The sequence below is a fragment of the Hemiscyllium ocellatum genome, chromosome 35 (assembly GCF_020745735.1).
Source record: "Hemiscyllium ocellatum isolate sHemOce1 chromosome 35, sHemOce1.pat.X.cur, whole genome shotgun sequence".
Lineage (NCBI taxonomy): Eukaryota > Metazoa > Chordata > Chondrichthyes > Orectolobiformes > Hemiscylliidae > Hemiscyllium > Hemiscyllium ocellatum.
The window spans coordinates 23,232,277-23,436,532 of record NC_083435.1 but is presented as its reverse complement, the minus strand read 5'-3'; the positions used below and the strand labels follow the sequence as shown (position 1 = coordinate 23,436,532).

Genomic DNA, 204,256 nt, shown 5'->3' with positions numbered 1-204,256 from the left:
CCCTGCCCCCTGTAAAAACGCCATCCCATATTCCCAATTCCTTCGCCTCCGCCGCATCTGCTCCCAGGAGGACCAATTCCACTACCGAATAACCCAGATGGCCTCCTTCTTCAAAGACTGCAAATTCCCCTCAGACGTGGTTGACGATGCTCTCCACCGCATCTCCTCCACTTCCCGCTCCTCCGCCCTTGAGCCCCGCCCCTCCAATCGCCACCAGGACAGAACCCCACTGGTCCTCACCTACCACCCCACCAACCTCCATATACATAGTATCATCCTTTGTCATTTCTGCCACCTCCAAACAGACCCCACCACCAGGGATGTATATCCCTCCCCTATCAGCTTTCCACTAAGACCACTCCCTCTGTGACTCCCTTGTCAGGTCCACACCCCCCACCAACCCAACCTCCACTCCCGGCACCTTCCCCTGCAACCGCAAGGAATGCAAAACTTGCGCCCACACCTCCCCCCTTACTTCCCTCCAAGGCCCCAAGGGATCCTTCCATATCCATCACAAAATCACCTGCACCTCCACACACATCATTTACTGCATCCGCTGCACCCGACGTGGCCTCCTCTACATTGGGGAGACAGGCCGCCTACTTGCGGAATGTTTCAGAGATACCCTCTGGGACACCCGCACCAACCAACCCAACCACCCTCTGGCTGAACACTAACTCCCCCTCCCACTCCATCAAGGACATGCAGGACCTTGGCTGCCTCCATCACCAGACCACAGCAACTCGACGCCTGGAGGAAGAGCGCCTCATCTTCCACCTAGAAACTCTCCAACCACAAGGGATGAATGTAGATTTCTCCAGCTTCCTCATTTCCCTTTCCCCACCTTATCTCAGTCCTAACCCTCAGACTCAGCACCGCCTTCTTGACCTGTAATCTTCTTTCCGACCTCTCCGCCCTCACCCCCACTTTGGCCTATCACCCTTATCTTAACCTCCTTCCACCTATCGCACTCCCAACTCCCCTCCCTGAAGTCCCTTCACCCTACCTTTTATCTTAGCCTGCTTGGCACACCTTCCTCATTCCTGAAGAAGGAATGATGCCAAAATGTCAATTCTCCTGCTCCTTGGATGCTGCCTGACCTGCTGCGCTTTTCCAGCAACACATTTTTCACCAAAGAACTATCTACTGAATCTGACAGTTCCAGGTTCCCACCACCCTTTGGGTGAAAAAATATTTCTTCATATCTCTCATAAACCTCCTACCCCTTACCTTAAATCTATGCCCCCGGTCATTAATCCTTCCATCGAGGGAAAAGTTTCTTCCTGTCTATTCTCATTATGCCCCTCAATTTTATATGTTTCTATCACTTCCACTCTCTCTGCTCCAAGGTAAACAACCCCAGTCCGCCCAATTTTTCTTTGTAACTGAAACTGTCCAGCCAAGGCGACATTCTGGAAAATCTCCTCGGCACCTTCTCCAATGCTATCACATCCCTCCTATAATGTACAAAGGTGGAGAACAGGATGTAACCACCAATTCATTCCTTTGATTAAAAACCTCTTGTTTGTTGACACCAACAGTCCTTATGATCAGGCCAACTGCACATGCTCAGCACCATTTTCTTTGGCTTGTGCACAAAGAAATTCCAACTCTAGGATTCCTCTGGAAGAATGGCTCACTTCTAGTAATGCAACTAAATTCTCAGAAACTGACCTTGTCAACCTTGTGCCGATGAATAAGTCCATCAGGTCCCAGATAGAACGTGGAGTATGCATCATAGGTTCTGAGGGTGAGGAAGGAAAGAAAAGCAACACATTAATTTCCAAGCAAGACATAGGAATCACCAATTACACTGATTGTTCAAATACCTTTATCTTTTCAATGCGACTTTGTGTGCAACTGTTTTGGCAAAGTTACATTGACAAAATTTGTAAAAATACTTTAACTTGAATTTTACACAGTTTGCCATAAAATTCAATTTGTCCGACTCTATGATTCAGTGGATTAGATATTTACTAGATATTCTGTGTCAGGTACGCTGCCCAAGAGTGAAAACAATCCAAGTTAAGTTACAGGAAGTACAAAAGATGCAAACCATTTCCCTACACGTCATGCTGAACTGTGTGCCTCAAAACATTTTTAATAATTGTTTTACAAGATACATTCTGTGAGGCACACAGACAAAGGTGCTCTACACTTGCTACATCTACAGTTGAAAAGACTTTGACATTTGCCGCTACATGGCTATTCAGTGTCGTATGCCCCTCAACAGAGTTCTGGACCTTGAAAATGCAGGTGGAGGACAACGTTTTGCACTGGCATCCACCAAATTTCAAAGGGTGCTTTTCATCATTTTGACCATTTTCACATACAGATGTAGTTGACATTTGACTCTAAGTCAATGGGAAGGGCCCATCCAGCAGAGACCTGTGATACAGAACTGCTTGGGATTAACTTGACAATTGCATGCCTCTTCAGACCTTCTTTGTAAAGGTATATTCCATACAAAGAGAAAACAATACCTCCCCCACCACAGCTATCTCATGGTGTGTTAAAAGAATGGGCAGCACAGTGGCTCATTGGTTCGCATTGCTGCCTCAGTGCCAGGGACCTGGGTTTGATTCCAGCCGGAGGTGATTGTGTGTGGAGTCTGCATATTCTCCCTTTGTCTGCATGGGTTTCTTCCCACAGTCTAAAGACCTGCAGGTTAGGTAAGTTGCCCAGGGATGTACAGGTTAGGTGGACTATCCACAGGAAATGCAGGGTTATGTGGAGAAAATAACAGGGTGAGTCTGGGTGGGATGCTCTTCGGCGGATTGGCGTGGGCTAAATGGCCTGCTTCCACACTGTAGGGATTCTATGAATGAAACTCTGAATAGAAGAAAGAGCTCTTTCCACCAGCCAGTTGCTGTTCATTTGTCAGGCATGGAGCTGAGGCATGCTGCTAAATGCCATGAGCAGACTGCGAAAGTCAATCACCTGACAAGACGTACCATGGTCAAATTGTTAGAACCAATCCTGAGAATTGAATAAACTGTCACTTAAAAAGGCATGGACAAGTCAGGGATCATCAACATGGTGTTGGTAATGTAACGTCATGCCGTACAAATTTGATTGAATTCTTCAAGTGATAAGAAGGATCATTGAGGGTAGTGAAGTGGATGTGATCCACATGAATCGTGGTAAGGCATTTGACAAGGTCCCACATGACACTGATCAAAAAAGGTAAAAGCTCACAGTATACAGGGCAATGTGTCAAACTAGTTTCAAAGTTGGTTCAATAATAATTCAAATTAAGTTACAGGAAACAAAAGATAATGATCAATGGCTACCCTTGCAAATAGAAAGCAGTTTTGAGTGGTGTTCCACAGGGCTCAGTGCTTGTTTTATACATTAACGATTGAACGTGGAGGGTACTATTGGGAAATTTGCAGACAACAAAAATTAGCCATGTAGTGGCCAGTGTAGAGGACAGCTGTCAGCTCCAAAATGACAGATGAGTTGGAACAGTGGGCAGGAAACTGACAGATGGAGTTCAACTCTGATAAGTATGAGGTGATACATTTCAGGAAACCAAACAGGCCAAGAAGGAAACAGAATAAAAAGGGAATATCCTGAGGAGTGTTAGTGAAGTGGGAGATCTTGATGTGCAAGCGCATCTCTAAAGCTAGCAATTTAGGTAGATAAGGATGTAAAGAACGCATACTTTCATTCACAGAGGTATAGAATACAAAAGTAGGGATGAAACTGTGTCAGACACTGGTGAGACCACAATGGCGACACCACAGTAGCACGGTGGCACAGTGGTTAGCACTGCTGCCTCAGCGCCTGAGACCCAGTTTCAATTCCCGACTCAGGCGACTGACTGTCTGCGTGAGTTTCCTCCGGGTGCTCCGGTTTCCTCCCATAGTCCAAAGATGTGCGGGTCAGGTGAATTGGCCATGCTAAATTGCCCGTAGTGTTAGGTAAGGGGTAAATGTAAGTGTATGGGTGGATTGCGCTTCGGCAGGTCGGTGTGGACTTGTTGGGCCGAAGGGCCTGTTTCCGCACTGTAAGTAATCTAATCTAATCTAATCTAATCTTGGGCAACTGTGTGTGTGGAGTTTGCACATTTCTCCCAGTGTCTGCGTGGGTTTCCTCCCACAGTCCAAAAATGTGCAGATTAGGTGAATTAGCCATGCTAAATTGACTTTAGTGTTAGGTGAAGAAGAAAATGTAGGGAAATGGGTCTGGGTGGGTTGCTCTTCGGAGGGTCGGTGTGGACTTGTTGGGCCGAAGGGCCTGTTTCCACGCTGCAAGTAATCTAATCTAATCTTAAAGAGTATTTGTTGCAGATCTGGTCACCACATTATAGGAAGGACTTAGTTGATCTGGAAATGGCACAAAGCAGATATACAAGAATGTTGTCAGGGCTGGAGAATTGTAGCTACGAGAACAGATAAAGGAGTTAGAGCTTTTTCCCTTGGAACAGAAAAGGCTGAAGGGTAAAGATAAAGTAGACAGGAGGAATTCCCTTGACTGAGAGTTCAAAGTCAGGAGTCAGATTCAAGCCAAGTGGCAGAAGGATTAGAGGAAACACAAGGAAAAACTTTTTACGCAGAGGGTAGTGGGGTCTGGAATTTGCTCCCTGAATTAGAAGGGCATCTGGGGGCATTGGCTTGGATGGACAAGATGGGCTGAATGGTTCCTTTTGTATCGTAATCACTTCAATAGTTTTTATCTCCTTTACCCACAAGGCTTTGAGAATATTTTACACTGACCATTGTCTGTTGGACACATGGTCAGGGTGTTTTACTAAATGAACCTTTCCGTAATAGGCAGGTGGTACAGCACAGTCCAATATAGCCAGACCCATCCTTTGTTACACTGGGGATTGGATAAAATTTATAAGTTTGAACACCAATACCGAATGGAAATGCAGGATGGTGGGGATACATTAGCACAAGTGGTTATGGATGCTATACTAAAATTCTCAAGATTCACGTCCACCAGCAAATCATTGCCAGTTAGTCCACAGTTTGCCCCGACTCGACACAAAAACCTTAGAGTCATCTCAAACCATGACCAAATGCTCTAGTATAAAACAAAGAACTTCAAATGCTGGAGTTTTGAAACAAAAACAAAGAGTTTAAGAAACCTAGCAGGTCCAGCAGCATCTGTGGATATTAAACAATGCTTCGAGTGCAGTGACCCTTTCTTTTATTGAGATGCTGACAGACCTGAGTTTCTCCAACAATTTCTGTTGTTCGTTTGTTAAAAATTCTCTTCACAGATCTAAAATTCTTTCAAACGTTGGAACTAAAAGGATGTGCAGCAACCAACACCCCCAGTGAATACTAGGCAGCTGCAGCCCATTGTCTCACCGATAGAGTTCAGTCTTGTCCTTCTTGTAAAATTTCAGTATCAAAACATGGAGCGGGAGTCCTGTAATTCTCCAGCGGACTTGAATGGTGCAGTTCTCGGGATGCTGCGTCATTTTCATAATGTCCAAGTGAACATCCGCACAGTAATTCCAAACGATAAACCGAAGCAACGTCACAACTGTCTGATAGGTGGCACGACCCCTTGGAGATAAACAAACCAAGCACAGTAAACACTAGGAAAGTTTAAACTTAGACAAGTAGGTTATGCAGTCTCTCAAGCTTGCTCAGTTACTCAACACGATGACCTTCTCCTTCAATTCTCCTGTCTCACCTGCTTCCCAGAACTCTTGATCCCTCAAGGATCTACACCAAGCTTAAAAATAGCAAACAATAGACTGCACACATGCCTCTGGGATAGAGTTTTTTTTAAAAAGATTGTGGGTTTTGTCGTCATGTGTATTCAGGTACAGAAGATCAGATTAGATTACTTAGTGTGGAAACAGGCCCTTCGGTCCAACAAGTCCACACCGACCCAGCCAGACCCATTCCCCTACATTTACCTCTTCACCAACACTACGGGCAATTTAGAATTGCGAATTCACCTGACCTGCACATCTTTGGACTGTGGGAGGAAACCGGAACACCCGGAGGAAACCCACGCAGACACGGGGTGAATGTGCAAACGCCATACAGACAGTTGCCCGAGGCGCTGTGAGGCAGCAGTGCTAACCACTGTGCCACCTAGGAACACAATGAAAACTCTACAATACCACCATATGAGGCCATCTCAGTACCAAGTTACCTCGGTACACAAAAAGCTTCGATGTAAAGTAAGAATGGAAACAAGCATTAAAAAGCTAACATTACTTCATAAAACAGTAAAAAATAAAATAATAGTTTAGGAAAACAAAGGAATAAGTTAAAAGTTCAACAGTCTTTGCTGCTGCCAGATATTGTCGGTACTGAAACTGCCGTTCCCCTCATCTCCCCTGGTGCCTTGGGAACATGCGTGCCAAGCCAAGACACTGCCAGGAGCTGCTGAGAGATCAGCTGACATATCACCGAAACCAGGCAGGGAGCCACCACTCTGCTGAGACACCAGGTCAGGAGCCACTACAAGCCCAGGCTGAGACCCACTGAGAGACCAAAACAGGGAAGGAAACAGAGGAGTGGAGAAGCTCTGATTAGAACATCCTACTCCACCATCATCTTTACCAGAAGAATGCCAAAGATGAAAACTCAAAAACACTTATCTCTGTTATAAATGACCAATCCCTTATTCTGACACTGGGTTCACACCAGTAAAGGAGGGTGGCAACCACAAACATCCTTCTTCCAAAGGAAAGGGGTAAGGTCAAAATCAAATCCCTACAGCCCAGACAGCGATGCTACTTTTTTTTTAGGTAGAATAAAAGAAAAGCGAATGGTAATTGTGCAGAGAAGCTTTGTGACATCTAAAATACAAAGAAGAATTCATGCAAGCCATGCGACCTAGATAAAGCAGTGGAAAGAAAGCCAGCTAAAATCATTTTAATATTCTGATGGCAGATCTTTGAAGAACTGGGATTGGTTCAATACACCACAAGACCACAATAGACAAATTAGATTTATTTAGTCTCCTCCTTTGGGAAATATAAATTAGATTTGTTGCGGTCTACTCATTCTGAAGGTAGCAAGCAATCAAAAGACAGAGTTCCATCATGTTGTTTTGCTTCCCATGTCACTTCTCACTCATTTTAAAAGGTCTCTCACAATAGGGGACAAACTGATGACCGGATAGAAAAATAACTTGTCACAAACCAGGTCATGCAACGGTACCTCACCCAGCAAGTTGCAACATAAAGCAGTGGGCCTACTTAAACCACAGTCCCCTTCTTGAACTGCTGTCATTAGTGGAACATCTTCAGGGCGGCATGGTGGCTCAGTGGTTAGCACCGCTGCTTCTCAACACCAGGGACCTAGGCACAATGCCTGCCTTGGGCGACTGTCTGTGTGGAGTTTGCACATTCTCCCAGTGTCTGCATGGGTTTCCTCTGGGTGCTCTGGTTTCCTCCCACGATCCAAAGATGCGCAGGTCAGGTGAATTGGCCATGCTAAATTGTCCATAGTGTTAGGTCAGAGGGAAATGGGTCTGGTTGGGTTCCTCTTCAGAGGGTGCAAAGGATTCCAGGTCAGTCCTTTAAAACTTAGTACATTGTGAAGCCTCAATAGTTGAGCAGGGAGCTACAAGGACACTGCTGGGAATTCTAATATAAGAGACATAATCTGGTCCTATATTAAAGCTACAATGCTTCCTTTGGGACCTTCGTAGGACAACATTAGTACAATTTCCTTTCATATGAACAGTTTCAAATATTAAACCATGCCTGCAGCTGCATTTGACTAGCTCTGGATGGAGTGTCATAGGCGGCAATTACCCAATGGAGATTTCTCAGGTACACACCTAGATGACTGAACATGCAACAATAGATCAATGATTTCACCTTTGCTATGTGAAAAATACAAGAACCGCAGCTAAGTATATATGGTACTAACCACAATGACCGTAGCTACAGCCTTGAGACAAATAGACTTATATATCCAACTGAGAAAACAAAGCTCCAACTTCATGTCACATCAGAACGTCAGCATCGACTCGTGCTCAAGTCTCAAGAATCTTCTGACTCAACAATGTACATTTATACCTTTAACGTATAAAATGTTCACAGCAGCTGTGTAAAATAGACATCAAGCCACATAAGGATTAGGTCAGATGACTAAAGGCATGGTGAAAGAGATAGGATTCAAGAAATGTCTCAAAGGAGGAAAGAAATATGGAGTGGTGAGATTCCAGAGCTTAGGCCGTAGATAGCTAAAGGCACATTTCCCAATAATAGAAGAGATCAAGAATTGTTGACATTCAACAGATCAGGATTAGAGAAACATAAGGAACTCAAGATTCTAGATTGTAGAAAGAGACAAAGCTTGTGTCTTGGAGAAATTTGAAAATAAGGATAAAAATCCGAAAAACAAAACGCAGTGTTTGTTAACCAAGGAGTCAGCATAGGTCAGGAAGGGGAGGCAAGAGAGGAGGGAGAATTGAGTTTTTGATTAGGGAAAACAATATACCAGTAGAGAGAGAAGACATTCTTGAGGACTCATTCACTGAGTCCACATGAGTAGAACTGAAAAATTAAAAAAGATTACTTTGATATCATTGTACAAATGACTAAATATGTAAGGAGATTGCAGGTAGCTGTAAGAATACGGTTGTAATACTAGGGAAATTTAACTTTCCTAACATCGACAGAGACTACCATTGTGCTAAGGACTTGGATGGAGAGAAATTTAAGTGTTCAGAAAGAATTTCTCATGCAGCATGTAGATTGCCCTACCAAATAAGGACAAAACTTGACTTCTAGTTGGGAAATAAGGCAGGGCAAATGACAGAAGTGTTAGTGAGGGAGCAATTTGGAACCAGTGACCATAATTCCATTAATTTAAAATAGCTATGGAAAAGGATAGGTCTGTTCCACAAGTTAAAGTTCGAAACTGGGGCAAGGTAAATTTGATGGTCTTAGACTGATTTTTCAAAAGTTGATTGGGGGAGACAGTTTGCAGGCACAAGGACGTCTGGCAAGTGAGAGCCTTTCAAAGGTGAGTTAATGAGAGTTCGTGGGCAGCATGCTCCTGTTAGAGTGAAGGGTCAGACTGGCAGGAGTGGGAAACCCTGGACGACTAGTTATTGAGATACTGGTCTCGAAAAAGAAAGCATATAACATGTATAGACAACTGGGATCAAGTCAATTCCTTGAGGGAGTGTGTGTTTTGGGGCACACTTAAGAGAGAAATCAGGCTGGCTAAAAGGGGGCCGTGAGATGGTTTTGGCACATAAGATAAAAAGGAGAATCTAAAGAAATTCCAGAAGTACGAGGACGACAAAAGAGTAACTCGGAAGAGAATTAGAGCCTCAAAAGATCAACATGGGTCATCTACATGCTGAGCCACAAGAGCTGGGTAAGATCCCGAAATGAATATTTCTCACTGGTATTTATCGCCGGGAAAAGTACGGATGGGAGGGAACTTGGGGAAATAAATAGCAATGTCTGAAGGTGACACTGGAAGTCTTAAAACACAAAGGAAGATAAATATCTGTGACCTGGGGGGATCCAAGATGGCGGCGACCCAGCAAGACTGAGTCCACAGTGCTCTACCCAAAACTTGGGAAAAGTGGGCTATCCACCCCCACCACACTCACTAAACCATTTATAATAGTTGTTAACCTTAAATAGTTACCTATTAGTACATTTAAATAGTCTAATACTAGCTGGAAAATGAGTAAAGGGAAGGGAACAGGCGGCTCTAAGAAAGCAGGGACCCCTCCCCCACCCTCTCCCTCTTCAGCTGCAACAAAGGTGTCTTCAGCTACTTCAGGAGATTTACCAATGAAGATGAGCTTTGAGGAGATGTTTGCCAGGTGGGAGGCAAAGATTGATGCTTTTATCGATGAGTCTCGGCAGAGCAGAGAAGCACTATCAGCCGAGCTGCAGAAGCAGGGCAGAGACATTCAGGAATTGGGGTGCCGAGTCAGAGAGGTGGAGTCGAAGGCCGCAGCCTCAGAGACTGGGATAAAATCAACAGCCGACCACATCCGTTTTCTCGAGAATCGAGTCCAGAACCTAGAAAACCACATTGATGACCTCGAAAATCGATGTCGTAGAAAAAATATTCGGTTGTTGGGCCTGCCCGAGCAGGAAGAGGGAGGTCAGCTGACAGCATTCTTAGAGCATTGGCTGCCACAACTTTTAAATCTGCATAATGGATCAGGCCAGGTAAGGGTAGAATGGGCCTACCGGGTCACAGTACGTGGGCCCGGCTCAACCCAGCGCCCACGCCCGGTCCTGTTCCAGCTGCAGAGCTATAGGGAGAGGCAGATGCTCCTGGAAGCCTCAAGAAATCTGGGAAAAGATCCCCAAGCTATGACCCACAAAGGATCCAGGATCATGCTGTTCCAGGACTTCTCCCCAGCTTTGGTCCGAAAGAGGAAGGCATTCGATGAGGCGAAGAAGCGTTTAAGGGACTTAAATATCCAGTACTCCTTACGATATCCAGCGACGCTACGCCTTAGCCACGAAGGATCCATATATAACTTCGGATCACCGGAGAAGGCTAAGGAATTCTAGGACTCTCTTAAATAAACTGTAAGAGATTGTGGACGCTGGTCTGCCTTTCCCATTATTTTGGTTTACATCCCTTCATCTTTTCTTATCTTTCCCCCTATGTGTGTATGTATATATATATGTTGGGGCGTTTGGTTAATGTTGATGGGGAGAGGTGGTTACCTTATTCTATTTTACTTCAGTTTTTAGGAGCGGGGTTGTTTTTCTTTCCCCTGTTATTTTGTGGTATTATATTTAAGTATTACATGTTGAGATTGTAATCTTATAGTTATATATGGTATTAATATTCCCAAATATATTTAGATGTGGGTGTGGGTGGGGGTGGGGTGTTCACTGTTAACTCTAGCTTTATATTATATTTGAATTCTCCTCATTTTATTGAGGAACACCTGGGTCAAGGGTGGGGCACTGGTTGGAAGAGGGTAAGATGGACTGTGGGAGAGGAAGTGACGCTCCCTGGGAACAAGGGAGAAAATCTCCAATTCGGAATGTTTTATATTTTTTATACTTAGAAAGAGTTTTTTGTTATATTGTTTTGAGTGTATCAGAGAGTCTTTACTTTTGTAAATCTTGTATGCTCCATGCTCGGGATGTTCTAGATAGGGTTTCCCCTCCCGAAGGGTCTCGGATCTGTCCAGATGATTATGGCTGAACAGACGGTTAAGTGGTGCACCTGGAATGTCAGGGGGAGTAATTCGCCAGTTAAAAGGAAGAAAATATTATCAAATCTTAAGAAGGAGAGAGTTGATATAGCTCTCCTACAGGAGACACACCTGTCGGATAAAGAACACTTAAAATTACGACAGGGCGGATTTGATCAGGCCTTTTTTTCCTCTTAATTCAAAAAAAGCAGGGGAGTCGTTATCCTTGTCCGGAAGAACTTCCCTTTGAAAATTCTAAATCAGATAAAAGACGAATCTGGACGATATATTTTGATTAAAGCCCTCATAAATGGAGAGGAATATGGGATCTTAAATGTATACTGCCCCCTGGCACACCCCTTTAAATTCATAACGGAAGCTTTTTCAAAACTGATGGCCTTTGGTGCCCGTCATATAATTATAGGGGGAGACTTTAATTGTATTATGGATCCAGAAATAGACAGGATTCCCAAGAGTGCCGCTGGAGTATCTCCCAGATCTAGACACTGGCGGACCTGAATAAAGAATTAGGATTGGTAGATGTATGGAGATGTCTCCATCCACAGGGTAGAGATTTTTCTTTCTACTCTAATCCACATAAATGTCACACAAGAATTGATATGTTTTTTGACCCATCGATTTTTCTAAACTCTATAGCAACCTGGAAAATAGGTACTATAGCAATCTCTGACCATGCCGCTGTATACATGGAAACTAAGGTAAAGAACAATGGGACATCTGCTCGGCATTGGCGTATGGACCCCTTCCTGATGAAAGATAGCAAATTTTTAAAGTACTTCTCCCAAGAACTTAAAACATTTTTAGAAATTAATACTGGTACGGCTAGCAATCCGTCAATGATGTGGGAGACCATCAAAGCTTATGCACGAGGTTTGATCATCTCCTATTCAGCGACCCAGAGGAAAATGAAGGGAGAGCAACAGCGTCTGCTCGAAGCTCGCCTAAAAGCAGCCGAAACAGCATACGCTGATAGACCTTCTATCACAAAATTGCAGAGGATTACAGCTCTTAGGACAGCTTTAAACACCGCGCTTACTCAAACGGCTAAAAGGGAAATATTATTTGCGAAACAAAGATTATATGAATATGGCGACAAACCGGGTAGATACTTAGCATTTCTTGCAAAGAAAAAGAAAGCCCCTCAAACTATTCCGACCATCAAGGAAAGTACAGGTACCCTGACTCATGATCATAAAAAGATCAATGCGACCTTTAAAGAATTTTATTCTGAACTATATAGATCGCAGGATTGTGAAGATAGGATTAGGAGGATGCAGTCATTTTTTAAAAATTTGACCTTCCCGGGAACAGGTGTCGGCCCTAAATACCCCTTTAACAGTCCAAGAAATACTTGAGGCAATTAGGCAACTTCAGAGCGGAAAAGCACTGGGCCCGGATGGTTTTCAAGCTGAATTCTATAAAGAATTTACAGGAATATTGGTTGACCCACTTATGGATATGTATAATTTTGCACATAGTCAGGTCTGTCTCCCGCCCACGCTGAAAGGAGCAAATATTTCTCTTATCCTCAAAAAAGGAAAAGACCCAGAAGATTGTGCATCTTACAGACCAATATCCTTACTAAATGTAGACTTTAAAATTCTCTCAAAAATGTTAGCACTAAGACTAGAAAGGGTACTGCCATATATTATAAAGGAGGACCAGACGGGATTTATTAAGGGCCGCAGATCATCCAATAATATCAGAAGGGTCTTGAATATGATCCAAGCCTGTCATCAGGGAAAGATACCAGGAGTAGTAATTTCATTGGATGCGGAAAAGGCATTTGATAGGGTTGAATGGTCATATTTATTTTACATATTGGAAAGGTTTGGCGTTGGACAGGTGTTTACCAAATGGGTTTCAACATTGTATAATGACCCCAAAGCAGCTGTTATTACTAATGGGTTAAGATCGGATGGCTTCAGTGTGGGTAGGGGCTGCCGTCAAGGATGTCCTCTCTCACCATTGTTGTTTACACTGATAATCGAACCATTAGCAGAAGCCATCCGGACTGATCCTAATGTAACGGCCCCGAGGATTGGTACAGGTAAACACAAAATTACCCTCTATGCAGATGACGTTCTCTTATTCCTCAGTAATCCTTTAATGTCAGTGCCTCATCTAATTCAAGTTATTAATACATTTAGTGCATTCTCAGGCTATAAAATTAATTTTTCAAAATCGGAAGCCATGCCAATGGGTGGTCTGGCTATGATACCCCACTTAATGGACGGATCCCCTTTTCCCTTCCGTTGGTCCCTGGAGGGCTTCTTATATTTAGGTATTTTTATCACGCCAGTATTTGATCAAATGTATAGGGCTAATTTTGTACAATTAATGGAAAGGATAAGGCAGGACCTCCAGCGATGGAGAGACCTTCCGATTTCCTGGCTAGGGAGAATAGCATTAATTAAAATGAATGTTCTGCCCCGTCTCTTATATCCTATGAGAATGCTCCCGCTGATGCTGCCAAGGCTAGCCCTACGTAAATTATATGGCTGGTTGGGCTCCTTTATTTGGAACCATAGACGGCCCCTTATTAAGCTGAAGAAGCTACAGCTTCCACAGTCAAGGGGAGGACTGGACTTCCCAGACTTTAGGAAATATCAGTTAAGCTCCCTACTAAGTTACATAGCTGATTGGGTTTCATCTGATCCACAATCAATTTGGCTGGATATCGAAGCCTCCCAAGTAAAATACCCACTTATTAACCTTTTATTTTCAGATAAGAGGAAAATCATTACAGACCACTGTAAAAATCCCATAATATTAAACACAATTAAGGCCTGGAATATAATGCGGCAAAATGAGGGTAACTCACATAAAACATCCCCCCATGCACCAATAGTAGGCGCGTGGGGATTCCAACCGGGGATTACAGATGCCACCTTTAAACTCTGGAGATCCAGGGGCATCTCATGCTTAGGGGACCTATTTAAAGATGGGATCCTGATGTCCTTTGAGCAGCTGCGTCTGAAATTCGGAATACCTAATGGGGATCTCTTTCGATACTTCCAAGTTCGAGATTATATACAGAGGAAGACTACATTAATAGATAGTCTTTATAAATCAGACAGAGAACGTAATGTCTTACGACCAGCGGGGGCATCCTCCGTTAGTACTATATACCATTTGCTACATGATGGAGTCTCAGGAGACATGGATGACCTGCTTAAAACATGGGAGCAGGACTTGGGGCTAGAAATCTCTGAGGATATGTGGAATGACATTTGGGAAAATGCTAGAAGAATTGCTATCTGTAACAGAACTCAGGCTATCCAACTAAAGATACTTCATAGGGCCCATATAGCTCCGGCTCGACTGGCAAAATTTAAGGCAGGAGCATCTCCAATGTGTCCTAAATGCAAAATAGAGGTGGGTACTCTTGTACATTGTCTGTGGACTTGTCAGAAAATCCGCAGATACTGGACTAAAGTGGCAAATACCCTGACAGAAATTTTAGGAACGGAAATTAGTGTGGACCCTGTATCTCTCCTTTTGGGCTTTTCGAACCTCTCATCTCTGGATATGCATGGGAAGAGACTATTTTCTATTCTCTCTTTCTGTGCAAGGAAAAATATTTTGGTGAACTGGGTGGCTGAGGGCCCCCCCTGGACTTTCAAATTGGCACAGATTAATTATGGAATATATCCCCCTTGACTTCCTCACAAATATGGTGCACCGAAAGACTGAATTATTTTATAAAATATGGCAGCCCTTTTTGAATTATATAAATGCAGATATTTCGGCTATCCTAACAAGGGCTTTTATTTAGTGAAGATTTCAGACCGGGCTGCTCCGGGGCCCCTTGGGAGAGGAATCCTGCGCGAATACGGGTTTTATTATATTTGATGTTTATACATTCCGAGCATGTAAGAGACTTAGGTATACACTCTGGTTAGTTATAGGTTAGATTAGTAGAAAGTTGAGTTTTTTTTTCTTTCTTTTCTCGTTTCTTTTTTTTTCTTTTTTTTGTTTTCTTTCTCTCTCTTTTCTTTGTTAAATTATAACTATTGTATATATGATTTAATTGTACATCAATGTTTGTATTTGAGAGTTTTGTTTATTTTTGTAAATTTGCAAAAATGTTAAATTTCAATAAAAATATCTACAAAAAAAAATATCTGTGACCTGATGATTTCTATCCCAGGACTTTGTGGGAGACTAGGGAGGAAATTGTAGGGCCCCTAGCAGAAATGTTTGTATCATCGACAGGCATGGGTGAAATGCCAAAAACTGGAGTGTGGCAAATGTTGTACCATTATTTAAGCAAGACTGCAGCAAAATACCCAAACTGGTGAGCCTAATGTGGGTGGGTATGTTATTAGACGGGATTGAGGGACAGGATCTGCAGGCATTTGGAGAGGCAAGGACTAATTTAGAATAGTCAGCATGGTTTTGTGCTTGGGAAATCCTGTCTCAATAATTTGATTAAGTTCTTTGAAGGGTGATCAAGAAAGTTGATGAAGACAGTGCAGTAGACATTGTTCACATGGACTTTAGCAAGGCCTTTGATCAGGTACTGCATGCTAGGTTATTGAGCAAGGTCAAAACTCACGGGATCCAGGGACAGCTAGCCAACTGGATACAAAATTGGCTTGACAATAGAAGACGGTGGTGGTAGGAGGTTGTTTAGCAGACTGGAGATCTGTGACCAATGTGGTACCACAGGGATCGGTACTGGATTCAGTTCTTTGTAATTTATATAGATGATTTAGATGAGAATTTAGGGAGGTATGGTTAGTAGGTTTGCAGGTCACACCAAGATTGGTCGTATCGTGGACAGTGAATAAAGTTACAGAACAGTACAGCACACTACAGACCCTTCTCGGCCCTGAATGTCGTGCTGACCTTTTATCTGGGAATGCAAAGATCTTGATCTACTGAGCCAGTAGGTCGAGGAATAACAGATGGAGTTTAAGTTAGATAAATGCAAGGTGTTATATTTTGTAGGATTTACACAGTCAGTGGTAGGGTCCTGGGGAGTGTTACATAACAATGAGGTCTAGGGATGCAGGTTGAAAATACAGTCACAGTTAGACAGGGTAGTGGAGAAAGCTTTCAGCTTGCTTGCTTTTGTCAGTCAGAGCACTGAGTATAGGAGTTAGGAAGTCTTCATGCAGCTGTACAAAATGTCAGTGAGGCCACACTTGGAGTACAGTATGCAGTTCTGACCGCCCTACTCCAGAAAGGACATTATTTAACTAGAAAGACAGAAGATTTACTAGGATGCCTCTTGGTGGAAGGTTTGAGTTACAGAGAGAGGTCAGACAGACTGGGACTCTTTTTCCCTGGAGAGTAGGAGACTGAGGGGTGACCTTCTCGAGATCTATAAAAACACGCCAGGTATAGATAACATAGATAGGCGGCAGCTTTTCCCCCACGGAAAGGGAGTTAAAAACTAGAGTGCATAGGTTTAAGGTGAGAAGGGAGAGATACAAAAGGGTCCAGAGAGGCAATATTTTTACACAAAAGATGGTGAGTGTCTGGAATGGACTGCGAGAGGTAGCAGTGGAATTGAATACAATGTTATTGTTTAAGAAATGCTTAAGCAGATACATGGATGGGGTAGTCATGGAGGGATATGGACCAAAAGCAGGCAAATTAACCTAGTTTAAGTTGTGAAAACTTGGCAGCACGGGGCAAGTTCGGCCAAGGAGCCTATTTCCAGGCTGTAGATTTTATGACTAAGCGCAAAGACACTAGGTAAATGGCATTTGGAGTTCAGGCACAAGCAGGGGTTTCGATGGGCTCATGAACGTGGGGGTCAACTGAGCGTGCACCGCTTGGAGATAACAAAAGCATAAGTGAGGGCTTCAACAGGAGACAATTAAAACAAGCTGGACTTGGAAACAGACATTTACTGACCGAGTGTGTGCGTGAAAGCCTATGGGTCAGATATAATATCAAAGCTGTGAGCAGTTAGGTTCAGTCTCAGACAGCTATCAGGAAGAGAAATGGAATTTGTGTGAGGGAGTGCAACGAGCACAGGGATTTTAAACAATAGCTCAGACTTCCCAATATTTTAATCGGAGGGGATTTACACTCATCTTGCATTTAATACTGGATAAGCAGTTTGACAAGTTAACAGTGAAGTCAAGAGCTGGAAATCAGTGTGCTTGTGAAAATGAACAAGACAAAAAAGTGTTGACGTCAGCTCAGATAGGAGCCGGAAAGAAAGCTCAATAATTGTAATTTCGTGGCAATAGGTCAAGAGAGCAAGAGGTGGATCTCAGTGGAGAGAAACAAGAAACCAGATCAGGGCTAGGACAGGAAGGAATTGTTGGTAATTTGGGATGATGGGCTAGGCTTAAACAATAAAAATGCATTATTTATATCGCACTTTTTACAACCATTGGCAGTCTGAAAGCATTCTATAGCTAATTAAATACTTTTGAAATAAAATTGCTCCCACAAAGTAGGTATGTTATAAGTGCTGGAAATACCTAGATGAACAATGCCTCTATGCACTAACAATATAATTGGTACATCTGAAACTTTTGTTATGGGGCCTAGCAATAAAGTACTTGGGCATCAATCATTAAAAAATTCAGTCTGACTGGAACCCCTCTTTTGTTTCCTTGGTCTAGCCATGAAGAATTAGAAACACAGTTCAGGTGTAAATAGGCCACTGCACTGCAGCATTTCAAGAGTCAGTTTGACACTACTTTCAAATGGGTAATTAGGGGGGAGCAACACATCTCGTTAAATTTTTTTTAAAAGAGTACTTTCACAAGCAACTAAACGGCAATAGGACATTCAGGATCAGTAATTTTTGATAACACCCACATTACAAATCTTTCAACAAGCAGGTACACACCGCGTCTTTATCCTTGGAAACTGGCTGATGAATTCTACATTCGGAGAGTACATCCCATAATCATGCGGCTTCAGGAAGAAATTCGGCAACTGGAAACATAAGAATGTATTGATAAGCTGGTGGTGCTGGCTTATCGGTAATAAGTTTCATTTTAACATGCAAGTTTTCAGCAACAATTGGGACTAAGACTTAAGGAAGCAGTTGCACAGTGGCACTTTGTGGCTACAGCATGTCACAATATTAATCTTGTGATATTAATATTTCCTTTAAACTTGTATTGACCATGTCTTATTAAATATAACAAACAGGAAATAAACCCATACAGACAGCAAGTGCATGTCCATGGACTTTGAAAAATAATTAGACAGGGAACATAAACTCAATATTTCTTCAGGTGCTCAACTGGTAAAGTCAGAGATTGCAATTGCGCTGAAATGTGAAGCATAGGCATCCCAGAGGTAGAGGTGACCTGGACTAATAATTCTGAATGCCAGGCTCATGCTCTCAGGACGAGTTTGAATCCTGCCATGGCAGATGGTGAATTCTGACTTGGATAACGGCAACCAAATCAACACAGTTGGCAGAAAGAGAGCGCAGTGAGGGGAAGGGGGAGTGCAAACCATTGGAAACATTATACTACCCCTTCTCCAAGGATCAGTGCAAAGTATTTTTGTGAAAGTGGGAATATTTATAGTTTGAAAGTTAAATTTGGTGGGAGTTAGTCTTTTCTCTAGCATGCAGCGTAAGCTGTCTACTGAATAGTATTTCAACAATATTGCTTTACGCTTGTGCGTTACAATAAAAGCTTTAACCTTTGAAGTCTTTGAGACTCTCTCGGCCAGTCACTGGAAATTCAAACATCATCTTCATACATGCTAAACTAATTAAAGGAGTCACACAGGTGTTATTATTTTTCCTACACCAGTCTGAAACCAGAGTATGCGCATTTAGTCAACACGAATTCACTGTTAATGAATTAAGGATGCTGTCTCTCACGCATAAACTTTAAAAACGTGTCTTGGGCTGTAGCGCGATTACATCGCCAACACTAATGGCTGTTTGTAAAGCACAAGAACGCAACCATCATGATATAGAAGTGGTGACTGTATAAAATCAGCGAGGGTTCCCACTCTACGCAACTAATACTTATTCGGAATTGAGAGAAAGGGTTGAACGCAACAGAAACAGAAAGAGGAACAGGTCACAGTCTACTGTTATTCAATATCCTGAAGTATCTCCATATTTCCTTTGGGCTAAAATTTGATCTCTCTCTCAAATATACTAAATGGATGAACAGCCACAGCTCTCTTGGGTTGAAAATTTCAAATAGAAGCTGTCAAGATCAATTACGTCTTCAGTAGGTACTGGAGAAGAGCGGAGTCTGTTTCCAAGCTTTTATGTTTAACACTTCAGATTTGTCTCATTTCTGTACAAACACACCTACCGCAGATGGTATTTAATACCGTCCACACAACACCACAATTTATGGGAGTGGGCTTGTATGTCATTTACCAACTTTCAAGAAATTCCATGAGTAGCAAGGTAAGCAACTGCCACCCGCAAAACTACCTAATGGACAAGTAGGGAATCTTCTATCACTGAAGAAGTATTCTTGTCATGCTGTTTCTTATGGTTAAAGGTACCTCCTTTACCTCTGCACTCACTAAACTACTTTTCAATCTGGATTTACAGATACCCTCCAGTGTCTTGTGAAAATAGTCATGCCTCTGGCGTAGCCCAAGATTATGTACATCTCACAGCTGCTTCTGCTTTTATTCCATTATCCAAGATGCAGAGGGGAGAAAAGTGACTGCCTTTCTCCTGTGTCATCCTTCACAAGTGCACAGGAATATCTAGACCACAGAACAGAGGTGGGACTTGGCTTGCCTACTCTTTCTAGTCTGGTCCAACATTCTGATGCATGTATCTTAACTCTCACCAAGACCACATATCACCCCTAAACTTACGGAATAGACTACTGGTCCAGTAACACCTTGATTTAAAATTTTTTTTATCCCAGGTGGTAAATTCCTCTGTGGCTGGTACTCTCCCAATCTTTAATCAGCTTTAGTGCCAAAATCCTCTGGGATATACAGTATACATTCCTTATTCTAATTTGAATTGCTCAACAATTAGTAGGCATGCCCTCTGCTGCTTTGAGCTTCCAAATGATTCCCTATACTGCTCCAAATTTTCTCTCCCATTTCAGACAAACCTTAAAACCTACTTTGTTAATTTGCCTCATTGTCGCTCGCACCTTGGGATTGAATTTTAACAGAACGCTCTTTTGAAATAGGGATATTTGTTCTACATTAAAGGCACTATATAAAGGCACTTTGGAGGCAAAGCAGGTGGCACAGTTACCAATTGACCTAATTAGCTTAACTCTTTCATATATTCAGATCAAAGGAAATTAAAGTAAGTAGCTCTCTTACCTCCACTCTAAGCTTTTCGTAAAGGACAGCTAGATGTTCCTCCATACTGGGCTCCTTCTTCTGAAAGCTTGCACTTGCAAGGTTACCGGTGCCACTGAAAGTGGCCAATACTCCAAGTGGAGGCACAGGAATTGTGGGGTGCTCAAAACCCAAGTGGTACGGCATCGGGCAGTGCTCACTGTCAAACAGTGCCTTGAAAGAGTCCAGGTGCCCCTCGTGCATGTCCCAAAGGCTCAGCGTGGTCTCGGAGGGTTCTTCTGGATGGGGTATCTGCACACTTGCAGGGGACACTCTGGTTTCCTCAGGCTTCCCTGCCAGTGTTTCTGGGACACACTCCTCCACCAAATCTTTCACCATTGTCTCCCTGTCAGAATTAGAGGAGACATGCTGCTCCACCACAATGTCATCTGCATTGTGCCCATCGACAGTTGTGATTGAATCCAAGATGCCTTCCAGCTGGGCCAGGAGAAGTGCACTCGCTTGCTCAGCACCAAGCCGCCCATCCAGTCCAGCAGGCACGCTTTCCACCCTGGAGGCCACCAGCTGCTGCAAACGAACCAGCCTGGAGCAGGGCACCTCCAGTAGGGCAGTCTGCTTCTTTCCCCAGCCACTCATGACCAGCTGCATACTGACCTTCTCGTCCAGGATACAGATGAGGGATTGCAGGCGTATGTCACTTGGGAATGACCTTCCACTGCAGGCACCATGCAAAAGGCCATACGTCGGTACCTGGGCCCGTTCCAAATCTGGAAAGTGATTTGACCCAAGGTTAAGTCTATGGGCAGCCGCCGTATGTCCTGTGATGCCTGGCCGTCTCTTAGTCCGGTACTGAACGTGGACAGCAGCCTGCGTAGCCCACGACATGCTGCTAATTCGCCGGGCAGGCCTACCATGGCACACCTCGAGTCTCTGAGGAGTGAGAAAGAGAAACATAAGGCTTCATCGCGATAACAAAAAAGTGCAAGTAGTTTCTGACTCCTGATATCAACACAGAGCATCATGCACACAATGCCCATCCTAGTGCTGCAGAAAAAGCAAGGTACAGAAGGATGAAATCAGATGAGATCAAGACAGGACTTGACAAAATGTGAGTTGTGACCCCAGAATCTCATCTCATCTGCGTAGAGACAGGAATTCTCCATCTTCTCTTGAACAGCAGTTTCTTAATGAACTATATAGTCATTTACAGGGAGGAGCATCCAGATAAGGCAACATACATATTGATTGGGTGACCATCAATCAGCGAGTGTCAAGACTAAGCCATTTGCTGTTACACAATTAGTTCTTAGTCTTGTTAACTGGCTTCACATAATGAATGTGTTTCACCTTGTTAATTGACTTTACATACTGAATCCTTCTTCATGTTGTTAAATGGCTTTACAGAAGGAATGCTTTTTCACCTTGTTAACCCACTACCCTTGCCTCCAGTACGACCTTGTTTACTGCAAGTTCTTATCTGATCTGAGTTACGCTAGTTGAACCTTTTGTTTCACAAAACTTAACCTTCCCTACCTGCTCATACCTTACACATTTTCTCACATGTTTCACACATCAACATGAAACTCCTTTCAGAGAGTTTAGAAAGTGGATCAGAAGCAACTGTTTAAGCATTGTAATAAAACTGGTTAAGATCAATCAAATGGTGGTGGGTGAAGGTGATGAGGGGGATGAAGATCTGGTATTATTTATTGTTACTGGTAATAGTTGGGTAGCAGTGACGAGAACTGCTGTCTCTCAGCGCCAGGAACCCGAATTCGATGCAAGCCTCGGGTGACTGTGTGGAGTTAGTACATTCTCCCTGTGTCTGTGTGGGGTTCCTCCACAATCCAAAGATGTGCAGATTCAGTGAATTGGCCAGGCTCAAATCGCCCATAGTGTTCAGGGACATGTAAGCTAGGTGCATTAGTCAGGGGAAATGTAGAGTAATAAGGTTGGAAAATGGGTTTAGGTGGGATACTCTTTGGAAGGTCGGTGTGGACCTGTTGGGCCGAATGGTCTGTTTCCACACTGTAGGGATTCTATAATTCTATATATCTCACTGATCAGCTACCAAGATCATATGCTCATTGTAGTCTTTTCACATGAGCAGCTTGTGACTATAATCAGTTACATATTCCAAACGTAGACTTCATTAAGTTACATTTCTCTATTCACAACCGCAGTTAGACATTTTGATTCAACTGACCCAAGGTTGTCAGGGAAAGGTAAGGCAGCCTGTGGATTTGCTGACTGGAGCAGCAAATTGTCTTAAATCTAACTCAATCATGACAAGTACAAAAACGCAATTTTTGAAAAAAAAAATGAGCAATTTGCTGGCTAGCACTGAAAAAAATTACCACACAGGCGTCTGATTGTCAGAAAATGTGTCACGGGTTTACTCGTCATTTTTTCTTGCCATTTCTTGTCTGATTTAACCTTCACATGAACCTAGCCCCATGAGCTTGTTTGACTTCCTGGTAATAAAACATTGTGTTATCAATGTCAACCAAGCAGTTTTTTTTTTAAAAACTAAGCAACTCCTCTATCCAGCTAGTAATAAATCCAAAAAGAATTCATGAGTAATCTCTATTGGCTTGTATTCTCTGGAGTTTAGAAGTACTGAAACACGTATAATTCTTCAGAAGTTTAACAATGGTCGACATTGTGAACCTGCATCACATGGCTGAAAAGTCTACCACTGGTTTCAGAATAAGGGATGACAATGAGGACTGAGATGAGAAGAAATCTTTTCACTCCAGGGGGATGAGCATCTGAGAAATTCTCCACTCTTCTCCACTGCAAGTTCAGTTATCGATTATGTTCAAGACAGAGATCAATAAATTATTTTGAACATTGAGAATTATGGGATATGGCGGGAAAGCAGAGTGGAGGTAATCAGCCACAACTGAAAGTGGCTTGGGCTCAAATGGCCCTAGGACCTACTCCGATATTCTTATGGGGAGGTAGTGCATTAATAATAATGCCACAGGACTAATAAACAAGAGTATAAAATGAATAATGTTGGAGAAACTCAGCAGGTCTGGCAGAATCGTAGAGAAGAGGAAGTAACAGAGGATTGATGAGGGCAGAGCAGTAGACGTGATCTATATGGACTTCAGTAAGGCATTCGACAAGGTTCCCCACAGGAGACTGACTAGCAAGGTTAGATCTCATGGAATACAGGGAGAACCAGCCATTTGGATACAGAACTGGCTTAAAGCTAGAAGACAGAGGGTGGTTTTTCTGACTGGAGATCTGCGACCAGTGGAGTGCTATAAGGATTGGTGCTGGGTCCTCTACTTTTAGTCATTTACATAAATGATTTGGATGCAGTTAGTAAGTTTGCAGATGACACCAAAATTGGAAGTGTAGTGGACAGCGAAGAGGGTTACCTCAGATTACAACAGGATCTTGATCAGATGGGCCAATGGGCTGAGAAATAGCAGATGGAGTTTAGATTAGATTACTAACAGTGTGGAAACAGGCCCTTTGGCCCAACAAATCCAAACCAACCCACCAAAGCGCAAACCACCCATACCCCTACACCTAACACTATAGGCAATTTAGCATGGCCAATTCACCTGACCTGCACATCTTTGGACTGTGGGAGGAAACCGGAGCACCTGGACACGGGGAGAATGTGCAAACTCCACACAGTCAGTCAGTCGCCTGAGGTGGGAATTGAACCCGGGTCTCTGGCGCTGTGAGGCAGCAGTGCTAACCACTGTGCCACCCGCACATTAATTCAGATAAATGTGAGATGGTACATTTTGGAAAAGCAAAACTTAGCAGCACTTATACACTTAACGGTAAGGTCTTAGGGAGTGTTGCTGAACAAAGAGACCTTGGAGTGCAGGTTCATAGCTCCTTGAAAGTGGAGTCGCAGGTAGCTAGGATAGTGAAGGCGGCATTTGGTATGCTTTCCTCTATTAGTCAGAGTATTGAGTACAGGAGTTGGGAGGTCATGTTGCGGCTGTACAGGACATTGGTTAGGCCACTGTTGGAATATTGCGTGCAATTCTGGTCTCCTTACAATTGAAAAAATGTTGTGAAACCTGAAAGGGTTCAGAAAAAATTTACAAGGATGTTGCCAGGGTTGGAGGATTTGAGCTATAGGGAGAGGCTGAACAGACTGGGGCTGTTTTCCTGGAGCGTTGGAGGCTGAGGGGTGACCTTATAGAGGTTTACAAAATTATGAGGGGCATGGATAGGGTAAATAGGCAAAGTCTTTTCCCTGGGGTAGGGGAGTCCAGAACTAGAGGGCACAGGTTTAGGGTGAGAGTGGCAAGATATAAAAGAGACCTAAGGGGCAACGTTTCCACACAGAGGGTGGTACGTGTATGGAATGAGCTGCCAGAGGATGTGGTGGAGGCTGGTACAATTGCAACATTTAAGAGTCATTTGGGATGGGTATATGAATAGGAAGGGTTTGGAGGGATAAGGGTCGGGTGCTGGCAGGTGGGACTAGATTGGGTTGGGATATCTGGTTGGCATGGATGGGTTGGACCGAAGCGTCTGTTTCCAAGCTATACATCTCTATGACTCTAACAGACAAAGTTAAAATCTTGAGTCAGATGTGATTCTTCATGACTGAAATAATTCTCCCCATTGCAAGAACAAAGTGTGTACACAGCACTTACAATGAGTGTCAGGTAACTTGCTTTAAAATATGCAGGAATACTTTACAAAATCACTGATTTTAAATATATCCCATCCCAATGCAGAAAAATAAAAGAGATACAAGTCTTTATGGAGTGGACAATAAATGCTGATCTAAACAGCAATGCCTACGGCATATGGTTGAATATTATAAATACAGGTTGTCTCACTGCCAACTTCAAGGAGTTAGACAATACCAGCAATGCTTGTATCTCCTGAACAAAACAACAGAACATAAAGACACAGGAGCCTCAAAGATTGTCCTATTCACTAAATGGCCTCAATTCCACTGCCATAATCGCCTGTCTGTGCTCCCCACTTCACCATAACTTGACCCCTTGTAGACCTTATGCGACTTAGGAAAATTGGAATGAGGATAATCCTGAAGTTTGCATGCTTTAATTATGCCTGACTTGTTTAGTCTGATTTGAGAGGTTCCTCAGCCAAAATCATGAGATTCTATTATGAAGCCACTCAACATGATAACAGTCTGCAATAATCACTGGCACTCTAAGCTTCCCTCTTCACCACTGTTACAACACTTGGCAATGATTCATAAAAACAATCAATACAAATATTTAAAGAAGCCCACTTGATTGCAACCCATTCTTTGCTACAGTTACAGTGTGGTGAAGTGTCTTCCCACCTGTTTGCTTTCTCCCTGTTATTTAATACTTGCCCTTCCAAACCTTTTCAACATTGATGAGGTGCTGCATTGGTGGACATATCCTTTCACTTAGGTTACCCAGTGCAGAGAAATACTTCAAAGAACTCAACGAAGTATGATATTCTAATGAAATGCATTTGGGAAAAGGATATGAAGTATTCGTCATTCCCAGACTAGACCATCCCTGAGAACAAACTAAAATACTGAGATAAAAAATAATATTTTTCCAAAACAAATTAGGATAAGCTTTAGCCAGGTCATGGCTTCACTGAACAATGGATCAGGTCTGACAAGTCGAGTGACCTATTGCTGTTCATAATTCATGTTTTTAAGACACTGACAGACATTGGCGGTCTTTCTTCCCAAATTAATGCCATAGGAATTCCACTCTTGTGTGCAGACGCATTCCTTCAATATCACCCAAAAGATGGCACCTTCAACAAAGAGACACTCCTCAGGTTCTAGCCAAGCAAGGTGTCAATTTAGATTTCACACCTAAGTGCAGAAGTGGTACTTGAAATCACCAACTTCTAACTCAAAGGATGAAGGCAGTTACTCCACTGAGAGGTAACACATGACTAACAGATTGAATGATACATGCAGTTATGACCCTCAGAAGTTTACTTACTTACCTGTTTATGACACAGAGGCAAGGTACTCCGTCTCCACGTTAAATAGTAGTAGTCATTCCCCCGGGTCCTGGGAAGATTTCCGCAGCAAAGTCTCCGCTGCCTGAGTCCAAATGCTGCCAGGCCTCTGGCTGCACTCTGCCTGCAGCTCACAGCAGCTGCCATGCATGCATACAGCCCAACGTCACTGTGGTGTACAAAACCCCGTTACTACAACTCTCCTGAAAAACTCACTTTCTTCAGCCAGCCATCAAACGAAAAAACCCCACTATACACACAAATAAACAGACACTCTGAAAGCCTCTTCACTTATTTTACTCAAATGCATGACTTATTAAAAACCTCAATACAGTTCCCTAACCTTCAACACAGTTATTACAACCCATTGTAAGTCTGAGTAGCTCCAACTCCAGTTCTATTGCTCTCCCCAGTATAAGCCTGTAACAATTTCTATAACAAGCCTTAAGAGGCAAACCCACAGTTCTACCAGTCTCCCAGGAGCACCAGACTCAAAGTGACCAGTCCCTGCAGAAGTCCCAAGCCCAATTCTAACACAATAACCAGTACTCCTATCACAAGTTCTAGCAATGCTCCCAAAGGTCCCGATACCAATTGTATGAACAATGCCATTGTAAATGCCTTGCCACTTTAACCAACTCCCAAATATACCAGACAGTTGCCCAACCTCAGGTCTATCACAGTCCTCATAATTCCCCATCCATGACAGCCCCACCTCCAGTTTTACCCCAGTTCTACCCCTCTATTTCCAACAGCTCCAGTAACCCCATTCCCCAGGTCTACCCTAGCCCCAAAAGCTCCTCCCCAACTCTACCCCAGCCCCAACAGCCACACCCCAGCCCAAAGGCTCCTCCCAAACACTACCCCAGCCCCAACAGCCACACCCCAGCCCAAAGGCTCCTCCCTAACTCTACCCCAGCCCCAACAGCCACACCCCAGCCCAAAGGCTCCTCCCTAACTCTACCCCAGCCCCAACAGCCACACCCCAGCCCAAAGGCTCCTCCCCACTTCTACCCCAGCCCAAAGGCTCCTCCCCACTTCTACCCCAGCCCCAACAGCCACACCCCAGCCCCAAAGCTCCTCCCCAACTCTACCCCAGCCCCAAAGCTCCTCCCCAACTCTACCCCAGCCCCAAAGCTCCTCCCCAACTCTACCCCAGCCCCAACAGCCACACCCCAGCCCAAAGCCTCCTCCCCAACACTACCCCAGCCCCAACAGCCCCTCCCAAGCTCCACCCCAGCCAAAACAGCCACCCACCCACCCACCAACCAACCCACCCATCACCCCCTCCCCAACTTCACAGCAGCCCCAACATCCCTTCCACCGGTTTTACCCCAGCACCAACAGACCCTTCCCCCAGTCCCAAAAGCCCCTCCCCCAGCTCAACCCCAACCACAATAGCCACACCCCACCTCACCCCGAAGCCCCGCCCCCACCCAAATAGCCCCGCCCCCAGCCACAACAGTTGCACCACCAGCTCGAGCCCGAGCCCGAGCCTGCCGCCCCCGCTCCGGCTGTCTACCCCACAAAGGTCCCAGGGGTCAGCCACAAGCCGGTGTCGGCCAGACCTCCGCATCAGCTTCCTACAGCGCCATCCTCTCCGTAGCTCGACTCCCGGTGTGACTTGACTTCACTTCACCCCAGCCCAGCCCAGAAAGACACACGCCCTGACGGTGAGCGCCCACCCCTCACCCGATGCCCTTGGATACCGGGAGCCCGAGTTGCGCCGCCTCGAGCCGCGGACGCTTCCAGAAAGCGACGTCGCGGCGCTGCCGTCGGACGAGCCTCCCGATTGGCTGGAGGCCGGCGCGAGAGAGACGGACTCTCATTGGCCGTGTCTGCGGCGCGTATTGTGACGTGCGACGTTAGGATCCGTGGGAGGTGGAGACTCCGCGCGCATGCGCCCTCGGCATTTTAGGAGTTGTGGTCTGACTTGCTTGAAGGTTGTTGCTAATACAGTATAGGGCTAGCAACAAGTGGTTTGGGTGGAGGGGAAAAGGATCTGAAACTCAAATTCCTGGTGAAACTCAAAAGGTTTAGTAGCTTCTGTGGACAGAGATAAAATACTATTCATGTTCCTAGTCTGATGACCCTTCTTCAGAAACTGGAGAGTAAGGATTTGCTGTATTTGAATCTGGGGCATGGTCTCCAACCTCCATTTTCCTTCTCCTGGCATTATTTGATCAATAACATAGTGGAGACGATGTCAAAGCATCCATCACCCTTCTCCTCCCCCACCCCGTAACATCCATTGTTGACCTCAGGACTGTTAGAAACAAAATTCAATAAAATTTAGACGAGACCACCAAAGCTGGGAACAAGACAATTTGCAAGAAAGGACCCCAATTGCAGAGAGCAATTGAAGTGATGATCATTCAAACTACTACACAGTTATACTTTTGAGCTTCGTGAGGTCACCTCTCCCGACTCCTTCATTCCCCAATCTCTCTCTCAGTATTTTGCATTTGCCCATCTATGCTCCACGCCCATTGCCCCCTTCCCCAGGTTGGAAACCTTCCTCTCTGTAAGTGCTGACACACACATTATTTTGTCAACAGTACATCAAGATCTGGTTTATCATTTTGTATCAATTCTGCTGGTACATTCCATCGTCGGACACTTCATTAACTTGTATCATTTTGTATAGCCCAAGCATTTCAGTTATCTCAGCTTTTTGCTGAAAACATAATTTTTAATTAGTTTTTAATTAACCACAATTATACACTGAAAAGTAGAGATACTCTTCCCTGAATACCTACAGAGTTAACAGTTCTCTTGCTGTACCCCTTTTCTGTATGCTTGTTCTATATCTGCATAAACAACACTTTACCCCATTTCTAACAGGACCGACACACAGCATGGAGAAAGGAAACTTCAAAACTTACAAAGAAGGCTGCAGTTATACTGAAACCAGCAAAAGGTCCAGAGAGTGAGATTTGTCACGCTCAGAGTCATAGCGATGTACAGCATTGAAACCGTTTGATCCAACTCGTCTGCACTGACCAAATATCTTAATCTAGTCCAATTTGCCAGCACTTGCACAATTTCCCTCTAAACCCCTCCTATTCACGTACTCAACATCATGCCTTTCAAATGTTTTAATTGTACCAGCCTCCACCACTTCCTCTGGCAGGTCATTCCATACACGCACCACTCTCTGTGAAAAAGTTGCCCATTACATCCCTTTTAAATGTTTTCCTCTCACCCTAAACTGGTGCCATCTGGTTCTGGACTGCCCCACTCCAGGGAAAAGACCTTGTCTATTTACCGTATCCATGGTCCTCATGATTTCAGGAAGATTCACTGCTGTGTCAACGGTGTGGGTGTACCACCCTCTGCGTGAAAAAGTTGCCCCGAGGTCCATTTTAAATCTTTCCCCTCTTACCTTAAACCTATGACCGCTAATTTTGGACACCCCTATCCTGTGGAAAAGACCTTGACTATTCACTCTATTCATGCCCCTCATGGTTGTATAAATCTCTATAAGGGTAGCAGGAAAATGTAAACAGTGTGCACAAGAAACATTTGAAGTCATTTTTCACAGTGCAAGAGAGGACAATGTGACAGTCCTTTCTGATTTTAATTTCCATCAAGTCGAAGAATATCAAAAATTGAGGTGGATGTAAAGTGGACTGCACAACAATGGGTTAAACACGAGCAATAAATGACAAAGCTGTCTAACTATGTTTGAGAATTTGGTTTTAGTTTAGCTGAGTTGATTACATTCTTCCTTTGGGTCAGAAGGTCATGATTCAAGTTCCATTGGAGATTGTCAATAAAGTAATCTAGTTGACAGTGGGAATGATACTGAGCAAATTCATGTGAGCATGTATTTATATTGCCTTGCTTTTACTTTATTGCTGTGACCCAACTGCTCCTTGTCTGAAATGCAACCTAGTCCAGTATTGTTCTAGAACATTCCACCTATGCTGACTGCAGCAAACATTTGTCACTCTTTTTGTTGATGATTTTAAAGGCTTTGCATGAGATTCTAAATAATTTCACAATAAAAGAACATTCTAAAAAGAAGAGTTGTAAAGGTAGGGTTTCCAGCTTTTTCCTGGAGGTCTTTAGCTCATGCATGCGACATAGTCCCATCTGGTCAAATAGCCTCAACTTTTCCAATGTTACTATTACAATTAACTATAGGAAGTATTTGAAGAAAATAAATAAAACACAATTTCTGTTCTTCATTTTCTGCACTGTAAGCAAATTCATGAGATTAGTCCTTATTTCTTGGAAACGATTGCTTTTTTTTCCCCAAAATTGTACTTTATTCACAAAATTTGTAAAAGAACATTGTGAATTATTTTGAGCTTTTAAAAAAAATTCACAGAATGCGCAAAAGAATTCAACTTTTTTCCAGACAGCAATGTTCCATTCTGAGATGACTCAATATAACTTCAACTCATTGTCTCTACCCTCAGGCGACATTTTGGGTGGACTTTGCATGTTCTCCCCGTGTCTGTGTGGGTTTCCTCCAGGATGCTCTGGTTTCCTTTCACAGTCGAAAGATGAGCAGGTCAGGTGGATTGGCCATGCTAAATTGCCCATAGTGACCAGGGATGCGTAGGTTAGGTGAATGAGCCATGGGAAATGCAGGGTTACAGGGAGCGGGTAGAGGTTGTAGGTTTGAGTGGGATGATCTTTAGATGGTTGATGTGGACTTGATGGGTCGAATGACCTGCTTCAGTACTGCAGGGTTTCTATGATTCTTACGCATTCCACTTCAGCATATAACCTGAAGGCTTCTCCATACTATAACTTATACTCGACAGTGTCTCAGTGTACTTAGGTTGAAAGGCCTCAGACAATGGTCTTAAATCTTGGAAACTTCAGGCCAATTCAGAATTCACAAGCTAAGAGGCAAAAAGTGACTGTCCTTTCTGTGAGAATGGCTCAAATGCTCATGACAATAAGAAGGCAGTGACAGACTGACAACTGAGGGATCCTGGAATGGATTGCAGCTGAGCTGATGCTGAGTTCCTTGTGGTGTCTTACTGGTGCCATTGGGGAGTGTTTAAACTAACATTCAGTTCTGAACAAAAGTCATTCTGGACTCGAAACACTAAGACCAAAGTTCATCCAATCAACCATGAAGCGAAGGTCAAATGTCACTCATTATTGCAGTAATCAAAAGCGCGGAGAGGAAAATAACTTTCCACCTTCCTGTGTGGACTTTCGATATTTGGAATTTGTTTACTCGATGTATATTCTTGTTCCACCCATAGGATATGTGGTAAACCACCTATCTTTTAAATCTGGGTCTTAATTATGATTGAGTGTATGCATCTGTGTTGAAGGTTTTGAAGGGGTATATTTTAAATTGCATCAATTTGATATCCTTTCTTTTCACAGTTCTTGTTAAAATTATGTGTGTTACAAATAATAGTGTTTTTACTACGATGAGAAAAACCTGATGTGAATTGCTTTTGTCTAAGTAGCAGTCGGTCAGACAAATTAGTCATAAACAAAAAATTAACTTGTTGGAAAAGCTCAAGCTCTGTGGAGAGAAATCAGTGTTTTGGTTCGAGTGACCCTTCCTCAGAAGATAACTTGGTCATTTTGGTGGTCGAATTGGAATTCCCCACTATTCATGACATGTGTATGCATGCATAAGTCATTATGACAGGACATGCAGAAAGCAGTTAAGAAATCATACAGTGTTCTAAGCTTCATTAATAGGGATATACAATATAGGGGCAAGGGGTTGCGCAGTCCTTACTTAGGATACTGGTTAAACTTCAGCTGGAGTGGTGTGTACACAATGCTTTATGAAGAATGTGAATGCATTGGAGAAAGTGCAAAAGAGGTTTACTAGAATCTCAGTTATGTGGATAGATTGGAGAGGTTGGCAAGGAGATTTGTTTTTAAATTTTAAATTTCAAAAATCACCAAAGGGTCTGGACAGAGTAGTGAGGGAGAAACTGTTATTGTTCATCAGAGGATTGAGAACCAAAGTGTGCAGATTAAGATATTTTGCAAATGATGAAAACGAGAAAATAAAGTCAGTGAATCTGAAATGCACTGCCTTAAGTACATTGGAGGCAGATCTAATTGATGTATTCAAGATCATATTGGATGCTTCTTTAAAACAAAACAATGTTCAAGGGTACAGAAATCTATGTGGTGATATCTTCCTGATGGACTTTTAGTCAAAGATGTTTTTCTTTGCAAATTTCTCCATGAAGGACATAAGATACGGAATGGTCCAACTACTTGGAGTGTTCAATGGCAACAAGGCCAGTCCAATCCTTCACAACACCAGAGACAGCTGGAACCTTAGTACGTAGTGACACATTGATGTTTGCAAACCGAAGGTCTACGCACAGTTTGATGCAGCTGCACTCAAAGGTGGTCATCAGGATAAGGGCAGGTTGGTTGGCTGTGCTTCCCCACTCCAAATTATCCAGACTTTGTATATGGTGTCCGTGAGGACGCGGTTCATCTTAGACCTCCAAATGAAGTGGAAGATAGCTCGGGTGACTGCAACAGTGCAGATTCTGGGAATGGGCCACACCTGAGCTATGTACAACAGCAGAGTGCCTCACACCTGATGACCAGGTTATTATCCATAAGGGAGAAGGAGAGTTGCTCCCAAAAGCCCAGTTTCTGCCTCAGCTTGGTGATGCGCTTCTGGCAAGTGTATGCTCATGTCTGGCCCCTCCAAATCATATTCCCAGCACCTTCAGCTATTCCATCCTGTCAGTGAAGGGGGATAAAGGATCGGCTGGCCCAATTTCCAAAGAACATGGCTTTCCTCTTGTCTCAACCTATCTTGGCTCCTGAGGCCAGTTTGAACTGGTCACAGATGCTCATTAATGTGTGCACTGAAAGCCGATCCAAGCAGAAAACAACAACGTCATCCATGAAAAGGGGGTTTTGACCTGCAGGCCTCCATTGCTTGGAATAGTCACCCCTCTCAGGCTGACATTCTTCCTGATGGACTCAGCAAAATATTTTTACAACACACAAAGAAGGCAAGAGAGAGTGGGCAATCCTGCCTGACTCCAGGTCTGATCAAGAAACTTTGTGCATCCCATCCATTGATTGAGACTGCACTAATCATGTTGGCAAAGAGCAGCTAGATCTAATTGCAGATTCCCTCCCCAATGCCATTTTTGGAGAAAGTTAAATGGGAGCTTGTTCAGTTATTGGAACCTCCCTTGCATCAAATGGATGTAAATATAACCTTGTACAAATAAAAAAATGTCTTTGGTTTGTTTGCTTGGTAGAGTCAAGCTCCAATGTTTGTTAGTTTCTTCATATACTACTGTATCTAACCAAACTGCTTTGACAACGTATGTATATTAAGTCATAAAGTTACAAGCTAGTGTGGAAACAGACCCTTCAATCCAACTCATCCATGCCGACCAGATATCCTAAATTAATCTAGTCCCATGTGACCTGTGTTTCTCTAAGACCTTCCGATTCATATGCCCATCCAGAAGAGAAAAAATACTTTTCATGACTAAAGTCTATTTTTGAAATAAAAAATGTTCAGGGGTACAGGAAAAGGCAGAAATTTGGAACGAATATCTGGTCAGCATGGACGAGTTGGGCTGAAGGGTCTTGTGAGAAACTAAGCTCACTCACTTCAATAATTTCAGTCCGAGACAAAATCTGAATCAGTAGTGTCCTTTATTTTACTCTTGCAAGAGGGTGTGAAGTCCACTGTCTGCCCGTGTACAAGGCAAGGGACTCACACACCGAATTTGACTAATACTCGATATTTATATAATTTGGTTCCTTTTTTTATTTCATTGCTCCTCCCCTGTTTACATCCTCCACTTCTCTAAGACCGGTACCCATTACTCCTGTTTATCTCTTGTCTTGTCTGTGACAAAATGCTTATTTCTGGCCTCGCCAGGCCGTTTGACCTCATCCTGCTGTGCGTCATTGTTAGGCATATCCTTTCCTTACCATTATCTACTCCCTCCATCTGTTCCTTCCCTCACAGCATCTTATCATTAAGACCCTTTGAATTGGGGTTTGTTCCTGTGTTTCTGTAAAAGTGGGAAACAGATGTTTATACCTTCTGTTTGCCTCTCCTCACAGCACCTTATCGGGTCACCTGTATTTCTACCATTGTTTTGCAGTCCCGTTTCTTCCTTGCATGCATTTTTAGCTCATACAAAAAAAAACAATTATGCATTTCCTCCACATAGTTTCCATTCTTGTTGACTCAGCTCTTGGCTGAAACAATTACACACTGGTGTGAGTTCATTTACTTTGTAGAAGTAATTATAATTGCAGAAGCAACACTACTTTACCTATATCCCTCAGTCTGGTTCTGTGCTGGACATCTCTATGCTTTGGTGACTCTAAGTCAAACTGCCTAAAGAGCCAGTGCAAATATGATGGACAGAACGGCCTGCTCCTCATATTAACAACTCTTTGATTCTCTCCTTAAGAGGGTCCTCGCGATCGGTTCTGAAAATTATTGCGTTCTTTTCGTCAGAAGGAAAAGTATATTTTTCATACGTTTATATAGATGCACATTTGTGTGAGTTTATAGGAGGGTGTATTTTTGCATATGCGAACCACTGATCGAGGGTGGAACGTTGTAGAGGGGAAGGGGACTTATCCGGACAATTAATTCCAACCCACCCACGGTCCAAGATGATGCGATGAGCCGCGGCGAACGCGCAGCCGCAGTTGGAGATTTGCTGTCGTTCGCGCAGGGTAGTTTCTGCGCACCATCCTCCACGCAGGGAGACGTCGGCCCGCAAGCGCGCAGCCGCAGTTGGGCGCACCCCACGCTCCGGCGCAACCAATGCGCTTGCGCCTCGCCCGCGCACGGTGGCGACTTTCCCTTTCGGGGCGTTAACGCGCCTGCGCGTGGTGCCTTCCCAACCCGACGGGAGAAGCTGCGGCCGCGACCTTTCCCCACGTGAGGAGCGCTGGGGTGACACCATCCGGGTTCTTGTCGGCTCGGGCGGCCGGGACAGCCGGGAGCGCGAGGGTCTGCCAGAAGCAGCTGGAAGGTTCCAGAGAGAGAGAGCGAGAGCGCGCGCGCCCGAGGGGGATGCCGCGAGGCCGAGGCAAAGCCGGCGGCGGCCGGGAGCTCCCGCAGGACGACGAGGACGAGGAGCAGTGGCTGGACGGAGAGGAGACGGCGGCGCCCCCACCGCCCAACCAGGAGGGTGAGAGAGAGAGAGAGAGACGGCCCCGAGGCGGGGACGTGCAGGCCGTCAGGGAGAACACTGAGGCTGGGAGGGAGATTCATGGAGAGAGTTTAAACCCCTTTCCCGTCAAACAGAGCCAGGAACATAAACCACAGAGACCGAGCCTCGACCGCAACTGTCACAATACAGAATATAAACCTCACAGACAGCTGTTACCCCAATAATACTGAGAATATAAACCCCACAGACAGCTGTTACCCCAATAATACTGAGAATATAAACCCCACAGACTGATCCTCACAGACAGCTGTTACCCCAATAATACTGAGAATTAAACCCCACAGACTGATCCTCATAGACAGCTGTTACCCCAATAATACTGAGAATATAAACCCCACAGACTGATCCTCACAGACAGATGTTACCCCAATAATACTGAGAATATAAACCCCACAGACTGATCCTCACAGACAGCTGTTACCCCAATAATACTGAGAATATCAACCCCACAGACTGATCCTCACAGACAACTGTTACCCCAATAATACTGAGAATATAAACCTCACAGACTGATCCTCACAGACAGCTGTTACCCCAATAATACTGAGAATATCAACCCCACAGACTGATCCTCACAGACAGCTGTTACCCCAATAATACTGAGAATATAAACCCCACAGACTGATCCTCACAGACAGATGTTACCCCAATAATACTGAGAATATAAACCCCACAGACTGATCCTCACAGACAACTGTTACCCCAATAATACTGAGAATATAAACCCCACAGACTGATCCTCACAGACAGATGTTACCCCAATAATACTGAGAATATAAACCCCACAGACTGATCCTCACAGACAGCTGTTACCCCAATAATACTGAAAATATAAATCCCACAGACTGATCCTCACAGACAGCTATTACCCAAATAATACTGAGAATTAAACCCCACAGACTGATCCTCACAGACAGCTGTTACCCCAATAATACTGAGAATATAAACCCCACAGACTGATCCTCACAGACAGCTGTTACCCCAATAATACTGAGAATATAAACCCCACAGACTAATCCTCACAGACAACTGTTACCCCAATAATACTGAGAATATAAACCCCACAGACTGATCCTCACAGACAGCTGTTACCCCAATAATACTGAGAATATCAACCCCACAGACCGATCCTCACAGACAGCTGTTAGCCCAATAATACTGAGAATATAAACCCCACAGACTGATCCTCACAGACAGCTGTTACTCCAATAATACTGAGAATATCAACCCCACAGACTGATCCTCACAGACAGCTGTTACCCCAATAATACTGAGAATTAAACCCCACAGACTGATCCTCTCAGACAGCTGTTATCCCAATAATACTGAGGATATAAACCCCACAGACTGATCCTCACAGACAGCTGTTACCCCAATAATACTGAGAATATAAACCCCACAGACTGATCCTCACAGACAACTGTTACCCCAATAATACTGAGAATATAAACCCCACAGACTGATCCTCACAGACAGCTGTTACCCCAATAATACTGAGAATATCAACCCCACAGACCGATCCTCACAGACAGCTGTTACCCCAATAATACTGAGAATATAAACCCCACAGACTGATCCTCACAGACAGCTGTTACTCCAATAATACTGAGAATATCAACCCCACAGACTGATCCTCACAGACAGCTGTTACCCCAATAATACTGAGAATTAAACCCCACAGACTGATCCTCTCAGACAGCTGTTATCCCAATAATACTGAGGATATAAACCCCACAGACTGATCCTCACAGACAGCTGTTACCCCAATAATACTGAGAATATAAACCCCACAGACTAATCCTCACAGACAGATGTTCCCCAATAATACTGAGAATGTAAACCCCACAGACTGATCCTCACAGACAGCTATTACCCCAATAATACTGAGAATATCAACCCCACAGACTGATCTTCACAGACAGCTGTTACCCCAATAATACTGAGAATATCAACCCCACAGACTGATCCTTACAGACAGATGTTACCCCAAAAATACTGAGAATATAAATCCCTCAGACTGATCCTCACAGACAGGTGTTACCCCAATACTACTGAGAATATCAACCCCACAGACTGATCCTCACAGACAGCTGTTACCCCAATAATACTGAGAATATAAATCCCACAGACTGATCCTTACAGACAGCTGTTACCCCAATAATACTGAGAATATAAATCCCACAGACTGATCTTCACAGACAGCTGTTACCCCAATAATACTGAGAATATAAACCCCACAGTCTGACCCTCATAGACAGCTGTTACCCCAATAATACTGAGAATATCAACCCCAAAGACTGATCCTCAGAGACAGATGTTACCCCAATAATACTGAGAATATAAACCCCACAGTCTGACCCTCACAGACAGCTGTTACCCCAATAATACTGAGGATATAAACCCCACAGACTGATCCTCACAGACAGCTGTTACCCCAATAATACTGAGAATATAAATCCCACAGACTGATCCTCACAGACAGATGTTACTCCAATAATACTGAGAATATCAACCCCACAGACTGATCCTTACAGACAGATGTTACCCCAATAATACTGAGAATATAAATCCCTCAGACTGATCCTCACAGACAGCTGTTACCCCAATAATACTGAGAATATAAACCTCTCAGACTGATCCTCACAGACCGCTGTTACCCCAATAATACTGAATGTATCAACCCCACAGTCTGATCCTCACAGACAGATGTTACCCCAATAATACTGAGGATATCAACCTCCCAGACAGATGTTACCCCAATAATACTGAGAATATAAACCCCACAGACTGATCCTCACAGACAGATGTTACTCCAATAATACTGAGAATATCAACCCCACCGACTGATCCTCACAGACAGATGTTACCCCAATAATACTGAGGATATCAACCTCCCAGACAGATGTTACCCCAATAATACTGAGAATATAAACCCCACAGACTGATCCTCACAGACAGCTGTTACCCCAATAATACTGAGAATATAAACCGCACAGACTGATCTTCACAGACAGCTGTTACCCCAATAATACTGAGAATATAAATCCCACAGACTGATCCTCACAGACAGATGTTACTCCAATAATACTGAGAATATCAACCCCACAGACTGATCCTTACAGACAGATGTTACCCCAATAATACTGAGAATATCAACCCCACAGACTGATCCTCACAGACAGCTGTTACCCCAATAATACTGAGAATATAAACCTCTCAGACTGATCCTCACAGACCGCTGTTACCCCAATAATACTGAATGTATCAACCCACAGTCTGATCCTCACAGACAGATGTTACCCCAATAATACTGAGGATATCAACCTCCCAGACAGATGTTACCCCAATAATACTGAGAATATAAACCCCACAGACTGATCCTCACAGACAGATGTTACTCCAATAATACTGAGAATATCAACCCCACCGACTGATCCTCACAGACAGATGTTACCCCAATAATACTGAGGATATCAACCTCCCAGACAGATGTTACCCCAATAATACTGAGAATATAAACCCCACAGACTGATCCTCACAGACAGCTGTTACCCCAATAATACTGAGAATATAAACCGCACAGACTGATCTTCACAGACAGCTGTTACCCCAATAATAGTGAGAATATCAACCCCACAGACTGATCCTTACATACAGATGTTACCCCAATAATACTGAGAATATAAAACCCTCAGACTGATCCTCACAGACAGCTGTTACCCCAATAATACTGAGAATATCAACCCCACAGACTGATCCTCACAGACAGCTGTTACCCCAATAATACTGAGAATATAAACCCCTCAGACTGATCCTCACAGACCGCTGTTACCCCAATAATACTGAATGTATCAACCCCACAGTCTGATCCTCACAGACAGATGTTACCCCAATAATACTGAGGATATCAACCTCCCAGACAGATGTTACCCCAATAATACTGAGAATATAAACCCCACAGACTGATCCTCACAGACAGCTGTTACCCCAATAATACTGAGAATATCAACCCCACAGACTGATCCTCACAGACAGCTGTTACCCCAATAATACTGAGAATATCAACCCCACAGACTGATCCTCACAGACAGCTGTTACCCCAATAATACTGAGAATATAAATCCCACAGACTGATCCTCACAGACAGATGTTACCCCAATAATACTGAGAATATCAACCCCACAGACTGATCCTCACAGACAGCTGTTACCCCAATAATAGTGAGAATATCAACCCCACAGACTGACCTCACAGACAGATGTTACCCCAATACTACGGAGAATATAAACCCCACAGACTGATCCTCACAGACAGATGTTCCCCAATAATACTGAGAATATAAACCCCACAGACTGATCCTCACAGACAGATGTTCCCCAATAATACTGAGAATATAAATCCCACAGACTGATCCTCACAGACAGATGTTACCCCAATAATACTGAGAATATAAATCCCACAGACTGATCCTTACTGACAGCTGTTACCCCAATAATACTGAGAATATAAATCCCACATACTAATCCTCATAAACAGCTGTTACCCCAATAATACTGAGAATATCAACCTCACAGACAGCTCTTACCCGAATAATACTGAGAATATAAACCCCACAGTCTGATCCTCACAGACAGATGTTACCCCAATAATACTGAGAATGTAAATCCCACAGACTGATCCTCACAGACACAAGTTACCCCAATAGTAATGAGAATATCAACCTTACAGACAGCTGTTACCCCAATAATACTGAGAATATAAACCTCACAGACAGCTGTTACCCCAATAATACTGAGAATATTAACCCCACAGACTGATCGTCAGACAGATGTTTCCCCAATGATACTGAGAATATAAATCCCACCGACTGATCCTCACAGACTGGTGTTACCCCAATAATAATGAGAATATCAACCCCACAGACTGATCCTCACAGACAGCTGTTACCCCAATAATACTGAGAATATAAATCCCACAGACTGATCCTTACAGACAGCTGTTACCCCAATAATACTGAGAATATCAACCCCACAGACTGATCCTTACAGACAGATGTTACCCCAATAATACTGAGAATATAAATCCCACCGACTGATCCTCACAGACAGGTGTTACCCCAATAATAATGAGAATATCAACCCCACAGACTGATCCTCACAGACAGCTGTTACCCCAATAATACTGAGAATATAAATCCCACAGACTGATCCTTACAGACAGCTGTTACCCCAATAATACTGAGAATATAAATCCCACAGACTGATCTTGACAGACAGCTGTTACCCCAATAATACTGAGAATATAAACCCCACAGTCTGACCCTCATAGACAGCTGTTACCCCAATAATACTGAGAATATAAACCCCGCAGACTGATCCTCACAGACAGCTGTTACCCCAATAATACTGAGAATATAAACCCCACAGTCTGACCCTCATAGACAGCTGTTACCCCAATAATACTGAGAATATCAACCCCACAGACTGATCCTCACAGACAGCTGTTACCCCAATAATACTGAGGATATAAACCCCACAGACTGATCCTCAGAGACAGATGTTACCCCAATAATACTGAGAATGTAAACCCCACAGACTGATCCTCACAGACAGCTATTACCCCAATAATACTGAGAATATCAACCCCACAGACTGATCCTTACAGACAGATGTTACCCCAATAATACTGAGAATATAAATCCCTCAGACTGATCCTCACAGTCAGCTGTTACCCCAATAATACTGAGAATATCAACCCCACAGACTGATCCTCACAGACAGCTGTTACCCCAATAATACTGAGAATATAAACCTCTCAGACTGATCCTCACAGACCGCTGTTACCCCAATAATACTGAATGTATCAACCCCACAGTCTGATCCTCTCAGATAGATGTTACCCCAATAATACTGAGAATATCAACCCCACAGTCTGATCCTCACAGACAGCTGTTACCCGAATAATACTGAGAATATAAACCTCACAGACAGATGTTACCCCAATAATACTGAATATAAACCCCACAGACTGATCCTCACAGACAGATGTTACCCCAATAATACTGAGAATATAAACCTCACAGACTGAACCTCATAGACAGATGTTACCCCAATAATACTGAGACTATCAATCCCACAGACTGATCCTCGCTGACAGCTGTTACCCCAATAATACTGAGAATATCAACCCCACAGACTGATCCTCTCAGACAGGTGTTACCCCAATAATACTGAGAATATCAACCCCCCAGAGTGATGCTCACAGACAGATGTTACCCCAATACTACTGAGAATATAAATCCCACAGACTGATCCTCACAGACAGCTGTTACCCGAATAAAACTGAGAATATCAACCCCAAAGACTGATCCTCACAGACAGATGTTACCCCAATAATACTGAGAATATCAACCCCACAGAGTGATGCTCACAGACAGATGTTACCCCTATACTACTGAGAATATAAATCCCACAGACTGATCCTTACTGACAGCTGTTACCCCAATAATACTGAGAATATAAATCCCACATACTAATCCTCATAAACAGCTGTTACCCCAATAATACTGAGAATATCAACCTCACAGACAGCTCTTACCCCAATAATACTGAGAATGTAAATCCCACAGACTGATCCTCACAGACACAAGTTACCCCAATAGTAATGAGAATATCAACCTTACAGACAGCTGTTACCCCAATAATACTGAGAATATCAACCTTACAGACAGCTGTTACCCCAATAATACTGAGAATATAAACCCCACAGACTGATCGTCAGACAGATGTTACCCCAATGATACTGAGAATATAAATCCCACCGACTGATCCTCACAGACAGGTGTTACCCCAATAATAATGAGAATATCAACCCCACAGACTGATACTCAGAGACAGCTGTTACCCCAATAATACTGAGAATATAAATCCCACAGACTGATCCTCACAGACAGCTGTTACCCCAATAATACTGAGAATATAAATTCCACAGACTGATCCTCACAGACAGATGTTCCCCAATAATACTGAGAATATAAACCTCACAGACTGATCCTCACAGACAGGTGTTACCCCAATAATACTGAGAATATCAACCCCACAGACTGATCCTCACAGACAGCTGTTACCCCAATAATACTGAGAATATCAACCCCACAGACTGATCCTCACAGACAGATGTTACTCCAAGAATACTGAGGATATAAACCCCACAGATTGATCCTCACAGACAGGTGTTACCCCAATAATACTGAGAATATAAATCTCTGACTGTTCCTCACAGACAGCTGTTACCCCAATAATACTGAGAATATAAACCCCACAGACTGATCCTCAAGACAGATGTTACCCCAATAATACTGAGAATATAAATCCCACAGACTGATCCTCACAGACAGCTGTTACCCCAATAATACTGAGAATATAAATCCCACAGACTGATCCTTACAGACAGCTGTTACCCCAATAATACTGAGAATATAAACCCCACAGTCTGACCCTCATAGACAGCTGTTACCCCAATAATACTGAGAATATCAACCCCACAGACTGATCCTCACAGACAGATGTTACCCCAATAATACTGAGAATATAAATCCCACCGACTGATCCTTACAGACAGCTGTTACCCCAATAATACTGAGAATATAAATCCCACAGACTGATCCTCACAGACAGATGTTACTCCAATAATACTGAGAATATCAACCCCACAGACTGATCCTCACAGACAGATGTTACCCCAATAATACTGAGGATATCAACCTCCCAGACAGATGTTACCCCAATAATACTGAGGATATAAACCCCGCAGACTGATCCTCACAGACAGATGTTACCCCAATAATACTGAGAATGTAAACCCCACAGACTGATCCTCACAGACACAAGTTACCCCAATAGTAATGAGAATATCAACCTTACAGACAGCTGTTACCCCAATAATACTGAGAATATAAACCTCACAGACAGCTGTTACCCCAATAATACTGAGAATATAAACCCCACAGACTGATCGTCAGACAGATGTTAACCCAATAATACTGAGAATATCAACCCCACAGACTGATCCTCACAGACAGCTGTTACCCCAATAATACTGAGGATATAAACCCCACAGACTGATCCTCACAGACAGCTGTTACCCCAATAATACTGAGAATATAAATCCCACAGACTGATCCTCAGAGACAGATGTTACCCCAATAATACTGAGAATGTAAACCCCACAGACTGATCCTCACAGACAGCTATTACCCCAATAATACTGAGAATATAAACCCCACAGACTGATCTTCACAGACAGCTGTTACCCCAATAATACTGAGAATATCAACCCCACAGACTGATCCTTACAGACAGATGTTACCCCAATAATACTGAGAATATAAATCCCTCAGACTGATCCTCACAGTCAGCTGTTACCCCAATAATACTGAGAATATCAACCCCACAGACTGATCCTCACAGACAGCTGTTACCCCAATAATACTGAGGATATAAACCCCACAGATTGATCCTTACAGACAGATGTTACCCCAATAATACTGAGAATATAAATCCCTCAGACTGATCCTCACAGTCAGCTGTTACCCCAATAATACTGAGAATATAAACCTCTCAGACTGATCCTCACAGACCGCTGTTACCCCAATAATACTGAATGTATCAACCCCACAGTCTGATCCTCTCAGATAGATGTTACCCCAATAATACTGAGAATATCAACCCCACAGTCTGATCCTCACAGACAGCTGTTACCCGAATAATACTGAGAATATAAACCTCACAGACAGATGTTACCCCAATAATACTGAATATAAACCCCACAGACTGATCCTCACAGACAGATGTTACCCCAATAATACTGAGAATATAAACCTCACAGACTGAACCTCATAGACAGATGTTACCCCAATAATACTGAGAATATAAACCCCACAGACTGATCGTCAGACAGATGTTACCCCAATGATACTGAGAATATAAATCCCACCGACTGATCCTCACAGACAGGTGTTACCCCAATAATAATGAGAATATCAACCCCACAGACTGATACTCACAGACAGCTGTTACCCCAATAATACTGAGAATATAAATCCCACAGACTGATCCTCACAGACAGCTGTTACCCCAATAATACTGAGAATATAAATTCCACAGACTGATCCTCACAGACAGATGTTCCCCAATAATACTGAGAATATAAACCTCACAGACTGATCCTCACAGACAGGTGTTACCCCAATAATACTGAGAATATCAACCCCACAGACTGATCCTCACAGACAGCTGTTACCCCAATAATACTGAGAATATCAACCCCACAGACTGATCCTCACAGACAGATGTTACTCCAAGAATACTGAGGATATAAACCCCACAGATTGATCCTCACAGACAGGTGTTACCCCAATAATACTGAGAATATAAATCTCTGACTGTTCCTCACAGACAGCTGTTACCCCAATAATACTGAGAATATAAACCCCACAGACTGATCCTCAAGACAGATGTTACCCCAATAATACTGAGAATATAAATCCCACAGACTGATCCTCACAGACAGCTGTTACCCCAATAATACTGAGAATATAAATCCCACAGACTGATCCTCGCTGACAGCTGTTACCCCAATAATACTGAGAATATCAACCCCACCGACTGATCCTCTCAGACAGGTGTTACCCCAATAATACTGAGAATATCAACCCCCCAGAGTGATGCTCACAGACAGATGTTACCCCAATACTACTGAGAATATAAATCCCACAGACTGATCCTCACAGACAGCTGTTACCCGAATAAAACTGAGAATATCAACCCCAAAGACTGATCCTCACAGACAGATGTTACCCCAATAATACTGAGAATATCAACCCCACAGAGTGATGCTCACAGACAGATGTTACCCCAATAATACTGAGAATATAAACCACACAGACTGATCCTCAGACAGATGTTACCCCTATACTACTGAGAATATAAATCCCACAGACTGATCCTTACTGACAGCTGTTACCCCAATAATACTGAGAATATAAATCCCACATACTAATCCTCATAAACAGCTGTTACCCCAATAATACTGAGAATATCAACCTCACAGACAGCTCTTACCCCAATAATACTGAGAATGTAAATCCCACAGACTGATCCTCACAGACACAAGTTACCCCAATAGTAATGAGAATATCAACCTTACAGACAGCTGTTACCCCAATAATACTGAGAATATCAACCTTACAGACAGCTGTTACCCCAATAATACTGAGAATATAAACCCCACAGACTGATCGTCAGACAGATGTTACCCCAATGATACTGAGAATATAAATCCCACCGACTGATCCTCACAGACAGGTGTTACCCCAATAATAATGAGAATATCAACCCCACAGACTGATACTCACAGACAGCTGTTACCCCAATAATACTGAGAATATAAATCCCACAGACTGATCCTCACAGACAGCTGTTACCCCAATAATACTGAGAATATAAATTCCACAGACTGATCCTCACAGACAGATGTTCCCCAATAATACTGAGAATATAAACCTCTCAGACTGATCCTCACAGACAGGTGTTACCCCAATAATACTGAGAATATCAACCCCACAGACTGATCCTCACAGACAGCTGTTACCCCAATAATACTGAGAATATCAACCCCACAGACTGATCCTCACAGACAGATGTTACTCCAAGAATACTGAGGATATAAACCCCACAGATTGATCCTCACAGACAGGTGTTACCCCAATAATACTGAGAATATAAATCTCTGACTGTTCCTCACAGACAGCTGTTACCCCAATAATACTGAGAATATAAACCCCACAGACTGATCCTCAAGACAGATGTTACCCCAATAATACTGAGAATATAAATCCCACAGACTGATCCTCACAGACAGCTGTTACCCCAATAATACTGAGAATATAAATCCCACAGACTGATCCTTACAGACAGCTGTTACCCCAATAATACTGAGAATATAAATCCCACAGACTGATCTTCACAGACAGCTGTTACCCCAATAATACTGAGAATATAAACCCCACAGTCTGACCCTCATAGACAGCTGTTACCCCAATAATACTGAGAATATCAACCCCACAGACTGATCCTCACAGACAGATGTTACCCCAATAATACTGAGAATATAAATCCCACCGACTGATCCTTACAGACAGCTGTTACCCCAATAATACTGAGAATATAAATCCCACAGACTGATCCTCACAGACAGATGTTACTCCAATAATACTGAGAATATCAACCCCACAGACTGATCCTCACAGACAGATGTTACCCCAATAATACTGAGGATATCAACCTCCCAGACAGATGTTACCCCAATAATACTGAGGATATAAACCCCGCAGACTGATCCTCACAGACAGATGTTACCCCAATAATACTGAGAATGTAAACCCCACAGACTGATCCTCACAGACACAAGTTACCCCAATAGTAATGAGAATATCAACCTTACAGACAGCTGTTACCCCAATAATACTGAGAATATAAACCTCACAGACAGCTGTTACCCCAATAATACTGAGAATATAAACCCAACAGACTGATCGTCAGACAGATGTTAACCCAATGATACTGAGAATATAAATCCCACCGACTGTTCCTCACAGACTGGTGTTACCCCAATAATACTGAGAATATAAATCCCACCGACTGATCCTCACAGACAGGTGTTACCCCAATAATAATGAGAATATCAACCCCACAGACTGATCCTCACAGACAGCTGTTACCCCAATAATACTGAGAATATAAATCCCACAGACTGATCCTTACAGACAGCTGTTACCCCAATAATACTGAGAATATAAATCCCACAGACTGATCTTCACAGACAGCTGTTACCCCAATAATACTGAGAATATAAACCCCACAGTCTGACCCTCATAGACAGCTGTTACCCCAATAATACTGAGAATATCAACCCCACAGACTGATCCTCACAGACAGATGTTACCCCAATAATACTGAGAATATAAACCCCACCGACTGATCCTCACAGACAGCTGTTACCCCAATAATACTGAGGATATAAACCCCACAGACTGATCCTCACAGACAGCTGTTACCCCAATAATACTGAGGATATAAACCCCACAGACTGATCCTCACAGACAGCTGTTACCCCAATAATACTGAGAATATAAATCCCACAGACTGATCCTCAGAGACAGATGTTACCCCAATAATACTGAGAATATAAACCCCACCGACTGATCCTCACAGACAGGTGTTACCCCAATAATAATGAGAATATCAACCCCTCAGACTAATCCTCACAGACAGCTGTTACCCCAATAATACTGAGAATATAAATCCCACAGACTGATCCTTACAGACAGCTGTTACCCCAATAATACTGAGAATATCAACCCCACAGACTGATCCTTACAGACAGATGTTACCCCAATAATACTGAGAATATAAATCCCACCGACTGATCCTCACAGACAGGTGTTACCCCAATAATAATGAGAATATCAACCCCACAGACAGATGTTACCCCAATAATACTGAGAATATAAATCCCACAGACTGATCCTTACAGACAGCTGTTACCCCAATAATACTGAGAATATCAACCCCACAGACTGATCCTCACAGACGGCTGTTACCTCAATAATACTGAGGATATAAACCCCACAGACTGATCCTCACAGACAGGTGTTACCCCAATAATACTGAGAATATAAATCCCACATACTAATCCTCATAAACAGCTGTTACCCCAATAATACTGAGAATATCAACCTCACAGACAGCTCTTACCCGAATAATACTGAGAATATAAACCCCACAGTCTGATCCTCACAGACAGATGTTACCCCAATAATACTGAGAATGTAAATCCCACAGACTGATCCTCACAGACACAAGTTACCCCAATAGTAATGAGAATATCAACCTTACAGACAGCTGTTACCCCAATAATACTGAGAATATAAACCTCACAGACAGCTGTTACCCCAATAATACTGAGAATATAAACCCCACAGACTGATCGTCAGACAGATGTTAACCCAATGATACTGAGAATATAAATCCCACCGACTGATCCTCACAGACAGGTGTTACCCCAATAATAATGAGAATATCAACCCCACAGACTGATCCTCACAGACAGCTGTTACCCCAATAATACTGAGAATATAAATCCCACAGACTGATCCTTACAGACAGCTGTTACCCCAATAATACTGAGAATATAAACCCCACAGTCTGACCCTCATAGACAGCTGTTACCCCAATAATACTGAGAATATCATCCCCGCAGACTGATCCTCACAGACAGATGTTACCCCAATAATACTGAGAATATAAACCCCACAGTCTGACCCTCACAGACAGCTGTTACCCCAATAATACTGAGAATATAAACCCCGCAGACTGATCCTCACAGACAGCTGTTACCCCACTAATACTTTGAAAATAAACCCCACAGTCTGACCCTCTCAGACAGCTGTTACCCCAATAATACTGAGAATATCAACCCCACAGACTGATCCTCACAGACAGCTGTTACCCCAATAATACTGAGAATATCAACCCCACAGACTGATCCTCACAGACAGATGTTACTCCAATAATACTGAGAATATAAATCCCACAGACTGATCCTCTCAGACAGATGTTACCCCAATAATACTGAGAATATAAACCCCACAGACTGATCCTCACAGACAGATGTTACCCCAATAATACTGAGAATATCAACCCCACAGACTGACCTCACAGACAGCTGTCACCCCAATAATACTGAGAATATAAACCCCACAGACTGATCCTCACAGACAGCTGTTACCCCAATAATACTGAGAATATCAACCCCACAGACTGATCCTCACAGACAGATGTTACTCCAAGAATACTGAGGATATAAACCCCACAGATTGATCCTCACAGACAGGTGTTACCCCACTAATACTGAGAATATAAACCCCACAGTCTGACCCTCACAGACAGCTGTTACCCCAATAATACTGAGAATGTAAACCCCACAGACTGATCCTCACAGACAGATGTTACCCCAATAATACTGAGGATATAAACCCCGCAGACTGATCCTCACAGACAGATGTTACCCCAATAATACTGAGAATGTAAACCCCACAGACTGATCCTCACAGACACAAGTTACCCCAATAGTAATGAGAATATCAACCTTACAGACAGCTGTTACCCCAATAATACTGAGAATATAAACCTCACAGACAGCTGTTACCCCAATAATACTGAGAATATAAACCCCACAGACTGATCGTCAGACAGATGTTAACCCAATGATACTGAGAATATAAACCCCACCGACTGATCCTCACAGACAGCTGTTACCCCAATAATACTGAGAATATAAATCCCACAGACTGATCTTCACAGACAGCTGTTACCCCAATAATACTGAGAATATAAACCCCACAGTCTGACCCTCACAGACAGCTGTTACCCCCAATAATACTGAGAATATAAACCCCGCAGACTGATCCTCACAGACAGCTGTTACCCCAATAATACTGAGAATATAAACCCCACAGTCTGACCCTCACAGACAGCTGTTACCCCCATAATACTGAGAATATCAACCCCACCGACTGATCCTCACAGACAGCTGTTACCCCCAATAATACTGAGGATATAAACCCCACAGACTGATCCTCACAGACAGCTGTTACCCCAATAATACTGAGGATATAAACCCCAGAGACTGATCCTCACAGACAGCTGTTACCCCAATAATACTGAGAATATAAATCCCACAGACTGATCCTCAGAGACAGATGTTACCCCAATAATACTGAGAATATAAACCCCACAGACTTATCCTCACAGACAGCTGTTACCCCAATAATACTGAGAATATCAACCCCACAGACTGATCCTCACAGACGGCTGTTACCTCAATAATACTGAGGATATAAACCCCACAGACTGATCCTCACAGACAGGTGTTACCCCAATAATACTGAGAATATAAATCCCACATACTAATCCTCATAAACAGCTGTTACCCCAATAATACTGAGAATATCAACCTCACAGACAGCTCTTACCCGAATAATACTGAGAATATAAACCCCACAGTCTGATCCTCACAGACAGATGTTACCCCAATAATACTGAGAATGTAAATCCCACAGACTGATCCTCACAGACACAAGTTACCCCAATAGTAATGAGAATATCAACCTTACAGACAGCTGTTACCCCAATAATACTGAGAATATAAACCCCACAGTCTGACACTCATAGACAGCTGTTACCCCAATAATACTGAGAATATCATCCCCGCAGACTGATCCTCACAGACAGATGTTACCCCAATAATACTGAGAATATAAACCCCACAGTCTGACCCTCATAGACAGCTGTTACCCCAATAATACTGAGAATATCATCCCCGCAGACTGATCCTCACAGACAGCTGTTACCCCAATAATACTGAGAATATAAACCCCGCAGACTGATCCTCACAGACAGCTGTTACCCCACTAATACTGAGAATATAAACCCCACAGTCTGACCCTCTCAGACAGCTGTTACCCCAATAATACTGAGAATATCAACCCCACAGACTGATCCTCACAGACAGCTGTTACCCCAATAATACTGAGAATATCAACCCCACAGACTGATCCTCACAGAAAGCTGTTACCCCAATGATACTGAGAATATAAATCCCACAGACTGATCCTCACAGACAGATGTTACCCCAATAATACTGAGAATATCAACCCCACAGACTGACCTCACAGACAGCTGTCACCCCAATAATACTGAGAATATAAACCCCACAGACTGATCCTCACAGACAGCTGTTACCCCAATAATACTGAGAATATCAACCCCACAGACTGATCCTCACAGACAGATGTTACTCCAAGAATACTGAGGATATAAACCCCACAGATTGATCCTCACAGACAGGTGTTACCCCACTAATACTGAGAATATAAACCCCACAGTCTGACCCTCACAGACAGCTGTTACCCCAATAATACTGAGAATATCAACCCCACAGTCTGATCCTCACAGACAGCTGTTACCCCCAATAATACTGAGAATATCAACCCCACAGACTGATCCTCACAGACAGCTGTTACCCCAATAATACTGAGAATATAAATCCCACAGACTGATCCTCACAGACAGATGTTACTCCAATAATACTGAGAATATAAATCCCACAGACTGATCCTCACAGACAGATGTTACTCCAATAATACTGAGAATATCAACCCCACAGACTGATCCTCACAGACAGATGTTACCCCAATAATACTGAGGATATCAACCTCCCAGACAGATGTTACCCCAATAATACTGAGGATATAAACCCCGCAGACTGATCCTCACAGACAGATGTTACCCCAATAATACTGAGAATGTAAACCCCACAGACTGATCCTCACAGACACAAGTTACCCCAATAGTAATGAGAATATCAACCTTACAGACAGCTGTTACCCCAATAATACTGAGAATATAAACCCCACAGACTGATCGTCAGACAGATGTTAACCCAATGATACTGAGAATATAAATCCCACCGACTGATCCTCACAGACTGGTGTTACCCCAATAATAATGAGAATATCAACCCCACAGACTGATCCTCACAGACAGATGTTACCCCAATAATACTGAGAATATAAATCCCACCGACTGATCCTCACAGACAGGTGTTACCCCAATAATAATGAGAATATCAACCCCACAGACTGATCCTCACAGACAGCTGTTACCCCAATAATACTGAGAATATAAATCCCACAGACTGATCCTTACAGACAGCTGTTACCCCAATAATACTGAGAATATAAATCCCACAGACTGATCTTCACAGACAGCTGTTACCCCAATAATACTGAGAAGAGAAACCCCACAGTCTGACCCTCATAGACAGCTGTTACCCCAATAATACTGAGAATATCAACCCCACAGACTGATCCTCACAGACAGATGTTACCCCAATAATACTGAGAATATAAACCCCACAGTCTGACCCTCACAGACAGCTGTTACCCCAATAATACTGAGAATATAAACCCCGCAGACTGATCCTCACAGACAGCTGTTACCCCAATAATACTGAGAATATAAACCCCACAGTCTGACCCTCACAGACAGCTGTTACCCCCATAATACTGAGAATATCAACCCCACCGACTGATCCTCACAGACAGCTGTTACCCCAATAATACTGAGAATATAAATCCCACAGACTGATCCTCACAGACAGCTGTTACCCCAATAATACTGAGGATATAAACCCCAGAGACTGATCCTCACAGACAGCTGTTACCCCAATAATACTGAGAATATAAATCCCACAGACTGATCCTCAGAGACAGATGTTACCCCAATAATACTGAGAATATAAACCCCACAGACTTATCCTCACAGACAGCTGTTACCCCAATAATACTGAGAATATCAACCCCACAGACTGATCCTCACAGACAGCTGTTACCCCAATAATACTGAGAATATCAACCCCACAGACTGATCCTCACAGACAGATGTTACTCCAATAATACTGAGAATATCAACCCCACCGACTGATCCTCACAGACAGATGTTACCCCAATAATACTGAGGATATCAACCCCACAGACTGATCCTCACAGACAGATGTTACCCCAATAATACTGAGAATGTAAATCCCACAGACTGATCCTCACAGACACAAGTTACCCCAGTAGTAATGAGAATATCAACCTTACAGACAGCTGTTACCCCAATAATACTGAGAATATAAACCTCACAGACAGCTGTTACCCCAATAATACTGAGAATATAAACCCCACAGACTGATCGTCAGACAGATGTTACCCCAATGATACTGAGAATATAAATCCCACCGACTGATCCTCACAGACAGCTGTTACCCCAATAATACTGAGAATATCAACCCCACAGACTGATCCTCACAGAAAGCTGTTACCCCAATAATACTGAGAATATAAATCCCACAGACTGATCCTCACAGACAGATGTTACTCCAATAATACTGAGAATATAAATCCCACAGACTGATCCTCTCAGACAGGTGTTACCCCAATAATACTGAGAATATAAACCCCACAGACTGATCCTCACAGACAGATGTTACCCCAATAATACTGAGAATATCAACCCCACAGACTGACCTCACAGACAGCTGTCACCCCAATAATACTGAGAATATAAACCCCACAGACTGATCCTCACAGACAGCTGTTACCCCAATAATACTGAGGATATAAACCCCACAGATTGATCCTCACAGACAGGTGTTACCCCACTAATACTGAGAATATAAACCCCACAGTCTGACCCTCACAGACAGCTGTTACCCCAATAATACTGAGAATATCAACCCCACAGTCTGATCCTCACAGACAGCTGTTACCCCAATAATACTGAGAATATCAACCCCACAGACTGACCCTCACAGACAGCTGTTACCCCAATAATACTGAGAATATCAACCCCACAGACTGATCCTCACAGACAGATGTTACTCCAATAATACTGAGAATATAAATCCCACAGACTGATCCTCTCAGACAGATGTTACCCCAATAATACTGAGAATATAAACCCCACAGACTGATCCTCACAGACAGATGTTACCCCAATAATACTGAGAATATAAATCCCACCGACTGATCCTCACAGACAGGTGTTACCCCAATAATAATGAGAATATCAACCCCACAGACTGATCCTCACAGACAGCTGTTACCCCAATAATACTGAGAATATAAATCCCACAGACTGATCCTTACAGACAGCTGTTACCCCAATAATACTGAGAATATAAATCCCACAGACTGATCTTCACAGACAGCTGTTACCCCAATAATACTGAGAATATAAACCCCACAGTCTGACCCTCATAGACAGCTGTTACCCCAATAATACTGAGAATATCAACCCCACAGACTGATCCTCACAGACAGATGTTACCCCAATAATACTGAGAATATAAACCCCACAGTCTGACCCTCACAGACAGCTGTTACCCCAATAATACTGAGAATATCAACCCCACCGACTGATCCTCACAGACAGCTGTTACCCCAATAATACTGAGAATATCAACCCCACAGACTGATCCTCACAGACAGATGTTACTCCAAGAATACTGAGGATATAAACCCCACAGATTGATCCTCACAGACAGGTGTTACCCCAATAATACTGAGAATATAAATCTCTCAGACTGATCCTCACAGACAGATGTTACCCCAATAATACTGAGAATATCAACCTCACAGACTGATCTTCACAGACAGATGTTACTCCAATAATACTGAGAATATGAACCCCACCGACTGATCCTCACAGACAGATGTTACCCCAATAATACTGAGGATATCAACCCCACAGACTGATCCTCTCAGACAGATGTTACCCCAATAATACTGAGAATATCAACCCCACAGACTGACCTCACAGACAGCTGTTACCCCAATAATACTGAGAACATAAACCCCACAGACTGATCCTCACAGACAGCTGTTACCCCAATAATACTGAGAATATCAACCCCACAGACTGATCCTCTCAGACAGATGTTGCCCCAATAATACTGAGAATATAAACCCCACAGACTGATCCTCACAGACAGATGTTACCCCAATAATACTGAGAATATAAATCCCACAGACTGATCTTCACAGACAGCTGTTACCCCAATAATACTGAGAATATAAACCCCACAGTCTGACCCTCATAGACAGCTGTTACCCCAATAATACTGAGAATATCAACCCCACAGACTGATCCTCACAGACAGATGTTACCCCAATAATACTGAGAATATAAACCCCACAGTCTGACCCTCACAGACAGCTGTTACCCCAATAATACTGAGAATATCAACCCCACAGACTGATCCTCACAGACAGCTGTTACCCCAATAATACTGAGAATATCAACCCCACAGACTGATCCTCACAGACAGATGTTACTCCAAGAATACTGAGGATATAAACCCCACAGATTGATCCTCACAGACAGGTGTTACCCCAATAATACTGAGAATATAAATCTCTCAGACTGATCCTCACAGACAGATGTTACCCCAATAATACTGAGAATATCAACCTCACAGACTGATCTTCACAGACAGATGTTACTCCAATAATACTGAGAATAAGAACCCCACCGACTGATCCTCACAGACAGATGTTACCCCAATAATACTGAGGATATCAACCCCACAGACTGATCCTCTCAGACAGATGTTACCCCAATAATACTGAGAATATCAACCCCACAGACTGACCTCACAGACAGCTGTTACCCCAATAATACTGAGAACATAAACCCCACAGACTGATCCTCACAGACAGCTGTTACCCCAATAATACTGAGAATATCAACCCCACAGACTGATCCTCACAGACAGATGTTACTCCAAGAATACTGAGGATATAAACCCCACAGATTGATCCTCACAGACATGTGTTACCCCAATAATACTGAGAATATAAATCTCTCAGACTGATCCTCACAGACAGATGTTACCCCAATAATACTGAGAATATCAACCTCACAGACTGATCTTCACAGACAGATGTTACTCCAATAATACTGAGAATATGAACCCCACCGACTGATCCTCACAGACAGATGTTACCCCAATAATACTGAGGATATCAACCCCACAGACTGATCCTCTCAGACAGATGTTACCCCAATAATACTGAGAATATCAACCCCACAGACTGACCTCACAGACAGCTGTTACCCCAATAATACTGAGAACATAAACCCCACAGACTGATCCTCATAGACAGCTGTTACCCCAATAATACTGAGAATATCAACCCCACAGACTGTTCCTCACTGACAGATGTTACCCCAATAATACTGAGAATGTTAATCCCACAGACCGATCCTCACAGGCTGCTGTTACCCCAATAAAACTGAGATTATAAACCCCATAGACTGATCCTCACAGACAGCTGTTACCACAATACTACTGAGAATATAAATCCCACAAACTGATCCTCACAGACAGGTGTTACCCCAATAATACTGAGAATATAAATCCCACCGACTGATCCTCACAGACAGATGTTACCCCAATAATACTGAGAATATCAACCCCACAGAGTGATGCTCACAGACAGATGTTACCCCAATAATACTGAGAATATAAACCACACAGACTGATCCTCAGACAGATGTTACTCCAAGAATACTGAGGATATAAACCCCACAGATTGATCCTCACAGACAGGTGTTACCCCAATAATACTGAGAATATAAACCTCACAGACTGATCCTCACAGACAGCTGTTACCCCAATAATACTGAGAATGTAAACCCCACAGACTGATCTTCACAGACAGCTGTTACCCCAATAATACTGAGAATATCAACCCCACAGACTGATCCTTACAGACAGATGTTACCCCAATAATACTGAGAATATAAACCCCTCAGACTGATCCTCACAGACCGCTGTTACCCCAATAATACTGAATGTATCAACCCCACAGTCTGATCCTCTCAGACCGAAGTTACCCCAATAGTAATGAGAATATCAACCTTACAGACAGCTGTTACCCCAATAATACTGAGAATATAAACCTCACAGACAGCTGTTACCCCAATAATACTGAGAATATAAACCCCACAGACTGATCGTCAGACAGATGTTACCCCAATGATACTGAGAATATAAATCCCACCGACTGATCCTCACAGACAGGTGTTACCCCAATAATAATGAGAATATCAACCCCACAGACTGATCCTCACAGACAGCTGTTACCCCAATAATACTGAGAATATAAATCCCACAGACTGATCCTTACAGACAGCTGTTACCCCAATAATACTGAGAATATAAATCCCACAGACTGATCTTCACAGACAGCTGTTACCCCAATAATACTGAGAATATAAACCCCACAGTCTGACCCTCATAGACAGCTGTTACCCCAATAATACTGAGAATATCATCCCCGCAGACTGATCCTCACAGACAGATGTTACCCCAATAATACTGAGAATATAAACCCCACAGTCTGACCCTCACAGACAGCTGTTACCCCAATAATACTGAGAATATAAACCCCGCAGACTGATCCTCACAGACAGCTGTTACCCCAATAATACTGAGAATATAAACCCCACAGACTGATCCTCTCAGACAGCTGTTACCCCAATAATACTGAGAATATCAACCCCACAGACTGATCCTCACAGACAGCTGTTACCCCAATAATACTGAGGATATAAACCCCACAGACTGATCCTCACAGACAGCTGTACCCCAATAATACTGAGAATATATATCCCACAGACTGATCCTCACAGACAGATGTTACTCCAATAATACTGAGAATATCAACCCCACAGACTGATCCTCACAGACAGATGTTACTCCAAGAATACTGAGGATATAAACCCCACAGATTGATCCTCACAGACAGGTGTTACCCCAATAATACTGAGAATATAAATCTCTCAGACTGATCCTCACAGACAGATGTTACCCCAATAATACTGAGAATATCAACCTCACAGACTGATCTTCACAGACAGATGTTACCCCAATACTACGGAGAATATAAACCCCACAGACTGATCTTCACAGACAGATGTTCCCCAATAATACTGAGAATATAAACCCCGCAGACTGATCCTCACAGACAGCTGTTACCCCAATAATACTGAGAATATCAACCCCACAGACTGATCCTCACAGACAGCTGTTACCCCAATAATACTGAGAATATAAATCCCACAGACTGATCCTCACAGACAGATGTTACTCCAATAATACTGAGAATATAAATCCCACAGACTGATCCTCTCAGACAGATGTTACCCCAATAATACTGAGAATATAAACCCCACAGATTGATCCTCACAGACAGGTGTTACCCCAATAATACTGAGAATATAAATCTCTCAGACTGATCCTCACAGACACATGTTACCCCAATAATACTGAGAATATCAACCTCACAGACTGATCTTCACAGGCAGATGTTACTCCAATAATACTGAGAATATCAACCCCACAGACTGATCCTCACAGACAGATGTTACCCCAATAATACTGAGGATATCAACCCCACAGACTGATCCTCTCAGACAGATGTTACCCCAATAATACTGAGAATATCAACCCCACAGACTGACCTCACAGACAGCTGTTACCCCAATAATACTGAGAACATAAACCCCACAGACTGATCCTCTCAGACCGATGTTACCCCAATAATACTGAGAATATAAACCCCACAGACTGATCCTCACAGACAGCTGTTACCCCAATACTACTGAGCATATAAATCCCAGACTGATCCTCATAGACAGCTGTTACCCCAATAATACTGAGAATATCAACCCCACAGACTGTTCCTCACTGACAGATGTTACCCCAATAATACTGAGAATGTTAATCCCACAGACCGATCCTCACAGGCTGCTGTTACCCCAATAAAACTGAGATTATAAACCCCATAGACTGATCCTCACAGACAGCTGTTACCACAATACTACTGAGAATATAAATCCCACAAACTGATCCTCACAGACAGCTGTTACCCCAATAATACTGAGAATATAAATCCCACAGACTGATCCTTACTGACAGCTGTTACCCCAATAATACTGAGAATATAAATCCCACATATTGATCCTCACAGACTGCTGTTACCCTAATAATACTGAGAATATCAACCCCACAGAGTGATGCTCACAGACAGATGTTACCCCAATAATTCTGAGAATATAAATCCCACCGACTGATCCTCACAGACAGGTGTTACCCCAATAATACTGAGAATATAAATCCCACCGACTGATCCTCACAGACAGATGTTACCCCAATAATACTGAGAATATAAACCTCACAGAGTGATGCTCACAGACAGGTGTTACCCCAATAATACTGAGAATGTAAACCCCACAGACTGATCCTCACAGACAGCTATTACCCCAATAATACTGAGAATATAAACCTCACAGACTGATCTTCACAGACAGCTGTTACCCCAATAATACTGAGAATATCAACCCCACAGACTGATCCTCACAGACCGCTGTTACCCCAATAATACTGAGACTATCAACCCCACAGACTGCTCCTCACAGACCGCTGTTACCCCAATAATACTGAATGTATCAACCCCACAGTCTGATCCTCACAGATAGATGTTACCCCAATAATACTTAGAATATAAATCCCACAGTCTGCTCCTCACAGACAGCTGATACCCTAATAATACTGAGAATATAAATCCCACAGACTGATCCTCACAGACAAATGTTACCCCAATAATACTGAGAATATCAACCTCACAGACAGATGTTACCCCAATACTACTGAGAATATAAATCCCACAGACAGATCCTCACAGACAACTGTTACCCCAATAATACTGAGAATATCAACCTCTCAGACAGATGTTCCCCAATAATACTGAGAACATAAACCCCACAGACTGATCCCCTCAGGCCGATGTTACCCCAATAATACTGAGAATATAAACCCCACAGACTGATCCTCACAGACAGCTGTTACCCCAATACTACTGAGCATATAAATCCCAGACTGATCCTCATAGACAGCTGTTACCCCAATAATACTGAGAATATCAACCCCACAGACTGTTCCTCACTGACAGATGTTACCCCAATAATACTGAGAATGTTAATCCCACAGACCGATCCTCACAGGCTGCTGTTACCCCAATAATACTGAGATTATAAACCCCATAGACTGATCCTCACAGACAGCTGTTACCCCAATACTACTGAGAATATAAATCCCACAAACTGATCCTCACAGACAGCTGTTACCCCAATAATACTGAGAATATAAATCCCACAGACTGATCCTTACTGACAGCTGTTACCCCAATAATACTGAGAATGTAAATCCCACATATTGATCGTCTCAGACTGCTGTTACCCCAATAATACTGAGAATATCAACCCCACAGAGTGATGCTCACAGACAGATGTTACCCCAATAATTCTGAGAATATAAATCCCACAGACTGATCCTCATAAACAGCTCTTACCCGAATAATACTGAGAATATAAACCCCACAGTCTGATCCTCACAGACAGATGTTACCCCAATAATACTGAGAATGTAAATCCCACCGACTGATCCTCACAGACAGGTGTTACCCCAATAATAATGAGAATATAAATCCCACAGACTGATCCTCACAGACAGCTGTTACCCCAATAATACTGAGAATATCAACCTCACAGACAGCTGTTACCCCAATAATACTGGGAATATCAACCCCACAGACTGATCCTCACAGACAGATGTTACTCCAATAATACTGATAATATAAACCCCACAGACTGATCCTCACAGACAGATGTTACCCCAATAATACTGAGAATATAAACCCCACAGACTGATCCTCTCGGACAGCTGTTACCCCAATACTACTGAGAATATAAATCCCAGACTGATCCTCATAGACAGCTGTTCCTCAATAATACTGAGATTATAAACCCCGTAGACTGATCCTCACAGACAGCTGTTACCCCAATACTACTGAGAATATAAATCCCACAGACTGATCCTCACAGACAGCTGTTACCCCAATAATACTGAGAATATAAATCCCACAGACTGATCCTTACTGACAGCTGTTACCCCAATAATACTGAGAATATAAATCCCACATATTAATCCTCATAGACAGCTGTTACCCCAATAATACTGAGAATATAAACCCCACAGACTGATCCTCACAGACAGATGTTACCCCAATAATACTGAGAATGTTAATCCCACAGACTGATCCTCACAGACAGCTGTTACCCCAATAATACTGAGGATATAAACCCCACAGACTGATCCTCACAGACAGCTGTACCCCAATAATACTGAGAATATAAATCCCACAGACTGATCTTCACAGACAGCTGTTACCCCAATAATACTGAGAATGTTAATCCCACAGACTGATCCTCACAGACTGCTGTTACCCTAATAATACTGAGAATATCAACCCCACAGAGTGATGCTCACAGACAGATGTTACCCCAATAATACTGAGATTATAAACCCCGTAGACTGATCCTCACAGACAGCTGTTACCCCAATAATACTGAGAATATAAATCCCACATATTAATCCTCATAGACAGCTGTTACCCCAATAATACTGAGAATATAAACCCCACAGACTGATCCTCACAGACAGATGTTACCCCAATAATACTGAGAATGTAAATCCCACAGACTGATCCTCACAGACAGCTGTTACCCCAATAATACTGAGGATATAAACCCCGCAGACTGATCCTCACAGACAGCTGTTACCCCACTAATACTGAGAATATAAACCCCACAGTCTGACCCTCACAGACAGCTGTTACCCCAATAATACTGAGAATATCAACCCCACAGACTGATCCTCACAGACAGCTGTTACCCCAATAATACTGAGAATATCAACCCCACAGACTGATCCTCACAGACAGCTGTTACCCCAATAATACTGAGAATATAAACCCCACAGTCTGACCCTCACAGACAGCTGTTACCCCAATAATACTGAGGATATAAACCCCACAGACTGATCCTCACAGACAGCTGTACCCCAATAATACTGAGAATATATATCCCACAGACTGATCCTCACAGACAGATGTTACTCCAATAATACTGAGAATATCAACCCCACCGACTGATCCTCACAGACAGATGTTACTCCAATAATACTGAGAATATCAACCCCACAGACTGATCCTCACAGACAGATGTTACTCCAAGAATACTGAGGATATAAACCCCACAGATTGATCCTCACAGACAGGTGTTACCCCAATGATACTGAGAATATAAATCTCTCAGACTGATCCTCACAGACAGATGTTACCCCAATAATACTGAGAATATCAACCTCACAGACTGATCTTCACAGACAGATGTTACCCCAATACTACGGAGAATATAAACCCCACAGACTGATCTTCACAGACAGATGTTCCCCAATAATACTGAGAATATAAACCCCACAGACTGATCCACACAGACAGCTGTTACCCCAATAATACTGAGAATATAAATCCCACATACTAATCCTCATAAACAGCTGTTACCCCAATAATACTGAGAATATCAACCTCACAGACAGCTCTTACCCGAATAATACTGAGAATATAAATCCCACAGACTGATCCTCACAGACACAAGTTACCCCAATAGTAATGAGAATATCAACCTTACAGACAGCTGTTACCCCAATAATACTGAGAATATAAACCTCACAGACAGCTGTTACCCCAATAATACTGAGAATATAAACCCCACAGACTGATCGTCAGACAGATGTTACCCCAATGATACTGAGAATATAAATCCCACCGACTGATCCTCACAGACAGGTGTTACCCCAATAATACTGAGAATATAAACCCCACAGTCTGACCCTCACAGACAGCTGTTACCCCAATAATACTGAGAATATAAACCCCGCAGACTGATCCTCACAGACAGCTGTTACCCCACTAATACTGAGAATATAAACCCCACAGTCTGACCCTCACAGACAGCTGTTACCCCAATAATACTGAGAATATCAACCCCACAGACTGATCCTCACAGACAGCTGTTACCCCAATAATACTGAGAATATCAACCCCACAGACTGATCCTCACAGACAGCTGTTACCCCAATAATACTGAGAATATAAACCCCACAGTCTGACCCTCACAGACAGCTGTTACCCCAATAATACTGAGAATATAAACCCCGCAGACTGATCCTCACAGACAGCTGTTACCCCACTAATACTGAGAATATAAACCCCACAGTCTGACCCTCACAGACAGCTGTTACCCCAATAATACTGAGAATATCAACCCCACAGACTGATCCTCACAGACAGCTGTTACCCCAATAATACTGAGAATATCAACCCCACAGACTGATCCTCACAGACAGCTGTTACCCCAATAATACTGAGAATATAAATCCCACAGACTGATCCTCACAGACAGATGTTACTCCAATAATACTGAGAATATAAATCCCACAGACTGATCCTCTCAGACAGATGTTACCCCAATAATACTGAGAATATAAACCCCACAGATTGATCCTCACAGACAGGTGTTACCCCAATAATACTGAGAATATAAATCTCTCAGACTGATCCTCACAGACACATGTTACCCCAATAATACTGAGAATATCAACCTCACAGACTGATCTTCACAGGCAGATGTTACTCCAATAATACTGAGGATATCAACCCCACAGACTGATCCTCTCAGACAGATGTTACCCCAATAATACTGAGAATATCAACCCCACAGACTGACCTCACAGACAGCTGTTACCCCAATAATACTGAGAACATAAACCCCACAGACTGATCCTCTCAGACCGATGTTACCCCAATAATACTGAGAATATAAACCCCACAGACTGATCCTCACAGACAGCTGTTACCCCAATACTACTGAGCATATAAATCCCAGACTGATCCTCATAGACAGCTGTTACCCCAATAATACTGAGAATATCAACCCCACAGACTGTTCCTCACTGACAGATGTTACCCCAATAATACTGAGAATGTTAATCCCACAGACCGATCCTCACAGGCTGCTGTTACCCCAATAAAACTGAGATTATAAACCCCATAGACTGATCCTCACAGACAGCTGTTACCACAATACTACTGAGAATATAAATCCCACAAACTGATCCTCACAGACAGCTGTTACCCCAATAATACTGAGAATATAAATCCCACAGACTGATCCTTACTGACAGCTGTTACCCCCAATAATACTGAGAATATAAATCCCACATATTGATCCTCACAGACTGCTGTTACCCTAATAATACTGAGAATATCAACCCCACAGAGTGATGCTCACAGACAGATGTTACCCCAATAATTCTGAGAATATAAATCCCACCGACTGATCCTCACAGACAGGTGTTACCCCAATAATACTGAGAATATAAATCCCACCGACTGATCCTCACAGACAGATGTTACCCCAATAATACTGAGAATATAAACCTCACAGAGTGATGCTCACAGACAGGTGTTACCCCAATAATACTGAGAATGTAAACCCCACAGACTGATCCTCACAGACAGCTATTACCCCAATAATACTGAGAATATAAACCTCACAGACTGATCTTCACAGACAGCTGTTACCCCAATAATACTGAGAATATCAACCCCACAGACTGATCCTCACAGACAGCTGTTACCCCAATAATACTGAGAATATAAACCTCTCAGACTGATCCTCACAGACCGCTGTTACCCCAATAATACTGAGACTATCAACCCCACAGACTGCTCCTCACAGACCGCTGTTACCCCAATAATACTGAATGTATCAACCCCACAGTCTGATCCTCACAGATCGATGTTACCCCAATAATACTTAGAATATAAATCCCACAGTCTGCTCCTCACAGACAGCTGATACCCTAATAATACTGAGAATATAAATCCCACAGACTGATCCTCACAGACAAATGTTACCCCAATAATACTGAGAATATCAACCTCACAGACAGATGTTACCCCAATACTACTGAGAATATAAATCCCACAGACAGATCCTCACAGACAACTGTTACCCCAATAATACTGAGAATATCAACCTCTCAGACAGATGTTCCCCAATAATACTGAGAACATAAACCCCACAGACTGATCCCCTCAGGCCGATGTTACCCCAATAATACTGAGCATATAAATCCCAGACTGATCCTCATAGACAGCTGTTACCCCAATAATACTGAGAATATCAACCCCACAGACTGTTCCTCACTGACAGATGTTACCCCAATAATACTGAGAATGTTAATCCCACAGACCGATCCTCACAGGCTGCTGTTACCCCAATAATACTGAGATTATAAACCCCATAGACTGATCCTCACAGACAGCTGTTACCCCAATACTACTGAGAATATAAATCCCACAAACTGATCCTCACAGACAGCTGTTACCCCAATAATACTGAGAATATAAATCCCACAGACTGATCCTTACTGACAGCTGTTACCCCAATAATACTGAGAATGTAAATCCCACATATTGATCCTCTCAGACTGCTGTTACCCCAATAATACTGAGAATATCAACCCCACAGAGTGATGCTCACAGACAGATGTTACCCCAATAATTCTGAGAATATAAATCCCACAGACTGATCCTCATAAACAGCTCTTACCCGAATAATACTGAGAATATAAACCCCACAGTCTGATCCTCACAGACAGATGTTACCCCAATAATACTGAGAATGTAAATCCCACCGACTGATCCTCACAGACAGGTGTTACCCCAATAATAATGAGAATATCAACCCCACAGACTGATCGTCACAGACAGATGTTACCCCAATAATACTGAGAATATAAATCCCACAGACTGATCCTCACAGACAGCTGTTACCCCAATAATACTGAGAATATCAACCTCACAGACAGCTGTTACCCCAATAATACTGGGAATATCAACCCCACAGACTGATCCTCACAGACAGATGTTACTCCAATAATACTGAGAATATAAACCCCACAGACTGATCCTCACAGACAGATGTTACCCCAATAATACTGAGAATATAAACCCCACAGACTGATCCTCTCGGACAGCTGTTACCCCAATACTACTGAGAATATAAATCCCAGACTGATCCTCATAGACAGCTGTTCCTCAATAATACTGAGATTATAAACCCCGTAGACTGATCCTCACAGACAGCTGTTACCCCAATACTACTGAGAATATAAATCCCACAGACTGATCCTCACAGACAGCTGTTACCCCAATAATACTGAGAATATAAATCCCACAGACTGATCCTTACTGACAGCTGTTACCCCAATAATACTGAGAATATAAATCCCACAGACTGATCTTCACAGACAGCTGTTACCCCAATAATACTGAGAATGTTAATCCCACAGACTGATCCTCACAGACTGCTGTTACCCTAATAATACTGAGAATATCAACCCCACAGACTGATCCTCACAGACAGATGTTACTCCAATAATACTGAGAATATAAACCCCACAGACTGATCCTCACAGACAGATGTTACCCCAATAATACTGAGAATATAAACCCCACAGACTGATCCTCTCGGACAGCTGTTACCCCAATACTACTGAGAATATAAATCCCAGACTGATCCTCATAGACAGCTGTTCCTCAATAATACTGAGATTATAAACCCCGTAGACTGATCCTCACAGACAGCTGTTACCCCAATACTACTGAGAATATAAATCCCACAGACTGATCCTTACTGACAGCTGTTACCCCAATAATACTGAGAATATAAATCCCACAGACTGATCCTTACTGACAGCTGTTACCCCAATAATACTGAGAATATAAATCCCACAGACTGATCTTCACAGACAGCTGTTACCCCAATAATACTGAGAATGTTAATCCCACAGACTGATCCTCACAGACTGCTGTTACCCTAATAATACTGAGAATATCAACCCCACAGAGTGATGCTCACAGACAGATGTTACCCCAATAATACTGAGATTATAAACCCCGTAGACTGATCCTCACAGACAGCTGTTACCCCAATACTACTGAGAATATAAATCCCACAGACTGATCCTCACAGACAGCTGTTACCCCAATAATACTGAGAATATAAATCCCACAGACTGATCCTCACAGACAGCTGTTACCCCAATAATACTGAGAATATAAATCCCACAGACTGATCCTTACTGACAGCTGTTACCCCAATAATACTGAGAATATAAATCCCACATATTAATCCTCATAGACAGCTGTTACCCCAATAATACTGAGAATATCAACCCCACAGACTGATCCTCACAGACAGATGTTACCCCAATAATACTGAGAATGTTAATCCCACAGACTGATCCTCACAGACTGCTGTTACCCTAATAATACTGAGAATATCAACCCCACAGAGTGATGCTCACAGACAGATGTTACCCCAATAATACTGAGAGTATAAACCCCACAGACCGATCCTCACGGACAGCTGTTACCCCAATAATACTGAGAATATAAATCCCACAGACTGATCCTCACAGACAGCTGTTATCCCAATAATACTGAGGATATAAATCCCACAGATTGGGGTAACAGCCGTCGGTGAGGGTCAATCATCCTGTAAGTATATATCCTGGAGACCGATCCTCACTGATAGCTGTTACAACCTTACTACTAAGAATATAAATCCCACAGCCTAATCCTCTCAAACTGCTGATATCCCAATTGCACTGATAATATAAATCTGAGACTGATTGTCTCAGATAACTGTTACCCCAATGATGCTGAAAATATAAATCCTACAGACTGATCCTCAGTGATAGCTGTTATAACGTTAATACTGAGAATATAAATCCTATCGACATTGTCTTGCAAACATGGTGGCAATATTCTGTCTCCGAGATAATTTTAATCAACCTGTTTTGACATGTTGGAGTAGCTGGGACTCTAGCATTACACCACATTATTCTTTTCAAGTATATGCATTGGGATTCCAACAGCTCTGCTGTCCAATATTAACCTTATTGGCAACCTTTGCGAGGAGGGCCCTGATACTGTATTTACTGTGTAGTCTTGATGCCAAGATACAGAATATCAGAATTATCTTGTGATAATGGTTACCATGATCAACTGTCTACTACAAATTCATGAAAGGGCTTGTGCATACTTTGGCCCTGAAATCTTCACAGTCTAACTCTGATTACCTTGGGAAGGAAAAGGTGTCTCAAATGTTTGAGCAACAGATTAAACTAGCTGTGTGGCACTATATCACAGTAGAGCATGACTGGTTTTGTTTACTAATTAAGATGTTACAGTCAAGCCAAAAAGTTGTTCTGCCTATTACACAAATCGGATATGTGGAATATGAGTTTTGTTGTTGATGTGCTGCAGGTTTGTAGGACATATGTATGAGCGACTGATAGACTGATTGACCGACCTGCAAAAATGCTCAACCACCCACCAGCCTTTGCTTACAAACCACAGAATGCTAACTTGGATTGTGAATAAATTTATTCATGTGTATGTCTGATCACACAAGCTGGCAGTCTTGCTGCCTCTGTCTCAGCCTTAGGAACCAGAGCTCCATGGAAAAGCAACACAGAGCTCCAGCACATTTGAACCATTTGCCATTGCTGAGGGTACAAGCCACCTGCTGCACAACTGTCATCTCAAGTTTCATGCTCACAATTAAAGAACACCTTGAACTTTAAGCTGCAATTGTCAGAACTGTTGCCTGCACTAGACACCCTTTTAAAAATTACTTCCTGTGCCCTGTATTTGACCATGCATTTTATTTTTCAGGATTTGTATGTCATAAAATTATTTCCTTCACTCAAGAAAATTGGTTCCTTCATTTTCATCTAAAGTCATTTTAAAATTTAATTGAAGCAGGATACCTGTAATATAAATAAGATTATTTAGGAAACTACTTTGTCTGCCATCAATAATTATGTTTATACTTAATGTTGCAGTAAGTATTAATGTATTGATCATAGGCTGTGATTTTATTGCTGAAATTCATGGTATGGATAAATCCAACCCTCTAACCTGGATGGGAATAGTTAAAACCAAATCATACTGACAGGAGCTTTAAGCTTCTGGTATTTCATCACTTTTTTTTTAACAAATGAAAAACCATTACTTCGTGACACTAAGATTTTCATTATTTCCATGCAGTCCTGAAAAAAGGGAAGAAAGATAAGAAGGCCAAGAAATCGGTGCGTAGACATCCATACATAACGTTTTAAGTTTTTATTATATTATCTTGCAAACATGCACTAGGTTTCTTGAATTAATTTGCTCTGGACAGGTCAAGTTCGTAGAAGAATTGGTTTAATCTGCCTTGTGATAGTGCCATCCATTGTGATATGTGGGCTCTGTCTGTCTCATTGTTCTCCCACCACCCCCATTTCAAGAATGGTTATTCGCAACCTTGTAACCTCTGCATTTAACATCTGTCTTTAATGTAAATTTCTTTGTTGGCCCCTCTGTGCATGTTAAGTGCCCACAGATTTGTTTGTGGTGCAGTGTTCCACTCTCTTAAACCTTCAGTTTCTATACAGTGTCAGAGTAGAATAAAAGTTACCCCACTATTTTATCTTCAAATTTCTTCCATTTTCGCCTCACAGAGTTCCTATTCAGGTGTAATCGAAGCGCAACAGTGAGTGTTGCTGGTCTGGCTTTGATAAAACACTGCAAACAGTCATCAGCACACCTTCCAACAATAGTTATCGCTATACAATGATCAAAAGTTACAACCTGGATCTTGTTACTTCTTCCCAATACTGATTCTCAGGCTATTGTTACCAATCCTGTTATCAAATTCATTCTGTGAACTTAGTTTGTAGGAATGAAACTGAGACTTTTTTATTCTTTGTTTTCCTCCTGTTTTGACTGTAATACCTGCCAATATTAACTCACTCCTGCAGTAGGAATGTTCCATTCTCAAAGTCGTGTATTTTAACATCCTTTTTGAATTTCTGTTAAATATTATGCTTATTGGTTATATGCTAGAAAATTACATGAGAACTACAACAGCCATCTAATATGAGAATTAATCTGACGATTAGCTTTTCATATAAATGAAGCTCTTTCTCTAAGTCACCACTAAATCAAGGGGGTGTTACTGATGGATGTGATGATCAGTGCAGATTCTGTTGTGCATTATGCTGCAAACGCCATTTCCTAATGGTTCTATAAAAAATGTCTTTCTCAAAATTCCTCTGGGCTATTCCTTTTTATATGAGAAGAACATTAAGCAAACTGGCTGATAGTTACCTTTTTTTTGTCCCCTCCCCATTTTAATCATAGGTGCTTCATGGGCAATTTTTGAACCTTCTGGGAATTTTTCAAATTGTAAGGATTCTTGGAAAGTTGTAACCACTACTTTTGTAGCTACTTCCTTTAATACCCTAGGATGCATCTCATTAGGTCCAAGGGACTTATTAGTTGTTAGCCCTGTTGTTTTCCCTCAACTATTCTCTTGTAGTTATTGTTTATTTCCTTTCCTTTTGCCCCTTTTATTTAGCAATTCTATGACCTTGTACTGCTTCACTTGCAGTCATGCCATCTGGTCCCTGATCACAGACTAATTTTGAACTGTCTAGTCTGAGGGATGTGACTATGCCTTGGAACAAATTGTCCAGGTAATGTTTCCTTTCCCTGATGCGGCATAATGTTGAGAAGCGATTCATGAGGAGGAGCTGAATGGGAGCAGGTACTGAAGTGGAAATTGGCTAGTTGATCCATATTTGGGGCTAACGTTAACCAAGATGCAGTCACTAATGCCTGGCTGAGATGTCTTTCTTGGGCCAGCCATGTTGGAAAGCAGCTTAAACAATCTTATAGTTACACCTACTGTCACCACTGTCCCATGTTTGGTATTCATTTCCCTTTCAGCCTGTTTTGATGACTGAGGCCCATGATGCTATTAAAAGTTTTTTATACTGTGTTTTTGTCACAGTAAGAAACCATGATTTTTACACCTGATCTTTTTTACTACTAATATTGTTCGCCATGAAAGACCTCAAACTTTATAGAAATAGTGGCTTCTTAAGACGACATGATCTTCAGTCCAGTTTATTTATCATGAGATTATTTTCTTTTTCTTTCACTAGTTCTTTGAGGAGCTGGCAGCTGATGATAAGCAAATTAAAGCAGAAGAGGCAGTCATCCTAGAACAGCAGGTAATGGGAATGTTGTCATGATTTTGGAATCACATCTGTTAAAAGGAGTTACAGAATAAGAATGCAGTGTGGAATTTACATCAGTATCTGGGTGTCTGCATATTGACTTTTACTCATTTCTTTAGATGTTGTATGCTGGCAAGATAAGTATTTATTGTTAACCCCCCCTAAGTGCTAATTAAAAATGGTGGTGAGCTCCATTTGAAATCTTGCAGTCCACGTGGGGAAGGTACTCGCACATGCTGCTCTGGAGAGAGTTCCAAGATTTTGACCTAGCGATGAGAAATGAACAGTGATAGTTTCAAGTCAGAATGATATCCAGCATCAAAGGAAATTAATAGGTGTTGATGTTTGTATTCTACGGATAACGGTCTAAATTCTTCAATTGTATTAAAGCCAATTCACATTGAAGAAACACATGTTACAGCAGAACAGCCTGTACTGTTACGGCATGGAGTAAACCCCTCTGCTGATTTAAACCCGACACACACAAGCTCACCTCGAGCTGTAATTTGTTAAATTTCAAGAGGTAAAGAATCATCTCAGATCTCACTATTTAAAGTAAAAATTAGCAATTTTATTCTTTAAATTGAAAAGAGATAATTAAAACAACAACTATTTACAACTCCTTTTTCTTAAATCTATCTGTTACCTCCCACTGTACAAAACTGGTCTGATTTAAAAAAAACCCCGATTAAAATTTACAGAAAAAAAATCGCATCTCAAAAACCAGCCAGCTGTTAAAGTCAATAGACAATAGGTGCAGGAGTAGGCCATTCTGCCCTTCGAGCCTGCACCACCATTCAATATGATCATGGCTGATCATCCTTAATCAGTATCCTGTTCCTGCCTTATCTCCATAACCCTTGATTCCACTATCCTTGAGAGCTCTATCCAACTCTTTCTTAAATGAATCCAGAGACTGGGCCTCCACTGCCCTCTGGGGCAGAGCATTCTACACAGCCACCACTCTCTGGGTGAAGAAGTTTCTCCTCATCTCTGTCCTAAATGGTCTACCCTGTATTTTTAAGCTGTGTCCTTGGTTAGGCATTCACCCATCAGCGGAAACATGGTTCCTGCCTCCAGAGTGTCCAATCCTTTAATAATCTTATATGTCTCAATCAGATCCCCTCTCAGTCTTCTAAACTCAAGGGTATACAAGCCCAGTCGCTCCAGTCTTTCAGTGTAAGGTAGTCCTGCCATTCCTTTGTAGGTTTTCTGCTGTAGATCTTGCTCTGCATTTTCCTGGATTACCTTTTCTTCAGTCTTCTGCTGCACAAATTTTCTTATGGACAGGTACCTTTCAGAGAGTTGTTCGGCTAGCAGTCTGTACTTCTTGGTGCTCTTTGTTATCCCCTAACTCTTCAAAATGTCCGGTTTTATACTCCAGAACATCAGATCATTTCATTGGTTTGATGTCATTCCAAACAATAAAAGTAAAATTCAGTTAGATTTTGGTATCTGGGGCATAATTTAAACTGGCTGAATTTGAACTTGTTGTAACATGGCAACACAACACCAGCTATTTGTGTCAACCAAGTGTTACGTTTTTAAATTGTTCAGCATATTTTGTGCTTTCGGTTATCTTTGCCCGCTTCATCTCTCTCTCAAAGGTACAGTACACACCTACACCTTCATAACAGTACCTAGCACATTGTAATCCACTAACCTTGGTGAAGAATCGTGGTCAATTGGTCAAGCGATTCCCATTAACCTCAGTTTTGCTAGGGCTGGCTGTTGCCATACATGGCCAAGTGTTGTGATGGTGTGAGGCAGTCACTCTTAGCGTATCTGAAATTGAGCTATTTTGTCCATATTTGGAGTGAAACAATAGTGAGATTTGCAACTGACTGTCTCCAAATGGGACTTAAAGTTTGATTAGATTAGATTACCTACAGTGTGGAAACAGGCCCTTTGGCCCAACAAGTCCACACCGACCCGCCGAAGCGAAACCCACCCATACCCCTACCCCTACATTTACCCCTTACCCAACATTACAGGCAATTTAGCATGGCCAATTCACCTGACCCGCACATCTTTGGACTGTGGGAGGAAACCGGAGCACCCGGAGGAAACCCACGCAGACGGGGAGAACGTGCAAACTCCACAAAGTCAGTCGCCTGAGTCGGGAATTGAACCTGGGTCTCAGGCGCTGTGAGATAGCAGTGCTAACCACTGTGCCACCGTGCCGCCCACTAATGTGACCCATATAATTACCAACTGTTACCAATAAAATCTAATAACTCTTCATGCACACATATAGGATAGCACTTCAAAAGTAATTCACTGTATAAAATGTTGTATGGTATTTCAACAATGCAATGAAGTGCTCTTATAAATTGTCTATTTATAGGGCTGTGTTGCCTAGTGAGTAGGATCTGAATTGGGACTCAATGGCAGACATTATATATGTTTTGATTTTACGAAAACACAGCTCCAAGTGGAACAAATAATATTTGTGCCCAAACAATAAACTCTGCCAATAATAATAGCATTACCTCATCAACAAAGTTTTGTGATTAAGGATAGTTATTTACAGCAAAGCACACTAAAAATATGACCATCAGGTGGAGTCATTGATCATTTCTATTCTAGCTGGAAATACTGGAATCACGAAATGCTGTGTTTTATAAGTGCAAATACTATTTATTTTTGAATGACATTATATGTTGTAATGGTTTTCACCCATTTTTCTTGTCTGAATGCTTGTTTAATAGCAACAGAAGAAAAAACGTGATAAGAGAAAAGAACGGAACAAAAAGAAAAAGGATGAGGATGTTGACGATGTGATTGAGAATCTGAGTAAGCTCTCAGTGCCAGCCAGTGATGAGGAGGAAGAGGAAGGTGAGCTGTGCTGGATGCAGGGGTTTGGCGCAAATGATTGCAAATTCAGAAAATCGACTGTAAACTGAAATGTATGAGTGTTAAATCTACAGAGACAGAAGGTGGACTAATTGACTTCAGGAACTTCAAAATTGGCATTAAACTCAACACTCTGTTGTCAGTTTAAAGAATATGAATGTGATTTTTGTTTTGTATGTTTGCTTCTGAGTAAAACATTCAGTGGTTTAATAGTTGATTTTAACTTTCAAAATTGAAATTTGCGTGAAAGGGTTTTGAGGTGTGTCGAGCCAATTCCAGGTCATCAATGAAGAATGGTGTCAAGTTTAATGTCAATGGCTGATCCTATTGTGAATGGCACTGACCACATTTGCAGCAAGTGCTGGTTGCTGGAAGAACTCTGGATCAGAATTGATCATCTGGAATCTGAGCTACAAACACTATGGCATATCCGGGAGAGGATACTTTGTTTCAGGAGGCGCTCACACAGGATTAAGTAATTCAAATTCAGTTCGTGATCAGGAACAACAGTGTGTGACTGTAAGTGAGGTAGGTAGTGGGATTCTGCGTTCAAGAGTGGCGGAGCTTCACCCCTTGACCTTATACAACAGGTATGAGATTTTTGCTCCCTGTATGGATGAGCAAAAGGGTTGTGGACAGGATGAGCCAGCTGACCACTGCACCAAAGAAAAGAGATTATGCGCCAAAGTCTGGTGGGGGAGGGGAATTAGACAGCCACGGCTGATAAAGGAAGTCAGGAAATGTTTCAAAGAAGAAGAGAACCTATAAAGTGGCCTAGAGCACTGGGAAATCAGAAGATTAGAAAGATTAAAAAAACAGTGGATAAAGAGAGAAATGAGGAAGGAGAGGATCAAATATTAAGGTAAGCTAACCAGTAACATGATAATAAAAGTTTCTTTCAATACATAAGAAACAAACAAGAGGCAAAAGTTGAAATTGAGCCGCTCCAAAGCGATGCATGACGGCTAGTGCTGGGAGATAAAGAAATAGCTGAAGAACTTATTAAGTACTTTGTGTCAGTCTTCATAGTGGAAGACATAAGTAATATCCCACCAATTAAGGGGACTTGATCAGAGTTGAGTGTATTAGCCATTGCAAAAGAGAAAGTGCTAGAAAAGCTAAAAGGTCTAAAAATAGATAAATCTCCTGGCCCTGATGGGCTACATCCGAGAGTCCTGAGGGAGGTGGCTGAGGAAATAACGGAGGCGTTGGTTGTGATCTTTCAAAAGTCACTGGAGTCAGGGAAAGTCCCAGCTGATTGGAAAATCACTGTTGTAACCCCCTTGTTCAAGAAAGGATCAAGACAAAAGATGGAAAATTATAGGCCAATTAGCCTAACCTTGGTTGTAGGTAAAATTCTAGAATCCATCATTAAGGATGAGATTTCTAAATTCTTGGAAGTGCAGGGTTGGATTAGAACAAGTCAGCGTAGATTTAGTAAGAGGAGGTCGTGTCTGAGAAGCCTGTTAGAATTCTTTGAACAGGTAACAAGTAGGTTAGACCAGGGAAACCCAGTGGATGTTATCTATCTAGACTTCCAAAAGGCCTTTGATAAGGTACCTCATGGGAGGCTGCTGAGTAAGATGAGGGCCCATGGTGTTTGAGGTGAGCTATCGTTATGGATTGAGGATTGGCTGTCTGACAGAAGGCAGAAAGTTGGGATAAAAGGTTCTTTTTTAGATTGGCAGATGGTGACAAGTGGTGTCCCGCAGGGTTCAGTGTTGGGGCTGCAAGCTGTTCACTTTTTATATCAGTTATCTGGATAAAGGGACTGGGGGCATTCTGGCAAAGTTCGCCAGTGATACGAAGTTAGGGGACAGGCAGGCAGTACTGAGGAAGTGGGGAGGCTGCAGAAAGATTTAGATAGTTTAGGAGAGTGGTCCAAGAAATGGCTGATGAAGTTCAACATGAGCAAATGTGAGGTCTTGCACTTTGGAAAAAAGAATACAGGCATGGACTATTTTCTAAACATTGAGAAAATTCATAAAGCTGAGGTACAAAGGGATCTGGGAGTGCTAGTCCAGGATTCTCTAAAGGTTAACTTGCAGGTTGAGTCCATGATTCAGAAAGCAAATGTAATGTTGTCAATTATCTCAAGAGGGTTGGAATATAAAATCAGCGATGTGCTTCTGAGACTTTATAAAGGTCTAGTCAGGCCACGTTTAGAATATAGTGTCCAATTTTGGGCCCCATACCTCATGAAGGACATACTGGAACTGGAGCGTGTCCAGCGGAGATTCACATGGATGATCCCTGGAATGATAGGCCTAACATACGATGAATGGCTGAGGATCCTGGGGTTGTATTCATAGAGTTTAGAAGGTTGAGGGGAGATCTAATAGAAATTTACAAGATAAAGCATGGCTTAGAAAGGGTGAACGCTGGGAAGTTGGTTCCTTTAGGCGGGGAGACTAAGATCTGTGAGCACAGCCTTAGAATTAGAGGGGATCAATTTAGAACAGAAATGAGGAGATATTTCTTCAGCCAGAGAGTGGTGGGCCTGTGGAATTCATTGCAGAGTGGACTTGGGCCGAATGGCCTTACTTCCACTCCTGTGTCTTATGCTTAAGGCTTATGTTTAAGTTTATTATTTACTGTGAAAGTACAGAGACTAGAATTTGCATTTTCCTTTGAAGTGGTTGTTTACATAATATTTATTCTACTGTTTTCAAATGTCAGCATAAACTCAATTGTAGGTCTCGCCTCAAGTCAGAACATTGTTGATTTTGTGTCAGGTTCTTCTCACCAATTTTTTAACTGAAAGCTTCTTTGTTCTTTTAAGGTAGTGTGAAAAATCTCTTTGCACGTTTTCAGAGGAGACCGGGCAGTTTTTGTCTTGTGCCCAACATTGCCGAAAGGCAATTAAATGTGCTGCGTAAAATAATAAGTTCTCAGTTTGCCTTTTTAAAGGAAAAAATATAGGGAAAATGGAACTGCCTTTGAGAGAGCTATAAGGAGACCTATCAGAATTATTCCAGGATTGAGAGATTTTCTGCAACGTTCAAGGTTAGGGGAATAGTTTATAAAACTGTTATCCCAGACAAGGTCGGCAAAAAGAAAAGGACCAGGTATTTCCAGATTCAATGTTTTGGCTATGACAGACAGGGGGGAGTGTGGGGAGTCATGTGGTGAGTAATAATGACCTGGAGCCTACTATGTAAAATTGTGATGGAATTGGAGATGATTGACAATTTCAAAAGGGCACTGTTAAGCTCTTGCAGGAAATAAACTTGCAAAGATGTTGACTTAATGGGCCCAATAGTAATGTTCTGTGCCTTAAGGATTCCAGTGATATTGCTTTTTTTTTTAGGTCATATCAAAAATTATTTCCCTTAAATCATACACAATTTACCAAAAGAGTCTTGTGAAGGTCAAGTTTGAACACAATGGAGTGAGAGTTAAGGTAACAATCTGATGATTGTGTGAGGAGGAGGAGTAACTGGAGAAAAAAGTAACAGTACTGGATTGTGATCCAGAACTGGATTTGTGCCCTGCTGCATGTGCGCCCCCACCCCCGTCTCAGAAATTAAAGATGCATCAAATCTGATAGATTGATCAAGCCTTGGTTACTTGTATCCACAGACTAACTTCTGCTATGAAATTAAGTATGAAATTGGGGCTAAAGTTCCCCTGTGGCCAAATCTACTCTGATTGAAATTTGTGTTTTTCCCTTCTCCAGAAATAAAGCCAAGACGAGGTAATAAAAAGATGGGGAACAAAAAGATGGTAAGCAATGTATGACTTGTTTTCCCTTCAAGGTGTCACTTTTAAGTTGGAACTAAAGGCAAAGCGCGGAGGATTGGAGATGAATCTTTGTTCAGAGTAATGTCCCAGTATTCCTTTTGAAAATTAGACTATCTTTGTGTCTGATAGCCTACTCCAAAGTTAAAAGAAGTGCTTTTGTTTCTGAGAGTAGGATCTCTAGATCACCTAAAAGTTAAACTTGGTTACAATATCTTGTTATCTTGATAACAACCTTCGCCAATGCCAATGCATTGAGTATAGGTGTTGAGAGGTCGTGTTGTGGCTGCACAGGACATTGGTTAGCATACTTTTGGAGTGCAGTTCTGCTTTCCCTGCTACAGAAAGAATGTTGTTAAACTTGAAAGGGTTCAGAAAAGATTTACAAGGGTGTTGCTAGGATTGGAGGATTTGAGCTACAGGGAGAATAGACTGCAGTTATTTTCCCTGGAGCGTCGGAAGTTGAGGGGTGACCATCGAGGTTTGTTTACTTAACCTTAAGTAAACAAACCTTTTGCCCTGGGTTGGGGGGGGATCCAAAACTAGAGGACATAGGTTTAAGGTGAGAGGGGAAAGATTTTAAAGTGTCCCGAGGGGCAAGTATTCCACGCAGAGAATGGTGCATGTATGGAATGAGCTGCCAGAGAAAATGATGGAAAGGGGTACAATTACAATGTTTAAAAGACATTTGGATGGGCATATGAATATGAAGTGTTTAGAGGCATTTGGACCAAATGTTGGCACATGAGACCAGATTTGTCTAGGATATCTGGTTGGCATGAACAAGCTGGACTGAAGAGTTGTTTCCATGCTGCATATCTGACTCTATAACCATTAATAGATTTAGCAGAGCTTGTAAACTTCCAGCTCTGAGTAGAAGAAATCAGGATGAAGTTACTTGTATCTTTATAATATTTCTAACTTACAAATGTTACAGACTTTTAAAATTGTTCATGGGATGTAAGTTTTGTTGACAAAGCCAATCCTCAGTTGCCTTGAGTAGGTAATGGTGAACTGTCGTCTCTATGCAATATGGTTTTTGATTGAGCAACAGTGAAAGTATGGCCCATATATTCTCCAAGCCAGTATGGTAAGTGGCTTGGTGGGGAATTTGGCGATATATTCCCATGGCTTTGCTACCCTTCCTTCTCTTGAGATGATTGCCCTCAACACCTTTCTTTGAGCTGTTTATGATTCCAACCCATGGTGTTTCCCCGATTCCTGTTTAGTCCAATTTTGTTCATGTTCCTTGATGTCACGTCATATCAAATACTACCTTGATGTCAAGGATTGTCACTCTAATCTCAGCTCATATGTGCTGGGTGAGGGTAAGATTAGTTTTTGTGCACAGCCAGAACCTGCCTGCTAGTGTAACACTTCATGTCTTATCTGCCAGTAATATTTTCTGGCAGAATGAAACTTGCCTGTTTATCTCTTGGAATTCTCCATTGTTTACTTTCAAGTTGGGTTGCATTTGTTGTTTTGGATGAGGCCAGACCCCCTTCAAACAATTTCGAGGAAGTAGCCCAGACCTTAACTTTGCTAGTTATTTTAAGCAGTTTAAAGTGGATATTCCAGGAGTGATGCAACTGGCCTACCCACTTAGAGTTAAACAAAATAAAATTTATTTGCAGGATTCTGCGTAATCCAAGATGGAGGACGGGAAATATTTTGCCTTTTTTTTGAGGTATTTTAAGTGTTGGAGGTGATTTCCTTGAATTCCAGGAGAGCAATTACTGTTGTATATGCTGTTGTATTGGTTTGGAACTTTGGAGAAAAAGAAGTCCAAACAACAGCACTTTTAAAAGGGAGAGGAACAGACAAAGCAACACATGGCAAGGTCAGCGCAGGAGTGAAAGAGTGAGATTGTGAGAGAAACCCACACTGCTTACTGACACAGCAGTGAACCTGCGCAGTTACTGTCTTTGCTGTTTGAATTCGTGTATCGCTGGGCATTGGAGAGCATCTGGGAAAATTAACAAACTGTGAAATTCACAACTAATCTTGCGAGGAACCTGTTTGGGCGTGGTCACAGCACAGAAAAACAGATAAGTGTATATTTTTAAGTGTGGCCATACAGTAAGTCTGCAGTAGTGAGTAGAGTTCAGAGAGATAGTGAGGAAAGAGATCAATCTGAGACTGGTACAGTTGAGAACAGAAGTGAGTCAAACAGTCAGGGCAAGCAGGGACAAAGCAGAGAACAAGGTAGGACTGATAAATTAAACTGCATTTATTTTAATGCAAGAGGCCTAACAGGGAGGGCAGATGAACTCAGGGCATGGTTAGGAACATGGGACTGGTTTATCATAGCAATTACAGAAATGTGGTTCAGGAATGGACAGGATTGGCAGCTTAATGTTCGAGGATACAAATGCTACAGGAAGGACAGAAAGGGAGGCAAGAGAGGAAGGGGAGTGGTGTTTTTGGTAAGAGATAGCATTGCAGCTATACTGAGGGAGGATATTCCTGGAAATACATCCAGGGCAGTTATTTGGATGGAACTGATAAATAAGAAAGGGATGATCACCTTATTGGGATTGTATTATAGACCCTCCCAAAAGTCAGAGGGAAATTGAGAAACAGATTTGTAAGGAGATCTCAGCTATCTGTAAGAATAATAGGGTGGTTATGGGAGGGGATTTTAACTTTTCAAACATTGACTGGGACTGCCATAGTGTTAAGGGTTTAGATGGAGAGGAATTTGTTAACTGTGTACAAGAAAATGTTTTGATTCAGTATGTGGATGTGCCTACTAGAGAAGGTGCAAAACTTGACCTACTCTTGGGAAATAAGGCAGGGTAGGTGACTGAGGTATCAGTGGAGGAGCACTTTGGGGCCAGCGACCATAATTCTACTGGATTTAAAATAGTGATGGAAAAGGATAGACCAAATCTAAAAGTTGAAGTTCAAAATTGGAGGAAGGCTAATTTTGACGGTATTAGGCAAGAACTTTCGAAAGCTGATTAGGGCAGATGTTTGCAGGTAAAGGGACGGCTGAAAAATGAGAAGCCTTCAGAATTGAGATAGCCAGAGACAATATATTCCTGTGAAGGGAAAGGCTGGCAGGTGTAGGGAGTACTGGAGGGTCATGTCTTTTTGTGGCTAGTTGGTGTTCATGTATCCTGGTGGCTAGTTTTCGGCCTGTTTGTCCAATATAGTATTTGTTACAGTCCTTGCACGGTATTTTGTGCAAAACAAATACTGTGCAAGGACTTTAACAAACACTACATTGGACAAACAGGCAGAAAACTAGCCACCAGGATACATGAACACCAACTAGCCATAAAAAGACATGACCCTCTCTCACTAGTGTCCTCTCATAAGGATGAGGAAGGACACCACTTCGACTGGGACAATACATCCATCCTAGGACAAGCCAAACAAAGACATGCAAGAGAATTCCTAGAAGCATGGCATTCCAACCGGAACTCCATCAACAAACACATTGAGTTAGACGCCATCTACCATCCCTTGAGAAAAGGAACAGGAAGTGACTTCACCACAGGAAATAACATCACCAACCCAAATATATAAATAGAAAGTAGAAATTTTCAGCATTGCTTTGCATGAGGCCCACTGAAGATGTTACCGAGTATGGTGATGAAACATCTGAAAATGAACATTTCAGCTCACCGGGCAAACCTACATTCAAAACCTCAACCTGAGCTACAAATCTTCTCAAAACTCGCTAATATGTGAGGTATAGACAAGATAGATTGAATTAATCCTTAGAGTATAAAGGCTGTAGGAGTATACTTAAAAGAGAAATCAGGAGATAGCTTTGGCAAATAGAGTTAAGGAGAATCCAAAGGGTTTTTACAAGTACATTCAGGACAAAAGGGTAACTAGGGAGAGAACAGGGACGCCCAAAAATCAGCAAGGCGGGCTTTGTGTGGAGCCACAGTAGATGGGGGAGATACTAAATGAATATTTTGTATCAGTGTTTACTGTGGAAAAGGACACGGCAGATATAAAATGTAGGGACATAGATGGTGACATTTTGAAAAATGTCCATATTACAGAGGAGGAAGTGCTGGATGTCTTGAAACACAAAAGTGGATAAATCCCCAAGACCTGATCAGGTGTACCTCAGAACTCTGTGGGAAGCTAGGGAAGTAATTGCTTGGCTCCTTGCTGAGATATTTATATCATCGATAGTCACAGGTGAGGTGCCAGAAGACTGGTAAGAAGGATGGTAAGGACAAGTCAAGGAAGTATAGACCACTGAGCCTGACGTTGGTAGTGGGCAAGTTTTTGGAGGGAATCCTGAGGGACAGGATGTACATGTATTTGGAAAGGCAGGGACTGATTAGGGATAGTCAACATGGTTTTGTGCGTGGGATATCATGTCTCACAAACTTGATTGAGTTGAGGACAGAGTGGTGGACTTGATCTATATGGACCTCAGTAAGGCATTCAACAAGGTTCCACTTGGGAGACTTGTTAGCATGGTGAGATCTCATGGAATACAGGGAGAACTAGCCATTTGGATACAGAACTGGTTTAAAGGTACAGGACAGAGGATGGTGGTGGAGGGCTGTTTGTCAGACTGGAGACCTGTGACCAGTGGACTGTCACAAGGATCAGTGCTGAGTCCACTACTTTTTGTCATTTTATATAAATGAATTGGATATGAGCATAAGTGGTATAGTTAATAAGTTTGCAAATGACACTTAACTTGGAGGTGTAGTGGACAGCGAAGAAGGCTACCTCAGATTACAACGGGATCTTGATAAGATGGGCCAATGGGCTGAGGAGTGGCAGATGGCGTTTAGTTTCGATAAATATGAGATGCTGAATTTTGGGAAAGTAAATCTTAGCAGGAATTATACACTTAATTGTAAGGTCCTAGGGAGTGTTGCTGAACAAAGAGACCTTGAAGTGTAGGTTCATAACTCCTTGAAAGTGGAATGGCAGGGAGATAGGATAGTGAAGAAGGTGTTTGGTATGCTTTCCTTTATTGGTCATAGTATTGAGTACAGGGGTTGGGAGGTCATGTTGCGGCTGTACAGGACATTGCTTTGGCCACTGTTGGAATATTGCACGCAATCCTGGTCTCCTTCCTATTGGAAGGATGTTGTGAAACTTGAAAGGGTTCAGAAAGGATTTACAAGGATGTTGCCAGAGTTGGATGGTTTGAGCTATAGGCAGAGTTGAATAGGCTAGGGCTGTTTTTCCTGCTGTGTCAGAGGCTGAGGGGAGACCTTATAGAGGCTTACAAAATCATGAGAGGCATGGATAGGATAAATGAACAAAGTCTTTTCCCTGGGGTCAGGGAGTCCAGAACTAGAGGGCATAGGTTTAGAGTGAGAGGGAAAAGATATAAAAGAGACCTAAGGGGCAGCTTTTTCACACAGAGGGTGGTACATGTATGGAAAGAGCTGCCAGAGGAGGTTGTGGAGACTGGTACAATTGCAACATTTAAAAGGCATCTGGATGGATATAAGAATAGGAAGGATTTGGAAGGCTATGGGCTGGGTGCTGGCAGGTGGGACTAGATTGCATTGGGATATCTGGTCAGCATGGACGAATTGGACCGAAGGGTCTGTTTCCGTGCTGTACATCTAGATGACTCTATGATTACTGAATGAAACAAACAAAAGAGAACAGAATATATAATAACTTAACCTATCTGAAAACCCAACAGGTTATCCCAGCTTAATGATGCTGTTCCAAATACTTACAACAATCCACATAAACACCTCATTGTTTTAAAAAAAAGGTAAAATCAACAGAGTCATACAGGAGAGATGTCTGAGACGGGAAGGATCAGCATGGACCTGCTTCCTTGGGTCTAGTAGCTTTCAACGCTGCTTGCTAGAAACTAAACCAAACTGGGGAAAGCTGAGCTGGGAGAACTGGCCACTCCCCGTTCAGTGCACGAGTATTTTTTTAAACTTGAAAGCTTTTTTTCCTGAGGCAGTATCGGTTAGCTATAATCAAATTGGCCTTGAAACCCATCCAAACCAGACTTTTTGTAATCACTGCTTTTATGACCTCTCTTGGTGGAGGATAAAAAGCCAAAGACTAAATAACAGTAGTAGACTTTCCAACTTTAAGGGCATTTGAATGGTCATTGGATAGACACATGGATGAAAATGGAATAGTATAGGTTAGATGGGCTTCAGATTAGTTTCACAGGTCGGCGCAACATCAAGGGCTGAAGGGCCTGAACTGTGGTGTACTTCTATATTCTATAACCTTGTTAAAAGAGCAGCAGCATCACATTGTTTACATTGATGATAAAGTATTGATGCCTTTTTTCATGGTTCCATTTTGCCTTCTGTGTTTAATTTCTGCCATGTCCATTTGTTTGTGATGTTTCAACTTATTTGTAAGCCTTTCCCATAACTTTTAAATGCTTGTCCTCTGTCCTTTTGTTCAACCATGCTCATATGTGAACCCAGAAGCAAAGGAGACATAGTGGATAGGTGCATGTCAGTCTAACATGTTTCAAAAACTGAACAGTTCCAGAACAGGTGTCCAATTGGAGGCATCCTGGAGGTCAGAAATTTTCAGTTCCATGCTGGAAAGCTGACATGAGGGACTTCATGAATTGTTTTGTAACCAAATTGTCAAAACTAAATTTTTGAGCTTTAATTTGATTAACTTGAAGCAAATGCTCCTTTTTCAATTTAGTAAAGGTTGATTATTCTACTTTGCTTCATTATCAGTTGATATGAGTTCTTGTTATTATCTTGTTGACAAATGATAGTTTCACAATGGGTTGATTCCTCTTTAATTGAAAGTAAATCATGTGTATTTGATAAATGAGATGCTATGCATTCCAGTATATGTTCAGTTGAAAATATCCAGGACTTTTGTCATTCTTGATTTTGCTTTTAATGTAAATTTTTCATTTTTTAATTTAGAGTGGCAACGTCTTTGCAGCTCTCAGCCTTGAGCAGAGTGAAAGTGAAGACAATGATGAGGACGACGAAACCGAAAGGCAGCCATCCAAAACTAACAAAAATCAGAAAAATAAGGTTTGTATCAATTTTGGGGAAAGGAGTCTGAATATGATGAATTGTGCATTTGTTTATTGACGCCTAATAATTCTGACCTCTTCACCAAGGGTTCATCTCATCTGCATCAGCCTTACTTACTTAATGTAATAATGGTGCTTTCCATTGCTGTGTAATATTTCTGGAGGTAGAATTTCCATTCAAGGCCATTGCTCTGTGATCTTGCCAGCATTGTAAATCAGTAGCTTTACTCGGTATTTGATTGCTAAGATCTGTTTTCTCTACCACCAGATGGTGCTAACCATCCACAGTTTGGCTGTCAGAAACTGGGCTTGTGGTAGTACTGGGACAAATACTTGCACAAGCATTTTGCTGCTTTCTGTTTTTTGTGCCAAGCAGTCTGAGCACTGGAAACTCTGGAAATGAATCAGTCAAGGCAGTGTCTTCAAAAGACAAGCCCATTCATGACAACATAGTGAAATAGCATGTAGAACTGAAGAACATGCCATTCAATTCTACTAGTCTGTGCAGTGTTCACACCAGTCTCAACCAATTCATTTGGCCTTTTGGTATACATCTTCTGTATTTGACTAGTTCACTTCTGAAAGCATCTAAGCTATTTTCCCTGTGCTTGTGAGTTCCACCTTTACAAACACACTCCAAGTTAGGAAATATCTCCTTAGCTTCCTCTTAGATTTATTTGTAATTAGTAACTAAAACCATGCTTTGCCATGACCTTTGCCATGAGACATTAAATAGTCCAGTACTCAAGCAGCTGATAATACTCAGACAATATTAACTCTTGAATCCTTTATCACCACTGGACTGCCTACCTAGTTCCTTGATGATTGGAATTTTTCGATGTGGTATGTTAGCCATATCTTCCCAGTTTATGACATTAAGGATTAAGACTCTTCAGAACCACCTTGCAAATGCCTTTGAAGTTGAGCACAGATTGTCCAGCAGGTTTGCATTATCTGCAACTTCAGCTTCCAGCTCTGAGTATCCATTAACTATGATAATAGAGCTGCACTTATATCAGTCTCAGCATCTTGACCGTCTCATTTTGTTATTTAGAATGCAAAAAGATACTGGGTGTGTAAAAAAAGTATTAACTGTCTCTCACATGAAAGCCAAATAGTTTAAGTGCTGGAAATCAGAAATAGCAAGAAAATATTCAGCAGGTCTGGCATTCTCTGTAGAGAGAGAAAGAATTGATGTTTCAGGTCTGCAGTCTTTCATTACAATATGGAAAGTTAGCTACGGTGTATGTGAAAGATGAAAGACAGGAAGAAGAACAATAGGCAAGGCCTAGGATAGGATTTCAAATGTATAAATTTGAAGAAAATCAGTGGAGCTCTCTTGGAGTGTTGGCCAATTTTTGTGCATCATTCATTACTCTTTTTAAAATAAAACTCACGTCAATAAATTTGAGGTTATAGTTAAGATACAGGTGCTGCATTGAAAGGCAGTCCACTTCTGCAACATATTTAATTTAAAAAGAAATTTAAATGGAAAGTTAATTGGATTTTTCTTTTATTTTCTTTTTCTGGACTTGCTTTCTTCCTTCCTTTCTGGTTCTTTTGCATTTACAGACTGCATTGAGTGAGAATCTGGGTAACCAGAAGCAAAGCAAAAAGAAAAAAAGAGAGAGTTCTGAGGGTAAACCACAGGTAACATGTCACTGCACAAAAGGCATGTTTTTTTGACACACTGGGGTGCCTGGACCCTTCGTTTTTAACTTTTTCTCACCATCACAATCTGTTATGGAAATTACTTGGACACAAATTCGGGGACCAGGGGAGCAAGAGCACATTTCAAAAGGACACATTTTATCAAGAAAATCATTCCCTAAGTGTTCTTGTTCATTTTAGAGGGTAAATCTTGTTTCATGAACTAACGTCCTCAATGTTGGGCTTCTCTGGTGTTCCTCTGTTGTAACTGAAAGTGATGATGAGTGGTAACTCCTCTACCTTGTCCAATCTGAATAAAATCAAAGTACTATGCATTCCCTCCATTGAGGTTTATTTGTCCAGTTATGATTGCTGCTTTCACCAGAGCAGTCCAGCAGGTTTACTCAAGAATCTCTGTACAGCAGATGAGCAGTGTTTTTTGAACACTAACAGTCTATTCTATTCGTGTGTTCTTCTTACCCTTTATTTAAGGAGCAATGGTGTTCCTACTCATGATTTGCATTGTGACTAAGTACTTGAAGCAGCTTTGGTGTGGTTTGTCCTGTTGTTAAATCCTCAAGATTTTTCTTTTGCATGGTTTTGCATACTTCTTATAATAAAGAAAATCAACTTAGCACATTAGATTTTACCATGCACTTTACTTAACAGCCATATGGTTCGAATCTATATTTTAAAAGCCAAATATAAAGTTGTTGACACTTGTTTGAAATTTGAATTATGGCATGAGAGAATCAAAAGTAACAATTATAGTATTTTCAGTCAGGAGGGAAAGGTGAGAGTTTAGAAATCAAAAAGTTAAGATAGCTTTTTAATTGCAAGTTCCTTTTGTTAACACTGGTTTTTGACTCATGGTGCATTTAAAATAAAAACAAATTTGGAGTCTGAAACAGGCAAAATGTTGTTTGTGCATAGCAAGTCAGTCAGCATCTGAAAAGAGAAAAGACAGGCTCACATTCCAGATGCAGCGTATTTTAGAATTAAATCTATTTTTTGGAGTTGAGAAGATTAGGGGAACAGAAAGAGGTGATCAACTTCTTGGTTAAACACCACACAACATGGCCCATAACAAATTCATTCTCTCACCTTTACTAAAGATTGCAGTAACAGTACTTCTACTAACCACAATATCCCAAGCTAAGGAGAGTGAACCAGCACTTCTGCTCCTAATCCGTTGACCTTGACTGTAAAGGGCGGCACGGTGGCACAGTGGTTAGCACTGCTGCCTCTCAGAGCCTGAGACCCGGGTTCAATTCCCGACTCAGGCGACTGACTGTGTGGAGTTTGCACGTTCTCCCCGTGTCTGCGTGGGTTTCCTCCAGGTGCTCTGGTTTCCTCCCACAGTCCAAAGATGTGCAGGTCAGGGAATTGGCCATGCTAAATTGCCCGTAGTGTTAGGTAAGGGGTAAATGTAGGGGTATGGGTGGGTTGTGCTTCGGCGGGTCGGTGTGGACTTGTTGGGCCGAAGGGCCTGTTTCCACACTGTAAGTAATCTAATCTAATCTAAAGTTTTTGCAGTTCACATTGATTGGGGATGAGATTTAGCTTGACTGTTCAAGTACAATAGTACACAGAGTCTTCAGTGGAGAAGTAGAAAACATGGAAATAGAGAATTTGTTTTGAATTTAATGAGATTTTGAATACAAGTTGAAAATCTTGAGTGTCATTTGTTTATTTGTGCTGTTTGGGTTAATAGTAATTGTGTTGTCTTTATACTTCTTAGCCTGTACCTGAGGAAGGTAACAAGAAGCAAGGTAAAAAAGGCAATAAGGATGAAAGAGGAAAAACAAATGAGCAAAAGGTACAGTTCTCTTAATTACCTTGTGCATGCCTGACTTAGAACTTTGGCCACTAGCGATGTTTTTAATATTGGCAAATGACAAGTTACTATGAGCTTTCCTGTACTAATGGTTATGTCTAAATAGATTGTGAAGATGGTGATGAACAGAGGATGATGTCCATTGAGGAACTGAATGACAAGATAAAATATTCAGTGTTTTTTTTCAGTGTTTGTCTTTGTGAATAATGTTTGGGCATGAGTTATGTTAGAGGTGTGCTATAAACCTATGTTTCACTGGTTTATAGAAATGAAGGCTATCGCTCACTTAAAAGGTTTAGCTTTAAATGGACTGGACTTTGTCTATTAAAGACAAATTAACTAGTTTTTAAAATGCTACTATTTCTGTTCTGTTGAAGTCTGAGGATGAATTGTCTCATGTCAGGCTTCAAAGTCATTGTGAATAACAGGAACTGTTTTCCTTATTGTTTCATAGGTAATTGACCTATTTGTAAGAAGGCAGGAGATAACCAGCTTCATTTGTGAGAAATAAAAGGATAACTTTATTTCAAGTGCTTATTTATTAGAAGTAGGTTTGGTAGCTCTGTGGTGAGAGAAACAAAATTAACATTTTGGGCTGATCATCTTTCATCAGAACTGAACGATTGGTTCTGAAGCAGGTGTGCATTGTTTCCCCATCATGACAAAGTAACAGCGACCTGAAGCTTTAGCTGTATTTCTCTCTCCACAGCTACTGGCTGACCACCTGAATATATCCATATTTTCTGTTTGTTTTTCAAATTTTCAGCAACCACAGTATTTTGCTTTTGCTACAATCCTTAAAGAGCTGGGTAGAATCTAAAATCCCATGGGAAACATAACCTAATAGCAGTAGTAATATAGTTGAGAAGAAAATTGTAATTATTTAAATTTGATCACACTAGTACGCAGTATGTATATTTGCTGTCTGCAAAAGAAAATATCTTAACAGTTCACATCAGGCATATGTTACCGTTTGCTGTTGCAAAATATTGCCAGTGTGTAGAAAATTCACTAATCAGTTATGACAACTTGAGTTTCCATTGTTAATCCCTGGTTTATGCTATTGTAGGAATATAAAGTGGACAGGACAGACACCCTCATTGGACCATTTACAGAAGTGGTCAGAGCCACTGTAGCCAGGTGACTATGGAAAATGCAATTGTGCTCTCTGTGCCTCATTCAGCCATTTTGCAATGAGCCAATTAATAGTTGGTAGTGTTCTGTAGCTTAAAAATGTGTTGCTGGAAAAGTGTAGCAGGTCAGGCAGCATCAAAGGAACAGGAGAATCGATGTTTCGAGCATAAGCCCTTCTTCAGGAATGAGGAGGGTGTTCTGTAGCTGATTATCTGCTTTAAGTTCTGCAGTGATAACTTGAGTATCTCAGATGCTTCTTTAGAAAGCTACCATTGAAGTGTTCCAAATGATCTTCTATATTAACTTTCAAAGGTTTGTGTCAATTACTTAGAAAGAAATAATTGTACAATTGTAGAAAATAGTTTGTTTTGGTTATTTGTATACCAACAATTTTCATTAAGTTAATGGTGTTCAGCTGCTTGGCTTTAGGACAATTAGCAGTATGAGTTAGGACCACATATAGTCCTTTTGCTTTGCCATTTAATAAGATCATCCCTGATATGATTGTAATCTCAACTTCATGATCCCACCTACTCTGATAACCTTGCAAGCAGAGATTCCAACTTTTTTTTTTGAAAGAGAAAATCAGGGAAGTTCCAGAATTGATTAGTCTCTTGACTTGTCTTTCTATTACTTAACTGGAAGTGAATATCACAACTGCTTTATTCAATATGTGGATGTACCCACTAGAGAAGGAGCAAAACTTGACGTTTTGTGAAATAAGGAAAGGAAAGTGATTGAGGTGTCTCGGGGGTACTTTAAGTGACAAATTTTAATAGTTTTAAAATAGTTATGGAAAAGCATAGACCTGGTCTAAAAGTTAAAGTTCCAAATTGGAGTAAGGCTAATTTTGACCGTATTAAGCAGGAACTTAAAAAAAAAATTCAATGGGGGAGGCTGTTTGCAGGTAAAGGGACTGTTGGAAAGTGGAGGCCTTTTAAAAAAAGATAATGAGAGTTCAGAGTGTGTATTCCTGTTAGTGTGAAGGGCAAGGCTGGTAGGTGTATGGTACGTATGAATAGCTGAGATTGATGAATTCCTAGAAGATGGGGAGAGGCTGAATAGGCTGGGGCTTTTTTTCGCTGGAGTTTCGGAGGCTGAGGGGTTACCTTAGAGGTTTATAAAATCATGAGATGCCTGGAGGAGGGTTTTCCATCCCAGGGTAGGTGTATCCAAACTACAGGGCAAATTTGAGAGGGGAAAGACTTAAAAGGAACTTAAGGGTTAATGTTTTCACACAGAGATCGAGCTGCCAGAGGTTTGGAGGTGAGTACAAATGCAGCATTTGAGAGTAATCTGGATTATTATGAATAGGAAGGGTTTAGGAGGAATCTGTGCCAAATGCTGTCAAATGAGACTTGATCAGTTGAGGGTATCTGGTCAACAAGGATGACTTGGACCGAAGGGTTCGCTCCTCTGCTGTATATATCTGACTCTGTAATCACCTGTGCTTGGGTCAAATCAATGTAAAGCAAATGCAAGTTAATGAAGAATTTAGTTGGAGCACAATGCTTTCTGTTGCAGGTAGAATCTGAAGATGAAGAAGAAAAGTCAAGCAAGAAAAGTAAAAAGGTGGAGAAATCAAAAGCAAAGCAAAAGGTAGATGGATTGGGCTTGTAAAATGTAAACATAAGGTTCAACGTTCAGTTAACCTTATATTTAATTATTCTTAATTTGTATAAGAAGAAGAATAAATAATTCAGTTCCAGAATTCCAGAATTAGTTAGATATGGCTACCCTAATTAGTAGCATCTTCTCAGAAGCATGTGCCATATCTTTTGAGACCCATGCCAAAACGCGCACAATCAATCTCTGTTGTCACCGCTTAACTGGAAGGGCTGCACTGATAATTGTGTCCCACTGTTCCCAACCTGTCTCAAAATGTATGAATACGTCAAATCCCAATGGAGCCATAAAAATAACTGAATTGTTTGACTGACTACTACTCAAGACCAAAGCAATTCACACCAAGTTTGGTCTAATAATGAAATAAACTACTTATTTTGACCCATTTAACTTTAGCAAGAAAAGAAAGGATTTATTTACTGCGATGTAACTTACAACTTTAAATAAAAACCTCTTCAAGACCCCTAAATACACACTTTCTAATCATGATTATGGGAGTCAAACGGTTTAACACATTCTTTTTCCGTACAGTGTGTAGACATAAGGTAAAATAAATGCCAACCATCTTAAGTCCAGACCACAAGGTGGAATGCAGCCCAATTTCCAAATCAGTTTGTAATTCCAGAAGAGAAAATATTTGTTTGTTTACAGTCTTGAAAACTCAAATAGCCTTTGCTATTTTGGGAAGAAAGTTCCAGATTTGGGTGAAGAAGTGCTTCCTGAGTTGACTTCCATATGAATTAACTCTTGTTTTTAGCATAGCGTCATCTTGCTTTAAATTCCCTGACCAATGGAACCCTTTAAATGTCCAAGTAAATTCCTTTTCACTATTGAAGCATGTTGGTTAGACCACCAATCATAAATACATAGCATGTTTCTGCAACCTGCCCTTATTATTTAATTTTTTGAGCCCAATGGTTTGACCATTTATGGGTTTCCTCTTCCAAGACAAACATATTTTTAATTGGGTTTAATATACATCTAAATTGTGTTTCTACTTATGGAATTCATTTATCCTGTTGATTGCATTTTCTGTATTATTGGTTTGATGAAATTGGCAAGAATATTATTGAATGAAATCGTACTGCAATTATACTGAACCTATACTTATGTGCAAGTGCAAAAGCTGGGTATGTTGATTGAACTCTTGCATTCGAAGAGTCTATAGAGGTACAAATTATTAAGGATTTCAGTGATTGAAATTTGCACACAATTTGCTATGAATTGAACTGGATACCCTGTTCAAAAACTGCAAGCATTTTTATCCTTTAATGGGATGTGAGCATTGCTGGCAAGGCCAGCATTTGTGATCCAGGTGGGGGTTCCTTTGAATTAAGCCATTTCAGAGGGCAGTTAAAGCTCAACCACGTTGTTGTGGCGGCTCTGGAGTTTTGTGGATGGCAGAAGAGGTCGAGAAGGCAGATTTTCTTCTCTAATGGGCATTGGTGAACCAGATGGCTTTTTACAAAAATAAATGCTGTTTCATGGTTAGCATTTGAGACTAGCTTTCACTTAGAGTTTTTTTTTAATTAATCAAACTTAAATTTCATCTACCACTGTAGTGGGGTTTAAACCCGAATCCCCAGAGCATCAGCTTATGCCTCTGGCTTGAGTCCAATGACATTGCCACTCGGCCATTATCTTCCCCTTTGGATTAAATTTTTAAAAATAATTCTTCAGTATAGTTTCAACATTGTTAGCTAAACCGGCATTGTTCCCTTGAGAAGGTAGTGGTGCGCTGTCTTCTTGAAATGCCGCAGTCCATGTGGTGTAGGGACACATACAATGATGTTAGGAATGGGATTCCAGAATTTTGACCCAGTGGCAGTGAAATAACAGATGTCATTCTCACTGTGTGGCATACAGGGGAACTTGTGGGTGGTGATGCTCCATGTATCTGCTATCATTTTCCTTCTTGGTAGTAGTGGTCTTGGAGTTTGGAAGGTGCTGTCGAGAGACTTTGATCAGCTACTGTAGTGCATCTTGTAGATGGTGTATGCTGCTGTATTGTGCATAATTATTGGAGAAAGTGAATGTTCTAGGTGTTATGCCAGTAGGGTGAAGTAGTTTGTCTTTTGTGGCCTTTTGTCCGGCTTTTTTTTTGTTTCTTGTTTCGTGCACTATTAACGACACTCGATTACAAGTTGTATGATCTCACCCCAACCAATGGCAGTAAGTTATATCAGTTTAATGGGAACAGAAGTTTCTGATTGTTAAAAATAATTTTCCAGTATAGTGTGTCTGGGGGCTAAGTAATGCACGAGTTTGCTAATTAACCAGACTTCGAATTTTCATACTAGTGCATAGATTTGTTATCATGAGATAGTTTCTGCAAACCCATTCCCTCAAAATTTCTTCAGGTACCTAGGATTACGGAAACAAAACACCAGTGTAAATTTAATGTGCACGTGTAGGCGAAAAACATCAGAAAGTACTAGACACAGGATGTTCTCCAAAACACTGAACAAATAAAGAGTGAACTTAAAAATTGCCCATAGTGTTAGGTGCGTTAGTCAGAGGTAAATATAGGGTAGGAGACTGGGTGTGGGTGGTCGGTGGGGAATTTTTGGGCCGAAAGGCTTGATTCCATAGGGAATCTAATCTTAAAAGCGACTTTATAAGTAATATTACATTCAAAAGGAATTAACTAGACTTTCTTATTTGATTTTCGTCATAGGCATTCTCTGACAACGATGAGGAGCTAGAGGAAGAGCAGGAAAAGTGGCCTAAAAAAGGAAAAAACACAAAAGCTAAAGGAAAGCACAAGGTAAAAAAAAAAGTGAAACATCTATGGTTATAGTTAGTCATGGTCACTTAAATATGTGGGTTTGAACCAGTTATATAAATGGCCAATGTTTGCTAAGGATGAGATCAAATAGCCACCACTCTCCATTCCCAGTGCTATGATTTACAACACTAGAAGCAAAGGCTTGTTATGTTTGATATGATGCTTTTCTGTTAATATATTCTTGAGATGCAAGTATTTCAGGTATTTTATCTCAAGAAAGACACAATTTCTTTTTAGTTTGTTAATTCATTCAGCAATGTAGACTTTGCTATCTGGGCAATTTATTGCCTTAGTTACCCTTGGGGTAATAAGCTGCACTTCTGAACTATTGTAGTTTTGTGTAAGTACTAGGACCATGCTGTTAGAGAGTCAGTTCCAAGATTTTGACTCTGTGACACTGTGAAGGAACAACGATGTAGTTCCACGTCAAGATGGTGCATGACCTAGAGAGGAATGGTGATGTTTCCATGTATTTCCATGAACTTATTTGACTTGTTTAAATACACATCTTGCCCTTCCCCACTCCTGAGCTGTGAGTGCAGGTAGTATTGTAACTGTTTGTAAGGCTAAACATAATGTAAAAACAGCTTTTCTGTTTAAATCATATCCAATTCTGCATGGCTGAGTTGTCAAACATTGATGTGGAATTAGGATTTGTACCTTAAGGCTGAGGATTTGAAGCTGATGATGCGAAATGTAGAGGCGTTTTCAGTTCTCAGCTAGGCAAGCACACAGAACTGTAACTCAATCTTGTTTTCATTTTGTTGATTAAATGACCTTCTCAACAATTTTCATGTTGATCAGTTATGTAATTTGGTACAGTCAAGTGACTGTTACATGGGTTTTAGGTAAAATCTCATATTTCCAAAATAAGAGCATGATCGATAAATATATCATTGGTTGAAATTAAACAGTTCTGACTACATAGACTGTCATATTTACATCCCTTATATGATTTTGTGTTGAAGTTCGTCAAGCATGGATTCACAAACTACAAAAATTAAGTTTCATTTTCCAAACTGTTAAGTACTGTTATGTAGCAATTTCCTTGACATCCTGAGCAAGGTAAAGGAAAATTGATTGGGCTTTGTGCATCTGTGAGGAAAGTACATGCATGAGAGCCTCTAATGAACCCAGAATTAATTTTGTCTGTGTTGTCAAAAAAGCATGCCAACTAATCATCTAATCATTGCAAGTAGGAATGGCTACTAAGGATGTAAATAGAGAATGTGTGATGCCCAAGGAATAGGATCCCACAATTAGCCTTTTGATGAGCTGGATTGCTTCTTAATGACAGGAGGAGAAAGTGAGGTCTGCAGATGCTGGAGGTCAGAGCTGAAAATGTGTTGCTGGAAAAGCGCAGCAGGTCAGGCAGCATCCAAGGAACAGGAGATTCGATGTTTCGGGCATAAGCCCTTCTTCAGGAATCACTTTTAAGCTGTTTAGTATCATAAAGTATCAGCCTCTTGTGATTACTCACAAGTACATAGCACAATACCGAAAAAAGACTGACGGGAACTTTGAGAATGTCAACTAAGCTAATTTGAGTTTTGCATGCAGAATGAAATTTGACAATAGTAAAATTAATTTAACTTTGTTTTTCCAAACAGCCTGTAAATGCCTTTGCTGCCCTAGAAGTGGAGGAGGAGCTGGAGGAAGATGAAGATCTGGATGTTGAGAACGAAGGGGATATATCCCAGTCAAAGGGTTCCAAAGACAATTCAAAAGTCAAGGTGCATATATTAGAACATAAGCAACTTTATATTTGCGAGGTCTGTGAATACTGCATTAAAAATTTAGATGTTTCTGGCTAGGGATAATTGCTCAGCCCAGCAGCAAGTTAGGATATTAATAGGAGTCAGTAACTCCTGTTATGTTGGTGATACTTTGACTGTAATTAAAAACTGTGGAACATGTTTTCTCCCAGCAATTATATTCTGAATTATTTTGCTCGCTGCTTGTATGTACTTTACATTTGATTAACATTTGTTTGATTTTATAGAACTAGATCATTTCTAGCAGTAGCAGCCCAGTAGTGGAACATTTCTGTGAACAAGAGTAGGAGGAATTAAATGCAGCAAGTATTTGGTTGGAGCTTGTATATTAGGTAGACAGCAAGGAGGTTTTTAAAAGTGGAGTGATTAAACAAGCAAGTGGAACACAAGTGGCAGAAAGGAGAGCAGTGGGGTGAGTGGTACATTGCTTAGGATAGGCACGTGATTTGGATGAACAGAATGTTCAAGTGTGAGTGTTAAAGTGCAGGGGGGGATGAAGTTGTACGTTCAATTCCCTGAATTTTTGGGCAAGTAAAATGATATTTCAAATATATGTATATAAGTTTATGTTACTACTTCGATCAGCTCGTTACTCAATGAAATGAGATAAATTAAGTCTTTATGCATCAAATGAGTGAGTGTTAAAAGATTAAACTTAGTTAACAGATGGCATAGTGGTAATAATGTTGGACCAGTAATGTAGAGGCCTAGGCTATTTCTTGGGCACCCAAAGAAACAATGGAACTTAATCACTAAATCAAGGATCAAAAGTTCATCTCAATAATGGTGACTGCGAAACTACCAGGTTGTGGTTAAAAACTCATTTGGTCCACTGATGTTCTTCACGGATTGACTCTTGACTGCCATATGAGCAGGTCTACAAAACTTCTCATTTGGAGCAAATCACTACAGAAAAGTTGAAAAGGAAACAAACTAGATGGACTTTCCATCATTGATCTAGACATCAGAAACAAATAGCAAGTCCTGCCCAGTCAGCTCCTACAAACATTACTAACATCTCAAGAGCTGTTCCAGACTGATTATGCACCAGTTTTGCATGGTCATTTTCACCAGTTTATACCTTACATCTGATGTCCTAGGTGCTTTAAGACCTTGGCAGAAGGGTCAACACAATATTTTTATAGTTAGGATATTTTTGTGGGGTCCTGAACATTATCTGCAAAACAAATGAAATCTCATGGCATCTTCTGATTACCATGCCATCTACTGCTCTCCCATTTTGAACACCACTTGAAAGCAGCACTGAAGATACCAAAGGCACAGAAGGTGCACATGATGTGGGATATCAATTCCCATCATCAAAAGTAGCTTTGTAGCATCACCTACTGACAGGTCTGAAAGGCCCAATCAGATTGGCTAGAGGTGCTGCAACAAGTTGTGAGGAGCCTAGAGTGACCACCAAATAGTTTTTCTGGAAATGAAAAATCTAGTCTTCACACTAGGATCATGCTGTGGCACAATCGTCCTACTAAGTGGAATAAGAATGGGCATCCCTGAGGCATTGTAGGTCATCAGCAGCAATAGAATTGTATTTGATAACAAATTAATCTTGTGGTCAGGCATATCCTTTAACCATCAAACTAGAAATCAACATAATTCAATAGGGAGTAAAGAGAGCAATATCATCCTTGTAATTCAAAATTGCCCAGGGATGTCCTGTTTAAAAAAAACGGACAAATCGAGTCTGGCCAATTCCGACCCCATCAGCCTGCATTTAAACATAAGAAAGGTCATGAAAGGTGTAATTAATAATGCTATTAGGTGGTACTTGCACAGCACTAATCTCATGCTCAGTTTGTATTCTGTCAGGGCCACTTGTTGCTAACTTCATTAGAACCTTCATCCAAAATGGAGAAAGATTAATTTCAGCAGGCGAAATGAGAGTAACTGCCCTTGACAGGCAGGATTTGATGTAGTGTGGCACCAAGATACCTGAACAAAATAGGAAGTAAGTGGGAATTGTGGGGAAATTCCTCATTTGGAGTGATATATAACAGAAATTTTGATAATGATGATTGGAAGTAAATCATTTTGGCTAAAGACATTGCTGCACAGATTCCTCAGGTCCAACCATCTACAGCTGCTGTATCAATTGCATAATATCCACTGCGAAGTCAGGAACACTAATTTGATGACTGCTGTTTTTAGCATCCTTTATGACTCTTTAAATACTGAAGCAGTCCAACTCTATATGTAGCAAGACCTAAACATTTTCAAGCTTGGACTGAAAAGTGGCAAGTAATAGTTGTGCCACACTTGTGCCCAGGTACTGTATGACTCCAATGAAAGCCAATCTCCCCATGACGTTTGACAGCATTACCATCTGCCATAGCTAAACTTCCTCCTGTCAAAATCCTTCAGTTACGTTTGACCAGAAACCTAATTAGACCACCCATATAAATATGCCAGTTGCAACTGTAGGCCAGAGTTTTGGTGTTTATTGTGAATAACTCACCTGAATACCTCAAAACTGTGCACCATTTGTATGGCACAAGAATGCTTCCTGCTGGCCTGGAGGAATGCAGATCCAATAATGTTCGAGAAGCTTAAAACCATCCAGGGCAAAAGCAACCTATTGATAGGTACCCGTCAGCTACTAATTCCTTCTCCAGTGATAGAGTCATAGCAGTCTGCATCATATATAGCACCTTACCAAGCATCTTTTTTCAAAATGTTTCAAGTTCGTGTCTGCCATTATATGGAACATAAGTGCACGTTTCGCCTCACTGGGAGAGCGTGCTGGAAATTGAGCCCTGTTGTTCCTGGTGTCATTACAAAAGTTAAAGATTTCATAAAATATTTAAAATTCTCCATTGGCAAGTTATTTAGATCCAGGTTTACAGGAACAGGTTTCTGTACTGAACTTTGAATAAATAGTCATACTTCATAGATTCTAGTTACAGATGAACAATTATGAGCCATTGATATGTAATTCAACTTGATAAAACATTAACTTCCCTTTCTTATATATACAGACCGACACAAATAAACATGGGTGTTTTAGGTGGAGGGAAAGATTGGAAAGGCAATTTGGGTCCTTGTCCACAGGGTTCACTCGATGATCAGTTTAGCTTAAGATTTGCTGCTCCTTGATTGTGCCATTTCAGTTACTTTTGTTTGCAGGAGGCAAGAAATAGATACTGTTTCACACTTACAAAAAGTCACTGCTCACAGCAATTGATGAAGGGAAATAAATAGGGTTTTATTCCAGGCTTGAGGGCATTCTTATTGCAGAGAGAATGACAACCCTTCATTTCCAGAGGTCTGATGGCTCTGATCCACATATTCACATCTACAAGCTGTTCAGCTATCTAGGAGACGGATGGCCTTCATCATCAACAATAGGTCACTAATTAACCTATTGCTGGCCAAATCACATCTCTTGACTACAACTGGACTTCCCTGACTGCTTGAACAAATGAGTGTAAACAGCACTTAGAATTCGTCAGATAACTTGGATTTAAACAATCCTTTCCATAGTCCTTGGTTTTTTCCACTTCAGACATGTCAAAAATACAGAAAAATAATATTTGTCTTTTACGTGCAGCAGATGCTGCTCCACCACCTGAAATTTCCACTCCAGGATGTACACCATCTGAGCCTAGAGCTGCATTGCTGTTCCTTCACTGTTATTGGATTCAAAGTCTGGAACACTCTTCCTGACAGACTGTGCATGTACCTACACCAGTTGGACGGCAGCAATTCAAGAAGTTGACTTGCTATTGTCTTCCCAAGGACAGTTACAGATGAGCAACATAGGCTGAACTTGTTCCATAAAATTTATAATTGCATGAAGTACCTTTGGAAAAAAATGACATTTTTCCCATTTTGCATGGATGGGTCAGAGCCAACATCGCCCTGGCTGGGCAAGCAGTGTGAAACGTAGCGTGCTCTCTTTATTTGGTTGTATAGTTGGAGCTGGTTGCGGTCCAGCAAGTCCTCAACATATTTAGGAATTCCTGGTTCTTAGCTCTGCCAAAGCTCCTTTAATTAAATTGAATATGGGTGTTTTTTTTAAGGATACTTCAGAGTCGAACACACTCAAACTAATAATTTCTCAGCAGCTTAATGTTGAGAGATTTCAAATATAGTAGTTTTCTTTTAAGCTGACTTAAAACAAACATTTCGACTGAACTCAGAACAAAGGATTAGTTACATTTCTGTTCCTTCTACCATGTGAGAAGGTTATACATGCACAACTCAAACCCACAAGCCTCCTGAGGTTTCTTTTTACTCCCTGATAATGCAGATTGAAGCTAGTGAAGACGAAATGGAAATGGATGAAAAGGCTGCGAAGGAGAAGGCAACAGATGACAAATATGCCAATATGAGCAAAAAGGAGAAAAAGAAACTGAAGAAACAGGTAAGAATTATATTGCCTTTTTTTTTTACATTTAAGCATTTCTATTTTGTAGTCCTTGGAAAAATCTGAAACTGAGCTGTGTTGCATTTCACCCGAGTGAAAAGGAGGGATTAGTTTAATAATTTACTGTGCTTCTAACATCTGCAAAGTTGAATTCTGCGGTACCAGACAGTTGTGACCAGAAAGCAAAACCAAGGCTTTAACCAAAGCGAATGCTACAGTTTACATTGGTCGCAAAAACAGGAAGGACGATTATTATTTAAAAGATGATAAATTAGGAAAGTGGCGATACAACACAATCTGGGTGTCCTTGTGCACCGGTCTCTGAAAGTGAGCATGCAAGTGCAGCAAGCGGTGAAAAAGGACAATGGTATGGCGACCTTCAAAGAAAGAAATTTGAATACAGAAGCAAGGATGTCTTGGAGCAGTCTTGTATGTAGTTTTGGTCTCCTTAGGTGAGGAAGGATGTTCTGGCTGCAGAAGGCGTGTACCTAAGGTTTGACAGATTCCTGGGATGACAGGCGTGAAGAGAGACTGGACCAGTTAGGACTGTATCACTTGGAAGAATGAAGGTGGGGGTTCTTGGGACTAGACAGGGTAAAGGCAGGAAGCATGTTCTCAGTGAGTGGAGAGTCCAGAACCAGCGTTCACAATCTCAGGATTCGGAGTAGGCTGTTTAGGACTGAGATGAGGAGAAGTTTCTTCACCCAGAGAGTCATGAGCCTGTGGAGTTCTCTGCCACTGAAAGCAATTGAGGCCAGAACATTGAATATTTTCAAGGAGTTAAATATATTTCTTAGGACTAAATAGATCAAAGGATATGGATTAAATGTTGGAACAGGGTACTGCATAGGATGATCAGTCATGATTATATTGAATGGTGGAGCAAGAATAAAAGGCTGAATAGCTTACTTCTGTTTCTATTTGACTTACATTAGGAGTTAATGTGCTTCTTCATGCCTTTTTTTTTTGTGTGCTCCAAGAGGAACTGGTCCCACATCCACAATGTGTTATTGCAATTTCTAGCACTAAATGAAAGGAAGGTACCACGTTGAGCACTCAAGTTGTTCTCTTACATATGTGCAACAATGCAAAGAAAGTTAAAGGTGCCATGATTATTCATCCATCTAATGGCTTTCGATATTATTATGTGCATGCTTGTGGTGGTATCACGTGTGGATCTTTTGGGGAAGGAGTTCAAGATGTGGACAGTGGTCTGATTTGCACAACACAGTCACAATTTTACTTGTGGAACAGTGACCACAGCTTCCCTGGCCTGTTGTACAGTGATACCAGGTTGCTTTGATTTTCATTGGAAGGTTGAAACCCTGGTCTTGACTTGGTCATTTACCTATTTTCAGTTAACTGGGAGATGGCACTGTGATCACTTATGAGGGGAGTGACTTGTGCTCTACGAGGTTGGGGGTGGGAGTGGGTGTCTTTTAATGAGTGTGCTTTGTTGTCACTCGGTTTGCTGGTGTACTTTGGAAGGATGTTTTATCATGTGGACTCAAGATGTTTAATGCTGAAAATGTGTTGCTGGTTAAAGCACAGCAGGTTAGGCAGCATCCAAGGAACAGGAAATTCGACGTTTCGGGCCAGAGCCCTCCTTCATTTCCTGATGAAGGGCTCTGGCCCGAAACGTCGAATTTCCTGTTCCTTGGATGCTGCCTAACCTGCTGTGCTTTAACCAGCAACACATTTTCAGCTCTGATCTCCAGCATCTGCAGACCTCACTTTTTACTCAAGATGTTTAATGTCTGCTCGCTCAAGTTGCGCTGGCCTCTGTTGAAATTGCCCTCATGATATCCCATAGGTGTAAGTGTACCATGTTTGTGTGTGTTTTTCTGAGTCACATTGAGAACCATTACTGTGCTATTGGATAGATTGGGTAACTGAAGCCATGCATAGCATGGTCATTCTATTATGCTGAAATGGTACCTGCTAATTTTTGTCTGAGATCCACTTTCATCTTGACTTTGGCTGGGTGGTGTTCTGTTGTTGTTAGCTGTTATGTCAAGGAGTTTTTGGCATTGGGTCTTGCATGATTGGTTGACCACAGACTGGACGTGATCTTTTTTCCTGCCCTTTCTGCATGGCTGAAAGAACAGTCTTGGCAAGATTTAGTCAAAGTCGACATTTTTTGAATGAGACTTCCAGGGCGCACAGATCTTTAATGAGTGTCCTGAAGTTCTTTAACCTGCAGAGCCAGAGCTAATTCAAAACCTTCTGCAAAGAGCTGTGAGAAAGGAAGTCACTGATGTAAATATTGAAGAGAGCCAATGCTGATTGCTGTGAAATCAATTATTGAAGGGCTCCCCAAAGTGGGAATTGGCCATGACTAATTTATCTGTTATTTCTTCAAGTATAAATATAAAATTGAGTTGGGAATAAAATTTTGATGCCAGTGTGGAACCCTATGATTGTGAACATTTATTTGCAGAGACCGATTTACAACCTTTTTCTTTTTGTCGGGTCTCAGGGTTGTTAACTCGTGCTTATCCAACAGCTTGACTTCTTCATTCAGTAAACAGTGGTCAATGTATTTCTGTTTAAGATTGGCAATTTCACAGACCTGTTTGGACTAGTGGAAAAAAACATTGAAGTGGAAATGTTATAAGCTACTAAAGTAGTTTCATAACTTGCTAAAAAAAAAGGACCAGTGGTGTATTGGAAAGTAGGGTTGTAAAGTATAATTTGTCCTAATGTCTCCTCAAATTCTCTCCAGATTGAATTTCAACGTCAAGTAGACATCCTGAAATCTTCAAATGATGCCGAGGGTGACTTCTCTGTATCGCAAGCTGAACAATCATCAAGACAAGCCATGTTGGAGAATGCATCAGATATCAAGGTACTATTGAGATATCCTGACCTGGCAGTTAGTTCTGGACCATGTTGAGATTTTGATGATAATGGTTGACTGAGTTGAGCCACCTGAATTTAAGATACTGAACTGACCCAGTGCTCTAGTACCAGGGCTTCCTTCCTCAATAATGATGTGCTTGACAGAACAAATTGACCTAAAGTCTTTCCACATCAGTATTTCTCAAAATATTTGACATACCTTCTACATTGAAGTGCAGTGACTTTGACTAGTTTGATTTACACATTGTTACATTTTCACAATTCCACAATCTACAAGTACTGCACTGAAATGTTGTATCAGATTGTGCACTCGATTTCCCTATATGAGCTTCAGACCTATAAGCATCCTACTCACTAATGTTACTAACAAATCAAACTAGTAAGACCTCTGCAGGTGTAGGCAATGTGGTCAGAAAAGGTGCAGGAAAATGGAAGAGTAATGACTTGTTCTTTTTTAAGGTCATTTTTGTGAAAAGTTTTGTTCTGAAGATCAAGTTTAGGTCATCTTTTAGAATTAGCCGTATTAATTGCTGACTGGTTCCACGATATATAACTTAATTCCACTTTTTAAGTGTCTTCATGATCATGTATGATTTAAAAAAAACTTGTATTATTGAGTTGTCTGAATGTAAATCTCTAGTTTGAGGAGGTGTCACCAGAAATAAACTATTCTGGTTTTATTTTAATTTTCCTCTTTTAAATAATTACTTCTGTCCTAATTTCCTGTGGTGCCACAAGCCTGTTGGAAAGATACAAATCACCTAGATGAAAGCTGACCACTGAAGCACTTATCTCACAGCTTATCACATTTTGACTTCTTTGATAATGCTGCACAGTTTTGTGTAGTTTGTTTTAGAACCTAGAACAATAGAGCGCAGAACAGTTACTCAGTTCGGCCCTCAGTGTTGTACTGACCTGTGAACTAATCTAAACCCATCCCCCTACACTATCCCATGATTATCCATGTGCTTATCCAAGGATGCCTAATCTGCCTAATATGGCTGAATTAACTACATTAGCAGGCAGGGTATTCCACACCCTTATCACTCTGACATCTGTCTTAAAGCTATCACCCCTCAATTTATAGCTATGCGCCCTCTTACAAGCTGATGTCATGATCCTAGAAAAAGGACTTTCACTGTTTACCCTATCTAGTCCTCTGATCATCTTGTATGTCTCTATCAAATCCCCTCTTAGCCTTCTTTCCAATGAGAACAGACCCAAGTCTCTCAGTCTTTCCAGAAGTGGATACTGCAGATGCTGGCGATTAAAGATATATAGTTGACATATGTGGTTGAAGATGTGCTCCAACGCATCTCATCCTCGTCCTGCACTTCTGTCCTCGAACCCCATCCCTCCAACCGCAACAAGGACAGAACCTCCTGGTCCTCACCTTCCATCCCACCAACCTCCGCATAATTTGCATCATCCGCCAACATTTCTGCCACCTCCAAAAGGATCCCACCACTAGGGATATATTTCCCTATCCACTTTCTGCAAAGACTGTCCTCCGTGATCTACCTCATCAATCCACGACCCCAACAACCACCCTCCTCTCTCAGCACCTTCCTACAGGAATTGCAAAGCCACTTCCCTCACCTCTGTCCAAGGCCCCAAAAGAGCCTTCCACATCCATCAATGTTTCACCTGTTCTTCCACACATGTCATTTATGGTATCTGTTGCTCCCAATGCGGCATCCTCTCTATTGGGGAGCCCAGATGCCGCCTTGCAGAGCACTTCACAGAACATCTCTGGGACACCTGGGCCAATCAACCCCCCACTGCCTCGTGACTGAACATTTCAACAACTCCTCCCACTCTGCTGAATACATTCAGGTCCTGGGTGGCCTCCACTGCCACTCCCTCACCACCTGATGCCTGGAAGAAGAATGCCTCATTTTCCACCTCAGGGCCCTTCAACCATGGCATCAATGTGGACTTCACCAGCTTCGTCATTTCCCCTCCCCCACTTTACCCCAGTTCCAACCTTCCAGCTCAGCACCATGACTGTTCCACCTGTCACTCTTCCTTCCCACCTTTCTGCTCCACCCTCCTCTCTGAATTGTGAACTTCACCCCCACCTCCATCCACCTATTGCACTCTCAGCTACCTTCTCCCCTGCCCCACCCCCTCCCTTTTATTTCTCCTCCACTGAGGTTCCCAGCCTCATTCCTGATGAAGGGCTTTTGTCAAAACATGGATTTTCCTGCTCCTCAGATGCTGCCTGACCTGCTGTGCTTTTCCAGCACCACTCTAATCTTGACTTTTCCTCATAAGACCTTCCCTCCAGACCAGACAACATCCTGGTAAATCTCCTCTACACTTGTTCCAATGTTTTCACATCCTTCCTGTAATGGGGCAACCAGAACTGTACATAATATTTCAAGTGTGGCCGCACTAGCATTTTGTACAGTTGCAGCATGACATTACTCAATCTGGAACTCAATCCCTCTACCAATAAAATCTAACACACCTTATGCCTTCTTAACAGCCCTATCAACCTGGGTGGCAACAATCAGGGATTTAAGTATGTAGGCTGCAAGATCCCTCTGCACATCAACACTGCCAAGAATCTTTCCAGTGATGTAGTATCCTGCCTTCCTGTTATTCTTCCCAAAGTGAATCACTTCACATTTATCTGCATTGAACTTCATTTGCCACTATGATTTGCCGTTTGCCGTTTTGGCAGCTATCACTCTTGAATTTAGGAATGTGTGTCATTTCAGCTGGTACAGCAGTTGAGACTGAATGTTTGGCTGCAGTCCCACTCAAATCAGGCAGTTGAAGTTTGGAGAGGAGAGACTGACTTTCTGCTTGTGGCTACAATCCAGTAGTTCCTATTTGAGATGGTGTTTAGCCTGGTGTCAATGAAGGCAAAATTGGGCTGTGCTACAATTTTCCCCCGTAGTTGAATAGTTTGTCAAAACCTACATAAAAGATAACAATTTTTGTAAAGATCCTGCAGAGGTCTCGATACCTGTTAGTATATTTCATGAGCTGAGAAGGGAAAGGTTGAGGAAGGAAAATTTATAGCCAGTAAACGTCAGTACACAACTGGAACTTGAAGAAGGGTGTTGAACTAATGCAAAACTTCTTCTCAGTTTTGTTTTCTGGAAACTGCATACTTTTTAAATGGACCTGAATCTCTCTTTCATTTTTCAGCTGGAGAGGTTTAGCATTTCAGCTCATGGGAAAGAGCTCTTCATCAATGCTGACCTACTCATTGTGGCTGGTAGGCGATATGGTCTAGTTGGACCCAATGGGTAAGTTGGAAAATAAGGCAATTTTCAGTCCTACTTTAAAAACCTTGGTCTTTTTATCAGCCACTGGACTATCTGCCCTGCTTTACAAAGCTGCAATACTTTGCATTGCAGTATATACAGCCCACATCCAGTGAATTATCTAATGTGTGTGGCCTCACACAAACCAGGAATGTGTTGTGCCTAAGGCAAACCGATCATGAAAAAGTACTGTCCACTTTAATTGTGTACATGCGCAGAAAACATCAAGTCACAGCTCACAAAGGGAAGTTGGAGGGAACATTGCACTCAAATGCATGTCTTAGAGAGGCAAGTGACAAAACTAAAATCCAATAATTTCAGTCATGTGACAAGGACAGGCATTTCACATGCTGAGGACCCACCTCAATGGGCTAATTGCAGGTTATTAAGCTATCAGTACAACTTTACCCGTCAGAGTTTCCATTGGGAGGTGATGAGGTAACTATAAAACAAGTATCTTCTCTTTTTAGCACAATAGCTCTTAATGAGCTTCATTGTTGATGACTGGAGGCAGTCAGCTTGTTTCCAAATCCTTTGTGTCAGCTTTTTTGCTGATTTAATGCAGGGGGTTTAGGAGCTTCTGGAAATATGACCATATCGTCAGCCTATGCTGTTGTGTGTCCGGGAAGGTTATCTATTTATAAAAGAAGTAGAAATTAAACTAAAACAATACCAAAGAGAATGCAGTTTTCTATGTGATTTCTCCTCTTGTCTTCCGGCTCTGATAAGAGGAATATTGCACTAACCTTGTGCCTTCTCTTTATCAGCAAGGGTAAGACAACACTGCTGAAGCACATTCAAAACAGAGTGCTGAATATACCTCCTAACATTGATGTGCTGCTTTGTGAACAAGGTAAGCCAAGTTTGACGAGGGTCAGTTATGAGAGAAATCAATTTGGTCTTGCTGCTGATTACCATCAGACAAGTAATCCACTAGGCTGTGTCTGAGGGATGTAAATTCTTAGCCCACCACAGTAGCTCGTGAAATTTTAATTCGGTTCATAAATCAGGAATTGAAAAGCTAGGCTTAGTTTTTATGGTCACCATTGCTGTCATTGATTGTCATAAAAAAAGGTTATCTGGCTCACTAATATCCTTTAGGGAAGGAAATTTACTGTGTGATCTAGCCTGCATGTGACTCCAGACCCATAGCAATGTAATCAAACTTTTACTCTTCTAAACCCACTATAGAAAAGTTACTTGATTGCAACAGTTCAAGAAGACCACTCATTACCCCCTTCACAAGGCTTGTAACATGTGACACACACATATCAACAAAGAATAGGAAGAAAACTTCTTAACACACTTCCCAAGCAGCTTGGGTATTTCAGTAGCTTGTTCCACCTGTGTATTAACCACCCTCGATGTTTCAGTATATTCCGAAAAGCTATGTTGCCAGTGCCTTTTTTTTCTCTGAGATCATTTAAAACGTAGTGTCTTCTACACCAAATGTCTGCCTCGTATATTGAGGAAAGAATATGCACCATTTAAGTAGGAGCCTTGTAAAAGGCATCCCCATCCCTTGCTGCAAAGGTGACACACAATGAGGAAGGAGAGATGCGAGATACAGAAAAATGTATTTATGAAAGTGATCATTGAGCTTGACTGCTTTTTGTGGACCTTTATCCTCAGAGGTAAGGGCTGATGACACAGCAGCAGTCGATGCTGTTCTGAAAGCTGATACGAAGCGGCTAAAACTTTTGGAAGAAGAAAAGCAGCTTCAGGCTCTCTTAGAGAAGGGAGATGATCAAGCTGGTGAGAGGCTGCAAAAGGTGAGCATTTAGGTTACAGTCAACCTTTCTAACCCTTTTTCCCAATCTGATTGGTTGACAAACTATGATTTGAATTGCCCTGACTTGCACAGAAGCTAGCAGACAGTAACTCCTCAAGCTGCCTTAAACAGCACTTCCATACTGGTGACCTCTACCATCTAACAGGGCAAGAGCAGCAGATATGTGGTCACACCACTATGTGCAAATTCTCCTCCTGAATCATACACCATCCTGACTTGGAGTGATATTGCTATTCTTTCACCATCACTGGGTCAAATTCTGGAACTCTCTTCCTACAGCACTGTATGTTACCTGGCACTGCAAGGATTGCAGTGGTTTTAAACAGCAGCTCACCACCAATTCTGTGGAATAGTTAGGGGCAGGTGATAAATATTGGTCAAGTCAGTGATGCATGAATGAAAAATCAACAACTTTTTAAAAAAAAACTCCTCCAGATTTTGTCATACATATTTGAAAGTCAGTTATGAGATTATGGTTCAAACCTCCCTTCATGACTTGTGCACAGAATTAAACATTTGTGCAGTACCAAAGAACAGCAACATTGTATTGTTAGAGATGCCATACTTAGAGTGACTTTTTTTGAATGTGGTTTATTTTCTAAAATAATCTCAGGAGACTTGGGTGTAAGTTAATGATTGATTGGCAAAAAAAACCCAACAATGTATTGGGAGAGGACCACCCAGAGAAGACTTTTTGTGAACAATTGTCAGGAATAAATGGGATGGGATCCTCCAAATTCTCTATTCAGTTTGTCTCTTCCTGCAATTCCCAACTGTGTAAGTAGTGTGCAGTCTGTTATGAAGTTGATATTTAGAGCTCTATAGTGACTAGCTGTGTATGTCTTTTGTAGGTATATGAGGAACTGCGAGCTACAGGTGCTGCTGCTGCAGAAGCTAAAGCCCGTCGGATCCTGGCTGGTCTGGGCTTCACTCCTGAGATGCAGAATCGGCCCACTAAGAAATTCTCTGGAGGATGGCGAATGAGAGTGTCATTGGCTAGGTAAGCAAAGAACTGGTAATGGAGGAGTGGTCACTGGTACTTGATGCTATGATAGGGCATAAAAGGTATGAAAGATGAGAAGCTGCTTCTGTTCAGGATTCATGAGGAAGTATGTTTTCATTTTGGGATGGGTGGGATGAGTGAATGTCTGTCTCTGAATAGAAAGGAAATGGAGTTAGCGCTGTCTGAGTCAGGCCTGATGAAGGCAAAAAGAGGATAAAGAATGCGTCCGATTCATGTGAATGGAAGCAGTATGAAGATGAGGACAAAAATTCTGGGAAGATGAGGATGGGAGCAGCATATAGTTAGGATTGCTTCTAGAAATGATGGAGATAATAAGCATCTTTTGTCTGCTGACTTTGCTGACCTGCTGAACCAAACATAGTAATTTTACTGCATAGTGATTTGAAGGAAGTGACAGCAGGAAGCCTAATGGTTTTATTCGATGTTAAGCTTTGCAATGTGTTCCTTATTGTGGTTCCCTGTGCATTACAGAGCCCTGTTTATGGAACCCACATTATTGATGTTGGATGAGCCCACAAACCATCTGGACCTTAATGCAGTCATTTGGCTTAACAAGTAAGTTTGATGTAGATGGTGCAGGTTCAAAGATCTGCTGTGCTGTTTTAAAATTTCAAACTCTCAATTCACAAATCTCTATAAACTCAGATCATCCATCCACAAACCTTGCATGGGAGACAATCAATCTAATAATACCTATAGGTATAAGAACAAGAAAATCTCTCCATGAATGTTTTCAGACTCTGGCCATATTTCCAGACAGTTAAATTCAAGTTGCTGCGGGTGACCCTAGAGTGTCATGATCTTTGGTTTATATCCATTTTGACCGAGTGTTCAATGTAGCTCCAGAGTTATCAGTCACTCTTAGAGCAGTGGGTATGTGAGTTGAATGCTCATCTGAAAACAGTGGCAGTGATCTTCTATCCTTTGAGTTTCGACCAAGCACCGACAGCAAGAATTATAAAACATGACAATGAAATGAAGCCAACAATTGGGATCAGTTTCTTTCTAACAGGAATAGTATTTAAATTGTGTGCCCATTGAGCTATTCAAAACTTTTTAAAATTAAAAAGTGTTGGTGCACAGTATGTGTTTTTGAATTTGCATGATCTGCAGTTTACATGAAGACTTTCTTCTGATGGTCAACATCACTGTCACCTTTATGATTCAGTGTCCAAGAAAACTGGAGATTGTTGGTGTGAAATAAAATTGGGCAAATAGAGACCTGTTTCATCAAATCAGTTGTGACTGGACTACTAAATTGTCATCATTTGTATAAGCTCTCTGAAATTGGTTGGTTATTAGTAATAATAGACTATCCCGTTTTGTGGGACTTATAATTTTCTCAGTTACACCGCCCGCCCATGCCAAGAACAGAACAGTGGTAGCATTGTGAGAGGGCAAAAGGGAGTTGGATGAGGGCTTAAATCATTTGACATGGTAATATAGTGAGTCACCCCCAACGACCATCTGAACTACTCTTCATTATGTGTCTTTGAACTGTACTTACATACTGTCTGTCATTCTCAGCTACCTTCAAACCTGGAAGAAAACTCTGCTAATTGTGTCCCATGACCAGGGCTTCCTCGATGACGTCTGTACAGATATTATTCATCTGGATGCACAAAAGCTCTTTTACTACAGAGGGAACTACAGTAAGTGGAACAACAACAGAGAAAATGCTGTGTATTGGATTGCATGTTAAGAAAACTCATGAAAAATCTCTCATTTGATTCAAAAGTGATGAACCTGGAGTTGCTTGGGTGACTGCAGCTCCTCCAAAAATGAAAAAAAATCTTGACCCCCACCAGGACAAAGTGGTCTGTTAGATTGCCACAAGTATCCCAGCCTCGGGCGACTGTCTGTGTGGAATTTGCACATTCTACCTGTGTCTGTGTGGGTTTTCTCCGGGTGCTCTGATTTCTTCCCACAGTCCAAAGATCTGCAGGTTAGCTGGATTGTCCATGCTAAATTGCCCATAGTGTTCGAGGATCTGTAGGTGAGGTGCGGATCTGTAGGTTAGGTGCATTAGTCGGGGGTAAATGTAGAGTAATAGGGTAGGGGAATTGATCTGGACGGGTTAATCTTTGGAGGGTCAATGTGGACTCATTGGGCCAAATGGCCTGTTTTCACACTTTAGGGATTCTATGATTCTCTATTTTCCTTCCATCATTGACACTCAGTAGCAGCAGTGTGTGCTGTCTACAAGATGCATTGCAGAAACTTACCAAAGTGCCTGAGACTTCATTGTCCAAACCCACCCACTGCAATCTAGAACTGTTGGAAACAGCTGTTCCCTGCAAGTTCCCCTCCAAGTTACTCAATATTATTGAAACATAAGATTGTTTGGGACTTGTCAGACTAGATGCAGAAAAGTTGTTTCTCCTTAAGGGGCAGGTTACTGCGTTAAAACAGGAATGAGGAAAAATTAGTGTGATTTCTTAACACAGGGATGTAGAGGCTGAGATAGACATACTGATTAATCAGTAAGGGAATCGAGGGTTATGGAAAGTGGACTTTAGGATTATCAGATCAGCCATGAGCTCATTGGTATAGAGGACTCGATGATTACAATCATCTACATCTGCTCCTTCATTTTGAGTATCAGGACTTGAAAGCATGTAATTGTTCTGTCCACGTCACTGGTTCAAAATCCTGGGACTCCCTCCCCGGCAGCGCTGCGGCTGTTCTTATCTCAAATGGATTGCAGTGGCCAAAAAGTCAGTTCACCACCACCCTTTCAAGGGCAGTTATGGATGGACAATAAATTCTGGCCTAGCCAGTATCACCAACATCCCAGGGATAATTCGGGATAATTATTTTTAAAAATGTAAAGTTTCACAGAGATCACAAACAATTCATTGTGGTGCAAAGGATCATATTTCAGTCAATGCAAATTGGCCGGGAGGAAATTGCACCCGAGAGGGAAATGTAAAGGAACTTCAGCCAAAACAAAAATGTAGCAAAATTGTAAATGTGCACTGACAATGCTGAAAGAAAAGCAGATAATGCCAGACATCCATCAACAGATATCAACTCTGTTTCTCTCTTTTGCTGGTGCTTCTCATATTTTCTGTTTTGTCATTTGATTTTTTCCAACAAGAAGCTGAGTCGTTTTCCCCTTGGAATTACTGACTAAGGAAGGATGTTGACACAATGTAACCAGCTTAATATAGAGCAGAGGCGGGGCCCAAAAGGCCTTGATTATTGTTTGATGGCCATTTGGTGAAGTACACGTGGCTCAACATTTGATGAGAAGATGATCAAGTTTAGCCAAGCAGCCTGTTTGCATTGACTAATATATACAAATGAAACAGCTAAACAATGCCTAATGATCCATTTCATAGTTGTGAAGCTTTATTAATGCATTTACTCCCCACTCAACTACAGAGATGAAAACTAATTAGCTGAACACCTACCCCACCCCAAACCTTCTGCACCCCAGCAATTGAAATAGAAACTATTGCATCAAAACAAAAACAAAGTGCTGGAGAAACTCAAATCTGACAGCATCTGTAGAGAAAAAAACAAAGTTAAATATTTTGAATTGAATTTTAGTCTTCTGTGGAACTGAAGTGAGGTAGGAAAGTGAATTTTATACTGTTGATAAGAGGGAAGTAGAACAGAGAGAAATGTTTCAGGGCAAGGGGGATTAGAGATCAGAGGTGTCACAGAACAAAAGACAAAATTAGTGGCAATGGTTGTCAAGAAGAACCAAATCATAGATCCACAACTGACTTGTATAAGGAGGCAAAACCATGAGAACAAGACACTGGATGGGAAGGGGAGAAAAATATCAAAATGGAAGACCAAATTTATGGACTGAAGTTGTTCCACTGCATTAAGTCCTGAAGACAGTAAAGTGCCTAATTGCAAAATGAAATACTGTTCCTCCTGTTTATACTAGCCTTCACTGGATTGCTGAAGCAGGTCTAGGATAAATCAGAGCATGAAAACAGGATAGTTTATTGAAATGTGAAGCAACCAGAGATTTGGGGTCATGGAGCAGACTGAGCAGAAATGTTCTACAGTGTAGTCATCCAGTCTGCACCTGGTCTATAAATGTAAAGGACCATCCTGTGTGTGTGTGTGTGTAAATGTAGAACTTTGTTTTACCACTCCCCTTCAATGTCTTGTCTTTATCTCGCTCTGGATCTTCATCTTCTATCATGTGTAAATAATAGCCAGTAATCGAAGCAATACCAGGCAAAAGTCAGTGAGGAGGTTGACTGGAGATGAGAGAGTACACATTATGGAAATATTAATGTGCAAGATTTATATCAGATTTTATACAGGATGTGCCTAAAGCTGAATTATTTTCTAAATACAGGGTCTTTTTCCTGGAGTGGGGAAGTTCAGAACTTGAGGGCATAAGTTTAGGGTGAGAGGGAAAAGATTTAAAAGGGAGCAACTTTTTCATGCAGAGGATGGTGTGTGTATGGAATGAGCTGCCAGAGGAAGTAGTGGAGGCTGGTACGATTACAACATTTAAAAGGCATCAGGAAAGGTTTAGAGGGATATGCCAAGTGCTGGCAAATGGGACTAGATTAATTTAAGATATCTGGTTGGAATGGATGAGTTGGACCGAAGAGTCTGTTTATATGCTGTACATTTCTATGATTCAATGACTTTAAATGGGAATGGACAGGGGAGTTCTAGTTTGAGTTTCTTTTAAGATTAATGTGCAGGTTCACTTGGTGGTTAGGAAGGCAAATGTGGTGTTAGCATTCATTTCAAGAGGGCTAGAATACAAGAGCTGCTGAAGTTGAACAAGGCTGTGGTCAGACCATATTTGGAATATTGCGACCCGGTTTTGGGCCCTGTTTCTAAGGAAGGAAATGCTGGCATTGGAGGGGGTCCACAGAAAATTTACAAGAATGATTTTGGGGATGAAGAGCTGTTGTGGACTCTGAGTCTGTATACAGTGGAGTTTAGAAGAATGAGGGGAGAGTCTCTTTGCCACTTACAGAATACTAATAGGCCTGGCTAGAATGGATGTGGACAAGATGCACGTCTTGTCCACATCCACTAGCAGGAGAGACTAGGACCTGAGGGTATGGCCTCAGGGTGAAGGGACGAACCTTTAGAACTGAGCTGAGGAGGATTTTCTTCCTCCCTTAACTGAAGGAGGTTAATCTGTGAAATTCCTCAGCAGAGGCTGTGGAAAAAACAATGACTGCAGATGCTGGATACCAGATTCTGGAGTCGAGTGGTGCTGGAAAAGCACGGCAGTTCAGACAGCATCCGAGAAGTAGTAAAATCGACTTTTCGGGCAAAAGCCCTTCGTCAGGAATACAGGCAGAGTGCCTAAAGGGGGGAGAGATAAATGAGAGGAGGGTGGGGGTGGTGAGAAAGTAGCGTAGAGTCCAATAGGTGAGTGGAGGTGGGGATGTAGGTGATAGGTCAGGGAGGCTGTGGAAGCCCAGTCATAGAATGTATTTAAGTCTGAGATGGATAGGTTCTTGATTAGTAAAGGGATCATGAATAGTGTTTTGGGGAGAAGGCAAGAGAGTAGAGTTGAGAAATACATTGGCCATAGTGCGGCAGACTCAATGGGTCATTTCTTCTACTTTTGTCTTATGGTACCTTCCAAGACTCAGGTCTAAATCATCAATGCAGTGCCAATTAGATGAATACCACTGGTTAAAATTACTGAGATACCGAACAGACGTAACAGATTGCAGTTCATCGTAAATAACTGCACATGAGGGAACAGGGTTATATTCTAAAGGAAATATCACTGCATATCACTGAGAGACATTATCTCCCCATCTCCCTCGCTCTCCAGGCTTTGAACCCTGTTACCTCAAGCTCTGACTACTTGTTCATTTCCAGTTTCCTTACTCTGCCTTTACAGCCAGCTGGGCCTTTAAGCTCTGAGCCTCTTGGCCATTTTACCTTTTCTTCAGAACTCACTTTTTAAGTATACTGCTTTGACCAAGTTTGTGGTAATGTATCCTCGTCTCCTCATTTTTCTGATTATACTTGTGTGAACTGCCTTGAAATTTTGTATTACATTAAAAATGTTACGCGCACAGATTTAAAGAGTACTTGTGTTCGGATTGGTGAATGGTTACAGTTGATGTGAATAATTCAAGTTTGACTATTGGGAAAGAGAAGCTCTGAGGAATCATGTTGTTCATGTCCCGTGTCACGTTAAATGCAAAAGGGATTGCTTGCTTCCTCTGCTACAAATTCTCAATGCCCAAAGGAAACTAAGTGCAGTTGTTGTTTCACACAGTTGTTTTCCTTGTCTTCCCTTTCTCATTACACTTATCAGTATGGGGCTCACAGCATCACTGTTTTGCAGCTGATTTTCAAATGTGTGTGTAAATTTGTGACCTACATCTCCTAAAGGAGCATAGAGCTCCATCCGACCTACTTGTGTAGTATTTGTGTGCACGTGTAGATTCCTTTTTTGAGGAGGAACTGAATGTGACTCTTCTAATTCCTGTTTATTTTGTGCCTAAACCAGATACCTTTAAGAAGATGTACCAACAGAAACAAAAGGAACTGCTGAAACTTTATGAGAAACAGGAAAAAAGGCTTAAAGATCTAAAGGCGGGAGGCAAGTCAACTAAGCAAGCGGTATGTGATGCTGACAAAATACTGCAGATTTGGCAGCTTCAGTCTCTTTGTGATGGGGTAGATCATCAGGTGAATAGAGGTCTACATAATGAAAAAGGCTATTCAGCTCATTACATCTGTGGTGGTCCGAAAGAAATGCCTAACTATTATTCCATTTTCCAGCTCTTGGCAGTTCATGGCACATCTAAACACTGCTTAAATGTTATAAGGATTTATGCTTCTACCGTCCTTGAGGCAGCGAGGTCCAAGTTCCCAACCACCCTCTGGGTGAAAGAATTTTTCCTCACATTGCCTCTAAACCTTTCTGTCCCTTAATTTTAAATCTATTTTCCTTGGTCATTGATCAATCCACCAAGGGAAAATGTTCTTCCTGTCTACTCTGTGTATGCCTCTCATAATTTTATGCATTTCAGTCATGCTTCCATTCAGTCCCCTCTGCTCAAAGAAAAACAACCGCAGTCTATCCAATGTCTCTCCATGACTCAAACTGTTCTGTGTTCCTCCTATTCTGTCATCTCATGCATCCTTGATTTCCCCTATTGCATTATTAGCTGCTGGTGTTCCAACTATCTAGCCCTTAGACGCTGTAGTTCCCTTATAACAGGACATAGTATGTGATGGTACCATGTAAATATGTTGTATTCCCTTAATTCCATATCTAGAGCTTGTAAAATCAAGACACCCACTTCAGTGTAGTATGGAGTGAGTGTTGTGTTGTTACAATGTGTCCTCTGGTTGATTGAGATGTTAAACCAAGTCTCATGCTGCAAATACTCAATTTTACCTTCAGCCTCGTGGCTATGCATGAGCTGGCAGCCTGCCTAGTTTTAAGTTGCAGTTGAGCCATACTTTCCTTTCTGACCGTTTCAAGGAGGTCCATCGCTTGATGGAAATAATATTTTTTTCTTGTAATTCTATTTCCCTCTCATTTTGTTGATTCAAATGAGCAGCTTCCGTTTCCCGTCATCTTTCAAGCTAATATTGCAAAAGCTTGGAGTGTTTATCCATGTCCTGTAAACAGCTTTATTTCTCGATAATTGGGTTGAAATGGATCTCGCTTGCCTTCATTGTTCAGTGCATTGAGTATAAGAGTTGGGATGTCATGCTGCTGACCATGATTATGGATAACATCGTATATATTCTGTATTGGTAAAGCCATCTTTAGAATACTGCCTTCAATTCTGGTCGCCTTTCTATAGGAAGGATGTTTTTAAACTTGAGACAAGGCAGAAGAGATTGGCAAACATGTTTTCGGGACTGGACAGTTTGAGTTATAGGGAGAAGATGAATAGGCTGGGGCTTTTTCATTAAGACCCTCAGTGTCTGAGGCTAAACCTTAGAGATGTTTTTAAATCGTTATGGGCATGGATAGGGTTCTTAGGGTTAGGGAGTCCAAAACTAGAGACCATAGGTTTAAGGAGAGAGGGGAAAGATTTATCAAGGACCTGAGGGGTAACTTTCTCACAGAGTGGTAGGTGGATGGAATGAACTGTCCGAAGGAACAGGCTGGTACAATTACAATATTTTAAAAGGCATCTGGTTGGGTATATGAATAGGAAGGGTTTAGAGGGAGATGGGCCTGTACTGGCAAATGGGACTTGGTCAGATTGGGATGTCTGGTTGGCGCAGCCAAGTTGGTCCGAGGGTTCTGTTTTCGTGCTATATAGCTGTATCCCTTTTTTTAAATGGATGGTGATGGTGTAGGAGCACATGTGACACAGTGACTGAAGTTAAATGGCTGTAAGAATAGTCAATCACTCTACAGTCTAGATATAAAGTGTATCTTGTCTTGTTGGAAGAAACACTGAGTTGGGTATTCCATGCATTTCTCAAAGTATGAATAATATTCCAATAATGGCATGGAAAAAGTTGTCGTTTCATTGACAATGAGCTATTAACCAAAAGGAATGCAGGGCAGAACTTTGGAGAGCTGCAGTGCATGCACATACAAACATCTGATGAAAATGGGACCCAATTTTGTCGTAGTTAACATTCAAGAGTTGAAACCTATTTATTTACTTTATTCTTTGTCCCTGCTGAGGGGTGCCAATGGCCAACTGGAGTATGTAATGATTAAATAATTCATTGAAGTTGGCACTGCCCCAGTCTGCCTGACAACAGCTGCTGTCTTGGAGGGTTTGATGGTGTAGGTAAATCAAATCAATTTTAAATGTAGGGTTTGAGGATTGTAGGTAAAGCAGTGGACCATTTAATTTCTTTGCGTTCGATTAAAACTTTTGCTGAGTGTACAATTTTAATGCACTGATAATTTTGAACTTTGTTCTGTTCAGTTAGACAATTGAAAGAATGAATGTTCAAAATCAAATACTTTTGTCTTTTACCCTCCGTAGGTACACAGATGGGTTTTTTTCCTCCCTCATTTCACCTGTGGCTTATCTTCTGCTTTTTCTCCTCTTCCAAACAATTTCTGCTTTATAGGAGAAGCAGACAAAGGAGGCCCTGACACGCAAACAGCAGAAATGTCGGAAAAAGAACCAGGATGAGGAGTCAAACGAAGCTCCTGAGCTTCTGAAAAAGCCTCGTGAATACACTGTAAAGTTTACATTCCCAAATCCTCCACCACTGAGCCCTCCAATTCTTGGACTGCATGGTAAGAATTTCTAGCTGAAGACGATTTCATTCAGATATTCACAAGTTCCACCTTATTACAGTAAAAACACAGATTTTTTTTTCCCAATGCCTTTCTTAAACCACCAGCACTGTGATTTTATGTGTCCCACTCCATTACAGTGAAAACATCTGAGGTCTTTCACCTTCTTTTCACCCTCTTGGGTTTCTATTTTCACCTGTGCTAAACTTCCTGGTGTGATCTGCTTTTTGTTTTTCATTGAAGAATCTCCACCTTTCTCAATTTCTGTCCCTCATAAAATGAAATTATTGTTGGAAGCTAAATTTCGATTCATGCACCAATGCATATTCATCTGCCAACTCTGCACTCTTCTCGGTGTGTGCACTTACTGTTCCTCAACGTGAGTTCTTATCATTTCTGGAAGTGAGTTTTTTAACTTCTCCAGCAGAATAATAATCTCTCTAGATCCTCATGTCTTGTGTATCGTTAATGTTCTCAAACACCCATCAAAGTCGCTATGTTTAATTCTTTCAACCTCGTCATAGATCTGACCCGGTTCCTCCTTTGTTTCTGAACCGTTGTCTATGTGCTTCTGGCGCCAATTTGTAGGCACTCAAAATAGCCTGTTAACATTTTCATAATCTCGACAGCACTGCAAACACCTCACGAGCCCTGCCTACCAACTCAATCTGAATTAACATTACCCACACAGTCTCTGGCCAATTCATTCGCTTTGCCAGTTTCTCAAAAGAAATAAAAAAGGCTTCTACGCGTTTTTCATCAAGTTTTGGTAATATTTGGCTCCGTTGAGTTTGCTCGTCCTCACTTCTACCTTGTACTTCTCCTTCTACCATTTGAAGTCTTTTTGATTCAAGTTCCAACTTTATCTTCTCCAACTTAAATGTTCCTTCCCATTCCTTTTCTCTTTGCTTGTAACAATAATTCAAACTCTCTCATTCCTTTCATTCTCTATCTCCAGTTGTCTCATTTGCAACCTAATTTTTTCTAACCCCTCTACACTTGATAGTTTTTCTAATGTACCTAAATAAACTCAGTTACAATTTCAACTTTGTTATTGTCACTAGTTAAACCCAATTTTAGCCTGTCTGCTAATTTTAAAAAGTTTCTACTTTTTCTGTCTTTCTAAACTTAGCAAATTTGGGAAGCATCTTCAAACCCCAGAACCTCTTTAGCAACGCTAAGGACCGTTTCCCCACTTTTAATTTAACCAACAAGAAGCAACTGAAATTAACCAGATTTCCCATTCTCACTTAAGTTTCATTTAAAGATCTAGGACACTAGTTCCCAAGTCTGTTTAAATCTGCAAGGACTGAATCTGTGTTCCAAACCTGTTCAAATCAGTTAGGATCTGTCCAGATCCCGGATGAGCCCCCAATCTGTTATAGAGCGGAGGTTGACCCCATCTGATAACTAAAAAAAAACCGAAACACCCAGAGAGGAGAACCTCACCTCATAATCTGTTAAAGTAAGTTTCACATGACATATAACCCTTTTCTTATCCCCCCCTCCCCGGCCAACACACACACACACACACACACACACACACACACACACACACACACACACAGACTGTAAAGGAATGGTTAAATGAAAGGAATCCTTGATACTCACTTTATAACTATTAAGTAACAATTTATTTGTTTAACTCTGACGATAATAACATCAACCAACTTATTAACAAACCGAACAATTCCTCCCTAACTATTATCTAGTCCCTAACTAAACTAAATTTGATTTGTATGCTGCTTCAATAACACAGGTCCCATTATGTAACTCTTAAGTGTTAAGAAAACAATAACTTAAAACTTACTCTCTCAAAGTTCACACAGAATTTGTCTACCAGAATACTATACCTCTTCTGCTGTCTCTTGCTGTCAAGAATGTTTGCTCCGCAATTTGTTGTGTTCTGAACGCCTTCTCAGTTGAATTCTTGTATAAGGGACGTCTTCTCTGTGAATTCCGCTGTCTGGAATATTAACTAAGAGTGCCATGTATCTTCATGAATAAGTGATCTTTTTTTTAAAAGAGAGCATGGACATTTCTTGTGAGAGCCCAGTATTTATTTCTGGGTTGGCAGGTTTGCTGTGTTTTCAGATGGCAGTTGGTTCTCCCCAAATTTTTAAAAACCCTTTTTTCTATATCCCCATGATACATCAAATTCTTATAATATGATTGGTTTCAGGTTGTCAGCATCATCAGTTTTAAATTCAGTTGGCTTTGAATCGTTGAGTGCTTGGTTTAAGTTCGTTGGGTGAGTCCAACTTCTTGCCAAAACATCAAAACAAGTCTGAACTTTTCCAATCACAGCCAATTGTTACATGCTTCCATTTTAGAACTGTAATCTATAGCTGCTTGCAGGCACATGTTATTACATTTCCAAACTTTAAAAAGCACATCACCTTTTAAAGGGACCACACACTTTTCCCTCTTACCATTTTTACAAACAAAATTCTAGCTTCCTGCCTTCCACTTCATGAGTACTCAATACAACTTGGTGACAATGGAAGATGTCTTGCTGTGTTTTTCAAAGTATTGCTTGCAGCAGCTTGGGATACCTCTTTCCCCTTGTATTCTTCCTTGATTCTCATGGGTAGATATTCTCCTCCCATGAATCTCTACCAATGGTCATTAGCTAAGTTTAAAACATGGTCGAGGAGTTAATCCTAACTTTATTTGCCTCTTAGATGGGTTTACATGCCTTTCAGTTCAAGTGGGAATGCAGTGAGCATCGCTTAGACTTCCAACACCAGTGCAGATTATCTCAAAGAACTTCACTATCGATTGCTTTTTAATTGAGTCTTTGTCAGCCTTTTAAAGCATCTTGAAACCCCCTTTTTTTAAACAATGATACTATGGCCTAAAAGGGGAAGTTAATTTGAGTTCAGTGATCTCAAATCGAGGATATGAGTAATACATCCTGTGGATGGGTGAAGATTTCCATGTGCAATTGCACATGTGAAGATGTCAGAAATTGTTGGTTCTGCTGTTGAACATTTGAGCATTTCACCATTGTTACAAATACAAAATCTCATTGTGGTTTATACTCATGACGTTTTGCGCTAGAGGAGAGAATGTTACCAACTAAGTCAAAGACCAAAATATTGCACACTGTGGTTTGCAGTAAGTTGATAGTTTGGTGTTTAATGTTGGTCCTAAAGATGTGGAGACAACAAAAGTTCAGCGATGAAGAAAGGCCTTTATCCGGCACATTTTGAGTTCTAAATTTTCAATTTCCTGTTATTCCCCCAAAACCTCATTTAAATTTTCCCAAATTTTAAGTTGTACATTCTATCCTGTTGGCCTTGAAATTTTTTAAAATCATCTTGTGTGCTGTCTACCTGAATGAAATTGTCTTCAAATGTCTTTCTGGATATCATACTTAAGCTTTTGAAGTCTTTCTGTGTCAATCCCTTTACTTTGAGAAGCCAGTTGTCTTGCTTTCCCCTGCATAAGGTGAATAGCAAGGGTCTATTCCATAGGGTAGGGAGTCCAAAAACAAGGGTGCATATTTTTAAGGTGAGAAGAGAGATTTTTAAAAAGGACATGAGGGATAACTTTTTTTTACACAGTGGTTAGTGTGTGGAATGAACTGCCAGAGGAAATGGTGGAAGCAGGTACAGTTACATTGAAATGATATTTGAATAAGGATGTGAATAGGAAGGGTTTGGAGGGATATGAGCCAAATGCAGGCAAGTGGGACTAGTTTAATTGGGAACATGGTTGATGTGGACTGATTGGACCAAAGGATCTGTTTCCATGGTCTATGACTAACATTAGTAACCTTGAATGTACGTAACGCATTATTTTTGTCTGAAATTGCAGCTGTTGATTTTGCTTATGAAAACCAGAAGCTGATTTTCAAAAACCTGGACTTTGGTATTGACATGGATTCCAGAAGTGAGTGTTCATGTAACTTTCCATTTATAAACAGATGATAGTGAGGCTGATCAGGATGTTTAAATTAATATATTTGTATGTGGATGTAATTATTTAAAGGGTATGTTGACTGTGGAGCATGATGTGGAACATAGAAACCAGGAGCAGAATATTTGGCGCTTTGAGCCTCCTCTGCAGTTCAATATGATTCCATTCCCTTGATGCCTTTGAGTGAAGAAATGTTTGCTCATCTCTCAGGCCTAAATGGCCTGCCCTGTGTCCTGAGACTGTGACGCCTAGTTCTAGATTCCCCTGACAGGTGAAGATCATTCCTGCACGTAGTCTCTCTAACCCTATTAGAATTTTATACATTTCAATCAAGTGTCCTTGCATCCTTTCTAGCGAATACAGGCCCAGTCAAACCAATCTCACCTCCATATGACAATCCTAGTAAGTCTAACGAACGTTACTGTACTCCCTCAATGTTAGTATATTTCCCTTTTGATAGGAGGACCAAAACTTCAGACAGTACTCAACATGGGGTCTCTGAAGGCTCTGTGAATTGCAGTAAGATATCCCTACTTCTGAACTCAAATTCTGTTGCAATGAAGGACAACGTACAATTTGCCTTCATATGATATGCTTGCTGAACCTACTTGTTTACTTTTTTGACTATCCACCGATACTAATATCACTTTGTAAATTGGGCAGCACGGTGGCACAGTGGTTAGCACTGCTGCCTCACAACGCCAGAGACCCGAGTTCAATTCCCGCCTCAGGCGACTGACTGTGTGGAGTTTGCACATTCTCCCCGTGTCTGCGTGGGTTTCCTCCGGGTGCTCCGGTTTCCTCCCACAGTCCAAAAATGTGCAGGTGAGGTGAATTGGCCACGCTAAATTGCACATAGTGTTAGGTGAAGGGGTAAATGAAGGTGGGTGGGTTTGGGTGGGTTGCACGGGTCAGTGTGAACCTGTTGGGCCGAAGTGGTTTTGGAAGTTTTTTATGTTAGAAGTACTTCATGCCCTGATCTCTCTGGCTCCCGCCCTCCCTTCTCTCACTCACCCTCTCCCTCTCACTCACCCTCTCCCTCTCACTTCTCTCTCTCTCTCTCACGCACCCTCTCCCCGTCGCCCCCATTCCCGTTCCTGTTGACCCACCTCCTCCATTCCTCTTTCCCCCTTTCTTTTCCCTCTTCCCTCCCTCTCCTCCTCAATCTGTAAACAAACTTGGAGGACCTAAAACTTTCTTGCTTCTAGTCATCTGCAGGTTTCTAACCAAGCTCTTGGTTTTGAAGTTTTATGGATGTCTGGTCGGTATGGACAAATTGGACCGAGGGGTCTGTTTCCGTGCTGTACATCTCTCTGCTTGTGGGAACGAAACTAAACTTGCTTCTAAAGTTGACATTGGTTTCTTCTGAGCGGAAAACAAAGCTAATGGCCTTACATGTTTACACTATTTCATTATCACGCCAGATTAGTCGTCACCTGCCCTCTGATACATTTTTGATGAGGGCACTGTTTCAGACAGCTGTCTGACCTTTTCTTTGGAAACAAAATCCTGCTAAAAGTAACCAATGTCCATTTGCCATTATTTTGCTATCCAAATTCCAAACATAATTTTATGTGAATTGTACACCTTTCATCTCCGTTATATGCTGGAATCTTTTCAGGAAGCTCCAATAGTTTAATGTATATAGTAACAGATATCTGGAAGAGACATCCAGGCTAAAATCTAAACGTATGTTTGATTTATGCATACGTGTTATTCCTGAGTTCCTATGGGAGTTCTACCTCGAGGATTGGTACAACATAATTAAATTTATTAGTGATAATGTATATCAGCTCTGAGGTTTGTGCTTCGTGGTACTGTCCTTCAGTATTTCAGTTTTGAATGTTTTCTGATGTCAGAATCTGCTGAAGGGAAGCAAAAGTGAGTCCTCCTCCTGTCATACAGAATGTTCCCTGCAGCTTTTGATCTGTAGAGCAAAGCCTTTGGTAATTGTTGCTTGTGTTTTCTCCTCTTTCAGTCTGTATTGTTGGACCCAATGGAGTTGGAAAAAGTACTTTGCTACTCCTGCTCACTGGAAAGCTGACCCCTGTAAGTTGTGTTACACAATTTTATCCATTCACAGTCACTAATTCTTGTTAATTTCTGATGCCACACACTTTCATTCTCAGCACGTGACCATTGGTGGCAAAACCAGCAATTTCTGATAATCCCTAATTATCTTGATTAGAATGGTGCTGGAGAAGCACAGCAGTTCAGGCAGCATCCGAGGAGCAGTAAAATCAAAGTTTCAGGCAAAAGCCCTTCATCAGGAATACAGGCAGAGAGCCTGAAGGGTGGAGAGATAAATGACAGGAGGGTGGGGTTGGGGAGAAAGTAGCATAGAGTACAATAGGTGAGTGGGGGAGAGGATGAAGGTGATAGGTCAAGGGGGAGAAGTGGATAGGTGGAAAAGATGATGGGCAAATAGGACAAGTTAATTATCTTGATCAGGTGATTGTCGGTTGCCGCCTTGTACTCCAGACAGTAGATTCATAGGGTCATACAGCACGGGAATGTTCGGTCCAACTCATCCAAGTTGACCAAGTTTCCCAAACTAAACTAGTCCTGCTTGCCCATATTCCTCTAAATCTTTCCTATGTATGTATCTGTCCAAATGATAAGACTATTGTCTTATTAGAGAGAGAGAGAGGGGCGTGGGGTGGGACTGGTGGTGAGTTAACCTGAGGGTAACCACACCACAGGTGAGGGGAGAGGTCAAGAAGAAGAGTCATATATGTTGACTTCTGTTGGTGCGAGAATTTAACCCATGCTGTTGGTATTGCTCTGCATCATAAAACAGCTCTCCAGTAAACCACTTTGGTGCAAGTTGATGAACCAGACCATTTCAGAGGTCTGTTGAGGAAAATCAGCCGCATTGTATACGCAGACTACTTCTAGTTGATTCTTTTAAACTGAATTAAAGTTCAAAATGGTGACGTTAACACATGCGTTCACTGGTCCTAGATTATTAGAACAGTAATGTAACTATCAATTTAATAAGGCCAACTGCAATGTGATTTTTCCATTGAGACCCTTGCCCAGACTGAGAATTCACCAAACTACAACTCTTGCACAGGACCTGAGTTGCTATCAGCCGGCCTCGTTTAAGTAAGACAAATTTACATTAAAAGTATACCTAATGTCCACAATGTATTCTCACCTCTCACTCTCCATCAAACACTCAACATCCTGCAAATATGATCACTGATTTTTAAGTATCCTTCCAGCTGGTTCAAATCAGCTGTTCTTAAGGAATGGCCTGTATTCTCATCACAGTCCGAATGTCACAAAACCGTACCTGCCATTGCTAGATGTTTAGATAAATATTAGGGAGTGATTGTTTTGTGAGCATAAACATCAATGTAGACAAATTGGTGTTTTCTGTATTGAAAATTCTGTATAACGTTGCATTAATGTCACAAGTGACTTCAGTGGAATCTAATTCCCTCCTTTCTTTGTTTTCAGACTGCTGGTGAACAGAGAAAGAACCACAGACTGGTAAGTGTCTGTTCTCATGTATTATCTGTTGTCATGGGAGTAGTTCATTGTGTTCTAAATGGCTTATTGCTTTATGAATGCAAATTTGGCAACTTTTCTGACACGGTGATGATTTTGCAAGACTGACAGTGTCTGCTGTCTGCACTGACTTCTCATTCAGTTAGCCATCCTGCTCCTTAATTACACTCATCTGCTGCTAACACCTCAGGTTGCATTTTTGTTGGAGAGATAAGCTTGACTCACGTTTTTGGCTTCACGAATAAGCATTACAGATGTGATTGATAGTTCATAAACCGCTGAACCCTCTATACAGCATGGATTGCTTTGTTCAACATGGCTTGATGTTGAATAGGCATTTGGTAGTAGTACCCTAGAGTCAAACGGAGGGTGAATCAACCAGGAATACTGCTCTTTAATAATATAGCATGACTCTTCCTAGAGAAGGTATCCAGTTTGGATGATGTCAGATGAGAACTACAGAACAACCTCAATTAACCGAACGAGACGGACAGGGAGTATTTTGTTTGGATAACTGATTGTTCAGATAATGGCTAACGTTTTTACGGGACCTTGAGATCTTGTTCGGATAATGTGAAATACAGACAATTGATGTTCGTATAACCAAGGTTGTTCTGTAGATTTGAACTGGCTGCACTTCTCCTTAAAGCTTTGTAATAGTTCATTCATGCATAAAAGCACCGAGTCATAGTATTATGAAAAAATGTAAACTTAGCCCAGTGATGGGGTTGTCCTACAAGGTTGAAGAAAAGTTTGGAATCCTGAAAGATGTTGAGCATGGTTGTGTGCAATTTTGAACTGGCATACTATATCTATTTCAGTTTATTATTATACATGAGGACTTTACTTGAAGAAGCTTTGTGTTGTATTGTTCTGTTAAAAATTTTTTTCACACTTCCCACCCACATACAGAAAATAGGTTACTTCAACCAACAGTACGCTGACCAACTCAACATGGAGGAGACAGCAACAGAGTATCTCATGAGAAACTTCAACTTGCCATACCAGGACGGGAGGAAATGTCTTGGTCGTTTTGGCCTGGAAAGCCATGCCCACACTATCCAAATCAGTAAACTGTCAGGTACTGAGTGAGCAGGGCTACCTGGGAGACCAAGGGGAGAATGACGCTTGGGAGAGGAACAATGAGCCATTTATTTTGTTCCAGTCAACTGATTGATAGTGGCAACAAAGACACTGGTTGTTTTGAATTAATTTTGAATAGGATCTACTCAGTCATTTTGTACTGTTCAACTGTCGCCAAGATGTTTAAAGAGCATTAGATTAGATTACTTACAGTGTGGAAACAGGCCCTTCGGCCCAACAAGTCCACACCGACCCGCCGAAGCGAAACCCACCGAAACCCACCCATTCCCCTACATTTGCCCCTTACCTACCACTACGGGAAATTTAGCATAGCCAATTCACCTGACGTGCACATCTTTGGACTGTGGGAGGAAACTGGAGGAAACCCACGCAGACACAGGGAGAACATGCAAACTCCACAAAGTCAGTCGCCTGAGGCGGGAGTTGAACCCGGGTTTCTGGCGCTGTGAGGCATCAGTGCTAACCACTGTGCCACCGTGCTGCCCACAGCTGTAACAGTTAATTGAAGAAATTCAAGCCATAATCAAGGCCCACATCTAAGTTTTTAATATCTTGGCTGAATGTAGCTAATTTGCTCACTGAACAACTCAATCCATATTAAACAAGGGGGTGATAGTGTAAATTTTCCCTTATACTTGCTCCCTGTTTCTCAGCTTGTGTAAATGGCACTTCTGAGTTGTTAACTGATCATGAATGATTTGTTTTTAAAATCTGTGTCAATTAATAAGTTGAGCTGTACAACTAATACTCATTGTTTTGAACTTGGATGTGATCTTGCCCACCTCCTTCTAATCTGTGTTCTTGTTGCTTACGTCACTTCCTTTTCCCTACAGGTGGTCAAAAAGCAAGAGTAGTGTTTGCAGAATTAGCCTGCCGACAGCCTGATGTACTCATTCTGGTGAGTAACTGGGCCAGTGCTTTTTTAAAATTACGTATTTCCTAAAGGTGTGCTAATTTGTGTTGGAGTACCATTCCCCACATGACAACAGCCCTTCAGGTATTCAACCAAGTGGTCATACTTAATGCATAAGCCTTTCGTGAGTTTCTACAAGCTGTCAGTCATGCAGAGTTTCATGGACATTGATGATTTTGTACTTAAGGAATATTAAGTACATCAATACATTCTCAAGTCACTGGATAATGTGTACTCACCGAGTCTTGAGTATTATGGGCAATTGTAGCACTGTCACCATCACACTGGACTGACAGCTAACTAAACACAATGATACCTTTAGGTTTTTTTGTATTGCTCACTAGGCACAGTGATTCAGTGAGCTTATATATTTGGTATGGATATGCTCAGTAAGAATTTGTAACTAGACTGCTGTGTTGACTGAGTGCAGCAAGGGAGCAATGTCGAGAAATTGGAGTATTCTGAGAGCTTTCAGTCTGAGTAACAAATGTCAGGGTTCCTTTTGAATCGGCTAATACTGGCAATAGAGAGATTCAATAGCAGAAATGTAAGCTCCTCTTGAAATAAGAGTCCTGTGAAATACAGAATTCTTAATAACATCTCTGAACAGGACTTCCCTCAGGTTCAGCATGTTGCTGTAATGTTTAATTTACATATATAGTGACGGAGAGACTGCAAACTGTCTATTTAAACACTACATGGAAAGGTCTTCAGCTGTGAAACAGGTTAATATAACTGCAGCTTGATGGATATTGTCAGATCTAGAGAAAGTTCGTGAAAGTAGTCAAGAATCCTGTCCCCAGCCTTGAGCCTAGGTAGTGTTTGGAAAGTTTTTGTTACCTAGTTAAAGTGGAACCAAGTGGTTCGATACTTCCCATCACTGGATTTCCTTCCCTCTTCCCCCGCTAACCGTCTCAAAGATCTGTGTAGAAGTAGCTGTACCTATCCAAGGACAGGAATTTTCCTTGCATATGGATTTGTATATGATTTACATTTGAAGGAAATGTTGACAAATCCATTTTTCTTGCAGGATGAACCCACAAACAACCTGGATATTGAATCCATTGATGCTTTGGCTGATGCAATTAATGTCTACAAAGGAGGTGAGTCTGCACTGTGCTGTCAAGGGAGTGGGAATAATCTAATGTGGGGTTATTTGTGTTTCCTGCCTGACTGCAGTCAAAACAACCTTTTTTAAACCCCATCTGTAAATATAGAACAATTTGGCCTTTAATGCCCATAATAGTTCCTTGGAAGAGTGCTCCCATTCTTTCTGAAAACGTGTTGCTGGTTAAAGCACAGCAGGTTAGGCAGCATCTCAGGAATAGGGAATTCGACGTTTCAAGCATAAGCCCTTCAATCAGGAATGCATTCCTGATGAAGGGCTTATGCTCGAAACGTCGAATTCCCTATTCCTGAGATGCTGCCTAACCTGCTGTGCTTTAACCAGCAACACATTTTCAGCTGTGATCTCCAGCATCTGCAGACCTCATTTTTTGCTCCCATTCTTTCCAATAGTCCTGTACGGTTTATGTTTCAAATATCCTAAAAATTAGTTTTGAAAGCTGCTAATGAAACTGGTTTCTCTTTATTTATTCTGATCGTTGTGAACATCTATCAAATCACCTCTATAACATCTGTGTACAGCAATCATAGCTTCTCCTGTCTATTAAACAGTGCTTTCCAACCCTTTCAGTAACATGACATATTCAGTAACATGAGGTATATAGTTCCACAGCACGCCCACTTTTAATCATGTCCTCTCAGTTTTGTCTTGCGGGCATCTGTATTTAGAATGTTCGTATCACACATTGGTTTGATTAATCTGCACGAGCTTTGAGCTGTAATTTTGGTTGGATAGAATATTATTTAAGATGGAGCAAGGCATACTTGGACAGTTCTCACACTCCCGACATTGTGCTGCGACACACTGGTTGGTTGAAAACCATTGCTCTACTAGTCCCTTATTCCTGATACTATGCTAATGAATCTCTTCTGTACCTCTTCAAAAAGTGATGTCCACATTTTCTCCTGAAGGTGCAGCATCTTTCTCTGGTGCGGTCCCAGAAAGTCTCTTAGTGTCATGTTTAGCTGGCCATTTTGTGAGCCAGTACTGTCAGTGGGAACTGTCACTCCTACTTATAGCAATCAGCAACTGGCTCCTTTTACCCTGACTCCAGGCAGCCACTCACTTCCTCAAAAGCTCAGTGGTTTTTGTTTTGGTCAGTGAACTTTTGTTTTTTTTATATATATCAGACAAGCCAAGTTCTGTCCTCACTGTTCACAGGATTCAGTGTATTGTGATGAGGACCTCAGCTAAAGTAAAAGTGACACAGTTGTGTTAATCCTACACAGACCAATACTGGTGCACTGCATTTATTGACATATTGCACAATGTTAAACTAGCATGCAGTGCTGTTAATTCAGCATAAGCTGATATATGGTCCTACTGCAATCTAGCATGTTAATAGCACATCACAGCTAGCATTAGTTTAGCACTGACTGGTAATCTGACACATGGCCTGTGCTTAATAATAATTGCCTTTTCCTTGCACAGCTGTAATCATTGTGAGCCACGATGCCCGACTGATCACTGAGACAAACTGCCAGCTCTGGGTAGTGGAGGAAAGGACAGTAAACCAGATTGACGGCGACTTTGACGATTATAAGCGTGAGGTGCTGGAAGCGCTTGGAGAGACCATCAACCGCAAGCAGAAGGATTGAGACCCCAGGAATGTGGGTTAAAGTCCTAGCCATCAGAACAATATTGAGAATGAATAGCGGGACTCAACAAAACAAAATTGCAACAGGCTGGGGAGCCTAGTCTATTCAGAAGCCTCCTATTGGGAGATGCACAAATTATCTAAGTCATTCTGCAGGCTTCTACCTGATGTTGTCTTTAGCCATTGATGGGGAAATATGCCAAACAAAGAACTATTTTCATTCAATGACCTACAAGTTTTCACTTCTCTTTAGTGTGGCACTGTGCCGTCTGGATAAAAAGATGATAAAATACTGAAAATATTAAAATAATGTTGGTCACGGACAGGTCATTCAGCAAATGGAAAAAGATGCAGCAGATGCAATCCTCTGGATTGGCCCTTCAGAACCGAATTCTGAATTTGAAGTATTTGCCTCTGCTTTCCAGATACTGAAAGTTCTGCTATGCCTTTTGAGCAATATCTGTTGTTTTACTGTATAAAGTCAGGGAAGCCTTTCAGATTTCAGTTCAGAGGTGGGTCCCTTATCTTGGCTAGTGCTTAGTTCTTTTTCGATAGAGTGTAGCAGCAGAGCGTGTGAAGCTGCTCCTTGACAGCTCAGTCGGACTTTTTCAGTCCCATTTCACACAAGGGTGATTTAGAATGGCACTATGAAAGGTGCAGTGATTGGTTTCTGTTATGCTGACAGCAGACTTTGTGGCAGAGTTGACTACCTTCATGGGCTGCAGGACATATTTGAAATGAATTAACTAGAAGCTAAACCAGTCCCAAAGACCTCCACGGCAGCAATAGCAACAATAAGCTGTTGATGAGCGGAGTCAAAAGAAAATTGATTTTGGATGTAATTTAATTCCCAACTATGAAAATAATTTCACAATGAAATTGTACTATAATGGAACATAGGAATAGTAGGCATGTGACATTGCTTTTTGACAGCATCATCTCAACATTTATTTAATCTACATTTACCCAAAAGGGAAATCAGTCCTGGGAGTTAAGTCTATTTGCTGTTTATCATTCGGAGGAGCACAAGGCACATCCAGTTATTTGTCTTAATGGCTGTAAAGCTAAGTGCAGAGACTGAAGATGGATTTTCACTTGTTTTGGAAGTATCTGGGACTTCAATATAAAAAATATGTTGTCTTGCCCATTTCACCTGTTTTATTGCATTACAGCAGCTCAGGCATACTGGTTTCTCAGATTTCAGCAAGTTTATAAGAAAGGGTTTCTGACACAAATACAATACCACAGCAGCCATGTGACTTCAGAGTCTGCAGTATTTTATCAAATATTGTTTGTGCAAATTTGAAATGTCATACTTGTGTATTTTAAAGCCACACTATAGCAGGCTACACTCTGCATTGACACTGTGCTCAAACTGGTCCCAGAAACACTTGATAAGGTTGGGTTTAAGCTGCATTATTCAACATGCAATCCACTTTGTGCCTTCCCTGAATTACTTCTGTCAGTGTGTTGGTAGGGGAGAAGATGAGTGTATGAATTAGAAAGGAGTGGTCTGGGATGATCCAGCATCAATTACCTGTCTTTTCACAAACTCTATTTATCATTGATGGAATATCCCTTGCAAGTTATGACCTGCATGTTACACATGCAAATGGTAAAACATTAATCTCTTAGGTGACTTGACTTAATGTTGGTCACACTTAGGATTGCATAGTAGACTTGTTTTGTTTTTAAATTAAACTGAAGAATACTTTGCATTTGCACTAATCTTGTGCCAAGCAGAAGTGATCATTTAGTGCACTTGCTTTGTGGAACTGACCACTTATTAATTGAGTTGAGTATTAATACCACAACAAAACTAAAATGAGAGCGTATAAATAAAATTATTTTACACTGAAGAAACATACTGGAAAGATTCTGCATCTATTTTTAGTACTGAATAATTATCAACACAGGAGATTCAGCAAATTGATTAGAGCACTAATGGTTAAATAGATTTTGTTGACTGACTGGGTATTTATGGGGATGATTGACTGACTTATCTTGAGCAGCCTTACCTAACCTTTTCCAGGTGTTCAGCGTCCTGTTCAGACTTCCCATGAGATATTTCCATTGCAGAAAGCTGACAACAAAACAGCACTTACAGCAATACTGAATTTCCAACAGTAATTAATAGGCAGGCATTGTACGGGTAGTTGGCTTGAATTGTATACTCCAACTTTATTGGCTGAGGTCTAAGGTGATTTATTCAGTTTCATTTGTAAATTTGAAACTTTCTTGAATGTTCATTGTTTGTTATTCCCTGACTTTAGCCTATCCAAATTTAATGTGGCAACTAAACTAAATATATTAAATTTTCAATTATCACAATTTATATAAATGAAGCAATATTCACATTTCTACCACACATTTGTAGATTTGCTTTTCTTTGTTTTGGTGTGTCGAGCTCAATCTCTGACAGTGCAGTTGTCACTCAAAGTAGCAAGTGTAGGATTTGTTTTTGTCTGCACCCAGCTGATACAAACATATTCCATTCTCTCCCAGGTAAGGAGAAGCAGTGTGGTAAGCTTCTGGCTGCTGCCTGAATCAGCTGGTTAATAAAAAAGAAAGTTGACCTCTAGCAAAATCTGTGCTAGATGTTGACAATGGCCTGGGAGATGGGTTTTTGCTTACTTCATTTGGTATAACCACCCCAGAAGCTGAATTGATTATTTCATGCACAGAAACCCTGATTTTTCTTGATAGAAGTCATAAATTAGATATCAAGAAAGGTGCACAAGAGATACAGTATTACAACAGTGAACTGCCCTTATTCTCTGACCTGTAACACACAGCTTGGTGCACCAAACCCTTATTTTGGATTCCTCAATGCTTTTCCACAACAATCTTGCCTTTTTGCTGTCTCTGCAGTCAAAATTACCAATTAGCTTCATTGCACCTGGCTCTTTAAGTTGTCCTGCAACTTTTCCCCCATTGTATATTAACATATTCCCTTTGGAAGTTACTGTTGACTTTGAGTGCATTGTTCACTGCCTAAATACATTTAGTTTCTCCTGCTATTTAGGATAAGCAAAGTAATTAATCAGAGGACAGACATTTATCCTAAATTGTGTAGTAAAATATACCAAGACATTGACATTTTGAGGTGTACTGAGGACATTCTTGTCACCAATCCCAGGTACCATCTCAAATCTCTCAACCTCAATATTTAAATGAAGTCCAATCCAACTTAACAAAACCATGACTGAGACAGTGTATTTACTGATTCTTTCCAATCCATTATTAACTGCAGTGAATAGGCTATAATGAGTGTTTTCACATTTTATTCAGAAACAACATTAGTTCAATGCTCCAGAAAACCATACCCACATGGCTTCATCAGTTGGTGCTGGGATCATTTGAAAGTGTTGTTTTGGTTGAGGTTTGAGCAATGCTGTCTTTCAGGAAGGGTTTGTAAATCTTGCGAATCCGAGTAATCTCCTTCTCAGGTGGATCCTGCCACTGGTACCAGCTGTACCAAGGTCCCTCCTGCTTGGGTGGGGATGGGGTCTTTCCCACTGCCCCATGTGAGCCAGCGTAATCATTCAGATTGATCTCAATGTATGGGACTTGGAATCCAAGCAAACCTGCAACAAGGTGCGAAACAGAATTAGCAGCAGGACATGGGTATGTATGTCAGGGGCCAGTCCTGAATGGACAAGTTTTATAACACCATTCAGGAACTGTGCTTTAAATACTAAAATGTTTTAGGTTACCCTTTACAAGTACGAAATGAGCCACAGCACTTGGTCTGTAACCCCTAAAGTAAAAAGGATTCAACTCATGAAGTCACCAAGTGGCCATTAGCACAGTTGTCAGCTGGTTGGCCAGGAACGAGGCTATCAACCATCAGCCAGTATAGCAATCAGGCCTCCTTGTGGTGCAGTGGTAGTGTCCCGAAAACATCACCTCCAATGCTAAAACGTGTGGTGCTGGAAAAGCACAGCAGGTCAGGCAGCAAAAGCCCTTCATTATGTTTCAACTGTGATCTCCAGTTCCTCACTTCCTCCTCATTACCTCCAATGCCAACAAATTGCATACAAAAAAAAAGGATCTTAAATATCTCAAGATATAAAATGTCCTGACACTACACCATGAGAGATTGAGAAACCTCGATTATCCAAAGGACACGAGCGGAGGAGTATTGCATTCAGTTAATCAAATTCTGGATAATACAGTTTAGCCCAGCATTGGGACCTCGCAATCTTACTGGATAATCAATATTCCTCTATTAGAAAAGAAGTGGAGGTTGACAGACTGGTGAATTCCGGAGCCTAGGACTCGAATAGTCATATGTGCTGCTACTGCTGGATGAACAATTACATTTGAAAGAAAAATTAGGGACATCGACAGTTTGGAGGGAGGTGTGTAGGACTAGAGATGGATAGAAACAAAAAAGTTGTCAGAGGTAGGAATGTGCATCATTGATGAGAAAACAACCGCTGACATCGAGAACAATTTAATGAGAATTTGTTGCATCATTCTTCAACAATCTTTGGCGGAGGATTTAAATTGAATGACTGTCCTATAGGTGAAACGAATAGCCCGCATCCTAATACATCTCTAAATTCCAAGGGGTTAAATGGAGGGATTTGGTTTATCAGAAACAGGTTTCAATCCAGACAATTAACAATGTAGGTGGATCAGGATTTCTCTGTAACCCTCAACTTATTATATTCCAAATCGCCGAGATCACCTACCATGATCCTTAGCATCTTGTATTGCTTTGGTCAACTTCTTGTATTGTTTCATACAAACACCTAGGATCAAATGAGATGATGTTATCACTCTGAAACAGAATGAAACTAGATAGGTGAAAAGGAAACATTCGGCTAAGATGATGAGATTTTATAATAGGCAGAGGGCAGAAAAGCTAAATGATTACTTTGTGTCATGTTTTCACTGAGGAAGATCCAAACAATTTCCCAGAATTTGATATCCATGTGGCTAGAGGCAATGAGGTGTTGAGAAAATCAGTAATGGAAAAATGATTATACTGGAAAAATTAATGAGAATAAAAGTTGATAAAACCCCTGGACTGTAGACTCGGGTCCTAAGTGTTGAAGGAGGTGGCTAGAATGATCTCTGTGGATTGGAAGATTGTAAAATATCACCCCACTATTTAAGGAGCAAGTAAAAGAAAATGGGCAATGACCAACCTGGGAGCTTTACATTAGCAGTAGGGATATGCTAAAATCTATTATAAGAGGATATAATAAGTAGATATTTGGATGATATTAATCTGACTGGCTATAGTCAGCATGGATTTGTGAATGTGAAACTGTTGGATGAACTTGGAAGCTTTTTAAAGTTGTTACTAACAAAATTGATGGAGTCCAATAGAGGTAGTACATTTAGACTTTCGGAAAACTTTATCAAAAGGAAACTGGTTAGAAAAGTCAAAGTACATGGGATGAAATTAATATTCTGAATTCAATGATTTGCTAACAGTAGGAATAAATGTTAGCAAGTTTTGAGAAGATTTGTAGCTCAGGTTGAGGTTCTGGATGTAGATTTGCTTGCTGAGCTGGAAGGTTCATTTTCAGACATTTCGTCACCATACGAGGTAACTTCATCTGGAGGCTCACTGAAAATGTTACCGAGTATGGTGACGAAATGTCTGAAAATGATCCTTCCAGCTCAGCGAGCAAACCTACATCCAGTAGGAATAAATAAGCCATTCTCAGGTTTGCAGGCTGCAACTTGTGGGGTATCACAATGATCAGTACTTGGGTCCTAGCTGTTCACAATAGATCTCAATCATCCAAATTTGTGGGTGCTATAAAGCTAAATAGGAACATTGCAAGAAAGATTTAAAACAGTTTCAGAAGGTTTTCATGAATAATCAAGAACACAGCAAGTGAAATATAATGTGGAACCAAGGTATCCTTGTAGATAAATTACCAAAGGATAACATACAAGTGCAGCAAGCCAATGGAAGGTTAGCCTTTATTATAAGAGGGTTTTGAGTGAAGTCTCTTCGGCATCTGAAGTACTGTATATAGTTTTGATCTTGTTAGCTGAGAAAAGACATTACGGCTACATTGGGAGTGAAAAGGTTCATCAGACTGGCTCCCAAAAGCTAGGGTTGTCCTAAGTAAACTGGATTTATGCAAGAGTTTTCAAGTATGACAGTAGTGATCTCATCGAAACCTACAGAATATTTAAAGTGATCCACCTTAACTACACAATCACTGGCTGTGGAGTCTATGCCTCCAAGGACACAAAGATAACAGGAGGGTGCTAGTGAGGTCTGAGGTGAGGAGAGATTCTCTTACATGCGACTTATGCACCTGTGGAATCTCCAACCCAGGGGACTGTGGTAATTTAGGCTGTGGGTATGTTTAAAGATAGAGATTTCTATTAACCAGTGCCTTGGACCATTACAGGAATGGGTGGGTAAAAGGCATTGAAGCATTTGCAGTCACATCTATATGCAATAGTGGGACAGGCTCAACAGTCTAAATGGCTTATTCCTGTTCCTATTTTCCAAAAAGGACAGTACCTGAATAGTGCCCCAGCTCATCCCAAAGGGAGAAATGATAGTGACTGATCTCAGTTAGAAACTACTCCCAATCCATTGCTAAGATCATTAAAAAGCAACCTCTGGCAAGTGACCTTATGGTCTGTTGGGTTCACCCATAAGCTGGATATCTTAACTGAACAGCAAATAGGCTCCATTTGCTGTCTATTTCATAGGAAAACTCTGTTCAAATTTCTGTCTTGAAAGTAACAAAAAAAGCGATAAATTGGATTCTTACCAGTTCTGGTTGGATGATACATGGTACCAGAGTGAGGACAAATGAACTGTTCCAACAGCTTCACATTCTGTAGGAAATGAAACCCAGAGACTCAATGAGCACTGTATGATCTAGACAAGCTGAGCTCTGCCTTGCCATAGTATTGTCAATAAATCCTGAATAACATGGAATATACAGAACAGCAACAGGCCGCTCAGTCCACCAAAGAGCACTGGTGCTGAGATGTCACCCATCAGCTGGTGCTTAGGCTAATTCCACCCATCAGCAAATCTCCTTATTCCCTTTTTTTCTCTCATTCCTAGTGGAGGCATTTACATAATTCAGGTCAACCACTTTTTGTTGTAGCAAATTCCATGTTCTAGTCATCTCCTAAGTTTAGAAATTTCTAATTTTTCCTCTTTGACTTATCAGTAGCATTCTTGCATTGGATTCTCCCACAATTAGGAATATACTTTCCATATAAACTTGATCCAACATGTAAAACCTCCACCATGTCATTTCCCAGTCTCCTCTTAGCCAGAGAAACAGGTTCAACTTGTTAATTCTCTGAATAGCTCTAATCACCAATAACTTACATTTATATATTGTAACAGTCAACTTTTTTTTGTTTTGGGATTATAAGCTGAAATAAAATTGGATTGCTATATAACAAATAACTTCAAATGCAAAACTGTCCTGATAAGTGCTGCACATTCTTGAGCTGTTCAGCACAACGTTGCTTTTCAAAGGAGTGAATGAGAGAATTCAAGACTGAGTGGAACAAAAGCTTTTGTGTTGAGTAAATTCGGCCTGGGTGGTTGGCTGCAGACAGAGAAACATTCAGAGCCTGCAAACAGGAATAATCCATCTCTCCCACTCTGGGAAAATGACAGAAAATCAAGAATGCATTTTGACAAGACCAGTATAGCTGAAAAAGCATTGAATCAAAGAACAACCAGTCAGAAAACAGACCACACGTGTCATCTGCTAAAACTCAAAAATGATTGAGATAAAATAACTAATGGTCTGGACTTCTGATCTTTGGAATTTTATTCGCCCTTTGATATTCTTTTTCACCTGTAGTGTTAGCTCATTTGTTTTGAATGTGTGTGTGCATGCATGCATGCGTATTTGCTGTATTTGGAGGAGTCTAAGCTGCACAGTTGCAGATTAGAAATCCTTCCTTCTTCGCAATTTGCAGAAATTAATTGTGTTTAAAATAAATTATTTTTCGTTAATGACAAAATTAAGTGTGAATTGTACTAAATAGCAATAGTACTAAATTTATAGATTTTTGGGATTTCCTGTGGATCATCAGCATACTTTTCACAGTGAAGCTGTGACATCAGCATATTTCTCAGAAGTTCAATAACATGGAAATTATCAGGACAGATGACTAAAAGCTCAATCAAAGAGTTAGGTTTTAAGAAAAGACCTAAAACGTAGACGGTTTCAAGTATTCAGGGACTGAATTCCAGAGTGTGAAACCAATGCAATTGAAGGCACAGTCCCTAATAAAACTGAGTTAACTGTGCCTAAGAAGTCAGCATTGAAGGAAGAGAGATCTCAAAAGGTTGAAGGTAATTGCAGATATAGGGAACTGAGAGGCTTGGAAGGACATGAACCCTTGGATGAGAATTTTACGTGATGCAGAGAGTGAAATATTTTTGAATTGTTCTCAAGGAGTCAACAACACTGGCAAAGCCAGCATTTATTGCCCAGCCTTGAGCAGATGATAAAGAGAAACATTCCGTCTTTCAATAAATGCAAGGAAATGCATTTTGATAAGATGAACATCGGCAGGTCTTCCACAGATAATGGTAAGGCCCCGGAGGAGAGATCTAAGGGGTTTAGGTACATAGTTCCTGGAAAGTGGAGTCACAGGTAGACACAGGGTGGTTAAGGCAGAGTTTGGCACACTTGCCTTCAATGATCAGAATACTGAGTATAGGAGTTGGGATGTCATGTTACATCTACACAGACAGTGGCAAGGTCACTTTTGCAGTACTTTGTATGGTTTTGATTGCCCTGCTATAGGAAAGATATTATTAAATTGGAAAAAGTGCAGAAAAGATTTACAGTGATGATGTCGGGAGTGAAGAATTTGAATTATAAGGAAAGGCTTGGTAAGCTGGGACCTTATTTTCTCCCCTGGAATAGAGTTGGTTGAGGTTTATAAAATCATAAATGGCACCGATAAGGTGATTAGCAAAGGTCTTTTCTCGAGGGTGGGGGAGTTCAAAATTGAAAGGCGTAACCTTAAGGTATAGGTGAAAGATTTAAAAGGGACCTGAGGGGTTTTCACTCAGAAGTGGTAGATGCAGGTATAGTTACATTTAAAAAAAAACACTTGGACGGGTCCATAATAGGAAAGGGTTAGAAGGATATGGCCCAAACGCAGACAAAAGACAAGTTGGACCGAAGGGTCCATTTCTGTGCTGTGCAATTCGATGCATAAAGAAGCTTGCAAACTTTACTTGGTCTACTGATCCATTCTAAAAGCCCATCAAATCTAGCCTAGCAAGTCCTTACAGGGAAGTGTGTAAAAGGAATTCTAAATACAAACTTGCAAGAGTCACCCATATTGCAAGAATCAATAAAAATACACAGGCGTCTGTCCAAAATGGAAGCACTCACCCTGTGATCAACCTGAATCTTCGGATCTCGACATATGGGGCAAGGATTGCCACTGATCTTGTCCCCTCTCTGCAGAAGAAGAAAAGTAATTTAATTAAAATGGTCCAATTTTAAAATGCAGTGGGGAGAGGGGAAACAGACCCGGCAATTTACATGCATAAATCTTTTCAGACAAAAGGTTGCAACATCAGAGGTACAGAATTACACAGACTCTAGAATGCAGAAACATGCTACACTGACATGAAGACAAAACGTTCTCAATGAGGGAAAAGTGAACTAAAAACTGAGAGTGCTGAAAGAACTCGGCAGGTGAACAGCTTCTGGAGATACAGAATTAATGTTTCAGGCTACAATTAACCTGTTTAATATTTTAAGCATTTTCTGTTTTGACTCCAGATATAGGGAATGAGCATTTACACTTCATATATACTTCCTCCCACCTCCTGTCCATCTAACCCCAAGTTGCAAAAGGCTGTTAAAATGTCACATGGTATTCTTGGTTTTAATAATAAAGTAACAGATTACCAAAGCTTGGAGAATATAACTCATCCTTTCATACAATACCCTTTCATCGCGTAGCATTTCTGGACACCACACTTTTGATAGGATGCAGAGGAGAAACTGAAACAGTACCAAGTATAGCGGACCTCAGTGCACACATTGTTGGGGGGTGAGGAGGGGAAGCAGCAGCTGAGTTTCTCAAGGAAGATGAAAGTGGAATTTACAGGAACATGCCCAAAATCATGGGAGTCTCTGACAGTGAATCAGAATGGCTAAAAAAAAGACAAAAAGAACCACAGGCTAGAGGCAGAGGAGGCTGCTGCTTTTTTAAAACTACAGTAAAATCTTTCAGACACCAAATTAACAATATTTTTCAAAAGAAGAGGAACTAGATAAATAGGGTAAAAAATGAGGTCTGCAGATGCTGGAGATCAGAGCTGAAAATGTGTTGCTGGTTAAAGCACAGCAGGTTAGGCAGCATCCAAGGAATAGGAAATTCGACGTTTCGGGCATAAGCCTGATAAATGGCTTATGCCCGAAACGTCAAATTTCCTATTCCTTGGATGCTGCCGAACTAGATAAATAATCAAAATGAGAGAAATTTGCATGTCTAAAATCTTCATTCCAACCCAAAAAATTTTTTTGTATTTTTATTTCAGGCCCCCATTCCCTCTAGTTACATCGTGCCTAATCTGTACCACAATATCAGCTTTGTCTCCACATACTTCAAAACTCTTAAAAACATACTAATTTCTGTCTCAAATACTTAAGTTGACTCCATTGCCTTTCATGCCATTGGTTCCCAACTTACATTCCACTTTTACATCAAAAGGAGCGGTCTAATTTCATTTCTGAAGCACAGTTTGAATTTTAAGGTTAAGCTCCTGAATTCTTGACCTGCCCACTAGTGAGATCAGCCTCTCTGTACTTAATCTATTTAATCCCTCTATTCAATTGAAACACCTCAAGCAAATCATTCTTCCATTTTCCAAATTCAAGAGAGTACAACAACTTACATTTATAAAACAATGTTAAGTAATAAAGCATCTAAAAGATGCTTCACAGGACTGTCTACAAAGCAATATAGAAGACACCAAGCCCCACAGTGAGGAGATATTAACGGCAGGTGGGCAAAGACTTGGTGAAGGAGGTAAACTTAACCAACATCTTGAAGGGACAAAACAAAATGAAGAGGTATTCCATAACTTTAGGCTGAGGTAGCTGAAGGCTCACCCCTTTTTAGCTATGAGATTCAGACATGCTCAAGGTCGGTATCAGGAGAGCTATGGTTTCTCTGAGGGGATGCCCAGTGGGAGGAGATTACAGTTTGTATGGAGTAAAGTCAGGGATCAATCTGAAAACAACGCAAACCTAAAAATCAGAACATTATTTCAAGGGGAGCCAGTATAGGATGGTGAGTGGAATGGGCCTTAATAGAACGAAGGATTTAGACAGCAGACTTCTGGACAATCAATCCTGGAGTTCAATGCTAGCACTCATTAGACAGGAGTCATTTTGCTCAACCTGTGCTGAAACCCCTAAGGGCAGCACATCCTTTCCAAGGTCTGATGCACCAAAACTGTTCACAGCACTCAAGACAGGTGCAATAGTTAGAATAAAATAAACTGACTAAACCTAAAGCTAAACAGCGTTACTAGAAGCACACTGAACATACGATGCAGGTTTTCCGGGTCTTCTGAGGTGGGATGCCACCTTTGTGGTTCCTCCGATAGTCAGCCCAGACTGGCTGTTTTCCATAACGCTCAATGTATTCTGCAATGTAACACAGAAAGAGATGGAGGGAAAATTAATGCCGAGGGACCGCATCCTTGAAACACTAACTTTCAGTAAAAGAATTTCGATTTCTGGATTTGCCATTAAAAAGCCTCTGACATCGACTGCCTGACACATCTATCCTCAGAGCACAGCCAATCAAAGTGAGTGGAGGTCCCTGGCACCGGAATGAATGAGTATTAACAGTCAGTCAAACTCCGCCCCCCCCCACTAACATAGATCCTGCACTAACTAACAAAAGGGGCAAAAATAAATGAAACTTGTGTCCTGGAGCATCACCTTAGAGAGTTCAGGACTATTCTGCAAGATTGGAGACACCTCATTAGTTCTGGATCTGTAAAAGCTTAATGATGAGATAAATCAGGTCACTTATAGGGTTTATAAAGGTTGATGGAGAAGTAAATCTCAGCTCTGACCTCTGTTGTGCAACATCTTTTTTATGAAACTCTGTTGGTGTTTCGGGGAGGGGGCGGGTTTATAAAGTAACAACCCCAGCCCATCCACCCCCCCCCCCCAAAATCCCTGGGTGGGATTTTGGCTCTGCAGGAAGGCTGCACTGTATGAGGCAAGCATGAACCAGCTGAATAATTACCCCCATCTCGTACTGGAGAAGGGGGAATGACTGAATCTGACTCACTGTCTCACTTAATCCCAGAGGGGAAGAAAGGACAGTGTCTGACTTCCTTCCTCAACCAATCCCTCATTTACGTTTAACACTATTACACCTGATAGAGACCCACCAGACTAACAGGAAGAAGAATTAAAGTTTAAGTGGCCAGAACCACTGAATCTCATTAATGCTCAAATGTTCAACCAATGATCAGTCAGCAATAAAATGGTTGCATTCTGACTTATTTTAGAAGGCTCTGGTTAATGTCAAAGTGGCAACCTAGCTTCTTCTTAGAGTAAATGACACCCCAGTAAAAGACAGGGTGAGGCATATCCAGTTTTCTCAGTAACTGAGTAACAATTTCATCATTGTCAAATTCCAAAATTTGCAACTGCTCTCTGCCCACACTCATACATTAAGACAGCCTTCATATTGTGCTTAAATATCACATGTCATTCTGGTCAGAGTGATCAGCACAGCCTGGTTTAGTTTGCAAGAGATACCCACCGTCTGAACAAATGGCTGCAAATCATTCTGCATCACTGAGCAGCTTTTGTTTGTTCACAGTGGTGGAGCCAGTATGGAGCATGACTTGTTATTTAAATATGCAGCAAATACCTTCACTCTGCAGATATTCCCACGGGCGCTCCTTATAGCGAGAGATGAGGTCGAACGTAGTCTGGTCTGATCCTGTACTGAAAGGCTGTTGAACTGGTTGCAACACTCTCTGATGTGGAATTGCATTCTGCAGGTGAGGAAGAACAAAATGGTGAAACTAAGTCACTGCACACAAAATCCTATCCTTGCCACCACTCCCAGCTCTTTGTTCACAGCTTCTTGCATTGTCTCAATGGTGCTGGTTAGAAGCTTAATAGACAGTAAATCATCATCAACAATGATTCTTTACAGTCTTCCAACCAAAAATTATTACAAATTATTTTAGATCACATCCATCTCTTTATTCTTCCTCACGCAGCCGTTGCTGGCAGTGGTCCCGTACTTACAATATGCAGCTCCTTCAGAACCATCTTTTGATTCCAGACTTTGCTCTTTACCTCTCCCTTTTACAATATCATCCCTTTCGTTATTTATTCAATCCTGTACTCCACTCTTTCTCCACCTCGGACAGACTTCAATATTTTTGATATATACAGTGTCAGTTCTGACAACAGTTAAAAATCAGAGATGTTAGTTCTGTACGTCTCTATTGACATTGTCTGACAAACTGACAGAATCTCCTGCATTTTCTGGCTGAATCTAAATTTAAAGATTCTTTGAGCAACTTTATGAACAACGATTTTGCCTTGCATTCAAACATGGCTGTATCTGCACACGAGCTTTTTATCTTTCACAATTATCACATCTCCTGTCCTCTAGCCAATCCATTTTTACACTTTATTTTCTTTACTCTTCCTTTGCTGTCAGTCTCAACTGTTATGACAGAGATAGACAGCAAAATCAAACCAGCCTTGCTACAGGACAATATTCCAAAAGGAATATTGGGAAGGAATTTCCTGGGAAAGAACCAAGGGATCAGTTAAAGTGTGTTTGCTTTAATGCAAGGAGTATCAGGAATAAAAGTGATGAGCTTAGAGCATGGATCAGTACCTGGTGCTATGATGTTGTGGCCATAACAGAGACGTGGGTTTCTCAGGGGCAGGAATGGTTGCTGGATGTTCCAGGGTTTAGAACATTTAAAAAGAATAGGGAGGGGGTAAAAAAGAGGAGGGGGTGTAGCACTGCTAATCAGAGAGGGTATCACAGCTACAGAAGTTACCATAGTCGAGGAGGGTCTGTCTACTGAGTCAGTATGGGTGGAAATTAGGAACAGTAAGGGAGCAGTCACCTCATTAGGGGTTTACTACAGGCCCCCCAACAGCAGCAGGGAGATTGAAGAAAGCATAGGTCAGCAGAGTTTGGAAAAGTGTGAATGTAGTAGGGTTGTTATAATGGGTGACTTTAACTTTCCCAATATTGATTGGAACCTCCTACGAGCAGATAGTTTGGAAGGAGCTGGTTTTGTAAGGTGTGGTCAGGAGGGTTTCCTAACTCAGTACGTTGACAGGCCGACGAGGGGAGAGGCCATTTTGGATTGGGTGCTCAGTAATGAGCCGGGGCAGGTGTCAGATCTTGCGATGAGAGAGCATTTTGGTGATAGTGACCACAACTGCCTCACATTCTACATAGCTATGGAGAAGGAGAGAAGCAGGCACAATGGGAGGATATTTAATTGGGGAAAAGGAAACTGTGATGCTATCCGACGTTAGTTGGGAAGCATGGACTGGGAGCAATTGTTCCATGGAAAGGGCACTATAGACATGTGGAGACTGTTTAAGGAACAGTTGTTGCAAGTGATGCATAAATGTGTTCCTCTGAGACAGGCAAGAATGGGGAAGATAAAGGAACCTTGGATGACGAGAGCGGAGGAGCTTCTTGTCAATAGAAAGAAGGCAGTTTACTTAAGGTGGAGGAAGCAAGGGTCTTGCTCAGCTCTAGAGGATTACAGGCAAGCAAGGAAGGAGCTCAAAAATGGTCTAAAGAGAGCCAGCAGGGGGCACGAGAAATGCTTAGCAGGAAGGATTAGAGAGAACACAAAGGCATTTTACACGTATGTGAGGAATAAGAGACTGATCAAAGAAAGAGTAGGGCCGATCAGGGACAGCACAGGGAACTTGTATATAGAGTCTGAGGAGGTAGGGGGAAGCCCTAAATGAGGTTTTTGCTTCTGTCTTTACTAAAGAAAAGGACCTTGTAGTGAATGAAACCATTGAGGAGCAGGTAAGCATACTGGAATTGATAGAGATTGAGGAAGCTGATATGCTGAAACTTTTGACAAACATTAAGATTGACAAGTCGCCAGGCTTGGACCAGATTTGTCCTCGGCTGCTTTGGGAAGCAAGAAATGTGATTGCTTCGCCACTTGCGAAGATCTTTGCATCCTCGCTCTCCACCAGAGTTGTACCTGAGGACTAGAGGGAAGCAAATGTAATTCCTCTCTTCAAGAAAGGAAATAGGGAAATCCCCAGCAATTACACACCAGTAAGTCTCACGTATGTCGTCTGCAAGGTGTTAGAAAGGATTCTGAGGGATAGGATTTATGACCATCTGGAAGAGCATGGTTGATTAAATGCAGTCAGCACGGCTTTGTGAGGGGCAGGTCATGCCTCACAAATCTTATTGAGTTCTTTGAGGATATTACTAGACAAGTTGATGAGGGTCGAGCGGTGGATGTTGTGTATATGGACTTCAGCAAGCATTTGATAAGGCTCCCCATGGTAGACTTGTTCAGAAGGTCAGGAGGAATGGGATACAGGGAAATTTAACTGTCTGGATACAGAATTGGCTGGTCGACAGAAGACAGCGAGTGGTAGTGGAAGGAAAGTATTCTGCCTGGAAGTCAGTGGTGAGTGATGTTCCACAGGGCTCTGTTCCTGGGCCTCTACTCTTTGTAAATTTTATTAATGACTTGGATGAGGAGATTGAACGATGGGTTAGCAAGTTTACGGACGACACAAAGGTTGGAGGTGTTGTTGACAGTATAGGGGACTGTTGTAGGCTGCAGCGTGACATTGACAGGATGCAGAGATGGGCTGAGAGGTGGCAGATGGAGTTCAACCTGAATAAATGCGAAGTGATGCATTTTGGAAGGTCGAACTTGAAAGTTGAGTACCAGATTAAAGACAGGATTCTTGGAAGTGTGGAGGAACAGCGGGATCTTGGTGTGCAGGTACATAGATCCCTTAAAATTGCCACCCAAGTGGACAGGGTTGTTAAGAAAGCATATGGTGTTTTGGCTTTCATTAAAAGGGGGATTGAGTTTAAGAGCCTTGAGATCTTGTTGCAGCTCTATAAAACTTTGGCTAGACCGCACTTGGAATATTGTGTTCAGTTCTGGTCGCCCTATTATCGGAAATATGTGGATGCTTTGGAAAGGGTTCAAAGGAAGTTTACCAGGATGCTGCCTGGAATGGAGGCTTATCTTACGAAGAGAGGTTGATTGAGCTCATACATTTTTCATTGGAAAAAAGAAGGAAGAGAGGGGACCTAACTGAGGTGTACAAGATAATGAGAGGCATAGATAGAGTTGATAGCCAGAGACTTTTTCCCCAAGTCAGAAATTGTTAACACGAGGGCTCATAGTTTTAAGCTGTTTGGTGGAAAGTATAGAGGGGATGTCAGAGGCGGGTTCTTTACGCAGAGAGTTGAGAGAGCATGGACTGCATTGCCAGCAGCAGTTGTGGAAGTGAGGTCATTGGGGATATTTAAGAGATTACTGGACATGCATATGATCACAGAAATGTGAGGGTTCGTACATTAGATTTACCTTACATGAGGATCAATGGTCGGCACAACATTGTGGGCTGAAGGGCCTGTTCTGTGCTGTACTGTTCTATGTTCTATGATACTTTTGGAATATTGCACGCAGTTCTGGTCTCCCTGCTATAAGGAGGATGTTGTGAAACTTGAAAGGGTTCAGAAAAGATTTACAAGGATGTTGCCAGGGTTGGAGGATTTGAGCTGCAGGGAGCTGAATAGACTGAGGCAGTTTTCCCTGAAGCATTGGAGGCTGAGGGGTGACCTTATAGAGGTTTATAAAATCATGAGGGGCGTGGATAGGGTAAACAGACAAAGCCTTTTCCCTGGGGTGGGTGGAGTCCCGAATTAGACACAATAGGTTTATATTGAGAGGGGAAAGATTTACAAGGGACTTAAGGGGCGACTTTTTCCACACAAAGAGTGGTGTATGTATGGAATGAGCTGCCACAGGAAGTGGTGGAGGTTAGTACAATTGCAACATTTAAAAGTCATCTGGTTGGGTATATGAATAGGAAGGGGTTTGAAGGATACGGGCCAAGTGCTGGCATATTAGACTAGATTAAGTTAGGATATGGGGTTGTCATGGACTAATTGGACCAAAGGGTCTGTTTCCATGCTGTTCACCTCTATGACTCTATCCATATATTTACAATACATTAAAATTAAAATACTCAATGACCTTCAAAATTGACCCCAATGGTTCCTAAACAGACTTGGTGAATATCTGATACTAGACACTAGTTTAAGTTCAACAAAAGATTTCACAATTTATTAATAATACAGCAGTTTTAGCAGAGAAAAAAAAGTTAAGCAATAAACTAATCTAATTAGTGTCAATGATTTAAACTCATATTTATTTAATTCTAACCCTCGCTCACCAAAGAATTTAGGGATAAATCATAAGGAAAAAGTAACTGACCAGTAAACAATCTCTCTGATCTCTAATATTACCAGCAAATGTAGCTTGCTTGGTTTCTGACTACATTGATGCATGCAAATATATTCCAAGGAATAGCCACTTAATTCCTATAAATTTTATTCTCTGAACTTTTAATAAATTGATAATGGCGGGGGGGGGGGAACACCAGGGAATAATCAAACCTTTGTCCTGTAGCTTTCACAGGCATAATCTGTCCGATCCAAAACCAATACAAAGTTTAAACTCTCCATGCCAGACTGGATATCCTGTCCCCCCCTCTCGGTCCCAGTTGACCTGTAATATCTGAAAGGACATGAATAGGAAAGGTTTGAAGGGATATGGGCCAAACACAGGCAGATGCATCTAGTTTAGTTTGGGAACATGTTCTGCATAGACTAATTAGACTGAAGGAGAAAGTGAGGACTGCAGATGCTGGGGATCAGAGCTTAAAAATGTGTTGCTGGAAAAGCGCAGCAGGTCAGGCAGCATCAAAGGAGAAGGAGAATCGACGTTTCAGACATAAGCCCTTGGGTCTGTTTCTGTGCTATGAGACTCTATGACAAGACCTCTCCAGAGTCTACAGCGCCCTTTTAACAAGGGCCAACCTACAACTAACTTGCAGGCCTGGCCTGGACCACTCTATTCAACGCTGCCTGACCGGCTGTGTTTTTCCAACACCACACTCTTCGACTCTGGCCTCAAAAACCAGTTTGTTTACTTTCCATTTCTACAAAGGAAACAAGCTGCAGTTCAATCCGAAGACCACCTTCTGCTCTCAGTTCACAGATCCAAACTAAAAATGATTAAACATAAAATAATGAAAAACTAGTGAGGATTTCAACACAAGTTGCTTGACGATAACCTCAAGGTTCTGGTGAAGGGTTACTTAGCTCCCACATTCAAAGACACTTCTCAACCTGCCACCTTGCATTTTTTTTAAAGTTTTGAAGCGACGTGTATTTTACTAGTACCAGATATCTTAGAAATTCCTTAAAGCACTTTAGTTCACAATCTCATTTAATTCACAATCTGTCCTTGTCTACCCATGTCGATAACATAGCTACTTCCTCAGGAGGCTAAGGAAATTCAGCATGTCCGTAAAGACTCTGAGCAATTTTTACTGATGCACCATTCTACTTGCTATCACAGCTGCTCTTCCCAAGACCACAAGAAACTACAGAGTCATGAACTCCATCATGTAAACCAGCCTTCCATCTACTAACTCGGGAAAGCAGCCAACATCATCAAAGACCCCTACCACCCCAGTTATACTCTCTTCCACAGTCTTCCATTAGGCAGAAGATAAAGGGTTTGCTTGTATACACATACGAATAGATTCAAGGACAACTTTTTCCCCACTGTTATTAAGACTTCTGAATTGACCATTCAAATTTTTAATTAAATGTTGATCTCACTCTTTGTGCACCTTATCTGCAGCTGTAACATTGTATTCTTTGTTCTGTTTTATTAGCCTCGTGCACTTTATATGGTATGATCGACCTGGACTGGAGGCAAAACAAAACTTGTCACCATGCATAGGTACATGTGATAACAATAAATCAGAATTTCTGTTCAAAAAAGGAAAAAATGTCTCTCCAAACTGTTGATATAATGATTGGAGGATAGAAAGCAGCTCCAAGTTAGAACATAAGGCCTGTATGTGCTGTAATGTCCTTCGGCCCTTAATGTTGTGCTGACCTGTGGAACCAATCTGAAGCCTATCTATCCTTCACTATTCCATTATCATCCACACGTCTATCCAATGACCATTGAAGTGCCATGAAAGCTGGCGAGTCTACTACTGTTGCAGGCAGTGCATTCCATGCCCCTACTACTCTGAGTAAAGAAACTACCTCCAACATCTGTCCTATATTTATCACCCCTCAATTTAAAGCTATGTCCCCTCATTCTAGCCATCATCCGAGGAAAAAGGCTCTCACCCTATCTAACCCTCTGATTATCTTCTATGTCTCAATTAAGTCACCTCTCAACCTTCTTCTCTCTTACAAAAAACAGCCTCAAGTCCCTCAGCCTTTCCTCGTACCAGGCAACATCTTAGTAAATCTCCTCTGAACCCTTTCCTCAGCTCCCACAGCCTTCCTATAATGTGGTGACCAAAACTGTGCGCAATACTCCAAGTGCAGCCGCACCAGAGTTTAGTACAGCTGCAGCATGACCTTGTGGCTCTGAAACTCAATCCCTCTACCAACAAAAGCTAAAACACCATGTGCCTTCTGCACAACCCTATCAACCTGGGTAACTTTAAGGGATCTATGTATCATTTGCCACCTCTCAGCCCAGGTCTGCAGCTTATCCATGTCCCTCTGTAACCTACAACATCCTTCAGCACTATCCACAACTCCACCGACCTTAATGTCATCCACAAATTTACTAACCCATCCTTCTATACCCTCATCCATGTCATTTATAAAAATGACAAACAGCAGTGGCACCAAAACAGATCTTTGCAGTACACCACTAGTCACTAAACTCCAGGATAACATTTCCCATCAACCACCACTCTCTATCTTTTTCAGCTAGCCAACTTCTGATCCAAACCGCTAAGTCACCCTCAATCCCATGCAACAGCCTACCATGGGGAACCTTATCAAATGCCTCACTGAAATCCATATACTCACCACATCAACCGCTTACCCTCATCCACCTATTTGCTCACCTTCTCAAAGAGCTCAATAAGGTTAGTGAGGAATGACCTACCTTTCACAAAACCATGTTGACTATCCCTAATCAACTTATTCCTCTCTAGATGATTATAAAGCCTATCTCTTATAACCTTTTCCAACACTTTACCAATAACCGAATTAAGGCTCACTAGTCTATAATTACCAGGATTGCGTCTATTCACCTTCTTGAACAAGGGGACATTTGCTATGCTCCAGTCTTCTGGCACTATTCCTGTAGACAATGACTACATGAAGATCAAAGCCAAAGGCTCTGCAATCTCCTCCCTGGCTTCCCAGAGAATCCTAGGATAAATCCCATCTGGCCCAGTGGACTTTTCTATTTTCATATTTCCAGAATTGCTAACACCTCCTCCTTGTGAACCTTAATCCCGTCTAGTCTCGCAGCCTGTATCACAGTATTCTCCTCGACAACACTATCGCATTTCCAGTGTGAATACTGACGGAAAATATTCATTTAGCACATCCCCTACCTCCTTGGACTCCACGCACAACTTGCCACTACTATCCTTGCTTGGCCCTAATCTTTCTCTAGTCATTCTTTTAATCATGATATTCCTATAGAAATCTTTTGGGTTTCCTTGATCATATTTGTAAATGATTTCTCATATCCCCTCCTGACTCTTCTTAGCTCTTTAGGACTTTCCTGGCTAACTTGTAACTCTCAAACACACTAACTGAGCCTTCACATATCATCCTAACATAAACCTTCTTCTTCATCTTGACAAGAGATTCAACTTTTTTTTTAGTAAACCACAGATCGCTTGCTCGACCACTTCCTCCCTGCCGGACAGGTACATACTTATCAAGGACAGGCAGTGGCTATTCTTTGAATAAACTCAACATTTCAACGGTGCCCATTCCCTGCAGTTTCCTTCCCCATCCTAATCGCATCAAAATTACTTTTCCCCAGCAATAACTCTTACCCTGCTTTATATACTTACCCCTTTCCATTGATAAAGTAAACATAACCAAATTGTGGTCACTATCATCAAAGTGCTCACTTACCTCCAATTCTAACACCTGGCCAGGTTCATTACCCAGTACCAAATCCAATGTGGCCTCATCCCTTGATGGCTTGTCTACATACTGTGTCAGGAAATCATCCTGCACACATTGAACAAAAACATCTAAAGTACTCGAACTATAGTATACTTGTCAATATTTGGAAAGTTAAAAGTCCCCCATAACAACAACCCTGTTACTCTTGCTCCCATCCAGAATTATCTTTACTATCCTTTCCTCTACATCTCTGGAACTCTTCGGAGGCCTATAGAAAACTCCCAACAGGGTGACCTTTCCTTTCGTGTTTCTAACCTCAGCCCATACTACCTCAGTAGACGAGTCCTCAAACATCCTTTCTGCTACCACAATATTGTCCTGGGCAAACAATGCCACACATTCCCCTCTATTACCATCTTCTTTGTTCTTATTGAATCAGCTAAATATCTGAACCCACAACAACCATTCCTGACCCTGCTTTACCCATGTCTCCAAAATGACCACTATAATCGAAGTCCCAGTTTACCCACCTTATTCGGGATGCTCCTGGCATTGAAGTCAACACACTTCATATCACCTTCTTGCTTGCCGGTGAACTCTTGCAACCTTGAAACCTCATTTCTGACCTCACTAATCTCCACCTCCTGGACAGTGCAGCTACAATTAAGGTTCCCATCCCCCTCTTCTTGTACATGTGCCATTTTATAAAGAAAGCGGAGCTCTGGGACAGGAGGCCAGATCCTGCATTAAGATGGTAACCGGTTGCATCCCAACTGACTGAAGCTTGTCATTGAACATGTGGAAACCAGTTTTTAGTGGTGGTTCACACAATTCAGAAAAAGGACTCCTCATGCTCTTCACAATCTACACTGAGTAGAGAGATGAACATACTGTTGGTGATGTCTACAAATTTGAGATAACACAAGACCTGCATGAGTATATGACCCCGTTTAAAATATTCATTTCTGAGTAGTAGTGTTGATTGCTCATCCCTATTTTCCCTTGAGTAAGTGATGGAGATGTATCTTCACGAACCGCTACTGCCCATGTGTAGGTATGCTCACAATGCTATTAGGAAGGCAATTCCAGGGTTTTGATTCAGTCACCATGAAGTAAATGTGATTATAGTTCCAAGGGACGTACTGTAACCTGGAAAGGAACTTGCAGGTGATTATGTTCCCAAATATCTGCTGCCCCTGTCTTTCTGGTTACTGAGTCAGTTTGGAAGATGCTGTCGAAAAGAGTTGCTGTACTGCATTTCGTAGATGATGGGAAGTGAAAGAAGTGAACATTTGAGGTGGTAAATGGGTTGATCAAGTGGGTGTTATGGCTTGGACAGTGTCAGGTTTCTTGAGTGTTGTTGGAGCTGCATCCATCCAGCCTAGTAGTGAGTATTCTAATACAGTCCTGACTTGAGCTTTATAGATGGTGGTCAGGCAGTGAGTTACTCATTGCAGGATTGCCAGCCTCTAAGTTCCTCTTGTAGCCACACTGTTGACATGCTATCCAGTTTAGTTTCTATGGTAATCCCCAAGACATTGACAGTGTTGGGAAATGTATGTGGTGGAGGGACCAACAGAGAGAAGAGGGGGTTTAGTGCTAGTAATAGCAGTGAATGTCAATGTGAGAAAGTAACATTCTGTCCTATTGGAGATGGTCATTGCCTGACACTTATGCCATGAATGACACATGCCATAAGTAACCACAAAATGTATTACCCAGTTAAAGCACCAAGACAATCAATTCACCTGACTACCATTCTAAAAGTTAACAATTCACATCAGCTTTTGTCATTACAGAAAATAACTACCTACTGTAAATAAAATTTAACTTTAACAAATGGCAGAGAAGAATAAATAATTGCTTAACTACTACTACTATACAACTTAAACACCTAAATACACATAACGAAGCGATTGAGATGCTTTCTGTTTGCTTATTCCAGATGTCTTTGCTATTCTCCATTTGCAGATCTGTAACAAACTACAGCTGGACCAAATGAAGGGAGGTTGTCAGGCTGTTTTCTCAAACTCAAGAACTACTCTGAACAAATAACACAATGATCGCTCAGCTTTTGCATAGCTAGACAATGTGCATCACTTGATTTTTCCCAAGTTGCAAAACTCTCCTGGTATTTTACTATATAGCAATGCCATCTTCCATTCAGTTTTATAGTCCAAAATTTTTTAAAAACTGCTATCTTCCAAATGCCACATCTGGACCAGACTGTCCAGTTTTTGACCCTAGTGACACAAAGGAGGTTCACTAGAATAATCCCACACAGTCCAGCAGCCTTTGTGTATTATAATAGATAGGTCTGGCAGGGGGCTGGAGAGGAGAGAGAAGGGTGTACTTCAGGGCAATTTCACTGAAACACTGAATATGTTGGAAGGCACTAGAGAGTGTACGTGTGTGTTTGGGCAGAGTATTTAAGTTAAAAATTGTAGGGATCTTAACAGAGAGAGACATCAGCACATTGTCCTGGCTGTTCTCCGCATCAATAATACCAGTAATGAATTACCAGCTAACAACAACTTGCTGAAACAGAGAAGTCGGTGTGTTATTTGTTTCTCGTTGTCAGGAGAGATAAAAAGAGAAGTTGAGAATCTCCCTTATTGTCATTGTGATTTACTGAACCTGTTTAAATTAGTTTAGAAATTTCCCCATAGTTTCCTCACCCCTCAAATTGCCTAAACATTCCCCAGACGATTGTGTAACTGATGGGGTGAAAGTCCAGGGAATCTCCTCATTCAGTTGCACTGTGATTTGTTGGCCTATGCTCAACGAACCAAGTTAATCTTCTTTCATATTTGTGCACACAGAGACAGAGTTAGCAATTTCAAAATCCAGCCATTTTGCATATGGAACTACTCTGGAATAGATATGAGGAAAAGCTAGATAAGGCTCCGCTTGTATTCACTGGACTTCAGAAAATTAAGAGATTAAATATGACAGGGTCCTGAAAGTCTTGGCAAGGTGTGCGTGCAACAGCTACTTCCTCTTGTGGAAGCATCTGGACAGAGAGACCAGTGCTTCAATACAAGAGATCATCCATTTAAAACAACAACGGACAACAATGTGGTCTCTGCCAGTGACTCTCCAATGATTTCAACTTACCTACCTCAATTATTACAAGAAAAAAAGCTAGACAGGTTTAAAACAATAACTCTACAACCAACCAACTAGCTTCTCAACACCCCTCCTGTGATCTGCTGACTCCCTTTACACCCGGACTCTGACATCCTTGCCAGATTCCTGTTCCCACCACCCACTTCCTCCACTCCTGGATTCCATGGCTACTCTCTCCCATAAATCCTCAGATTTAGTAATCATGTGGAGATGCCGGTGTTGGACAGGGGTGGATAAAGTCTGAAATCACGCAACTACAGGTCATAGTCCAACAAGTTTATTTGAAACCACAAGCTTTTACCAGTGCCTCTTTGTCAGGTGAAGTGCCTCACCTCACAAAGGTGCATAGCTCTGAAAACTTCTGACTTCAAATAAACCTGCTGGACTATAAGCTGCTGTCATGTGACATCTGACTTAGATTTAGTAATGTATGGGATCAGTAAAATGTAGTAGTCAGAGAAAAAAAAAGCAGAAGACTAAATGGAAAATAATTTCTCCCTAAAGAGCTGGAATACAAACTCAGATACTTTTGTAACAGCTGGATTTGACAACTATCTGGGATACTATGCACAGTTTGGGGCACAGCTAATAGACACATAAATCTTTGACTCACTGGAATTTTAACAGAGCTCCAAAAAGTTAACAAAGAGTAGCCACACAATTATGAGATTGCATAAACCAGACTTGAGCAACATACAACTTTTAAGAGGTGATTCGAGTGAACTTTAAGAGTAGATGCTTTTTTTCACTGCCTGGCTGCTGCAGAGTTTAGGATACGACAGCATAATCTTTATCAGAGGTTATTCAGGAACTCTCATCCACATCAAGGAGTAGATGTCAACTCGAGTAATAATTCTAAATCTAGCTTCAATACATCATTTTGTAAATCCAAAGGGATGAGGGGACCTAAATCCAAAGTGAACAGGTACAGTTTGGATACGCAACAGTTACAGTACAGGAACTGGCCATTTGGCCGACTGGCCTACAGTCTGCACTGACTCTTCAAACAAGCACCATCACCTCACGTCAATCTCCTGCTTTTTCTCTCCAATAATAATAAACTTCAATCACAGTCTCACTATACAGTGGAACAGGTTTGAGGGGTTGAATAGTTTTTTGCTGTTTGTGTGGTCCTCTCCCAACACCATGAACTCATATTCAGCAATTTGTGATAATACAAATTCTGAAAGAAGCCATGTTCTGAAATGTGCCCACAATCAATTTGTCTGGATGATAGAAAGAGATCACGAGAAAGAGGGACCTTGTTGATAGTGAGAACACCGTGGACCAGGTTAATAGGCTTGAACAGATTGATATTTAGATTTGTAGATTACTTACAGCGTGGAAACAGGCCCTTCGGCCCAACAAGTCCACACCGACCCGCCGAAGCGCAACCCACCCATTCCCCTACATTTACCCAACACTACGGGTAATTTAGCATGGCCAATTCACCTAACCTGCACATCTTTGGACTGTGGGAGGAAACCGGAGCACCCAGAGGAAACCCACGCAGACACGGGGAAAATGTGCAACCTCCACACAGTCAGTCACCTGACGCGGGAATTGAACCCAGGTCTCTGGCGCTGTGAGGCAGCAGTGCTAACCACTGTGCCACCCACGACAAAAGTGAATGTGCTGGAAATTCTGGGAAGCATCAAGATAGCTAAGTCCTCAGGCTAGGTATATCCAAGGTTACCACAGGAAGCGAGGAATGAGATTGCTGGGTCACTATCCATGGGAGTAGTACCGGATGATTGAGGGAGGCAAATGTTGTTACTCTGTTCAAGAAAGGGAATAGGAAAATCCCCGGGAATTACAGACCAGTCAATCTTACGTCTGTGGTAAGCAAGGTACTAGAAAGGATTCTGAGAGGATTTATTGCTATCTGGAAAAACATAGTTTGATTAAAGATAGTCAGCATGGCTTTGTGTGGGGCAGGTCATGCCTCACAGGCCTTATTGAGTTCTTTGAGGATGTGATGAGACATGTTGACCAAGATCGAGCAGCGGATGTGGTGTATATGGATTTCAGGAAGGCATTTGATAAGGTTCTCCACAGTAAGCTCATTCAGAAAGTTAGGAGGTATAGCATACAGGGAAATTTAGCTGCCTGGATTCAGAATTGGCTGGCTGAAAGAAGAGAGTGAATGGTAGTCGTTGAAAAGTACTCTGCCTGGAGGTTGGTGACCAATGGTGTCCCATTGGAGATCAGTTCTTGGGCCTCTGCTTTTTGAACTTTTTATAAGTGACTTGGAATAAGTGGAATGATGGGTTAGTAAGTTTGCCGATGACACAAAGGTTGGTGGTGTTGTAGATAGGATTCAACAAGACATTGAAAGGATGTAGTGCCGACTGAGAAGTGGCAGATGGAGTTCAACTTGGATAAAGTTCAACTAGGGAAGTTTAAACAATCCTTGGACAAACACATGGACGATGATGGGATAGTGTAGGGGGATGAGCTGAGAATAATTCACAGGTCGGCACAACATCGAGGGTCAAAGGGACTGTCTTACGCTGTATTGTTCCACGTTCTAAACTCGAAGTTGATTCATTTTGGAAGGTCAAATGTGAATGCTGAATACAGGCAGGGTTAAAGTCTGGATTCTTGGTAGTGTGGAGGAACAGTAGGACCTCAGAGTCCACTTACATAGTTTCCTCAAAGTTGCCACCCACGTTGATAGGGTTGTTAAGAAGGCATACGGTGTTTTGGCTTTCATTAACAGAGGATTAAGTTTAATAGCCACAAGATTTTGCTACAGGTGTATTAAACCTTGGTTAGACCACACTTGGAATATTGTGTCCAGTTCTGGTCACTTCGTTATAGGAAGGATGTCGATGCTTTAGAGAGGGTACATAGGAGATTTAGCTGGATGCTGCCTGGATTGGAGGGCTTGTCTTATGAAGAGAGGTTGAGTGAGCTAAGGCTTTTCACACTGGAGAGAAGGAAGAAAGGGAGGTGACTTGACAGAGGTGTATGAAGTAAGGAGAGGCATAGGTGGAGTAGGTAGCCAGAGACTTTTCCTCAAGGCAGAAATGGCTGTCATGAGGTGTCATAATTTTAAGGTGATTGGAGAAAAGTAAAGAGATGTCAGAGATAGCTTTTTTTTATGCAGAGAGTAGTGGGTGTGTGGAATGCACTGCCAGCTTGGCAGTAGATGCAAAGACACTAGGGACATTTCAGCCACTAGATTAGAGTGGTGCTGGAAAAGCACAACAGGTCAGGCAGTATCCGAGGAGCAGAAAAATCGACATTTCAGGCAAAAGCTCTCTGCCTTCATTCCTGATTAAGGGCTTTTGCCCAAAACATTGATTTTCCTGCTGCTCAGATGCTGCCTGACCTGCTGTGCTTTTCCAGCACCACTCTAATCTAGAGTCCGATTTCCAGCAACTGCAGTACTCACTTTTGCCACATTTAAGCGTCTACTGGACAAGCACATGGACAGCAGTGAATTGAGGGGTGTGTAGGTTAGGTTGATCTTAAATTAAGATAAATGCTCGGCACAACATCATGGGCCGTTCAGTACTATTCTATATCTCCGATAGACAACATCAGTAAGTTATTACATGGAGCTTTCACTTATCAGTAGCGCACTCAGCCAGTCAAAAAAGGGTTTAAATCCCATATAAATTCAAGCACGTAATTGGTATGTTCATATAGTACTTGAAATGCAACACCCTTAGAACTGCCATCTCTCAGATTTGGCTCTTGTACTCTCTCAGGTCCCCGTTGTAACATTCAAAGAGCAAGAAAAGCTTTCCCTGCTGTCATAGGGTCGCAGAAATCTATAGCACAGAAAAAGGTCCTTTGGTCCCGCTGAGAAAGTACTTCAACTTTGGAAAGCCAAATTAGAGCAGGACGTATGCAGTTAATGGTAAGATTCTGGGGAGTGGTGCAGAATGAAAAGACATTGGCATGCAAGTTTATATTCCTTGAAAGGATTCAGAAAAGATTTATAAGCCAGCGTTAGAGGGTTTTAACTATAGGGAGAATAATTTGGAGGAATGCCAGAGGAAACAGCACAGAAGCGCTTCACAGGAGGCTCCCAAGCACTGAGGATGTCACCTAGAAAGGGGTCAAAACGTTTGCAACAAAAACTACCAGCTTGGCGAACAGAACCACAACAACGAGCGCCCGAGCTACAAATCTTCTCCCAAACTGTGAATAATTTGGGGCTATTTTCCCTGGAGCATCAGGGCCTGAGAGGTGACTTTATAGAGGTTTATGATATCATGAAGGGCATGGAAAGGGTAAATAGTCAAGTTCTTTTCCCCAGGGTGGAGGAGTCCAAAACTATAGGGCACATGTTGAAAGTGGGCGGGGAAAGACATAAAGTGACCTACAGGGCAACCTTTTCAAAACGAGAGTATTAATTGAGCTGCCAGAGGAAGTGGTGAAGGCTGATGCAATTACAATATTTAAGAGGCATCTGGATGGGTATATGAATAGAAGGAGTTTAGAGGGATATGGGTCAAGATTAGAGTGGTGCTGGAAAAGCACAGCAGGTCAAGTAGCATTCAAGGAGGAGGAAAAATCGATGTTTCCAGGAAAATGCCCTTCATTCTTTTTGCCCGAAACATTGATTTTCCTGTTCCTCGGATGCTGCCTGACCTACTGTGCTTTTCCAGCACCACTCTAATCTCCAGTATTTGCAATACCCACTTCTGCAGCAGAGGGACATGGGCCAAATGCTGACAAATGGGACTAGATTTTCAGTATGCAGGACGTCAGCATGGAAGAATTAAACTGAAGCTGTCTGTTTAGGTGACTCTGATGAGTCCAAGGCTATTTTGAAGAGCCTAGAGCCTCGCTTCACCTGCCCCACCACAAAAGGGATCCACTGCTGCGTTTGAAATTGGGAGGGTCAACCTTTCTCTGAGAGATGATAAACTGATTCCAGTCAAACTTATCTGTAAAAGGGGTGGGGTGGGGGGTAAAGGTACACCCTCTATTTAACAATCAGCATTAAGTTCTTCACAAGGTGTAATCAATAACAGGTGTAAAAGCAGAGTGCCCCTCCCTCCTTCCTGAGGAGGCTGCACACAAAGTCTTACCAACAGAGCCCTGTGGACCACTGCCACTGTCCTGAGCTGGGACCTCACTTGGCTCACTAGCGCCGCCATCTTGTTGGGCCACGAAGGTGAAAGGTCAGCTCCCGGTCCTGGCTGCTTTCTTCCCCACCTCGAGCCGACCCCCCCGACCCCTCCTCCTCACAAATTAAAAACTAAAACCAACCGTTTTTTTTTCACCCCCTCCCCAAAACAAAAACGGCCGATCGTTCAAAAAACAAAAGAACGTCCTTTTAAACCCAACGGACCGCGCGCGCGGGGGGGGGGCGCGCGAAACCTGCACGAGCTCCGATACGACGTCATCACGTTCCAAAAAAAAGGCAAAGCGCCGTCCACGGGGGAAGAATTCTTTTAAAGTCTCTTTTTATGTTGTTGTTGGAAACTCTCGCCTTCTTTATTTTTTATTTTAACCTCCCGCCTTTTTCAGGCTTTCGCTTTAAGGTCGGCGGGGTTTTAAATTTGGTCTTTGGGTAGGAGCAACGCACGTCACGTGGCATGCGTTTTCGCCACCGCCGCCCTGGTATTTTTTTGTGTTTTTAATCACAGTTTTGAAATTCGATGTCACTTTTTTTTTATTAAAAAAAAAGAAAAGCCCGACGCTGGTAAACTGAGGGTAGGGGGATGGGAGACAATGTTGTGGGATTGAAGAGGGAGTGGTAGAGACGAATGGCCAAAATGGCGGGTGCGGGTGGGGGAGGGGGAAATGGGTCAACACTGCTCTCGACACGGATCGTTCCAGTGCGCCTGCGCCAGCTCCACAAAGGCGATCTTGCAATTCATTCTGACGTCAGCTGCCTTTACATAACGCAGTGTCCCGGGGAGGGGGAGAGGAGCGTGAGGGAAGGAGCCGCCCCACCCCCACCCCCACCCAACAAAATGGGTGGGGTGGCAGGCCATGGTCAAGTCTTCACGCACATTTTTTTTCTTTAAATTTTTTTTTACACACCGCTCAGGGCTTTAAATCGATGTTGGAGGAGGGGGGGGGAAAAAAATCGAAAAAACAAATTTTCCGAATCCACCCGCAGACACCCATCGAAACCGGTCAAGGCGCCATGCGGCCAATGGGATTCAAACCCTAACGGCCGTCCCCCCACGTGACGTCCGTCCCCGCCCCCCCTCCAGCGCTTCCTCTGTGACGTCCGCGCCCTCCCTATAAAAGCCCGGACGCAGGCTGCTGCGCCATTCCAGCGTTTGTTTTGAGGTATGTGAGGGAGGGTGGAGGCGGGTTTGGATATCATTTTTTTGCGCTTAATTCGTGAGTCATTTTTTAAAAATCCGGGGGAGGCAATTTAAAAGAAATAAAATCGAGTTTACTTTCAAGTGTTTAACGTGTTCTTTTTTGATTTAAAAAAGTCGTTTTTTTTCCTCTAGAGTCATGAATATTTGCTTATTATAACCGTGTTCTCCTTTTTGTGTTTTCTCTTTTTTTTCCCCCCCCACTGCAGGTTTTTTTCCCACACCACCCCCTCTTCCCCCAATTCGTTCGGTGAAGACGACGGAGAAAAAAGAAGTCTCTTGTGTCTCTCTGTTTGTGTGTGTGAGGATTAACAAAAAAAAACAGCCGCACCTTCAAACAAAAAAAAATGCAGTTTTTCATGTAGCTCTGATCAACCTTGGGACACCCGACCTCCTCTTTGTGTGTCTTTTTTTAAAAAGAAACGATTTTTTTTGCCATTTTTAAAAAAAAACCAAAGGCTTCTCGCGAAATAAGGAGACAGATCAGCCAACAAAACAAAAAAACAATAACCGCGAATATATTCCTCTAGCCTTTCTTTTCCTTGCCCCCCCCCCCCCGCCTTATGAGCTCCTTTTTTTTCTAAACGAAAAATTTGCTTTAAAAGAAATACTTAAGTCATGACTCTAACAAAAAAACTGTCAACATTGTGTTGTGTTTGCACATAAAAACAAACAAACAAACCATAACTCTCGAGTCGCTGTCAAAAGGAGAATTTTTTTTCCTTAAAAAAAAATTCAAAATAGTAAGTTCCGCTTTTTTTGGCAACCAGAGGAGAAATGAAAATGTTTTTTTTCCTAAAAAAAATAAGACGGCGGGGCGGTGGGATGAGGGAGGGAGAGGGTTTGGCAAATGGAAGGTGACGGGTATGTGTGTTAATGTGTTTTTAAAAAGATGGTTTTGTGCATTTTTTGAAAAAATATTACAAAATCGAGGCGGGGAAAGGTCTGGCGAGTTGGTTGGGGGAGCACAACCCATGAGCTCACACACGTACGAAATATATTTAGCGCTCGTTTTCCTCCCTTTTTAAAAGTAATAAAGCCTCTTTTTTTTTAAGACGTGTGTGAGACGGATTGGGAGGGGGGGGGGAGGCAATCTGTAAATAAAGATTGCCGTGAATAAATCTCCCGGGAGTGGAAAAGTGGGGGGGGGGGGGGTTTGAAAAGATAGAAACGGGAGGTGGAAATTAAGTCGTATGTTGTTTAATCGCCCCCACCCGCCCCCTAAGCAAACTGGTTTTTTTTTCCGGCTGTCGATCTGCAGAGTTGTTTTAAAATGCCTTCTTTTGTTGTTTCTGGAGCTTGTCCTTTTTTGTGTGTGTGTGTGTGTAAATATGGAGGACGTCTCTCTAAGATGGCGGCCGGGTTGTCGTTTGTAAAATGGCCGCCCTGTCCTCCTCCTTCCTCCCTTATGCTGCTCCTGCCTGTCTGTGTGTGTGTGCTGATGATTACATTTCTTCACCCCTCTCTCTCTCACACTGGGCGAGGTTGTGACATCAGTGCTGACTCGACCTTCCCCTTCTCTTTCCTCCCCACCCCCACTTCAGGCTTTCTTCTCATCCACCACTCACCCTCCCCCCAACCATTTTACCAGCCAACACCCTATTTTTCTTTGAACAAAGCCTGCCCAAGACCGAGAGACTTTGTTTCCAGGCTCTCTCTCTCTTCTCTCTCTCCCCCCCCCCCCCCCCCTTAATCTTTCTCCCACCCAGAATTAGTGGTTGTTTGCTACAACCCGATGCGAATTTTTTTTAAAGAAACGTTTTTTTTAAAAAAAACTGCGCTCCCGTTCTTATTCCCCCTCCCCGTCCCAAGTCTTTTGTCTTGAAAGAAATACCTCGCTAGTCGCCCGAGGTTTGGATGAAAATTGCCAGCCTTTTCTGCCACACCGCCATTATCCGTGTGGAGCTCAGGAGTGTTGCAACATTAATAATTGTCTTTAATTATTTTCCCCCGATCGTCAAGGAATCGTGGATCTGTTTTTTTTTGTGTACATATCCAATTCACTGTGATTTGAAGGGACTTGATCGATGCCTGTTTTGGAAGCGGGTGGGGCGGCTGGAAACAATATTACCCTATTTAATTTGGTTACCTGCGAGCATTTGAGCAGTTTGTAAAATGTCGGCTTTACTATAGTGTAGATTTTAGAGGCATCAATCAACTTCTGGATCAAATTGATTTGCTTTTGTTTCATGGAGAAAGTAGCTGTAATCATGTTACCACTGGGCCGCATGTAAATTCATGCAGGCCATAACTTAATGATCACTGTTTTCCATAATAGGTGCATAATTCTTTGCAGCGAGCATCTTCATATGGGAGGCGGTTAATTTTTCATATAGGAGTTAAGTGCCCATGTCTGCACGCTTTTGTACTGTTTAGTTTCCCAGCACATGTAGGGCTGATGAATAGGGGGAGGTGAAGCTAAAACATCCTGCACTTTAAAAACTCATCACAGGGACAGCCACATGCAAACTGGTAAGCAAACCTTTCTGACCTTAATTGCATTTCACAACTTCATTGCTTTCTTGAACGTGTAATGTTTGCCGTTCTGCAAAAGAAAACAAATCCATGGTGAAATTTTCAATGCATGCAAAAAGGCTTTGTCGACATTGTTCCAGTGAACTACACAAGAACTTGTTTCACAGTCTGTTTTCATGCCTGAATTAACCATTGGTAGCCACGTCTTCCATATGGTAGTAGAGTATTTTTAGAATCTATTTCAAATTTGTATTTTTAAAAATTTGATTTTTAATGACTACTTTTTTCAAATATTTAGTGGCTGAATTTTTAATTGCACTTAAGAACTTGAGGTAATGGAGTTATATTTGAAATGGATCTAAATAGCTCAATGGTATATGTGCTGTGCTGCACTTACATGCATTTGGCAGTGTAAACTCGACCATTAACTGAATTCAGTTTTTAACTCGGACTTTCTTTTTTTTTCCCCCTTAGTGTATTAAGGAATGCCGTCAGTGCCCCCAGTCTGCAGGGCTAATTTCCTCTGCTCCCTTTTCACACTTGATTCTGAAAATGGTCAGGGGTACTACAGATTCAATTAAAGGGCAATGTAAAGGTTTTGCTATCTAATTAGATATTTGCTGCTGGTGTTAGCTGTGGGTAAGGTAGCAAAAGCCATCCTGTTACCTTTTTTTATATAAAAAGGAGGTAGGTCAAGAGAGCATTTAGCGCACTTTTGAAGGTAAGAAATCAAAACAAACCCCCTTGCTCAGACGAGCTTTTTGTTTTTGTATAAAAGCCCTACGTTAAGTTGGATTAGCTAGCCTTGGCTTAGTTCCCCTCCAGTGGCCTGGTGGTAACATGTTCAATGATACTTTAACTCGTTTGTGAAAAATTTTCATCTAATCTAAAGGATAAAATAGACATTGTGTATATGTAGAATTCCATTGTACCTTATGTAATATTCTAATGCACTTTTGAGGGGGTGGGAAGATGTATGTAACTATATATAAACTGGTTTCTTGCTGCACAAATGTGATGTGTGCAGAATGTTACAGGAAACCAGTGGTCTTCCACAAGCAATTGGTTGCTGGATTCATAAGCTGATTCCTAATCAGTGTTCTTGCAAGCCAGTGTCATACTTATTTTTTGAAAAGTAATGGGGTTGACATCTAGAAGCTGTACTTAAGTGTAATTTAAGCACTGCAGCACACTTTTGATAAAGTCAAAGGTAGGTGGCATGTGACCAATGTAGCCATTTGAGCACAAGCATTTGTCCATGTGAACAATCTAACTCCCTTGTGAATTAGCCATTTGCAAAACTACCAACTCACTATCTTTTGAACCACTCAAGTGAATTCAGTTTACCAACACTTATTGTAACTGCAGTGACATGAGCCAGGTTTGTATTTACTAACCTAACTGCACAGTGCTCCAAATAAATATTACAAGTGAATAGGAATTACAGAATTGCCATGACCAAGTCATATTGTTTGGCATCACTTTTATTGGGAGCACCATCCAACTGTGCTGAAACGTGTTCATGCATGTGACTGCAGAATACTGCAAGTTCATAACAATTTTTCAGGTAACATGAATGCCATTCTTCAGCACTTGTGCTAAATTAATAGTTACAGGTCTACATCTTTACTTCATGATTTCAGCTTCAAACACCATCTAGTCAGCCTGAAATGAGTAATTTTGGCTTGTAAAGCTATTGCTTTACTTTGCCTGTCTTGCTCAAGCTTTGAGGCTTGCTATTATAAGGATGCTAGTCTGCAGTTTCTGCTCGTGTTGGACTGCTTGTATTCTAGCTTAATTTTATCCATTCAATAGAATGCTTTATGCATTATTGTAAAACAATTGGCTCTTTAATTTGGTTCCTCTACAATTCAAAAGATTTGTTTTTTGCTTTCCTGGAAGCTTTTTGATATATATTTTAACTCGCTTATGAACTACACCGGTGCATCTAAAACTTCCCTTTTTAGTACTTGATGCTTCTGGCTTTGAAAAGATGTTTGTCTTTTGTCATCCTTAATGGAACCATTCTTGTCCTCTTAACTGGCTTATTTCAATGTTGACAACTGATTCCATTACCATCTTTATTCAGTCTAAAGTTTTTCTACATCTTAAAGTAGAATTGTACCCAAGTAACCTCAGCATTTAAAAGAGAGCTGTATAAAGTTTTAGTTGCTGACTGGCTCATAGGTCTGAGTGTAGCAGTGCCCAAAATAAATCTGCAGTGTGCAGGTTAATGTCAGTGTAATTTTAAACCAGTTATAACTAGTCTGGCTAGGTCAATATTAGGGCTTAATTAGTCCTACATAGTTTTCATCCTTTTCCAAACCCCTCAATCTTAACTAGATGCACACCAATTAACAATATTAACCTACAACTAAAAATTTCCCCTTTTATAGCTTCAACATAAGTAATTTCAACTTAAACTAATCAATTGGAAGTGCTTTGGAGCTGATCTTACTACAAGTGGGTCTTAATGTGCTGGAGACTTGAATATGGTTTATTGATTAAAAACAAAATACACTTAAAATCTGTATAACTGGTGCTAATTATTGTGAAAACAGTTTTGCTATTTCTAGTTAAGCATCAAAAGCTTTGCATCCTGTATTCCTATCATTGGTGATTTGAAATCCATCCTTTTCCTCAAATGAATTATGCTTGTTTGTAGGTACAGAATTCTTTCCTAGAAATTGAAAGATAAAAATGTCATAGGTTTCCAGAGATGTGCAGGTTAGGTGAATTGGTGATGCTAAATTGTCGAATAGTGTTCAGGGGTGTGTGGGTTAGGTGCATTGAGACAGGGGTAAATATAGGGTAAGGAATGGGTCTGGGTGGGTTACTCTTCAAAGGGCCTGTTTCCACACTAGGGATTCTAATGTTACCACTTTTTTTTTGTTTGGAAGGAGCCAAGTTTCCAAATCTTGCATAGCTAGGCTTGCTCTGTGGCAAACATTTAAAATCACATTTAACAAGTACATATTGGCCATTGTGAGCATGTCTGTTGATTTTGATTGAAGATAAGTAAAGTGAGTCTTTAGATGGCCTAATAATTAGTGTAGACTTTAAACTTACAAGGATATTTATCTAGATGGGGCCTGTGAATAAATTTGCACCAGCTTCCCTAAACTCAATTTGACTGAGTCCGAGGGTATTCAATGCTGAAGTATAAAGCTGAATTTTGGCTTGTCTCTGCAAAATACAAAGGGTGAAATAAGCCTTCAAACATTCTGATCATCTACTCAGGGGTGTGATAATTGCAAGATATAAGTTTAAACCCAAACTATGATTCAGTCTCCCAATGAACACTGAAGCCTAATCACCTGATCTGTTTGAGTTTCCCTCTTGCCAATACAACCATCAAAATGCTGTGACTTCAGAAGTATTCTGAATCTTCGGGGGGAGAAAAAAGCCCAATGTAATCAATACTTCCTGAAAATTAGTATTGCAGAGCTGTTAAGGTGCTGCAATTGTGCAATAGAGTATTTTGATCTGAACCCTCCCCTACTGCTTGATCAATGGTAAAATTTTTGAACTTAATGCAGTCCTTAGCAAATTTGGCGATGCAGTTTCATCAATAAGCTGCTTTATGAGCCAATCAAATAGTTTAGCATTTGCTTTCTGCTGTGGACAGACTTTTAACTTGGACACATGTCGATGCATTATTATAAATGGTTTTCCCTTCAGAATAGGCATTATGTGGTCAAATTTTAACCTTAAATTTTAATTATCTCTTTTCCTCCCCCCTTTTTATATAGTCTCCCAGACCATGGAACTTTTGAGCAGGCAGCTGGAGATCTGCATACAACTGATTCTGGTAGCTGATGCTGAGTTGCAGATGATCACTTTTGTCTCTTCCCACTTTCCTTGCTATCTGTACCTAGCCTGTGTGGGGCAGGAGAGGAATCAGCAAAATCTGCATTGTCTGCAGGGAACCAGCTCAACTGCACAACCTGAAAATGCCACTGAGGCTTTAGCAGTGAATAGGCTATACTTATCTCACTGCATAACCCTTTGAGAGGAGTAGCTTTTGACACTTCAGTTGAGAAGATGACAATAGCTGAACACTTGTTTAAAGCATGCTCCATGTACCTGGCTAGTGCACAACATTTTTGAGTGATTCCAGAGCACTTAAGCACCTTTCTTGGTGTCAGCCACTGCATCTTGCCTCTTGATGACACTTCATATTAGAAGCAAAAGCTAAATTTCATTGCATTTCATAAGATCCGCCTATCAATACTGCTCATAGACTTAAGGATCTTTACTCTGGTGATTACATGTGCTGTAGTCTCCAGTTCTGATTCACCAAGGCATTCTGTGATCCTTGGATAATGATGGGGAAAAAATCATCTTATTTGTAAGGCCTGCCTACTCTTGCCATCCAACCAGAAATACTCAAGCTGGCTTCTTTCAATTGTAAACTATCAGCAAAACATGGAGCCTTATAATCAAAATACCTATCTGTCTAGCAGGCACGAGACTAATGCTCTGCCTACTTAGTCTGTATTGCTATAAATTTAGTAATTCTTGAGGTTTAAAAACCTTGGTGCAAGGCACTGTGGGGCCAATTAAATATTTCACCTGCACTGGTGTGAGCTTCAACTAAGTTTTTATCAAGTGATCTCATTTTTATTTTTAAAAAACTTAAAACTGCAGTCAATGAAAGAGCACTTCACTCAACAAAACATTAATTGTAAACTCAGAGCCCTGCCTAAAGCTGTAATACTGTTACATAGTGGCAACATATGAGTGCCTTCTGATGTAGAGTATACAGATCTTTGCTAATGATTTTTTTTAAAAAATCAACTTGTCAAAAATAAATGTTTCTGCAACTTTTTTGCAGGAATGTTTTGCATATTTTGTTTAGCTTATCTGCCTGCTTTTAATACCATTTTAACAAGCCAGTTGTTTCCTAAGTACACTCAGTCTAATCTTTGAATGCATGTAGTTAATGCAGTTAGGATAGGATGGACTGTGACATTTTCCACACCTACATTCTGAAATATGCAGTTTTGTATGCCATTCAATAATTTATTCTTCATGTAGGTGTTAGAATTTTGAGTAGGAAGGACTTGGAGTTAAGTAATAATGATTGCCGTCCTTTTAATTTCTAATAAATGGTTGTATCTGAACAACTTAACTGAAATGCTCAAGTTCAGGAAGAAAACAAAGCTAAATTACACAAAACAATGTACATAGTACTAAGTTGGTAATAAACAAGCTTAAGCCCACAACACTTGTCAGAAGACTGTTCACCTTGTTTTTTAATGCCATTTATGGTATCACTGAGGTGGGAGGGATCTGATTTATTGAATCTGCTTAATTTAGGTCTAGTAAAGAGATCCTTAAACTAATGGGTGATATCTGAATATTTGAAATGAGTATGCAATTGTATTTAGACCAGAGGGAAAATCTTTTAACGCGCTTACGGCATATATCATCTCGATTAAATGCAAGAAAGCTCTAATCTTACACTGGGCATCTAGAAAGAGCAGGTGACTGGGGACAGAAAATGTATCATTTTCTGCCCTTTACAAATGGGGGTGTCAATCATGTCAAAGTCTCGTCGCATTTTCAGAACAGGTTCAGTGATTTTTTTTTTATCCTCTCAATTTGGAGGATGGCGGGAAAGAGCTGAATGACTAAGTCATATATCTTGTAAGGCAACCTTCAGAAATTACAAGTTTGAAATGTGTTCAAGTTGTGCATCAAGATTACTGGACTGGGATTGCATACATATTGATCCTAATTATAAATAAAGGCTGTAATCTAATATCTATCAATTAATGTTAGACAAAAGGGGAATTTGAAAAAAACAACTGACACATTTTCTATCTTTTTATTTTTAAGGGTAATTGCTACTATTACAATCCATTTGATACAATGGGTTCAGGGCCAGTAGATCCAAAAGAGCTTCTGATAGGGTTGGACTGCCTCCTTGGTAAAGATGGGGAAATTAAAAGTGGTGATGGTGTCATTAGAATCTACAGGTAATTCTTCATTCTTTTCCATAACTACACATGCAAAACACCAACTCCATATTTGCCCTACTGTCTTCAAACTTTGTTTCAGCATGTGATTTTTTGAGTTTGCTGTATAAATGTCATTAATTGAATAACACTGCCAAACAATTATCAGTGTTCAAACGTTAATCTGCTATTTTCCTTTTCTGTGAAAAGCCATAACTCTGCCAGATTTTTTTATCATTGTATTAATGGGTTTGAGTATTTATGAACATGGGGCACCCTTATTTGAAGAATTTGCAATGGTGCTGGGAGGTTGGGCAGGGAATTGTCCACTTTTTTGAGTATCTATTTTGACTCATGTACCCAGTTGCCTTTTTCTAATAGATACACTGGAGGTTGTCCATGGTCTATTATTTGAGGCTAGCGGTGTTCACTTGCAACATATTCAGTGGGTATTATCCATAAATTCTGCTTAGATAACAGTCAAGAACTAGAGCTGAGATGATGTTTTAACCTTTCTTAGCTTGAAACTGAATGGGGTGCACTTTAATCCTGGTTCTGGTTTCATAGTCCTTATCCATGCAGCTGAGCCTGATTTTCAATTGTCTCATTCCTGACCGTGGACACAGGAACGTGTGGTAGTCAGTCAGTGTGCACCAGCTATCCCACATTCAAAGATGATCAGCATATTCCACCTTCATATCATCTACTCTTGTTATATCCCAGGAATTGTAGCTATTGCAACAGTTACCTCATTAGAAAGGAAAACTGGGATTGATGTAAAATTAGCATTCCACTCACTCCTGCCAGTTTCCCAATAAATAGATTAAAAGGACTTCCACCTACGGTCTTGATTATTTAGTAACTTAATATTTCTTTTGAATTTGAGATTCTGTTGCGTTATTAAAGATATCCATTATGTTTGAGTTAATTTCAGACTTTCAATCTGGCTCTTAAGCGCATTATTTCTTCCTTTTGAATACTATTTATTAAGAGAATATTTGAGTTATGCCATCTGCTTTAAACCCCAAGGCTTGTTAATTATCTTCACCACTTTTGACTTTCAGGTTAATGAAAGATGCAAAAAAGCTCGTGAGCAGATGCATGTACTTGAACATCCTTCTGCAGACCAGATCGGAGGATATCTTGAACCAGTAAGGCTACTAGTTTCTAACTTGATATCAATATCATTGGTCTTTTGGCTAGTCTCTCCATTAATATTGCAGCATGGTGCTTTATAATGGGATTATTGTTCAACCTGTCATCCAACCTTATGATCTGACCCTTTCACCATTTTGTTTATAATGTTGGCAATTAGTAATAGTCATAGAGATTTTACAGCATAGAAATAGACTCTTCAGTCCAATTCGTCCATGCCAACCAGATATACTAAATAAATCTAGTCCCATTTGCCAACATTTGGCCCATATCCCCCTAAACCTTTGTTATTCATATACCCATCCAGATGCCTTTCAAATGTTGTATTTGTACCAGCCTTTTCCACTTCCTGTGGCAGCTCATTCCATACATGCTTCACCTTTTGTGTGAAAATGTTGCCCTTTGGTGCTTTTTAAATCTTGTCCCCTCTCTCCTTGTACCTTTTGCCCTCTAGTTTGGGCTCCCTAATCCTTGGGGAATGACATTGTCTATTCACCCTATTCATGTTCCTCATGATTTTATAAACCTCTATAAGGTCATCCTTCAGTCTCAGGGAAAGTAGCCCCAGTCTATTCAGCCTTTCCCTATAGCTCAAACCCTCCAACCCTAGCAACCTCCTTGTAAATCTTTTATGTGCACTTTCAAGTTTCAAACATCTTTCCCACAGCAGGGAGACCAGAATTGCACACAGTATTCCAATAGTCCTGTCCAGCTGCAAGATGACCTCCCAACTCCTATACTCAATACACTGATAAATGCAGAAATTCACAGGATTATTCCTTTGGTTTCAACTATATCTATTCATCTTATTGTAGGCATGACCTCCAGTTTGCACCCATAGTTTGTTCCCACTTGATTTACTCATTTTTATGTTTCTGAAATCTTACGAGTTCACTAAGCAACCACCTGATGAAGGAGCGGCACTCCGAAAGCTAGTGCTTCAATTAAACCTGTTGGACATAACCTGGTGTTGTGTGATTTTTAACTTTGTACACCCCTGTCAACACTGGCATCTCCAAATCTTGAATAGTTGGGAGGCTGATATCAAGAAAATTTATTCTAGAGCAAGTGATGTCAATATGTCAAGAAAACCTGATCAGAAATGGCTGACTGTACATGTTTCAGCTTGGTTTCTGGCACACTTTCCTCTAGCTCTGTAGGTTGTCAAACTTAACCACTTGATTGTGAAGTCTGGATTAACAGCCCCAACATACTACTTAGCACATCTGCTATGTAATTGGAAAATCTCTTTTGAGTGTGACATTGACTTTGTCCAGGTTAAATTAGAAATGATAGGTTGACAAAGGATGGTGCCAAATAAAATTAAGAGCATTTGTCATCGTTCTTCAAAGTTAACTACCTTTGCTTATTCTCCTCTTCTCCCCACCCATTTTTCCCTGATTTTATTATTTATTTTAAATGCTTTACATTTTTAGTGCTGTACCTCTGAATAGCAGAAAAGAGCTGATGAGAGTTATGCATTTATTTCTCTCCTTGAAGGTTCATCAACGTTGGTGGTTACAAGCTGCTGAATAACTGGCTGGCCTATTCCAAATCTACTAGCAATGTACCATTGTTACAACAAATTCTGCTGGCATTACAGCTGCTGCCACTCACAGTGGACCATCTAAAGCAAGTAAGCAACCAAAGCACTATGTAATGCAACCTTGAGGATAGGACTTGCCTTTTATGACTATGTTCATTATATGAAGAGGCAAAGAGTTATGATTTGTGTTCTGTGCAACTAAACAGGGATGAAAAATATTCCAGTCTTTCATCAATAGGATAGGTGCTTTTCATTTGTATGAGGCAGTGAGAGTAGCCAACATAGAAGGTGACTGGTAGAATAATTAGAGAGCAGGTGAGAATTTCTGACACAAAGGGTCATGGAAGCAGATTGAATAATAACTTGTAAAATGAGACATCTGCAGGGCAGGGGAGGGAAACAATTTAGTAGTTCTTTCAAAGTGTCAGGGCAAATCCAGTAGATTAAATGGTAGCTTCTTTTATAATTAATAGCTTGATAATACAACATTTGAACTTTGATGAGTTGAGAGGTGAAGTTTTATTTTAACTTGCATTCCTGATTTAGAATCAAGGCTAAAAGCTTCAATTTGGCTCTTTTTGACTGTATATAATTCTAAGTGTGAGAATTGGGCCTTATTTCTTTGCCTGTGCCCTGTGTTATTTTCTGTTCTTAGAGCCATGGTTTAGTATATTTTCTTCCAATTTGCTAGTGTTTGTTAAATGGTGATTTCTTTTTGTTTTCAAATAAACTTTTCTCCTCTTTCTGCAAAAATATTTCCCATCTCTGGGAAGAATCAGCCGTTCTGTTTGCCTTTTCCCCCTTGAGTGATTGATTTTTGCATAAACTTTGCTGACTTTTGGTAATAAAAATGGAAAGAACTGCAGATGCTGGAAATCAGAAACAGAAATTGATGCAAAAATGGAAAAAGCTCAGCAGGTCTGGCAGCACCGGTGAAGAGGAATCATTTAACCTTTCAGCTCTAGTAGCCTTGCTCAGAACTGATGGTAGCTAAAACAAAGTAGTTGGAGGGGATAGAATCTACCAAAGAAAGAGAAGAACAGTTGGACAGGCAAAGGAGTGGATAACTATCAGCATAGGAGAATGAATAGTTATTAATGGGAACTATAAGTAGCTGACAGTAGGTTGTCTGTAATAGCAGATCATGTGATAACAAGATCTGGTGTGTACATTTAGGGGACGGGCTTGGGAGAAGGTGCCTCGAACCCTAAAATTGTTGAACTCTACATAAAATCCAGGAGGCTACAGGGTCTCCAAGTGGAAAATGAGATGTTGTTCTTCCAGCTTGTGCTGAGCTTCGCTGGAGCACTACAGCAAGCCTGAGATAGAGACATTGGCCAGGGAGCAAAGTAGCGTGTTGAAGTGGCAGGTAACTGGAAGCTCAGGGTCTTTTTTTTTTCTAGACAGAATGAACATATTCTGTGAAGTGCTCAACTAGCCTAAGCTGCTTTTGCCAAAGTAGAGGAGACCACATTGTGAGCAGCAAATACAGTAGACAGATTGAGTGAAGTACAGATAAAGCGCTGCTTCACTGGAAGGCCTGTTTGGGCCCTTGAGTACTGAGGAGGGAGGAAATAAACGGGCAGGTATTACACCTTCCCTGGTTGCAGGGGAAAGTATCATGGCTGTTGGGGTGGGGCATTGGGAGTGAAGAAGGATGGACCATGCTACCCAAAGGGAACGATCCTTGCGGAAGGCTGATGAGAGAGGGGAGTGAAATGTATGTTCGGTGGTGGTATCCCACTAGAGGTGGTGAAAATAACACTAGTGATCCTCTGGATGTAGATTTGTTGGGATGGTAGGTAAGGACAAGGGGGACCCTATTTCTGTTGCAGGAGGGAAGAGAAGGGGTGAGAGATGGGTCATATCTGGCTGAGGGCCCTGTCAACTATGATGCTGGGGAATCCTTGGTTGAGAAAAAAGGTGGACATCTCCTATTCCAGCCCCCTTGCTGAAGTTGACATCATCAGAACAGATATGTCTGTGACAGAGAAACTGGGAGAATGGAATAGTCTTTACAGAAAGCAAGGTGTGAGGATGCGTGGTCAAGGTAGCTGTGCAAGTCGGTTGGTTTGTCACAGATATTGGTGGCCAGCCTATCCCCGGAAGTGGAAACAGATGTCGAGGAAGGGAGGAGTGAGCTGGAACAGGCGAAGGTGAGAACCAGGTGGAAATTGGAAGTGAAATTGATAAACTTTCTTAATTCTGATGAGTGGGGAAAGTAGCACCTTTGATAACATTGATATCTGGAGAAAGACTTGTGGCTGGGGAGCTGGAATAGGACTGGAAGAAGGGTGGAACATTCCCCACAAAGAGACTGAGTCCAGGGAGGAGATAGAAGAAAGTATTTGAGAGCTAATGTTCAGCTTCTGCAATATCGAAGTCAGTCCGTCAGACTTTTGATAGTGTTGGACGTCACAATTGCCCTTCATTTTGTGTGCACCTTTGTGCTTACATTGAGTGATAGTACTACTCGCAGATGTAGGCATCTCTTTGAGGGAGCTTGCTGAGTATGGTTGTTACAAATGGTGCATTTTTGCATAACACCTGTGGGTGGCAGGGGAGCCTCAGACTGCAAGTGTCTTACCTGAGCTTGTCTCTATTTCAGAATAACACAGCCAAGATAGTGAAACAGTTGAGCAAGAGCTTTGATGATGAAGGTCAGTTGTAATATATTCTGTCTGCACCAAGTTTAAAGGAGCTAAAGTTGCATTGCTTTAGACTTGTGACCAGTTTGACTGGTCTCTGTTTAAACTGCACCTTGAGAGGAAGTAATACATACTTGTTTCTGTTTTATGAATAGTTCCTTTCATTAGTACGATGAAGTAAAATTTGTTCCTTGTTTGTTTTTTGGGTCAAAGCAGTTATAATTAATTCGCTACTGATTTAAATAAGTTTCTTCCTTTTGTCTCACTCACCTAAGCCACAGGCACTGACAGTTCTTTGGTGCCACTCACAAACAGTTATTTGCTTTTTGTCAATTGCACGACAATCCAGGGCATCATAGGCAATCCTGATGATGCTCAGCTGCCCAAGTTACATACTTTTCCCAAATAAGTGGGTAGTGAGTAGAAGTTAAGCCAGCACTGTGTCCATTCTCCAGCTCAATTTAGTCATCCAACCATTATTTTTGTGGCGTTAACTATTAACTGATCGTGCCATTAGGTCTCAATGGTGTTTGTTTTGAAAGCAGTCCTTTTTATTCATGATTCCATATTTTATGTTTTAGAGCTTAGGAAGTTGGCTCAAGTTTTGGTCAACCATTGGATGACTGTAATTCGTTCTCAGAGTGCAGGTCCTGGCGCACAAGGTAAGTTTGATTATTCCTGTTGTTTGTCAGTTACGAGAAGTCTTTTGTCTGATCAAAAGTGCCTTATGCTCTATTTTAACTGTAGTCAAATTGTTTTTATGAGCTGCATCTCCAAACACAACTCATCCCAAACCTTGAAAGTCATTTCTGCTACAATTCTGCAGATCCCATATGTCTTCTGACTCATGTTTTACTGCAGGGCAAATGCAGCCAGTCTTGGCCTCAGCAGATGCCCATATCAATTGATGGTTGTTGAGTGAGAGAACTGTATATTGCATCAAAGTGCTTCTGCGGTCTAGGGGCATTGAAAATTACTGCAAAATGCAACTTTTGTCCAAGCTGTGTAAGCCTAGTTCCATCCAATTCAAGGAACAGGAACTGTGCTGGCGTATTTTCAAACTGGGTATTAATTCTACTAGAAGCTAAACCTACATTTTGGGTGAAGGTATTGGAAATTTGAGTTGATGCTTAGTATTATGAATTTTGTGTTGTTTTTAAACAATAAAATATTAGACCGATAAATATAAGAGAATGTGTAAACTTAATGTTACCTATAAAGTCATTATCAACTAGTGAAATCTTTAGGTATCTGGCAGCCATTCTGGTGCCCATCTTCTGTGGGAGATGATTGGGTTTCTCCTTGTTGAATCTAGACTAATCAGTATAAATGGGTCATCAGAAAATTATAGTGAAACTGTTACTTTTGACTGCGATGTAATCACTTTAAATCTTTAAATCACTGCGAGTGCTCCTAATTAAAGAAGAAAGATAATTTGGGCAGTGGAGCTGGTTTAGTCTAATATTTAAATCCGCCACCTCTTCTCAAGCATGTAAAGAACTTGCTAGGCTAACCTTTTTAGTGCTTTTCTTTTTTTAAATCCTGTAGATAAGCAGCCAGAGAGGAAGAAGCGGAAAGATGAAAAGAAAGACGAAAGCAAGCTGCGAGCGCCAGTTTCTGAGCGAGTCCCAGATCCCAAATCAGACCTCAGAGTGGAGACGAAAGAAGAGGAATCATTGGAGAAGAAACGAGAGAAGCCCAAGTCACTACGGACAACCGCACCCAGTCACGCCAAGTTCAGATCAACAGGTGGGTATCACATGATAGTCATACACTTGTAATGCATTAATCTCCCTGAAAACAATCATTGTCCTAGCCTGACTGCTGATTGACTTGTGTTTTTTCCCACTCATGTTACGCCTGTTCTTGCTTGATTCTTCACACTCTAGTTCAGTTTTATGTTTGATGTTATCCGCAGATAAATGTTGAGAATGTTTGATGCATGCTTTATTTTCGCACATTTATTTCAGGACTCCATTTGACATAATTTATTGAAACAGAAGTTTGATTTAATATTTTGAATTTTAAGAAGAGGTCACCTACCTCTGCAAAAAAGCAAGTGTCATTCCCTAATGAAATGCAGATCCAGTCTTTTGTGATTCACCTTGCTCTTAAAGAGTTGCCAGTTGGTAACTCCTTACTTCCGTTGCTGTTATTGTGACCATCGCCTTCCTTCTAACTGTTTGCAGGCCTGGAAATGGAGGTTCCCGTTCTGCCAAAGAAGAGTTCTTCTGGCCCAGTAATTTCCGACAAGTACAATATTAAGCCAACACCTCTGAAGAGACCAAGGTAAGACCACTTTATAATAGCACCATTTATTGTATGGCTAGATGCAACAGCGTGGTAAGATACAGCATACTCTTAGCAGCTAGACACTTCAGAGAGTTGCATGTACTTCAAAGAGAAATATGCAAAAATAAGTGACTGTTCTCATGCCGGTATGAGTGCAAGCTCCATACAGATTATTTTGAAATATGTTTTGAGTTGGACTGGGTGGATCAGTGTAGCACTGTCATAGAGATGTACAGCATGGAAACAGATCCTTCGGTCCAACCCGTCCATGCCAACCAGATATCCAACCTAATCTGGTCCCACCCGCCAGCACCCGGCTCATATCCTTCCAAACCCTTCCTATTCATATACCCATCCAAATCCGTGGGAACTCCTACCCAGTGGAGACATGGGCTATGTATTGCTTAAAGCGCATCTTATGGTAGAGCTCAGCTATGGTTTTCCTTCCTTGCTGTCTCTGACCATTAAGCTTGTTTTTGGTCCGTGCTGACACCCTGCCAATGCAATGTTGGCTTAGAACTGTTCCCTTGCTCGTTATGTCAAACTCTGCAAATGTGTTCCTTTAGGTACATGTGCAGTTCCCATTTAAATTCTGTGACTTTTAATCTGTTCCTTCCAACCTCTAAATTCTAGATTCCAACCATGTGCATAAAAATGTGTTTCCTAGTATAGCCAGTAGTTCATGCGCCAGTTATCTTGCATCCATGTCCTATGATTTTCAACCCTTCGGTTAGTGGGGGCGGTTTCTCTCCACATCCTGCCCAGAGACCTTATGAACATGCTATAAAGTTTTGTTTCAGACTTCTTTTTTTTCAAATATTAAAGATCACCATAACTCCCCTGTTTTTTTTAACTCTCTACCTCAGTTTATACAACCCAGGATTTTTCCGTTTTTTTCAACTTGCCTTTGACCAATACACACACATCACCAGTTGTTCATATTCCTGTTGTGTGTCCTTTATCTCCTATTGCCTCCTCTTTCTTCCTGTCAAATGTATTATGTCATACCTCTGCATTAAATTTCTACTGTCATGTGTCTGCTCAAAGACTGCATGGTAACACAGAATCACTGCTGGAGGGACCTGGGTTCGATTCTAGTGTTGAGTGATTGTGCAAACTCCACATGCATTCCCTCGTGCCTGCGTCAGATCCACCGGGTGCTGTAGTTTCCTCCCACAGTGCCAAAATGGGCAGGATAGGTGGATTGACTGTGATAAATTGCCCCAGTGTCCAGGTAAGTATAGGCTAGGTAGCGTATTGATGGAAAATGTGGGGTTAGGGGTAGGGTGGGCTTATTGGAGTGGTCTAGGTGGAATGTTGGTGCAGACTCGATGGGCCAGATGGCCTTTTACCACATTGTAGGGATTCCACCAGCCTGCCTGCGCTGCCTTCAGGTCTCACTAGCCTCCTCGAAGTCCACAATGCTTGCTGCTCTTATGTCACTCATAGAGCCATCTTTGTATCCGTGCTGCCACTTAGACGTTTAATAGTAAACCCAAATTCGCTTCGCGACTGATGATCCTGTTTTTGTTGATTCCTAGCCCATCTCTAACAAGTAGCTCTGCACCACACATGGAGAAGAAATACAAACCGCTCAACGTGACACCCAACACTACGAAGGAAATCAAAGTTAAAATTATTCCTCCCCAGCGTAAGTAAGAGTATTTTGAAAATTGGAAGTCTCAGTTTTCAATTTGCTTCTCACCTGAAAAAGTGAGTGGCTTGTTGAGGATGCAGTTCCACGAGCACCAAACACATGCTGGTGCTTAACTCTGTATCACGTCATTGTTTGAAGCTCCAGGTGACAATTCCTAGTTCCCTGTGACCCTGTCCTCCCATAGCACTTTCATGTGCTGGCAATATCTTGAGAATGGATGCTTTGTTAACTGTGCTCATTTGTGTCTGCTCTCCCCTCCAACCACGTGAGGGGGACTGACGTTTTAGAGGTCCCAGTAAAACAAAAAAGCACAACAAATTATATTAGTGTAGAACTGTCCTGAGAGAGTTAGGCTCTGGGTTATCTTGTTGAAAGAATTTTGGATTCTGAGGGTTTCTATTGGCGCTTAAGCTCTAACTTGACACTTTGCTCATATTTCTGTAGCCATTGAGAGTACTGATTTTCTAGAGGCGCTCAACTCTGCCCCCGTGCATGGACTAAAAATCAAGAAGAAGAAGAAGATCACTTCCCCAACTAGTGTCAAGGTACTAAGATGCAAGCTTCCCTTTCATTCGTTCAAACACTGAACAAGTTAAGGGTGGGGATTATCATAAAGTTGCACAGTTTATTGGTAGAAAACTGTTGGTCATGCTTACAGAAATAAGTTTATGCAGGGAAAAGTTTATAAACAAAATTCTATATCTTTTTTTGAGAAGCATGATTTTGAAGTCCATTACTAAGATCCATTTTTAATTTGATACTTGAGTTTGGTATGCTTTGAAATGGCCTGCCAATTGGAAGAAATGTCAGTGATAATAAGCTTCAACATTTGGCAGTAAGAAGTAATGCTTTTTCTTGTAGGATGTTCTGGTAATAAATTCTGCATTTCTTGGAATGGATGTATTAATGTTGGAGAATGGATTTGGGTTTCTGAGATTGCATTTGTAAACCATAATTATTCAAGTCATTGCCCATAAAGATGATCTGACTGAAGCACAAAGTCGCACAGTTATATGCAGTGGCTTATTCACAAGTGGCGGTTTAGACCATCAGGGCTCACAGATGAAGCTATGAAGAGAAGTCAAGCAATATTGTTACTCAGCTGATAAGATTATGGGAGGGCATAGTATAAAAGGGTATTGAGAGGCATTTGGATGTGATCTCCTGAGAGTAGGAGAAAGTGAGGACTGCAGATGCTGGAGACCAGAGTTGAAAAATGTGATGCTGGAAAAACACAGCATTCCAGGCAGCATCCGAGGAGCAGGAGAATCGACGTTTCGGGCATAAGTAGGTCTGGTTATCATATGAGTATGAGCTTGTTGAACCAGTAGTCTCTTCTGATTTTTAAAAATCCAAAGTCAGTTGTTTTGTTAGCATTTTAAATATCCAGTGGGTGCTCCAAAATTGGGTTAATGAAAAGATGATTAAGTCCCAAATGGGGATTCTGTAGTAATATGGATATAAACACCTTTATCTTGCAAATCTGTTTGCAAGCTGCTGTCCAGTCAGAACTTTTGTAATTGTTGTCAATATTATTGCTTTACTTTCTAAAATTGTCTTTAACTCTTTTTGGTTTTACTTTTTATCATTTCTCTCTTCCATTCAGTCCAATCCTTTCGATCAAAAGTCGAGTCCTGAACAGATCAACACCAAGCCTGCTTCTCCAGAAGTTGCTATCGCCGAGCCCATGGAAGTGGAGAGACCTAGTACACCTGTGCCACTGGAGGAAGTGTCTGAACCTGTGGAGATGAGTAAGTCTAGTAGTTATGGTTGCACAGTGCTTCAGATGTTTTAGCCACATGAAAGTTGGTAAACAACACATCAATTATAAACTTTACTTTCTGTAAGTCACTAAGACTAGGCACCTCCTGGCATTTTGTGTTTTGTCCTTATTGCTATCCAGTGATGACAGAAGTAGACAGATCCCATTTCATTGTGTCCATTACCCCAAGATGACGTTTTCACTGAGCTGTAGTATGGAATGTACAGCACAGAAACAAACTTCTTCCATCCAAATTATTTTGGTCTTTGTGCTTCAGCTGAGCCTTTGTAACCGTATCTGCATATCCTCGCTTTCTTTCTCTCACATACTGACCTAATTTCCCTTTTAAAGCTGTTCATACAAACTACCTCAACTAAGTGGTGTCAGTTGCTTCCGCTCTGTGGGTGAAAAGTTTATCTTAGGTCCTGTATGGGTTAATTAGTGACCATCTTGTATTGATTCCGAATTTTAAATTTCTGGGTCTGGTGTTAAATGTGAGTTATGACTCTTATTGTTTCTATTGTATTAGCATTTGAGTTAGAAACAGTAGAACCTCAGCTATCTGATCACATTTCTTTCTTCTGAGATTCTCACTCCACTTGTTCTCATGGGAGTTAATCTGGGAGCAGAACACCAAGCTTCCTGTGACAGTACTAGCTGAAAATGTTCAATCTTGTCTGACATCTGAAGCAAAGCAGACTCTGGCCTGATGAGACCATTCTTCTGTAATCTGCGTTTCATCAGTGCAATTGGTGAATTAGGGAACAACCTTTTTAAAAACGCAAACTCTCATTGGCTATTAAGCAATTCCATCCCTTGCACTTGGTGTTGCAGTGTGCTGAGGACTGGATTCGCATCATGTAGTAATTCAGTTTGCATGCTTTGTGGTGAAGTGCTTCTGAAAGGTACAGTGCTGTACTCAGTTACATTCAACCCTGTTTCTTGCAAATCTCGCTGTGTTTTCCATGAACATGGAAGGGCAACTTTGCACAAATGTGACAAGAACCATCCCAGGTGAAAGCATCATGGGTGGTGACCATAAAAGAGAGGCTATAACACTTGAACAGAAGATAGCTGTGATAAAGTATTTTGAGCATAATGAAAGAATATGAGTCTGTGCTACACATCATTAGAGATGATGTGGAAAGAAGTAAAGCAAGCTGCATTGCTGGAATAAGTCTAAGTGCTAGCAAGTCTGTGAGGTCACGAACAAAGGAACTTGAGGAGATGGAGCAGCTTCGAAGTGTGTGAATAGAAAATCAATCCAAAAAGTGGTCTCGGGCCACTTTCTCACCATAAAATGGAAAGCATGATCAATTTGAGGATCTAAGGAAAAAAGCTTAATATCCTGCAGAAATGCCTGCCTTCAGGGCTTATAGTGGCTAGTTTGCTGGATTTAAGAACCACTATGCTTTTTATAACATGAAATTATGTGGCGAAGTTGCCAGTGCAGACTGGGAACGTGTCCTATCATTTTCTCCTGTGCTGAAAAGAAATGATTGAAGAAGAAGGCTATATCTGAGATCGAATTTTCATTTTGGACGGAGCCGGTTTATACTGGAAGTGAATGCCATCCAGAACCTACATTTCTAAGAATGAAGCATATGCTGCAGGTTTTAAGGCTGCAAAGGATCCTATGACTGCTTTGTTGGATAACAGTGCTAGTGGAGACTTACAGCTTAAGCCTGTGGTGGTGTACCATTCTGCCAACCTGCAAGCCTTGACAAGGTACCTTAAATCCACTGCAGGTGTTTATTTCCAGTCAAGCAAAAGAGTTAGGATGATGGAGGCAAATCTTTTCTGACCTTATTGTTGATGTTTTCAAGGATGTTTTTAGAAATTATTGTAGGAGGAACAATTTAGGTGTCGAGACATCGTTGTGGAAGCCTAGGGTGATGTCAGTGAGGACTGCTGGCATGCAGTTTGATGGAAGCTTCTACCAGATTTTCTTCATGATTTTAAATGCGTTTGAACCATCAGTGGAGCTTTTCCAGCAAGCAAAGAACATTGTCGCTCTTGCAAAGCAAGTTGGATTTGAAGAAGTGGAGCCTGAGGACATTGAGGAGTTGCTGGAGTTCCATCATGAAGACATCTCCACAGCTGATCAACAACCATTTGTTGCTGCGGGGGAAATTGAAGATGAAGACGATGAAGTCCGGGATGTAGCACAAGGACAGCTTTTCTCTATCCTTTTTGCCTTCTATCCTGAGGAAAGTTGAGAAGTAGTTGCAGCTCCAAGCAGGCAATGACCATAATGCAGAACTAAGCAGGATAGCAGTTCATGGCATAAAGTCTTATCTGGCACCCTATGAACGGCTGCTTCATGAAAGAAGAAAGATGGCAGAGCAGCAAAAGCTAGATGCATTCTTTAAGCCAACCCCAAGAAACAGTTTGAGGACAATGAACCACAGCCAACCACACCATGATGCTGGTGGTCAACCTCAGACAGTACTGTAACTCAGCAAACTCAAACCCCTTCAAGTTCTCTTCCAGTTTTTCAAGGTTATAGTGTTTAAATTTTTATTGTATTATTTCATTAAAATCATTATGATTTTAACATTTACTTAGAATGCACTATTGTTTGTTTTAGACTAGCTACTATTTTTGTTTCGATTTTTACTGATATATTTGGTGGTCTGCCCAACCTTATTTTTCCCATCAACCGTGTTATTACTGTTGCGCGACTTTGTATAACATGAGGTCTCGCAAGAATGCAACTACCGCTTCATAGAAAAACAGTTGTACTTGGATGGAAGTTTGCCTGGAATACTAAATGTAGTTGCTGAGGGTCTTGTTGTGACACAGTTGTCCCTTTTTGAGCCTAGAGGTCTGTGTTCTAGTCTCTCACATGGAGAGGGGATGGTGTGGTGGTAATAGTGCTGGACTTGTAAATCAGAAATCCCATTAATGCTGACCCAAGTAATGAGTGGGTTCAAACCCCACTGCAGCAGATGAGGTTTCACGCACTCCTGTGCAATACGTATCTCTAGCTCTGCGCCTCTGTGTTCAAGTCCCACTTACCCCAGATTTTATTGTAACATGTCTGAACAGGTCAGTTCAAAATATCCAGAAGGAAAGCTAATATCTCCTACACATAGAAGTACTTTTTTTCTGCTCTGTTCCCAAGATCTGTTTTTCATTTGCCTCCTTTGCCTGTACCGAAGAATTCAAACTGTTGTGTTTGAGTGTCGTTGATGTTGATTATGTTTCTCCTAACTTGTAGCTGTTGAAGAGGATACGACAGTGGCTGCAGCTGCACCAGTAGCTGAACCTTCTCCACCAGAAGCAGTGCCAGAAGTGACCAAGTTGACAAGAAAGGGAAAGAAAAGGAAGACTGTGTCATGGCGTGAAGAGTCCAAGCTACGAGAGTATTTCTACTTTGAACTAGATGAAACAGAGAGGGGTAAGATATGTGCTTGATTTGAGGGAGTAAGGGCTTCTCTCCTTTAAATACTGACTACTTTTAACCTGACAAGCCAAGACTGAGTATGTTCTTGTTATGTGAAGTTTTCCTTAAGTTAATATAACCATCAGAGGTGTGTTCAGTAGTTTGAGCTACTCAGAAGCTCGCCTTTCCACTACTTGCGGACTAAGGATCTGTATTGACACATTTAAGCAACTTCTACTGCTGTTTGATAGTGACTATTGTCACCTACAATCTTTGCTTTAATTTCCTTAATCTAAGACTTTACCAGGCAATGAATCACTTTGGAAAAGTGCTTGGTTGACCGGTATCAATCTTGAGCTTGACTCATTTGTCAGTTTTCCTTGTCTGATTTGGTTTGAAAGGGTTCCAATTTCTTCTCCACTTTCTTTTTTTTTGAGGTTAAAGTTGTTGATCTGTGTTCATTCAAATTGAATTAAGTACTTTTCTTCCATGCTGTTGGTCACATTATTTTGGGGTTTTATTTTTGTTTTGGCTCATTTTGTAAACTGATTTCCTTTCAGTTAATGTGAACAAGATTAAAGACTTTGGTGAAGCTGCCAAGCGAGAAATGATGATGGATCGGCAGGCATTTGAGACTGCTCGCAGGTTGAGCCATGATACAATGGAGGAGAAGATTCCGTGGACGAGCCCAGTTTTAATTGATTTGGGTCCCCAGCTAGCAGAAAGGGGTAGTAACAGTCAAGAGAAGTACATTCAGGAGGAGCGGGAGAAAGGAATTCTGCAGGAAATCTTCCTCTCCAAGGACTGGTATGTTCTTGCTGCAAGCTGGTTTTCTTCTTCCCCTTTCTTGGCAGGTAGACAGTGAAGCTTAGAATGGTTTTGTATAATTGGATTTCGTGGAGAAGTAGACAAACCAAAATTATTCAATAACAGTGATTGATGATAGTTACATCTGGATTAAAAATTCTGTAGTGTGAAAGCAAAACTCTTTGTCAATGTGCCAGGAATTCAGACTTGAGTAGGTTATGCACTTGTCAGCAGTCATCCCTCTGGTGGCCAGATCACTCTTTTGACCTACCTTTCAGGAATGTGAAGGACTTTGGCTATGAAGTTTGTTATGAAATACTATGAAGTAGCATGGGGGTCCGTGTCTTCATAACTGGGATGAGTGAGATGGTTGTATGCACAGGAACTTGGGAATTGATGAAAAGGGAAAGAAAGCAAGGAACCAGTGTTCATGAGTCCAGCTGAATAAGAGGATATTTAGAGCTTTAATACTGCTTAGCGTGAAATGTGTAAACTTTGCACTAAAAGCTGTGCCAGCAGTCTTCGGGTTTACGCACCTTGATTGCCACCCTCCAGTGTTGCGCAATGGCCAGTTGTGCCTCTGCACTCTTTGAAGCTGATTTCCAATTAGTCCCTTACCCACACTTCTTTCCTACCTCCCATTCAAGTTTTTACAGTATCTGATTCCTTTTGGCAAGATTAATGATTCTATATCTATTGCCCTTTCAAGCAGTGCATTTGTATTAAATTCCCTTCCTCTCAAAACTGTTTGTAAGGCTTTTATTTACTATTTTAGTTTCCTGTGCTACCTTGTTACTTGTTGGAAATATACCTATACATTTCTCATGTCAAAAAGATGCTTTTAAACATCACTATTGAATTTCCCCTGCTGCTACTTTTAAATGGTTCCTTAATACTGGAGTCACTCATCCTATGCTAGTACGTTTTCTCTGTGCACGGAAATAATACTGTGCGTTGCATCTGATAAGGCACGTAGCGACAGTGAATAACTGCTTAAAGTATAGAGTGTAAATAATAGATGTCGTCATGTTGATCCAAAGTAGGTATTTGAAGCCTAAACATAGTCCTGTGTGCACTTAACTTCATTCAGTATTGAGCTTGTCAACTTATGCAGAACTATAATGAAAGTTCATGCTTGGGGGTCAGTCAGACATACCTAACAATGATTTTTTAAATAAACCAGTTTCAAAACATGTATATTTATTTATTCCCCTTATTGTGCCTATGCGTTTCATTAATGACGGTCTAATTGCATTTAAATTCTCAGTGTTCCAGAGAGTCCTCATGAGCCTGATGCTGAGTCTTATGAGACTATTCCGCCCAAGATCATTCCTTTGGATGATGTAAGTCTCCTCAATCAGTTAAAATAACTTGCAAAAATTGCTGAGTAAAGTTGCTGCTTTTGTGTCATATGGTATCCTGGGAGAATTTCAATTTATGTAATCCTGTGTTTATTCTTGTATTTTGTTTTGTAATCTCAGTTTCAGTTATTGAACAGTAAAGGTGGTGATTCAGCCCATGCCTCTGCCAGCTATTTCAGCTCTTCAAATAGCCCCTCAGTCCTCTTTGCTCCATTCCCCACTACTCTGCAATTTTCTCCAACTTTTTTTTCCCAAGTATTCACCAGATCTCCTTTTGGAAATTTAATCTGCTTCCACCGGCCTTGCAGATAGTTTAATAAGTAAATCTCGATTTGGAGGTGCTGGTGTTCGAAAATCACACAACACCAGGTTATAGTCCAACAGGTTTATTTGGAAGCACTAGCTTTTAGAGCGCTGCTCCTTCATCAGGTAGTTGTCAACCTGATGAAGGAGCAGCGCTCCAAAAACTAGTGCTTCCAAATAAACCTGTTGGACTATAACCTGGTGTTGAGAGTTTTAATCCAGTATATCTTTGGCTGCTTCTGCATGTTTTTACTGTGAAAACTGAGGAAATCGTCTCCAGTGAACCAAGTTCTGTTGTGGTCTGCTGAGCTAGGCCACCCTCCAGACCTCTCTAAAGATTTGTGTCAAGTATGCTGAAAGTGAAGGAAGTTTGAGATATGAAATTAGATTCACCTATGCACTCTTTCCACCTGAACTAATTCTTCTTGATCTTTATGGTATGTGACTGCCAATCAGCCCTCTGAGTCCATGCACAGAATCCAATTGGTTCGATTCTGTAACACTGCAAGTTTTATTGTCCTCAGACCTATCTAATATCCTTTTTTAAGATTGTTAATTGTCTCTGCTTGTTGCCCTCTCAGGCAACTAATTAATTTGCCATTTGCTGTAACTTTATACCCTCCTCCCCCGAAAAGCCCTGGGCCCTCATCCAAGATTTAAAATTTGTCACTGCTGTTCTTATGATGTGCTAAGACAAACAATTTTCTCTTCCCTCAAGTGGGAGTGCAAGGTAAAGATGCTCACATGCAGGCAATGACAGACAGACATTTTATAAGAGAACGTCGGAAGAATTTTGTCAGGAATGTTTTTGTGTTGAGTTGTTGTGATTTAATACCTGTTGAAAGCCTTTCCCTTCACTGTGATGATTGTTTTCTCCCTAGGAGAATGGCATAGAGGACACCACATATGAGGAACCAATGAAAACAGTTGCGGCTTCTCAGTCTCCTGATGGTTCAGGAAGCTCCAAGCTGCCTCCAGTGCTGGCCAACTTGATGGGCAGTATGGGCATAGTGAAGAACCAGCAATCTGGATCAAATTCCAACACCAGCATCAACGTCCAGGAGTTGCTCACCTCCCTTATGGTGGGTAGCGCAGCTGGTTCAATTTATTTTACCTGGGTTATATTTTGCAACATTTGACTTGGATCATCTGAAATTTGATGCTTCACATAGCACTCTATGTACAGTTCAGATCAAGTAGCTTTGCTTTATTGGTAGCATTCTCGCTTGTCAATGCCAGGATGTTGATTCTTCAGCACAGTACAATGGTTGTGCTACTTTGCAGGTGATCTAGAAGTTTCAAATTGTTGGATTCCATGATATTATTTAGCAACTAGTTGTTTGGGCCTAGATCCAAGTTACACATTTCAGTTATTTGAATGCTTGTTCATGCAGTCTGGATCTTGACGTTGAAGCATAGGAATTGTAAAATACCTAATTTTATAAAGGAGATCTTGTGACCTAATGTGCTGTGAAATATATAGTCTTGTGAAGTAAAGGGTACTTGTGGGAGCTATAGATTAACCTGTTTTCTCTATTATTACAGAGCAATCAAAAACCCATTGAAGAGTTAGTCAAACAGCCAGAGTTCTCTGATAAAATCAAACAGCTGCTTGGACCACTGCAGAATCAAGCCCCACAAGGTATCCCATCTATAAATACCACCCCCTGTCTGTGGCAGTGAACCATATATACTTTTAATCTGCAGATTGCCTCACTCTAATAGGAATGGAATCCTGCTAAGTTTGGTAATGCCTTATTTTGTTGACTCAGTAGGTAAAAATGGGGGATAACCATCTGAATCATTGGTCTCTGCTGATTAAATAACCTCAGTAGGGATGTGGAAATTGCTGTTTCAGATTTTGAGAGAAGAGCTTTACTTGCATTTCTGATAATTGTGTTGATTGTATTGTTGAGGACAAAACTGGGTGTGCATGTGTGAATGTCTTGCATGGTTTAATATCTAGCTGTCACTCTCTCCGCCACTGCTTATAATGGATAAATGTCCTATGGACGAGACAGTAGCTGTTTTTGAATCAAATACCTAGGCCTTCTGCAAGACTGGAAAGAATGCATTGGATTAAGAGTAATCACTGTTGCACGCTGAGAAGATCATCTCTTTTCCATTGTCCCTGTGATCGATCCAGTATAACTTTCCTTCCAAAGTGACTTTGCCACTCACTCTTAAGTTTCCCATGCTCAGTGGCTCATGGGATGTTTTATCCTCTGGTCAGCTGTAAGCGTAGGCAAAACTTCATGCTTAATCAATACACAGGCCATTGAGTTAATAACTTTGAGGGACTCTGCATCTGGCTGCTCAGTGTGTGAATTCTGCTCTTATCACTGTGTGGAAAGAGATCATTCAGTCCCTGAAACCTGTTAACTTTAGGGATGCTTAGCACAGGTTTGACTAACTCTCAGAACGTATTCCTACAACTGCTCTCTCTCTCTCTCCTCACAACCTTAACCTTAAACTGGGCAATTGTTAAAGCAACAAGAGCAGAAATCGCTGGAGAAACTCAGCAGATCAGCCACCATCTGTGGGAAGAAATCAGTTAGCGTTTAGAGTTTGGCTACTCTTCATCAGAACTTACTACTTTCTCACCACCAGTGCTGTCGAACCTGCTGAGTTTCTCCAGCAATTTCTGTTTTTGTTTCATATCTGCAGCATCCTCAGTTCTTTGTTTTAGTTCAGTTATTAGTGTAAGTTTAGCTTCACTTTCTTATACATTGTACAAACTGGCCATTCAGCCTACATGCCTATTGGGTAGAACCTAATTTACATCCTATTTAGAGCTCTGAAACCGACCACTCAGCCTAACACTGCCCATGAACTTTTTGCCAACCTCATCTCACAAAACCATGTGTCGTAGAGTCATAGAGATGTACAGCATGGAAACAGACCCTTCGGTCCAAATCATCCATGCTGACCAGATGTCCCAACCCAATCTAGTTCCACCTGTCAGCACCCGGCCCATATCCCTCCAAACCCTTCCTATTCATATATCCATCCAAATGCCTTTAAATGTTGCAGTTGTATCAGCCTCCACCACTTCCTCTGGCAGCTCGTTCCACATATGTACTACCCTCTGCCTGAAAAAGTTGCCCCTTAGGTGTCTTTTTTGTATCATATCTTTCCCCTCTCACCCTAAACCTATACCCTCTAGTTCTGGACTCTTTCCCCCTCCCCGCGCGCCCCACCCCAGGGAAAATACTTTGTCGATTTATCTTATCCATGCCCCTCATGATTTTATAAACCTCTATAAGGTCACCCCTCCGCCTCTGGAACTCCAGAGAAAACAGCCCCAGCCTTTTCAGCCTCTCCCTGTAGCTCATAACCCTCCAACCCTGGCAACATCCTTGTAAATCTTTTCTGAGCCCTTTCAAGTTTCACTGCATCCTTCTAATAGAAAGGAGACCAGAATTGCACACAATATTCCAAAAGTGGTCTAACCAACATCCTGTACAGCCGCAACATAACCTCCCAACTCCTGTACTCAATGCTCTGACCAATTAAGGAAAGCAAACCAAACGTTGCCTTCACTATCCTATCTACCTGAGACTCCACTTTCACAGTCCTTCTATACCTTTCTGTCACGTGATTATCTAATGTTTAACACTACAGAGATTGTCGGAATGATGACTGTCCTATTTTGTGAACCTTTCTGTCCTGCATAATATTGATAGTTTTGATGCAGTGTTTGCTTGACTTTGTAATGCCGGTTGATGTTTGTGAACTCGTATTGAATATACCTTCCACTTTCTTGATTCTGTCTCCTTGCAGGTCAGAGAATGGCTGCCCCACCGCCAGCAGTAAATGGCTATCCTCCAAATCAGAATAACGTGCCTCATTTCCATCCTAGTGGCCCTGCAGCACCAGGAGGACCTTTCCCAGGTATAGTTACGGCTCTATTCCTGCATTCAATGCCAGAGGTGCTTTACTTTTCTTTAAAAGTACATAAAGCATGCAGGCACTCTTACCCCTTGCTCTGGTCCTGTGGTAAGCTTAAACATACTGGAGTTTGGGTGTAAGGGTGGAGAAGGACCTGATCTCTCCTCCTCCTCTTGGCCTGCCCAGCGTATTCCCTGTAGATGAGCATAAGAAAATAACTTTTAACCGTGCTCCCTTTCCGCACAAGAAAGAATATCTTGTTAGGTTGGGGATCGGAAAATCCCCCGAGCTTGTCGGGTTGGTGGAAGATTGTTATGGAGCATAATCCTTTTGGATTTTCTCTCAAGCATGGTACACCACAAGACTGAGAATTTCTTATAAGACACGGCGGCCCTTTTTTGGAATACCTGGACACCAATTTGTCTGCCACACTAATAAAGGCTTTTATGTAGCTGTAACAATTGTTCTTTACGGATCCGGTATCCAGAGAGATGGAACTGCAAATGTATGAATATATGCAAAACTAATGCTCTCCGTATTTGAGAGTGAGTATTTTGTTTGGCTGAGTGGAGTTATTATTTGTTAGTTAGTTGTTGGTTATTATTTATTAGGTAGTTAGTTGGAGTTTTTTAATATAATTTTTCTATACATTTACATGAGGATGGTTTGGGTGTTGGTGCTCTTTCTTTGTGTGGTTTTGAATTGTGTTGTAATATTTGTAATAAAATTTATACTTTTCAATAAAAATATATTTTAATAAGTACAGAAAGTGAATGCTGTTTAAAGATTGGAGATTTTTTAAAAAATGTTTGTTTCTGTTCAGCTCCCCACGGCCCTGGTGGTCCGAGGATGATGGGCCCACCTCACCACCAAAGGGATGGCTACTGGGACCAGCCAAACGACAACATGAGGGGCAACCCACATGGCATGCGTGGAGGTCCCTATCAGCGAGGGCGGGGACGGAACGGTGACCAGAACTTCCGAGGTCGCAGTGGACGGGGCCACCCTCATGGAGGAGGAAGGGGAGGACATGGCAACCACGGGGGAGGAATGGGTGGCAACCATGGTGGAGGTATGTGGGCAGCTGACAGCCTGGCATTGATCTCTGGAGATGTTTGGTTGCATTTGGGATGCTTTGAGAAGATGGTGTCAGTGGTGGAGTCATATATAGATCCCCACATGGCTGTTGGTGATTGGTCATTAATTCTGGAACTGCGTTATGAAGAGATTTTTTTTTTAAAAGCCCACCTTAGAACTCCAAGCTTTTTTTCTCTTTCTTCCACCACACAACCCCACTTACAGATTTAAAGTTATGCAAGACAATCACTAAACATTCGAGATGCAGCCCAACGAAAGGTTGGGTGAACTTGCAGCATGGGTTGGTACCTGGGATCTCAATGTTGTGGCCATTTCAGAGACATGGCTAGAGTAGGAATGGTTGTTGCAGGTTCTGGGATTTAGATGTTTCAGCAAAATCAGAGATGGTGGTGGGGGGTGGGGGAATGCACAGTGTGACATGTTAATCAAGGGTAGTATGATAGTAGCTGAGAGAATGTTTGAGGACTTATCCGCTGAGGTTAGAAATAGGAAAGGATAACAGAGATGATTCTTGATAGGAGCGAGAGTAATGGGGTAGTTGTTATGGAGTCTTTAACTTGCCCAATATTGTCTGGGAATACTATAGTTCAAGTAGTTTAGATGGGTCAGTTTTTGCTCAATGTGTGCAGGAGGGTTTTCTGACACAGTATGCAGACAGACCAACAAGGGGCGATGCCAAATTGAAATTGGTACTGGGGAATGTACCTGGCCAGGTGTTAGAATTGGAAGTAGGTGAGCAATTTGGTGTCAGTGACCATAATCTGGTTGCTTACAATAGCAATGGACAGGGATAGGTATATACCGCAGGGAAAGAGGATAACTGGAGGAAAGGCAATTATGATGCCATTAGGGCAAGATTGTAGGATGCATAGGACAGGGAAGGAAACTGCAGGGAATGGACACACTTGAAATGTGGAGCTTATTCAAAGAACAGCTACTCGGCGTCTTTGATAAGTATGGAGAAAGTGAGGACTGCAGATGCTGGAGACCAAAGTTGAAAAATGTGGTGCTGGAAAAACACAGACCAGGCAGCATCCGAGGAGCAGGAGAATCAACGTTTCGGGCATAAGCCCTTCATCAGGAATGAGGCTGGTGTGCCAAGCGAGCTGAGATAAAAAGTAGGGGGGAGGGAATTTGGGGGAGGGACACTGGGAATACGATAGCTGGAAGGAGGTGAGGATCAGGGTGATAGGCCGGAGAGGGGGTGGGGGCGGAGAGGTCGGGAAGAAGATTGCAGGTCAAGAGGACAGCCTGAGATAAGGTTGGGAGAGCGGAAATCTACATTCATCCCATGTGGTTGGAGGGTTCCTAGGTGGAAGATGAGGCGCTCTTCCTCCAGGCGTCGTGTGGTCAGGGTCTGGTGATGGAGGAGGCCAAGGACCTGCATATCCTTGGCGGAGTGGGAGAGGGAGCTAAAGTGTTCAGCCATGGGGAGGTTGGGTTGGTGCGGGTGTTCCAGAGGTGTTCCCTGAAACGTTCCACAAGTAGGCGGCCTGTCTCCCCAATGTAGAGGAGACCGCATCGGATACAGTAAATGATGTGTGTGGAGGTGCAGGTGAATTTGCAATGGATATGGAAAGATCCATTGGGACCTTGGGGGAGGTGTGGGGGTGCAGGTTTTGCATTTCTTGTGGTTGCAGGGGAAGGTGCTGGAAGTGGAGGTTGGGCTGGTGGGGGGTGTGGACCTGACAAGGGAGTCATAGAGGGAGTGGTCTTTCCAGAACGCTGATAGGGGTGGAGAGGGAAATATATCCTTGGTGGTGGGGTCTGATTGGAGGTGGCGGAAATGACGGAAGATGATACAATGTATCCGGAGGTTGGTGGGGTGGAGGGTGAGGACCAGTGGGGTTAGATTAGATTAGATTACTTTACAGTGTGGAAACAGGCCCTTCGGCCCAACAAGTCCACACCGACCTGCCGAAGCGCAGTCCACCCATACCCCTACATTTACCCCTTACCTACCACTACGGGCAATTTAGCATGGCCAGTTCACCTGACCCGCACATTTTTGGACTGAGAGGAAACCGGAGCACCCGGAGGAAACCCACGCAGACACTGGGAGAATGAGCAAACTCCACACAGTCAGTCGCCTGAGTCGGGAATTGAACCCGGGTCTCTGGCGCTGAGGCAGCAGTGCTAACCACTGTGCCACCATGCCGCCCAGGTTCTGTCCTGGTGGTGATTGGAGGTGCGGGAAGTGGAGGAGGTGCGGTGGAAAGCATCTTTGACCACATCGGAGGGGAAATTGCGGCCTGTGAAGGAGGAGGCCATTTGGGTTGTTTGGTAGTGGAATTGGTCCTCCTGGGAGCAGATGCGGTGGAGGCTAAGCAATTGGGAATATGGGATGGCATTTTTACAGGGGGCAGGGTGGGAGGAGGTGTAATGTAGGTAGCTGTGGGAGTCGGTTGGTCACTTTAACTCCCCCTCCCACTCCGCCAAGGACATGCAGGTCCTTGGCCTCCTCCATCGCCAGACCCTGGCACACAACGCCTGGAGGAAGAGTACCCCCTCATCTTCTGCCTAGGAACTCTCCAACCACAAGGGATGAATGTAGATTTCTCCAGCTTCCTCATTCCCCTCCCCCCAACTTATCTCAGTCCCAACCCTCAGACTCAGCACCGCTCTCTTGACCTGCAATCTTCTTTCTGACCTCTCCGCCCCCACTCCCTCTCCGGCCTATTACCCCCACCCTCACCTCCTTCCACCTATCGTATTCCCATCGCCCCTCCCCCCTACCTTTTATCTGAGCCCGCCTGGCACACCAGCCTCATTCCTGATGAAGGGCGTATGCCCGAAACGTCAATTCTCCTGCTCCTCGGATGCTGCCTGACCTGCTATGTTTTTCCAGCACCACACTCCTTGATAAGTATGTACCTGTCAGGCAGGGAGGTAGTTATCGAGAGATGGAGCTGTGGTTTACTAAAGAAGTTGAAGCTCTTGTCAAGAGGAAGGAGAAGGCTTATGTGAGGATGAGGCGTGAAGGCTCAGTTAGGGGATTGAGAGTTATCAGTTAGCCAGAAAAGATCTAAAGAGAAGGTGAAAAAGAGCCAGGAGGGGACATGAGAAGTTGTTGGTGAATATGATCAAGGAAAACCCGAAGGCCTTCTGTAGGTATATCAGGAATAAAAGAGTACTAGAGGAAAATTAGGGCTGATCACAGATAGTAATGGGAAGTTGTGTGCGGAATCTGAGGACATGGGGGAAGCGCTTAATGAATACTTTTTGTCTGTATTCACATTGGACAAGGGCAATGTTAGTGAGAATACGGAGATACAGGCTACAAGGTTAGATGGGGTTGAGGTTGACTAGGAGGTTTTAGCAATTTTGGAAGATCTGAAAATAGGTAAGACCCCTAGGCCAGATGGGATTTATCCTCGGATTCTCTGGGAAGCCAGGGAGGAGATTGGAGAGCCTTTGGCTTTGATTTTTATGTCATCATTGTCGACAGGAGTAGTGTCAGAAGACTGGAGGATTGCAAATATTGTTCCCTTGTTTAAGAACGGGAGTGGGGACAACCCTGGTAATTATAAGCCAGTGAGCCTTACTTGTGGGTAAGATGTTGGAAAAAGTAATGAGAGATAAGATTTATAATTATCTATATAGGGACAGTCAGCACGGTTTTGTGAAGGGTAGGTTGTGCCTCACTAACCTTACTGAGTTCACCGAGAAGGTAACAAAACAGGTAGATGAAGGTAAAGCGGTTGATGTGGTGTATATGGACTTCTGTAAGGTATTTGATAAAGTTCTTCCGGTAGACTGTTGCACAAAATACGGAGTTTTGGGATTGAAGGTGCTTTAGTGGTTTGGATCGGAAATTGGCTAGCTGAAAGAAGACGGAGAGTGGTGGTTGATGGAAGTGTTCATCCTGGAGCTCAGTTATCTGTGGTATGCCACAAGTCTGTTTCGTGACCACTGCTGTTTGTCATTTTTATAAAGGATCTGGATGTGGGCGTAGAAGGATGGGTTAGTAAATTTGTGGATGACGCTAAGGTAGACAGTGTTGTGGGTTACAGAGGGACATGGATAAGATGCAGAGCTGGGCTGAGAAGTGGCACATGCAGTTTAATGCGGAAAGGTGTGAGGTAGTTCACTTTGGAAGAAATATCAGGAATGCAGAGTACTGGGCTAATGGTAAAATTCTTGGCAGTGTAGATGAACAGAGAGCGATCTCTGTCCAGGTGCATAAATCCCTGAAAGTTGCCACCCAGGTTGATTAGAGTTGTTAAGAAGGCATATGGTGTGTTGGCGTTTATTGATCGGGGGATGGAGTTTCGGAGCCACAAGGTCATGCTTCAGCTGTACAAGACATTGGTAAGGCTGCAGCTGGAGTATTGTGTACAGATCTGATCACCACATTCTAGGAAGGATGTGGAAGCTTTAGAAAGGGTTCAGAGGAAACTTATTTGGATGTTGCCTGGTATGGAGGAAAGGTCCTACAAGAAAAGACTGAGGGAACAGAGGCTGTTTCCATTGAGAGAAGGTTGAGAGGTGACTTAATGGAGAAGTAGAAGGTAAACACAGGTTTAGATACTGTGGACAGTGAGAACCTTTTACCTTGGATCGTGAAGACTAACACGAAGGGACATAGCTTTAAATTGAGGGGTGATAGATTTAGGACCAATATCAGGCTTACTTATTAGGGGTGTGGAACAGCTTGCCTGCAAAAGTAGTAGACTCTATGACACTAAGGGCATTTAAATGGGCATTGGATATTCATATGGATCATAATGCAGCGGTGTAGATTAGATGGGCATCAGGTTATTTTCACAAGTCAGCACCACATCGAGGGCCTAAGGGCCTGGACAGTGCTGTAACGTTTTATGTTTCTATAAAGTCGCACTTTTGAATTGTGAAAATGATTCAAATAAGTCACTCAGTTGGTTTCTGTTTTCTGTGTTGATTTGGAAAAGAATAACCCTTTCATTGTAGAATTGAGTGAGTGTTTGAACAAGTTTAATCATGCAGTATTGAGTAGGTGTAATGCCATGGCCATTGCAGCACCTATGGCAGTGACGGTGTTTCAGCAGAACAACTGAAATATTTATCTATTGGCCTCCTTTGCATGCAGAGCTCAGTTCCATCCCATGCTATCCAGTCCTTTCTCAATCTCATTCCAAGTACTGTCTACAGAGAACAGTCATGGCTGAAATGACACAAGGCAAGGGCTGGGCACACCTAGCCTGTTGTCTTCCCTTCAACAATTTGGGAAGGACAATACACCGTGTCCCAGGGAAGAGCGTTAAAACAAAACAAAATCATCTTATCTGCCCCATTACAGTCTGAGTGAGCCTTTGTATTCATGAAATGATAGTGAGAGAGAGAAGGTTGGGTGGAACTGGCTAGACCAAACCCTTTTCCTTTTGTATTAGGGTGCATATTGATACTTTTCTTAAGTATGTTTTTTAATAATAATGTTCTCTCTCTCTCTCTCTCTCCCCCAACAGACATGTCGAACAGACCCATGTGTCGGCATTTCATGATGAAAGGCAGTTGCCGTTACGAGAGCAATTGTGCCTTCTACCACCCTGGGGTGAATGGCCCCCCATTGCCATGAAATTCAACACCATCTGCTTTTAAGAAGTAACAGAGGAAAACTAGCGTCGGCTGAAAAGTGCAAGAATGTGATCTGGCTGGGCCAGACACTAGTTGCTGTGGAGACTTCTGACATCCCAGAGTGAGCAGGCCTCCCTCTATCCTGTGGAAAGTTTGAACAGTTTTCACTGCTGTATTACAGACGAGCAGGACCCTGCCTGGGTCTCCCATCACGGTCTATGTAGGCTTCTAAATAATGGAACTGAAAGAACATCAGGCTTGGGGTTTAGACCACTACAATATTATTGCTGTTGCTCAGATACTCGATCCACCTCCCAGTTTATCCCTGTCCCTTCTTTTCCCCCGATCCTGAACCCTTTTTTTTTGTGTTTGCCTCTGTGAGGCTTATTAAGGCAGCCTGAGTTGCAGATGAACTTTGAAGAGGAAAAGAGAACTGCTTATTCTCAACAAGGCTGCACCTTACACTTTTGCCAGGATGAAAAATAAACAAGACCGCCCTCTTCTCATTTAGTCATTGCGACATGTGATGAAGGGCATAGGGTGGGATGGGGTGATGAGCAGTTTGTGGGTGGTCTGCTGAAGAACTGGGAAATGCCTTCCTACCCTCTTTTAATCTGCTGGTCTGTTGTATTGGAAACAAACAGTGCAGAGAGGACATCCACATATCAGACTAGATAACTACTGAACATTTCTACCTCTGCATTTTTAACAAAAAAAAACAGCGGTCAGCTATTTCAACACTGCATTCAACACCCAGCTGAATCCTCTCTCCCTGTATCATGTCAAGACTTATTTTCCAACAAAGGAGAAAGTGTACTGAAATTGGAGCTTACCAGTGTTTTCCAGAGATCTCTTGTGGAAATCCTCCTGATTTGTTTCGTGCTTGGCTTCTAACTTTGTTTCCTTTTCACATCTCTCCCCCATACATTACTTTTCCAGAGCAGAAGTGCTGATCACTTTTCAGTTGCCCTTTCGGTGTGCAGTAACTGAATTTTTTTTTTCAAGCTATTTTTGTAAATATCTATTTTGTAATAAATGCTCTGCATTTACCTGATGGGATTGGGGGAGGGGGGGCCATCAGTGTTTGTACTTTTAGTGGTTAATGTGTCTGACTCTTGCTTGTTTACATCAGTCCCAAGTAACTGCTTGAAGCATTCTTCCCACTTGCCCTTCCCTCGCTTAAAGTAGCTCATCAAACCCAGGACAAATTTTCCTGTCAACTCCTATCAATTGCACACCATCTGGTATGGTAGAATACACTCACCAGGGTGCAAGGACATTTTTCCTTGCATTTGTCCAAACTAAAGTTCTTGAAGTATGGTTATGGTGTAAATCTTTTGGCATTTCTTAAGGAGGTGATGATCTTGGCATGTTACTGGAAACTTTGTACAGGGAGCTGACCGTACAAAAACCACAGTTTCATGCCATTGGCAAAACTACCCTTACACACTTAAAGTATTAAGGAAATCCAGCTTAATCATAACTGCCTGTATAAGGGGTTTCAGAGTTGAGACTGAATTTGAAGGAGAATGTAGGGTGACCAAGTAGGTGAGAGCTAGTAGAGAATGTCAGTAGCTTAACACTGAAGTAAAACATTGTAGTCTATAATTAAGATAACCTTCAATTGAGCAACTTCTGTTCAGTCTTGCCTGTTCCCCTTCATTTCTGATTTTGCACTTGTAAGAAAAATGTTGAAGGGTTCATTTCTGTTTTCTACTTTTTTGTACACTTGAGAGCCACAAAGGAAACATCCATATCAGTATCTAATTGCTTGCTAATGGATGTGAGAGTAGTTGTTGATATCTAGTTTGGTGCTCAGTTTCATTCCAGGCCTGAACCTTATGATAGTTTAGTGGTGATAGGGAGAGAGGAGCTACTTTCCTGACCCACTGAACATGCTTGTGTTCCTGTGAAGATTATTTCCCCAAATAGTTTGAGTGAGGAACTGTACAGCCATTTTTGTTTGTTTGTTTAACTAGAGCCCACAGCACTGTCTGATTTAATTTTTTTTCTGGCTTTAACAGATGTTTGTGAATTAAAGCCCTGGCCTGAAATCAAAATTATAATTACTTGCTTTTTAATCAAGAAAATCTACTGGGCATTTCAATAATTCACAATTGTCATTTGTCACAGTGAGAAATGGTATTTTTATAAAGGTTCGAAGGCAGGACCTAAATTGACACCTTAGTGTGATGCAGCCGTTAGGAGGGAGCAAATGAGGGGTGGGGGAATGGGAAATCAGTATTGTTAAGGGTTAACCATTCTGATCTTCCCTCGGAATGGGAAGTTATTACAGTGTCAGAATGTATTGGATCAGCTGAGCTCTCTCTATGTGCTCCCTCCCCACCCTTGTCCACCCATCCAGTTCTACATTGCACTAACTACTGTTGTACATAAAACAATGACAATTTAATGATTTCTGGAACAGGGCAGTTACTTTATATTTCCTTTTGAGATACTTTGTTTAATTTTACAGATGTATATGTTCATTTTGTCAAGTTTGTTCATTTTTTATATCTATATTAAAAAAACCCATCAGAATTGATGTGGTGATAATGGCTGCTACTGATCATTTTACAGCTCAACATTTTCTTGAACAATGGATATTGTACAGTTATGTTCCTGTGCTTAAGAAAAGAATAAGTAACTGGGACATTTTTTTAAATAAACCAATAAAGTATTTTGAAAATGGCCTGTGCCTGTGTGCACCTATGAAGGTCTGTGTATTCAGGGATCTTTGCTTTCAACAAGCGTATTCTAATGTAATTTTTACTTTCTGTGAAAAGCATTGCTTGTTTCTTATTTTTTAGAGACTTATTATCATTGGGATAATCTTTCTCTGTAATCTGTGCTATCTTTTGTATGATATTTCATTTTCTATTTTGATAATAAAACATTGCAAAAGCACAGCTGTTGATGTTAATTTGTGAAACTGCACCACACGGAATGAATGAATGAAAGAATGAACGAACTGATGGAAGAATATGGAGGGTGTTGCTAATGGGAATTAAGTCATAGAATTTCATTTATATTAAAAAATTGCTTTCAGTACTTGAATCTCAAATCCACTTATCTCCATGAGAGAGAAACTGAAAGCCATCATTATGCTTTTAAAATAATTATTCACTACTTGCTGCTAAATGAGCAGTGACAAGTGAAATGGTTTCAGCCTAAATGTAAGCACATTAAAACTAACATCATGACATTAAGGATAAGAAAAACTACACTCGAGTGAATCTTGAATTCAAGTATGCAGAGCCATGCACCTAACAAGTCTGCATTAACTAGTTCTAGCCGCCCTGTGGGCATGCATTGCATAGCATAACCTCCTTTAGTATCTGATCTTGAACATGTTGCAAACAAGTTAAAATGCCCATTTAAGAGATGGATAACAAATGTATAAATTAATTCTGTAGCAGTAATGTTATGCCCATAAAAGGAAACAATTATTTGGGGTTATCTATTTGTAGCTAGAACCTGAGTTGTATGTTCACCTAATCACTAGGTTTAGTTAGTTTGTTCTTCTCATTTCACCACCCATATCCACCCTGCACCTATCTTTTGCCAATCTAAAATTGGTTCTGGTTAGAACGAGAAAAGTGGGTACCCAAAAAGCAAGCTAGAATTTTCCTGTTGTACACCAAAAATTGCCTTTTAAACCTCCCCTGTCAACCAGTGGCTGTGTGAAGTACTGAAAATGAGTTGAAGTGTGGTGTATGGTGCAGTTTACAAATTAACCTCTGATTTTTTTTCTCCCAAGTTTGAGACAGCTCCTAATCTTTGCTATGATTAGGATCATTTGCAAAATTTGGACAACAAAATTAGGGGATGGTAATTTAGGGGAAAGAAAATTCTATGTTGATCTATGATCTAATTATAATTCTTTAATTGGTCTAATTTAAATGGTTAAATAGTTTCTTGCACAACACTTTTTGTGTGATTGAATACTATGCAGTTAACCATGTCCTTTACTATTCCAGCTGCACTTTGTAGGTAAGTTTGATTTGGCTTATTGCCACCTTTTCTAGAGGCGAGCAGAGAATTTTCTTTGTTAATTCATGGGATGTTGGTGTCACTGGCTAGTCCAGCATTTATTGCCCATGCCTAATCAAGAAATGTGGTGAGCTGCCTTCTTGAGCCACTGTAGTCCATTTGGACTTTTCGAGGGACAAGTAAAGATCCATAATGAGTAAGATTATAATTATTAAGGAAGTGTATCCTAGAGATGTACAACATGGAAACAGACCCTTCAGTCCAACCCGTCCATGCTGACCAGATATCCCAACCCAATCTAGTCCCACCTGCCAGCACCCGGCCCATATCCTTCCAAACCCTTCCTATTCATACATCCGTCCAAATAACTCTTAAATGTTGTAATTGTACCAGCCTCCACCACTTCCTCTGGCAGCTCATTCCATACATGTACTGCCCGCTGTGTGAAAAAGTTGCCCCTTTGGTCTCTTTTGTATTTTTCCCCTCTCGCCATGAACTTGTGCCCTCTAGTTCTGGACTCTCCAACCCCAGGGAAAAGACAGTGCCTATTTACCCTATCCATGCCCCTCATAATTTTGTTAACCTCTATAAGGATGCCCCTCAGCCTCCGACGTTCCAGGGAAAACAGACCCAGCCTGTTCAGCCTCCAACACTGGCAACATAAGGGAGTCTTGACAATTACGTCTTGACTTAAAGAGCATCATAATATGATTAGACATAGTTTTATGAAAGGAAAATTTAATTTGACATTTGTTTTTGGCAAACTCAGCTAGTGGGCTAAATAAAGGTTGGTTATTATGCTTGGATTACAAAATGTTGTTCAATGTAGTGCCAAGCAAAAGGTTAAAATATGCAAGCTAAGGCTCTTAGTTATATTTATCAGAGTCATAGAGATGTAAAGCACGGAAACAGATCCTTTGGTCCAATTTATCCAGGCCGACCAGATATCCCAACCCATTCTAGTCCTACCTCCAAACCCTTCCTATTCATGTCCCCATCCAGATCCTTTTTAAATGTTGCAATTGTACCAGCCTCCACCACTTTCTCTGGCAGCTCATTCCATTCACGTACCACGTTCTGTGTGAAAAATTTGCCCGAGGTGTCTTTTATATCTTTCCCCTCTCACCCTAAACCTTTTCCCTCTAGTTCTGGACTCCCCCACCCCAAGGAAGAGATTTTGTCTATTTACCCTATCCATGCCCCTCAAGATTTTATAAACCTCTGTAAGGTCACTCTCAGCCTCTGATGCCTCTATGGAAAGCAGCCCCAGCCTACTCAGCTTCTCCCTGTAGCTCAAACCCAGCAACATCCTTGTAAATCTTTTCTGAGCCCTTTCAAGTTTCACAACATCCTTTTGCACAACGTTTGCACAGAGAATTGATTAATGGGCAGGAAACTCTTGAGAGCATCCATCCATCTTGAGAAATCACCAGGGTCTATGTCACTTCTGTATTGAACAGGCTGTTGAGATTGACCTTTAAAGTGGCTATCTCCTTTTGGAGCTGGCCTGGCTGAATGGTGTTGGTCCAAGGTTGGGTATTTTCTCAGGCTCTCTCTAATGTTCTCTGCTTCTTCAATGCTCTTCCTGACTGCTTATCTTCAGGCACTCCAACTTGCTGAGGACCTTCTATACATCGACTCCGATCCCAATTAATGTGGCGTCTTGCTTGTGGGTATCCTTGTACTGGTGACATGGCAGTCTTATGCCAATAGGAGGCTTTGGAGCATATCTTTGGGGATGTGGCATCATCCACTTAGCTCATCTGACCCAGCCAATGTGAGTTGCTGACTTGAGAGGGGAGTTAGTCATGCAACACAGGAACAGACCCTTTGATCCAACTTGTCCATGTCTTATCCTAAATTAATCTAGTACTATTTGGCTCATTTCCCTACAAAACTTGTTCGTTCATGTACCCATCCAGGTGCCTTTTGATTGTACCAGCCACCCCCACTTCAACTGGCAGCGCATTCCATAAATGTACCACCCTCTGTATGAAAAAGATACCCCTCAGCTCCTTTTAAAATCTTTCCCTTCTCATGTTAAGGCTATACCCTCAAGGTTTGGGCTTACCCTACCCAAGGGAAAAGAGCTGGGCTATTCATCTATCAATAACCCTCATGAGTTTCTGAACTCGATAAGGTGCTGGTGTTTTCTGTAGTTCCAAGATACTCGTATATTCAGCACTCTCTCTCACTGGGAGATGCTCAATATTTTCTGAGCTACAGTATGAGACATGTTCAACCTTAAGGAGAAAGAGGACTGCAGATGCTGGAGATCAGAGCTGAAAATGTGTTGCTGGAAAAGCGCAGTGGGTCAGGCAGCATCGAAGGAGCAGGAGAATCAACGTTTCGGGCATGAGCCCTTCATCAGGAATGAGGAAAGTGTGTCCAGCAGGCTAAGATAAAAGGTAGGGAGGAGGGACTTGGGGGAGGGGTGTTGGAAATGCGTTAGGTGGAAGGAGGTCAAGGTGAGGGTGATAGGTCGGAGTGGGGTGGGGGCGGAGAGGTCAGGAAGAAGATTGCAGGTTAGGAAGGTGGTGCTGTATTCGAGGGATTTGACTGAGACAAGTTTGGGGGGGGGAGGGGAAATGAGGAAACTGGAGAAATCTGAGTTCATCCCTTGTGGTTGGAGGGTTCCTAGGCAGAAGATGAGGCGCTCTTCCTCCAACCGTCATGTTGTTATGTTCTGGCGATGGAGGAGTCCAAGGACCTCCACCTGCATGTCCTCGGTGGAGTGGGAGGGGGAGTTGAAGTGTTAAGCCACGGGGTGGTTGGGTTGGTTGGTCCAGGTGTCCCAGAGGTGTTCTCTGAAACGTTGCGCAAGTAGGCGGCCTGTCTCCCCAATGTAGAGGAGGCCACATCGGGTGCAGCGGATGCAGTAAATGATGTGTGTGGAGGTGCAGGCGAATTTGTGGCAGATATGGAAGGATCCCTTGGGGCCTTGGAGGGAAGTAAGGGGGGAGGTGTGGGCGCAAGTTTTGCATTTCTTGCGGTTGCAGGGGAAGGTGCCGGGAGTGGAGGTTGGGTTGGTGGGGGGTGTGGACCTGACGAGGGAGTCGCAGAGGGAGTGGTCTTTTCGGAACGCTGATAGGGGAGGGGAGGGAAATATATCCCTGGTGGTGGGGTCCGTTTGGAGGTGGCGGAAATGACGACGGATGATACGCTGTATATGGAGGTTGGTGGGGTGGTAGGTGAGGACCAGTGGGGTTCTGTCCTGGTGGCGGTTGGAGGGGTGGGGTTCAAGGGCGGAGGAGCGGGAAGTGGAGGAGATGCGGT

General features: G+C 41.7%; 4 protein-coding genes across 8 annotated transcripts in view; 2 read left to right on the top strand and 2 right to left on the bottom strand.

The window, feature by feature from the left end:
• c35h6orf136 (chromosome 35 C6orf136 homolog) overlaps positions 1-28,184 on the bottom strand; it is a 35,266-nt gene extending 7,082 nt beyond the window's left edge. The window contains exons 1-6 of the mRNA XM_060850658.1: positions 28,048-28,184; positions 26,341-26,524; positions 20,404-21,312; positions 17,969-18,057; positions 5,325-5,525; positions 1,675-1,744 (exon numbers count right to left, since the gene is read on the bottom strand). Coding sequence (XP_060706641.1) covers positions 1,675-1,744; positions 5,325-5,525; positions 17,969-18,057; positions 20,404-21,312; positions 26,341-26,524; positions 28,048-28,184 — 1,590 coding nt within the window. The remainder of the gene's footprint in view (positions 1-1,674; positions 1,745-5,324; positions 5,526-17,968; positions 18,058-20,403; positions 21,313-26,340; positions 26,525-28,047) is intronic.
• A 7,022-nt stretch (positions 28,185-35,206) lies between these two features.
• On the top strand, positions 35,207-131,580 carry abcf1 (ATP-binding cassette, sub-family F (GCN20), member 1). Of its 2 annotated transcripts, XM_060850861.1 has the most exons (28): positions 35,207-35,501; positions 69,304-69,344; positions 71,244-71,312; positions 74,030-74,156; positions 77,854-77,900; positions 84,788-84,901; positions 86,476-86,553; positions 88,295-88,372; positions 91,049-91,123; positions 93,828-93,917; positions 95,549-95,671; positions 99,984-100,097; positions 102,826-102,948; positions 106,125-106,225; positions 107,011-107,096; positions 107,876-108,015; positions 108,887-109,035; positions 109,531-109,614; positions 110,587-110,711; positions 115,532-115,644; positions 118,084-118,255; positions 122,078-122,152; positions 124,158-124,228; positions 125,645-125,677; positions 126,608-126,776; positions 127,633-127,697; positions 128,743-128,815; positions 130,270-131,580. In XM_060850861.1, the coding sequence occupies exons 1-28, from the start codon at positions 35,384-35,386 to the stop codon at positions 130,434-130,436; spliced, it is 2,820 nt and encodes a 939-aa protein (XP_060706844.1). In that variant the 5' UTR covers positions 35,207-35,383; the 3' UTR covers positions 130,437-131,580. The 2 variants fall into 2 exon arrangements, with proteins under 2 accessions (XP_060706844.1, XP_060706845.1); XM_060850862.1 differs by lacking the exon at positions 86,476-86,553.
• A 2,122-nt stretch (positions 131,581-133,702) lies between these two features.
• mrps18b (mitochondrial ribosomal protein S18B) lies at positions 133,703-160,221 on the bottom strand. Its single transcript, XM_060850863.1, has 7 exons — positions 159,838-160,221; positions 143,336-143,462; positions 141,989-142,086; positions 139,813-139,881; positions 137,197-137,263; positions 135,136-135,195; positions 133,703-134,022 (listed from the first exon to the last, which is right to left on the bottom strand). Exons 1-7 carry the CDS (start codon positions 159,904-159,906, stop codon positions 133,775-133,777), a joined length of 738 nt encoding a protein of 245 aa, XP_060706846.1. The 5' UTR covers positions 159,907-160,221; the 3' UTR covers positions 133,703-133,774.
• A 1,080-nt stretch (positions 160,222-161,301) lies between these two features.
• Positions 161,302-199,835, top strand: ppp1r10 (protein phosphatase 1, regulatory subunit 10). Of its 4 annotated transcripts, XM_060851100.1 has the most exons (20): positions 162,250-163,560; positions 167,316-167,374; positions 169,408-169,547; positions 170,591-170,677; positions 172,182-172,317; positions 174,836-174,887; positions 175,457-175,537; positions 176,424-176,624; positions 177,065-177,164; positions 178,709-178,818; positions 179,269-179,369; positions 180,431-180,575; positions 183,810-183,989; positions 184,535-184,781; positions 186,049-186,124; positions 187,327-187,527; positions 187,991-188,087; positions 190,229-190,339; positions 191,160-191,408; positions 196,879-199,835. In XM_060851100.1, exons 1-20 carry the CDS (start codon positions 163,551-163,553, stop codon positions 196,986-196,988), a joined length of 2,493 nt encoding a protein of 830 aa, XP_060707083.1. In that variant the 5' UTR covers positions 162,250-163,550; the 3' UTR covers positions 196,989-199,835. The 4 variants fall into 4 exon arrangements, with proteins under 4 accessions (XP_060707084.1, XP_060707083.1, XP_060707086.1 ...); XM_060851101.1 differs by lacking the exons at positions 162,250-163,560; positions 167,316-167,374 and adding an exon at positions 161,302-161,831; XM_060851103.1 differs by lacking the exon at positions 167,316-167,374 and having other exon boundaries at positions 162,250-163,075.
• Positions 199,836-204,256: the final 4,421 nt, after the last annotated feature.

Bases quoted from the DNA above. Each gene is read 5' to 3' on its own strand.
- abcf1 (XM_060850861.1), top strand. From the start codon at position 35,384: ATGCCGCGAGGCCGAGGCAAAGCCGGCGGCGGCCGGGAGCTCCCGCAG. The intron at 71,313-74,029 runs GTAATGGGAATG...CTTGTTTAATAG, and splicing joins CAGTCATCCTAGAACAGCAG to CAACAGAAGAAAAAACGTGA. The intron at 124,229-125,644 runs GTAAGTTGTGTT...CTTTGTTTTCAG, and splicing joins TCACTGGAAAGCTGACCCCT to ACTGCTGGTGAACAGAGAAA.
- mrps18b (XM_060850863.1), bottom strand. From the start codon at position 159,906: ATGGCGGCGCTAGTGAGCCAAGTGAGGTCCCAGCTCAGGACAGTGGCA. The intron at 143,463-159,837 runs GTAAGACTTTGT...CCTCACCTGCAG, and splicing joins TGGTCCACAGGGCTCTGTTG to AATGCAATTCCACATCAGAG. The intron at 137,264-139,812 runs GTGAGTGCTTCC...CATTTCCTACAG, and splicing joins AGATTCAGGTTGATCACAGG to AATGTGAAGCTGTTGGAACA.
- ppp1r10 (XM_060851100.1), top strand. The intron at 174,888-175,456 runs GTCAGTTGTAAT...TTTATGTTTTAG, and splicing joins CAAGAGCTTTGATGATGAAG to AGCTTAGGAAGTTGGCTCAA. The intron at 177,165-178,708 runs GTAAGACCACTT...GTTGATTCCTAG, and splicing joins ACACCTCTGAAGAGACCAAG to CCCATCTCTAACAAGTAGCT.